Source organism: Bos javanicus, chromosome 15 (assembly GCF_032452875.1).
Source record: "Bos javanicus breed banteng chromosome 15, ARS-OSU_banteng_1.0, whole genome shotgun sequence".
NCBI lineage: Eukaryota > Metazoa > Chordata > Mammalia > Artiodactyla > Bovidae > Bos > Bos javanicus.
The window spans coordinates 39,302,383-39,590,740 of NC_083882.1; the positions used below are offsets into that span (position 1 = coordinate 39,302,383).

Consider the following 288,358-nt stretch of genomic DNA (forward strand, 5'->3'; position numbering starts at 1 on the left):
GTGTGAATTATGCTAAGCAGAGCACCTGACTGGCACACACAAGAGTTTGAAGGACTTTTTCTAAAATTTTTAATTAAAAAAAATTGAGGTATAATTTATATTATTTTCAGGTGTATAACAATAATTCAGCATTTATGACTTTTTATTTTCCTATTGTTAGGCTTATTTGTACGGAGCATAGGGTGAGCCAAATGTATGTATAGTATACATATACATGTGTGTGTGCTCAGTCACTCAGTTGTGTCCAACTCTTTGTGACTCCATGGACTGTAGCCCACCAGGCCCCTCTGTCCATAGAATTTTCCAGGCAAGAATACTGGAGTGGGTTGCCATTTCCTTCTCCAGGGTATCTTCCCCACCCAAGGATCCAACTCGTGTCTCCTGCATTGCAGGCAAATTCTTTAACCTGCTGCGCCACCTGGGAAGGTAGGATAGTATGAAAATAATGTCTAAAGGGAGATTGGCAGAAATACTACAGTAGAATATCAGGGTCTCTCTTTAGGAAATAAAAAGTGAAAACTGTTCAGTCATGTCTGACTCTTTGTGACCCCATGAACTGTAAGCCTGTCGGGCTCCTCTGTCCATGAAATTCTCCAGGTAAGAATACTGGAGTGGGCAGCCGTTTTGTTCTTCAGGGTATCTTCCTGACCCAGGGATCAGACCCAAAGATCTAATGCAGGTCTCCTGCATTGCAGGCAGATTGATTATCATCTGAGCCACCAAAGAAGCCCCTCTTCAGGCAATGATAGCTTTTATTTTGATACAGGGATGACAGATCTCACGAACCTTAACTTGGACTTAGAATTTCTTCTCTTGATTTTGTCTTTCAAAAGAAAGCCATAGTAATACATAAAGGTCAATGGGGTGTTTGTTGTTGTTATGTTGCCTGAGGGTTTTCTTGAAGTTTCTCCATGAGATATTCCCGTATTACAAAACTATCAGATTTTCTTTCTTAGAAATCTTTGAAGATTTCTACATTAGCAGAATGTGGCAATGATAATTTGGTGTACTATGACAATAACCTGTTTCCCTGGTGGCTCAGATGGTAAAGAATCTGCCTGCAATGCAGGAGACCAGGGTTCCATCCCTGGGTTGGGAAGATCCCTTGGAGTAGGGAATGGCTACCCACTCCAGTTTTCTTTCCTGGAGAATTCCATGGACAGAGGAGCCTGGAGGGCTATACAGTTCATGGGGTCCAAAGAGTGGGACACGACTGGGAGCCTAAGACAACTATGACAATAACCTGTTTCCCTTAGGTCTCTCATATGTAGGTGGCCGGAGATGTGGACAAGGATGTGCACTATCCTCTACTGTACAGGTCAACTGCTCATCTCCATGAACACTCGTTTGAAAAAACATTTTTGTTATCACATGTAGGAGTCACGGAGTTTTCTCTTCCCAACTAAACAGTGATTAACAGGTTTTCAACAAAGTTCTTTCCGCAAAATCTGTTTTCATAGCAAATTACTCAAACCCGGTCCTCTCCCTCTTCGCTTCCTCTGGGGAACGAATGCTCCTCCCACTCTTCTCAGAACTGGGGAACTCTTACCCATCCTTCAAGATTCCGCTCAAATGTCATTCCCTGGTGGAGATTTCCTCAACATGGCAGGCCAAGTCGGTTCCTTCCTCTCACAGCTTATAACTTGGCCTTTACCACAGTTTAACAGGATTATCTGTTTCAGGGTGGGTCTCGCTCCCAGGGCGTGAGCTTTGAGATCGGAGACCTTTCATTTTTTCCATTTGTGTAGTCCAGCATGTGACAGACAGTAAAGATGAGTGACAGAAACCCTATGACTGGCAACCTTCTGCCGCAAGGAGCAATATCCCATCCACGTTGCTATCGATGTTCCACAGAGGCCCAGCTGCACAAGTTCCAACTGGTACACGGATTCCCGCTTACCCAGTGTTTAAAAACAAACAGCTGCGGACGGTAGGAAATAGAGAATGGCTCTGACGAAAACCCCTTTTCCTGAACTCAGACCGGTTAATAACCGCCAGCTGAGCCGGCAAAGGCGTTCGGAGTTCACCCCGTTGAGGAAAACGCTTTCCTTGAGTAAACTCAGAGTCCTTAGGTATTTCTCCAACTCTGGGATGTCCGCTTTTTTCTAACGGTAACAAGAAATCAAGGGAAAATGTGGTATTAAAAGATTTGGAGGTGACAGCTCGCAGCCACTCAGGCTCGAGGATCGCAGTAGATTCTGAGCTGACGTCTGTGGACACAAGCGCTTCCCATTTTGTTGCACCAGCCCCCAGGCTGAGCGCCCACCCACCCCAGGCTGCCACTCCCTCAACCGCGGGCACCCTCTGCGCCCCGCCCAACTACTGGGCGGTGAGGCTCCATTCTCGCGACGACTCAGCTAATCTCGCCTATTCGATCTGAGGGATCTCGCGAGAAGCAGCCTGGAGCCGGCCTGTAACCTGCTGGGGCGGCTTTAGTAGCCGCAGCCGCTCGAGCGGCCGCAGCCACAGACACCTCTCTGGAGGGATCTGGTTGGGGAGGAAGCGGAGGTGTCGCTGGCCCTGGCCTGTGCCTGGACACTCAAAGGGGACTACAGGTTCGAGGGTGACTGGACTCAGTTGGGGAACTCAGTAGGGGCGGCGCCGGAGCCTGGGCTTGGTGGGGGCGAAGGAGGAAGGGGGCGGAGGACGAATCTGGGCTTGAGAGCTCAACTGCTGTGGCGGTGGTCTGGGCGTCCCACATCCTGCTGGGGGACCGTGGGTGGGGTTCTGGGCTCCGGCCGCTGGCTCCCAGTTCGGAGAGGCAGCGAAGGGACTTGGGTTTCAGGGGTGCTGTTTTTGGGTTGGAAGTTCTGAGGCCTTTCCCCAGAGATGAAGGCGATACCCTCAACCCTCTTTCCCAGGGCAGGGGAACCCTGTGCCCCGCCCCTTTTCTGTCATTCTGGGTTAACGCCGCGACATCCTGAGGAGGGCGCATCACAATAGGGGCTAAGTTGGCCCCAGTCTCGCTTTGGGTCAAGAGGAATGAGACCCCAATAAGGTATTGCGTGGTTTTATGCTGTAACGATATGACGTGCGGTAAAGCTTTGTTTTCCCAAAATTCTCACAGAAAAGCTGCTTATTTTTTTCTTCTTCAGATACAAGTCCTTTATCCTCTTGAATGGTGTGCAGGAAGGTAGACATCACGTAGTAACTTGTTAGTGTGGGGACAGTGTGACCATCATTGGGCCGCACAGATTTCCTGCTAATTTTTCTCGTTAGTACTTTGTGCCCGTGATGAGAAGTCACTAGTCCAGACATGCTAGAACATCAGTCTCTTGTCACATTATGCATTTAACATATACAGTTTATTTAAACTTTTTTTTTACTCTTTAAGAATCTTCATGCTTTTTATTTAAATTAATATCAGAGAAAACTAACAGTATATTGATTTTCTTTGTACAACTGGTATCCCCACCCCCCTTACACAAATTTGATCAAGACTTTTTAGAGAGGGGGTTATAGATAAATTTTGAATGAAGTAGATGTAGAAATTAGAATAAGAGATGTAATAAGGAGTGCAACTGTAAGGGCCAAAAAAGTTTCTATACTGGAAAACCCATCTAGGACTGAAGCCCAGGCTTTGAAAGTGAGGACTATAGTCATTAGAATACGAAGCAGAAAGCCGTAGAAATAACTCGGGAGAGGATTTGATGGTGGATAAAGACTATTAAAAAGTGTGTGAGGAGAATTGTTTTTGAAGATGTATATGTGTTTTCATAAATTTCTCTGACATTTCTCAGAGTTTATGGGCTAACTGCTATTGTTATACATAAAGAGAAAGTGGGAAGGGAGGTTCTGAAGCTTGGAGTGTGACAAGGAACTGGAGTAACATAGGTTCAATTAGGAAAGCTTTCAGTTTTTTTTGAATTTTTTGGAATGTTTTTGAATTTTTACCTTTTTTTTTTTTCTCCTAGAAAATGTTTTTGAATTTTTACCTTTTTTTTTTTTCTCCTAGAAAAACTTTCAGGTGGGCTTTTTACATTCTGTATGTTACCATTCCACCAGTCTGAATTTTTTTCTTCCTCAACCTTTCTTCTAAGTCTTGTAAAAAGTTATTTTATTATTAACTATGAAGTTGCAAACCAATATGTCCTGCTTTGTGGCTTTATACATTAGATGACTTGTTGAAGTGATCTGGAAAATATGCACCTTTCAGCAAACTTACATGCTTCAGATACTAGAAAATAAAAATGAGTGAAATACACTAGAGAGTTTATGCCTCATGTAAAGAGGAATATCCAGTTCTCAGGTTCACTTGATTAGTGCAGTAATTTGGCCCCAGTCTTCAACCTTCTCAAGAGAACACAGGAAATCTAGACTTTTGCTTGCCATTCTCCTGACTTTTAAAAATATTGACAACTACTTGAAACAGTTAAAAATAACTTCATGTGGCTCAACCAAACCAAACCTGTCAGTTATTGTATCCTCCTCTGTAGGTTTGGAGCTCTAAGTAAAAATTAATAATTGTACAACTAAAAAAGATTTTAAAGCAAGTATGCCAATTAGTTTGCAGCTTCAAAACTAGGAGTACTTGGGAAAATACCAGTTCTAACTGAAAGCAGTTAAGTTTAATAGCCTTTAAATGTGGTTGGGCAAATTGAACTGATGCTTAGTAATATTTTAAATAATTTAAATTTTTAAATATTTAAAAAGATATTTCCTTGTATGGAAATAAGACAAGGTAAAAACTCTCCCTATATATGGTTTAATAACTCAGAGTTCTGAGCAAAGCTGATTTGTAGGTTTCTTGAATTGATACATTGAGAAGCTTTTTATTGTACTTGTGATTAATACATAAAATCTAGGAGACCCTCTACTCATCTGTAGTTTTGAATGTTTATTGTTTCTACCATCACTTGTTGTCTTCCCAGTCACTGACTTTTATTGGAAGCAATATTGATTCCTGGAGGATGGGGTAGGGAGAAGGGGCATTAAGATGTGAAGAAATGGGAAGAGAAGAGTGTGAGGTGAAGCAGGCACTCACGTGCTTTTCTTTTACACTGTCCATTACAGGATTGATTTAACTAGTTTTCTTGTCAGAAGAATAGGTACTTTGATTAAACACGTGGTGCCTTGTATGTAGTAGAGCTTAATGATATTTGTGGAATTGAACCCTGTGGATTAAACCACATTTACCCACTAGAGGGAAATACTTTAATCACATAATCTGATTCATACTTAGTTGGACTGTGGGGAATGGGAGTTTAGAGGTCAGTTCTAAGAAAGAAGTGAGCCTTAGAAATATAGAGGACAAGGTGAAGGTCTTCCGAGGGAGTAAGGTTGAGAAAGGCTAGGTGAGGGAAAGAGTTTTTAAAAGGAAGATGAAATGGTTAAGTACTACTTTATCTTCTGTGCAGCTTTACAAAGAGCTCTGCCTTTTACAAGACAGAGTTATTTATCATAACTTATGCAAAGACTGCATAGAATATTGGTTTTCAATCAGGTCTACTTTGGGAATTGGCAGACTTAGTTTTCTTTCTTTAGCCCAGTCTTTTTAGGTCAAGTTAGTCTAATACCTCTTCACCCAATCCCTGCCTCTCTCTGGTGTGGGAAGTGAAACAGGAGAAGATGGTATGTTTTCTATGAGGTCTTCCTCTTTGAGAGTTTAAAAAACATCCTGAAGAACCTGTTACGTATTTTTGGAGATTATGTTTGTTGAAGGAGGAACCATCATTTTCCTCTCCCCGTGTATCTACATGACTTGTAAAGTAAGGAAGTTCTCTCTTGGAAGTATTTTTCTCCTGTCTTTCAATTCCTTGAGTGAGATGCCTTCCCAAGGGAAGATTAGATGAGGCCTGTGAAGCAACTGAATATGCTTTTGCTCAGTGCCTTCTGGTTCTATTTTTAGAGCCTTCAATTCTTAGGACATAACATTCTCTACTCCTCTGTATGGTAGATGCATCTGAGCAGGCTGGACCCTATGAGGGAGAAGGAAACAAAACATCTACAGTTCTAAGTTTAATTTACAATGAAGTAATAGGACGCTGTTTTAGCCACTCATTTCAGCTGTATTTTTATCTTTGACTCTCTTTTTTGTTTGTTTTTTGTTGGTTATGAACCTACAATAAGGGAGAAAGATGCTCATTAATGGAGGAAGAACTACTTTGAAATGTTTTCTCCTCTTGGATAGAATGTTTATTAGGGCTTAAGCTAATGTTGTGTTTCCCTACTATGGCTTGCTCTTGTTTACTTTGTCATAAACTGAGTCTTGGCTTGTTAAGGAAGCAGAAATCTAGAGCTCAGCTATGGAAGGTAAGCAATCAGAATTCAAAGAGATGCTCTTTGGGAGAGAATTAAGAAGTTAGTAAATGTTCCATGTAGAAATAATAGAAACTTGACATTAAAGGGGAAAGATTTTATGTGGAATATGTGACCTTATGTCACAGATTTTTGAAGATTTGTAAAATGCTAAAAGTATGCCAATAAAAGAAAGCATCTTTATTTATCCTAATAGTTTAATTATATATTTCTGTTTAAAAAATGTAAGATATCTGATTACATGGTACTTGTTTTTATTTTTTTGTAGTTGAAATGAATGACCTATTAGTACTTTTGGTCATGAACTGAAATTAACATTTTTGATACTTGGTTGAGGGTGATAGTCTGTCATAGTGAAATCACTAACTGAAATACTTGATTAGAAACTATTAATAACACTTTTCTAAGCTCATTTAACATTGTAATCATACTTTTCTACTTGGAATACCTTATTTGGGATCATTTAGATCTGTGTTTAAAGCTAACTGTTAGGTCTATGACATAAAAGTTACTTAATTACTCTGAGACTTTGTTGGCTCACATGAAAAATGGAGGTTGAACATAATTGTCAGGAGTTTAATAATGAAATAAATTATGTAAAAGTGCTGTGTAAATAGTAAAGGGAATATAACTTGTTAACACTTTATACTGTGTTTATGCTCAGAAAATAACATACCTTCTGGTAATCTTAAGACATCAGGGAAATTTACGTTTACATCTAGCTGTCTCATTTGTAGGGATAATATGGCAGTTCTGTTTTTAATTTTTTGAGAAGCTTCTATACTGTTGTCCATAGTGGTTGCACCAGTTTACATTCCTACCAACAATGTAACTTTACTGAGATTATTTGTTTAGTGGGTTTTAGTAGTGTGTTTAGGATTTTCTGTACTTAGTATCATATCTGTAAACTGGGACAGTTTTACTTCTTCCTTTCTAATTTGGATTTCTTTTATTTCTTTTTTTTTGTCTGGTTACTAGGGCTAGGACTGCCCAACACTATGTTGAATAAAAGTGCAAGAGTGGGCATCCTTGTCTTATTTCTGATTTTAGAGGAAATGCTTTCAGATTTTCACTGTTGAGTATGGTGTTGGTTGTGGTTTTGTAATATGTGGCCTTATTTATTCTTCAGCTTGCCAATGTGGTATATCACTTTGATTTGCAGATTCTGAAAAATCCTTGCATACCTGGGATAAATCCCTCTTGATAACAGTGTGTGATCCTTTTTATGTATTGTTGAATTTGGTTTGCTCATGTTTTGTTGAAGATTTTGAATCTGTGTTCATCAGTGATATTGGCCTGTAATTTTCTCTTTTTGTGGTATCTGTCTGGTTTTGGTATCAAGGTAATGGCAGGCCTTGTAGAATGAGTTGAGGCATTCCTGTCTCTTCAATATTTTGTAGTAGTTTAAGAAGGATGAGTGTTAGCTCTTCTTTAAATGTTTTGAAGAATCTATCTGTAAATTCTGTAAAGTCTAAAATCTACCTGTAAAATCTGGTCCTGGACTTTAGTTTGTTGGGAATTTTTTTTTAATTGATTCAATTTTATTATTGGTAATTGGTCTACTCAGATTTTTTTACTTCTTCCTGATTCAGTTTTTGAAGATTGCATGTTTCTAGGAATTTATCCATTTCTTCTAGGTTGTCCATTTTATTGGAATATATTTGTTCTTAGTAATAGGATCCTTTGTGTTTCTATGGTGTCGTTTCTATTTTATTTCCTTTCATTTCTGATTTTATTTATTTGGGCTCTCATTTTTTCTTGATGAGTCTGATTAAAGGTTTATTAATTTTGTTTATCTTTTCAAAGAATTACTAATTTTATTGGTCTTTATTATTTTTTTAAGTCTTTTTCATTTACTTCTGCTCTAATCTTTATTATTTCTTTCCTTCTACTAATTTTGGGTTTGTTTTTTCTTTTTCTAGTTCCTTTCAGTACAAGGTTAGGTTGTTTTAGATTTTCCTTGTTTCCTGAGGTAGGCCTGTATCACTGTAAACTTCCCTCATAGGGAGAGAACTGCTTTTGATGTGCCCCATTAGATTTGGATTGTTGTATTTCCATTTTCATTTGTTTTCAGGTATTTTTTTATTTCATCTCTGATTTCTCCAATAAACCATTGGTTGTTTAGTAGCATTTTTTTAATCCTTCACATTTTTGTCTTTTATAGCTTTTTTCCTTGTAGTTCATTTCTAGTCTCATGCTATTTTCAGAAAAGATATATATATATACTTTTACTAAGAAAAGATACTTGTAATTTCAGTATTCTTAAATTTATTGAGAATTGTTCTGTGGCTGAAGGGCTTCACTGGTAGCTCAGACGGCAAAGCGTCTGCCTGCAATGCAGGAGACCTGGGTTCAGTCCCTGGGTTGGGAAGATCCCCTGGAGAAGGAAATGGCAACCCACTCCAGTATTCTTGCCTGGAGAATTCCATGGACAGAGGAGCCTGGTAGGCTACAGTCCATGGGATTGCAAAGAGTCGGACATGACTGAGTCACTTCACTTCACTTCACTTCACTTCAATTCACTTCACTTCTGTGGCTGAACTTTTGATCTACTGATTTGCACTGAAAAGGATGTGTATATTCTGCTGGTTTTGGGTGAAGTGTTCTGTATATATCTATTAAATCATCTGCTCTAATGTATTATATAAGGCCAGTGTTTCGTTATTGATTTTCCATCTGGATGATCTGTCCATTGACATAAGTTGGGTTTTAAAGTTTGCTGCGGTTACTGTATTACTATCAGTTTCTCCCTTTATGATTGTTAATATGTCTTATATATTTAGGTGCTCCTACGTTGAATGCATGTATATTTATAATTGTTTATATCTTCTTATTGGATTGATTCCTTTATCATTATGTAATGGCCTTCTTTTGTCACAGTCTTTGTTCTAAAGTCTGTTTTGTCTGATATAAGTATTGGTATACCAGCTTTCTTTTCATTTCCACTTACATGGAATACCTTTGCCTACCCCCTCATTTCATTTTGTGTATATCTTTAAATCTGAAGTGACTTTCTTATGTGAGCTTATAAAGTGAAAGTGTTAGTCTCTCAGTTGTGTCTGAATCTTTGCGACCCCATGGACTGTAGCCTGCCAGGCTCCTCCATCCATGGGGATTCTCCAGGTAAGAGTACTGGAATGGGTTGCTATTTCCTTCTTCATGGGATCTTTCTGATTCAGGGATCTAAGCCAGGTCTCCCGCATTGCAGGCAGACTCTTTACAGTCTGAGCCACCAGAAAAGAGCATAGGAGCATATATATGGGTCTTTTTTTTTTTTTTAATCTATTCAGCCACTCTCTTTTCATTGGAGCATTTAGTCCATTTACATTAATTATTGATAGGTTTATACTTTGCCATTTAAATTATTTGCTGATTGCTTTTGTAGTTATTTGTAGTTCTTTTGTTATCTTCCCTTGTGATATGATGACTGTCTTTAGTGTTATACTTGAATTTCTTTTTCTTTTTTTGTGTATGTATCTATTACAGAGTTTTGATTTGTGGTTATGATGAGGTTAATAAATATATGTATACACACATATATGGTTGTTTTAAATTGATAGATCTCTTAATTTTGAACAAATTCTAACCACTCTACATTTTTATCCATACATATTTATTATTTTTGACATCATATTTAAAATCTCTTTGTATTTATTGTGGCCACGCATTATTTTATTGCCTTTGTCTTTAGCCTTCCTGCTACTTTATAATGGTTGCTGCTGCTAAGTCACTTCAGTTGTGTCTGACTCTGTGCGACCCCAGAGACGGCAGCCTACCAGGCTCCTCTGTCCCTGGGATTCTCCAGGCAGGAACACCGGAGTGGGTTGCCATTTCCTTCTCCAGTGCATGAAAGTGAAAAGTGAAAGTGAAGTCACTCAGTCATGTCTGACTCTTAGTGACTCCATGGACTGCAGCCTACCAGGCTCCTCCGTCCATGGGATTTTCCAGGCAAGAGTACTGGAGTGGGTTATAATGGTTGATCTATTACCTTTACTGTATGTTTACCTTTACAGTTGTTTTTTTCTTTCATAATTTTCATATTTCTAGCAGTGGACCTTTCTTTTCTACTTACAGAAGTTCTTTCAACATTCTTGTAAAGCTGATTTAGTGAGTGATGCTGACCTCTTTTAGGTTTTGCTGAAAGTCTGTTTCCCCTTCAAATCTGAACAATAACCTTGTTGGGTAGAGTATTCTTGGTTGTAGGTTTTTTTCTTTCTTCACTTTGAATATGTCATGCCACTCCCCTCTGGTCTGCAGCTTCTTCAGAAAAGTCAGCTGATGGTCTTTCGGGAGTTCCTTGTGTGTGACTAGTTAGCTTTTCTTTCACTGCTTTTAAGATTCTCTTATCTTTAACTTTTGCCATTTTAATTATAATTTGTTTTGGTGTGATTAAAAAAAAAAAAAAGACCCATATATATGCTCCTGTGCTCTTCCTGGTGGTTCAGACCATAAAAACTCTGCCTGCAATGTGGGAGACCTGCGTTTGATCTTTGGGTTAGGAAGATCCCATGGAGAAGGAAATGGCAACCCACTCCAGTGTTCTTACCTGGAGTGGACGTTCCATGCTTCCTGAACCTGAATGTTTTTTCTTTTCCTGAGTTAGGGAAGTTTTCAGCTATGATGTCTTCAAGTAAGTTCTCTGCCCGCTTTCTCACTCTGTCTTCTCCTTCTGGGACCCCTATAATGTTAGTATGCTTGATGTTGTCCCAGAGGTTTCTTAAACTATATCCTCATTTGAAAATTTTCCATTCTTTTTTCTGTTCAGCTCAGGTGATTTACAGTACTCTGTCTTCCAGATTGCTGATTGGTTTCACTGTATTTTTTATTTCACTTATTCCATATCCTTTGTTGTTCTTTGTATTTCTAGCTGTTAAACTTCTCACCGTGTTTATTCATTCTTCTGAGTTTGTTGAGTATCTTTATGATCACTACCTCGAACTTTTTTTGCAGGTAGATTACGTTTCTTCATTTAGTTATTTTTCTCAGATTATGTCTCATTCATTCATTTGGAATACGGTCCTCTATCTCCTTATTTGGCCAAATCTTTGTATTTCTTTCAATATCTTAGGTGGGTTATTTATGTTTCCTTATCTTGAAGTGGCCTCATGTAGGAGATGTCCTTTGGGGTCCAGCAGCACACTCCACTCTGGTTACCAGAGCTGTGTGCTCTAAAGGTGCCTTTTATGTGAGTTGTGTGAACCGTTATATTGTTCTGGGGCTGAGTACTGTGAGTGTGCTCCTAGGCAGTACTGTCCTCTGTCCAGTTAGCTGTGCCTTATGTGGTGACTGCAAGCTTCCTGGAGGGCAGAATAGGCTTCTTGTATGGCTCTTTGCAGGGCCTAGTGGGCACAGGGCTGCTGCTGGCTCATTGGAGGGTTGTATTGGGTCCCTGGCACTAATAGACTAGAGGGAACATTCCAGAATGGAGATTGCCCATACTAGCATTAGCATGGTAGGACAAGCTCCCCCAAATGGCTGTTGCCATCATTTTCTCCTCCAAGGAGTGTCCCATTTGCCTCCTGTCTCTCTGGGAGGCTCACTAAGATCAGCAAATGGGTCTTGTCCAAGTTCCTTTCACACTGTTGCCTCTGCTTGGGACTTGGAGCATGTTGAGATTTTGTGTGCTCCCTTGAAGAGCAGAATCTCAGTTTCCTAACGCCCCCTCCCCGCCTCTCAGGCTCCCAAACATAAGCTTTCCTGTTTTCAAAGCTAGACATTCTGGGGACTTGTTTCCTGGTGCACGACCCCATGGACTGGGAAGCCTGATGTGGGGCTTGAACCCTTTTCCTTGGGGATGACCAGTTGTGATATTTTTCCTATTTGTGGGTTGCTAAGCAAGTGATGAGGGTCCTGACAATACAGTGTTTCCACCCTTCCTACCTTTCTCATGTGGTTCCTTTATGTCTTTAGCTGAGGAAAATCTTTTCTGCAGCAAGTTTCCTGCAGCAATCTAATCTTCAAGTTGTTCCTTTAGATAGTTCTCTGTAAATAGTAGTTTTGATGTGTCTGTGGATGGAGATGAGTTCAAGGTCTTCTTACTCCATCATCTTGGCCATCTCCTCTATTTTCTGTAATGTGAATGCCAGATGGAAGAGTAGAGAAAAGGGTAAAGAGAATATACTATAGAGAAAAATGGCATGACATTTTAAAAATCATCTCTGTTGACTACATTAAAAGTAAATTTTAAAGCTCAGATACCTAAGGAAGTATTTCAGGTGCATAACTGATCATATTATTCAGGAACCCATTCTGGTACTTACTGGTCATTGCTTATTATTCTAGCATAGATGGTAGTTACAGCCACATTAGTTTAGTTCAGTTGCTCATTCGTGTCCAACTGTTTGTGACCCCATGGACTGCAGCACGCCAGGCTTCCCTGTCCATCACCAACTCCTGGAGCTTATTCAAACTCATGTCCATTGAGTCGGTGATGCCATCCAACCATCTCATCCTCTGTCTTCCCCTTCTCCTCCTGCCTTCAGTCTTTCCCAGCATCAGTCTTCCAGTGAGTCAGTTCTTTGCACCAGGTGGCCAAAGTATTGGAGTTTCAGCTTCAGCATCAGTCCTTCCAATGAATATTCAGGACTGATTTCCTTTAGGATTGACTGGTTGGATCTCCTTGCAGTCCAAGGGACTCTCAAGAGTCTTCTCCAACACCACAGTTCAAAAGCATCAATTCTTTGGTTCTTAGCTCAGCCACATATTGCTATTCAAATTTAAATGAATTAAAATGAAAATTAAAAGTTAATTTCATTGGTTGTACATTTCAAGTGTTTTATAGCCACATGTGGCTAGTGGCTACTTTTTGGACAGTGCAGACAGAACATTTTCATTATCACACAAAGTTCTGTTGGGCAACACTGCAGTCGAGAGCTTGAATCATGCTTAAGGCCTTTTCTGTCTTGTTCAATTGAGGGCAGTTAAATAAGCAAACATCTGAAAGGAATGGAAGGTAATGGGATAATGAATGGGTCAAAATGCAACAGCATAGTAAAAGTTATATGAAAAATATCATGTAACTTATTTTTAAAACTTCTCAGAGGGGAAAAAGAAGACCTTGTTTAAAAGTTTGACTTTGTTTAAAGGATCATGGAGGAAAAAATAGAACATTGCTGGAGTCTGCCTTTGTTTAAAGGGTTCTTAAGGAGTTGAATATAATCTCTCTTGATTTAGGCACTTCATCAGCTTATTGGAGATTTGCCTATATTAAATTTTATGTCAAGGGGATTTGCTTCAACTGAGATGTTTCTGGTTTTGAAGGCAATGCTATTTAGTCATAGAAGAAAAGGAAAAATAGGGACATACACATAGAAAATAAAACATTGATACTTTTTTTAGAAAATTTAAAAAAATCATATATGCCTTTCAGTGAGTTTTAAGAATTTAGCACTGTAAACAGCATCTAGTTCATTATAATGTTAATAAGAGAAAGATTTTTCAACCATTGATTGAGCTGTTAAAGATGGGATAATAAATGGTTCTTGAAGTGTTAATGTCTTAAACAAGAAATTAGCAAAATTTCAATAGAAATTCTATAAAAGTGATAAAATCAATTAACTCAGAGATTTTAATCTGCAGGTCCCCTCTGGAAGTTCAAGGAGTGAATATGAGCTGACTTTGGAAGTCTTACATTTTGGTGGATTTGATAAAGAAGTCTTTCAAATAGACAAAGTACCCTACTTTTAATGGAAAATTCATGCAATTTTATTAAATCTGTTTGTTAGGGTATCCCTAGCGGTTAGCAAATGCCAGGAAAGATACTGAGTACTCAATGAATAGATTTTGAATGAAAACATAAGCCAATTGAATTTGATGTCCTGAAACTATTTACATAAAATTTAGTCAGATATAATCTAGTGTAAAAGTACCCAAATAAAATTCTCAGTTTTATTTACTTGCTTTATTTTAATTGTATCAAATTAAAAAAGAATGCAAGTCTTGACAATTGAAAGTGCTTCTGTAAGATTTAGACAGGCAGCTTTGAGGAATCATTTGGGGAATATTAGGGGTCATTTAATAATATCTTTAAAAATGTTTACAGGAATGTTTGTTATGTTCTGTCCTCTAACACCACTTTCTTAGTGTATAGTTCCTAAAAGTGAGTATTGGCATCAGGTAGTTTTTGCTCATTTGAGGGTAAAATTGGCAAGAGTGGTGGGTATGATTTGCATGATTGGTGGGTATGATTGTACAATACAATTCTTTTCAAAGATAAGCAACTAAGTTAAACTAAGTTAAAGTGAAAGTCACTCAGTCATGTCTGACTCTTTGCGACCCCATGGAATTCCATACAGTCCATGGAATTCTCCAGGCCAGAATACTGGAGTGGGTAGCCTTCCCCTTCTCCAGGGGATCTTCCCAACCCAGGGATTGAACCCAGGTCTCCCGCATTGCAGGCGGATTCTTTACCAGCTGAGCCACAAGGGAAGCCCAAGAATAAGTAAGTAAGTGTTAGTCACTCAGTTGTGCCCAACTCTTTGTGACCCAATGGACTGCAGCCCACCAGGCTCCTCCGTCCTCAGTCCATGAGATTTTCCAGGCAAGGATACTAGAGTGGGTTGTCATTTCCTTCTCCAGAGCCCAAGAATATTGTAGCCTATTCCTTCCCCAGCAGATCTTCCCGACCCAGGAATCAGACCGGGGTCTCCTGCATTGCAGGCGGATTATTTACCAACTGAGCTCTCAGGGAAGCCCAAACTAAGTTAAAGACTCCTGTAAATCTTCATAGTAGTGGATTGTGTTAAATGAAAAGCCCTTTAGTTTCCTTTTATCTCAATTTTATTCATTAAAATATTTTGTAAAAGCTTACATACAACATGTACTAAGCTGTGGGAACACAAATATGAGTCATACTTTGTTCTTGCCTTCAAGGAGTCTTACAGTTTAAGGGAAGACGTGGCAGAAATATATTCTACCAATGCATAATGATGGGGTTTAGAACATACTACCCCAAAGTATGGAACCTTTATATGTGGAATATTTTAAGCAGAAGGAATTAGAACAGCATATGCTGGAGGAGCTTTCCGACCTGCCTCTAAAGCAGGTTATAAAGTCCTTATGAGAAGTTTCTTGCCTATGCCCAGAGGAAAGGAGCATCTTTAGCTCCAAAGGTGAAGGAACATAGAAATCTGAACAGCAGCTAATACTAGTAAGTTCACTGTACTCAGCTCATCCTCTTTGTCCTGTTGTATCTTTCCACGATTTTCTGCTTTTCATTAAACTTGACATGAGAACACTCAGGTTTAATTGTTTCTCCAGGTGTTCATTTCCTTATGAAGGCTTCAGTGTCAAGTATTGGGTTGGCCAAAAAGTTTGTTTGGGTTTTTTGTAAGATCGTACAGAAAAAAAACAGATGAACCTTCTGGCCAACCCAGTAAAACTTATATTAAATAAATTTGTATGCTTTTCTCTTGTTAATTTGTCTTGTTACAGGGCTCCCAGAAAACTTAGGAAGGGTAGGGGAAAAAGATTTTTCCTCCCCTGCAATATGTATCAACCATTTTTAAGCAGTCAGAAACAAAAACAGAATTATAAGGAAACAGTAAAATTAAACAAGAAAATTTCTGTAACAAAGCCATCTCCAAATACTTAATCCCCCCTTCCCCAGTTTTGAAAACAATGTGTGGTATTGTCAAATAGTGTTAAGAAGTACAATGAAAAGCAAAGTGTTAGTTGCTCAGTCGTGTCTGACTCTTTGTGACCCCATGAAGCGTAGCCTGTCAGGCCCCTCTGTCCATGGAATTCTCCAGGAATACTGGAATGGGTAGCCATTTCCTTTTCCAGGGAACATCCCGACCCAGGGATTAAACCTGGGTCTCCTGCATTGCAGACAGATCTCTACCATGCGAGTCACTAAGTCTCACTTCTCCTTTCCTCAGAGGCAACTGATCATAAGTTTTATGTGATACTGCTAGACATTTAAAAAATATAAAAACATGAGTGAGTGTTTGTATACATATTTTAAGGCTGTATTGGAGTACACACTATGTAGCTGTACCATGCTTTTTGTTTATTTTTAAAAGGACTTTTTTAAAGATTTATTTTATTTATGACTACGTTGGGTATTCATTGTTGCACGTGGGCTTTCTCTAGTTGTGCTGCATGGACTTCTTATTCCAGTGGTTTCTCTTGTTGCAGAACATGGGCTCTAGGACACTTGAGCTCAGTAATTATGGCTCATGGACTCTATAGAGTACAGGCTCAGTAGTCGTGGTGCACTGGCTTAGTTGTCCCGTGGCATGTGGAATCTTCCTGGACCATGGGGTCCACGGATTGAACCCATGTCCTTTATAACTGCAGATGGATTCTTTACCACTGAGCCACCAGGGAAGCACTGTTCTGTGCCTTTTAGTATACCATTATATCTTGGAGTATTTTTCTTATCAGTACCTATCTCATTTTTACTGGCTTCATGATATTGTGCAGATTTTTAACTAGTTCATTTCTGATGGACATTTAAATCAATTCTAGGTTTTTGTTATGATAAATAATGCTGTGAAGTCAAGGAGATAAAAAAATGTGTTTTGTGTTAGTATAGTGATATTATAGTTCAGTCAGTTCAGTTGCTCAGTTGTGTCCAACTCTTTGTGACCCCATGGACTGCAGCACGCCAGGCCTCCCTGTCCATCACCCACTCCTGGAGCTTGCTCAAACTCATGTCCATCACGTTGGTGATGCCATCCAACCATCTCATCCTCTGTTGTCACCTTCTCCTCCTGCCTTCAATCAGTCCCAGCATCATGGTCTTTTCCAGTGAGTCAGTTCTTTGCGTCAGGTAGCCAGAGTATTGGAGCTTCAGCTTCAGCATTAGTCCTTCCAATGAATATTCAGGACTGAAAAGTATTATAGTTAGCACTATACTAACACACGTACAGACAAAGCACATACATTTCTTTTATCTCCTTGACCTCACAGCACTATTTGTCACAGCCAAAAGTGGTAGGTATGTATAATTAGAGGGCTTCCCAGGTGGCTCAGTGGTAAAGAATCTGCTTGCCAATGCAGGAGGCTCCAGAGACATGGGTTCAATCCCTGGGTTTGGAACATCCCTTGGCATGGGCATTGGCAAGCCACTCCAGTATTCTTGCCTGGAAAATTCCCTGGAGGTCACGAAGAGTTGGACACAACTTTGCACACACACATGTGTAATTAGAACAAGGGCTGAGCACACTTTTAGTGTTATATTAAGGTAGAATGTGTTGGACAATATGGTGACAGACCCTAAGGTAGTTCCATGAGCCCTGTCTCCTGGTGTTTGTGCCTTTGTATAATCCCCTTCCCTAAAGAGAGAGCAGAATAGATGGGGAAACAGTGGAAACAGTGTCAGACTTTATTTTGGGGGGCTCCAAAATCACTGCAGATGGTGATTGCAGCCATGAAATTAAAAGATGCTTACTCCTTGGAAGGAAAGTTATGACCAACCTAGACAACATATTAAAAACCAGAGACATTACTTTGCCAACAAAGGTCCGTCTAGTCAAGGCTATGGTTTTTCCAGTGGTCATGTATGGATGTGAGAGTTGGACTGTGAAGAAAGCTGAGCGCCGAAGAATTGATGAATTTGAACTGTGCTGTTGGAGAAGACTCTTGAGAGTCCCTTGGACTGCAAGGAGACCCAACCAGTCCATTCATTCTAAAGGAGATCAGTCCTGGGTGTTCTCTGGAAGGAATGATGCTAAAGCTGAAACTCCAGTACTTTGGCCACCTCATGCGAAGAGTTTGACTCATTGGAAAAGACTCTGATGCTGGGAGGGATTGGGGGCAGGAGGAGAAGGGGATGACAGAGGATGAGATGGCTGGATGGCATCACTGACTCAATGGACGTGAGTTTGGGTGAACTCTGGGAGTTGGTCATAGACAGGAAGGCCTGGTGTGCTGCGGCTCATGGGGTCGCAGAGAGTCATACATGACTGACTGGCTGAACTGAACTGAACTGAACCAAAAGAATATGCTAAAGGTAATCTAATCACTGACTCAATGGACATGAGTTTGAGTAAGCTCTGGGAGTTGGTGATGGACAGGGAAACCTGGTGTGCTGCAGTCCCTGGGTTGGCAAAGAGTTGGACGTGACTGAGAGACTGAACTGAATGTAAAGTTACTTCCCTAATTGTTATATAAGACTCCATTTTACTAGCAGACTTCCTATCTCTGCATCACTGGCTTTGAATCTTCATGCCATAAGGAAATCAATTTGTTACAATCTCAGTAACCTTGGAAGTGGATCATTCCCCCGTTGAACCTCCTAATGAAAATTTAGTTATAGTTGACACCTTGGGTTGTAGCCTTGTAGGAGACCCCGCTAAACTATACTGGATTCCTAATCCACAGAAGCTAAGATGGTGTTGTAAGCCACTGGATTTATGATAATTTGTTATGTAGCAAGGAGGCTGTTACATCTCATTGAGAGAAAAAATTAAAAAAATTTAAGCTTCTTGGATACAGCAAGAATATTCTGATTAAAAATAACTGAAGGAGTTTTCACAGAGGTTAGAAACTAGGGTAATTGGTCTATTCTTCCAGAGATTGCAATGTGCTTTTTTAAGCTAAGAGTGAAATATTTGTTTTACATCATAGTTACTATAGGAACAATGTAAGGTTTTGATTTAGCTCCTAAACTGTTACCAACTATGATATCATATTCCTCTTTTTATTCCAACCATCTAGCACATTACAGATGCTCAATAAATGCTTAGCAGCTGTCTGGGAATTCTCGTTTCCAGTGATCTCAAAAGGCAAATAGAAAGTCATGAATGAACTAATGAAATATTATGCAAAATTTGTAATAGGTAGTCTACAAGAGAAATTCAGCAAGGTACCCAGGACTGTGTTACTATATAAGGTGTCCTGTCTCATTTATTCTTTATAATAATTTGATTGGCAGTTACGTTAGTAATAGATAAAATGATGGTAATGAGAATTGTATTTTCATCATTTCACATTTAAAGAAGTTGAGGTCTTAGAGGTTAAGAAGCTGGTACCAAGTCATATAACTTAGTTTTATCTGATTCTAAAACCTTTTCTGTAAGTCATTTATTATTGTGGCAGAAGTAGAAAAATTCTCACCAGTGTTTATGATCGAAAATTTGTATGTGTCTTCCATGGCAGTGGGAGGATGGTAAGAGAGGCAGTATGATGTGGGGGTTTTGATCAGAAAGCAGCTTAATTATGTCATGCTAATATATTTGATACTTGCATTAGTTAAACATCTCTCCTGCTGTTTTTTTCTTTTTAAATTTACATACAATAAAATTCTGGTGTGCAGTTCTTAGGAGTTTTGACAAAGGCATACAATTGTGTAACTGCCACCACCACAATTCAGATACAGAATAGTTCTATCACCCCCAGAATTACTTTGTGCTATCCCTGTGTAGTTCCCTCAACTCTAACCTCGGGCTGTTTTATCTGTAATCCCTACAGTTTTGTCTTTCTGTGTTATATAAATGAAATCATATGGTATAGAAGCTGTAAGTCTTGCTTTTTTCACTTACCGTAGTGCTTTTGAGATTCCATTTTGTTGAGTATCTTAGTAGAGACTCCAGTTACTTCTGTGCTATATCATTAGATGCTGTCTCATCTGTGTTTGCAGAGCTGTTTTTATTTAATCTTTCTATTCTGTGGGTGGAGTGACTTCTGATGCTCTGTTTTCAGGTTACCTGAATTTTTTGTAGTTCCATCTGCTGTTGTGTCCATCTATTAGATTTTTTCATTTTAGTTCTTTTCAGCTAGAGCTGAATTTTTTTTTTCTTTTTTGTTTTCACTTCTCTATTAAGCTTACCTTTCTGCCACTCAAGGCCATTTTCTTATTCTGTACTTTGAATATACTTTCCTTAAATTGTTTAAATTTATTTATAATATATGCTTTGAAAACTCTTTATTTGCTAAGTCCTACATCTAGACCTGATCTTGGAGAGGCAGCAGTGAGCAGTGGCATGAAGTAAGATCTTAATTTCCTGGCCAGAAATTGAACCTGGGTAGCCTGGATAAAAACCAGGAGTCCTAGCCACCACACCCGCAAGGGCTAGAGGCTAGAAACTATTTTTCCCTGGCTCTTGCTCCCAGTGAAAAATACATTTCTCACAGAGGCCAAAACCATAATTGCAGGTACAAAGTTTATTATTAGAAACACAGCATAACAACAAATGGCAGAGCACACAGAAACTGTTAAGATAGAAACAAGGCAGAGAGACACATCCGGAAAGAAAAAGTGTGCACGGCTTTCCTAATGAGTGCAGTACAGAGGAGGTTACATCATTTATATAGGGCAATTCTTCTGGGTCTTTGCCTTTGGCCAATTATCTGGTTTCTTTTTTCACACCTGCCTTTGCCCTAGGACCCTCCCCAATGCGCGCGTGCAACTTTTTTCCAAATGAATTTTAGCCCAAAGGCCTATGGGACAGTCTTAGCATCACATATTATGGATTTTATGGGGTGGTGCCCCCTCCCCGCTTTTTGACCCCCAAGGAGCCTTTCTGCATGTGCAGTGTCTCCCTTACCCAAGAGTGTTCCAGAAGTATATGGCATTTTGATCCTTTACTCAAACAAGGTTTAGGCCCTCTGTATTCCTGCCATGATTGTTATCTTGCGTCATCCACAGGAGACAAAGCCTGGCTATTTACCCTGTTTCTGTTGTTGCTTTCATTTCAGAGGGCAAACAGGAGGCTGATTATAAATGCCTAACTTGGAGCCCACCTGTCTCCTGTCTCAGAAAATGTAAACAGGAGGCTAGTTGTATGTGTCCAGCCTGAAGCCCTTCTTTCTCTTGCCCTTAGAAATGTAAACAAGAGGTCAGTTGTAAATGCCTACTCTGGGGCCCAACTATCTCCTGCCTCAGACACACTTGGAGTCAGTTTCTATTGACTGCCTTTTTACTGTCTTGTTTCTTTGAATCTCATAATTTTGGGTTGAAATTTTTGGTGTTTTGTGAAAATTGTTGGGTTTTTTGGTTCTAGCGGACCATTAACTTGCCTGGACTCAATCTGCAAACTTAGTTTCCTACGCAGTGTGAAAGGGAAAGTGTTAGTGGCTCAGTCGTGTCCTGACTGTTTGTGACCCCATGGACTGTAGCCCACCAGGCTCCTCTGTCCATTGGATTCTCCAGGCAAGAATACTGGAGTGTGGGTTTCCATTTCCTTCTCCAGGGGATCTTCCTAACCCAGGGACTGAACCCATGTCTCCTGCACTGCAGGCAGACTCTTTACGGATGAACCGTTGGGGAAGCTTACATTGTGTGAGGCAGCTGATACCTGTGCTCAGTTCTTTTCTTTCAACTACTTGTTTTTTCAGTTTGGTCTCCTGGGGAGTAGGGTAAGGTAGGGTTCTTTGTACCTGTGTAATTTGGTGGTCAGCCAAAAATTTGGGCAGAGTTTATAGTCAAATTTTGGAGCTCACCTGCCCTGTGGTTCCCTACTTCTGGGGATTTCCTCCTAATACCTATTTTGTCTGCCAGTAGTAATCTCTGTCCTCTGACACCTCCAAGCCAGTAAGGGCTTCAGCTTTCCTGCTGCTTGGGCTGTGTATGGTTGGGGAATGCATTTGGTTAAAAAGCATCAAACTTATATAGATCTTAAGCCATGCAGCTTTCAATTCTTCTATGGTCTACCGTAGAGACTACCTGGGGTCTCCTCCCCACCCTCCCATTCATGTGTAATTTAACTGAGCAGAGTTTATGCTCAGATTTTTATGCTCTTGTGGTTCTTCCATTCCTGGTAAGTCTACCTTAAATTTCTAGCTGCACTTCGAGCCCTGAACTATTTTGTCTACCACTTTGAGCTTTGTGACTGCCTTCACCTTATTGGAGAAGGCGATGGCACCCCACTCCAGTACTCTTGCCTGGAAAATCCCATGGACAGAGGAGCCTGGTAGGCTGCAGTCCATGGGGTCACGAAGAGTTGGACACGACTGAGCGACTTCCCTTTCCCTTTCACCTTATCTGTTGGCAAATAGGAAGGGCCCTCAATAGAAAAACTAAAAGTTGATCTCATGATTCTGTTCCCTTCTAGTTGGAGTTTTTCATGAGTAAACTCTTCTTTTTCTACTGTGTATTTTGGGACACTTTCCAAAAGATGCTTTAAAACAATGAAAATTTTATCCAGGTTTAAATAATTATTTGCAGGAGACTTACATGATCATTTCTCTCAGCTGTGTTTGCAGGAAGTTCCTTTTCATCCCTCTGTTTCCTTTTCTTTTAAAAGTTTTTCCACCTGTTCTTTTTCTTTCACAGTTACATCTATATTATGTATTTTGTGCCTTTAAGATGGTACAGTCTCTCTTTTATGCCTATAAGAGGGAATCTCATCAAATGATCCCTCAAGTTTCTGGCCCTTCCGAAATTGTTCCTACTTCTAGACCCCTCTGAATATGTCAGTGTTTAGGTGTTTGCTCTTTCAGTCTGCCAATCTCAAATGACTCATTTGCCCTGTGGGGTATCACTCCTTTTGATCTTTTCCACCATAGGAAAGGTTACCTTAGGACATTTTACTAGCTCAGGTGCCTTCTTGACTGCCTTTTGGTCAGTCTTTCCCACTATACCTCTGGATATTTGGCTTTCTGTGCAGCTGAAGACAGTCCTTGGTAACTGCCCCTGGTATCACGGTGTGATTTGTTCTCTTCACTGGTTTCTTTCTCTATAAGGTCTTCCTCTCCAATAAACACCTCACTTGAATTACTTTGTTTGCAAAATTTGAGAGATAAAAACAATTTCACTTAACAGAAAAGCTCTTGTGTAGTGCCCTATTTAGAGTGAGATCTCAGTAGTTTGGGAAAAGCCACAAGATGGCTGCCGTTAAAAAGCTACATCTGTTAGCAATAAGGAGCAAATATATGAACTTCTGTGTACTTCGCTTATTATGTTGGAAAGAACATGGGCTTTCAGTTAGGCTGGGATTCACATCTTAGCCCTAACGTTTCCTCACCTATGAAACAGGGTAGTAATATTGGGTTGTTTTGAGCTTTAAATAGGAGAAAGTATATAAACTTCCTAGCACATTGATAATAGTAAGGACAGAATAAATTGTATCCATATACTATCATGATTTTTTTTTTAAAAACTCTTCTCTGGGTCATTGCCATCAAGTAATGCCTGGAAGTGGTGTCCAGGGAGTACTTATGATACTGTAGTTGTAAAGATTCTGGTTCCCTCCACAACCTTTTTTTTTAAAGATAGTAATATCCAAGAGGAGAAGCAGTTGAATCACTTTTTTCCACAATTGACTTTTGGCAGTGTCCTGAATGCATGTCTTCACCAATAGGCCCAGTTGATCCATCCTCTGTACAGTTTATTTCTAGATTATTTAGAGTTTACATTATTTCTGTCATACCTAAAAATAGTAACGAATTGTTACATTTTGTCTATTTGTTTTGTCTATTTGTTTCCAATAACCTAGTAATTATTTTTTGATGATTACAAGATCCCAACAAGATCTTTATTTTGCCTAATATGAAGTAGACATTGGGGATGCAAATGTCAGATTTTAAAGAACTTTTTATGGTAAAGAATTTAGATCAGGAAATAAAGAGCCATTTAAAGTTTTTAGAAAGATAGTTGTGATTACAGCAGAGCAAATGTGGAATTGAATGAGATAAAGAAGTCAACTAAGAGGTTTATTGATAGATGTTAAAGATTTAAATGAAGGCAACAGCCTTATGATTCATAAGAGAAAGAAGGAGTCAAAAGAAGAATTTAAAGTTAGATTTGATGGTAGGAAAGGAGAGGTCAAGGATGACTTCCGGATTTTTGATTCAGTATATGTTGTGTGTAAAACATGGTGTTTTCAAGGGTTTGATTCTTATTTCTTTGTCTGCTGTCTTCCTGGACCTAGCAGATGAAGATGGAATCCCAAAGAACATCCAAGATTTAATGAGGTTGAAGAATTGGGGTGATGGCACAAGACTACTCAGGTAGGAGAGATACAGGAGTAAGTGGTATAGAGCTGTTAGTGGAGTATTTTTTTCCCATACTACAGTGAACTTTTTGAGCACAAGAACAACGTCCAAAGGACTTCCCTGGTGGTCCAGTGGTTGGGAGTGTTCCTGCCAATGCAGGGACCTTGGGTTCAGTCCCTGGTCTGGGAAGATCCCATATGTGGCGAAGCAGATGGGCCTGTGCACCACAACTACTGAGCCAAAAGTAAATAAAATTTAAAAAAGAAAACAACAACAACAATATCCAACTTGCTTTAGCATCTGTAAATTTCTTAGCATATTAGGTGTTCAGTAAGTGCATGAATGAATAAATGAAATAAGATAAATATAACTTCACTGAGTATGGCACAGAGATTGGTTAAAATATAAAAGATTAGCATTTGAAAATATTAATATGTCATTTGCTTTTTTATCTATTTCTAGTTAAATCTGTAGTATTTAAAAATATGCTAACATGTGTAGGCAAACACAGGTATATTTTTTTCCATCTTCATTTATATGTTTGTACCCTTACTATTGGGAATGAGAAGTGGGGGTGAAATCCTTCACATGCTAATACTCAAGTTTTATTAACAAATGAAATGTAAATATGATTTCTCAATTGACTTTTTCAGTAGTCTTCATCTGAACATTCTTTACTTTCTTGTGGCTGGCTGCAATATACATGTTGTTAATTTCAGTAGGCTTGATTAGGAATACATACTGATATTTTCTTGCTACTAGATACGTGCTACCCACTATAAAATAGTGGAAAATATGAGTCAAAATTTACCTTATTCATTCCTTGGGGTTGTATTTTTTAATCAGTGTCTCCCATGGCTTCAGTTCAGTCGCTCAGTCGTGTCCTCCTCTTTGTGACCCCATGATTCGCAGCACACCAGGCCTCCTTGTCCATCACCAACTCCCGGAGTTCACTCAGACTCACGTCCATCGAGTCGGTGATGCCATCCAGCCATCTCATCCTCTGTCGTCCCCTTCTCCTCCTGCCCCCAATCCCTCCCAGCATCAGGGTCTTTTCCAATGAGTCAACTCTTCACATGAGGTGACCAAAGTACTGGAGTTTCAGCTTCAGCATCATTCCTTCCAAAGAAATCCCAGGGCTGATCTCCTTCAGAATGGACTGGTTGGATCTCCTTGCAGTCCAAGGGACTCTCAAGAGTCTTCTCCAACACCACAGTTCAAAAGCATCAATTCTTTGGCACTCAGCCTTCTTTACAGTCCAACTCTCACATCCATACATGACCACAGGAAAAACCATAGCCTCGACTAGCCGCTTAGGATTATTCTTTTTGTTTGTTTGTTTGCTCTGCCATGTGGGATGTAGGATCTTAGTTTTCCCCTGCACTGGGAGCATGGAGTCTTAACCACTGGCCCCCCAGAGACATCCAGGCTTATTATTACTTTACTCAGTGGCCATCTGTGGGTTTCCAGAAGGGTGTGTCTTAGATAGTTAAGGGTTAGAAGCTAATGTGCCCCTTGAAGGAAATGCTAATAGCTGAGATAGCTTCCGGGAAAACCTATCCATCCAGTAAGGAGAAAAAACTCTAAATCTCATTCTACAGATCGTGCTAAGCCTCTACATCTTTCTTTCCCCCCTTTATCAGTTTTCCCTACTATTCTTTTCTACCTTTTGGGTCTCTTTTGATCTGTGGCCATTGTTTCCTATCTGAATTTCTCTTTTATCTGATTTGTTCTTTTTTACATTTCTCTTTTGCTTCATCTTTTCAGTACAGATACCTAACTGTAATACCAAATTGAAGTTTAAAAAAGTTTATTTAATGAATACATTTTAATTTTTTTGATTAAAAAATCAAATGAGTCTTTTTTGTTTTCATAACAATTTTGTGGTTTTTATATTCATATAATATATGACTGATTTTTAATCATTCAGCAATCTTTCAGGAAACATTTTCTTTTCCAGAAGTATTAAGCAAATTGTGTGTCATTTGCTGAGGAATTTGAATTAGCTGTTGTATAATTTTCTTCCTTCCCCCTTTACTATTTTTATTTCACTGTTTGAGCTTTTTATTTACATATTTATTATATTAATATGTTCATGTATTATTAGGTTTTTTCAATTGTTTTAGAAAGAAAGTACTAGGTAACTATGCAGAAGAAAATTAAAACATAGCAAAATAGTTAATTTAGCTCTGAGATAGACTTTTCATTTTCATGCTTTGGAGAAGGAAATGGCAACCCACTCCAGTGTTCTCGCCTGGAGAATCCCAGGGACGGGGGAGCCTGGTGGGCTGCCGTCTCTGGGGTCACACAGAGTCGGACACAACTGAAGTGACGCAGCAGCAGCAGCAGCAGCAGCAGCGATAGACTTAACACTTTTCATGAGTTTATCTTTGGCATTTTTGGTGAAATTGTACTGGAATAACCTATACAATTCAGTGAGGTACGGTATTTCCCCAATTCTGGATTCCCTTTGCCTTTGTTTGATGGAGAATGTGGGCATCCATCCCACTACCTCTCATCCCTTTGTCTTTTATGGATAACTCCCTCCTCACTTCCTCTGTCAAATCCAACTTAGAAAAGTATATACAAAGCATACAGGAATGGGTGTCTGGAAACCTGGATTCTAATCCAGTTTATATGACTTTTTTTCAAATTATTTAACCTTATTTGTTTTTTCTTTTGGTATTTGTGCAGTCTTTGAGTCAAATCTGACCTACTATTTTTAAACAAAATACTCCAGTCTGAGCGTTTTTCCATCTTTCAGTATCCAGACTTTATTCTGTATAGTTATACATTCTCATTGTTCTTTAGAATCTTGCCGTTTACCAGCATTGTGACCTTTGGCAAAGTTACTAAACTCTTTTCTCTTCTGTTTTGGGGAGTATAATGCCACCTTTGTAAGTTGATTGTGAAGATTAAATTGGATAGTGAATATACTTAGTTCAGGTATTTTGTAAAGCTATTGTTAAATGAGTTTTCTTATAATTTCAGATGACTGTAGTAGCACTAACAGTCATAAGCCTTACATATGAAAAGGCATAAAATACATGAATCATTGATAAAATGTTTTTTGATAATTGCACTGTAAGGAAACATTAGGATGTTTACATACTTTTAGTTTTGAACAAATATTAAATTTTTATTCATGGTCTTTAACTTGGTTTAAGAAATAACAACATTGTCAGCTTACTAGGTGTTTTGTTAAGCACCGTAAACTTTAAGTAATTAAGAAGTGTATTCCAAATGAAATTTTGTCTAAAAGAATCATTCTTTTGTGGAACTGTTTTTGTCTTTTTGGTTCTATATTAATGTTTGGAAACATGAGGCATAAGGTACTAAAATTGCAGTTAAGTATATTTGCTAAATACAAATGGCATATTGTTAAAATGTTGTACAGGAATAACACATTTAATCAGATAATCAAATGAAAAGTACCTAAAGAGATGTAAGGTTTATTTGAATCTGATTTGTGACATTTTGTGTGTCTGATGTTTAATAATCCTGTTAATCACTTAAAAAAATCACAATAATATCAGAAAATATATGCAATTCTGTGACTATTGATTCTGCATGGAATAGATTTAAAGGCCAACACTACTCTCTTATGTAGGTTGTGGGTCTACATGTGTGCTTTCAGAGCAGTAGTGTGAGGAAGCTTGCAGTGGGATGGCAGGACGGCCTCATCCCTATGACAGTAACTCCAGTGATCCAGAGAACTGGGATCGGAAATTGCATAGTAGACCTCGTAAACTTTATAAACATTCAAGGTAGGTAGAAAATATGTATTTCACATATCAGAACTCTGCTAAAATTGATTTTTATGAAGAACCAAGCTGTGTTTGGTTGTGGCAAAGCCTGTCAGAGGATGGGGACCAATTTACAAAACACTATGAATATTTGCATTTCTCTTTAAATAGCTTTTAGGGAAACATCTTCCTTTTAATTTTCTTATTTGTGTTTATTTAATTCTCATTTGTATTTTTATGAATTTTTGTTTCTGTTTCTAAATAATGTTAAAATATCCTTAGTTGACCCCATGAATCAATGCTATAGTTAATTTAATTGGGAACTCTGGCAAGACAGATTAATTCTTTGTATTTAAAACTCTCTAATAGGAATTTATTTTATGCTCTAAGTATATTGTATATGATAATTTATGGGCTTTTGTCAGTCTTTGCCTCTGTACATATTTAACTGTGTGTGTTTGGGTTATCATCCTGATCCTAGTGGTAAAATCAGTCTATCTGCTGCAACTCACCTGGTTCAATTAAAGTTTGATGCATTAAGTGAAACTCAGTTCAAAAGTTTCAGCCCTTTTATATATTATTTTTAAAGCTTTCTTTTTGTGCTGTGTGACTTAATGAGAAACAGTTCATTTAGAACACTTTATGGTCTGATATTTTAAGGTGTTAATGGATCATAAACCTCACATAATGCAGGTATGTAAACATTGTTTTCATAGAGAGTTGTGCTTTATGAATATTTACTTGAGGGATATTATTGAGCATTTAACTTACTTGAATGTAAAATTCTCCTGATTAGGGTAACTAATACCACCTTTCTTAAAGAATAAAACATGCAGTGATATTGAAATCCTTTTTGTAATTTTAAAGAAATGATTCAGCTACTTTTAAACCATATACATGGCTAGAAAATATGAGTGATGAGTACTATTCAAGTCTCCTGACAAGATGTATTTTTTATTGTGGGCTTTTAATGTCGTGAGGTCTAAAATGAAGATGTTGAAGATGTTTAGTTGATTTTAATTATAAAGTTCACACCAATGGTGTGAGTGTTTTTTGGTTTGTTTTTTTTGTGTGTGTGTCCTTCAGTTGGTGCTCTAGTTTTCTTTCTGCAGCCTGTTTACATGGATATTTATTTTGTCTTTGAGGTAAAGAGATACTTGTTTTATCTCATTAAATGTGGGGCTGTATTTATAGCTGATATATTATATACAGTTTTTCAGGTGATTTTCAACTTATCCTTGCTAGTTCTTAATATTTTTCTGATGTACAAGACTGTATTGTATATTAAGTGGTGACAAGGTAAAAATAAGCTATTGTTAGCTTTATAAAAAACAAATGTGAAAACAGTGGGAAAGATTTATTAAAAACAGTAGTTTTAAAATTACTGTTATTTAACTTCAGTAACAGATATAGCTCTTCCTGATTTCTATAACATCAGTACCTTTCTAGTGCTCTTAAATATGATTGCAATAATATTGGTTGCTTACGTGAATACAAATTTATTGATTTTTTTTTTAATGGAAAGATGAGGAAATCCTTGATCTTATTTTAACTTCATTCATGGAAAATCTGCCCATGGGAAAACAGTTTACTTTTTGGGAGTTTTTGTTCCTATGTACTTATAAACATATAACTTAGGATGCTTTAAAAAATAATTCAGTTTGACTTTTTTAAAGTGGTAGTTTTTAAAAATTAATTGTAAATTCATTAAGCAGTATTAAAAACTAATAGTACAAGTATTGTTGAGAACCTGTGCTCAGTTCTGGAAAGATTCAGCAGTTTATCACAGTACCATCATGGAAGACTTTAATATCCAGTTATGGAACAATTAGAGGACAAGAGGGCAATAAATTGTGGTAATAAGTTGTAGTAAAATAAGAGTTCAGAGAAGAAATCAGTACCAACCTGAGCAGGTAAAAATGAGACTTGAACTAATCCTTGGATAGTTGGATACATAGAGGGCATTCCTGCCAAGGACCTTCTGGAAATTACCTTGACTAAATCTGAAGGTTGAACTCTATGAATAGTATTATTGTCTCCAATTAACAGATAGAAAAAATGAGGTTAACAAACTTGTCTAAGACTACCCAACTTGTAGATTACAAAGCTGGAATTTATGAACAAGCTGCTTATTCTTTTTATTTTTAAAAATTTTCAGTAACTTATTTTGGTGCATTTAAAATACATATAAGAGAAAACAGTTATAATGAACCCCTATGTACTCATTCCCCAGCTTCAAGTTATCATTTCATGGCTAATTTTGTTTCATCTGTCCTACATATTTTTGCATCCTTTTTTTTTTTAATCTTGTGTATTTTATTTAGGGATATTTGAGTAAAAGCCAGAGTAAACACTGGCTTAAGTTAGGGTGTTATTTTTTTTGTACACAAAAGTCCACAGGGAGGCATCACCTGATGTAGACTTAGTGACCTAGTATCCTTAAGGATATTAAGGTCAAAGATCTTTGATTTTTCTCTTGTTGTTTCCTCATGATCACAAAATGGCTTACTATACAGTTCCAGCCATCATGTCCAGCCTCCAGACAAGGAGGAATGGAGACAGGGATAATGGGAAAGAGGTTTCATTTATATCAGGAAATTAAATTTCTCAAAAATTTCTAGCAGGCATCTGCTTATAAATTATTGGCTAGAACTATGTCATATGGTCATCTCTAGATCATGGAGACTGAGAAATATAAGTGCTCACATTGCCACCTCAAACAGAATTGGGGATTCAAATCTACAAAAACTAAATGGCTCAGTGTGTTAGGGCTGCTGTAACAGAATACCATAAACTGGGTGACTATATTATAAACAGCAGAAATTTGTTTCACATAGTTCTGGAAGCTAGGACGTCCAAAATCAAAATGCTGGCACATTTGGTGTCTGGTAAGGGCTTGCCTGCTGCTTCAGACAGACTTTTTTTTTTCCCCTGTGTTCTCACATGGTGTAGAAGGAACTAGGGATCTTTCTGGGATCTCTTTTGTAAAGGTATTAGTCCCATTCATGAGTGCTCTTCCCTCATGAGCTAATTACCTCACCTACAAATATCGTATCAGTATGTGAATTTTGGAACTAAAAACACTTAGACTTTAACAATAAAGAAATAAGCATATTTATTGATTCAGTTTTTGCAGTTTTTCTAAAAAGTTATCTTTTCACATATTGGAATAGCCTGCTTTCTGAAATCCTTTTCCTTTGATTTTTTTTTTTTTCCTCTTCTTTTCCTAACTGGCAAGGATAAAAATACATTTCTTGAATTATAGAAGTAGCAATAGTAATTACTATATTCATATGCTTATGTTGGAGGTTTGAGGGTTTGGTGAATATCGAATTATGATTTCTCTTTTACCTAATACAATTAATAATACCTAATAATACTCCTGTACTTTGGCCACCTCATACAAAGAGTTGACTCATTGGAAAAGACTCTTATGCTGGGAGAGATTGGGGGCAGGAGGAGAAGGGGACGACAGAGGATGAGATGGCTGGATGGCATCACTGACTCGATGGACGTGAGTCTGAGTGAACTCCAGGAGTTGGTGATGGACAGGGAGGCCTGGTGTGCTGCGATTCATGGGGTCGCAAAGAGTCGGACACGACTGAGCGACTGAACTAACTAACTAAATAATACTTTTCTTTTGTGAAGTTTCTTTGAATGTAGATTTCATAGGTATAACACTGATATAAAAGACAAGACAGGGAAGCTGATCTGGACATGGATGAAATTCAGGGTCCCTATGATTCCTCTGCAGGTGCATACAAATAAATTAGTTGAAAAATTACTCAACTTTTCTTTCTGACTAGTAGTTGTATAGTTATTACTTATATTGAGGAGTTTGGTAGCTTGCTGAGAAGTTAAAGATTATTTCAGTTGAAGTTTATTTGGCCTGAATTGTGACACCTTTCTTTAAATTATAAATTAGAAGAGTTTTTGCTATTTAAAAAGGAAAAAGAAAGAGCACCTTTTCTATATAACTAATGTTAAAATGCCCTAGAGTGACAACATGCTAAAAGCTCTTGCATATTTGAATTGGGTCGAATACAGCTATTTAAAACTCAGATCTGCAGTCTGCTCAGGTTACTAAAGATAAATGCATCATACATTCAATATCATACTTTGCCGCAAGGGTTCATTCCCACATAGAAGTACGCATGCTCCTTTCTTCTGCATGAAGACTGAGCTTTCCAGTTTCCTTTTTAAGTTGCTCTTTAGTCCTAGCAGCAGTTTAGAAATGGAAAAGTTGGGTTGCTTTAAAGAGTAGTTCTTTTAGTGAGTCCTTTAAGTACAGATAATATTTTCTCTCTGGTTTCAAAGAGAAGCTTTATTGCCCAGAAAAGGTACACAATAAAATATTGAAAGGAAAAAAGAAAGTTAGCTGCATCCTAGTTTTTTAAAACCTGGCAAGCTGGCAGAGCTAGAATTAGCTTTACAGATGGTATTTGGCAACATATCTACATATCACTAACCCTCATCTCCTGAGTTTTCTTCATCCTGTCTATCAATTACAATATCCAATCACTGCACAGAGATGGAGAAATGGGATGATCACAGCTCACACGATGCTGTTTGGTTAGAAACGTCAGTGCTGCACAACCCACGGCTGAGTCAGTGTCTGTGAGAAAATGAACTGAATTAATACAAAGCGGGGGTTGTATCTCTGAATATTTAAGGCCAAAATAACTGCAATAGCATTATTACACAGTAGAGGGAGGAAAGCTAAAGGAAGTCTGTAGATAGGTGAGGTAGGGGACTGGGAAATTTTTTCATTGTTCAGAGGAATTCTGAAGATGATGGAAATATCAGATGTGCTAAAGTTTCCTAGTAATGCCCAAGGATGCTGACCTGGCTTTCAGTGCTGCATTGTTTGAAAAAGCAGAGTCCCTTTATACTCTGATTTCAAAATTTTTTTCTTGTTTTTGTGTGTCTGCCTTGGCATATACTAAAGTAAGGTGTGTATTCATTTATTACATGATAATATGCTGGGTTATAATTCTATAGACTTATAAATATGAGAGAGGTGGAGAGAGATATGTTTGGCTTTTGTTTCATTATGATCATTTATGTTTTTGAATGTTAAAGATCATATGTCTTGATTGTCAGTTTAATGGCACGTTATTTAAAATAGTGTGTGTTTTTATTATTTTCATGGATTTGAGGCTTTGTTTCCTATTTCATTTAAAGTCTTAGTAGAATCATCATTTAACTTGAGAATGCATTATGTTTGATCTTGTTTCTTATGAATGTCATACAAAATTTTATTTAAGGAAAAGCTAATTTTAAAATAATATTTTTTATATATTTGAAAATGAAATTCAAGATAAATGAAATAATTGAAATAATTTCCTAAAGAAGAAGATGAATGTAGTTTTACTTTTGGGTGAATTAAGGATTAGTTGATCCATTTTATATATATTTTACAGAACTGAATGTATTTGAATGATAAAGTTTTAACTGGTGAAGATGACTTTTTTCTCTAGTCTTTTAGAACACGGACTCTGAGTAGATGATCTAGATACTGCCATTGAAAGAGTAAATCAGATAAGTTTTCAGAATAATGCAATTTGATTTTCAATGAGAAAAACATTCCTAAATAAAGACAGTTATTCTTCCTATAAGATTTTAAGTCTTTACAGGTGACATTGCTTACTTTATTAGGAAATTTTGGCACAATTTAAAATAATTTGATTAATGGTATTTTTCCTTTTGTCTTCATTATCCCTATCCTACTGAGTCTTCATTTTGTAGGGATTTGGGGGGATATACAACATTTTAAAATTATTTTAAATGTTATTAAGTAGTTTGTAACATTCTTTTACTTGAAATGTGAGGACCTTCTTGTGACTTTCCCCATTTAATTTCTAAAAGTGTGAACGATTGTTACAACTTGTTTGTTTAGTTAGACTAACTGGAGGTACCTTGTTTCGGCCTTTTTTTTTTTTTCCTCTCTGGTTTGGTGTCCAGAAATGTTTTTCTAAGCTTGCTTAAGTATAAAGTTATAAAGGCAGAAGTCTCATGTTAGAGTTTTTTGTCATACACTTTATAGAATATTTTTTTCTCTAGTTTGGCTGATTTTTAAAAAGATAATGCCTGTGTTATTATAAGAGTAATACATATTTATTACATAAATTTGATAGATAAAGAAAAGCACATAGAATAAAATACAAATGTTATCAAAAGAAAAACTTTAAATATTTTTGTATATAACCTTTTTTTCCTGTGTATATATAAAAATGTAAATTCACATGTATACACTTAAAAATGATTTAGGGATATTACTACATGTACTGTTATATAACCCCTCTCCCCTTTTTTTTTTTTAATGAAAAGCAAACTTAATCAGAACATTCCCTGTGTCACGGGGTAGTCTTCTATAGCATAATTCTTAAGAATTACATAGTGTTTTCTGTATACATGTTTTGTAATTTATTGAATTTGAGTTTTTCTGGTTCTTGATAAAAGATCAGTTTGATTTCACAGCGTAAATTTCTCTAAAAAAGAAGAATATCTTAAGGAGTTCAGTAAAAATACAATTTTGATACTTTTCAGAAGGAAAAAGATCCTTAATGTGATTATACAATGAATTCTTTAAAGATATGCACATTTTTTAAAACAGAGCAAATAAGATTGCCATAATAAAGTATAGAAAATATTTTTTAAACATCAAGGAAACGAGAGCTCAGATGAGCTGAGACTTTTTAAAAATTCTATGGCCAGCCAAAAGAGTTTCTTATGTTACACTTGCAAAAGGTTATCAATGAAAGTGTAATAATAGTGAATGGGAATGAGACAAGAAAAAAAAATCCATCAACTCTTATTTAGGAGCTTCTTTGGCAGAAAGGAAGAGCAAACTACCACCATCATCAATAATAATAGCAAAGACATTTCTAGTAAAGAATGAAACCACCATTAATATAGAGATAGGTAATGCATCTGGTTCAATGAATTGTCTTTTGGAACATCTTATAGTTAAAAAAGAACCTGACTGTAAAATCTTAAAATTATTGATATTATTTGTAGTCTTTAAAGAGTTTCAGGAGAATACAAGAAGTACTAAAAGATGGGAGATCCTAGGCCTGATTTTGAAAAAGATAGTAGATTTTAGAGTAAAAAACAGAAGATAGTTTATGACTAACTTGAAGGAAAGAACAGGTTAAAAATTATCCAGAATGGGTTTGCTAAAAATAGATTGTCAAAACAACTTTAATTTTTCTCTGATGCAGTTGGTAGTTTAGTAGCAAAATGTATTTGTACTTCAACTTCATTATAACTTAGTTTTTGGTGAAGTCTTTATATATATATATCTCCCCTTGGGTGAAGAAAAATGAGTTAACCATTAGTGGATTGTGTTAATCAACACAGTTTTCATTTTGAAGGTCAATGTTCAGAGGTTATTGATCTTAGAAGGTGGCTGTGTTCATTGGTTTGTCTTATTGCTTATGGAGAAGGAAAATTCTTAAATTTATAGGTAACAGTGAAGAAAGCATAGTAAATAAAAAGCTAATGATCCAAAGTGATTTCCAAATCTGATTTGTTGAACTAAATTAAAATGAACTTTTGAAGAATCTAAGTAAGAACTGAAAAGCAAATATATATTGTTAGCAGGACTTTATAGCATCACATTTGGAAAAGACTTGAGGGGTAGTTGTTGGCAATAAACTTGATATAAAACAAAAGTACAGTATGGCTGCCATCATCCCATCTTTTCCCCTACCACCACCCCCTTAGAAACCATCGTAATGAATGGGAAAGAAGGTTAGAGCCACTTCATTACACCAAAGTATTGTCTTTAGTTCTGTGTAAATTCAGAAGGAAGGATGTGAGTAAATTGGATGCCTTATCAGCTTAGGAAACTGAAAATTCAGAGGTCTTGGGGGCAACTGTGATAGATATTAAGGAATCTCACAATAAGAGTTGTGTCTTCAATATGTGAAGTTGTCTTCAAATATGTGAAGAACTGTCATTTGGAAAAGAAACTATACTCACGTTTGAGTCAGACTTGGTTAAGGTTAAAAGCATGAACCCTAAAGTTGTGCTTCTTAGGTCACATCTCAGACCTGCCACTTGCTTAGCTACATGACTTTAGGTAAGTTATTTAGCCTCTAAACCGTCATTTTCTCAACTGTGAAAAGAGGATGGTTTTGTGGATTAAATGAAAATATGTGTAAAGTGCTCACTGTTGTGCCTGACATATTCTAAATGCTCAAATGTTAGCATTGTTGTTGTTATTTGGTCCTAGAATATAGAATAAAGACAATGGTTCTCAACCAGAGGGTTAATGGTTTGCCCTTCATTGAGCATTTGGTTTTAGTCTTTAATTTTATCAATCTAATTGCAGTGTAGTTCAGATTTTAAATTTTAATTCTTTTAATACTTAAAATTTTAGTATGAAGCATAGGAGGAGGGAATTTAATGGAACAAGTTAGTTTGTGTTTTCAAAAGGCCATTTGGGGGACTTCCCTGGTGATCCAGTGGTTAAGACTCCATGCTTCTAGTGCAGGGGGTGCGAGTTTGATCCCTGGTCAAGGAACTAAGATCTCACATGCTGTACAGCCCCCATCCCCCCAAAAAAAGGCCATTTGAAAATGAGTGAGTGTGGGATTGCTTTGATTTCTCTCTAGAATCTTGGTTTGTGAAAGTAAGCTTTGTTAAAATATTCATGGTCATATGATAAATATTTCTAAAACTAAGTATTGTATTTGTACTTCATATATTTTTTCTATTGGTTTTACTTTTTAGTAGAAAAAGATGCTCCCAAGGTCTTAAAAAAGGAACTCTTCCCCTCCTCTTTTCTGCAACTGAAAGACATGCAGGATCTTAGTTCCACAATCAGAGATCTGACCTGTGTCCCCTTTTATTTGCCATGAAGTGATGGGACCAGATGCTATGATGTTAGTATTTTGAATGTTGAGTTTCAAGCCAGCTTTTCACTCTCCTCTTTTACCCTCATCAAGAGGCTCTTTAGTTCCTCTTCATTTTCAGTCATTAGAGTGGTATCATCTGCGTATCTGAGGTTGTTGATATTTCTCCCTGCAGTCTTGACTCCAGCTTGTGGTTCATCTAGCCCGGCATTTCAAATGATGTACTCTGCATAGAAGTTAAATAAATTGGGTGACAATACACAGCCTTGTTGTACTCCTTTCCCAATTTTGAACCAGTTCAGTTCCATATCCAGTTTTAACTGTTGCTTCTTGACTTGCATACAGGCTTCTCAGGAGATGGGTAAGGTGGTCTGGTATTCCCATCTCTTGAAGAATTTTCCAGTTTGTTGTGATCCACAACAGTCAAAGGCTTTAGCATAGTCAATAAAGCAGACTTTTTTTTTTCTGGAATTCCCTTGCTTTCTCTACAGTCTAACGAATGTTGGTAATTTGATCTCTGGTACCTGTGCATTTTCTGAATTCAGCTTGTACATCTAGAAGTTCTTGGTTAACATACTACTGAAGCCTGCCTTGAAGGATTTTGAGCATATCCTTACTTGCATGTGAAATGAGCACAGTTGTATAATAGTTTGAACATTTTTGGGCATAACCCTTCTTTGGGATTGGAATGAAAACTGACCATTTCCATTTCTGTGGCCACTGCTGAGTTTTCCAAATTTGCTGGCATATTGAATGCAGCACTTTAACAGCATCATCTTTTAGGATTTTAAATAGCTTAGTTGGAATTCCATCACCTCAACTAGCTTTGACTTCACACTCCAGGATGTCTGGCTCTAGGTGAGTGACCACACCATCATGGTTGTGTGGGTCATTAAGACCTTTTTTTGTACAGTTCTTCTGTGTATTCTTGCCATCTCTTCTTTATCTCTTCTGCTTGGTCCTTGCTGTTTCTGTCCTTTACCGTGCCCATTCTTGCATGAAATGTCCCCTTGATATCTCCAGTTTTCTTGAAGAGATCTCTAGTCTTTTCCTTTCTATTGTTTTCTTCTGTTTCTTTGCATTGTTCATTTAAGAAGGCCTTCTTATCTCTCCTTGCTATTCTCTAGAATTCTGCATTCAGTTGAGTATATCTTTTCCTTTCTCCTTTACGTTTTGCTTCTCTTCTTTTCTCATCTATTTGTAAAGGCGCCTCAAACAACCACTTTGCCTTGTTGCATTTCTTTATCTTTGGGATGGTTTTGGTCACTGCCTCCTGTACAATATTGGGAACCTCCTTCCATAGTTTTTCAGGCACTCTGTCTACCAGATCTAATCCCTTGAATCTATTGTTTCTTCACCTCCACTGTATAATCATAGGGATTTGATTTAGGTCATACCTCAATAGCCTAGTGGTTTTTGCTACTTTTTCCAATTTAAGCCTGAATTTTTCAAAAAGGAGCTCATGATCTGAACCAGTCAGCTCCAGGTCTTGTTTTTGTTGACTGTATTGGGCTTCTCCATCTTCAGCTGCAAAGAATATAATCAATCTGATTTCAGTATTGATCATCTGGTGATGTCTATGTGTAGAGTCATCTCTTGTGTTGTTGGAAAAGAATGTTTGCTATGACCAGCATGTTCTCTTGACAAAACTCTTGTTAGCCTTTGCCCTACTTCATTTTTACTCCAAGGCCAGACTTTCACCAGCAGACATATCCACAGCTGAGTGTTGTTTCCACTTTGGCCCAGCCTCTTCAATCTTTCTGGAGCTGTTAGTAATTGCCCTCTGCTCTTCCCCAGTAGCATATTGGATACCTTCCAACCTGGGGGATTCATCTTCTGGTGTCATGTCTTTTGCTTTTTCATACTGTTCATGGGGTTCTCACAGCAAGAATACTGAAGTGGTTTGCCATTCCCTCCTCCAGTGGACCGTATTTTGTCAGAACCCTTCAGTATGACCTGTCCCTCTTGGGTGGCCCTGCATGGCATGGCTTATAGCTTCATAGAGTTATGCAAGCCTGTTTGCGTGACAAGTCTGTGATCATGATCTGTGTGTGATCTGTGATCATAGTGATTATCAATTTTTCAGAAATATTTTATAATTTTCTATGGTAGGGCTTGAGAATACAAAGTATATAATGGTTTTTAATTCCCCAATTTTTATCTCTAACCTGGACTTTTCCCTGTACTTTAGACTTGTGTATCTAACTCCATATTTGGATGTATTAGACATCCACTTGGATGTCTAATAAACATTTCAGTGTTAATGTGTGTAAAAAGCATTTATACTTTTCACACCTAATCCTCCCACTGTTATTCTAATGTGGGAGAATGATAACTCAAAATCTGAAATGTTTCAGTTTTTCAGGCCAAAATCAGAGTTATCCTTGATTCCTCTGTCTCACCTCTTACTTTTAATCTATCAAATTCCAAAGTCTTGTTCTTTAGAATACATAGTCTAGTCCAGTGTTTGCCATGTACACTGCTCAGCCCTGGTCCAAGTCACTTTGGCTGTCGCCTAGATTGTTTGTGGTAGCCTCCAGAATGGCCACTGACCCTACTGTTACCTTCTTTCTTTCACTGTCTGCTTCATCTAACAAAAGTTAGATCATGTAATTCAAATATTATTGGTACCTATTTCACTCAGATCAAAAACAAAAAAGCTTTGAACATTCTTTGAAGGTCTTTCATAATCTGGTCCTAGTCTTATCTCTGAGCTCATCTTTTAACACTGTCCTTCTTGCTATCTGTGCTCCAACTGTCCTAGCCTTCTTGAATGCCTTTAAAAAGCCAAGGAGTGCTTTTGGCACAGGATCTTTTTCATCTACCCTTCCCTCAGTCTCATAGTTTTATGTTTTACTTCATCTTTGCTCAGACATCTTCTCCTCTGAGAGTCCTGCTTTGGCCACTGTGTGAACTAGAACCTCTCACCTGAAAATGACGACTCTGTCCTGTTAACTCTGCTTTATTTTTCCTCATAGCATTTACCAGCATATGATATTTAATATATTTATTATATATGCTCTGTGTTTTTGTACACTTAAATGTTTAAATTTTAAGGGCAGAGACTTTGATTTATATCCACCATGGCTAGAATAATAAGTAGCATATAACAGATTTTCAGTGAATATTTGGTAGAATGACTGCATGATAAAACTTAAAAGCATTGCTAGAGGAGAGAGTAAGAATAATTTTAGTTATTATGGGGTATAATTATTGTATGTTGCAAGTACCTAATGCTTTATTGATGAATTAAAACCATGATTATTTTTTAGAAGTAAAAAAATTAGCAATATAACAATTAGATAACTTCTTTTCAGAGACTCATCATTTTGGAGAGGTTCTTTCCTAGCAACATCTTCCTTTATTAAAAAAAGTTCAAAATCTGAGAAACCTCTGTCAAAAGAAACCTTTATTTTAAAGTCAAAAGAAACCTCTGTCACTGTCTGCATGAAAATAATTTTTGTCAGTTAGGAAAGCTGACAGTCACCTTGATAGTAAAGTGTTAAATGTTTGACCAGTGAGAGTTCCTTTTCCAGTGACAGTGCTTTAAAAAAAATCAGTTAATACATTCTGGACAGAGGGATCTATAGAATCTAGAAAAAGCTGGGGGGTGGGGGAAATGAGTATCTGGAACTTTTCAAGCTATAAAATTGGCTTGAAATATCAATAAATATCTTTTCATACGGAAAAAAAAGGAGTTCCTTTTCTGTCAGAATTCTTAGGATCTAGGTCTTCATTTCACTTCAAAGAAAACATACTCTTAGAGTGGTCATACAACAGTATATAAGGCTCCCTTGCTATTGCTGCTGCTTCTGTCTCACTAGAGTTGCTGACGTGTCTGACAGTGAGATTTTAAGAAGAGAAAGACTAGTATTAAAACTATTCTTGAGCTGTATTTCTTGTCTTTTGGCGGCAGGGGAGGAGGGGAGAATCTGGGACTTAAGTATGGTTTAAAATATTTATGGACAGTATGCATCAAACAACATGCTAACAGATGGCCTTTTAGAGCATAACGCCTTCTTCAGTTGAGAACTGCCTTTTCAGTGATTAGTTTTTGTTTCTTGGGAAACTGACCATAAATTAAGAAGAACAAAAAGCTTATAGAAAAGGCAAACGGAAAAAGGGAAAAGAAGGGAGAGAAATTTGCATTAAACTTGTTGAAAATAGGTTTAAAAGTTTAATTGCATTTCTTATGTCATCACAGTTGCTGACACTTAATGTGAGGATCAGCAAAGAGTTTTCTGCAAAAGGCTGGATAGTGAATGTTTTTGGCCATGTAGGCTACAGAGACTGTCAAAATCACTCAGTTTTGCCATTATGGAATGAGAGCAGCCATAAGCAATATGTAAATTAATGCACATGGTTGTGTTCTAATAAAACTTTATTTATAAAATGAGATAATGGGTTGAATTTGGCTTTGCAAACTCTTCACCTAACATTAAAAATGCTTGTAAAAATCATATGCAAATTGATTGCTTAAAATGTATTAATATAAGATCATTTAAATGGTTTAGTTAATAAATCTAAAACATAATATAGAACATAGTAATAGAAACACCTTTTTTTCCCTCAAAATAATATTGCTTCTTTAATATGGACAAACTAATTAAAAAATGGATGGGAACATCTAATATGAAATTTACAAAGATGCTTATCTTGTTTTTAAGAAAAATGGTGCATTTTTAAAAGATGTTTAAAACATCTCATAAACTGTAAAGCTTTGTATCTGTATCTCTACAGACACAAATACATACACATGGAAGTATTTGACAAGGAAAAAACAGTTGACATGGGAAATGCTTAGATGTTATATATCCTGAAATTTCAGCTAAATTCAGCAAACATTAATAAGATGCACCAGGATATGGTGTTGCTGGAAGTATTTAAAGATAATTCCAGTGATATCATGTAAGGTTGTATATCCCATGTGTGTACTACATAAGGGGTTCATACATAAGTGAGTACCATTCACTTTGTAGATATTTTAGTTTTGTGTATTTGTTGCAATAATTTTCTAGCAGCAGTGCTGATAATATTTATTTTTGGAAATTTTTCATGTATTATTTCTTTGATAACCCCCCTCTTTTGTCTGTTCTGTGTGGAACGTATATTATTTGAATATTGAGTGCCTTCCTCTATTCTCATCCTTTCACTTTCATTTTTTATTTCTTTTATTACCAGTTTTTTCTTTCGGCCTTCTTCTAACTTTCAAAAATAGCTAAGAACTCTTTTTTATTCTCTTAATTAAATAATTCCTGTCCTTGTTTTATGGATACATTTGTTAATAGCACTGAGTTTATTGATTATAGGTTTTTTTCTGTCTCTACATTGTGTTTTGCCTTTTTGTTTATGTTTATTAAACTTACTGTGAAAAATTTTTATTTTATAAGAAGTTAAAAAAATTGTACTGTGAGTTCCTGGGTACTCTTCATCCAGCTTCCCTCTATGATAACGTCTCACTTAAGTGTATCAAACTAGGAAAATGACATTGATACAATTCTGTAATTGACTACAGACATCGGTTTTTATATGTACTCTTTTTCTGGTATATATTCTGTGTGATGTTTTTATCACATACAGATTTGTGTAACTACCACCACAATCAGGATGCAGAACTTTTGTATCACCATGAAGAAACTTTCATGCTGCCCCTTTAGAGTCTTACCCTTTCCCCATCCCTAACTTCTGGCAACCTCTGATTTGTTTTCCATCACTGTAATTTTGCTATTTTGAGAATAATATGTAAATGAAATCAGATAGTATGTAAACTCTGGGGTTTGGGTTTTTTCATTCAGCGTAATGCCTTTGAGATATGTACCACTTTGTTGAACGTGTCAGAGTTCTTTTTTTTTTTTTTAATTTTTGAGTAGTATTCCATTGTATGTATGTGCCACACATTATCCATTCTGAGAGTGGCCTGGGTTTTGTTATAAACTTTGCAATATTGTTGTATTTAAAAATTTCTCTCTATATATTACTTTAGTTTTATTACCTCCAACCCCTGTAGGAATCCACCATTTCACTGTACAAAATGATAGAGACCCTAAAATTTCTCTTTGTTAGGAACCTGCCTATCATTGGAGTTTTATATATAGAGAGAATTTTTTAACAAATTAGGTGGCAAAGTCACATGTGGAAATTCATATGAAATTAATATTCCAGAGTTTGATATAAATAGATACTTGCTTCCGAGGGTGACTATTTTAGTAAGATTTAAAAACTTTGGAGAGACTTACTGCCTATTGATTTTGATGTTAAGTGAAGGTTGGTATAAGATGAAGTCAGAAGCTCATAAAGTTGTAAATTTTAAAAATGAAACTTTTTTTTTGCAAAAAAATATTAGGGTTTGTATTTAAGATGGGTTTGTTTACATATCTAGAGGTGCTGGAATCATTCTTTTTTTAAAAAATTTTATTTATTCTTATGGACGCACTGGGTCTTCGTTGCTGCACGTAGGCCATCTCTAGTTGTGATGAGGGGTTAGTGTCTAGTTGTGCATGGTCTTCTCATTGCCGTCACTCATTGTGGAGCATGGGCTCTCGGCTGGAAGCATTATTTCTTAGTTAATAAAAATTGTGATCTTAGAGGATTCATGGTTAAGGATTCTTATTTGAGTTCTGTATTAACATTATTGGATAATAAATTTGATCTGTGAGATTTTCAAGTGGTGATCAGTTGGAGATGGTAGTTGTTTTTTAGTCTGATGGTAGAAAAACTTCTGGTTTCATGAGAACATGAACCATTTTAAGAGGGGGATGCAAGAATCTATGTAGTTTAGTGAAAGATAATTTATAATTTAATAGGAGAAGAAAAGCATGACTTTTTTTTACTTGTGTGTAATTGAAATGATTAAGTAGCAGTTTCCTGGAAGAGTAGTCTTAATTGGGCTGTGTTTGGACAAGAGGCCAGTTTTGGTGTATAGTTTGGTAAGTTTTGATGTATGTATGCACTTATGAAACCTCATCACAATCAGGGTAGTGAACAAATCATTCACATGCAAATTTCCTTGTAAGCTTTTTTTTCCTCCTTCTTCTTCGAACTCCCACACTCCATGCCTGGACAAACCACCAATCTGTTTTCTGACACAAGACATTAGTTTGTATTGCCTAGAATTTGATACAAATGTATCATATTTGGGGAAGGAATGGTATTTCTCTTCTTTCACTGGGCTTAATAATTTTGTACTTGATCCATGTTATAACTTGCATCAGTAGTTCATACTTATTGTTGTTAAGTAGTATTCCATTGTATGGTATACCACAAATTGTTTATCCAGTCACCTGTTCATAAACATGTAGGTCATTTTAGGTTTTGCTTTTTTAAATGATATTGTTTTTAAAATTTAGATTTCTGATTGTTGTTGCTAGTATATAGGAATATTGTTTACTTTTGAATATTGATCTTCTGTGACCATAGTAAACTCACTCTTTAGTTCTAGTAACTTTTTTGTACTAGAGTCTATAAAAGATGATTATCTTCTCTGTAGATTAGGACAGTTTTGCTTCTTTTTATAATCTGGACGCCTTCTATATCTTTTTCTTGCCATATTGCTCTGGCTAGACTCTTGAGTAGGCGGGTGAAGAGAAATGGTACAAGTGGACATCCTGGTCTTGTTCCTGGTCTTAGGTGGAGAGCATTTGGTCTTTGACCACTAAGTATAATGCTGGTTGTAGGTTTTCCATGAATATCTTTTATCCAGCTGATGAAATTCCATTGTATTCCTATTTTATTGAGGGTTTTTGTTGTTGTTTGTTTGTTTTTTAAAACAGGTTTTAAATTTTATTTTATTTTTAAACTTTACAATATTGTATTAGTTTTGCCAAATATCGAAATGAATCCGCCACAGGTATACCCGCGTTCCCCATCCTGAACCCTCCTCCCTCCCCTACCCTCCCTCTGGGTCGTCCCAGTGCACCAGCCCCAAGCATCCAGTACCGTGCATCGAACCTGGACTGGCGACTCATTTCATACATGATATTATACATGTTTCAATGCTATTCTCCCAAATCTCCCCACCCTCTCCCTCTCCCACAGAGTCCATAAGACTGATCTATACATCGGTGTCTCTTTTGCAGTCTCGTACACAGGGTTATTGTTACCATCTTTCTAAATTCCATATATATGCATTAGTATACTGTATTCGTGTTTTTCTTTCTGGCTTACTTCACTCTGTATAATAGGTTCCAGTTTCATCCATCTCATTAGAACTGATTCAAATGTATTCTTTTTAATGGCTGAGTAATACTCCATTGTGTATATGTACCACAGCTTTCTTATCCATTCATCTGCTGATGGGCATCTAGGTTGCTTCCATGTCCTGGCTATTATAAACACTGCTGCGATGAACATTGGGGTACACGTGTCTCTTTCCCTTCTGGTTTCCTCAGTGTGTATGCCCAGCAGTGGGATTGCTGGATCATGAGGCAGTTCTATTTCCAGTTTTTTAAGGAATCTCCACACTGTTCTCCATAGTGGCTGTACTAGTTTGCATTCCCACCGTTTGTTTTTTTAAATCAGGAATGGATTTTGGATTTTGTTAAATGTATTTTCTTTGCATATTGAGATACAAGTTTTTCATTAATGTGTTAATATGGTGAATTATATTGATTGATGTTTGAATATTTAACCAATCTTGCATTTTTGATACAAAAATCTATAGATCATGATGTATTGACAGTTTTGTATATTGTATTCAAATTACTAAAATTTTGTTGAACATATTTGAATCTATGTTCTGAAGGTTGTAGGTTTGTAGTTTTATCTTACAGATATTATCTGTAATATCTTTCTCTGGTTTTGGTATCTGGGTAATGCTGGCCTCATAAAATGAGTTAAGAAATACTATCTTTTCTTTAGTTTCTAGGGGATTTTGTGTAAGATTGCTATTATTTCTATCTTAAATGCTTGGTAGAATTATCAATGAAGCCATTTCAGCCTGGAGTTTTCTTAGAAGGAAAGTTCTTAACTACAAATTCAAATTCTCTAATAGACATTGAATTGTTCATTCCATCTGTTTCTTCTGGAGTGCAACCCTATGAACTGTAGCCCACCAGCTTCTCTGTCCATGGAATTCTCCAGGCAAGAATACTGGAGTAGGTAGCCATTCCCTACTCCAGGGAATCTTCCTGCCTCAGGGATCGAACCCAGGTTTCCTGTATTGCAGACAGATTCTTTACCCTCTGAGCCACCAAGGAAGCCCAGTTTGGCTAGATATTTTATCAATTTTATCGACCTTTTCAAAGAACTAGCCTTTGTTTTCATTGATTTTTTTTCCCAATTCTTTTTCTATTATTTTGATTTCCACTCTGTTCTTTAATAATTTTTTCTACTTTCTTTAGGTTTATTTTGTTCTTTGTGTAGTTTCTTTTTTAAAAAAACTATTTATTCAGCTGCCTTGGGTCTGGGTCTTAGCTATGGCTTGTCTAGCTGCAGCTTGTAGGCTCGGTAGTTGCAGCAGGTTGCCTTTCTAATTGTGGCTCGAGGGCCTAGTTGCTCCGCAGCATGTGGGATCTTAGTTCCCTGACCAGGGATCAAACCTGTGTCCCCTGCACTGCAAGGTGAATTCTCAACCAGTGGACCACCAGGGAAATCCCTGTCTAGTTCCTTAAGGTAGAAACTGAGGTAATTTTTCTTAGACCTTTCTTCTTTTCTATTATAGGCATTTAAAGATATAATTTGCTTTCTAACTACTGCTATAATATCATGCCATTCCACAAATTTTGATTCACTGGGCTTTTTCCCTTCAAAATTTTCTCTTTTCCTTTCTGATTTCTTTTTTGCTCCATGGGTTGTTTATAAAGATGTTATATAATTGCCAATATTTGGGAATTTTCCAGGTATCTTTCTGTTACTAAATTTTAATTCACTTGTAATCAGAGAACACATTTTGTATGAATTTTTTTGAAATATATTAAGACTTGTTTTATTGCCCAGAATATGTTCTGTCTTGATAAATGTTCTATGTGCATATCAAAAGAATGAATTTTCTGCTCTTGTTGGATGAAATGTTCAATAAATGTCAGTTAGGTTAAGCCAGTTGATAGTGGTGTTCAAATCTTACTCCTCTTTACTGATTTTCTGTCTGCTTTTTCTATTAAATATTCTAAGAGGGATGTTGAAATCCATGACAATAATTGTGGAGTTCTCCTTGTAATTTTAGTCCTTTTTTGCTTCATGTGTTTCGAAGCTCTGTTACAAGGCAGAAGAACTTTGGGGATTGTTAAGTGCTCTTAGGGGCTTCCCTGGTGGCTCAGCTGGTAAGGAATCTGCCTGCAGTGCAGGAGACCCCAGTGAATTTACCCCTTTATTCTTATAAACTGCCTTGGTAATATTCTTTGTATTGAGGTCTACTTGGTTTGATATTAATATACCACTCTTGTTTTCTTTTAACTAGTGTTAGCATAATTTGTCTTTCCTTATCCTTTTATATCGAACCTCTTTGTACCTTTATATTTAAAGTGTGCTTCTTGTAGATGGGGCATACTGTTTGTTGGGTCTGGTTTTTATATCCAGTGTGATAATCTCTACCTTTTATGGCTTAGACCGTTTAATGTGATTATAGATGTGGTTAAGGTTAAGTCTGTCATCTTGCTGTTTATTTTCTGTTTGTCCCATTTGTTCCTGTTTCCCTATCCTCCCCTCACCTTTTGCCGTCTTTTGGATTGTGTCTTTTTTTATGATTTCATTTTATCTCCTTTATTGGCTTATTGACTATAATTCTTTGTTTCTGTACTTCAGTGGTTGCTTTAAAGCTTTTAATATGCATCTTTAGTTTATCACTATTTACCTTCATTATATTAAATAAATCTCGTGTCATATGAGAGCCTTATAATATTGTACTTCTGTTTCTCTTCTCCCAAACTTTGTGCTATTTCCAGTATTCTTAATTCCTTTGTGTATGCTCAGATGGTAAAGAATCTGCTAGCAATCCCTGGGTTGGGAAGATCCCCTGGAGGTTCAATCCCTGGGTTGGGAAGATCCCCTGGAGGAGGGCACAGCAACCCACTCCAGTATTCTTGCCTGGAGAATCCCATGAGCAGAGAAGCCTGTCCGTCCATTGGCTGCCGTCCATGGGGTTGCAAAGAGTTGGACATGATGGAACGATTAACACTTCCATATTTTCACCTGGTGTTATTTTTTTCTTTAAATTTGTTCTTTAAATTTTCTTAAAGTGCAGATTTGTTCATGATTAATTCATTCATCTTTTTCTGCGTGTTTGTCTAAAAATGCATTTCCCTTTTATTTTTGAGAGATATTTTTACAGGATATAACAATCTTAGGTTGCCAGCAGTTATCATTTTGGGTTTTATTTTTTATTAAAATGTGTTTGGGATTTGTTGTACATGTTGCATCTGTGGGTTTGTGGTTTTAATTACATTCAAGACATTTCTTCAAATGTTTTTCTTTTCCTCACCTTTCTTCCTTTATGGACTCCATTTATACCTATATTAGGGCTCTTAAAGTTGACCCATAGCTCACTTATGCTTAATTTATCCTTCTATAATGAATAGTGTATTCATTTGGGTATTTCCTACTGCAGTCTTCAAATTCATGAATCTTCTGTAATGTATAATCTTCCATTAATTCCAGATGAATGTATTTTTCATCTCAGATAACATTTTTGTCTCTAGAAGTCTGATTTGTATCTTTTTAATATTCTATATTTCTACATAACTTTTTGAAGGAATATGGTTATAATGACTCTTAATGTTTTTGTTTCTAATTTTAAGATGTGTATCTAATTTTAAAGTTTTCTTATTTTAAGATATTTGGGGTTGGTTTTAGTTGAGGTTTTTTTCCTGCCTTTTTGCTTGCCTGGTAATTTTTAACCGTATATTGTGAATTTACCTTGTTTGGCTGATGTATATTTTTATACTCGTATAAATTTTCCTGAGCTTTGTTTTAGGATTTAGTTTACTTACTTGGAAACGATTTGATTCTTTTACATCTTGCTATTAGCATTCGTTGGATGTGACTAGGACAGTACTCAGTTTAGGTTTAATTATTTCCCACTTCATAGCCAAGACCCTTTAGATTCCCCCTCTAGTGCCCTTTTATGAGGTTCTTCAGCCTCACTGTGGGGAGAGAGAGACAGGCCCTTTTCCTGGCTCTACACGAGTCCTGGGCAGTGTTTTCTCTAGCTCTCTGAGTCAGTTGTTTCTCCAGCTTCATTAATGAGGTTTCCTCATGTGTTTGTTGATTGGCGCTAGACTGCAGATTGCTGAGGTTTTCTCTGTGCTGCTCTTCCCTCTCTGGTATACTCTTTCCTTAGGACTCTGCCACCTATTGTCCCCAACCTCTCAGCTCCTCATCCTTAACTCAGAGTCCATCAGCTTCTGCCTGGGTTTTGCCTCTCTGGGTTTTACTCGAGAACTCTTCTCAAGGTAGTCATTTGGGGCAGTGGTTGGCCTTTGTTGTTGTTGTTGTTCAGTCGCTAAGTCGTGTCCGACTCTTTGCCACCCGATAGACTGTAGCCCTCCAGACGCCTCTGTCCGTGGGATTTCCCGGGCTAGAATACTGGAGTGAGTTGCCATTTCCTTCTCCAGTGGACCTTCCCAACCCAGGGATTGAACCCATGTCTTCTGCATTGGCAGGCAGATTCTTTACCACTGAGCCACCAAAGAAGCCCATGGTTAGCCTTATCTGATTTGTTTTTTCATCTTCCAGGGATTACTCTCTTTTCCAAATGTCCTGTGTCTTGTCATTGTTTCATATATTTTGCTTTTGGGTAGTTTCAGACAGGAAGGTAAATTTAGTCCTTGTTTCTCTGTCTTGGCTAGAAGCAGGTGTTGGGGCTGATACACTTTTCATCTCCTTTCCTGTTCTCAATTCATGTGTCCCAAACTCTTAGATGCAACATGAAACAGAGTTATCCTCTATGAACTTGCTTGTCCTCATTTTCATTTGCACTTGTTAATTATGTTTGCCCTTAGAGTGCTTTCCTGATCTAAAATTATTTAATTAAATAGAGTAGGACATAATTAGTCTTCCATGACATCTGATTTTGAAGGTCTCATTCAGAGTGCATTCCATTTGAGAATGAAAAAAAAGAACAGGGATATATTATGACACCTTTTGCATTTGTTTAATGTCTAAACAGTTTAGAAATGAAGCCAGTATTTAAGCAAAATACTTAGTGGTATTTAATCTTTCAGCTATAAAGATGTCTAGTTGAAATCCTTTTTCAGTAAATCAGTTGGTTCGGCCCTTACTGAACATTTATCCTTCATTTGCCTTAGTTGTAATTGTGCTTGTATCTTATCTGTTATCAATTAGATTCATATTTAGAAAATGTGTTTATTAGTACATTTAAAACTTAGCTAGAATAATTTGAGGGTTTTTTCCAGTATAAATGCTTATTCTATTATTGTGGATTCCTTTCTTTTTCCTACTTTAGGAGATGAGTCAGAAATTCCATTGTTCCTATTGTAAGGTTTTTAGCTTAAAAGTATGATCTTTTGATTTGTTCTATTTAAAGAAAAAAATTATGTTCCAATGATGTGATCCTACTCTGATCTTTTTCACTGGAAGGAAGGTGGGAATAGAGGGTTGTTTTGTTCTTTTTTTCTTTCTGTAGATTTATGAGAGACAGATGACTGATAAAAACTGGTCAGTTGCCTTTATTTCCTTAGAAGTCACTCTTAGGGTAGATACAGAGTCAGCCTTATTTATTGTCTTTTTAGTCTGTTATAGTGAGATGATATGGAGAAGGCAATGGCACCCCACTCCAGTACTCTTGCCTGGAAAATCCCATGGATGGAGGAGCCTGGTGGGCTGTAGTCCATGGGGTCGCAAAGAGTCGGACATGACTGAGCAACTTCACTTTCACTTTTCACTTTCATGCATTGGAGAAGGAAATGGCAACCCACTCCAGTGTTCTTGCCTGCAGAATCCCAGGGACGGGGGAGCCTGGTGGGCTGCCGTCTATGGGGTCGCACAGAGTCGGACACGACTGAAGTGACTTAGCAGCAGTGAGATGATAACGATCTTCATAATGAAAGAAACCACTAAAATAACGGTGTTACAGCTAATAAATCAGAGGAGATGATCCCTGAGCATTGTTGGATTTAAAACTGACTCATCAAGATTAAATTTTTAAATAATGTGGTTTTGGTGAAGGACAATAGGGTAACATCATGGAAGAGGCTACTGGAATAAATTGGAAGGATTAGCTTACAGTGTTACGAGCATATCTACTAAAATTCCATGCGACTCTGAGCAAAATCTTGTAATTTTGAACTTTAATGTCATCACCTGTTAAAACTAAATAAAGTAACATTTAGTGGGTGATTCTGTTGTACCAGGCACATTATTGGTCAGTTTATTGATTATTCTTCATTTAATCCTCATATTAAATTTAGAAAGTCAATAGAATCTGCAGTTTACAGATGAGGAAACTAAGGTTCCAAAATGTTAAGTTAGCATTCAACATGTTGAGCAATTAAGTATTAAAAGACAATTTGATTTTAAGTCTTTATGACTCTGAAGCCATGAAGTTCCTTTGATTCCTATCTTTTTCCTGTTTCTGAAAAGCACTTTAATATTTTTAAATGATGAACTATGTTGTTTGCTAATAAGATGGTAAATTTTCACCTGCCTTAGGTTAGGCTCTTTCATTTTTGTTCCTATCAGTTTTCTTACTTGCAGTGTACTTGATTATTAAAATCTTAGCTATTTGTTTGTGCCAGGTTCACCAGCGATTTACAGTAACATCTTCTTCTTGTGAGATCTTAGAGCATTTATTATCTGTCATTCATTTATTAATTTTATTTGAGATACATTTAATTATTTCATATTTTAAATTTGGGATAACATTTGAATTGTTTACATTGTTTAACTGGAATAATTCATGTATAACTGCTGCACTTAAATCATAAGCATTCTAAGGAAGCTGCTTCCATCCTGGCATGTAGTAGCATTGTGTACATAGTACGTATAACTTAATAAATAATTGTGTGAATGAATGCTGTCAACTAGAATATCTTAATCATCCTCAGTTATTCACTTCCCATGGGCAAATTTGTTCTATGTAAGATGTTTAAATGTCTTTAAATAAAGTGTAAAGTCAGTGCTATTAGCTTTTTTGAAAAATGCTTTTCAAAATTTTTCAAGAGAGTTCAATCAAAATGAATTGATTGGAGTTAGCATGTATTCTTTTTTTTTTTTTTTTTTAATTACTTTTGGACAATGTTTCATGGCATGTAGAATCTTAGTCCCATGCCCCATGCATTGGACTTGGGGGGAGTCTTAACCACTGGACTACCAGGGAAGTCCCTAGCATGTATTCTTATTCTATTTGGCAGCAAGACCAATTACTTTGTCCCATACCTCAGTGTTTAAGAGTTCCAGAAGCTAAAAAAAAAAAAAAAAAAAAAAAAAGAGTTCCAGAAGCTGATGCTCACCCTTTCCTTTTCCCTTAAAATCAGAAAAACCAGGAGAACACTTGAGTTATATTTAAGAGATTTGGATGGTCTCTACTGCTAGTACTACTACTGCTACCTCTTCTACTATGCTGCTAACTCAACAGTCAGTTAACCTTTCTGGGCTTTTTTCTCATCCTTAAAAAAACTGAATTGGAGTATGTGATCTTTAAAGACATAGTGTTCCAGAATTTATAAAACCTGAAAGTTTAAAATAAATTAGGTTTCAGAATTGTTAAGTATAATAGCATTTGACTGTTGCACTTCAGAATATTAGTAGTTTTGTATTAATTGGGAGTTTTTTTAGAAAGCGTTTGCAATTTCATGTTCTACTTTTATGGTTAATTTTCTTTTCTAATTTATCAGCACTCCCTCACGTGTTGCTAAAGGAGCTGTCGACCACACCAAAATGAGTCTACATGGTGCTAGTGGGGGACATGAGAGATCAAGAGATAGACGAAGGTCAAGTGACAGATCACGAGACTCATCCCATGAAAGAACAGAATCACAGCTCACTCCTTGTATTAGAAATGTTACTTCTCCAACACGGCAGCACCATATTGGTATGTAAAATCAACTAAACTTCCCAACAGGTTTCAAAAGCATGCATCTACCTTTTTTCTCTTTTTTTTAATTTGGCTATGCTGCACAACTTGTGGGATCTTAGTTTCCTGACCGTGGATCAAACCTGGGCCCTGGCACTGAAAGCGCTGAGACCTAACCACTGGACTGCCAGGAAATTCCCAGAGCATTTACCTTTTTAAAGTAGTAATAACAGTGAATTATGCCTAATACTTTACAGTAAAATTAACATCTTACTTCTTTTCAGTTGCTTCTGTTTTAACTTAGCTTGATTCTTACTGTTAAAAAAAAAACTTATTAAATGAAACTTTAAAGTGAATTTTTTTTCAGAGTTTGGGACAGTCTTAGAAATAATTTGAACAGCCTTTACAGCTGTAATATGTAGATTTAAATTTTTTTCAAGTAATTTTTATCTTGTGAGATATATAGCAGTGGTTTATTTAAAATAATCTGTAGTAAATTATTGATAAGAATCCTTGTTAATCATACTAAAAAAGGAGGTGAAAGAGTAACCATCATGGAATTATTTACCTTGATTTTTGACAATATTTTAAATTTAATTAAAAAACAGAGAAGGAAAAGGAGGGTGGAAGTAGGTTTTTTTTCCCCCTTGACAGCTCAGATCTTTATTCCTTCCTACTCTTTACTATAAATGAATGCTATTCCTCCAGGTAAATACATTGTGTGGCTATAAAGCACCACTCTCAAGTAGATGTACATAAACAATGTGAGCTTGCTGATTTTTATTTTTCCCTCAGAAGTGGCAAATTAAATATTTTGACTTACTATTTGAGGCAGTTTCTGATTACCTCATATAAATAAAAATCATGTATATTAAGTCTTATTATGTGGAGAGGTTGTCAGTATCTAAGTAGGTCTTTAAAATCAGAATAATACTAATAAGCTAAAAACCAACAAAAGTATAAATAAGAGCTGACAGTTTATTATATGCAAATTTTAGTATCTGGGAAGAGAACAGGAAATATAATAAGTTATTTTATTGCTTTAGCAAATTTTACTTTTAGGGAGCTACCAACGTTGTAGAAATAGGCACTACAAGGGAGGTGTGGGGTACCTCTGGAGATGCAGCAAGCCTAATTATATAACCAGTGAAGCTGCACAGAGTGTTCTGAGTAGCCTGAGTCATGAAGGAATTTGGCAAAAGCTGATGAAACTGATGAGATGGAGGTACATTTTTAGGTCACCTTTAAAGTTTAGTAATCTAATCTCTAAAGGAAACATCGCAAAATCTTAGTTTTAATTTCTCTTTTGTAAACTGTTGGAACAGCTGAAGAAAATTTTCTGAATTTTAACAGTGTTTCTTTATATTAAAATTGTAGATAATAATAATATGATCCTATAAAATTTTTAGCAGTGCTTTTTTCAAAAATGAGAGTGAGAAGAAAGCAGTATATCATCAGCTATTAAACTAATTTGGTAAAACATTAAAAGTCATTTGAAAACATAAATACTTCTTAGTGTCTGTGGTAAAAATATTTTCTTCCTTTGGTACCTTCCTTTTGTGAGATACATTGCTGGTTTGGGGGTTTCCTTATTAATGTAGTTAAGAGTCCAAAGTTTGTACTTTGTGTTTTCAGAATAGTATTAATACTTTCAGTATTTAGGACAGTTAAAATTGTTATTAATCTTTTACTGACTTTTCAATGCTTGCTTATTTGACTTAGAATATTGTACTCCTTTTGTTTCTGTATATTTTTAAGTAGAGCAGTAATATAATTCAGTTTAATTTTAATCTTAGTCTGGGTCAACATTGGTTAGGTAAACATCTTTTTTAAAAAGTCTACAAAATTAATTGTTTTAGAAAACAATGTAATGTTTTAGGTTTTATTTCTAGAAAATAAATGAACGATGTTTTGTGAAAATGTTATTTGAAATAAAAAAAGCAGAATTGCTATGATATAAAACTACTTTTCTAAATCACTATTTTCAAAAGATATGTATCTCTTGTATTTTTTAAAAGAAAATTTGCATAAATTTGTTTAACCTCTTTATTTCAGAACGTGAAAAAGATCACAGTTCCTCTCGTCCAAGCAGTCCTCGTCCCCAGAAAGCGTCTCCAGATGGATCCAGTAGCAGTGCTGGGAACAGCAGCAGAAACAGTAGTCAATCAAGTTCAGATAGTAGCTGTAAGACGTCTGGGGAAATGGTATTTGTGTATGAAAATGCAAAAGAAGGAGCTCGGAATGTAAGAACATCAGAACGAGTGACACTTATAGTGGATAACACTAGATTTGTTGTAGACCCATCCATTTTTACTGCACAGCCAAATACAATGTTGGGCAGGTTTGTATTATTGTGATTCTTTGTATTATTAATAATAAGCACTTTTCCATCGCCTTTTTTTTTTAATTTAAAGTTTTATAGTAATTCTCTAGTGGAATACAGTATTGCTGTTGAGCTATGAAATTTAAATAACTTGTTTAAATTAATCCAGCTGAAATTGTAGAGCCAGATCTTGAGCTTGATTTGATTTTGAATAATGTTTGCTGTACCTAGAAATAGCAAATGCAGTATTTAAATGAAGACAGGATACTTAAAGATCTGAAAACATAGATTGTATTTGACAAGATGAATTTAACAGTGATAATGTTTCCTTCACTTGCGGCTTCCAAATTAAATCTTCAGATACAGCAGGTATCAGCATTTGGTTAGCTGGAAAGTCAGCATGAGTTATCAATTTGATGTATTTACTTTAAAGAAATAATGTTAACAATTAGTCAGTAGAATGAAGGAGAAATAATTGTCTCTTAATCTGTACTGGTCTGGAGTAATAAATTAGTATAAAATTTGTAGTTAAGGAACCACATTCTAGAATTGGTAGAGACAATATGGGCTGCAGTTATGGGAACTTCAGTATAGAATTGATTTTTCAAAGTGTTCAAAAGTAGGATCAAACACCTATTAATTATAAAATTAGTGCCTTTTTTCTATTCATTCTAATATAAAATGAAGGAAACACATAAATGAAATGGAAGTTTGCATGAGGTTAAAAAGGAAAACTTGAATTTTTTGCTTGGTTGCATATGAGTAACTGTTCGGGGTACCTGTGTATGTGTGTGTGTATGATTTGTAAGTGTCTCAGAATCCAGAACAAAATGCCAGCATGTAACACTGTTTACATTTTGGGTAGACAAATATTTCCTTTTAACATTAGCTCTAGACTTTACATCTGTAAGGAAAATGTACTCTATAGGCATTATTAGAAGCATAGGAAGGACTCTTTTTTAAAAATCAAAGCATGTTTATTTATTTCTAAGACATTACAACAAACTAAAACTTGAAGGAAAGATCGTTCATGGGAGATTTTTAGGAGGATAACTCAACACTGATCATATTTTATATTTTTACCTAAACTTAAACAGTTGAAAGGCAGAAGTAGGTATTTGAAATTTTTCAACTGATAGGCTACATTTTCTTTTAAAAATAAATCCAGAAGATTTTTTTGTGTTTGTGATCCATATTGATCTGAAAAGTAACTTTCCTTTTTTGTAAAAAGTTCAAGTATTTGAGAAAATTGCATGACATTTGATTCCTGAAAGACTCACTTCTTTTTTTCCAAATCAGTGAAGGCTTCTTTTCATGTCAGTTGACGAAAGCATGTTTTTGGGGATGAAAATTAATATTCATGGGAACTGTAAAAAGCAGTTGGCATTCTTTTGGAAACTTTGAAATAAGAAAGCTTTGTTCTTTATAGGTTCTGTGTTACAAGAAAAGAGGGAACTATTTAAATTGGGAAATTGTTGAATAGGCAACTTAGTTCAGCTATATTGACTTTAGGAATGATGTTGTCATTGAATTTAGAGGTTCAGATTCTTTTAATCACACTTTAAATATTTGCTTGGAAGTTAGGCATTCAACTTTTTGTTTTGAAGGACATATTTAGCAGATTGCCTCTTTTCTAAATATTTACTGTTAAAGGGCCAACAACATGACTTGAAAAAATAGAAATTCATCTGCATCTTCTTTTTGTAAAAATTAATATTATGAGCTTGTTACTTATTTAGAATTTTCATTCTTTTCTTCATTCCTCTCTACCCCAGTATTTGATTGCTTATTTTTCAGTTCTAGGATGCCAGTGTAAAAGTTTTGTGCAGGATTTGTTACGTTTATAGTTTTGTGAAAAGTAAAACAACCTAATCTGCCTATACTTATTTTACTTTTTTCTAGTTTAGATTACCATACATGCTACTTAATAGACTAACTTTGCATTGAAGATAGCAGTTTCCCCTTCCTCCCTCTCTCCCTCTTCTCTCTCTTTCATTTTTGTCTTTCTCTGGACAAAACTAGTGTAAGAATCTCTCCTAGATTGATTTGTTTGTTTTTTTTTTTCCACCCCTGAAGAAAAGGGACTGGAAAGTTTTTTTAGCTTTTGAATCTTATTAATTGATTTTATTTTCTTATGGGGAATCTTTACTACTGTCTCCTCCCACAAAAAAATTTTTTTATAATCCTTCATTTATCACATTTGCCAGAATAAATGTCTGATAAATATTCGTGGGCTAATTTAATGCTAAAATTATAATTTCTTTTTACTTTTGTACATGAAAACATGGATAGCCTATTGATTTATTTCTCAATTACTTGCTACCATAGGATGTTTGGATCTGGCAGAGAACATAACTTTACACGTCCTAATGAGAAGGGAGAGTATGAGGTGGCAGAAGGAATTGGCTCTACAGTATTTCGAGCAATTCTGGTAAGTGCTGTTGCTTGTGTGTATTGATTGAGTCAGTTGACCCTTTCTCAGTAGGTACGTGGACTGAAAGCAGAATTGCATTTGGATATCGCTATGGAAGTATCCAGTGTATTTTTTAATATCGTTTAATTCATTTTCTTTTGGCATGTAAATATAGCATGATAAAAATAAAGGAATTTTATAACCTTTGCAAAAATAAGATAGGGGATAATTCATCTCTTAGGTCTGCATAGGCAGCTCTTTCAAGGGTTTAGTGGTAACATTTCTATAGTCAGACTACTCCACTTTCCCTAATTCTATTAAGTACAAGAAGTTGATAATTTTTTGCTGTCATAGTAAATGTGGCTACTGGAATTCTAATATTTTGTTGCATATAACTAGTGGTGGACACTTAGGAACATTTGAAAGTCATCTCTAAAATGTATTTCCTATCATTTTTGTATTAAAACTTAATTTTTTTTAACCTTTTGAGAAATATTTGAATTAGCACTACAGTCACTACTTGTAATTTTAATCAGTGATAAAAGTTTGATTTATAGCATGACAGTTTATTCCACAGTTTGAAAATATGGTTTCCTTAAATAGTTTTGTGGGAAGAGGAGAGGGAGGATCCTGAGGTACAAGACAGGAAAAGTAGTTGATCGTGATCAGTACTAACAAGTACTTGGAAAAGTACCAGAAGATGTCTTGCTTGATTCATGTAGCAACTTCAGAAATGGTGTTAACTGTGGCTCTGAACATCAAGAAGGTTGAGGCAGATCTTAATTTTTGGGGAAGTGCTTTTTCAGTTGCCCATACTTTCATTTGTCCCCTAATGGTATTGACCAGTTAACTCCACAACTCAGCTATGAAGTAACTTATCTATAGCTCTGGGCCAGCCCCTAACAGCGTTTCAAGTAGATTTTGGAAATAATAGCTATTATTATTTCTACTTATGTGGGAAACACCAAAGAAAAGTATTTGGAAGAAGAATAATTGTGTGTTCTGTTTCCATATATTTGAATACTTAGAAATGATTTTGAAGTTCTTTACTAAAAACCTTAAGTTTTACTCAATTCTCTAGGTAATATTTAAGGTAATGTAAAGTACATCATTTAACTTCCTTAAAATTTCTTTAAGAAATATATGGTAGGTATGTAGACAAATAACTTGTAAGGGGGGAATACATGTGAATTAGCATGGTACAGTAGAGAGAAGAGATGCATAAATAATGAGGCGACATGGGTTCTAACTTTATCTCTCTTGTTAAATAATTTCATAACTGGATGAGTCAGGAAATCCATTTGGACATAAATTTTTCCTGTCAGTAAAGTGAAAAAGTGGTTAGGTAAACTGAGGTCCTACCTAACTTTAAAATTCCACAATTCCGAAATCTCAAGAGTATCACAATTTTAAAAAATTGTATCAGCCCAATCTTAAAAATACATTTTGTCTACCTTGTGCATTCATTTATGCATTCTTTATTTTTTTTTAGGATTATTATAAAACAGGAATAATCCGTTGTCCTGATGGCATATCTATTCCTGAATTGAGAGAAGCTTGTGACTATCTTTGTATCTCTTTCGAATATAGTACTATTAAATGTCGAGATCTCAGTAAGTACGATGTTTTATATGTGAGTGGTTTGTAGAGTTAACAATGTATTGGAATGAAATACCTGAAATAGTGCTATTTACCTAGACTTCAAGTATTTGTTTAATTGAATTCTAAAACACAAATACTGTGAAGATTATTTATGAAAGTCCACAGAGATCATTGTTTGGTGCAATTTTCCAAAACTTTCTTTCAACTTAATTTTTTTGTTTGTAGAGTCTCCCATATTTATGCTTCTATTTGTTCTTCCTCTGTCATTTTTTGCCAGTATGTATCTCTCAGCTTGGTAGCCCTGACTTTGTCCAAGTATGGTATTTGGCTTCACTCCTCAGGTCACATCAACCAAGAATTTATCATTTCTTTTTGTATTTGCCATGTAATATAACATCCTAAGCAACTATGGAAGATATAAATCATTCTCAAAAAGAGTGTTTGTCATTAAAGATCTTAGACTGAATACCAAATACCAGCCCTCATTTATACAAAGAATTAAATGGCTTTATTCAGGAACTTCAAATATAGTCTCAGAGCAAGTCTAGAACTTCGGAAATCCTAACTCTTTGATTGATATTTTCCTGTCATGCTACCCCCATGCCCATCCCCTTTACTGTTATATTATGCCTAAGAAAAGAGGTGATTATACACAGAAAATTCAAAATGTATATGAAAATTATCAAATGTTGACTTGGTTATTAAGTGGTTGGAAAAGCCCAGAAGAAGGAGATGTCATTGTGGGCTAGTAGGATTAGAGAAGAGTTCGAGGAGACAGGTTGTAAAGGGTGAACAGGAATGATTTAGCAAGAGTAGAGTAGGAAGGTTAGGGGATTACAGACATGAGTGGTATACTTTGGAAATAACCTATATAAGAGACTATATTGGGACCAGAAGGAGATGAGAATAAATATGGGGGCCAGATTGTGAAGGTCTTAAAATTAATATTCTTACATTTATGCTGTATAATGTGGGAAGCCATTGTAAAACTTTGCTACCTGTGGTTATAGATATATGTTAGTCCCAAGTATATGGTTATGTTAACTTCATTACCTAAATGTAACACTAGCTTAGCAAAGTGGGGCCATACTTTCTGAAACATTGGTGTGTGAGAAATTGGGAATGGGAAACTTGTAGGGCATCTATTACATATTTAAATATAGCTATCCTTCATGCTTAATTATGGTCTAACTTCTTGGAAATGAGTGGTCCTTATTAGGTCTGTCAAGTACCAGTTTTTTTTGTCTTTATTTGTTTGGCCAAATATTCTTTTAAAGTCTCCCTAAAAATATCAGTAGGTGAGACAAAGAAGATTAGGTGGTCCACCTCTGAGTCCATTTCTATATAAATGATATTTAAAAGTTTAAAACCAAATAGTTGGAGAGCTGAAGCATACAGCTGTAAAGTTGAATAAATTTGCTGTCTTTTCACATCTTAAAAAATGTTTTTTGTTGAAATCACGAGCATTATTCTAACTTATAAATTCTTGATTTCATAAAACCTTCTGTAAAGGTTTTGTGTTTTTAATTCATGGAAATATTTTAATTTAATTGCATATGACTAAATGTTGAATTTTGGTGACTGTCAGATTAAAAAGACACTGCTGCTGCTACTGCTGCTAAGGCGCTTCAGTCGTGTCCGACTCTGTGCGACCCCAGAGACGGCAGCCCACCAGGCTCCCCTGTCCCTGGGATTCTCCAGGCAAGAACACTGGAGTGGGTTGCCATTTCCTTCTCCAGTGCATGAAAGTGAAAAGTGAAAGCGAAGTCGCTCAGTCTTATCCGACTCGTAGCGACCCCGCGGACTGCAGCCTACCAGGCTCCTCCGTCCATGGGATTTTCCAGGCAAGAGTACACTAGAATTCCTTAAAGATAAATGGATTTTAGTTCTGTAATCCTTTGAACATTGTTTACCTTGTCATCACAATTAAATATCATTTATTTGTTACAAAATTAGCAATTCTCATAGACTTTATTAAAAGAAAACTATATAGCATCTGAAGAGATAGAAATGGTCTTGTAAAATATGAAAGTGTACTGTAGGTGTAGACTTGAGTCCAAAAATGATTTTTATCCTGCAAATATGTGCTTTTACTGAATATTGTAATGGTACTTTACACTAAAATGTCTGTTTATCTCTTAAAATTATAAAAGTACTCAGTGTATTGAATATATTGAATACACCATCCTGGATTTCTTAGGCAAGTTACTTAAAACCTTATTTCTTAGTTGCCTTTTCTTTAAAATGGGAGACTAATATTACTTACCTCACAGGGTTGTTGTGAAGATTAAATGGATAGTGCTTGACACATAAGAGCTTTCCAGGTGGTTCAGTGGTAAAAAAAAAATTTGCCTGCCATTGCAGGAGAAGGAGGAGATGCGGATTTAATCCCTGGGTCAGGAAGATCTCCTGGAGGAGGAAATGGCAACCTACTCTAGTACTCTTGCCTGGTAAATCCTAGGGACAGAGGAGCCTGGTGGGCTACAGTCCATGGGATTGCAGAGTTGGACATGACTTAGCGACTAAGTGTGCATTCATGCTTGACCCATAATGTTAAATAAGTGTTTGCTTTAAAAAAAAAAAAAAGCAAAATTAGGGGATAAGGTAAAGTAAAATAAAAATAATAAAGGATCATGTTATACATTCTGTTTATATTTCCACATGAAAATATATTGTGAATAACTATATTAGAAGATATCCTTTAGTAACAACTTGTTCAATGGTTTACATAGTTATTGCTCATTTTCTACATTTTTATTGAATGCTCATTTTATACCAAATACTAGGTATGTAAAAGGCAACAACAAAAGACAAGATCCCTTCTCTTGTGATGCTTGCAATGTAGTGGAAAAAGCAGATGAGTAAATTATATTGTGTTAGAGGAAGAATGGGGTACTAGATGAGCATGTATGAGCTGTATCTAACTTAGGTGTTGGGGCTTGAGGAAGCTTTCTGGAGGAGAGGGAAGAGGAAGTGTGTTTCAGGCAGAAGGAATGCTATGTTTTGGAGAAGGCAATGGCACCCCACTCCAGTACTCTTGCCAGGATAATCCCATGGACAGAGGAGCCTGGTGGGCTGCAGTCCATGGGGTCGCTAAGAGTCAGACACGACTGAGCGACTTCTCTTTGACTTTTCACTTTCATGGCATTGGAGAAGGAAATGGCAACCCACTCCAGTGTTCTTGCCTGGAGAATCCCAGGGACGGGGAGCCTGGTGGGCTGCCGTCTATGGGGTCGCACAGAGTCGGACATGACTGAAGTGACTTAGCAGCAGCAGCAGGCTTTAATTTCTTCATTGTCCTCATTATCTTCCCAGGCAAGCACTGTAATCCAGAAGAGGTTTTGAGAACCAGGGATAAACTCAGGAATGAAGGCCTGGGGCTAAGAGAAATGAAAATACAATGTCCCAGGTGAAACTGGTATTTGTTCAGTCTCTAAGTTGTGTCCTACTCTTTGTGACCCCGTGGACTGCAACATGCCAGGCTTCCCTGTCCTCCGCTATCTGCTGGATTTTGCTCAAATTCTTAGCTATTTCGTTGATGATGCCATCCAACTATCTCATTCTCTCTCACCCCCTTTTCCTACTGCCCTCAGTCCTTCTTAGCCTCAGGGAATTTTCTAATGAGTTGTCTAATCACATCAGGTGGCCAAAGTATTGGAGCTTCAGCATAAGTCCTTCCAGTGAATATTCAGGGTTGATTTCCTTTAGGATTGACTAGTTTGATCTCCTTGCTGTCCAAGGGACTCTCAAGAGTCTTCTCCAGCACCACAATTCCAAAGCATGGATTCTTGGTGCTTAGCCTTCTTTATGATCAATTGTCACATCCAAACACAGCTACTGGAAAACCTTAGCTTTGACTAATCGGACATTTGTTGGCACGATGATGTCTCTGCTTTTTAATACACTGTCTAGGTTTGTAATAGCTTTCCTTCCAAGGAGCAAGCATCTTTTAATTTCATGGCTGCAGTCACCATCCACAGTGATTTTTGGTCCCCAAGAACACCTGTCACTGTTTCTACTTTTTCCCCACCTATTTGCCATAAAGTGATGGGACTGGATGCCATGATCTTAGCTTTTTGAAAGTAGTGTGGAAAATGAAATTTAAAGTTTGCAAAAGGATAAGTTCAGAAGGCCTAGGAAGAAAGGCACCACCCTCATGGGAGACAGTGGGATTACAAATGAAGATCAAAAACTGAAGTTACATTTAATTTAGTTTAAGAAAGGATATTAAGAGGCGGAGACTACTTTTGGAGTCACAGAAATAGAGACACTGAAACAACAGACACTTGTATGTTTTCTCTTTGTCTTTCTCTGTCTTGCCCTTTTTTTCAGTTTATAGCATTAAATCAGTTGAATTTGAGGCTGGGGACTGTACCTTTTCACTCCGTGTCTAGTGTCAGGCACCTAGTGAGGACTCAATAAACATTTGTTGAATGAATAAACTCTTTTATAGCCTCATACATTTATAAGACACTTTTCCACTTATTGTCTTCTCTAGTATCATTAGTCTTTCCCTCTTTATAGAGTAATCCTCAGGCTTAAACATACTCCAATCTAACCTGTGTCTGTTGTAGGCATTCAAAAATACATCATTTGCAAATTTTTGAGCTTTTCAGTGATTGTTTGAAGTTATTTTTTTGTAAGAATTAGCAGAACTTTATTAGCCTTTGCCCTGCTTCATTTTGCTGTCAAAGGCCAAACTTGCCTGTTACTCCAGATATGTCTTGACTTCCTACTTTTGCATTCCAGTCCTCTAAGATGAAAAGGACATCTTGTTTTGGTGTTAGTTCTAGAAGGTCTTCATAGAACTGTTCAACTTCAGCTTCTTTGGCATTAGTGGCTGGGGCATAGACTTGGATTACTGTGATATTGAATGGTTTGCCTTGGAAACGAACTGAGATCATTCTGTTATTTTTGAGACTGCACCCAAGTGCTGCATTTCATATTCTTTTGTACTGTATCTTGCTCTTTGGAAGAAAAACCATGACAAACCTAGATACCATATTAAAAAGCAGAGACATTACTTTGCCAACAAAGGTCCATATAGTCAAAGCTATGGTTTTTCCAGTAGTCACGTACAGATGTGAGAGCTGGGCCGTAAAGAAGGCTGAGTGCTGAAAAATGTTGCTTTTGAACTGTGTTGTTGGAGAAGACTCTTGAGAGTCCCTGGAGCTGCAAGGAGATCAATCAGTCCTAAAGGAAATCAACCGTGAATATTCATTGGAAGGATTGATGCTGAAGCTGAAGTTCCAATACTTTGCCCACCTGATGGGAAGAACCAACTCATTGGAAAATACACTAATGCTGGGGAAGATTGAGGGTAGGGAGAGTAGGGGGCAACAGAGGATGAGATGGTTGGATGGCATCACCGGCTCAGTAGACATGAATTTGAGCAAGCTCAGGGAGATGGTGAAGGACAGGGAGGCCTGGTGTGCTGCAGTCCATGGGGTTGCAAAGAGTCAGACGCTACTGAGTGACTGAACAATGATAACAAGAATTAATACATTTATTATACTGCCTCCTATTCCAACTACTGTGTCTTTCCATTTATTCAGTTTTCTTTTGTGTCTTCTGCAATGGTCTAAGTTTATTCTTTGATAATTTGTATTTTTGTTACTGTTGTGTGTAGAATATGTTCAGATTTTCTAACAGCTAGCAAAAATAAAATTACTGAATTTTCTATATTTGTGTTTAGCTACCTAACTGAGAAGGAAATGGCAACCCATTCCAGTACTCTTGCCTGGAAAATTCCATGGACTGAGGAGCCTGGTAGGCTACAGTCCATGGGGTTGCAAAAAGTCAGCCATGACTGAGTGACTTCACTTTCACTTTCACCTAACTGAACTCTGCTTATTTCTAGTAGTTTTTCAGTTGTTTCTTACATATTCTTGGTAGATAATTGACCCTTTTGTAAGTAAAACTTTTTATATCTTTTTGTCTTGCTGAATTGACTATAACAATGTTAAATTTAGTGGTAAATCTCGAATCTATCTTTAAAGGCATTTCCTTTAGGTTTCACTGTTTTGTTTTGTTTTTTTCCTTGACTCTTTTTTCAATACTCTGGCTCTTTGACATCCTTCTTTAGATCTTCTGCTAATTTTTTTTCTCACCTGCCTTCTGATCATTTATACCTTGAATGTGTTCCTTGCCAACAGTTTTGTCTTCAGCTACCTTCGCTCTTACAGAATCTATACACTTAATCTAAGTAATGCCATTCATCACTGGGACTTCAAATATTACCTATACACCATAGGTTTCCAGCTCTTTATCTCTAATTCCTATTACCAGTTTTATGTTTCTAGTGTACTGTTTAACTTGTATAACTTTTTTCCCTTCTTAATCAGGCTTTCAATGAGTTCCATGCATATAGGACATATAGTGATGAACAAGAAAGACTTTGTCCCTGTATTTATGGAGTTTACAGTCTAGTGGGGAAGACAGGCATTCAAGAAGTAATGAAAAGCTGTGAAAATAGAGTGAAGAAATGAGATACTATGACAGAATTACCACAGAATACTATACTAAAGGGGCTATGGAAGATCATTATCTGAATCAGTGACATTAAAGCTGAGACCTAAGGGAATGGAAAAGAGAGTGAGAAAGTCTCCAGGCAGCAGAAATGGTATTTGCAGAGGCTTTCAGGTTTGAAGGAATATGACATGCTTAAGGTCCTGGAAGAAGGGAAGTATGGCTATATTGGAAGAGATAGTGTTTGAGTGACGAGACATAAGGCCAGAGGATAGGGAGAAAACAAAACTGGTTAAGTGTTTATTAACTGTTCATTCTGTACCAAGTCCTGTGCTAAGTTTGGGGGATGCAGCAGGAACAAACCAGGCAAAACTTCCTGTTCTAATGGAACTTTCACTCTTTCGGGGGACACAGACAACAGACGAGGTAAGCAAGTAACATGAACAAATAACATATGATATGTTAGATAGTGGTATGTGCTGAGGAGGGACAAGAAAGGTAAAGGGATAAAGAGTAGTTTGAGAGGCCTTCAATGCAGAGGAGAACTGAAGTAAATTTCAAGCAGAGGTTAACAATGAGAGCAAGTGTTGAAGCATTAGTCTGATAAGTTCGAGAGCAGCAAAGAGGAATTGGAGTAGAGTGTGTGAGGGTGTCAGTAGTGGGAAATGAGGTGGTGTAGGGCCTTTATCTTCTGACTTTACTAAGTGAAATAGGAAGCCATCAGAGGGCTTTAACAGAGAAGTGATATGATCTGTAAGGATGCCATGTTTTACCATTTCATGGGCACACTGTTCACACAGGATTCACTTTAGAGTCATGCAGTGGTGTAATCCTGATCTGATGTGTATTTTAAAAGAATCACTCTTGGCTGTTGGGTTGGAGATGGACTGCAGGGGGAACTAAGGTAGATACAAAGAGGTAATTAGGAAACTTATCATAATTTAGGTAAGAGATGATGGTGGCTTAAATTAAGGTGGAAATAATGTGAAATGATCAAATTCTGAATATATTGGATGTTGTTGGATTTACTTGTTGTAAGGATTTGTAAGGATTTACTTGTTGATTTGAATATGAGGCTGAAAAGAGAGAATAGTACTTAAACTATCTAGAAGTGTGGAGTTAACCATTGATTGAAATGGGGGAAGACTTCATGGGGGGCAAATACTTGTCCAAAGCTTGGCTTTGGACATAAGTTTGAAATACCTGTTAGACATTCAAGTGGAAATGCGAAGCAGGACATTGGGTATACATGTCTAAAGAGAGAAATATGGACTAGATAGTTATATGTGGGAGTCATCAGAATGTAAAGTATTTTTCTTTAAATACTATCGATAGTATTTAAAGAAAAACCTCTTTTTAAAGTACTGTAGACACTGATCTATAACCTCCTTTTTCACATAACAGGCTTAAGGACCAGGTTGAGGATTTGGGACTTTTATTTTGAGATAGCACAAGCCATGAAAGGTTTAAACTAGAGATATCTGTTTGTATTTTTTGGGCTACTGTGGAGAAAATGAAGGCAAAAGCAGCTGGTGAGTTTTACAATGGGACAACTGTAAGGCTGGGTTCAGTGAGGATTGTCAAACAGAGTATCTACACGTGACCTCTTCATGAGGGTTGGGCTTCCTCATGCCTGGAGACTGAATCAGAGAGGAAGCATCTGAAGAGCAAGCATTCCCAAGACCAAGGCAGAACCACAAGTCATGTACCCATCACCTCTGCTGTGCTCCCCTGGTTACAAGCAAGTCAGTATAACCAGCTTAAATTGAAGGGGAGAGGAATTGGGCTTCTCCTACTGGGAGGAAATATCAAACTCCCATTGTAGAAAAGTATATGGTGTGAGAAACTTTTTAGCTATCTTTGGAAAATGGCATCTTTCAGAGAAAGAAATAGCACAGTTCAAGATGTATTTAAGAGGTGGACTTAATAGGGCTTGAGGAATGGTTAAGAGATGAAAGAGGAATCAAATATTCATTTATTTTACAAATATTTAAGAGACTGTCATATGACTAATACTCTTCTGAGATGGTTCTGAGAACTTGAGTGCATGGTGATGCCATTTACTCATTTGAAAAACTGCAGAGAGAGAGACTGAAATGATTAAGTTCAATTGGAATATATTGAGTTTGAGATGCCTGTGAAAGGGCATCCTAGTGGAGATTTCAGGAGGCAGTTGAATATGATGCATCTGGAATATAGCGGGCAGAATTAGTAGAATAAATTTGAGAATTGTAAGCTTAAGGTGAGAGAAAATAAGGAACTTAGAACTTCCCTGAAAAATATCAATACGTAATGGCCAGCTGAATATTTAGGAAATATTTAACCTAAATATTTAGAAAATATTTAGATAATTTCCTAAAGGAAATCAGTCCTGATTATTCATTGGAAGGACTGATGCTGAAGCTCCAATACTTTGGCCACCTGATGCGAAGAACTGACTTACTGGAAAAGACCCTGATGCTGGGAAGGATCAAAGGCAAGAGGTGAAGGGGATGACAGAGGAGGAGATGGTTGGATGGCATCACCGACTTGATGGACATGGGTTTGAGCAAGGTCTGGGAGTTGGTGATGGACAGGGAAGCCTGGTGTGCTGCAGTCCATGGGGTCACAAAGAATTGGACAAGACTGAGCAACTGAACTGAATGGCCAGCTAGAGGAGAAAAAATTGAAAAAGGTGACCGAAGAACAGCAGCCAGAAAGGAGAAAGAAAACCAGGGATAATGATACCAAATCTTAGTGATGAGAGTGTTTATTAGAGAAATGCAAATCAAACTATAATGACTTCACACTGGTCAGAATGGCCATCTTTAAAGTCTATAAATAATAAATGCTGGAGAGGCTATAGAGAAAAGGGGACCGACCCTCTTAACACTGTTGGTGGGAATGTAAATTGGTGTAAGTTAGTACGGAGAGCAGTATGGAGGTTCCTCAAAAAACTGAAAGTAGAGTTGCCATATGATCCAGCAATCCCACTCCAGGGCATATATCCAGACAGAACTGTAATTTGAAAAGATCCAGGTACCCCATGTTCATAGCAGCACTGTTTATGATAGCCAAGACATGGAAACAACCTAAATGTCTATCAATAGACACACAACGGATAAAGAAGATATGGTTTGTGTGTTCTTGTGTGTATGTAAACACATAATGGAATATTAGCCATAAAAAGAATGAAATAATGCCATTTACAGCAACAAGGATGAACCTACAGATTATCATACTAAGTGAAGTAAGTAAGATAAAGACAAATACCATATGATATCACTTATTTGTAGAATCTGAAATAGGACACAAACATACCTATGAAACAGAAGCAGACTCAAGACGTAGAGAACAGACTTGTGGTTGTCACAGGGGAAGGGATTGGGAATTTGGGATTAGCAGATACAAACTAATCTAAAATAGGGAAGGAAGGATTGGGAATTTGATATTAGCAGTACAAACTAATACACACACACACACACACACACACACACATATACATACAGGATAGATAAATAAAAAAGAACTATTGTATAGCACGGGCTTTCCTGGTGGCTCAGAGGTTTAAGCGTCTGCCTCCAATGCGGGACACCCGGATTCGATCCCTGGGTCGGGAAGATCCCCTGGAGAAGGAAATGGTAACCCACTCCAGTCTTGCCTGGAGAATCCCATGGACGGAGAAGCCTGGTAGGCTACAGTCCACGGGGTTGCAAAGAGTCGGACACGACTGAGCGACTTCACTCACTCACTGTATAGCACAGGCAACTATATTCAATATTCTGTGACATAATGGAAAAGAATATGAAAAACATTGTATGCATAACTGAATCATTTTGCTGTACAGCAGAAATTAGCATTGTAAGTCAGTAAAATTTTTTTTAAAAGATGTTCATTTTCTTTAACAATCCAGAGGTCATTTGGAGACTATATAAGATAATGTATTTTTATGTATAAGAATTTACCTATAAAAGGAATTAAAAAAAATCATAATGGAAATATGCAGCCTAGAGAGAGACATGGATAAATAATAGTAACATAGTTGATTATTTAATTATTATATTAACAGTTACTAAGTAACATGTTGTAGAGAGGAAAAAAGCTCTGATTTGGGAAACTATAGATTTGAGTTTTAGTGTCTTCTCTCACTCTCCTGGTAGTTCCTGAGGTAATAGATCCTTAGATAAGAAATTGGACGTTGCCAATGAAATAGGAATAAAATAAAAATGATTAGATTGGTGCAGGTGAGTTTGTGACTGTGTATTTGGGAAGTTAAAGTTGTTTGTTATGTCAGAAGAAGGGTCAGGTGAAATGTATCTTTCATTCCTCTCAGTTCTAGGGTCACATAAGCTATGTGATTCCTGTGTGCTCAGTCAGTCGTGTCTGACTCTTTGCGACCCCATGAACTGTAGCCCGCCAGACTCCTCTGTCCATGGGATTTTCCAGGCAAGAATACTGTAGTGGGTTGCCATTTCCTTCTCCAGTGGTAATTCCTGTACCGTGCTGTATTTTGCTTGATCTTTTGCCATCCTTATTCCCAAGTCAAGTGACCCTTTTCATCTCACTCTGCTTCCTACACAGTAATATCAATGTTGTTTGTAAATAATTTTCTGAGAAAGAAAATGTGGGAAGTAGACTATGGGGACTATTTTATTTCATATGGATAATCTGCAAAAATACCCTTAGAATATACTTTAAAATATAACCGCATACATTGATTGAAGACAAATGATGTAGTGAAAAATAACCTGGACTGCGAATAGAGTCACAGAGGGTGGATTTAATTCTGATTTTGAAAATTAGTTTTGTAACCTTAGGCAGATTGCTTCATGATGTGTAAAGTGAAGAGGCTTTCGTTGGATGACTTTAATTGGCCCTTCTTGCTATAACATTCTGCATTTCCATAAGAACTCTTTCTGAGAAAAGTTTTAGTGACTAAAGAATAACCCTTGTATTATCTACAGGGTCCCGAAGTAGATGCTGAACTAATGTGGTGTTTTGTTTATGTGTTTGTTATTTCTGCTCTTCTTTTACTTATCAGTCACCCCTAAAGCGAAGTTACTTCTGTGGGTTTTATTTCAGGTGCCCTAATGCATGAGTTGTCAAATGATGGTGCCCGCAGACAGTTCGAGTTTTACTTGGAAGAAATGATCCTGCCTCTCATGGTAGCCAGTGCCCAGAGTGGGGAGCGCGAGTGCCACATAGTGGTGCTTACGGACGACGACGTTGTTGATTGGGATGAAGAGTACCCACCACAGATGGGAGAAGAGTATTCACAAAGTATGTGCTGTGGCATATTTTCTCTCTCTTAAATCACCACAGATTTCCTCTTTATTGTTTATAATATTGATTAAAGGACAATTTTTATAAAGAAAGTTTTCTGAACTCTTTCTTATACCAGGAGTGGACAAACTACAGCCTGTGGGCCAAATCCAGCCTTTTGCCTGTTTTTATAAATTAAGTTTCATGTATTGTCTATGGCTGCTTTCGCGCTACAATAGCTGAGATGAGTAGTTGGAATGAAGACCGCATGGCTAGCAAAGCCCAAAGTATTTACTATATGGCCCTTTACAGAAAAAATGTATTCACCCATATCATGCATAGAAATGGTTTGCTCTTTGTTGCGTATCCAGACCTTAGTTGTTTTTTTTTTTTTTTTTTGGCATTTAGAAGCATCCAAGAGAAATAGATCCTGGAATAGTAGATAATGAAAAATAAAACTGTTTCTTATAGAGATGAATTTTTATTTGTATATAAAATGAGAAGCTTCAACTCACTGATTACAAAGATGACTAAGTTCTAAGACATTCCTTTTTTAATGTCACATGCTTTCTTGGAGAATACATGACCCTTCTGAAAGCTTTGTGGAACTTTAGGTATTTTTGGTCAAAACAGCACATCTTGAGCAGCAGTGACTTTTTTCTTACTGTACTTCTAAACTTCTAATTAGAACATTTGATTTTTTTTTTTTCCTGTTACAAAGTGTATCTCATATTGATTTTGTTTGTTTGAATGTTTGTTTTTTCGGTGAGCCCAATATAGTATTTTTGAACAGTTCCATAGATTGAGAAAAAATTACAGGTAAAAGAATGATTCGAGAACAGGATTTATATGGAGTATTAGAACCCTTTAAGCTCTGGTTTTTCCATTTTATTTACCCTTTTCTAAAAATAAAGCAGACTTCCAAGTGGTATGCTTTTTTAATTTTAATTCTAAAGATTTTCAGATGATTATTTCAACACAGAGTATGGTAGTAGCTTTCAGAATTTACATTTGAGACATTTCCTTTGCATGATAACACTTGAATGATTCTTTTGTGGACAGTTGCAGTAATAAAATGTTGCTGTTTCCTCATTCCTAGGCTTTTTGCTGACCATGGTTTTCTATAATATGTGGAATAAAAAGTTGAGCTTTAGTTTTCAGAAAGTTTGACTTCAAGAGAAGAGGGCCAACCATAGAGCACAGAAATGACACTATAGTGATAGAGGAATAATATTAGACCTGGCTTTTCCTTTTTAGTTATTGAGCTTTTCATTTCAGTGTTTTTTGGTTTGTTTTTTTGTTTGTTTCTTTTTTTGAACTTTGAAGTTTAAAAGGACTGGAAACATTTTTATTTAATTTGTCTAAATATGTTTCATTTTATGCCAACATGTTCCAACCTAAAGAAGATAACATTTGAGGAGATAAGAGATAGCCTGTCTCTTCAGGCTGATTTTCCTAAGAGTGACATACACCACCCATTCTGAAATGTCAAAAAATCTTTATTTTAAAATATCAGTAATCTTAAGGATGTAGTAATAATCACAACTTTTACCCCATGAATAGCTTCTGTATACTTTTTTTCCTTTTATTGGCTCTTAAACCAGCATGTTTGGTTTGTGAGTGTGTTTTTCTTTTTTTGAAAAAACCTTTGCAGTTCACCTTTTAAGGGAGATAACTCCACCTGAAAGAGAGAAGGCGAGGAAGGTCCATCAGTCTAACTCCCTGAAGTGCCCAGCACATTTGGAAGACTCAACATGTTGTCAGTGGAGTGTCTGTCCTTTGCAAAACCAGTTTGCTCTAAACAGACTAACCTAGGCAGAACATGCTCGAATCTGCCATTTTTAACATCAGTATTAAATGGGGCTGTTCGCCTGAATGGAAAACAATTTGTGGGGAGGGTCTTTGCCTTTTGGGGGTATTATTAATAGTTGCTCAATCCATGAAATGTAAGATGTATCCATTTTGTACTTTCTGACAAGGCAGTTTTTTCCCCTCCAGATGAGGCCTTGTAGGTATCCTAGCAAAGTCTTTTACTTTGCCTGCTTGATAATGATGTGATACTGATACCTTTTTTTGATTCTCTTTATATGAAGAAATTGGGGCAGACCCCATCTTAGTAAGTCTGTGTATGATATATCTTTCAGAAGGAGAGTCTTCCTATGGATTGGGTTACCTGATTGGTTATTAAAGCTTTTCTTGTTTCATCTTATGTAGACATTTGCTTCTATATTAACTGTACTGAATTGTCCTGTCATGTTGGCTAGTCATCCTTTGGCATCACTGCATCCATTATTTGGGCTTTTAGGGTTGTCAGGCCCCTATGATGGTCAAGATAAATAACCTTGAGTCATCTCTAAGTACTTTCATTTTAATAAAATATTTTTGTCTCTTTGTTTCCAGTTATTTATAGCACAAAATTATATAGATTTTTCAAGTACATTGAAAACAGAGATGTGGCCAAATCAGTTTTGAAGGAGAGGGGTCTTAAGAAGATTAGACTGGGAATAGAAGGTAAGACATTTTCACTTTTTTTTTTTTTATTATCTTTTGGAACCAGCAAGGTTTAAAAGCTGGATCCCATTGAGATTATATTTTGAATATTTTGAGAAAATTTCAGACAAATGATTACAGAATGCTCATGCAGTAAACACATAAATAACAAAAGTCAGCTTTTTTTATCTGAGAAGAGAAATAGAAGGCCCTTAAAAATTAGTATTTATTCTATAAGATTCTCTAGCAATATAGAGATATGAATTTGTCTTTTCTGCCATCACTCTACTTAATGCATTTTTACTAAGCCCATGTAGTGTGTTTGGCACACGTATGTGTACTCCTGTAAGAGACGACAGGATTCTTTGCCTAATGGTAATTTTGATCATAGCCCAACAGAACTAAAATCTAGTACTTTTTTGAAAATTCATGTAAAAACTGGTGGTGGTGGTTTAGCCACTAATTTTCCAAGATTTTATCTGGAAAATCCTATGGTCAGAGGAGCCCGGTGGGCTACAGTCCATGGGTTGCAAGAGTTGGACATGACTTAGCAACTAAACCACCAGCACCACTCTTACATGAATTTTCAAAAAGTATTAGATTTTAGTTCTGTTGGGCTGTGATCACTATTACTATATGTCTTAAGGTGTCTTCAGGTATGATAATAGCTTATTTTCAAATTGAATTGAATGTCCATGTACTTCATCTTACTTAAATGCAAACTTTTTAGACTGCTTTTTACCTTGTGATTTAAATGAACTTTTACAGATGCTACCCTCAGATCCTTCTTTTATTTTAAAGTGTCCTTACTAAAAACAAAATATCTTCCTTGGCCTAGAGTAATGAGTAAATGTTCTGGAGCCAGAATGCTTGAGTTCAAAGCCTATGATTTAATAGCTGTATGACCTTGGACAAGGCACTTTACTTCTTTCTGTCTTTGTTTTCTCATCTAAAATGAGAGTATTAATACATACTTTATAGGGTCACTGTGAGTGTAGAATGAGTTAATCCATGAAGAACACTTTAAATAGGGCCTAGCACATAGTACTTTCTGTGTCTGTGATGGTGACACCAAAGATTACGGTATTCAGATCAGTGATCAGATGAGCTGTTGGAGATGAAGATGAGGGACTCCTGAGACATACAGGGAAGAATTACCAGAAATGAGGTCTTTGCAGGAAGGGGAGGGGAGGAAATTTGGGGTTTAAAAAGAGGGCATATTAGCTTCACCAGTATATGTCCTCTTCTGTCATTTTGCAAACAGTGAATTTTAGCTGCTTGGTTTCAAAGTTGGAGAGACTGTAACTGGAGGGGGAATTACTTTAGCAGGCCCCTAGCAGGTATTTGAACTGATAACAAGTGGGCTGGAACTGTGTTTAAAAAAGCCTGATACACTGTGCTAAGGAGTATGGACCTTCCCCATTAAGCATGAGGAAACCATTGGTAGTTCTAAAGCAAAGATGTAATATTATTATTATACTTGTGTTAAGAAAAAAAAAAAGTGGTGATTCAGTGTGGAGAAGAGATTGGAATACAATGAGATGGGAATTTAAGGACGTTCTAATAGTCCTGGAGCAATCAGGGACAAGGGAATAGAGAAAGGGAAACCTTTCTGACCTCTAGAGCTGCCCTTCAGATGGTAATTGGAAATATGAAACAAAGAAGACATTCTATAGGTCTTTAGAAGATGTTTAGTCCTGCTTGCCCCTGTGCCTCCCTCACCTCAACCACACACCCACACCCACACCCACACCCCCCCCCACACCCCCCCACACACACACACACTCCACACATGGCTAAATATACTAGCTGCCAGTGATGCCTGCATAACAAACTCCTATGCAGGAATCCTTAATTGAACCCTGACTGTGTGAGGCCTATGTGGATTTTTTTTCTGATTTTAACAGTGGCCCATAGGCCAAATCCAACCCACTACCTATTTTTTATAAATCAAGTTTTCTTGTAACATAGACATACTTATTAATTTATGCATTGTCTGTGGCTGATTTCATTTTATTATGGCATAGTTGAATAGGTGTGATAAAGACCATATGGCCCACACACCTGTCTGGCCCTTTACAGAACGTGTTTGCCAGTACTTGGTCTAAACTAGCAATTCATGCTAGTAGGAAGGAGAAGGAACTTGTGATAGCATCTAAGGAAAGTATATCTTTAGACAAACTGCCGTACTGGTAAATGACTGAAATGTTCCCAAGACTGGGATGGTTGTTACCAGTTGTTACTCTTCACTGACTATGATCTAAGAGAAGGAAGATGTATAATTACTGGGGAAAGCTGTGTCTACTGAAAAAAAAGTGTTGCACAACTTGGAAGTTCAGAATTATGTTTTATTTAGTGGCCTTACTGTCAATTGTAGCCTTGGATATAGCCTCTCAGATAGCCCTGAGAAACTTCCAAGGAGGTAAGGGAGGAGCTGGGATATGTAGGAGTTTTTACTGGGAGAAGAGAAAAAAATGATCAAAAGATTACTGCTAATCACAAAAAGCAGACACCTCAAGTATTGGATTTAGTGCCTCTCTACCTTTGGGGCAATGCAGGAGTCTGGGCTTGTTGAAATTATTCCTTTGATACACATCTTAACTATCTATGGCTATTTTTCCACCTGAATTCCCCTCAGGGGCACCCTTGGGTCGGGGGTGGGCTGCAGGGGCAGATGACTTGATGGCCACAACATTTCTATTTACTGAAATGGTAGGCAACTTTTTTTTTGGTCCATGCTACTTTGGAATTGCCAGTCTGAATGAACTTGATTGTTCAGAGTAGTAACATTTAAATGATATAGAGGTTAAAATATTGGCTTTGTTAACCTAGACACAGAAATACCTGGAATCAGTGAAGCTGGAGATCGCTACAGCTCCTTTCCACTTGAACAGTAAAAAGGAAAGAAAAAACCCAAAATGATGTAAAGATGAGATTTAGGTTTAAAGAAAATAGAAGGCCTATATGGCAGTAAATTGCAGGCCCTGAGGCCAAATAATTGTGTGGGGAAGGGATCAGGGATATCAAGGGTGCACAACCAGAGCCCATGATACACTGGATTACTTCCCATTGTATTAGGGACCCAGCCCCACCATGCTCTCTGAAAGTTTTTCTGGTGGTTAGTGGGAGGTTTTGTGAATTATATTAGTAGGATTTCAATTTCTTGCTGTTGAACTAATGACCAAAGAGAATATTGGTTTCCTTCTTTATTTTAATCTATGTTTTGTTCAAGAACTATAGTAACCCTCTTTAGGTTAAATAGAATGAGGAATGTGGGGACCTGTGTGTGTGTGTGTGTGTGTGTGTGTGCGCGCGTGCGTGCACACGTGCACATAGGTGTGTGTATGCACATCCTGTTTTTAAAAACTTCTCTCCTTCAGGTTATCCTACCTACAAAGAAAAAGTAAAGAAAAGGCCTGGGGGCCGCCCCGAAGTGATTTACAACTATGTCCAAAGACCCTTTATTCGAATGTCTTGGGAGAAGGAAGAAGGAAAGAGCCGGCATGTAGACTTTCAGTGTGTGAAGAGTAAATCTATCACCAACCTTGCCGCCGCTGCCGCAGACATTCCCCAGGACCAGCTGGTAGTCATGCATCCGACTCCGCAAGTGGATGAGCTGGATATTCTACCCATCCATCCCCCTTCTGGCAACAATGACCTCGATCCTGACGCACAGAATCCGATGCTGTGACGGTGATGTTTCTTGAAACCATAGCATGCTACTCTTCACAGTGACGCTGTACTCTCCTCATCCTGCACTGCAAGGCCACTCTCTTCATTGTGAGATGCACAGAACGATGTTTAGGATATTGCAGTGTAGGCTTTTTTTAAAGACCAAAGGTAGCTGAATGGTTTTTTAAATGAGTACAACTCTAGCATCTTGAGGTTCCAGTTATATAAATGTATTTGTTTACCAGTAGGTTTGTGAAATTGGTTCTTTGTATGGGGGACAGTCCTTTTTCACACATCTAGATCTTCCCAGAAGTGGTGGAAATTGGCAGCTGGGGTACTTTGTCTAGATTGATATTCATCACACCCCAGATAAAATGTAGAACATTATATATAGTTGCACTTTATAAATGGTGGTTAAGTGGAACTGTTCAAGCCATTTTTATAGTTGTGATGCACAATATAAATAAGTGCTTCTATCAAAGTATTCCTTCAGTAAAATGTATATAGTTTGCTGCCCATGATGAGCAAAAATGAGTATCACTGGGCTTATTTGAATGATGAGGATGAGATTCAACCATATCTTATCAGTTATCTCAGTGCCGTTTTCATCCTTTTCAAGTGTCACATGCAGGGAGTGTGAACATCAGAGGTGGGTTATTATCCGGTCTGCCTTACCCTTAATCTGTTCACAGATATTTATTTACTAATGATTTTTTTGAAAGTTATGGGATAGGAAAATGAAGTGTTTGCTCTTCATTTACTAAATGATTGTAAACTCGTTTTTCATCAAAATAAAATTCCATTGTTTTAATGTTTCTGATCTTTATAACCATCTTGACCAGATTTTCAGTCTTGTATTTTGCAGATTTCCTGTTTTATTGGTGTCAGTATAATTAGAAACCAGGAAGTAGCTCAAGGAACTCCCGTTTGATATATGTGTGATGAGGCACTTATATTCTCCACTATAAAATACACTATAAATCCAAATCATTAGAGCTGAAAAGGGAATATTTTGTAGTACAACCTGATACGAAGATAAAATACTTTTACTAGGTTCTATAGTAACCTTAAGTTTCAGAGCCAAATTCTGATACTAGTTCAGTGCTTTCTTCACTATAGTATGCTGTTCTGCCAAGCAAATTGTTCATGCATATGTTTTTGTTTTGTTTAATATTTTGTGACTCAGTTCAAGAAGAAATCAGAAGTATTTAGATGCTTTCAGTCTGGGGTCACTTAATGTCTGAAGCCATACAACTGGTAGTAGAGAGGAGTTGTATTAGAGAAGCCAGTTTGTTCTGTCTAATCTTGAGTTTGTAATTTCAGAGGACTTGAAGTTTGTGTTTAAGCAGTAATATCTTTGTTCTCACAGAAACTAAAATTACAGTACAGCTAAACAAGTGACACAGGAAAATTATGTATGTCCTAGAATTTTTATAAAGACTAGAAAGGCACTGTAAATGTTTTTGGTGTGGATCATCCATAAACACCCACCATGGAAAATCAATGATCTAGCCCTATAGCATTTTTTCCTTAATTATTTGAAATTTGAACAATATTTATAGAACAAGGGAAACATTTATTAAAAATATTTAACTAATACATTATACTTTAACCCATATTTATAGTAAAGGATTCTTACAAGGAAGAATAAACGGTTTTATGATACAATTAGTATAAGAAATATCCACATGGGGAACTTCTTTGTAGTGTAAAAACACCATACATCTGAAATGACCATTTGCATATAAAAGCTACCAATGATGCTTCTGTGCACAATGATTAAAAAATTCAACACAAACAGAATCCAAAATATACAATTAATGCAAGCTATCCACAGCTAGCCCAATAATCAATGATGAGGAAACACTGGAGCAGGCTTTAGTTCCACTTTTTCTGAAGTTACACATTGTTAAGATTGACTTGTATCAATGGCTCTGAGATGGCTTTTATGAAGACAGTACATAAAAGCTGTTCTCTCCTTATCCAGTAAGCTTCACAGACTGTATAACTCCATCAGTAATGCACTTTGATACTGTAGCTGTCGCCAAAGCAACATATAGTGTTTACAGCGGCCATGGCAAGTCGCTAAAGTCAACAGGGCCACCAAGCCCAGCATCTGCTTCCAAGAGGCTCATTATGACAGCCATTGCTGCTTCATCATTACTGGGACTACTTGAGCCTTGATCGTTGTCTATCATGTCTATGCCTATGTGAGGGTTTTCACCTGTGGGAGGAGATAAAGACTGGTGAGTGATTCTTTTAGTAAGTGGTTAACTTTAGTAAGCAGTTCCTAAGTACACTTTTAATAAGAAAGTTAAACTTAACAGTAGGGCAAGAAGGCTGCTTTGCCTTTTTTTTTTTTTTTTTAAATATTTGTGTTTTTCAGCTGGAAGACCCAACTTTTTAAGAAGGAACTACTTAAATTCAATAAAGATTAAAAGTATGAGTTGACCTCATTTTACTATTCTGATATAACCAGTTATAAGGAGGGAATTATAGAAGGAAACCATGCAGGAGACCCCAGTTCGATTCCTGGGTCAGGAAGATCCACTGCAGAAGGGATAGGCTGCCCACTCCAGTATTCCTGGGCTTCCCTTGTGACTGTGCAGGTAAAGAATCCACCTGCAATGCAGGAGACCTGAGTTCGATCCCTGGGTTGGGAAGATCCCCTGGAGAAGGGAAAGGCTACCCACTCCAGTATTCTGGCCTAGAGAATTCCATGGACTGTATAGTCCATGGGGCAGCAAAGAGTTGGACACAACTGAGCAACTTTCACTTTCAGAGATTAGAGGAAAAAGATCTAGAAAGAGAAGTAGAGAAAAAGATGGGTAGTGTGGGAGAAGCAAACTCTTCATTGCTTAGTGACTTTCAATACCCTCTGAAATGCTTTTTGATCACCCTTTTAAGTTCTGTCTGAACCTCCATGAGCTCTCCCTCTGAAGAGATTATGTTCCACACATTGGGAGAAAGCCTGTGTCCAGGCTGCCAGAAACCCCTCTTGAATTCCAGACATCCCCACCAGCACCCAACCATTAAACTTAACTTTGAAGTAAAGACTTAAATAAATTTTAAACCTTTACTTTGTTCTTAACAAGTTTACCTAGAACTGATTTGTACATTCAGTTGTTAAAACTGACATCATGCCAGATGTTTTTTGCAAGCTCACTGCAATAGAAATAATAATGCTACTTACCAAGAATAGAAGAGCTATCAGAATATGGATAACCTGGGTTCTCCTGAGCCTGCCCTGGTAGTAGGCCACTGGAAGGAATGTCTGGAGTCCCTCCATTTAAAATCTACAAACAAAAGTGAAGTTTTCATGTCATCAACAGTTTCAATCGGTATTTTATGCAGTGTCACCAAGAAAAATGAATTGGGTTGAAAAGAGGAAGGTGAGGAGAAAAAGTTTCAGGTGGCTTCGGTTTCTTATTGGATGATTTCATACCAGACACTGTTAGGAATGGTCACAGTAAGGAGAAAACCTCTCCCCCAAACTAGTATTCTCTTTACTCGAGTCAGCCCACACAAGCAATTTAAAGGCTGAATAAAATCCCTAGAGCACTCATTACCTTGGATCATGCTGTTGACATGTTTCTCTAAGGCCAAGGACTAAATCTCAATGAACTCAGGTGGGCAGGGCCCCTCCCCTGTTAGGGAGTAAGATTCCTTACAGCAATAGATGCTGCTGAAGAATCAGTAAGAAAGGGTTGTTATACTGGGAAGAGACACAGCTTGAGGAGTCACAAATGAACACCACCACACTAGAAGTAGATCATCATTAGTTGCCCCACAGGGGCCAACGTTAGTAACCAGTGGTTTAAGCTCTGAGAGAGGCTACTGAGAAATACTGAATACTATTACCACTCCTCAGTAGAAGAACTGTCTTCCCTCAGCTGTCTACCCTCTTCACCCTCCCATGACCGAATCTCACAGAAAAGCACCTCAGAGGTATCTGGATGTGGGTGAGGAAACTGGTAGCAGCTAGATTTCAGGAGAAGCAGTGATTTCAAGCCTTGCCAGTAGATGGCATTACAACTTTATCTCCACAGTTCAACTTTCTGAAAAAGTGCTGAAGAACTTTACACTCTAAAAATGATTAAGGACTCCAAAGAACTTTTGTTTATATAGGCTATATTTATCAGTATTACTATATCTGAAGTTAAAACCACTAAAAGTATAATAAACTTATTACACATGAACATGAATAGCATTTTAATGAAAAAACAATTTTCCAAAATAAAAGTTGCAAGTATCATTTCATATATATATATATATATATATATATATATATACACACATATTTTGCAAGTTGAATGTCTAGCTTAACAGAATTTAATTGGATTCTCACTTGCTTCTCCATTCAGTCTGTTTAGATATGCTGTCTGAAGTACATATCTGAAGAAAATCTGACCTCTCATAAACAGGCAGTTGGAAAAGGGAGGTACTTTAATGGCCTTTTCAAATAACCATGGTATTCTTTGATATTACATCAGAACTCAGCAGGTGGAGGTTTCTTAAAAGATAAGGCACAATGTGGAATCTGAAACCATATCAATGAAATTTTGGTACTCTGTAAAAATCCATTGGTGTATATTGGTATTTAGGATGGATCTTTTTTACCTTCACATGATTCTGAAATATCTTATATTGGTCATTTGGAAAATACTGGTTTACTGAGTTATGCAGATCTTCCAAATGTTGACACACCTCATTGTATAAGGTTAAAACATCACCACAGTTAATATTACCTGTGATCAGAAATATCTTAAGTTTTGGCAAGCAGTCAAGCTCAATGCAGTAGATACAAGTTTTCCCCCAAATTCTAACTTTTGCTTGAAAGCTAAAATGTTATCACTTGTCAGTTGTTTTTCCTTGAAGTTGCAGGTTCACTCATTTTCAAGAAAATGTATGCTAAATACCCAAGTCTGAAAAACCATAGTTTGCAATAGTAAAAATGGTGTCCTATGAAAAAAGTGATTGGTTCAGTTTAAAACTTAAACCGTCGCACAAGTGCTTTTTCTTGAGACAACCATCATACTTAGTGTGCAGCGTAAGTGCTTTAAGCACGTCTCATTCTGTAACTATTAAAAACATTTACTCAAGGATTTTATAAAATTATTTTACTGCTTTATTAAGGACATTCTTAAATGAAACTGGCTTTTAAATTTATTGGTTTTTTATTGCGGGTATATGGTGGTGAAATACAGTGACTGTCTGTACAGTTTGGTGCCACAGGCCTGATTTTTTGCAAAAGCACCAGCAGTTTTATCCAACATTGCTTTTGTACTGTCAGTTCACATAACAGCACAATCAGAAAAACTTTTAGCATTGTTATGAAAATACTTTTGACCACACAGACCCCTGAAAAGATTCCCCCCTCCCTTAACCCCCACCAGAAGACCACAGATGATGTTTAGGGAACTTTGGCCTTATCTGACCCTGCCTTGGTGCCTCTAGATGTCCAGAATCTCCTGGAATCTGAGGCTTGCTAACCTTACCCCTTTTAACTTGACCCTAATTAAGCCAACTGGCAGGCCAAATGTCTCATTTTTGGACCTGCCCAGTTTGAAAGTGACTGGGAAATGTTGGAAGCCCGGGGCCACCTTTAGTCTCGTGGCTTTGGTACATAGTTAACGCTGTCTTTTTAAACTCTGTCTTGTTTAGATGCCCTTCGCTGCTGCTGACTCAGAATACATTCAGAATTTCTTCTCAGATCCATTTTTATAAGTCCAAAGACAAAGAAACATTTTCCGTAAATGCCTCAAAAATACTTGCGCTCTGGGTTGTACAGTATACTTTCAGATCTCTGGCAGTTGTTGGTATGAAAAGAATCAGAAGTCAAGAGACCTGAATTTAGTTTGGGGCCATACTTACTAAATTCTGGGCTAGTCATATACCATTTGGTAGCCTGGATTTTTCCACCTATGAGGTTGTGAGGATAAAATAAGATATTGTATATGAAAGTTCTCTGAGTAATATTTAAGCACTGAAGTGATGACCTTCCAAAATAGAATAGTGGGATTCTTGGTAATACCAGAAAGTCAAGTGCCTAAAAGTTGAGTTGAGACCCAGAGAAAAGGATACTTCACTAAGATGGTAGATCCAGTATGAAAGAAGGACCTAGCAGTGTAACAAAACATGGCTAAGAGCTCACCTGTGAGCAGTGGCGGGGGCTGTGCCCAGGCCAGACTTCATCTGTGGATGCAATACTCAAGTCATTACCAACCAGGCACTTCCACGTATATTCTCTCATAACAGGACATCATGTGCAAAGATGCTGGCTGCCCTAGCCTATTATTAGCCTCATTATAGAGAAATCAGGGGCTTAAAAAATTATACAAGGGCACACACCAGTGCATGGCAAAGGTAGGCTTCAAACCCAGGTCTCTCTTCCAAATGTGCTCTTCCCCATTAATGGCTTTCAAATCTTCTTCCAAATAAAAATTTTTATGGAAGACTCACACATCATAAAACAGAAATAAAGCTACCCTGGTAGAAGCAGGAGTCCTGACCTTATCTTTCTCATCAGCTGGCCCCCTTACAAGCCCCACCCTACCTGGCCGCACCACAGCTCCTGGTAACCTGAGCCTCTGAGAAGCCAAGTTTTGAAAACCCATGCCCTGCTTTTGATAAAATTTGTGCCTTAGGAGTCCAATCTGGGTAAATTCTTTCTCTGTGTCTATGTTTTGGGAGATAGGGGAAGGAAGACTTTATGTCTCAAGATGCTGGCCTCTGGGTTATCCTAACCTATGTTAACATCAGACACTATAAATAGATTTATGATTTACAAGTAACATTGGCCTAGGCTCACAAACTCTCAGCTCCAAAAATGAAAACAGATTGTTGGTTTCTGAGACTATTTATAATGTAGTCTTCTGGTCAGTTCTTCCTTAGGGCTGGCAACAGATGAACTACTTGTACTTAACGCTGTCCCATCAGATAAAACCAGGCAGATCCCTAAGTATCCTGCAGCTGCACAGGCATGACTTGCCCTCCAAAGCACCACTGGCAGCACTGCTTCCAGGGCCTGCACTAGACACTTTCTCCCTTGAAGACTCCTGGCAGAGAACTAGGCAGGTTTACATACCCGAGAATCCTTCCTTCATGGGAGCTCTTGAATTCCTCCTTCCATGCAATGGACTAGCAGCTCTCCAATCCTTACAACGATCTCTTTCTGCTTGCCTCTGCTCACATGGGATAAACCCTCTAAGGATGTCAGCAAGCCTCCCTGATCTACTGGTGGGTTTTGTGCCTCACCTAATAGATGCATTTACTTCAAGGAGGAAAAAAGGGTCCTACTTGTTTCAGCAACCACAATTACGTACTCCCACTTCCAGTATTTCACAGCTTGGGCAAGAGCTGTCTACATGAAGAAGGGCCTTAGTCTAAGAGTCGTCAGCCCTACCTTCTTGCCTCCTGGAGAAGAGGCATCAGGGGGAGGTGTACTTGTGATGTTCAATGGGCTGGAGCCACAGCTGGAAGGCGATGACCCTCTTATCCTGTCAGAGAAAAGAGGAGTTAGTTACATTGCCTTTCCTTTTTTTTTTCAGTGCAGTGTGTGTGTGTTGATGAGGGATGGAGGTGAGAAGATCTAGAATAGGGATTGGCAAGCCTTCAGTAAAGGATAGGAGAGTAATTATTTTAGGCTCTGTAGGCTATATGGCCTCTGTCACAACTACTGAACTCTGCCACTATAGCTGGAAAAAAAAAAAAAGCCAAGACCATATGCAAATGAATGGGTGTAGCCATGTTCCAATAAAACTTTATTTACAAGTGATAAGCTGGATTTATCCCATCAGCACCTGATCTAGAAAATCCTGGAGGCAAGCTTCTCACTGACAAAGCCCTTGGATTAAGGTCTGGATTTCAGGTTTGTGGATTTCAAGTAGGTGGCCAATTTCCTCACAGCCAGATCTCAGAGTGGATTGGCAGAACTTTAGAAGTCCAACCTCTATCTCTGATAGATGAACTAGACTCCACAGCAAATGATTTATCCTCTAACCCACAAACACTGCTTAGCTAGTGAATACTCAGGAGATGGAGGGTGCTGGGGCAGCTCAGCCAGGCCTAGAAACTAGTCTTACAGTCCCAGTCATCATCGTCTAAGGAAACAGGTGATGAAAAACGGGTTCAAGCCCTTCTCAGCTAGCTTATTTCTCAGCATAGTAGGTTTACAGAGGGAAAGCCTTAGAACTATAAATCCACATAAACTCTTGTCAAGCTGAAGAACCTCAGGAAGGGAGAGCAGGACCTGGCACCACAGCTAGAGTCTAAGGGAGACCTGAATGGCAGCTGTGTGACCACCAGGCTCTTGGCACCTGCATGGATGGATGAATGCAGCTGCTGGTGACCCTGGGACCCCTCCACTGCCCAGGAGACTTTTGGCTCTTGGTTGTACTGCCTAGTTCTGTAATTTCTGAGTAAACAAGATCTCTCCCCCCGCTCCCCCCCCCGACCATAAGCTCCTCAAAGGCAGGATACAACTACATACCAGGTATTCTTCACTCACACAGATGACTACTAATTGCGTATTGAAAAAATTATTGAATGTCTCCTACTTTTCCCTACCTACATCTGTGGAACCACTATTGCCCCAGTTTCCCTATCTTGGAATTGCCTTTTCATCATTACTTATTTCATCTTCAATATCTAGTCCTTAAATTACTGACTTCTCTTTTGGACACAATTATCACTCTAGAGTGGGCCTCATTTTGAGTCATTAAGCATGCTCACCTTCATCTCTTCCTATTCCAATCCAACTTTGAGGCTTATTTACACACATTGCTCATCACTCTACAATGCTCAGGGTCTTCACATTTTCTTCCAGTTTCAACTTCTCAGCATCATTTCTTAGAATTCTTAGCAATCTCCCATCACAACTCTGTGGTTCTTTCCTACAAAGAAGCTGCCCAGGCATGTGGCCTGCCTTTTTTTTTTTCATCCTGAATATGCCACTCACATGCCCACTCGAGTGCATGGCTGTCTTTTCTAGAAGGAACGCACACCTTCATCACAAAACTCAGCTAAAGCCAAGTTCAAACCCTTCCTCGTTTGCTTCTGCCCAAGGAATCTTCGTTTTTGCTTTTATCATGAAGAAAATAGGCTTCGCAAAGATTCAATAGTTTTATACTATTCTTGGATGGTTTCAAGCAAAGCACTGGGTGTGCACACAGTGGCTGATCAGCACCACATTATCACTGCACCCCACCCCACCCACCTCTCCTTCCTGAAACAGACTGAAGCAGCCACATCCGTCCTTCCTGAAGGGCTGGAACAGAACTGTGCTACCCACTGGGATAAGAGCCCCTCTGTGGCCAATTAGGAAACAAGGCCAGCTTCCAGTTCTCCTCAGAGAATCAATCCAGTGGCAGCAGGGATCCTCTGATTATGTCCCATTAAGTTTGCATTCCCAAGGACCTGGTTTCCACCCTCTCCATTCTCTAAATTCAAATGGACTTATAATTACTGCTTCCCACTCAATGACTGCTCTTAAAGACTTAGATTTAATTAACAATTTTTGAGCACTCACCACATGTCAGTTTCTGTCGCTACATGACACCACATGTCAGTTCTAGGAACTTTCCTGAGTTCTCTCACAGTCCTAGAGCAATCTGGGGGAGACAGATAATTGCCTTCCTTTTATGGTTTAAGTCAACAGAGTCCAAGAATTTGAGTGACTCTTCTAAACAGAGGCCCAGGACTCAAACTCACGTAAACTACTTGAGGTTCTCCTCTTTCATATGGAAAAGAAGGCCCACCCACACAAGTTTCTATTACCAGCTGATTAGCTTGGCCTCTACTACTAATCCTAGGCAGCTTTTTGACTGGAAGTGTCAGGCCCAGATCACGGCAGTTCACGGCTCTGCTTCTGCAGCTCTGTGATGTTAGTGCTCATCTATCTGCTGGGAAGCTCCCTGGGTCGTACACAAAGTAATAAAGTTGAGCCTCCCAGAGTTCCCTTTAGCTCTGACCTGTTTGGGTTTAGCTTCTTTATTTAAAGGCACTACATCTTAATCCTGACACTACTGACATTTTGGACTGAAAAATTCTCTCTCAGGGGTCAGGGGTTGGGAGGGCTGTCCTGCGTCCTGTAGAATGTTTAGCAAGCAGCCTCCCTGTCCTCTCTCCCCTGGATGTTTAGCAGCAACCTCCCACTCAAGTGTGACAACCAAAAACTGTCTCCGGACATCAACAAATCATCCCGGGGGGGGGGGGGGGCAAAATCGCTGCAGCATGGAGGACACTGGTTTAAGGGAACAGCTAGGTGTTACTTGCCTGTGGATTTCCATGATTTCCTCAGCAATCATTCGACCTATTTTTCCTGCCCCAGCCCTGGTTCCCCCTGGAATCCCTGGAACAGTGGGGTGGGTCCTCTTCGGGCCACCTACAACAGAGGAATCTGAGAGTGGGAAAGGGGAAAACCGAGGGAGAAGACCCTATTACGTGTTGAATTAAAACCAGTTCTTCCCATGATCCACTTGAAGTTCCACCTTAGGGCTGTGCCCGAAGGACATTAGAGCCATGGCTTTTCAGGAAAGGGCATTCCAGCAGGAAAAAGCTCATGTTTCCTTCCAGGATCAGACATGTTGATATATAGCCTCTACTTACTCATGCACGCCACATACATTTACTGAACACCACTGTGCTGCAGGCCAGGGGCACAGAGATTAAGTCGGCATCCCTGCCCTCAAGGAGCTCACAGTCTAAGGGGGAGACACATAAGACAGACAAGGGCTGGAGCACACCATGATACGTTTGACAGGGCGGCACCAGGCATTCAGGGGGGCCAGGTGCAATTTCCTGGAAGAGATTAACTGAGCTGAGTCTTGTGAGAGGAGCACGAATCAGGGTGGCAGAGAGGAAAGGAAGGGAAAGCATTCCAGGTACAGCCACCAGTGTACACAAGAGCCCTGAAGAGGGCACAGCTTGGGAGACGACGCCAAGAAACTCAGTGGGATGATGATGGAGTGAGCAAGTGATGAAACGGAGAAGCAGGTACCAGTCAGACCAGGAACGGTCCTGGACGCCACCCTAACAGATCTGAGCCGTACCCACGGGGGATAACCAAAGGACTGACTCAGATGGGGGTTACTGAAAAGTCAACTGCTGCACAGGAGCGAACTGTAGTGGAGGACGGGGGTGCAGAGTGGAGAGCGTGAGACTAGGGCTGGGAAATTACCTGCAATAATCCAGGCAACAGATGGGGAAGGCGGTGATGGGGAGGTTTAAAGATAGAAGGGGCAGGATTTCATGTTTCCATATAATGGGAGAGAGGCAGGAGTCATGGCTTCTGGCTTAACCAACCAGGTTGGGGGTAGGGGGCTGCCGTTGTGCCGAAAACCAACGTGGACATGCTGAGTTATAGGTGCCTCCTGTGGGAGTCCAGGAGGCAGCTGGAGGAACAGACCTGGAGGGACCGGATGTAGGATTCATCGATGAAGAGAAGGGGACTGAAGCCATGCAAGCAGGCCCAGGAAGGAGTCAGGTGCATGGGCAGCGGCCAAGGCCGGGCTGGGGGAGGGGGCCTGGCACGGCTCACACTGCGGTGCTGGCAGACACCCTCCTCCCACCTCAGGAGCCAGTGGCCATGACCGAAGAGCCCTTCACATCACAGCTGCTGGGCAACACAGTGGAGGAAAGCACACGCAGCAAGGAGCTGGCCGTTTCATGGGCTTCCAGCGTCCAGGCAGCCTCAGGAAAGGCAAAACCAAGTTCCCAGCATTTCAAGCTCAACAGAGAAAGAGATGACAGCGTCCTTAGTGATCACTCCCGCGAGGCCCCCCCCTTGTTCCACAGAACATGGTGGCCGGGGACCCCAAACACTGGGGGCAGTGGGGGGTGGCCACAAGCAGCTCCTCCAGGCAAGCCCAGCGCCCCAGTGGCACATAGTTACCTTCTCCAGAGGGCAGCATGCTGTCCATGCTGTGGGGGGACGCTGTGAGCTGCGGGAAGCTGGGGTCCCCGCCTTCCAGGACGTTGGCTCTGTGAACATCCCAGCAACAAGGAAACGTGAGTCAGGCCCGCCCAGAACTGTGCACCTTTCACCTTGGCCAAGGTGTCCGGTGTCCACTCTGGACCTGGACAGGCCAGAAAACGAAGTGTCTGAGTGGCTCAGTGGGTCTCCTCGCTGTCAGAGGACACGGCAGACAGCGTCCGGGGCTCTGGCCTTCCTAGCGCATGCGGGGTGCGGTCCAGCGGGGGTGGTGATGCAGCAGCCACCGCCGCTGCCACGAGGCTCCTCTCCAGGCGGCCGGCAGGACACCGACCCCAGCCCCTCAGTCAGCTCTACCTACAGGTGGGGGTTGCACATCACCAGGAAGGAGATGTGGGGAGCAGGCGGCAGAGGGGGGCCTTCCCTTCCCTGCTCGCCCAGCAGGTGGCAGCCTTTGAGGCGGCATTCCGCAGTGCTGAGTGCTCAGGCCACCAGCCTGGGGGCACAGATCCCCATCCCTCCTCCGCCAAGGCCCGTATGGGCTGGTGAGCCTTTGAACTCAAAGGCTGGCTGCTTTGTCGGGAAGGAAAGGCTGCTGTCTCCGAGAGCCTTTCCAGCAGCCGGGGGCCTGAGAGTTCTGAGTACTGAAGCGTGTCCTTTGTTAGCCACCTTCTGGCTTCTGCCAGTCCTGAGGCTTCACAGGATATTAGCAGGATGACAGTAAAGGATGGGATACTGGCTGTTGCCTGTACCCCCTTTCCCAGGTAAGGGCCCCAAGGCATTCCTCCTTGAAGCAAGGGAGCTTCTGAAATAGGAAAGACACTTACAAAACAACGGTGTTCGTGGAGACAATGTATTCCACTTCCTTGGTCCAAGGGTTCATGAAACTGAACCACCGACTCCGTAGTGTGATGAAAGAACCATCTTTGATTTTAAACTTGTAGCAATTAGTGGTAATCTTTTCTCTTGACTGTAAAACTGAAAATATAAAGAAACCATGAACATTATTGTTTCCTCAGAACAATGTATTAAACCAAATCCTAAATGCGCTCAGGCTTCAAGGCCATCCCCTCTTTAATAAGCCATGGGAGGTGGCACCTCAGAGAAGAGAGTGTTTCTGAGGACCTGATTTCTGAGCCTTCCAATCTGGTTGTGAACCTGTCACCATTCTTCAGAGTGTATGAAATGAAGGGAATAACAGTGCATTCTAGACATCTAAGTGGATTCATCTATGAAGTGAATGCCACACAAGAAGGCTCAGTCCACAGGGACCACGTAATCTCCCCATGACAAAGCCTGAGGACATCCAGATTCAGGCAGCATCTCACCCATGGAAACCTCATTCTTTCATGTAACAAACATGTAGCAAGTATGCTTCACGTGTCAAGTACTGGAGATAAAAGAGACAGGATATGACTTGCACCCTCAGGAGAGGAATGAGGGACAGCTACGCAGAGGCGATCAGAGCCTTCAGAAGTGAACACAAGTTTGCCAAAAGGGAGGAGGGAAGAACCCAGTGCTTACCCGAGGAGTGGCAGGGCCTGGGGTTGGGGTGGGAACAGTGAGATGTCAGTGTGTTTGGAGGACAAGGCCTCTGCAGACAGGGATCGGGTGGGGAGGTGAAGCTGGGGAGGTGGCTCAGGGCCGGGACATGGAGGGTCTTGAGCATCTGTCAAAGGTGACTGGGCAGGGGGTTTTGAGCACAGATGTGATTGGCAGGCTCAGTCTGTCAGAGCATAAGCAGGACAGCAATGGAAGGTGGATTGGCGGGTCAGAGGCAAGTCCATCACAATTATCAGGTGGGTACGAGGGCTGCATCAGGGGCTTGGCAGAAAGGGGCCTCTTTGGAGATGCAAGGCTGAGATGAATGAACAGTTCTGATGGAGGAAAGAGTAAAGAAGGGAGTCAATGTTGGCTACTGTCTCAGGAAGCTATGTATGTGGCTGCGCCATTAACCAAGAGGAAAATGCAGGAGGCAGTGCAGGGATTTGTAGAAAATTAGATCCGCTTGGGCCACACTACATCTTTACATAGTCCAGGGAAACCCTCTGAACCAGAGATGCCTTCCAGAAATTTCCCTGGCCAGTGTAAAGATCTGCTAGGCAGTCGGGGTGGGGGGTTATCTGGAAGGGGGTAGATGGGGCTGGGGGAAGGAGCAGCGTCCCCTCCTCCCAGACATTCTGGCCTGTAGGTCCCTGGGGTGGCTGACTCCCACCTCACGGGGGCAGATTTCTCTGCAAGGGTCCATGGACATGTCTAGAAGGAGAGGGACACTTGAAACTTCAGACCTGGTGTACAGCCCAGCAGCTTACCTTGCCTATGACATTCTGCGAGATGTCCTATGTCGTCTTGGTGGAAATACTCATAACACGACGTGCCTAGAAGTTCTTGTGGTAAATATGCCAAAATAGCTGTTGCCCTAAAAGGGAAAAAAAAAAATTTTTTTTTTTTTTAAAGAAAATAACATTCAGATAATTAACAGATCTCTGCAGTGGATGACTCCCACTACAGCCAATGAAAACAAGGTCAAAGCTGGGTGGGTTCAGAGGGCTTATTACATGGGTTTTGTTCTTTCTCGTGAAGCTGACTTTAATCGGGGTTATAAAAACAGAGAGATAAAAAGACTTTCAAAGGGGCTGTTAGCTCAAGACATCAAATTTTAGGTTTAAAAGTAGTAACTGTTTTAGATTAAAAAAAAAAAGTGGTAGGACTCTAAACTCCAGGTCAAAGCTTCTCCAGTTTATTGCCTGCTCTTTATCAGGGTGACCAGAAGCCCATCATGGGGCCCACAGGGACCTTGAGAAGTGACTGCTTCCTTTTCTAGTATTTAGTGGCTGGCTATTTCCAGTACCCAGAAAAATTGCTAGCCTGTGGATACTTTTAAGGAAGCAGCAGAGAGAAGTGGAAATCTGGGTTCTTAGCCCAGGTCTACTGCCAACGAGTTACGAATCTGGGAGGGGGCTGGTCTTCAGGCTGAGCCTCGGTTCATCAACCATAAAGCACGAGAACCATAAAGCACGAGACTGGACTAGATCAGTGTTGTCCAGCAGAACTTCTGTGGAGACAGAAATGTTCCATTCAGGTACCATTCGCCACTGTTGCTGCTGTTTAATCGCTAAGTTGTATCCAATCCTTTGTGACCCCACGGCCTGCAGCCTACCAGGCTCCTCTGTCCATGGGATTCCTCAGGCAAGAATACTGGGTGGGTCGCTATTTCCCTCTCCAGGGGATTTTCCTGACCCACGGAGTGAACCTGCATCTCCTGCACTGGCAGGCAGATTCTTTATAGCTGAGCCACCAGGAAAGCCACATGTGACTACTGATACTTGAAATGTGGTTGGTGAGCTGGGGGAATTTAATTTCACATTTTATTTAACTTTAATTGATTAAATTAAATTGCCATATGGGATTACTATAGCCAATGACTACTGTATTGATAGCTCAAGACTAGATAATCTTTTCAAAGTCCCACATCCCAGAATTCACATTACAGTAATTAATGGAACACTCCATAGATTCAGAGAGCATGCTATGCCTATTATTTCTCTTTTAGCCACGGACATCAAGCCACCCCACTTCACTGTCTCTACCTGCCAAAGAATGACATGGAGAAAATTTCTGTATTTATGATGATAACCCACTGCTACTGCTAAGTCGCTTCAGTCGTGTCCAACTCTGTGCAACCCCATAGATGGCAGCCCACCAGTCTCCCCTGTCCCTGGGATTCTCCAGGCAAGAACACTGGAGTGGGTTGCCATGTCCTTCTCCAATGCATGAAAGTGAAAAGTGAAAGTGAAGTCGCTCAGTTGTGTCCGACCCTCAGCAACTCCATGGACTGCAGCCTTCTGGGCTCCTCCGTCCATGGGATTTTCCAGGCAAGAGTACTGGAGTGGGGTGCCATTGCCTTCTCCGGATAACCCACTAGGTCTCATTTTTCAGCAGATCCACCCATCACTTCCTCCTCTCTATCCTTAAGAAAGGCAGCCAACGGCCCAGTCTGCTCTGCTTTACTCAAGGTTGAAACTCTGCTGCCAAGACTGTCCAAGGGTAACGTCCAGACTCTTACCTCTGGTCTACAAAAACAAACTTCCCATCTATCGCGTGCCGGGAGACATATTCCATTGACTTCACCCTGATTTCCCCGTTTGCCGGTTGTGGAACCATGTGAGAGTGCAGCCGTCCAATGGCGACAAGGCAGCTAAGATTACACCCCTCGTTGTCTGGTTCGTTGTCTTCATCCAGCCCCATCTTTGTGGGCGGCCAGCTTTTCAAATAGCCTGTGCTGTGGATTGTGCAGAAGCTTTTTCGATCTGCTGGAAAGCAAAGTGCGATGTCAGTGGGGCTTTGGGACCTGGAAGCACAGGCAGCCTATCATGCGCTGGGATGTAGGAAAGGACTGAAAACATAAAAATCAAAGCCTACTGTCCAGAAGTTGGCATCAAATGAAAGAGAAAGACAGAAAGATCAGGCATGATCCAGCGTCATGTGTGTTTCGTAGCAATGATGATACCAAATGGGCATCACGTACACCAAGGAAGGAGCAGCACGATCTCCCTGGCAAGGAAGGCTGCCCAGAAGAACTGTGTAGGAGGAGGGCTGGGAGGGATGAGCACTGGCTGAAGGACCAGAATGTATAAAGGCTGAGAAGGTACAAAGACCCAGAGGGGCATCCTGTACAGCAAACAGCAGAGTGCTCCATGCAGGTGAAGTGAAAAGGGAGGTGCTGGGCTAAGTGCTGGGAAGGCATGTTGGCAGCACACTGTCTCGGCCTTGGATCATTTGCTCAGAAAGGTGTTAACCTTTCCCAGATTGGAAATGGAGAGTTTCCAAGGGCACTTATGGTGGGGAAGCAGCAAAATCACATCGAGATTTGGATGCTTTAGTGACGCGGGTCACTGGAAGACAGTAAAAGCCAGGAGGAGGATAATAATACAGCAAGAAATGCCGGGGACTCACGATGGCAGTGTTGTAGAGATGAGGAGGCAGAAAGGACGCGGGGGAATTTCTGAGCTGAACTTTTGGGATCTGGTCTGAGTATCAAATATTTGGTATGAAAAAAGAAAACACAGATGAGTCCAACTTTTTCGGATTGAGTGGTTACAGGTACCATTTGTTGACTCAGGGGAGAGAATACAGAGTGTGTTTTAGAGGAGAGGGAGAAAAGATTTCAGTGTGAGACACGTTAAGTGTGAAGCATCCATGAATTTCAACAGTACACATTTTGTGTGTGTGTAGGGGTGCCTCGTGTTGCAGCACGTGGGATCTTAGTTCCCCAACCAGGGCTCAAACCTGTGCCCCCACTGCCGTGGAGGACCGCCAGCAAAGTCCCAGTAGACACATTCTTATGGAATGTTTACCGAGCATCGGGTCTGTGCTAGTTACTGGGAAAGAGTGGAAAACAAGTCAGGCATGCCTCTGTGGAATTTACAGCCTAACGGGGGAGAGGTACTTTAAACAAATAATCACACAAATGACTACGTAACTGCAATGGGAAGCAAGTGTTACAAAGAAAACCTGCAGGGTGTGACATGCAGACAGAAGGCAGTCTGAGGGACTGAGTGACAGACATCGAGGGCCACTCTGAAGGAGGGTCTGCAGAGAGCCAGGGAGGGGAGCCGGTGGCGAGGGAGGCACTTCCTTCAGAGGTGACACCATGTGTGCAGATACTGAGTGAAAAGGGGTTGGAGGCATCAAACGGAGGTCTGCACAGCTCAAACCTATGGAGGAGTGTCAGGGGAGGGCGCTGCAGGATCACATTAAAGATTTTAAACTCTTCTTCAAGAGCAGTGGGAACCAATGAAGGGTTTGAAACAGGGGACTGATACAAAGATTTGCTTTTAGAAAGGTCACTCTGGCCATGTGAAGGGCTGGAGAGCGTGAGGAAGGTACTTCAACAGACTTATGAGACCCAGGGCAGCCTCGATCGAGTGACAGCAGTAACACACACACTTCTGCAGGGGTGATTCATAGCGGCAAGAACCCTAGGTCGGGGGGAGGGCAACGGGGGGAAGGTGTCTCCCAGGCTCTTAGCACACACAGCTAGATGCAAGGGGCTGCCATTAACATTTCAGAGGAAGCCTGGGTGGTTACTTCTATGCCTATCACCTATGAGATGCCCTTGAGATGTCCCAGCAGGTAGATTAAATAAGCAGTTAATTTACAAATCTGGAGTTCAAAAGAGCAGTGTGGGCTAGAAATATGAACCTGGAAATTACTGGCATATAAATGTCATTGACAGCTACGTGGGTGGGTGACACTACCTATGGACTGTGTTTGTATCTACTCCTCCTAAGAGAAGAGGGCTGGAAAGGAACCAACAGAAAGAACTCAGAGGAGAGTTCAGAGTGGAGGGGGCAGGAAGGCGAGAAGAAACACTTCACCGTGGAAGAGAAATGGCATGTCCGCTGCTCCTAGCCACCTGTAGGCACTGGTGAACCTAGGGTAAGTCTGGCGGGCGCTGGGGACGCAGGGAACTGTGACTGAGAATACTCTTTCCCAACCACACAAAAACAAACAGAATTGAAACAGAGGAGGCCTCTCCACGAATCTGTCAGGGCTTCCTACCTCCCTGCTGCTCCCCAAATGCCCTCACAGAAGCAGGGCCACAGAGGTCCTGGCTGCAAACCTGCAATCCGCCTGCTCTGAGCACACACCCTACTGAGCGCCCCTCTGTGGAAAAGCCAGCCTCACCTGTGAAAGGATTTAATGAACTCTTAAGTGGTTACCTTTTTTCTTGGAGCAGGTAGAGGGGAAATCCTTGTCTTCCACTTTTACTGAAGGCCTGTTACACTTCATCCTACAGAAGAAAGAACGCCGTGCTCCAGAACATAATCGAGATGGCCCAGGGGTTATATCTGTTTTAACTGGAAGTCCAGCTGCAAATCAATACACAAAACGTGATAAACTGAGGGTCGTGTCGTCTGTCAGGCAGGGGAGCATGCCCTTGAAGAAAGCCTTTTCCTTCCTGCCTCTCTGTTCTGTAACAGGGGCCTCCTCACAGGCCTGCATTCTACGCTGTGAGCCTGCAGTGCTTCTAGACCATGCAGAATGCAGCTACTGACGAACGGACTAGGCGCTCCAGGGAACAAAGAAATATACACGGGACCCTCTTCTCAGCGGGAGCTGAGAGGCGGAAATGGAAGTTCACCGGAAGGACTGTGCTCATGCCACACATGGTGTATGACTGCAAAGTGCCAAATAAAGGGCAGAAACAGCCGGTGTTTCCCAGAGGGGGCAGAAAGTGGGCTGGGACCTGGAGAGTGGGCAGGATCTGGACACTGGGATGGAACGGAGGCAGCAGGGTTGGCTCGTGTTCTCAAGCCTGGCTGGACACCAGAACCCCCAGACTCTGTATCGACCTGAAGATGCTTGAGCCCAATTCTAGATGTGTGCTGCCCAGTGCGGGAGCCACTAGCTATATGCAGCCGCTGGGATCTTCAAATTGGAGGTGTGCAGTACATGTGAACATACCCAAGATTTCAAAGACTTAGTGGAAAAAAAAAAAATCGGAAAGACTTCCTTTTGGATTTAGTGTTAAATAAAAGATAGTATAGTTTTGCATTTATTTTTACTTTTTAAAATGTAGCTATCAGGAAATTTAAAATTATTTATGTGGTTCATATTTGTGGTTTGAATTCTAGTTTTGGACCAACTGAATTACAATCTCTGGAGAAAAGCCTGACTGTTATCCTGATAGAAACATGGGCTACTTGTCAGCACAGAAGCCGGGGATCTGAGCCTACCCCCCACCTCTCCACCCCGAAGTCCTGCACTGCATCCTCACGGGGATCTGAGCCTGCCCCCCGCCCCTCCACCCCGAAGTCCTGCACTGCATCCTCACGGGGATCTGAGCCTGCCCCCCCACCTCTCCGCCCCGCAGTCCTGCACTGCATCCTCACGGATGAGAAGGTCTGTACCGTCCAGCCCTCCCCGTCCCCTGAATGTTTTTCTCCAGCAGCACCAGCAAACCCCAGCACCACCCTTCTGCCCCCATCCACCAATCATTTCTTCTGCTACTTTCCTCCCTTCATCACCTGCAAATATTAATTCATCTTTTCAAACCCACCTGGAGCTGTCACCTACTCCATGATGCGTGTGCCCACACCCACATGAGGATGAATCATCGCTCTCTGTGGCTGGTACTATGTCTATGGCTGCACTTATTATACACGGTGCTGTCTCCTCGTCACCCTGACTACATGGGTAACAGCCTTAGAGGCAAGGACCAAACAGCATTCACCTCTTCCTCCTGAGGTCACTAAGACAACTGCAGGACCAGACTATAAAGGGCAACGGGTGGCACTGTACTTATAGGAAGATGAGGGGTGCCTTGGTGAAAGGATGGCTTAAAGGAGATTCCACTGGCGGTTATTTCCTTCCAGAGACTATAATGGAGAGCCTGGGAGCAGGAAGCTAGTTAGGCTATGACGGCACTGGGCCAAGGTAAATACGTTGTGCTTACTATGTGCTGGAAACAACGTGCTGTATGTTTTTAGATTAAATCCTCACAGCAACCTGATGAAGTCGGTGATACCGTGCAGGTAAGGAAGCTGAGGCACAGACAGGTTAAGTAACTTGCTCAGGGTCACGCAGCTAGTAAATGGTGGAGACACGATTCGAGCCCTGCCTCTGACTGTGGAGTCCACGCTCTTAACTGCTGGAGTGCAGAGCTCCCCGTGGGACTGAAGGGGGAGAGAGCTCCTGGCAGGCAGGGGGGCAGGTGCAGGAGCAGGAAGCCGGGGAAGACGTGAGTGGTGCTCCACTGCTGCCACAAGGAAGCAGGGAGGCAGGTGGGGGGAGGGACCTCAAAAGAAACCACTCTGGTCAGAGAGATGTCATATTTATACTTTTTCATCTTACGAGGCTGCATGAGTACAACTCAGACACACAGAAGTGATTTTTTCGGGGGAACAAATCAAACTGATGTGAACCCTTTTAACTCAGGAACATACAACTGGGGATTCTAGATCCTGAAAAAAAAAATTGACTAAAAATCAGAAAGAATCAAATTAAAATGGTTGTTTTTCCCCTCACGAATTTGGACATTGAAGTTTTTTCTTCTTTATGTAAACCAGAAGAGAAACAAACATGAAGTAATATAATAATTCCATTTAGCCAAAGAGCACTTGTGACCCAGATAAAGGGCAGAGAGGTAGGAACCCAGCCGCTGAGGCCGGCAGAGCACACACCATGCAGCCCAGCGCTCGGTAGCTCCCGAACTCACTTTTTGCATCTATGAGCCGCTCCCGGGGTGCCGTGTCGGAGGAGGAGAGCTGCTCCTTGACTTTGGCGATATCTTTAGGATGCAGGTAGTCAAATAAACTCTGACCAATCAGGTCATTCTGTGGGAATGCATCACCAAGAAGGACAAGTCAACGGCATGCGGAATATAAATTAACCAACAAGGGCTTTGCCTTTACTCTGCACGTTTAAGCGTGAGAATCTCAAGTATTTCACATGTTAACATGGACACACGTCCAGGCACTTGGCCTAGATAAGGACACCATGAATGAGGCACTGAGAAGGCAAGAAGGGACAAGGGCTCAACCACATAAACAGCTCCCGCTCCTCTAAGGCCAAAGTCTTTCAAGGCATGTATCCCTTTATCATTTACTTCCCATGCCCACAGATTCCCTTCTAAGACCTCAGCACGAGGAATCAGGGTGTGGGCTCTGACTCTAGCTCCATTAGACCTCTGTTCTTAAACAAGTTGTGTCATACTACATGCCTCACTAGCCTAATTGTTAGCAGAGTTATAAATAACTTCCTCCACAGCTTTGCTCTAAGACTGAAAAGAGCAAAACACTTTGGAAACATGAAATTTACATTAACTTATATAAATGTTATTTTGATACTGCAATCCTTCTGCTTTACCAAATTTCCATGCAAATACCAGTATAAGCGTGAGTGAATGAATGAAAAAAATGAGTAAAAACTCTAGGGACAAAACAGGTGATAAGCTCTTTTCTAGAAGCTTTTATATAAATAGTTATATGATTCTACAAACAGTCATAGAATGTGTGGATTGTTACAATCATTTTACAGAGGATGCTGAGGTTCAATAGAGCTAATAAGTGATACATCACTGTAGATACAGTATGGGTGGATTCCCATTTTTCTTATTCCCTGGCATTGTACTGTCTGCCTGTCTTCCCTGTCAAATAGCCCCTTGCCCCCCTACCCCTACACTTGCGGAAGTGAGAAAGTTACAAGGCTGATAAGGTCAAACTTCCCAATGGAAGCATATTAAAGGAAGTTTTCTAAGTTTATATTCATTTCTGTGTTAAGAATTTTCTGGAAGAAGGATGGTGTTGGGGAACAATAGAAGCATTTCACATATCACTTGTCAATTAATTATTCTGAGAAGTGGGGTAACCTTTTTGGCCGCTGTAAGGCTGCCCACCACCAGTGGGAACAGGGGCAATACCTGGCTGTAGTTGAGGATCTTGAAGACAGACTCTGACACAAAGAGGATCTTCCCTCGGTCACATCCTACGACAAACAAAAATCCATCTGCTGCCTAATCAGGAGAAATGGATAATCAATTTATCACACTTCAGGAAACATGATTTATAATCACTCTGATAGCAAATAAGGATTTATTTTCTAAGCGTCCAAAGCACGGGACTGCAGTCACTGACAATTTCGCAGGTGTCCTGAGAACAGGATGCTTAGAACAAATACCTTCTGAGAATGATAAGATTCTCTTCAAGGCAGACATATACACATGTATCACTAGTGATTACCGGGGAAAGTCCAATTACAGAGAGTTTTGTTTCGAAGGAGAACTCAGTTTAAGATTTTTCCTTTGACTGCATGAAGGTCCAGAGAAATCCATTTCATTGCTCTAAGTATAACAACACTATAATATCATAGAATCTGAGACTGGAAGGAAACTTTAGGGTCAAAATTCCCTCTCAAATATTGAAGCCAGCATCTGTCCAAGACTTGAACACCTCCATTTCCAGGAAGCTCTCTGGAACAGTGGGTGCAGCATCTGAAGTGTGGTCTGCTTTTGTTTTTTTATGCTGATGGTACGAAGTGGGGCTGGATCACTGGTATGATTTTTACCCCCTCCCCAAAGCGATTCTAATGTTCACAGGTTAAGAACAACTATTCTCAAGTTTTATTCCCTGATGCAGAGATGAGCTGTTTGTATCCTAAATGAGACAAGAAAAGCCAAGCAAAAATTTCTCCTGACATTCTTTCACCTCTTCTTCACTTTAAATACAGGCAAAAATCCAAAGTGTCGACAAAGATAGGTGTGGAGACAGGACAGTATTTGTTGGACAGACTAAGGCAGATATATACTGAAGCTATGGAACATGAGAGCTTAGGATGTTTTGTGCAAATGTGACTGAATCCCACCCAGGACTCTCCAGATGAGCAACCCCTAAGAACCCCTGCTGGGGCCTTTCAGGCACCGGAGGGTGCTCCCTGCTCGCCCATGCACTTGCTCCATACTCAGGTTGCTGTTGTTCAGTCGCTCAGTCATGTCCGACTCTTTGCGACCCCCACGAACAGCAGCATGCCAGGCTTCCCTGTCCTTCACTATCTCCCGGAGTTTGCGCAAACTCATGTTACACATTGAGTATACTCAGCTACCACAGACTAAATCACATGCATCATTATCTTTGTTATTCGCTGGTCCTTGGTCTGTTCTTTGGAATAGACTACTAAAGAACCTAGGGCTTTCCCAATGGCTCAGATCTGCCTGCTCATGCAGGAGATCCCTGGGTTGGGAAGATCCCCTGGAGAAGGAAATGACAACCCACTCCAGTATTCATGCCTGGGAAATCCCATGGACAGAGGAGCCTGGCGGGCTACAGTCCATGGGGTTGCAAAAGTCGGATGCGACTGAGCACACATACACACGCTAATAAAGAACCTACTCCCTTTTCCACAGAAGGGCCTTTGGGATGCAGTTAAACTCAAAGAACTAAGGAAATGAATTCATGCGCCAGAAGGTAACAGAATGGTATGTGCGCTTGTGCTGGGATAAAAGACATGAGTGAGAGGGGAACAGACTCACTACTGCTGTGAGAGGGCCTGGCAGGCCACCTGCCAGAAGGAAGCTGGGGCTGATCCCTTCCTAAGTTAGGCCTCTGTGCTGGCCTGGGGGCAAAGGATGACAGTGAGGGGGAAGCCACTTCCCAAGCACCATCTGCTAGAAGCCTCATTCTGTCAAGAAAAAGAGGGTATTAATAACTTCCTCATTTGCCTTGCAGACAACCTTATATCTCAACTAGAGAAGAGAGTATTTTGAGGCTTTTCATTAATGAAGTGATGTGGCTCAAAAGGTTCTTGGGAAGAAGGTGCCTGGGACATTCTGGAAGAGATGCTGAGCAGACTCAGGCCCAAGCTGATGGCAAGCGGAGTGGATTTCAACACATTCAGGGGAGGGAGAGAAGGTTCCAGAGGCCGGTGAATATGGTCAATGTAGGGGAGGCACAAAACATTCCGACTCTGCTTCGCTCGGGAAGATGAGCACCAGCAGGTGAAGGAGCCAGGCTGAGGGCCAGCCAGAGAGCAGAGGAATGAGAACACGAGCCCCACGGGGCCGGGAAAACGAAGGCAGGCTCGGCCTCAGGGAAAACGGCGTTGAGTTAACAAGTGACACGGCGCCCGACAGGCGGCCTCACTTTCAAAGCTCGGCAGGGACAGGTTCTAGACGCTATAAACCGGTCAGGCTCACTGCTCCTTGACATTCCAGTCATTAAAGGTATTTTTGAAAGCACTTGGTAAGGAAAGCAATTAGTCAGATTTGCACTGGTAAGGAAGACTGAAAGTCCAGTTCCTGCTGCCAAACTGTTCAGACATCATCTGAGTGGACCCTGCTGTCTGCGGAAGCAAATTCCCAGGGACTCAGCATCCAGAAGTGGCGAGGAATTAGACAGTGCTTCCCAGCCACTGAGATGGGGCAGAGAAATGAGAAAAGTTCCATGAGAGAAGACAGATCACCACTGACGTTGTGTGAGAGAGAGAAGCAGAAAAGGCAGGCCCAAGATGAAGTCCTTCACTTGAACAGCATTAAAACTCTTATCCCAGACCCTGATAAGTATGAGCATCTAACAGAGAATCATTCAGAAAAGCAGCAACAATTACTAAACACTTGTTGTTGTAAAAGGAACTTGTTTTATATGCGTACATACATACATGTATTTCTTTAAAAAACACCAAATTACCAGTATGGTGATCAGGACCAGTTACATAATTAGTAGGGTCCAGGACAGAACGAAAATGCAGGAACCCTTGTTTTCAAAATACAGTCTTCAGGGTGGTGACAGCAGAGCATTAAACCAAGTACCGGGTCCTATGTAGCTGCAAGGGTTGCATGCCTGTGAAGCCAGCCCTGATGGTTTCTCTGGAGATGCTGCAGATACAGTTCATATCTTAATCCTAGTATGTTCTCCCTGAGAACAAGGACATTTTTATGAAAAGGATGGAAAGGTGAGGGCAGCACTGAGTCCTCCGAGTCTGCCTTGACAGGTAACCAAATGACCATCACTGACTTGCTGAGAAGACTCGCCCCCACCCTTAGGTGTTAATCAGTGATTGGATGTTTGTAGGACAGTGCTATGCAAAACCCATTAAGTACTAAAACGTCTGTTGAATTAGTGAACAAATGAAAATGGAAGACAGAGGCTATGCCTATCCAGTCTACAAGTCACACAAAGCTTTGAAGGATCGCTAGTGATAAGCTGGAATGTGGGACTATCCAATAAACAGATTGACAGAGAAGTTCAAAAAGACCAACTGTACCTACACAAGATGTAAAAACCCTTGCCTAACAATAATTCATGTACAAGAGAGCCAGGGAGGGTGCTGTGACAGCTGTCCCAGATGTGGCACTAATGAGATGGCTTCTCCTGCAAGGAGGCACCAGCCCCACTCGACCCCAGGCCAACCAGACCACAGCTGCAGTCCCACACCAGGTCATGACTTTCAATCAGCCACCACTGGAAGGAAATCCAGCAGACGGATGTGGCTCTGGAAAGAACGTGTGCCATCTGCTGTTCCCCACCCTTCTTGTGCCTGCTTCTCCTCTGGAGGCTGGAAGATCTAGATACCTGTGCTGCAACCTGCTTTGCACCTCTAGGGGACCAGGTGACATTTTCAAGATAAGCTGAAGTCTACTCCTGTGCTTCCAGGAAGGCATGCCTTTTCCTGATACAAAGGACAGCTGGCCTGGAGTCTCCCCTGCCTTCTTTCTGGCTGGTGAGCTACTGAAACCTGGCATAGCCAACCCCCTCCAAGGTGAAAATCTGGCTCAGCAGGGTGGTACAAGAAGACAGAGAGGGCCTGGATCCTGCTGACCTCCCTGAACCTCCACAGCAGCCCCTCACTGCCTAATCAGGACTGGCTATGCTTGAGAAACAAAGCCCTGTTGACTCATAACGTCTTGTTCCTTGCATTTAATAGAGCATATCACAAGGGGGTGGGCAGACACTACTGCAATGAGCAGGCAGGCCAGGCTAACAGGGGGCTTGAAGCCAGGATGAGCTGAAAATGGGTAGTGAAGATGGAGAAAACCAGAGGGACCACCCTCTATGCTGGGGCCTTGCAAACTTTTTGCTCAGAGACGCGAGGGCAGCCCTGGCTGGGGGGAGATGGGGCAGGTATTCCTCCCTTAAGTTAGGTTTCTCTGGTTTTCTACTATTTGCAAGAGGACATGTCTCTGAATTTAGTGTCTCTCTCTTCAGTTTCCAAGCGAAATCTTGCTCGGCCCAGAGCAGACCTGATTCTGCATAGAAGCTAGGTTCCTGCGGTGCCAGCCCAGCGGCCTTCCTGCAGAGATCAGCCGGAGAAGCGAGTGCTACGGTCAGGCAGGCGGAAGCACCTGCCTCCTCCACTCATCTTCCTACCCAGGGCTGAGACGTCTTCGGAAGCTTTGTTGTTTTGATGGAATTTTAGTAGAAAGGTGTAGGTGGCTGTTTCTGTGTTAGTGGTCAAATGAGGATGAGAGAAATTCTCAATGGTTATTAGTTTCAGTCCCTTTCTAAAACCTTCACATGCAGGAAGGGGATTCTTGATTACCTCCTATTTTTAATAAAATCCTGCTCTTCTGATTTAAAGTCCCTAGACCTTCCATTTTTCTTTGAGTGAGGGTAGAAGAGGAGGGTCCCAGGGAAGAGACGTGAGGCCTCTTCAAACAGTAAGAACAAGGTGGAGACCCTGACAGAGGAAGTGAGCCTAAACAAGTTCAGTGTTGAGACATCAAATTCCCACACACTGGCACTTAACTCTGAGATCTGTGAAAATAAATGTTGTGTAAAAACAATCCCGTAATTGCAACATACCCTGAGAATAAGGTGTTTCAATTCATCATCTGACAGAAAAGTCGGCTTGTAGTTTGCCTCTGTATATGGATTGGTGGCACCTTCCGGGGGAGAAAAAGAGAAAGAGTTGAACACTTTATTTTAGTCAGATAATGTCTTGTTCCACTCGACTGCCTCAAACCTTCCAGATGCAGCCTCGTCCCTACCCACCGGGAGCTACATTTTATCTTCTCTCTCCTTGGCGGAGATAAGGTGAGCTCTGGCTTTGGACAGAAGCCAAAGAGAATGTCATCGAAAAGTGAACACTGTTGACCACAGGAGACTTAGCAAGCTTGTTTTTGTCACCACAGGGAAAATTCAGGAGCTAACAGAAGTTTAGAAACTGCTTCTAATAGAGAGGAAGCTCTAGAAGCAAACTGGTCGAGACTCCTGGGATGCTCTCTCCCCGCAACATCTATATTAAATGGGTTGTCTAGCGGGTGCTCAAATCACCACTCTAAATGTTCTTGGGAAGTCATCCAGCCTGCCAGGCCCTGAGTAAATACGCTGTGAAAGGCATTTGCTGTGAGTTCCTCTTCATCAGGGTTGAGTTAAATGAGCTTGGCAACCCAGAGAAATGCATTACTTCAGTAAATGTAACTCGAGCTCTCAGGACTGAAAGGGCATAAGACATGTTTAAAAGTCAATCTGGCATCTTTCGGGAGAATAACTTAGAGAAGAATGCCAGCAGTAAACGACTTGGAATCTGCAAAATGGTTAGTAGCACAGTGAAGAAATAAACTAAAACAGCTTATGACAATTCCAAAGACCACCAGGAAGGAGGGAAACAGAACCTGTTTGTGACTTTCAAATCAACTAACAAGGTGCATATCACTGATCCACACCCCTGCTTTTTAGGATCATTTGAGTTGTGCCACTCTTTTCTTTCCAATGTAACAGAAATTAGTTGTAATGATTTAATCTCTATCTTCGCTAACATGAATTTTAAAATGCCATTCTCCAAGCCCAGGATACAACATTTATATTTTTGAATCAAGGTCAAAAGACAAAACCAGCTACTTATTTCTGGTGGCTTTGTAGAAATATAAAAGACGTAATTCTTTTTACCACGCAGGTCAGAGATCTGAGTGAGCGCCTACTTTCCGATTTCCTCAAATAGTCCAAGTCTAGCTGTGGAAAATTCCAGGGACGGCCTTCCCTAAAATGCCTGCCACAGTTCAGATTTCTCCTGTGGTTTGGATAAGTCACTTCCACGTTTCTGCCTCTGTTTTCTCACCCTCCCCACACTCGGAAAAGAAGGAAAACACTGCCTCCCTTATAAAGAGTTGATCTGGTTTGGGAAAATTCCAGGAAGATGAAAATATCATCAGTGTTCACTCAACAATAAAATGTAGCAAGTGCCGTCAACCAGTGACTCACTCTTCAAAAGAAACCAGGATGAATTTTTCCTCTTAAAAACTGGAACAGAGTTTCCTGTGTCATAAAGGGCAGCTACATTTCTGATGTTTATCATTGTATGGGCAAGGTCCAGGCACCACATATATGCAAGATGGGATGTGTGCCTCTCATATGTATGTAGCCTGGGTTCATACACACACACGTGCATGGCACACAGCCTCTACCCTCTGGGGATGCAGGACAGCAAAACTGCATCTTGATACCCACAGAAGCTTGCTAATGCCGATTTCATTTGGCATAATGTCTGCTGCTGAAAATGACTGGTATACTCCTCAAGGCTACACATTTGCAAGTAATAAACATTGGCCTTAGGGAGTCAGGAATACTCTAAGGGTGGTAACATTTGTGAGCAAGGGCAAAATAGACAATAAAGCCGGGATCTCACCTCGTAACGTTTTCATGTGCTGAACAGCCATCCTCAGCACAGTAAGTTTATCTAATTTCCTAGACATCGCGTTGCACGTTGGTACCAAAGAAGCCAGTTCATCAATAAAACTGTTCATTTTATCCCGACGCCTCTTTTCAATCTGACTGTGAGCTTCCCTGAACAACAATATGAAAAATGATTTCTGTAAAATGTAACAGAGCATCAAAGAAACAATGATGAAAATAACTGTTTTCAATATTTATCTGACAAGGCAAATTTAGAATCTGAAGAATGTTTCAAACTGGGCTTTTCTACTAAAGTCACCCAAAAAAGTGGGGCTCACTGCCAAGTCGGTATTAGTATTTTTTTTTAATGCTTACCTTATCCTTAGAGTTGAGAAATGTTACAAAAATTGTCTTTTCACAGTCAACTGTGCTTTTAATTTCTCCTCATTTCTATTCTTCTCAGCCCCAATAAAGTTGGATTTTAAGATGGGGGAGAAAGAAAGAAGGGAGGTGGAGGACTTGAAGGGCAAAGTACCCAGGAACAGACATCAGTGAGGGCCCCAGGCTGAGCTGTCTCTGAGGTCTGAGGGCAGTCTGCCATGTGGTCTGTGGGAGACAGACTGACTGAGACACCAGGTAACTAATGCTGCTGTCCTTGGATCAGCCGTGACCCCACCCAGATGCAGCAGATGCTACATCTGTCCCTAAGAGTTGCTGCCCGCCGAGGAGCATGACACGTCCCACGACACACTCTTTTCCTGACTGGTGTGCACCTGCTGTTTGTGACTGTCCCCCAAAGAGGCGTGTCAACAGTGCCACTGCCATAGCAACAGAACCGTGTGATCTCTCGCCAAAGCTGGTCCATCAGGGAAAAGCCAGCAGTTTCAGGTCCTTTGAATTCTACAGCCCTAGTTCTGTGGCAGGACACAGCGTCAGATGGCCCTGGGGTTAATGGCAGGAGAGTGGAGGACCCCCATGGAGGGGAGTCAGCAAGTGTGGCTGGAGGCAGGAAGGAGGGAGTCAGAGAATCTACTTGAGGGAGCAGGGCCTCCCCAGGCCTGGCCTTCAGCCACACCTTGCAGAGCAATAAGGGCCCTTTCTGAGGCCAGGCAAAGCCGGGGAACTGACTCCCTGAGCCAGGTCTCCCCAGAGGGCCCTGAGGCAGGAAGGAGGAACCTGCTGAAGACAGGGAAAACCTTTAGCCTTGATTTATCTTTGGCTCTCTCCAGAGTTCCCTTCAGATTAAACATGCTTAGACAGCAAAGAGTGAAGGCAGCTCAGCCTGGAGGCAGTGAGGGACAGAGGCCACATCAAGCCAGGGCTCCCCTCCCTCTCACTCCCTAAGGACACGACAGTATCAAAGACTGTTCGACAGACCGGGAACAGATATTCAGAGCCTCCTTGACTGCACACTAAGCAACCAAACCAGGATGGCTTATATACAGAGAGAAGGTCCAAGCTCACCTTGCATTTTTTATTCTTCCTTGGTGCTCTGTGTATTCTAACCTGGAAAACAAATAAAAAGAAACATAATCCCCTGGAGATTAACAGTAGAGTTACACATCCATTTTCTTCCCTGCCTGATCCCGTCCTCTCTACGTGACACACGAGGGCTCTGCTTGTTAGCTACACAGGGTGGGGTGTGTTGTGTGTGAGCTGCTCAGTTGTGTCTGACTTTTGCGACCCCATGAACTGGAGCCCACCATGTTTCTCTGTCCACGAAATTCTCCAGGCAAGAATACTGGAGTGGATTGCCATTCCCTTCTCCAGAGGATCTTTCTGACCCAGGGATCAAACCCTGGTCTCCTGCATCACAGGCAGATTCTCTACGGTTTGGGTTACAGGGTGGGGCATAGAGGGGAGACAGTTCTGAGCCCACAAGCTCACAGCCTCCTTGCTTATCCCTAGTCAAGGAGATAGATGGAACCTGCACGTTTAATTATGCAAGGAAAATGGCTCTAAGGATGCTGAAGTTCAAATGACTAATTCACGGTACCTTCCGTGAGGGTCATCTTTGTCTGTGTCCATGCTTTCTCTGAGAAAACAAAAGAGAATATAACTGTTAAGACATACAAAATCGCTTCTCACCACAATACAGAAGGCCATTATTTATCCAGAAACCAAGCAATTAGAAAGCTCAAAGAGCCACAGCATTGACTCCTGATGTATAAAAGTAAAACCAACTTGAACCTAATATAAAACCAGACTCACTTTCCAGTTTATCAAATGTTATATATACCACTTCAATAAAGTTTGTGTGTTCATGCATTTTACTATATTGATTGCTTGAGAAAATTGGGAATACACAGCATTCATGGAAACTCTGAGTTAACCAGAGTATCCAAGTAACCATAATATCTCATTCCCCCAAGCCCCCCAACCCCCATCACTCTGGATAAATGGAGTTTATTCATTTGTAAAATGTATCAAGCATCAAACATATGTGGGCATATATACTGAATATCTGTCTGGTGGTGGGTAAAGTGGGGAGGGAGCATCAAAGTGCGCACGAAGGAGCACTGAGCAGAACCCAAGCCAGCTCCCACCACTGCTGCCAGCGCTCTACTTCTCAGCTTGGGGGAAACCCTGAGCCCCGGGGAGCTGGGACAGATGGAGGCATGGGTTGGAGACCACAGAGTCCTGGGGTCACAGAAGGATCTGCCTTCCCTTCATGGACTCTGGAATCCAGTTTTCACAGCACATTATGGGTTCAGTAGAAAACAGACTGAAATCCTCTGAGGAAGGAGTTCTAAATCCTCCAGGTGAGCTCATACCTTCCTCCAATCCCTAAATCACTCAGGAGGACAGACTACCCTCTGAGCCTCTCTCCCTTCTCCAATCATGGCCCTACAAACATCATCACCATTAAGAGAAAAAGCAACTTTCTCAGGAGCACTGAGGTATGCTGCAGGCACTCAGAACAGTGGTTCCCAACCAGGAGCCCGCCATCTCCTCATAGGCGGAGACTTTCTCTACCTGATCTGAAGTTCAGAAGAAATTCTACAGGCCACAGGGGAAAATGAAAAGTCCTTCTCCCCCTCTGTCTAGACTCATGTCTGCTCACTGAGGCAGGTGATCATCGCAGGTGAAAAGAAGCTCTGCCCTAAGGTAGGAGTTTGGTATATTAAGCTGTTAAGGGATGACAGGTGCTTAATTCATAGGGTGTCCATGAATCACAGAAGACTTGCAGACTGGGGTCCATGTGGGAAACCTGGAAGTCCAGAGTGGTGACAAGGGTGGAAACCACAGATCTAGACAGCGGAGGTCTCAGAACATGTCAAGGGCTCCATCAGACAAAAGCTCCACAGAAAACGTCTGGTTTCCTTGTTGTGGAGTTAGTGCCATGGAAAAACACCCTCTTGGTCCTCACATCCATTCTCCGTCCCCTGGGTGGCCACTCTCTTAATCATCTGGGATCACTTACATATTATTCATAGCATCTCCTAGTGGGCATCTGACCTCCAGCCACTATGTTCCCCAAATCTGACCCGTGAACTTCAGCAGAAAGGACTTCTGCTGTAAGGGGGCACACCTCTCCTTGGAGATTTTCTCTCATTAAGCAGAAGAAAACTCTTCAATGGACATTTGGGCAAGATTCCATGCAGTTGCCTCTACAAAACAAAATGTGCCTTTTGAATGTTCTATGCTGACATATTCCCGAGATGTCTGTATAGATACAAAAGAGTTGACTGTAAGTGTGAAAATGTACTTACTCCAAAGAAAAGCCAACAAGTCTTTAAAAAAAAAAAGGTGCTATTTAATGTAAGAGGAACACTAATTCAAATAATGTGTTAAGGACAATGTCACTGCTCCTATACCATTTCCAGAGATGACCTCTACTTTCTCATTCTACAAACATTAAGTAAGCCATTGATGTCTTCCTCTAGACAGGTCCTTAGGCAAAGCTCTCTTTGGAACCACTGAGGTTATATCCATGGACTTAGCCATGTTGCTCAAAGGAGCAAAGGAAAATGAAGAAAGTGGTAAGAGGTGGAACTTGGCTTTAAGGCTGTTCTTTTTCCCTCGAAAATCTGGGAACCTGAGCGGGGTGCACAAAAGGAGAGTAAATGGCTCAGCTGCACTGGAGGCTCCCTCCTGCTTGCAATCCAAGGGAAGATAAAGGGAAAAGTCAAGTCAGATCTTTCATCCCCATCCCTTTTCATAGACAAGATCCCTTCTTCCAGAAGGAACAGTAGGGCCCCTGGACGTTCATGCCCGTAAGCTGACACCAAGTTTAGCCAGAGGAAGACAAGCCCAAAGGCCTTACTGGTAGTCTGTGGAGCTGCCCTTGCGTTTCCGGTTGCAATCCACGCCACCGGTGCCCAGAGGGCTGGAGAGGAGGTCGGTGGCACCTGGGGACATGAAGTCACTGATTGTTGAAGAAATGTCCATTCTCTGGTCGGCCATTGGAGGTCTGAAATAGGTACAAGGGGACAGAGGTGCAATTATTTCCACAAGCTTTTCTAAGGTGGTGGAGGACTAGGGTGGCACTGTGGGAGGACAGGGACTTCATGACAGTGCCGACATCTCCCCCAGCCAGCTGGGACGAGGACAGGCACTGCCAGAAGGAGCATCATATTCACTCTAGGAGTTATTATAGGTAATTTAGGCTCATCTGCTTGTTTTTTCTGACAAAGATACAAAGCTCAGAGAAACTAGGTGGCTTCTCTTAGGTCCCTGCGCCAGGGCATGAAGAACTAAACCAGAACCCAAGGCTCTAGTAGGTACAGCCCCATGTTCCAGCCATGGAGGTAACCTAGTGTCCCAGATGTTCTCACAATCCTAACTTAATTTTCTTTCAATCAAATCTAATCGATGAAATAAATATGATCTGCTTGTTATCTCTGTATTTTTATTATAGCTTTTATCAAAGTTGTAGGAAAGCATAAAATATCCTTTCTCAGCCTGTAAGTCCCACTTGGGAGTCAAAACAGCAGTCCCTCCCCGTCACTGGCCCAGGCAAAGTCTGTCTAGTCTTCTCTGCCTGTCCTTCTGCACTTGTGATTCCATTGCAAGGAAAACCTTGCACAATGAAGTGAAAGCACTGCAAACCTTTGCAAAGTATTTTGAGAATTCATATCTTAAAAGTGCAAAGCAAGTCAGCTCAAAAGAGAGACTGGCAAGTACCTTGCAAAAGACTCCAACTCCAAACCCAGGTGAAGGGGGCTGTGCACTGCCAACTGTTGGGGTCTGAGCTCCAGGCAACGTGACAGGGGCTGTCACTCCCTCTCTCTGGGCCTGAGTTTCCTCATCTGCAAAGTGAAAGGTGAGGGTGAGCTTTTGTTTCCACTGTATCCACAGATTAGTCACCGGAGCCCTCCTGGTCACTCTCACTGTCGTTGCTAGAGTGAACACTGTGCACACAGCTCTGTGCATTTGAGCTATTATCTCTTAGTATAAACTTCTAGGAGGACTGACAGGTCTAAAGGGGACACACATTGTATGTTTTGCTAAATACAGAAACACTGTGCTCCAGAAGAGCACAGTAACTTTCATCCCCAACGAAAGCTCTTGTCAATCTGAAGGAAAATATAAAACCTCACTATTTTTACTTGTATCTTAAAATGATTATGAATGGTGTTTCTGTTTATAGGCATGTCTTTCTTTCTTTGACGTGGACCATTTATTTTTTTTAAGTCTTTGTTGAATTTGTTACAATACTGCTTCTGCTGTTTATGTTCTGGTATTTTGGCCATGAGGCATGTATGATCTTAGCCCCCCAGCCAGGGATTGAACCTGCATCGGAAAGCAATGACTTAACCACTGGACCACCAGGGAAGTCCCTATAGGTATTTCTTGATTACTCCTGGTGCCCACTTGTGTCCTGTTTTCTTACCATACTACCTTTAGCATTGATGGGCCTCCTAACTCATGCTCACCTGGGCACCTGAGCCTGGGGAGAAAAGCACATAGCAATCCCTGACTCCCCTGCTCTGAGACCACATTTGCGCTTTCCTCCTCCAACCTCCAACACCTTGATTTTCACCCTTAGCCGATAAGTCAGCTTTCTACGCCACTGAGAAAAGCAGCCAGTGACCACTTCTACCAGCAACCTAGACACTACTGGCTAGGACCCCACACCAAAGCATGATGCACCCTCCTCTCTCATGAGTGTGGACCATCCACCCCAACCCTGCATCATCCACATTCCGCATTATCTTGCATCGCTTCTACAAGGACAAGAACACATTGCAACAACACTCATCTTGCGGGGGCTGGGCAGGGAATAAACTCTTTTGAACTCTATTTCCTTCCAGTTACTGCCCCATTTCTTTGTTTTCAATTGCTTTTCTCTTCCTCAAGACAAATCAACTCAAATCAGGCTTTTGTCCCCATCATTCCAATATATCAGCCCCTGCTGGGTTCATTAATGACCTCCTCATTGCTAAATCCAACGGCCAGTTCTCCATCCCCTCCCTGCTTGGCATCAACACATCTGATAGAGCTGATCTCTCCCTCCCGGCTCTCAGCTTCATGGTTCTCCTACTTCAGTGGTCACTCCTCTTTTGTCTCTACAGCTGTTTCCTCTCATCTCCCTCACCTCTAGGTGACCGATCCATGGATGTTCCTAGCTTCCCTCTCTGCCTACACTCCCTCCCTGGGAGATCTGCCTAGTTTCACTGTTTTAAATAACTACCTATACTATGACAACTCTCATATTTACATCTCCAGCCCAGACCCCTTCCTGAGTTCCAAAGCATCACCTTGACATCTCCCCTTGAACATACAATAGAAACATGAAACATCCATAACCAATCCCTGGTTGCCCACAAGTCCAGCCTCTTGGTCTTGCCCAGGTCAGTAAGTGGTACTTCAATCCTGCTTGCTGCTTAGGCCCCAAACCTAGAAGTCTCCCCTGACTCCTTTTCTTCCATGGCCTGTATCTAATCCATCAACAAATCCTATTAGCTAAACAGTCAAAAAAAATCCAAAATTCAACCACTTCTCCCCTTTTTCCTTCATATTTCTGTTCAAATGTCCCTTTATCAGTGAAGTTTGCCAGGATAACCATATAATACACACCCCCACAACTCTTTCTAACCACCTCTGCTGCTGCTGCTGCTAAGTCGCTTCAGTTGTGTCCGACTCTGTGCGACCCCATAGACGGCAGCCCAGCAGGCTCCGCCGTCCCTGGGATTCTCCAGGCAAGAACACTGGAGTGGGTTGCCATTTCCATCAGTCCTGCTTAATTTTTTTTCCACTGCCCTTATCCACATCTGGCCAGCAATAACCTACTTAATTTACCGGCTGTCCTCTCCATTAGATCATAAGCATCAGAAGAGTACAGACTTTGGTTTACTGTCTGTACCCTTAGTGCCCAGATCACATTTCAGCACATAGTAAGCACTCAATAAATACATATTGAAAAATAAATAAACTTGTATGTTAGGAATATTAATCTTTGCTGATCATAGATGCTGTAAATAATTTTCTCCCCTTTTTGTCTTTTATCTTTGCTTATGGTGTTTGCACATGATACTAAAAGTGGCAGGTTTTAAAAACTCTTTTCTCATCCCCAAAATAATTTTATAAAAAAATAAAAATTAAAATATCCTCTTCTTTGCTAACAATTTTGTAACTTTAAAAATTCAGTTTTAATCCACTTGGAAATTATTTTTGGTGCAGTACTTAAGGTTGAGAATTTTTAATTTCCCTCCAAAAAATACAGTTATTCCAACACTTACTAGGTCTACATATCCTGTTACCAGTCACTAGAAATGCCACTTTTCTTGACTCATTTTTCAGTCTGAACTTTCTATTCTGTTCCCTTGACTGGTTTTTTTCCAGTCTGGCACCACACTGTTGATGACTATGGCTGTAAAATACATTTTAATATCTGATAGAACAATTCCCTTCCCTCTTTGTACTTTCTGTTTTCAGAAATTTCCGGGCTAGTCTGATGTATTCTTCAAAGCGTACTTTATAATCATTTAATCACACTAAAGGCCCTGCTGTGGCTGCCGCTGCTGTTATTATTACCAGTACTACTGACATTAAGAGAAGCAGGTCAGCTGTGAGCAGAGCCCTACACTTAGGGTCCCGGTGACCATCTGGGCCACATGTCAGACCTGGGATGCTACCTCTGCCCCCACTGCTCTTTCTGAACAGCCAGACATTTGCATGAGGTGGAGTGTTCCAGGTTTCAGGGATTTTGGGAGAAACCACACCTCCTAAACGAAGAACGACCGTCGGGGCTGCAATGATAGTGTATCTAGGTGGGGGTGGGTAGGACAGGATTGTTACCTGAAGTTACGGTTCTTAAACCTCAGATCCACCTTGGGAGAAGCAAGGGGCCGCTGGACTTGTTGGTCACCTCAAAGCGATTTTCATGTTTTGTCGCTTCCTTTCAAGCAGTCAAGTTCTTCCAGAAACCTGCAGTGGGGCCCACAGGAAAAAAAAACCCAGACAGGTCACTTTGAAGTAGATACAGTTGAAAGTCTCACAGCGGCTGAAGGAGATGAGGAGCTCAATCATGACTCCCAATTACAGGGAGCAATGCTGAGCTCACCATCCCATCCTTCAGCTGCCTGTTCAACTCAACTGCAAACACATGAGGAAATATGCCGGGAGATATTTTCTGTGAAAAACAATGCCTTTAAAATTATTAAACGTAGATTCTTGGACACGGCCTTAAGAGGAAGAAGATAATTATATTTTTCATTTCTCCCACTGGGTCAAGCAGTAACAACAGTGAACGCTGACTGAGCGTGTACTTGGCATCGGGCGCTGTTCTTACTGCACCATGTAGATTAACTCACTTAGACCCGACGATAACTCTGAGGTAAGTATTAATACTACTGTTTCCACATTTGACCAAGGAGAAGACTGAAGCAGAGAGAGGTGAAGAAACCAGCCAAGGTCACTCAGCGGGGGAGAGCAGTGGGGCTCCGGGAGCTACACCTGCCCCTGAGGACACCACTTAACTTGCTCCAGCCAAGTGAGTTATCTAAACGCACACAACGTGGAACAATAGAAAGCAAGTCTTCAGGAAACATTAAGCCAAGACGAAATGCCAGCAGGGCCAATGCCTGAAATGGCTGGTAATGAGCTAAGATGTTTAAAGAAAATGTCCCTGAATTTAAGTACGTCTGGTAGAGAAATCAGTTCTGAAAAGCTGCTGACGTCAAAGGGGGGCGGGTGGTGCTGCCCTGCCCACCTCCTGCTGGCAGGATACAGGGTCTCCTCCCTGTCCCTGTGAACCCTGAAAGGGGAACAGGCTCTTAAGAAGCCCCCTTACTTCTTCCCTGCTCCGTCTTGAGATGAAAAGACAGGGGCTTTAAATGGGGTTTTCCTGACCTTTCTGAAGCACAAATTTTGGCGCTTCATATTCCGCGGGCTAATTCTGGCCTCTGCGATAACCTAACTTGCCTAGATCATTACAAAGGTCTTCAAATGAGTATCCAGGGAATAGAAAAGACCGTGTCCTTCCCATTTACTCTTCTTTGCAGTCTGGTTCAGAACCCCTTCCTGTCTGATGCTGGTAACCCCGTCCCAGCCCCTACAAAGATGTGTCCAGGAATTCCGGGCTTCAGTCTCTAAGCCTTATGGATACAGTAGCGGCACAAGGATGCAAAGTCCCCAGGGTAAGGCTGCTGGGGGCGGGGGGTGCTTACCACACAGAACCCCACCTAAATCAGACCAGCATCCAGGTCCCATACTGTCCTCCCAACCCCAAACGGGCAACTCAGGATCCACCCTGGGCATAAGCCCCTCTTCTTCCAGCACCCCAGAGCCGCTGCCTGGCCCTTGGATAGGAGGGTCCAGCCACTTCCCTGCTGGCCTTGCCCTCTCCTCACTGTGCTCAGAGGCAGGACGCCCCCTTGCTTAAAACATTTCAACGGCTTCGCTGCTCGCCTAGGCCCTCCAAAAATACCCCAAACACCTAGCGGGAAACACCAGGCCTCCACAGTGGGCTTGCTCATTCCCCAGCCCAGGAGTGCGCATCCGCTGCCTGAGGCGCCAGGCCACTGAAGTACTTCAGTTCCCAAGAGCACGAGGCCTCAGCTGCATCCACTTCGTTTTGCAGGGAGTAGGCGTGGCTCCTTTGCCCACTCGGTCACCTGGTGAACTCCTGCGTGCCTTTCAACTGCCCTCACGTGTCTCCTCAGGGAAGCCTTTGGCTCTCCCCAGCTGCCGACCCTTCCCCTTAGCCGCTGCGGCCCCGCCCGCGCCGTCCCGCCAGCCCCGCCCCTCCCCGCCCCGCCCCCGCCGTCCGCCCCGCCCCCTGCACCTGAATCTCAGGGTTCCTCATCTCCCAATACCATGCCTCTCGTTTTCTCTTTTCCCCACATCCCTGAAATTTAGATAGAGGTCCTCAGGACCAAACGCCCCACGAATTCTCATTTTGATCATTTTTTCCCAATGCTCAGATTTCCTTTATAGAAATCATAAATGCTAACAAACATTTTAGCACTCTATTTTGCAAAATCTAAACTGTATTTCTTGTATGCTTGGACAAGAAAGCTGAATCAGTTGTGACAAATATTTTTTGGAAAACTGTTTTCTCTCCAGGAAGGTGTTCTTAGATACAAGACAATAAATGAAACAACAAAAGAGACAAAAACCTTTTCTGTGCTGCTGCTGCTGCTGCTGCTAAGTCACTTCAGTCGTGTCTGACTCTGTGCGACCCCATAGACGGCAGCCCACCAGGCTCCCCCGTCCCTGGGATTCTCCAGGCAAGAACACTGGAGTGGGTTGCCATTTCCTTCTCCAATGCAGGAAAGTGCTAATTACCTCTTAATAGAGTTTGAGCCAAGGAAGGAAGGGGGCCCCAAGAGACCAAAGGTACCTGGGAGGGGGGACCCCAGCTGAGCGGGGGTTGGGCCAGCCCTGGTGCTGCCATCCAAGTGACACATAGTGAGGATGCTCTGGGGACAGCCCAGCCCTGGTCCTAGAGTGGGTGTCACATGTGAGCCCACTTCTGAGCTGGAGATTTCTGAGGGTGGGAGGGAGGCTCTCTGGGTGGCCAGAGAAAGTAAGGCATGAAGGGGCCTGGGAATTATGCCTTGGAAGAGCTTGGGGGCCCCCCGTCCCACCCAGTCCCTCCTCAGAGCCCAGGAAGAAGATTCTCTGTGGCTCCACACAAAGGAACAAGGGGGCTGGAAGAGGTGGGCATTTCAGCCACTGTTAGACACCCAAAGGAGACCACTGCTCCTTCAAGCACAGCAGGGCGAGGCTAACTGCCCCTTAAGAAGCCCACACACACACCGTCCACAGGAAGATGGCCACAGGGAGCCCTCCAATCACAGACCAGGCATCTCTCAGCTTTCCCTCTCCTTGCCCCAGCACCCTAGAATGACAAGAAGAGAAAGCGAAGTGTGCGGATTATACTAAAGTTCAAACCTATAGATGCCCCTCTGTGTGGGGAGTCGGCAGGCTGCCCCATGTCAGGCCCAGCCAAGTGACTCTCCCAGACAGATGAACATGAGTGGAGGGGACAGCAGCAGCCTTTGAACTGGCCCTGACCAACTACCCCCTTACCAAGAGACCAGCGACTGCCAGACAGAGACTCCCCCTTTAGCCAAGGTCTCGGATGGATGGTAGTACCAGCAAGAAGCAAACCTAGGCCACTGTAAGCTCCTGAGATGCTGAGGTTTCTACTAGGGTGACCAGCTCTTCTCTTTGCCTCCGACCTTCCTGTTTGAGCACTGGAAATCCTGCATGCCAGGAAACCCCTTTGTCCCAGACAAACCAGGAGGGCAGGTCCCCTGCTTTTCTCTGCTGTATCACTCATCCTAAGCCGACTGACAGAGGCAGAAAGAAGGAAAAACCAACTCCGATCCTGGAGCCACAGGCCAAGCCTGACCTGGGAGGAGGGAGAGGGAACAGTGCAGGTCACACTGGCAGAGTCTAATCTTCACAGTAACCTATCTGTTCCTCGTGGTCATTACCCCAGTTTTCCAGGTAAGGAACTCAGCATTGAAGAAGTAAAGACATCTTGCTTAAGATGACACGGTTAACAGGTGGGGACTGAAACCCATGTGTGTCTGGCTCACTGGTGGTTCTTCTTTCTTCTGCCACATCACTGCCCATCCAGCCCCCAAAGCCATCCCCACAGTGGAAAAGACAAACAGCCCAAAACAAGCACTCCTGGAGAAGGAATCAGGGAAGCGATAAGAAGCAATCCTGGTTCAGGAAAGCTACAGAAACTGTCTCTGGGCTTCCTGGCAGCCAGGGCAGAGAGGGAAAGGATCAGCCCTCTTCCTTCATTAAGGTTACCAAAGAGGGGTACCTGTTTGGGAGACTGTGGGACATGAACAACGCTATGCCAGATGGTTCTGGGAAAATAAGGACCCTAGTAAAAGCATGTCCCCCTTCCTGCCCCCACCTGCAAGTGTAACAGCTAGATGGAGCTCTATTGAGATCACTTTATGAAGTCCCAGATGTCACTGGGGTACTGGTTTTTGGTGATGTGGCTTAATAAAAGGGCATGGCTTAGGAAAATATGGATGATAGTGAATCAACATCCTTGCTTACCCTGTCTAGTCAGCTGCGTGCTCACTGATGGACTTCCCACAAAACCCCCAGCTCCCTGCAAGGACCCCTGTGTGGCCACCTCTGCCTCCCCACAACATACAAGGAGCTGGCCCTGGACACAGCACCTGCTCCAATTCTCCATCATATTCTCAACTTGAGGTTTACTATGGGGAGGAATGTGGAGTTGCTCTGGTCTGTTCCTATGGTGGTGGCCTTTGAGCAGAGATAACAGACTGAAGGGTCACTGGCCCCACTGCAAATCCCCCTGAGACCCTCTGGTTATTCTGACAGCTTGTGGGGAGTTTGGTTGCCTTCCTTTAAAACAGATGGATTTAGCGATCATTCACCCACAAAACCAGGTGCCTCAAGTCTAAGGTAACAAGGGCTTGCCCCAGTATCATTAAGCAAGCATTTCTTCAGCCCAAGTGGAAGCCAGGGCACCCGGGACACAGAGGGGAATGTTTAAATCCCCTCAATCGTGATCACTGCAAAAGGCAGCGCCCTGCCTGCAGTCATGCGAGCAGCACCCTACCCGATGCCAGTATGCACCTTCACTTCTGTAAGTGGCAGAGATTTGTAGAGCATTTACCCTAAATTTCCAGCAGGTGGTGGTCAAGTGTCTTGAGGAAGGAGTGCCTTTTTTTCTAGCTGTGGGCCGCAACGTAGCTGAAGTATAGGAGCAGAACAGAGGAGAAAATGATTAGCTTATTTGATGGTGTGTGCAGGGAAATGGAAGGAGGAGGGACCAGGGAAGAGGTGAGTCTTGAACCAGGTGTTGTAGATGCTTGCCTGGCAGGTTGGATAGTTGGAATGATGTTCTACGCAGAGGACAGTGTACGTGCAGCGGCTGTCAGGGGCCTGCGGAGAATCCCGCTTGTGGCGCTTGTGTACCCAGTCCTGCTGGAAGCTTTAGATGCTTGGGAATCCTGAAATCAAACAAAAATCAAGGAGCTTGCACTTGGAACTACAGGACTTGAAGGGCCTGTTGAGAGGGTCGCACAAGGGGCAGGGACTGTGAATTCTGGATTAGATTGTGAACAAGGCTGGTCGATGCAGAAAAGATCCCCAACACCATGGACAGAGGAGAGTCTACAGCATTCCAGTCTTGGAGGCCTACTGAGGACTGTGAGATTCTGCGATCTAATTAAGAGGCACAATACAGGGCATACTCCTAGCCTAGCAATGGTGCTAAGTACATGTTTGCTGAATGAGTGAGAAAGGGATGCCTTCTTAGACCTTTGCCAAGTCTATCACTGAAGTATAGGAAGGAGAAAAGCCAGAGGAACAAGCTACAGATCCACAGTGCTTTCTGGAAGGACCCTTGGTCCTGGATGGGGATGCACAGACCACCAGCGGGACCAGTTTGGAGACTGGCCCAATACGGGTAGACAGTCGAGCCGCTGACCAAACTGAGGTGGGTCAGCATATGAAGGCCGCTGACCAAACTGAGGTGGGTCAGCATATGAAGCAAAGCAGAGAGGTCGTAAGAGAAGAGTCATAACGTTTTTGGAAACTGGTTGAAGGAGAATTTTTATGTGCAGAAAACAATGAATAGACAGGCAGATCCAGATTACTCCTTTAACAGGTTTAATAAGAAAGACTGCAGAGTGACTTGGAGTCCAGGAATGACCAATCTCCCAGTAAATACCCATGAATCTCCTGAAAAGGGAACGGATATTCCTTAGTGCCTTCAGTGCACCAGGCCCTTTATGACATGGTGGTTTGGAGCATGCTCTCTGCTGGGGGTGACGGTGAGGCTCCAAAGCCTGACCCTACCAGGCATTAGTGCCTGGGGTGCAAATCTCAGTTCCAACATACGCACAACCCTTAACTTGGTGTGTCATGGCCTCCTGACCTGGGAGATAGGGATGACAATATATCCTGCCTCAGAGCTGTGGCGAAGATGAAAAGAGAGGCAAAACATGCTTAGTCAGATGTGCGGACCCAGAGCAAGCCTTGCCTCCCCAGACATCGAGCATCTCCCCCAGGCCCTACCCTGGGCACCTGGGTGCAGAGGAGAACGAGGCCTGGATCTTTCTGGGGGAGGCAGCACATGTGAGTCCCCCGGTGGCTTTAGATTCCATTGTATCTGACACATGATGAGCCCTCCACGTGGAAAACTATCATTATTTTCTCATTTAACCATCACAGCAGCCCTGTTAGGTGGCTAATGTTCTCCTATTTTAAAAATGAGGAAGCTAAGTTTCAGAGAGGTGGTTAGGTAACCTGAGCAAAGTCAAGAGATTTCACAGGAAGGTAGATGTAAACCCAGGTCAGTCCTATCTAAAGCCCATAGTCTTTCCTCTATGTAGCATGGCCTCCATGCAAAATAAGAAGTGGGCACATTCCAGAGTATGCAGAGATTGAAAAATTCTCCACAGCAGCACTTCCCAAAGAGCTGTCACAGAACACCGACTCTATGAGACTTAAATGCAAAGACACGGGAGGGGGGAACCCATGGTCAAAGAAGTGTGGGGAATTCTGGTTAAAGGCTGTGTTTCTCCTCTGCAGGGCTTCTAGGAACCTTAAACAGGGCCCTGCAGAGGGCGACGGTCGGGGAGCAGCAGGGTCTCCATCTGCTCACAGGGACTGGTCCCCACGCTTTCCTGCACCCAACATCTAGTGGACAAAACTTGGGTGGGGCACGCTAAAGGGACGCTTGCTCTGCAGGATCACTCAGGATGCAGCAATCCTGCTTTACCCTCCTTCCCTGCCCACTTCCATGCCAGAAGGTGCTTGGCATGGCTTTGTCAGCTTCTCGGATCCTCTGAGAAAAGCCCGATGTCTGAGGTCTCTGTCCCACCTGTCCCTGGCTGCCTCCTCCACCCAGGGCACACCCTCTGCTCCGTTGCACCTCTGCCTCTTGCATTCACGTGCATTCAGCCCACCCGCCGGCTGAGACCCAGGATTTCTCCGCACTCCCTGGAGGATGACAATGGAATCTGAAGTTGCTGGGGGCAGGGGAAGGGGGGCTGCCTGCCTCAGAAAGATCCAGGCCTCGTTCTCCTCTGCACCCAGGTGCCCAGTGTAGGGCCTGGGGGAGATGCTCGATGTCTGGGGAGGCAGGGCATGCTCTGGGTCTGTACATCCTGGCTGCTCTGTCCTGTCAGCTCTGGGAGGCAGCCTCCTGAGGGCAAAGCTCTCCTCCTGACCTTTAACCCCGACACACCCCTGCATTTAATGATGACACAGGGATGACCCCTCCTGCCCCGCACCAAGAAGGATGATTAACCAAAGACACATCAGCGTGGCTTCATGTTGTTGCTGTTTCTTTTCTTTCTATTCTCCCCCACCTTTTTTAAAAAACATGCTACAGACTAAGAGAATAGAGCTTGGCCCTAAAGACTCAGGGAATGAACCCTCTTTCCACCAAAGAGCCTGCTACCTGATGTTGAAAAAAAAATTGTGGAAAACATCTGCCTCTTGTTCTAAAGGAAACAAAAGGATGTACTGCTGTTATTTGGTGATAACGAGGAGGGGTTTCTCAGGGGGCGCTAGTGGTAAAGAACTCTCCCCTCCCAATGCAGGAGGTGGGGGTTTGATCCCTGGGTTGGGAAGATCTCCTGGAGGAGGTCATGGCAACCCACTCCAGTATTCTTGCTGGAGAATCCCATGGACAGAGGAGCCTGGTGGGCTACAGTCCGTGGGGTCACAAAGAGTCGGACACGACTGAAGTGACTTAGCACACACACAAAGAGAAGGATGCTGGTGTTGAGGGGAAGCAGAAGCAAAGATGGGGCACTGAGCAATATTATATGGAACAGCCTTCACCTTTGTGCCTTGGCAGAGAGCAAGGCCAACTGCAAAGTGGGGAAGGACCTGAGGAGCCGCAGAGCTCCCTGGTGGGCAAGGCCATGCGGTGCGCGTTTATCCAGAGATGGTCAACCAGGCCTGTGACCTACCCCGACTCCCCAAGCTGGAACCAAGGAAGAGCGAGGGTTCCCCTCCTGCCGAGCGTCAGGCAGGGGGGTGGACAAACAGGGGAGGGCATGATGGGGACAGGAAGAGAGGACGGGGCAGTGGTCAGTCCTCTGAAGCCAGACAGCCTGGGTTCAAATCCCAGTCCTGCTGGTGACTAGCTGTGTCCTGGGCCAGTTCCATGACCTCTGGGAGCTGCGGTCTCGCCTGTAAGAGGAGGATTTCTCTTCCCAGATTGAATGAGGCCAATGCACACAAAGCACTTAGGATGCCTCTTGGGTTAACCGTGGTTACCAAAGTGCTGAGCTGCGAGGTGAGACCAGGAGCAGAAGGCCGGGGGCTGGGCATAAGTATGGAGGTCACAGAAAGCAAGCTTGGGCTACAAATCTGGGGTGAAGGGGCGCAGAAACAGTGGGAGGAGAAGCCGCTGGGGGAGAGGGGAGGGCCTGGCCAGTGGATAAGCTCTGGGAGTAGGAGGGAGAGGATGAGGGTGATGGGGAAAGGCCTGAAGAGGGACCTGGGAGTGGGGCTGGAGAACACTCCGGAGGCCCGTGTGCTACAGTGGGCAGCGTGGAGAGTGCCTCTAAATCTGAAACCGAGGATGCTGCTTTGAGAGTCCGCCCCTTTTGTCCTACCGCCAGTTAAACTAAAATCAGAGAAATAACTGCCATGGGAAGCTGGGAAGACAATAACGAGAAAGCCAGATCAACAGGTAATAATAACAAAACTGTAGAGTTACCAGAGAAGGCAACGGCAACCCACTCCAGTACTCTTGCCTGGAAAATCCCATGGACAGAGGAGCCTGGTGCGCTGCAGTCAATGGGGTCGCTAAGAGTCGGACACGACTGAGCGACTTCACTTTCACTTTTCACTTTCACGCACTGGAGAAGGAAATGGCAACCCACTCCAGTGTTCTTGCCCGCAGAATCCCAGGGACGGGGGAGCCTGGTGGGCTGCCGTCTATGGGGTCGCACAGAGTCGGACACGACTGAAGCGACTTAGCAGCAGCAGCAGCAGCAGCAGAGTTCCTAGGAAGACGAGACGGTGAAAGCAAAGGACGATGACCTCCCTGCAGAGATGGAGATACAGGGGAAGGGGGGCCAGCAGCTGACAGTGCTGCCAGAACCAGGATGCACGGTGGGGAAGCGGGGGGACACCTGGCTCAGAGGGGTCCGAGGACACCGTCCCACCCACTGCAGGGTTGGGCTGATGGGGAAGGAGGCCTCAAATGGCTACCACGGCCCCAAAGCCCCAAAGTAATGCATCCAACAGAACTTACTAGGCACCCCTGTAGGCCAGGTAACTTCTACAGTGAAAGAACTGGTAATCGGAGTAAATTTCCACCACAGATTGCCCGTGGCAGTCAAATTTCAATTCGGGACAGTTTTGTAATGATGAAGACACTATGCGTGTGCGGTCCCACAATCCTCCGTGAATCTTTCAACAGATATTCACTGAAAGCATCCAGGTGCCAGGCACTGCTCTCCACGGCAGGGCTGGGGCAGGGGACACAGACCCTTGTCCTCCTCTCATATACATTCTGGTGACCGAGGCCAGCAGAGGGATAAAGAAGTAAACAATGCTGGGAGGTGGGAAGTGCTGGGGAGGAAAGTCAGCCACGGGGCAGGAGGAGCACTGGGGAGGAAGGAGGAGATGTGGGGAGCTGGAGGAGAAGCGAGGAGTGTTCCAGGCGAGAGAGGAACCGGTGCAGAGGGCTGTGGTGGAGGCCACAGGGTGCTGGGCAGACCCCTGTAAGGACCTTGGCTTTGACTCTGAGTGAAATGGGATGGCATGACCCACTTGGGATTTAAGTCTGGCTGCGGTGCTGAGAAGCGAGGTGGGGATGGGGGACCCTGTGGGGGAGGTGCTGTGCATAAAGCCATGCACAGTGATGGAGGAGCTGTGTGTGTGTGTGTGTCTGTGAGTGTATATGGCAGGTGGTGTGTGTGTGATAAAGGTAGCAGCATCACCAGTGAAGGCCAGTGAGGAAACATCTAGACCAGTGAACAGTCAGGAAAAGATGACACAACTCAGGCCCAGTCTGAGGAGTGACTGAAAGAACTCGAGGTATATTTTCAGGCAGGCTGTGCAGATGAATGGGATGTGAGGTCTAAGAGGAGCTGGGGCTGGGTGGCCATGGTGGGGTGGTGAGAAGCTGCTGAGTGTTGAATATACTGTGAGGGAACAGCCGGTGGGATTCTACATGTTTTCTGGCGTGAGGGCTGTAGCTCTTTCCATGAACAGAACAAAGGCCCCCAGCCCAGGGGGCCAGTGGGAGAGAAGATCCCCCCTGAACTTCCCCTGCTGGGCAGCATGCCCCGTGTGACGGCTGGAGGAAGAGCAGCCTTCCTGTGGTCCACCTAGCAGGGCAGAGCAGACAGTCGGGGACATGTTGAGTGAGAGGTCCGCATCACAGACTCCACTGTGATCCATGTACCTGCCGCCTGCCTTCCTGGAGCAGCTGCCGCCTGCCTTCCTGGAGCAGCTGCCGCCTGCCTTCCTGGAGCAGCTGCCGCCTGCCTTCCTGGAGCAGCGCCCACCTCCTATTGACTGAGCATCACACATGCTGAGGATGGTGCTAGCCCTTACCCAGCTCATTTGGTCCTCACCACGACGTTTTAGGGAAGGTATTATGATCACCATCATGTAAAAAGATGGCACTGAGGCTCAGAGAGGTGTAGCAACTTGTCCAAAATCACACAGCCAGAATGGGGGATCAAAGACAGAACCCCGATGTGCCCAACTCCCAGAGCTGGAACTCTGCATACGCTTGGTTGCTGCAGAGACTCAGCAAAGAAAAGCTAAAGCGATGTCCCACGTAGGAGGAAGAGGGCAGGGCTGGCTCTCACCCACCTGCCTCCCGCCTCCGGTTCAAGGATGCCCAAACGGGTCACAAGGCTGTCAATCGACCACAGTGCTGGAGGCGCATGGCTCATGCGTTTAACTGGTTAAACAGTAAATCAGATGGTCCTCCCTGTTCCAGTTTGGAATGCCTGGGAACCTTTCTGAAATGTACTTGTCCACTTGCCTGCCCTGGCAAACACGGTTTGAGGGTGACGATTTAATTGTATGATGAGTGCCAAGGCCTCCTGCCAGTGCCCCAGATCTCAGATGTTCATCTGAGTGTTTCCTGACCCCAGGAATAACCCTGCAAGTTCCTCCTTTAACTAAAATGGAATCTGCTTGTTTTCTTTCATTGGTCTCTTTCCTACTCAAGGAATAAACAAAATTTCAGTGATTTCAGTTTCATTTTTCTGAGCCTTAGTAACAGCAAGTGAGAGTTACATGTCTAAGAATCTCAAACAACGTGAGTTGTAGAGCTCAAGATACTTTTTCTGAGAAAAATATTCAGTGCAAGAATCACAACAAAAATGACACAAAAACTAGCAGCAGAAACCACGCACTGGGCTTTTATTCTGTACCATGCAGTGTTTTTTCATCTAGTTCTCAATTAGAAGTAACGAATTCTCAAAGAGGTCAAGTAAACTGCCTGTCAATGCTTAGCACACGAGCGGGAAAGCCGGGATTCAAACTCAGGGTCATCTGACTCCAGAGCTCTGTGGCAGGTAAAGAAATATTACCCTTTCTGAATTAAGTGAAACAAAACAAAAATAAAACCTGCTGTAAATCCATGAAAAGGCAATCACCTCAGTGGAAAAATAAAGCACGGGAATAGGTAATTTGCAAAATTTGTACAGTCCATTTGTTCAGGCAGAGGTCACAAAAACAAACTTAGTAAAAAGCAAGGAGGCCTGCCTGGTTTTCCTTTCTGAAAAATCTACACATAGATGGTAATACACACACACACACACACACACACACACACAGATGGGAGGGATGAAAAAAACAGAGATGGCCAAGTTGAAAAAAGATGATGATAAAAACTGTGTTTTAGACTCTTAAGATTATATATTTTCTAAAAGGGCCAGGGGAGACATCAAAACACTTTATTTCTCTGACAAGGGATGCAGTTAAATTCTGACTTCTATTACATATCCTCACGTAAAAGGACATTTCTAAGTGAAACCATTTCTTTTTATTTCAAGTCTATCCTAAGGTTTCTCCAGCTGGTTTATAAGCTAACACACACAAACTCTCCCTCCCCCTCTCTCTCATACTTTCAAAGACTCAATACAGATATTTTTAATATTCTTTTCATTCACTTGAAATAAAATTTGTAAATCATATAACCTGCCAACACTTACAATTTCAAGACAATCAACATGGCTGTAATAGAAAGAAGAAAGAAAATAAAGTTAGTTAAAATAAAATAATACATCCATCAATATGCAGAGGTTGGGCACAGCTACTCTGCAGACATAGTGAAAGATTTAATGAGATGCCTGTAGCTATTTGTAACAAATAGGTAAACCTCATATACTTCAGTGCTTGTGTTTCTGGAAAATTCAGTATATATTAAAAACATGCAAAATTTATTTTTGTTTATATGTAAAATGAAGTCAGATTCCAGGCCCAGGTCATTACATACACAGTTTCACCTATACGAGTTCCCTCTGAACTTTAGGAAACTGGGTAGGATGCTGGACAGTTCTTTGTTCTCCATGTATTAATCCAGAATCTCTGCTGCCCTGCCCCACCGGGAAAAAGCCCTGACCCCCACAGTGACAGCCCAACCACCCCACACATTCCCAAGATGTCCTATAGGGGGCACTACGCACCCATTCAGAACCAGTATGTTTCAACTCTTCTGCAAAGAGAAGGGTCAAAGACGGGGGGTAAGATAGTTACTCAAAGCCATATAAGAAATCAACAGCAGAGTAGATGGTGGAGAAGAAAGGGGATTGTTATAATGTTACGCCATCGAGGATCTCATCTGATCCTCCTCCCACCCTGTGGGGTCAGTTCTATTATTGCCCCCAGTTTTCTGACAGAGACACTAGGTTTCAGGGAGGCTAGACCACTGGTCAGGGCCCCGTTTTTGGTAATTACAGAACCATATTTTATCGAGTCCTATTTATATTGCTCCAAGCTGCTCTCCTTCCAGATTTCTGGGTCCAGACCTCAGAAATCAGGTCCCTCACTTGGCTGCTTACCTCTAAAACATAGTAACCAGGATGCATGCCATCTAAAAAAACAACTGATGAAGAGAAAGATGGTTCAAACCCCGTTTCCCAGCACTTCTGGCTCAGCCCGTGTGTGACCACCGCCTGGAGCAGGAAAGCCCAGGGACGCGTGAGCACAGGAAGCAGACTCTTAATGAATCACCTTTTCCTGGACTCTTGGGGCAACCTGGCCTGAGCGTTGGGGTCAGGGCAGGGTGACTGATGTGGCTGCAAGCTGGGTCTTGGGGATGGCTACTGCCCCAGAAGACCCCACACCCCCACAATCCCACTCCATGCCTCAAGGCAGTAGGCAGCTGAAGGGCTGGGCCCATGCTACCCAAGTAGGAAGGGCACACAGTGAACGAGAGCTTGGTCACCAAACCTTGAGCTATCAGGTGTGGGAAACGGTCTGAAACAACCACTGCAGCTTCATGCACATCTGCCTTTGCTCATTTAACCCTAAAAGAAGCATCCTTAGGAAAAGACACTGTTACTTCTGTCTTACAGAAGAGGAAACAGAGACCACAAGTGACCTGTACCTAGTCGCACAGCTCGGGGACACAGCACCCAAGTCCAGTTCGGACTGGCCTTGACACGCCCTTTCTCATCTCCCTCACCTGTGCTTCCAAAACCCTTCATTTCAGGAAAATGTATATTTGGCACCTGCCATCCCAGCTTTGGAGGGTAGGCGGTATTGCATCTCTCCCTTCCACAACCGCTGGGGCTGTTCTGGGAGACTGAATACTGAATTAGGAACTTGAAGCTATGGTCCAGTCTTAGAAGTCTTAGGCACTTTTCCCTCTCTGCTTTATGGCCACCAAAATCATGATGAAGCATTCTGAACACGAAACCTATTGCACTGGACTTCATGTGCAGGAAAAGAAAATACTAAGAGCCCACGTTTGTCACCCTGATCAAAATCCACCGCACAATGAACCCTGCAGGGCCTGGCAAAGTTTGGATGAACCCATTTGTTGGTGACAAGGCAAAGGCCTCTGGACTGCAGTTGTTCTGTCAAAACAAATTCTGAGGATGTTTCATAGGAAATGGTTCAACTCAGGCTCCCTCCAAATGATTCCTTGCAAAATCAGTCAAAGTAGGGGCCAGTCCCAATCTAATGCACCATGGGCTTACTTCCAGTGCTATGGCTATAAGACAGTACAGCCCTATGGCTGTAAGATAGTATGGCCCACAGCTAAGGGCATGGGCACGAGAGCCAGACCACCCAGCTCCAGTCTTCACCCCACCACTTCCTTGTGTGATTCTGGACAACATTTGACCTCTGCTCCTCAGGTCCTCACTGGCAAAATGCAGCTATTGACAGTACCCACCTCACAGCTGATTGTGAACGGTAAGAAAATTCACGTAAGGAGCTTAGGACAGCCCCTGGCCTGTGAAAAGCACTCAATGAATGTTGCCAATTGTTAATATTAATATGGACTGCCATGTTGCACAAGGGCAGCGGAAGGCGCTGGAGAACACAGACACTGGGGAGGGAGATGGGAGGCTGGGAGGAGAAAGGAAGGGGGCCTGTGAGCACGAATTCCAAACTCTACCAAGGCCCGCCTATGGACCTTTGTTCTGTGTTGGTACAAAGGGCAGAACTAGGTCAACGAGGAAAACAGTGCCAAGAGGCAGATCTGGATTAGAATAAAGAAGGATTTCCTAACAGAGGAATATGCCCATAACGGGGGGAGCAGGAGGCTGGGCGTGTGCGCCCCCGAGGGGACCAGGGCCTGACTGTCCTGATCAGCACAGATGGGGTCTTCCTACACAGGAGGGTGGCCACAGGAAGTGACCCCTGGACGCCCTTCCTCTGGGCCATTCTGTCACTCTGATAAGGAGCAAGTATGTGCTGATAGCCAGGGTGTGGCTGATCCAGCCTGAAGGATGGAGGCTGGACTTTGGACAGGTCTGAACATTCACAACCCTCAGGACTTTCACTTGAAGCTCTCAGTACTCCAGGTGGTGGTGGCCGAGGCCGCAGGGGCTCTGACCAGCAGTGGCTCAATGAACCAAAAGTGTTTCTTGAATGCCAGCTGGGTGGCTGGCACAGTGATTCAGAGAAAGTGAAATGACAGAGCTGTGGCCATGAACCATGAACACTGCCTTACTTTGGAGAATTTAAAGCTGGCATCAACTATGAATGCCATTGCTACATAGGGACACATAATATGAAGCAACCAGGCCTGCTAATAACTCCATGGGCTGGGACTGGGACAGGAAGGCCACAGGCAACTTCCCAACCTCTTCTCAGGCGAAGGTTTCAGGGTTCTTTATCCCGGAACCTTTTACTGACACAGCCCTTGACCCGGGTTTCCTTGGTCTCCTGGGGTGAGCTGCACACAGAGAAAGATGCTGGGACACAGTTAAATGCCAGGAGCAGGACGCAAGACAGAAAGAGGAGAATTTGCTCCTTGAAGATTGGTTCAGAGGTGGGACACACAGGAGGAATCTACCACATTGAAATCGTGTTACCTTTATAAACTATAAAAATGAAAATTTTTATTTTATCAACCAAAATATTGCTAGGTTGCATTAAAACTACAACACGCATTTGAGAAAAAGTATGAACTTCTCAAACTAAAATGCTTGCCCCTTGGAAGAAAAACCTAGACAGCATATTAAAAAGCAGAGACATCACTTTGCCGACAAAGGTCCATACAATCAAAACTATGGTTTTTCCAGTAGTCAGTCATGTACTGATGTGAGAGTTGGACCATAAAGAAGGCTAAGTTTTGAAGAATTGATGCTTTCGAACAGTGGTGCTGGAGAAGACTCTTGAGAATTCCTTGGACAGCAAGGAGATCAAAACAGTCAATCCTAAAGGAAATCAATCCCGAATGTCCATTGGAAGGACTAACGCTGAAGCTGAAGCTCCAATACTTTGGCCACCTGATGCAAAGAACCGACTCATTGGAAAAGACTCTGATACTGGGAAAGATTGAGGGCTGGAGGAGAACGGGGTGACAGAGGATGAGACAGTTGGATGGCATCATCGACAATGGATATGAGTTTCGGCAACCTCAGGGAGGTAGTGAAGGACAGGGGAGAGTGGCGTGCTGCAGTCCATGGGGTCACAAAGAGTCGGACATGACTTAGCAACTAAACAACAACAACAAAAGCTTCTCAGCTATGTTCCAGGTAGTAGAAACTGCTAATTTATACATTCTTAACTCAAAAGCAGGTGAGTGGCTGTAGGCATCAAAAGAGTAACAAAAAAACCCAACAAATTATGGAGGTGACACCGAGGATATTCCATGTACTGACTTTATTCTTTGCCACATGGAAACACCTGGCAACATGTTTGAGAACCACTGTCCAGAGTGGCAAGGCACTCACTGGGCAGGAAGACAGACTCTCTGCTTAGAGAAGAGTGTGCTCAGTAACCCGAAGGCCCAGCCTGAGTAACTCGGGGCCTGGCCTGCAGTGGCCCCAACTCCTCCCTTCCCACCATGGACTCCTCAGTCCCAGCACGTCACTGTCCTTCCCTCTCCATTTGGCTTTTTGTCTGTCTGTAAGTAACTCCCACTGCTTCTTCTGGCCTGTGATCTCTTCCCTCCCACTCACTCCTCTCTGCCCGCTACAACCTCAACTGAAAATCACTGCCCTCCAGCGCTGCAAGAGGAGTCTACCCCAGAAGCTTCCACAGCCCCTCCTTCCTCAGAAAGCCTTCCTCTTTCCCCTCCCAGCCTCAGAAAGAACTAACACCCAGAGCCCACTCAGCCCAGGCATGCCCCGGGCATCGGTCCAGGGCAAGAAAGAGACACATGTTCCAGCTCCCATGCCAGCCCTCGTCCATAGATACTGGCCGCCCAGAGGGCTACACAAAGAAGGATCCTGAGGGTCAGAGAAAAAGACCACCATGATCTGCTATCACCCTTCAACCTAGAGGTTGGAGGGCTGAGAACAGCAACACTCACGCCCCTTCCCTCCACTGTCCCAGGATAGGGCAGAGCATCCCACAAAACTCAGACCATTCCCTTTGGAGTTCCCTTGAAGTCTCCCCAGTGATCCACTCCCAGGCACTCCAAAACTGCAATATTTATATCCCCTCACTAGCACCCACGGATGCACCAAACTTCCCCTCCTGCAACACACAGCAAGTGTGCTGCACCTTTTTGCATCAGAAACATCATAGCATCTATAAAGCTCTGCCCAAGTAGGTCAGAGAGCAACTGATTTTACCTTCGCCTTGGTATCCAAACACACAGATTCCAAAACTACCCCATTCTTAACCATCATCTCCTCCACTCACTAGCTGGTTTATTGTACATATAACTTGGTTCACTCACGCATATGATGATTATTCGACCAAACTGTCTGTCTGTCTGAGACTGTGAACCCTGAAGGGCAGAAATCAGATCTGTTTAACTCATTAGCTTCAAGCTCAGTAGAGCAGAGACCGTCAGAGAAAAGGGTAGAGACTGTGGCCTCAGGGCAGTTCTGCTGCGACTCGCCATGGGGCCCAAGTCACTGCTGTCTGAGCCTCAGCTTCCCCAACTACAATAAGATGTACTTGAACTAGAGGGTCTCTGAAGTCTCATCCAGTTCTGATGCTCCAGGAGGCCAAAAAGCACTGGAGTCACATCGTTTCATGACATACATGGGTAATAATTACTCAGGGTCGGCCTCAGCGAGATACCACGATATAGCTCCTCTGAGCATGGATCCACCATCACAATGAGTGAACAGCCCTACCGTGGATATTTAGTGTGGTGGAGTACAGGCTTGGATGGCTAAGTATGATGGACAATGAAGACTGATTTTTATTTCCCTTTGAGAACATAAGTACACTATCCTATATTTATATCCTCCATCTCCTAATTTAGACAGCGTAGAACTTCTGATCAGCACTCACTTGCCAATAACTTCCCTCTACATCTAAATGAAGAATAGGAGTCATATAAGTTCACAGATTGAATGGATGGTTGATTTACAAAGCCCTTAAAACGTGGCTGCAGGCCGATGCTGGCAACCCCATAATTAGATATGGCATACTCTGCGATGATGTATTTTTTTACTGTTTTTTAATAACTCAGTTCTCCTTCTGGGATGAGGGGAAAAATGGAATTTGTTAAAAATAAATTGAGATTTAGTGGCTTTTGAGCCGTCTGCTGCTTGTTGCTCACAATACTCTATAAATAAACGAAGCCCTGCCCTATAGTGCACTGTAAACACCCACAGACACGCGGAGCCAAATTCTTCCAATTATGACCCTGTGCCAGTTGCCAGGCTACTGCAAGGACCCACTTGAAAGGCGGCCATCTAGGCCATTTCCTGATTAAGCTGCCCAGGAGCAAGGCATCAAGGCCTGCTGCCTTGGCATCATATCTGGTCGCAAAAAATTGCTCAGTGTTCTTGAAATTAAACCTTTTCCTTGTGATCGAATTACCATTCAGAGGTAAGGGAAAAACTAACTACCCATCCGTCCATCCATCTGCCTGGGTCCTGCATGTGGTTAAGATCCTGGGCTATCACATGTTAGACTTAAATCATCAGCAGAAGTGTGTTTACAACGGTGTCTTTAATTGTACTGAGCAAATCAAGGTCAAACAAAAGTAGGTTAGCAATGAATGTGACAGGTGAGTCAGAGGCAGCCTGCCCTTCTGCTCAACAGCTTCCCTCGACAGTCAGTTTGGGTCACTGTTGCCCAAGATAGAGGCTGAACAGTCATTTAAAAATGCACACTACAGCACTTCCCTGGTGCTCCAGAGGCTGGGACTCTGTGCTTCCACCACAGGGGGAGTGGGTTCAGCCTCTGGTCAGGGAACTAAGATTCCACATACTATGCAGTGAACCCAAAAAGTAAATTAAATATATTTTTAAAAATCAGTAATGTTTTTTAAAAAGGCATACTACACGCGAGAGGGGCGATGCGGTGGGCATAGGAGGTTGGGCTGATGGCCCTGTGGTCCAACATACAAGTTGGGGTGGCCCAGCTTTCACATGGCCTCCACAAGCCATTTAAAAACTGCATGCAGAGAATCGGGAGACTGCAGCATGAGAGCCTCCCAGAGACAGAATCTGCAACCAGCAGCACTGGAACTAAGTGGGCTCTGGCTAGAAACAGATCACCCTCCCTCCCGACACAGCAGAGGCTCTTCATTCGGTGTCAGCTCCGCTGGGTGAGTGGAGAGCAGCACTTCTCAAGCTCGCCAGAAGGCCTTCTAAAGGCCCTGCAACAGAGCCCCAAGCTCAGGAATGGGGAGCCAGGTAAAGGAGAACCTGCATGTGATCACTGGTCAGATCTTCCAAACTTAAAATCGGGACCTACCCGTAGAGGGCAGAACTGTTCACACCAGGTGTCCTGGAAAACTTGGGGCCCGTGGGTCAAAGCACTGAGCCTCTCCTCCAGAGATGGCCCCAGGCATCCTTCCTAGGGCTCGCAAACCACCCGGGGTGGGGGGTTCTAGCTTCTTAATTTCTGAAATGGCCTTGAGTCTTTGTGTCGCCTCTGATTAGAATGTGTGCTTCACTGGAGCTGAGGCCCCCTCTGTCTCGTTATTGAGTGTTTCCAGAGCAACTAGAATGCTGACTGGTTTGGAGCGGGTGCTGAATAAAACAGTCACTGAGTCAAAGAATCCACGCCAAACCTCTGCAAAGCATCCTATGGACCGATCTCCCTGAATTCTTGCTGCAGTGTTAGGAGGTGGAACTCTTCTTTCTCCGGCACCAGGAGAAAACCAAGGCTGCAGAGAGCGTGTGCATTTTCCCAGGCCTGCGCATCTAATGAGCTGATGGAGCTGGAATTCCAAGCCAGGCGTGAAGAGTTCTAATCCTGGCTTTGAAGTGAGCATCTGTTGCTTTTATAATTTAAAAGAAGCAAAGAAGAAATACTTTAAAGAAAAAAACTACGCATCAGAAAAAGCTTTCTGGCAAATGATCTAATATATGATGAATTCAGTTCCTGCGCCCGAAATCCAAGTCCCACTTCTAACTGCAGAGGGCACTGGCGTTGTGGCCTGAGCAGGAGGAAAGATTCTGGGGCTTCCATTAAGGAAGGTTTGTTCCTGTTTTTCCGGAGGACCCGAAGAATGATCAGGGAGGGGAGCAGCCACCAGGAGCCACACCTACAGTCTCCGCTACTGCTAGAAATGGCAGGCCTGTTCCACGCTTCTCTGGAAAGGCTCCAAGGACAGGCCGACAAGCAAGTCAAAAGACTGAAGATTTAAGGTGCTTGGTAAGGTAAATCAGACCCCCACCTTGAAAACTGGAATGAAGAAAGGGGAAGAAGCATACTTTTTAAGACTGAAATTTTAAAAATGAAGTTTAAAAGTAGAGATTTACATTTACCTGAATCTAGACCACTAAACCCTACTGAAGCTAGGCTTATGCACCATTATCATCTATATATCATGATAAATGGAGAAGGAAACAGCAACCCGCTTCAGTATTCTTGCCTGGGAAATCCCATGGACAGAGGAGCCTGGTGGGCTACAGACCACGGGGTCGCAAAAGAGTTGGACATGACTTAGCAACTAAACAACAACAAAATTACCATTAAATTCCTATTAGTCTGATGTGTGCATGTGCTAAGTCCCTTCAGTTGTGTCCGACTCTGCGACCCCACAGATTGTAGCTCACAGGCTCCTCTGTCCATGGAATTCTTCAGGCAAGAATACTGGAGTGGGTTGCCATTCTCTTCTCCAGGTAATCTTGCCAACCCAGGGATTGAACCCACGTCTCCTGCGTTGGCAAGCAGGTTCTTTACCACTAGCACCACCTGGGAAGCCCATTAGTCTGATTTTGGGGGCCAAAAACAACCTCTCCAGTTGGTCTGCTAGGTGCAGGTTATGGCTTGAATTTATGCGCAAACCAGCAGGTCAGTCTCACCAAAATGACTAGGTCAGTTCTAAGGCGTGGATACATTTCTCAAATATGGGAAAGAAGTGAAAATGGCAAACCATATCAGTAAAACAGGTATTTCCAAGTGCTACCAGGATGGCCCAACAGCCTTTGAGTACAAATAGCCTAGAGACACAGAACAGCCTACGAGTATGTGCATTAACCTTCTGAGTCTGAATTTCTCAGCCAGGATCCCTGGGTGGGCTGTGGGGAAAATGTTGGCCTTATTATGGCATTTTTTCTGGAGAGAGGCTTCATAAATGTCACCAGATTCACAAAGTAATCAGTGACCCCAAAAGATAAGGACACCCACCAGCCTTTTCTGCTGCCACACCTGTTTTCTCTGGATAGTCCTACTGATATAAACAACCACACAAGAAACCCCCTCAACTTCCCAGCTTTCACAGCAGACAACACAACACTGACGGTCAAGGAAAACCATCTAAGCTCTTTGCTGAACAGTACAGCCACTGGGGATGCCCAGTCAATGACTGAAAAGAGGTCACTGGCTGGAAGAGACTGAGGGTCTGCTGAGCCCTGGCTTGAGCCTACTGTCCTGCTGCTGCTGCTGCTAAGTCGCTTCAGTCATGTCCGACTCTTTGCAACCCCAAGGACTGCAGCCTACCAGGCTCCTCCGTCCATGGGATTTTCCAGGCAAGAGTACTGGAGTGGGTTGCCATTGCCTTGTCCAGAGCCTACTGTCCAGATGGGAACAAATGGGACAATCAAGAAGACCAAGAGAGCAAACTTACAGACCAGAGAGTCTCAGGCAAAATGAACTTGAGAGTGTGTGACATGGGGAAGAACGTGGGCTCTAGAGCCAGGCAGGGTTAGGTTCAAATCCTGGCCCCATCTACATACTAGTCCTGTAGCCTTGGGATGGGGATGAAGGCAACGATGGTACTGATGCTGAAAGCAGTATCTACAATGAGCTGTTATTTACTGACAGCACAAAGTCCAGCATTTAGTAAGCAAGTACTTATATCTTCTGAAATAATATATGTAATCTTAGCAACACTGTGAACAATTTCCATATTACCTTCACTTCACAGGGACAGCAAACAGGATTAGGAACTTTCGACCAAGGCTTAAGAGCCTGGAATGATTTACTCCCCCTTAAGGGACAGAGTAGGGACACCTCAGCAAGATGGCTAAGAATGTGTTTCTAGATTTGTGAAAAAGAAGGTTAAAAAGATTAAGTAGCATTCCGAAGGTCCACAGCTAAGTGGGATTCAAACCTGGGTCTATTTGACTCTCAGCCCAGACTCTTAACAACTAAACTTCACTGCACAGCCAAGCCTCAGCTTCCACATCTGTGAAAAGGACAATGATACTCACCCCTGCAAGGTAAGAATCTGCTGCAATGCAGGAGACCCAGGTTTGATCCCTGGGTTGGGAAGATCCCTTGGAGAAGGGAATGGCTACCCACTCCAGTATTCTTGTCTAGAGAATTCCATGGACAGAGGAGCCTGGCGGGCTACAGTCCGTGGGGTCACAAAGAGTTGGACACGATTGAGCAACTAACACTTCACTGCAGGATAAAGATTAGACAGAATGCACGTGAAAGGCTTAACACAGTACCTGGCATGCAGGAAGCTCTATAGTGCAGCTATTAAAGTCATTCCCGGACCTTTGGAAGAGAGGAGAAGACGTGGGAGGTGGCATCTGGCCACACAGATGGGACAGCATTTCACTTCACAGGATTAGGAACTCTGGACCAAAGCTTAAGAGCCTGGGATGACCTAGTCCCCCTTAGGGACAGAGAGGGGACACCTCAGCAAGATGGGTAAGGATCTGTGCACTCAGAGATGAAAGGCTTTGCATTGAAACTTGCGGTGGACTGGGGATTTGGGGAGAAAGAAATAATTCAAGCTTAAGAAGACAGTCTCAACAGATAGTGCCAGAGAGGACGGCTCTGCCTGGTCTAGGAATGTGGGTCCACTGTTTATCTGACTCCCTGATACCCTGGACACCCAAGAGAGGACAAGAGTTCCTGGGCGTGTTTGTCATAAGGGAGATGCTGAGCCCCTAAGTTATCAGTAACCCCCACCTGGAACTTGAGCAGAGCCTAGGCATTCTTAATGAAAAAGAGAATTTGTTAGCGTGAGCCTCCTTTGGAGTTAAATATAAAGAAATGTACCCATTGCAAGAAAGAATCAACCACTTATTGTGGCTCGTAATGTGTAACATCAACCCATCAGCAGAAAGAAGTATTAGACTTACTGACACCGTCACTGACTTACTGACAACTTTCTTAGTGAAAGACTCAACAGGGAGTTTGGAGCAGCAGAGTCTCTCCTCCGAGAGATAACTGCACGGCAGGGGACATGCACCCGGGGGCTGACATCTACCTAGGGAGGAAAACTTTATGGAGTGTCACCAGCCTCCCGCCCAGGCCAGCTCGTGCCCTCCCATTTGTCTTTTAAAAGGATCGCTATACCAAGTTATTCTGGTAAGAACCAAAGATACTCAAAGGTCTTCACCACCTGTCATCGGTCCCCTCTTTCCCTCTCCAGAGCGCTCCGTAGGCCTCAGCATCAATTTCCTGGACCATTTTAACTGCCTCTCACTAGTTCAGCTGCCTCCTCCTCCAGTCCAGCCTCCACACTGCCACCAGCTGGCTTTCTAAATAAAAGCGCTGACCACGTCACTCACCTCCTGAAAGACGTCTACTAGATTCACACTGCCCACGGAATAAACGCCAAAGTCTTAACTTGCATTTGTTCATTCATTCATTTTTTTGGATTACCGACCTAATGTGTGATGATCACCTACTGTGTGCCAGGCTCTGTTTGAGAGCCTGGAGATAGGGTGGTGAATGAGAGAAATAAGACAAGGGCTCATCCTCATGGATGTACATTTCTGTGTGTGTGTGTGTGTGTGTGTGTGTGTGTGTGTGTGTGTGTGCGCGCGCATGCTCAGTCAGGTTCGACTCTTTGCGACCCCATGGACTGTAACCTGTCAGGCTCCTCTGTCCATGGAATTCTCCAGGCAAGAATACTGGAGTGGGTTGCCATTTCCTACTCCAAGGGATCTTCCCAACCTAGGGATCGAAACTGCATCTCCTACATTGGCAGGTGGATTTTTTTTTTTTTTTAACCACTGTGCCACCTGGGAAGCCCAAAGGTATAAGACAAATGATAAAGAAGACAGAAAAATATATAATGTAAAGCCAGTGCTACTGAAGAAAAAGAAAGCAGAGTAAGAGGAAAAAAATGATGGTGTAAAGGGTAGGACAGGACAGGGCCTTTTAAACAGAGGAAAGACCATGCAACGCTGGGGGTAATCCAGGCAGAGAAGAGCTGTGCAAGGGCCTTGAGGCAAGAAAGGATGACAGAAAGGAGATAGGGGCTGGAATGGAGTGAGCAAGGCTGAGAGTGCTAAGAGATGAAACCAGGGAAGTAGGAGGGGCAGGGACAGGGCAGGGAGTTCAGATTCTATTTCAAGATGCTAAGAAGCCACAGAGTGTTTTGAGCAAGGAAGTGATACAATATTATTTACTTTTTAAAAGGTCATTCTGCCTGATTGTGTGGAAGGCTGGTGGCAGTAGGGACAGAGTAGAAGCTGGGAGACCAGCTGGGAGACCAGCTGGGAGATGGGAGCCCTCTGGACTTGGGTAGGGAGGTGTGGTGGTTTTCAAGATATACTGTGATGGAACAGCTGGCAATTCTGCAGACAAAGTGAGGGGTGAGGGAAGGAGCAGAGTCAAAGATGACACCCACGTGTGGGGCCCAAGTAACCAGGTAAATGGTGGGGCCACATAACATGGGGAAGACTGGGGAGGAGCTGGGTTAGGTTTCTGCATAAGACTTCTGTTTAGTTCTATTGCTTCTGGGGTGCCCATCACACGTCAAAGGGTGGATGCTGCGTGGGCAGTGAGTGTGTGGGTTTTGGGCTTGGGGGAAAGGTCCCGAAAGGTTGTCAGCGTGCAGATGACTCGCAGGACGTGGCCACTCAGGTACTGCACCCCTTGGCCCTGGCTCCAGACAGACACCCAGTGTCACCTCCCCCAGGGCTCTGTCTGGACTTGTGCAGCGTGGACTCCTCCTCACTTCTAAAGATCTGCTCTTGTCTGCTGGGTGCCCAGGAGAGGCCACTGGGTCCTCTTCTCCCACAGCACCCTAGGACATGCCTAGGTGACAGCACAGCTCGTGTGTCATACTCTCTGCACCTTTCCCCTGGGAGCTCAAGGGCAGCATCTGTGAGTCGGTCCCTCTCCATGTCCCACCCCTCACCTGAAGCCTGGGCACAGCGAACACTGGCTAAATGAATGGCATCCTCCTCTCTGCAGAGAGATGCAAAAGAAATGATAATACATACAGGCAACTGACTCACGCTGCAGCTGCTGTCTGCAGGGCAGACGGGCAAGAAAGGAAGGCGCCGCCACGGAAACAGCAGCAGAGCTCAATGGGCTGTTCCCTTCCTTTGAGGAGTTTCTCAGCCACACAAATGAGCTTCAAGAAATCCGGGAGGTGAGAGTCTCAGGGTGCTGGAGGTGTGATAAGCACTGCACCTAGGGAAGGTGTTTTGGGTTTCCGCTACAGAAACACTGCCAAGTCCCCAAAGCACTTGGGAGGTGGAGCCAGAGGGAAGGAAACTGCCCCCTTTCCCATGGACTCCCATCATCCAGACAGTGAGCCTGGAAGTGGGTTCTACTTGCATTCCTTTACAGATGCAGACAACTGAGAGTCAGAGGGGTTAGTGGGTGGGCCTAAGGTCACACAGCTGGGCAGATTCACACTCCCTTCCTGAAACTGAGACCTGGGTCCCTTCTGGCATATTACACAGGCCCACTGCATCACAGGAGCTCCTATGGCAGTGGGCAGGATAGCTGGGGAGCACCTGAGCCCTGGATCACGCTGGGGAAATACAGCTGTAGAGAGAGGATGAGGGGTACCCATGGTTACCAGGGAGTCCCCAGCAGGATGAAGCTGGAGCCTCATCCTCAGACATGCAGGCCGGGCCCTGGGAGCACTGTGCATGCACCCTGTTATCATTCCTTAAGCGGAAGAGACAGAGCAAGAAAGAAAGTTTAAGCCAAACCTAGCTTCTTATAAGCAGCTCAGAAATAAAAGCGAGAGAAGTGGGAAATTGTGGTTTTCATCAATTACTGCTGTTGCATGATTCTGAGAGTCCGGTAGTAGGTAGGAAGCTGTGTGAGGAGACTTGGCACCACACCAAGTGGGTTACAAAACCAGCAGCACAAAATCAGGGCAAGACCCTGGGCCAGGCAGCAGAGAATGATGGGAAAGACTCCAGAGCAGAAATATGGCTTCATACTTGCGAGATGTCAGTATATTAACCTCTCTAAGCCTCGGCTTCCTCATCTACGAAAAAGATCCAACAGTCCTTGTTCCACTACGTCGTTCTGGCTACTAGATGGGATGGCACAAGCCCCTGTGTACAGGTGTGATGCAGAACATATCGAATAACTGGTAGTTTGTTCACTGCTGAGAAAGCAAAAGAATCTGCTTATAGTATAGAAAAAATGGAAAAAAAACTATACCAAAGCTCTTATAAAAACTTAACAGGGAAAAAAAACTTAGCAGAGTGAAATGGCATCTACTAAATGGCATCTCTGAGGATCTACTAAAGCATACAAAAACTTGTTAAGAAATTGTTAGCAGCTGAGGGCCTTAATTGTCCGGAGCTGTGGTGTTGGAGAAGACTCTTGAGAGTCCCTTGGACTGCAAGGAGATCCAACTAATCCATCCTAAAGGAGATCAGTCCTGGGTGTTCTTTGGAAGGAATGATGCTAAAGCTGAAACTCCAGTACTTTGGCCACCTCATGAGAAGAGTTGACTCATTGGAAAAGACTCTGATGCTGGGAGGGATTGGGGGCTGGAGGAGAAGGGGACGACAGAGGATGAGATGGCTGGATGGCATCACCGACTCTATGGACATGAGTTTGAGTGAACTCTGGGAGTTGGTGATGGACATGGAGGCCTGGCGTGCTGCGATTCATGGGGTCACAAAGAGCCGGACACGACCGAGGGACTGAACTGAACTGAGGACCTTAACATATGGTAGGAAGAAGAGGCCGAATGGGAGGAGAAAGGAAAGAAATGGAAAAGAGAGTGGATGAATTTGAATATTTCAGTGTATTAGTAAGAGTCAAAAGAAGTTAACATATATACATTTAAAAATGCAACTTTATTACTAATGAATAAAACTGCCTATTAATTTTGTATGTTCTTTCAAACTCCTATAAAACCTTCAGTACCCCAGTTGCTTGATGACTTCTTTGACCCCCTTCTACCCACTTCCACCTGGAGTTTAATTACTCTTTCCTCTGTTAATTGATTCTTATCACTGCACAAATTACACCATCTCTGCTCACTGGGCTCCCCTACCAAATAGTGAGCTTCTGAGGGTATACACTCTTCATGATTCATCTTGGGGCTCATGTGGTGGCCTTGTCCTGGCCCCAGGATCCCCAGCTAGCAGCTACCAGTACGGAGCATCTCCTGAGAAGAACCTTCTTTCTATAGCAGGAAAATTTGATAGAGGACTCACATTTATAAAGTGTTGAACATCTTAGAGGTACATTTCAAATCTTAATTCATGTATTTCTCAAAATGTCCTTATGAGAATCATTTTCCGTATCTTGTAGAAGAGGATACTGAGGCTCAGAGAGGTAAGATCAGCAGTCAAAGGTTCTCACTGCTAGTAATAAACGTAATGGGGCCAGGATTTGAACCCAACTCCAGATCCCTGTTTCCACTAGACCAGATGACCTGGCATGGATTTCATGCAGCTGACAGCATCCTGGAAGGATATGCAGGGTGGGGGCTTCCCTGGTGGTTCAGATGGTAAAGAATCTGGAGGGTTTGATCCCTAGGTTAGGAAGATACCCTGTAGGAGGAAATGGCAACCCACACCAGTATTCTTGCCTGGAGAATTCCATGGACAGATAAGCCTGGCATGCTACAGTCCACAGGGTCACTACAGTTCATGGGGTCACAAAGGGTTGGACATGACTGAGCAACTTTCATCAAATACTTTTCATCAAATACTTTCATCAAATTTACCTTCAGGTTCACAACTGAGGTTAGGGCTAAAGAACTTTGGCCAATACAGGGTAACCTGTTAGCAAGAGCCAGACAACAGGTCAGACAGGCAGAGAGGAGGCCTCTGGAGAAGATGGAATTTAAAATTTCACATGCCCAAAAGTGACCACAGGAAGTTGGGGAATGTCACTTCCCTTTCTTGTCTCCACCCCCAGCTCAGTAAAGGAAACTTCCATGGTGTCCTACAGGCAAAAAGCTGCCTATCAGCCTCACAGGCTCCAACCATAGTTGGAGTCAGAAGACCTGGTCCAAGGTATTGACCCTCAGTGGCTGTGTGACACTCACTAAGTCAAACCTCTGAGGCTAAGTGTCTCCAGATGTAAATGAGGGGTGAGGGGAGTGTCTGCTTCACAGGGAGGTCATGTGGACACCATGAGAAAATACAGGCGGGAAGGACCTATCCATGTGAAATGGCGCTATATTTCAGGAGAGGGTGGCTGGAACACCTTGGATACCTCAAGACACCACCTGCCATCTCACCATGCCAAGGCCTGGCACTCCTGTTTAAATGCTGACATGACCTTTGCCCTGAGGGCTCAGACCCTAATAGAAAAGACAAGGCAGGCCTAGTGGAGCAGCAGAAAAGGAAGCCGCGACTTTTCTCCCAAAGGCTCCCTGGGACAACTAAAATCCTCATGCAAGTATTTAATAATTAAACTGATAACAACAGTTGGGGGACATTTTTGTCATCGTGTAGGATGATAACTGTGACCAAAATCAAAGTATGTAAATCATTTAATTAAATCTATAGATGTATATTTTGAATGCTTTTCTAAGACAAATGTGTAATTTTGATGGCATATTTGTGAGTTTTTAAAGTTTACTTTGCTCAGGCATGGTGAAGCAAAAACTGGATTACTGGAGCCATAATTGGATACTCTTGAAAGGACTGTGACTTAGTACAGCTTTTTTGGAGGGCAATTAGACACTACTGATTCAGTTTGTAAATGGCAAACTACTTAAGCCAAATGTCCTACTTTCAGGTGTCTATGTGCAGGAGAATCTCACGCAGAAGTTCACAGGTGGGCGTAACAATTTCCACATCAGCAGTGATTGTAATGGTAAAAAATCAGCAGCAAACTGAGTCTCTACCCATACAAGGGTGATTGAAAAAGTTTCAAAGGTACCCATATCATGGATTACAACTATTATACACAGTAAGGTACATTTATCTGTACATGTCAACTTGAAAAGAAAACCATAATAACTGACAGTTGGCTAAAAAAAAAAAAAAAAGGAAAACTGTAGGCATAGACAGAGTCCATTTCTATGAAAGTAAAAACATGTATACTGGGCATGAGGGCAAAGGGAATACAAGGGGATACAAAGGGGTTAAGGGGATATAAAAGGGTTAAGGGGATACAAGCAAATGAAGAAGTCCAGGACTATATCCAACAAAGCCTCAAGAGTGCCAATCCTGAGGGAAGGTGGGGAGGGCAGGTGTCGCGGAAGACTTATGTCCTGTATGTTAGACACTTCAGGGTTGTCCAAATTTCTTATAAATGTATGCTTTCTCATGATAACAAAAACCAAAAAATGTTGATGCTCATAGAATAATAATAACTTTAAAATTGCTTGCAAGGACTCCCATTAAGTAAACACTCTGGGGTCCAGCACCCCGCTCCTGCATGTGGCCCCCAGATCTGTGCGCACTCACTAGCTGGAAGAGGGTGAGGGCCTGCCTGAGAAAAACTGATGGATAAGGATGATCTCCACAACTAAGAATCTCCAGCTTCTCACATCTTTCAATAAGGATTCTGCTAAATTACAACTATTTCAATGAGATGAACTTAACATTCAAAAAACAAAGACCATGGCATCTGGTCCCATCACTTCATCGCAAATAGATGAGGAAGCGATGGAAACAGTGACAGACTTTATTTTCTTGGGCTCCAAAATCACTGCAGACATTGACTGCAGCCATGAAATTAAAAAATGCTTGCTCCTTGGAAGAAAAGTTATGATAAACCTAGGCCACATATTAAAAAGCAGAGACATCACTTTGCCAACAAAGGTCCATATAATCAAAGCTATGGTTTTTCCAGTAGTTGTGTACAAATGTGAGAATTGGACCATAAAGAAGGCTGAGTGATGAAGAATTGATGCCTTCAAACTGTGGTGTTGGAGAAGACTCTTGAGAGTCCCTTGAAGTGCAAGGAGATCAAATCAGTCCATCCTAAGAGAAATCAACCCTGAATATTCATTGGAAAGGCTGAAGCTGAAGATCCAATACTTTGGCCACTTGAGGCAAAGAGCTGACTCATTGGAAAAGACCCTGATGCTGGGAAAGACTGAAGGCAGGAGAAGGGGATGACAGAGGATGAGATTTGGATGGCATCACCAACTCAATGGACATGAGTTTGAGAAAACTCCAGGAAATGGTGAAGGACAGAGAAACCTGGCATGCTGCCGTCCGTGGGATTGCAAAGAGTTGGATATGACTGAGCAAATGAACAACAACAATGAGATGACCAATAAAAAGGACTAAGTATCTTTAATTGTTCAAATTTGCAACATCATAAGTTACTGAATTAAAGCAGGTAACTTGTGTTCAACCTCCCTTATATAGAAGCAATCAAAATTTATATCCGGCCTTAGCCAACATTTTACATGGACTTATAAGTCTTGCTAAAGACTTCTTAAAAATTATTAAGGACGGAAATCCACAGGAGGAGAGAGGTGACTGTACTAAACCCAAAAGAGTCTAAATAAAACACTGAAGCTACTTGGCTTATCACAAAAATGACAGCTTAGCAAGTGAAACAATCTTCCTCTCTATGGTCAAAGTTGCTGGTAAAAATAATTCTCAGTTGATGCACCATGTCTAAGAGGTGTTGGTTACATTTAGCGCAGACTACAGATTCAGTTACCTACAGGCCATGTATAGGAGCGGGGGCTGGGCGGGGCTGGGCAGCTGGAGAAACAGGTCCTTGTAAGAGGGACGGCCTTCTTCATCAATGCCATGAGGGTAGATGGACCCAGTGCTGCTAGATCTTCGGATTTTCACAAAGATCTAGAAATCCAGATTTCTAGATAACACCTCTCAATTTTTAAATGTTACTCACTAATATAAAGGTTTTAAAACATTGTGAGCACTTAACAAAATACATCTGCAGGCCAAAAGCAGCCAGTGAGTAGAAAATTTTCAACCTCTGTCTACATGTTTAATTTTTGATCAATTTTATTTTTGGAAGGATGAGTGGAGGCAGTGAAATGGTATGGGATGGAGATAAACACCAGAGAGGCAAACCTGTTAAGAAAATATTCCTAACACACTTGAGAAAACAATGGTAGCTTTCTACACCTAATGCTGAATAAATTGCTTCCATTTCTTCAGCTATATTAGGTACAAAGCTCAATGAGTGCGTATTTCTCAAGCAACTTCTCAGGAATTTGTCCTAAGCAAATGCCCACAATTTACTGTCAATGAATTTTACAAAAACTTAACTGTACCACTACATATTAAATGCTTACCATAAAGATTTAAAATCAGATGAGCAACCACAGAATCGCTCCTCTGTGCCAGGTGCTATTCAGACATTTGGCACCTGGCATCACCAATGTAGGTCACACAGCCTCTGGGCAAGATTCCAGTGAAAGCCTGTCTGACAAATCTCCCTCCAAAACAAAACAAAAAAAAACAAAAACAACAAAGAACTTAGAGTCAACATCATAAAACTGTGCTCAGCCATTTTTTTCCAAAGTCAAAACGATAAAAGAGATATTTGTGTTAATAATAACATCCAGTAATAATAATAACATGCTAATAATAATATCTGCACACAGTTTGCAATTCACAAAGTGCTTTTCCTACACTACCACTTCATTTACTCCTCACAACCTTTAATGGTGCATTTTAGACTCCGTATGTTGTCCAAAGTTACTTTTTTAAAACAACAGTAAAATGATAACAGATACTCAGCATTTTCTACATACCGTGTACCGTGCTAAGCATGTTTTCATCTCACCCTCACAAGAACCTCACAGAGGTGATTAGTATGGTCATTGTCCCATTTTACAGGTGAGAAAACTGAGGTTTAAAGAGCACGGGTCCCCACCACTAACAGGCACAGAGTCAACACTGTGAGGCACGTCTGCCTCACACCAGCATGCTGAGTGCCCCAGAGGCCATTTCCCTGTGAGCTGACTTCTGTTTGTTGCCAGTACATCTGGAAGCCGCAGCCAAGTCCTCCTGTTCCCCATCCCCACCCTACCCATGCCCACTTTCCCAACTTGGTCAGAAGCCATTTTTAATTTTTATGTCTCCCACTCAAAACCAGCATGAGACACAAGGAGCTCAGCCAGCCTGCTCCTGGAGAGCCCTGGAGGCCTGGTGAGGTGCCCTGGGAGACCAGCCTTCCCTGCTGCCAGCCAATGCCTGGTGCCTTGCTAGCCTGCTGGGGTCTAGGTGGGGCTTTCACATCCCTGTCGCCTGAGTGGGGTCTGGGAAGGGGGTCCTGATAGTCATAACAACCCCATGAGGGAAAGGGGAGGTGACTTTGGCTAGAGGGAGGAGAAAATCTATTTAGCCAACAGCTCTGTTGTATCTGTTATTCAGAGCCCCACATCAGACCCCTGAGACAGTGAGGCATGGTCTCTAATGTGCACAAAGATAAATTATACAAGCAAAAGCATCAAGCAAGAAACACACACACACACACATAGTCACCAGCATAGGCACCCACACACACTTGGAATCACGGAGCAGCTGCTTGTAGGGCAGTAACTCTTGTCCTCTTATCCCCTCTGTGGCCCCCTCCGTCCTGACTGTACAAGATGCTACCTGCCACAGAGGCCACACCAGGGATGGTCCCAAGTGGCTGCAGAAGGGCGAGGAGGCAGGCGCACAGGTCAGGATGGCCCATGGCGGTCAGCGCCATCCCAAGTGTGTGCAGGTAGGTCCAGAGGAGCAAAGGAAGGGCGAGGGTTCTGTCCTAGGGGTAGAAGAGGGTCCACTTTCTTATACAAGGATGAAGGTGGGTTCACAAGGTGGAAGAAAGATGAAGGGACAGACCCTGCCAGGAACAGATGCCTCCTTAGCACCACTGACTAGGACATGGAAACAGGAGGGACAGTGTGGGCTAAACTGTAGGACCCCAGGGAGTTCACGCTCACAGCCCAGACTCCTGGGATGCAAGGGGCAAGGAGATCCAGCAGGTGAGTGGCTACCTGGGCAGGCAGGCTGTTGGTCAACTCTGTGCTGAGCTCCTGCCTGGAAGTCGGGGCTTAACAGGCTGCCCAGTGAGTGAACACAACTTTTATTCATCTATAACCAAACACATACATGTGAAATGGTCTCTGGGATGAGAGCTGAGAATGAGTAGGAGGATGGGCTGCCGAACACTTGGAGAAGAACGGGCGGGAGCGAAGACCCAGTCAGGCTCCTGGGTGCAAACCCTGCTCTCATGCCTCCAACTGATCTGGACCTCTGGTCCTCTGAAAGGTATCTGCAATAATAATGCTAACCCTGACCTCAGCACACACTACTGAGGCTCTAATATTAAGTGGTTACCCTCTTGGCACTTTGATAGTACCTGCCCTGTGGTGAGCAATCAACGAGCAGCATAAAGGGATCACAGTAATGGTGATGATAAGACCCAGGTTCCTTATCGAGGATGACAGGGAAGGTTTCCTAAGAAGAAATGAATCAGCTGATATAAGACGGGTAAATGGGCATGAACCAGGCAGGGCAGAAGGAAAATGCATTCCATGCTGAGGGAACAGCTTCTGGGAAGTCCCTGAAAGGGAAAGCAGCAGCAGCATCAGCGTTTCCAGGAGAGGAAAGCAGCCCAAGCGCCTGCTGGAGCACTCTGGTCAGCAGGACACCTCTGGGTGGAGGAAGACTGCTTCTTCAAGGAAGCCTTCCCAGATTACTTTATGTTCCCAAAGAGAAACTGCATTCTCAGCATAATTTCCTGGTTCTGTGGCAGAACTAGAAGTGAAGGAGAGGCAAGAGCATGAAGTTGAAAGCCCCAAAGGAGAACATGAGAAGGTAGCAGCTAGCACTGAGGTGTACTGCAGGAGCTCCCAGGGTGGGGGGACACAGACGTGGACCTGGCATCCCTGGGCTCATAGCTGTTTCCTTTGCTACTCCTCAGTATTCACTGGGAAAGGTCCCTGGTGGCTCAGTGGTAAAGAATTCACCTGCAATGCAGGAGATGCAGCAGGAGCCGCGAGTTCAATCCCCGGGTTGGCAAGATCCCCTGGAAAAGGAAATGGCAACCCCCTCCAGTGTTCTTGCCTGGGAAATCCAATGGACAGAGGAGCCTGGTAGGCTACAGTCCATGGGGTTGCAAAGAGCTGGACACGGCTAAGTGACTGGGTGTGCACGTGCACACACATAGTATTCACTGAGGACTTTACAAGGTTCCAAATGAAGATAAAGATGCCATTGGGCCCCTCTAGAAAGGACCACTAGCTTTCCTCATCCCCCAGCCAGAAAAGCACTCTCCGCTGGACTGCACAAAGGAAAAGCTGTCAGTGGTTAGCAAGAGTCGTTACTTTGGCTAATTTAGGAAATTTGGGATCTGTCCAGAAAGCTGGGTGGACCTCATTCTTCAGCATTCCGTGATGGACTATTTTTCATTTTGAATTGCTTTCCTAGCCCATCAACAACAGGAGTTAAAAATACAAAAGTCAGGGGCAAAAAATATAGAGAAGTTATGTTCCCAAAGCCTCCACAGGTGGGGAGATGCAATAGGCAACCACAAACCCCAGCCCACACCAACCTATCCTGCCATCAAAACTGAGAAGCAGGGGGGCCCACCCAACTCAATAACCAATGGAACTCCAATTTCAAATACATTTGATCATGTTATAAATGTGCTGTTTGGCTGCACGAACAGACTCTGCTATCCTCACTCTTTCAACAAAGACTTCCTGAGCCAGGTGTTCTGTGCTGGCACCAAGAACCCAGAGATTTTGTGGGTGTGTGCGTGTGTGTGTGCGTGTGTGTGTGTGTGTGTGTGTGGTCTCCACCCTTAAGGAGCTCAGTTTTCTGAGCTTAACAGATAGTAAATCAACAGTTACATCAATAAGTGCTTTGGGAGAGAGAGCAATGCAGGGTGTTCTGGGAGCCAGGACGAAGGTCATGTCCAGGGCATAGAGAAGTGCAGGGTGGGGAGAAGGTGTCCAGAAGAGCAGAAACCTGAGCTGAGTTACTGAAATGGGGAGCAGGGGAAGGGTCATTCCAGGGAAAGAGCCCAGCTCTGGCCAAGGCACCAAGGGGTGACGGCCGTTGAGAAGCTAGGCTGAGGTTAGAAATATGGGCTATGGAAAGAGTGAAATGAGGAAGGTGGCTGAAGGCCAGTTAGGAAAAGACTGCAGACCTGCAGAGGGGGCTGTGGTTCTATTCTACAAGCAATGAGGAGCCCCTGGAGAGTTTGGGGGTTTTTTGGCCATGCGGTGAGGAATGTGGGATCTTAGTTCCCTAATCAGGGGTTTGAACCCTTTGCACTGGAAGCCTGGAGCCTTAACCACCGGAGCACCAGGGAGGTCTTGCCCCTAAAGAGAGCTTTCAGCAGAAGAAAGCCTCGATAGAAGTGTGAGTTAGAAACTTCATGCTGCGAGGAGATGGGGGTGCAATTAGGAAGACAAAAGTGGCCCCAGGAAGGCCAATGAAGAGGCTATTAAAACAACCCAAAGGAAGAGTCCTAAGTGAAGAGGTGGGGAGGGAGAAGGAAGGACGGAGGGATGAAGGAGCAGATGGGCTTTTCCAGATGAGGTAACGGGTGGACGATGACAGTGGAGGGAAAGGACAAAGCCAAGGATGACTCCTGCAGCTGACACGCCTGAGGGGGTTTAAGTTCCACCCAAGGCAGGCACCACAGGAAGACAGACGCACTGGGTACCAGGAGAGGGCTGACCGGAAGTCCCCGCGGGACGATAGCTCGGAGGGTGGTTGGGAGAGGCTCTGGGCCTTTTCTGGCAACTTCAGGATACAGGTGAGCAGTGATGAGCTCAGCGGGGAGGAATACTGGGGCTGACCCGAACGGGATCAAGCAAAACCTTATTAAGCTAAAGACTGAAAAAAAGAGAACCGGCACAGCAGGCTGCGGAGGCCAAGTCTACAGAACTGCAGAGAACCGGGGGGCGGGGCGGTGGCAGGGCAGACAGTAAGCAGAGGAGGGGCGCGAGAGGGGCGCGCTCAGCCCCGCCAGAGGCAGGAGGCCCCTCTGACACCCAGGGGGCGCTCTCGCGGCGGGGAGCAGGTAGCTGGTATCAGCAACCGCACCAAGCCTAGCAGAGAACAGTGTGGAGGTATTCGCAGCCGTCCCAAAGAGCATTATTACGGCTTTCTTCAGAGCCTTATCCTGCCTGTCTGACCCTAGATCTCACCCCCTCTACTCTGTCTGTCCTGCTCATGCATCTGCCTCATGAGGACAGAACTTGTCTGGTGTCTCCTCTATGACCACAGTGCCGAGCCCAGTGCCTGACACATGGAGGTTACGCACCTTGTCCCAGGCTGCCTGGTTCACTAAAAACAACAAAATCCAGTGGGCATATGCCACACACCCGATACCAGGCTGGATGCTGGTGGGGAGCAAGACAAAACAGGACCCTGCCCTTGGAACCTTAAGTTGGAGGTGAGCAGAGAGAAACTCAAGTATTTCAACAAAAAGCAGATTATCACTGCCGCAGAGCTAGCACTGGAATCTGTCACGCCTTCTAGTGAGATTTCCTTTCCAAGCCCAAGGGTGCTGCCTTCTCCAACTAAAGGGACATTTCAGCTGGAGAAACAGTCAAGTAAGTGTTTGAAGTTTGGCCTTAGTCTCTTCCAGGGGTCCCACACAGGAACACCCGTTGTAGGCTCTAAGTATTTAACCTTAAGAGCTCATGCTGGCTCCAATCCTTCTACATAAGACAGAGGAGCAATTCCGGATTTAGGTGGAAATTAGGTGGGAAACATTCAGAAAGCAGTGCAAACCAGGGGTCAGATACTCTGGGTTCAAATCCCTTCTAACCTCGGGCAGGTTACTCACTCTCTTGTGATTTGATTTCCTATTGCTGAAGTGGAAACACTAATGCCTCTGTCGTAGGTTGTTGCAAAGATGAAATTAAAATGATACCTACAGAGCACTCAGCATTGTGCCTGGAACTCAGTGAGATTTCACGAAACGGAGGCTGCAAACCTGTTCCACCTGTTGCTTTAATGACTCCATCTCTAACTGATATATTTGTGAAAAGTGAGCCAAAAACTACTCAGAATTCAAACCCAAGGCCATACACTGAAAGTGTTTGAAACATAAATTGCTATCTAGTTGAGTGACTTGAGGAATTGTCTCAAATTCCCATACTTGGGCAGACTCTGCAGTAAGGAGTTTCATTTCCATTTCTTGCTCTATCCTATTTTCTCCTCCAATTCAGGCAAATGCAACTATTTCCCCAACAGATCACATCTTGTCTCATGGCAGGGGTCCAGACACGGACTGGATTCCACTGGTGCAAGTTGTAGCAGAGCTCGGAACACCACACCTCAAACAAAGCGTAAGAACACAATCGTAAGCCCAAGGTACACACAAACTCCCAAACACACTTGGCTCCAGAGAAGGACAGGAGACCGGTCACAGCATGCTTTGCTTGCCTCAAAGCTAAAAAGCTTATTTTGGCATTCAGATGCTGAAATCTTTGTATCTCCTTTCTTTTACCACTCAAACTCTCCATAACTGGTCTCTTTTTACTAATGTCTCTGATTTTTAATCCCTCGTTTATGATGGACCCTGTGCAACCTCGCTGCCTTCCCCCTTCTGCCTCCCCGCAGCATGTTCTCAAGGCCAGCTGTAACCACCTTATCGCTAATATAGCAGCCTTCCCTCAGGTCCCTTTCTCCCTGGTCTCTGCTGCCCCATCCTCTCTGCTTCCTAAGACCCTCTCCCCTTTGGCTTCTGGTTCTCTTCCAGCTTCTGTTTTTCCCATCCCAGAGTTATGCACACTCACTAAGGCTCAGCCCTCAGCACATCATGGAGAGAACTTATTAATCCTATGCTTCTGTTCTACATCTCCAGGCCTACCCTTCCCAGCCCAGGTGCTGGCCATGCATTTCCAATCATCTATTAGACATGTCCTGTGGATGAACCACTGCCACCTTGAATTCAGTATATCTAAAACTGGATGCACCAACTATCCTTCTCCACCCCGAACTGCCACATTTTGGTCAATGGTTATGAACTATCAAGTTTAAAGATTCATCTTCTTTGGCTCCTGTCTTTAAAGTCTAAGAATACCACAAACCCTACGTTTCTCCCTTTGCACTATCTCTTCTTTTGGTCCTTTGCTCCATCTTAACCGCCGCTAGCCATGCGACTTCATGCCTGGACTGCTGCTGCTGCCTTGGAACAGAGTCTACGCTTCTTGTCCTGAATGCCCCTAACATGTTACTTCAGCCATTTTACTTCTTTGCTCCAAATACCTTCACTGGCTTCTTGCTGTCTCCAAGTGCCTCAGCCTAGCATTCAGGGTCTAAAAAGGGGTGGGCAGACTATAGCCCACAGGCCAAATTCGGTCCACTATCTGTTTCTGTAAATAAAGTATAATTGGAACACAGCCACACCATTACATATTATCTATGGCTGCTTTCCCGCTACAATGGCAGAGTTGAGGAGCCATGATAGAGACCATATGGCCTAGGAAGCCGAAAATATTTACCATCTGATCCTTTACAGAAAAAGTTTGCTGACCCTGGTTTAGAATAATCAGCCACCAGCAGATCCTGCCAAACTTCTTACTCACCACTCCTTTGGATGAAATTTTTGTTCTCATGGGTCTTTTGCTGAGTCCACTTTCTTTCCATCTTATACCCACCTTCTCAAGCCAGAAAAGCATATTTCATCCCCCAACTGGACTTGTCGATCCTTCAGAACACAGTCAAGCTCTGCCTCTCTGTGAGGCCAGCTTTATCCATCCCCTGCCCCTGGGGTACTTCCCTTCTGGCCTCTCTCTCTGAATCTACCACAGAAACATAAATTGAGATCCCCTTCTCCTGCAGATCTTTTCCACCTACGCTGTGGGCTTCTCCAGAGTACAGGTGCAGTACCCTTCACAGAGCAGTACCAGTGATAACAACCTTGCCCTTCATTCCAAATACCAATCCTTGATAGCATAATTCAGTAAGAAGGCATCAAACAAACTTACCAATGAAGGCCTAGCATTCCACATTTGAAAAGTTAAGCTTGGGTCCAAAAACATGCACGTTAGACAGCACCACCTAAAAGCCAATGAAATAAGAGTTTAGCTTTAAAAGAGAACATTTCTACATTTTCTTTAAATTTACAACTCCCAGTGAGTTTTGATTCACTGTCCTCCCAGGCTGGCCTTCTCTGCCTAGAAAATACTGCTTATCCTTCAAATCCACTGGACAATCTCTCCCTGGAAGCCACCCCAGTGTCCCAGACAGGCCAAGCACCCCTCCTGTCAGCTCCCGTGGAACTCTGGTGAGACATTTATGGTAACACAGGGTACAATGTAGCATAACTTCTTATTTGGGAATAGGGTTCTCCTTAGACTGTACACTTGTCAAGAGGAGAGATCTGATAAATTCACCCCATCCCTTATCCCCACTGCGTAGAATACTATGGGCATTTAGATAGTTCTCAATAAATATTTGTAAAATGGGTGGAAAAGTTAACCCACTCAATTCATAAAGACATGCCCAGGTATCTAAAATTCTGCTGGGCCACAGTTGTCATCCTAGAAATGCATGCTTCAATCCCACTGCTTTTAATAGGCAATGGTTTAACAGGCAGGATTAATGAGATTAATCTTCTAAATGCACACCTTTGGAATGCCATTTCCCTGAGCAGAAACCTTCAGAGGTTCCCAGAACCTAAGAAGGCAAGCCGGACTCCACAGGCAGGCTGCCAGGCCTACAACAACTGGCCCAGCCTGAGTCTGCAGCCTCAGCTCGTGTGGTCTCCCCCAGTGGACCCCTCACTCCAGACAGGAAGGACTGGTGGCCAGTCCCTTCTCTGAGCATTCTTCCTCCCCTTCTTGCCACATTATCTCCTTCTATACTACAGTGACCTCCATTTCAACATCTTGTTCCAGACCAAGGTCATGGTGGGGCCCAAGAAGGCGTTTTTTTTTTTTTCCTTTAGAATTGTGTGTGTGTGTGTGTGTGTGTGTGTGTGGTGGTGGTGGTGGTAAAAAACACATAACAAAATTTACAAGCTTAACCATTAATAAGTGTGCAGCTTGGTGGCATTACATACATTCACACTGTTATGCAAACACTACCATCCAGCTCCAGACTCTTTTTTATTGTCCACAAAACTGCAATAACAGCTCTATTTTCTCCTTTCCTCCCTGTCCATGGCACCCAAAATGTTTCTGTGGAATGAATGAATGAAGACTTGAATAAATCTGACCTCAATCCTCCCTACAAAAGCCAGAAGTACTGTCTCTTTCTGCTGGACTCCCATGGTACTATCTTCACATCTTTCTCAGACCTATTTCCCCCAATCTTAAATGACCCTTTTTGCACACTTGTATTCTCCTTCAAGGCGGGAACTACTACTTATTGGCAAGGCTGCACTTGGGTCCAGAAGCATGCATTTAGCTTGTCCTCCATGTTATTAGATCTGACGGGCAAGTCTGTGTCTTCCCCATATAGCTCCTGCAGTCAGTGAATCACTCCCTCTTGTTGACATCTCTCTTCACTTGGCTTCCAGGCTAGCGTTCTAGGCTTTCCACCCACCTCACTCGCTGGCTGCTCGTTCCCTTTGCTGATTCTTCCTCATCTCCCCACGTCTTAATGTCAGAAAGCCCCAGGGCTCGAATCATAGTTCTCCTTTCTGTATTCCTTCAATCGCCCCCTGGGTGATCTCACCTAGTCTCCTACCACCTATACATCAAGGATGCCCAGGTTTCTCTCCAAGCGCAGGTCTCTCGTTTGGACTCCTGGCTAGTGTATTCTACTGCCTGCTTTAGGGAAGATGTCAAGTGGAGAGGAGGTCTCTGTGAGATGTTTGATGTATCAAACTTGACACGCCTCACATAGACCCCTGACCTTCCCCCAGACCTGCTCTTCCCAGAATCTTACCAATCTCAGTGTAAGGGCATGGTCTCCTGATCTTCTAGTTGCCAGGGTCAGAGGTTTGGAGTCATTCTCATCTCTCTCTCTCTCTCCAATCCTCACCAAAACTGGTTTTTACCTTCAAAATAATGGGTTGGTCAAAAACTTCGCTCGGGTTTTTCCATAACATCTTAGTTAAAACCCAAATGAACTTTTTTGCCAACTCAATATATTCAGAATGTGGCCATTCCTCACTTCCTCCACCATCACCACCCTAGGTTATTGCCAGAGCCTCTAACTGGTACTCCTGCTCTCTGCTTCTGCGTTTGGTGTCACTGCCACCTCCACCCATAGCCTAGTCTCAATACAGGAGAGAGTCTGTTATGATGTAAGACAGATTATGTCACTTCTTTGGTTAAAAGTCTTATAAGCTTTCCCAGCAAGGACAATGCCCAAGGGACAAGTGTTTCCAAAGTAGACTGGCAGGCCCCGGGGTAGGCTGATGGGCAAGGGGGGGGTCTTCCAGCCAGTGTCCCCTCCCGACCATCTATTTCATGACTGGCAGTCCTGATATATCTCCTATTATCTGAGTCCTTAAAGAAAAGATACTTCTTAAAAGGAGAAAAATATAATTAATCAACTTACTTTCCCAGTTAGGATACCACAAGAAGCCATTAACATTCACATTTCTTAAGAATTCATAAGAAAGACATGTTGAGTCTGTCACCAATTCATAACTCGTTTCCAAAGAGAAAGTTAGCCTTCTGGAGAACAGCTGTTACCCGCTCGGTGCTGGTGGTGAGTCCTCCTGAAGCCCCCTTCACTCACCATGCCCTGTCTGCCTGATTGTCTCCTCCAGACTCTCTCTCTCTCCTTGGCGTACCTGATGCTGTGGCTGGAGGTGAAGTCCAAATGAAATAAGAATTGAAGGACTGGAAGTAGCTCAGGTCCTATCTGTTCTCCTCAGAACAACAGCAGCAGCCTCTCAACCAGTCTCCCCAGATCTACCCATTGATGGTTTAGCCGCAAGTCGGGTCCAGCTCTTTGGGGACCCCACTGGCTGATTTTCAACCACAACCTCATATAGTGATAATTTTAAGAAAACCTAAATTTGATCAAGTCCCCTGCTTTATAACTTTCCAAAGAGCTCCTGGGCTTCCCAGGTAACACTAGTGGTAAAGAATTCACTTGCCAATGCAGGAGACATAGGAGCCACGGGTTCAATCCCTGGGTTGGAAAGAACCCCTGGAGGAGGAAATGGCAACCCACTCCAGTATTCTTGCTAGAAGAATCCCATGGACAGAGGAGTTACAGTCCACGGGGTCACCAAGAGTAGGACATGACTGAACGTCTAAGCACACACACAGAGTTCCTACATTGCCATGTGATAAATTCTTCAAAATATATTACAACAAACCATAGTAAATACTCTTTTTTTTATCTTCCCTAGATACTTTTATTCTGCTTTCTTCTTAAAAAGGTCTTGCTTGACCCAGTGGGGGCGGGGGGCGGGCAGGGTGATCTATCCAGCTCAGATTAGAGCAGTCTTCGCCCCCCAACAGCCAGTTGTGCTGTAGCGCTCCCAAAGGCCAAGCACATCACCCAAGCTGGGCCATCCAGAGCCGTTCTCTAGAACTGATATATGAACGCAGAGAAAGGAGTTCTCCCTTCACTGGAATTGCTATACTGAGGCTATCAGCAGCGGTGCCTCCCCAGGGAGGGAGGCCTGTCTGCAGTAGGAAAGGCTGATGCTAACGCACAATGAACCGGAGGCGCCAGATGGATCACCAGCAGTGTCAGCTCCTATTCCAGAACCTCCTGCTTTTGTGAACTCCTACAGCATCCAGCATCCTTCCCAGTTATGGAACCAGTAACTACCCACTCATGCCTCTACGAGCTGGAGTCCCAACAGGCCCCCTAGGATGTTTCCTCTATCTGTGCCTTTCTCCACATTGGTTCCTCTGCCCAGAACGTGAGCTCCCTGGGTTTTTACACAGCAGCCAGGCTTCCTCTGTGAAGTCAGCCCTGAAGGCAAGCACAGCAAGTCCAGTCTTACTGACATGCTCTAAAAGGCCTAGCATATACCCACTGGGTTACACTCACACCCCTCCCCTGCCTTCCCAATCTCCTAGCTAGTTGCCCAAGCTAGAAATCTCAGACTCACCTGGTCTTCTCAGACTTCCTCAAGGCCCACGTGGACTCCCCCTTCTTCTTTCTGCCCCATGTCTGCTGTCACAGTCCAGAACCTCATCCTCTCCTCCCTGAGCTCAGGTACCAGCCTCCTGGTCTCTCTGCCCCTCCCCTTCCCTATCCCTCCACACTGTGGCAGAGATGAACTTCCAAGAGCCCTTCTACCACCTACAGAGTCAAAACCCTGATGTAAAGGCCCTTCACGTACTGGCTTCCACCCAATCCTCTAGTTTCTCCAACCACTTCCACTTCAGGAGGATGAAGAAGACACACTTTCCCCATCCTTCTGTGTACAACGAAAACTCCTGCACGGGACACACAAAGCGAATGCGAGAAGACTCTGAAGGCAGAGTGAAGAAGGCAGTCCAGCGAGGGGCCTCAGGCCTGGAGGAAGGACACTGTGGCAGTGGCAGTTGGAATGGAAGAGCCTGGAGATGCCAACAAGCACAGACCAAAAAGGATCCAACGAAAGCTTGCTGCCTGCAGCAAGACAGACAACTTTTAGATAATAACTGCGCTATATCAGCCAACACCACAGAATAGCCCATGGTCCCACCCATGCCCATACAACGAAGGGCAAATGACATCTGAAAAAAACATTTACAGCTAACCACGCGCTTACTGGTGAAAAGACTGAATGCTGCCCCCAAGATCAGGAACAGACGATGCTGCCCACTCTTAGCACTCTCACTCAACCAACTGCTCCAAGTCCCAGCCAGCACCAGAGGCCACAAAAGCAAATAAAACAGACCGGAAAGGAAGAAATAAAACCGTCATCTCTATTTGAAGATGATATGACTGTCCAGATAGAAAATCCTGAGGAATATAACCAAAAAAGAAAAAAAAAAAAATGCCTACGACCAATGAGTGAGTTTAGCAACGATGAAGGATACAAAATAAAAACAAAAATTCAACTGTTTTCCTGTATACTAGCAATGAACATGTGCACACTGAAATTAAAAATATAGTATCATTTACAATCACTAAAAAAAAAAAGAAAGGAATACTTGGGTGTAAATATAATTTCTTGCAGCAAATCATTCTAGTCTACTCTGCCGGGAGGGCAGGAACAGTATATATTTGTTTCCCTCTCCAATGAAACCAAAATACTGAGCCAGTGCCCAGCACCTAGAAGACAGGCAATATTTGTTGCCACAGCTCATACTCTGCTCTGTTTAAGATAGACTTTCTTTCCCTTTATGCTCCTAGTGGGAGCATCGTCCACTAAAAAATTCCCTCTCTCATTTCTGCCTTGGCAGGTCATGATTGCCAAGAACCAGGGAAGCTGTTTCTGCTCCCACTCCAAAACAGTTATATTCTTACATTACACAGCATGGATTGGAAATGGCTTCTGCAGGCTCCTCTCTATCACGCAGAGGGAAATTGGGCGCCTTCCACATCAGCCTGAGGGAGGGGCCCTGAGGCTCAGCCCGAAGACCCCCGGTAATGACATGAGACCCCTGACAGTGCTGTCCCCTCCGGACTCTGTGCTGAGAGGAACCACAGATGTTCCCCCAGTCGCGCTGTCTAAAAGCTCATTGTGAAAAAGAACTGCCTATCTGTGCTGAAGGAAGTACTGTGGAGAAGAAGAGGCTATGAGAGATAGGTCAGGCCCAGAGGGTGTCTGGATACCTTTTTCCAAAAACTCTTCCCCTCTTTTTACTTCTAAGGGTTGAAAGTTGAGTCTAATAGTCATTAAGCAAAAGCCACAATCTCAGAACCATCCTGAGTCCTCTCTTTCGGTCCCACCCCACCACCCATTCTACAGCAAAACCTGTTCTACCTTCAGAACAGAGCTCAAATCCAACCACTTCCCAGCATCTCCACCACCACCTCCTCCACTCGGGACCTAGCTGCTCTCATCACTCACTGGATAATGCCAACAGACTCAACTTCTCTCCCTGAGTCCTCCTTCAACACAGCACAGTGAGCCTTTCAAGATATGACTCAGATCATGCCATTCCTCTTTCAAAACGCTGAAGTCCCTGTCACTCACAAAGCAACCAGGTCCTGACAATGACCTTGGTGGCCGGGCCCCCTTACTTCTCTGCCCTCACTTTCCACCACGTCTTCACCTTCTCCTCACTCCACCCCAGCCACTCTGTCCACCTTTACCCGCTGTTCCCAAGCCTGACTGTCTTCCCCAGTTAAACCCATGACCAACTTCTTCACCTCATTCACTCTACACTATACTAGGAGCTTATCCATCTTTGCGAGCCTGTCAGACTCCTCTGTTCACAAGATTTTTCAGCCCTCTAGGCTTCTCTGTTCATGGGATTTTTCAGGAAAGAATATTGGAGTGGGTTGCCATTTTCCTCCTCCGGGGATCTTCCCAAGCCAGGGATCAAACCCACATCTTCTGTGTCTCCTGCATTACAGGTGGATTCTTTACCTGCTGAGCCATCAGGGAAGCCCACATTCTATGAGTTCACCAAAATCCATTTCCTTTTACTTGTAAGCACATGGCTGGACTACATTTCCCAGCTTCCCTTGCAGTCAGGAGTACACATGTGACTGAGTTCTGAGTATGAGGGATGCAAGGCGTCTTCCACACTGGCCTGTAAAAACGTCCCCAAAGTCCTCTCTCTTTTTCAGCTGAATGGAAAGGAATCTGAGGGCCTTGACAGAGACACAAGATAGAAGGAGTATGGGTCCCTCAACACCCATCAGGAAGGATGCCTGCTAACCAGGAGCAGCCCCACTGGAACTTTTCTCTATGAGAAATAAAAGTTTTCTTGAGTTGACACACTGAGATTCGGGATGTCTGTTTGCTATCTGAACTAACTGTCTCCTTCTCAATGAGGCCTTCGATTACTCTATTTAAAATCCTCCCAACGCTTCTTAGCTGACCACCTTACTTTGTTTTTCCCCAGAGTCCTTATTACCATACAACATACTGTATATTTTGGTTTTTGTTCCCCTATCTCTCCAAATACGAATGTAAGCTAAAGGCAGGAATTTTTGCTTTTCTTTTCCCCTTGTTGTATCCCCTGGGTCTAGAATAGTGCTTGGCAAGTTGTAACAACAATCCTGTGTGGTTGAATGAATGAATAAATGAATGAATGGGACTACATGGGCTCCAAGGTCAGAAAGACCTGGGTGGAGGCCTGCTCTGCCATTTACTGTGTGACCTGGGGCAAGTTACTCTCCCTCTGCAAGACTCATTTTCTTCATCTGTAAAATGGGAGGAAGTAACAGTACTTTCTTTATAGAGACTGGAAATAATTAAGATCATGAATATAAATCTTTTAGTGCAGTGCCTAGAAATAGCTCAGGCTCCATAAATGCTAATTACCAACATTGTCAACTCAAGGCCAGAGGACAAGACTGGGTGTCAGGCCCTGAGAGGAAGGAACTGAACAGATATTTACATGCACAAAGTCTTCTAGAAGAAATTGTGGCAAACACCTAGGTAGTGAGATTCAAGAGCTGCCTGAAAGTTCTCAGTAAACTGCAAACGATCAGAAAAACATGACAACTGGTGTCAGGGGTGATGAAAAATGTGTGTCGAGTCTGCAGAAAAGCATTGCTCTGGAGAGAGCACTACCCCAGTGATGAGAGATCACTCTGTGCCTTTTAAGAAACAATTTTCACAGCAAAGCTTGAGAAGAGAGAGGCCTCTTGCATCATGAGGACAAGGTAATAAGGCTATAAAAATGGAACTCAAATAAACCACACACAGAGCCCACATGGGCCCAATTTTCCAGGAAAAACAGCGATTGCTGCAGCATTCAGATGAGGCAGTCACACTTATGCGTGAGCATAGCAAATAGCTTTCAGAAATCATTAGGCTGCAGAAAAGCCACTGGGTTTGCCAAATTAGCCGTGCCAGCTCTCACCTGCCCTCTCTGTCACGACTGCCTCTCTCTACCAATAAGAAGATACAGGCAATGATACCCAGTGCCTGCACTTGCTTCGCCATCTTCAGAATACAGAGCCTCCTTGGAGCGAACAGCACTGTGTCAGGAGAGCCCGGGCTGACACTCCTGTGTCTGCAGCCTGGCCGACCCCTCCACACAGGCCCTCTAGGCTTTCTGGTTGGCTCAGACATGCCCTCAGATCTCACCTCCTGGAACTCTCTGCCTTGTTGACAAACCCCTCCTTGAAGCTCCTTCTTCCTGAGGCTCCGTCCACAGCTCTCACCAAACTCCCCCGAACCCACCACCATGATCCCTTTCATGTCCATCTCTGGCCCCTCTCCCACGTCTGCATCTCTAAACATTGGTACCCCAAGCCTCTAAAATATGGTGTCTACCCACCTGTCTAATTCATGTATGTTCTTCCTCTATATGGGAGGCAGGACAGCCTTCTGGTTAGAAGCAGATATTCTGGAGCCAGACCAACTGGGTCTGGTCTCAGTTGTATAACACTATGGTCTTAGGAAGTTAATAAACTGTTTTATGTCTATCCATTCATCTGTAAAATGGAGATGATTATAAAAGACCTCATTTGGGTCACTGCAGGGATTAAATGAGCTAATAGAGAGAGAAAGTTCTTAGAACCATGCCTCACACCTGATACACTCCATAATGTGCTGGCAATGACTGCTATTACACGAGCCACTGTTTAAGCCAAACCCCAAACATATACCCTGTCCTTCTGCCTCAGTTTCCTCTACTCAGGCCTTTTATCTTCGCTGGATATGTCCAGGCACTATTTCAGCCAGTCCTTAGGGTGCTGGCAGGAGTAACCACTCTTAAACACCTTTCTGTAACCCCCCACCCCAGCTTTCCAATGAGATGGAATACCTCCTTTCTCTAACAGGGTCGGGCTGACTTCTCCCAGAGCCCTCTTCTTAATCTCTCTTGAGTAATCATTAATTTTATTTTAGTTTTTTAAAATTTTTATTTATTTCTGGCTGAGATGGGTCTCTTGCTGGCACGTGGGTTTTCTCTAGTTGTGGCAACCAGGGGCTACTACTCTCCAGTTGCGGTGAGCAGGCTTCTCATTGCAGTGGCTTTTCCTGTTGCAAAGCATGGGCCCTAGAGCACAGGGTGGGTAGTTGTGGCACACGGCTTAGTTGCCCTGAGGCATGTGGAATCTTCCCCAGCCAGGGATCGAACCTGTGTCTCCTGCATCAGCAGGTGGATTCTTAACACCTGAACCACCAGGGAAGTCTGAGCAGTCATTAATTTTAGACTTGTCTTACCATCCCACTCCCAGTTCATAAGCTCCTCAGAAACAGGGGTGCATTGGGTTTTTTTCTTCCCAAGTTTTTATCCCCTGTAACTTTATTCACTGTAAAGACTCAGTCAACATTTGCTGGATTATGTTGAAATGCAAAGTCTGGAGCCTGGGTCTATATAACAATCAACAGAGACCAAATCAACAACAGATCAGCAGGACGGAGGAAGCCTTCCCCATCACCCCAATACAGATGTCAAGTTACAAAGAATACGAGGGACCAAGTGAGTGACATCTGTTTCTCTGTTTCATTCTAGCCATTTACTGCTGCTGCTGCTAAGTCGCTTGAGTCGTGTCCGACTCTGTGCGACCCCACAGAGGGAAGCCCACCAGGCTCCACCATCCCTGGGATTCTCCAGGCAGGAACACTGGAGTGGGTTGCCATTTCCTTCTCCAATGCATGAAAGTGAAAAGTGAAAGTGAAGTCGCTCAGCTGTGTCCAACTCTTAGCGACTCCATGGACTACAGCCTACCAGGCTCCTCCATCCATGGGATTTTCCAGGCAAGAGTGGCCAACAAAAAGCCAAAACCTTTTCAGGAAGTTGGCAATCTGCTTCCACTGCGAAGAAGACAGGCTCACTCTGTCTTAGGCAGACATGGTTTCTGCCTCAAAAATCCTATTCACTTTTTCTTGTTTTAGGCTATTTCTCTAAAACATCCTCAAGAAGAGATCATTGTTTATTTTGTTATTGTTTTAAACAAAATGCCAAAGATACACGGACACATAATTCCTCAATTTTCTACAGGCAGATTACTCCTTAAGAGGATGTATGGGGCTCACCTCCATAAGAACAAACAAGCCATGTATTACTTGTAAATACACAGCCTTTTCCTTACGTCCAATCTCACATTACCGTTACCCTGCTTCTTCAATCATGGAAAACACGACAAAGACCTTTCTAGCATTTAAAGTAAAATTTGAATATATTCTCAGGATATTCTTCTTGGAAAAAAAAAAATCTGATTCTTTATCTAATCTTGGGCCATCGCCATTAGCTAGATAAATGCCAACCTAATGAAACGATTCTGTAATATACAAAGATGGCTTAATGCAGCATTAGCGGAAAGAGCAAAAATTAGAAGTAATCAAAATGCCCCATAACAAACTCATGGCTTAATGAAGGCATTCCCTTAATAGAATATTACACAGCCATCTTAAAGAAGCATGTTGGAATGAGGGAGCCATGTGGAAAAAGGCTGAAAGTATTGTCTTAAGAGGAAATGGGATGCTAAGTGTAGGATGTGTGTTCTTGCCACTAAGGTTGCCCCAGCTGGGCAGACAAGGCCCAGAGTTTGAAGTCAGAAGCAAGGAAAGTTAAGGGAAGGCTAAGAGAAAATCTCAGTTAACAGGGCCAGTGGGGCTGGTGGTAAGATGAGAAGCTTGTGCATGGGGCAGGATCCCTGCTAAGGAGTAGAGAACAGACGAGGGGAAAGGTGCCCCAAAGCCAAAGTTATTTCAGGATTCCATCCCAAAGCACACGAGGGGAATGGGAACGGGAACCCTTCCATTGCAGAATGAATCAATCCCTGGGTGAGAGAACAAGTTTCAAAGCCCTAAGATGCTTAAAGTCAAGCCTTGGCCTTTCCACGGGGCTCCCACCAGAAGGCTCAGCCCTTTCCAATCCTCTGAGGCTAATCCTGCCCCAAGGCAGGAGGGATTTAAGGGGCTCTAGCCTAGAACCCAGGGATTTAGCTTGTTTGCTGATAGCCTGGCAGATAAAGAAATTGAGCCCCCTGAGAACAAGTATCTTAGCCAAGGCCACACAGAGAGTTAGGGGCTGAGCTGACACTTGAATCTAAGCCTGCCTGTCTCTGGGTTTATAGCTCTTCCGCAGAGCAACTTGGTGCCAGACAACTGACAAGTCAGACCAACTGGCCCTGCACGATGACAAAGAAGCAATGGACTATGACCAGGTGAGCCAACCAGATCAGGGCAGGAAGGCCCCAGGACACCAACAACAGCCCCCAAAGAGGGATATGAAGAGGCCCTCAGGGGCCACACTGTGGAAAGGCCAAGGCTTCAGGGGTTTCAAAGTTGTTCTCTCAGGCAGGGATTGATTCATTCTGCAATGGAAGGGTTCGATTCCCCTTGCCCGCTTTGGGATGGAATTCCTGAAGTGACACCTTGGCTTTGGGGTGCCTTTCCCATCTTCCATTCTCTACTCCTCAGCAGGCCCCTGCCCCGTGCCCAGGCTTCTCCTCTTCCTACCACCAGCCCCTCTGGCCCTGTTAATTGAGATTTTCTTACTTTGCCCCCTCCTGTACCCCAGCCCATGCCAAACCCCTGCCTCTAACCCCTCAGCCTCCTGCACTTTGTTGGTTCAGCTGAAGCTCACTGCCCTGTGGGTATCACTGCTGGTCCCTGAAGCCATGACCTCCAGCACTGCTGTGCCACCTTGTGGGTCCCACAGGACCATCTCTGGACACGAGAAAGACTCCAGAGCTCCCCTCCACAGCTCCCATCCCCCTTGACTCCTACCCCTACCTCCACTAGAATCCCCAATCTGAACATCTCCTGCCAATACAAGAGACCAAACTCCCTGCCTAGCATGTAAGGTCTCCCTCGTGGAGCCCAAACCACCTACCTGACCAGGGCTCCTAAGGCACCCACTCCCTTCCCCAGGTTAAGCAGGGGCTCGTTCCTTACGCCACCTTCAGAAGGCATGCTCCCCTTGCCACCCAAATGCCCCTAAGCACCAGCTGAAGCTTTCTCTCATTTTTTTCTTCCAAATACACTGATCTTCACGGAAAGAACCCAACCCTTTGGGGTCTAAGTAGCCAAAGAGCCAGGATCTCAAATATGGAACAAGCAGCTCATCCTGACACTGTTATCCAAAGGGCTATGCACAGGAGGGCCTTCTCTCCCCAGATCTACTTGCAACACACCATCAGAGAGTCCGTCATTTAAGCAATTGTCAAATTCTCCCTTGACCTCTCTCCTTGGGAACAGATCGTTAGGCAGTGATGCTGGAGCCAGGACAGCTGGTAAGGATCTTGGCATATTCAAGAGCATCCCACTTGCAGTAAGCACTTCCTGAGCTCCTATTCTGTGCCAAATGGCAGGCAAAGGGCACAAAGACACAAATTCAGACACACTAGCGTTGCAGGAATTCAAAGTCAAACAAGGAAAGGAGTGAGATAAGCCCCACTAATGCAGCATGACAAATGCCACCCAGAGAGAGAAGGCACAGAGGGAAGAAAAGCAAGGAAGAGAGGCAGCAAGATTCAGTTCAGCCGAGAAAGGGGTGGGGAAGGGCTCACAGAGAGCCGAACGTGAGCTGGTCCCTGAGGGGTAATCAACAAGAAACACAACAGCCGTCCCCACGTACTGGGTGCTGACTGTAAGCTGAGCGCTGCGCCAGACACTTCACTTGCTCTGTCGCAAACTCACTCGTTCATTTAGGACCAGACTACCTGTCAGGCTCTAATTTAGGCACTCCAGATAAATACAAAATAAACACAATTTGCGGCCCTCAGAACCTAGATCCTGTTGAAAAAAGACAGACAATAAACCAGATAAGTAAAATGTGTTATATGTTAGATGGTGATAAGAGCTAAGAGGAAAAAGAAAGCAAAAAAGGGAAAAGGGAAACATGGGGGTGGGGCAGTATGCTGGGTGGTACAACTTTACACAGGGTGTCATTAGAGAAAAGACCTGGAGAAGCTGAATGAACAGCCAAAGGGGTATCTAGGGAAGAGCATTTGGGTCACAGGGGTGCTCACTGGCAAGAGCTTGGACAGGAAGCATGTTTGGTGTGTCTGAAGAACAGCAAGGGCTCCAGAATGGCTGGAGAGAAGCGAGAGAGGGGCAGGCAGGATCGAGGTGGACAGCTACACATGTTGTGCACTGCACGACTCAAGAAGGCGCAACTCACACGCACCACAGTGCGTCATGCAGAACCCAGTCTGCTCAAATCCTCACCAGGCCCTGGGGTGGGAGATGAGGTGAGAGAAGTACTAGGAAGCCCTGTGGGCCAGGAGAAGGCTTTTCCTCTGAGTGAGATAGGAAGCCGCTGTCAAGAGGGCTCTGAGCCTGAGGCATGACCTGAGCTGATCTCCTCTTCTTGGGATCATGGGCCAAGAGTACAGTCAGGAGGCAGGCTGGAAGCAGGAGACTGCTTGGGAGGCTACTTGTAATAAACACACTCAACTATGTATCTCACATCCTCACAATCCCGTGAGGCCGGTGCAATGCTCACTCTTTCACAGATGAAGAGATTAGGCTCCAGAGAGATCTGGTCACTAGCCCAAGGTTCTGGCCTAGGCAGTGGCAGACTGGCCAGGAGTGGGAAGTAGGGGATGAGAACATTCCAGGGGGAGTGAATAGCATCAGCCATGGAACAGGAGACTGGCAGGGCTGGCATACTTGGGGAAGGACAGGCTCATGGTCTGGGGAAGGTTGAGGCAGGGCTGGCACATTGGGGCAAATAGCCAGGGCAGCTAGTGAGGCCTGTCTGTGCCCTGGCCACTCCCACACGGCTGCCTACCAGCAGTGTCCAAGCCAGCACCGTTGCCCAAACCAGAACCACCACCGCCCAACCCATCTCCCTCTCCACGCCTGTCATCCCTACCTCAGTCTACAGACAATCAGAAGAGTCCTTGAACAACAGAGATTAGATACTAGTTTCTTGCTCTCAGCACTCCAGCGGCTTCCCATTGTGCCAGGCGACCAGTAGACCCTCAGTTGATGTCGAATGAAGGGATGACTCCCTCATCCCTGCAGCCTCATCCAGGCCTGGCCCTGGAAGATGGAGGACCCCTTCCTCCTCCCTCTTCAGCAGGTGTGGCCAGTGAGACCCTATTAATCCATCAAAATGCAAGAGGAGATGGCAGCCATTCGGACCACCTGGGGGCAGCTTTGAGATTCAACTTTTTAAAATAATATTGCTTACTTCAGAGCAAACTGGAGGCACTTTACCACACTGTGGCCAAGGAGAAAGAGGTCTGCAGATATGCCCGGGCTGGAAAGACTATAAGAGGTGCCTTGTCCCTGAGTCCCCAGCGCTCTGGACAACATTCTCCGTGTGGATGATGTCTAAGAGCTGTGTGAGCAGGACAGAATCGCAGGCACTAGGCAGGTAGTGAAAGGCTTTCCTCCCCAAGACTGTGAACTCAAGGGGTGGAGCCAATGACTGTATTCTTTCCTGGAGGCCTAATACAGTGGATCCAGCGCTATCTCAGAAACTAGGGAAAATTATGAAGCTAAGGCTTAAACAAAACTTTACAAAATGTGAGCCAGCCAGGCCTCCTGAGGCTCAACTCACTGCAAAGCCCTTTGTGATGAGTAGAAGGAGATACATAAACATACACACATGCATGTATGTGGGTCTATTTTTAAAGGAATGGTAACAACACCAAAAGAATGAGAATAGTAACAAGCTCTCCCCCACCCACCCACCCACCCAGGAAAACTGAATTTAGCAACAAAGAGCCTCCCAAGGAGGCCCTGGTAGGAGTGTTAGCTAAGCACTGCATGAATGACTTGTTTCTCTGGTTAAACGGCACCACTGTGGGTGGGAGAGGGTGGGGGGTGCACTGGAAGCCAAGTGAGTCCCCAGACCCCTTCAGAAGGCAGATAACCTCCTGGTTTTCTGTACTGCATCAAACAGGCATGAGAAAAGCTTCAAAGGCTTTGTTCTTTGTGCAGGAAGATGGGAGAAGTAGGGTCAGAAAAGCAGTCCTAACGTCTGTGGAGGAACGAGGCTGAGTCTCCACGGGGGTGAGGGACCTGTGTGTCCCGGTTTTCAAAAGGAGGGGACACAAAGAGCAGGACGAATGGCTGAGTCCTACCCTGACAGAGAAATCAAATACAAAAGACGACTCAACAAGGATGTTCAGGAAAACTGTTTTCACTTGCCCACCTCCAAGCATTTCTGGGCAGCCTAAGACCAAGTGTGTAGTGAGGCGGAAAGGTCCTGCGAGAGTTGGTCATCAAGAGTTTCAGAAAGGGTAACAACGGCTCAGTGAATTCTTCCAAATGCATGCAAAGGTCAGACTCAGCTGTTAGCAAAAGGACTGGGGGTGGCTGGATGATGGGGAAACCCAGTGAAGTTAATTGAAACCAGTTTCCTGAAGGTAATAGCCCAATGTCCCACTGAAGGGACAACGAGAAGCTGGTCCTCATTCCAAGTTGAGAATTATGGAGAAAATGTAAGCCTGTCTTTAGACAAAAGTTCGGGCATGCATAAATCTAGACTCCTGTGTGCAAACTGGCTCATCACTGTTCAGAAAGGATGGACATGCACTTGGGTAATCCAGACAATGGAAAGGGGAGGGGCAAAAGAGCCAGCCCCTAGTTCATGCCTTCAACTTTTGCTTCCTCCACCTGTGGACGCTGGCTGGCCCAGGCTGACAGAATGGGAGAAGCAGCTCAGAGGTCTCTGTCATCTCCTCCTTCTGCACCAGTAAGAACTGAGGATGCAGAAAGAGGCTGGCCTTGGAAGCATCCCAACACCAGACCTTCCTGCTCTACTACAAATGGGGGCACCTCCGGGGCTGTACTTACAATCTGTAATTATCTTTATCACTTATTTCTCTGTGAACTGTTTCTCCCACCCGAATGAAAGCTTCAGGGACAGAGGCCAGGTATGCCTTGCTCATCACTGTGCCCCCAGCCAGCATCTACAGCAGTGGCTACCACACTGCAGGACCGTAGCTGAATACACGGCTTGGGGACTGCCTGGCTTCAAACACCAAGCACTCATCTCGAAGAGCTGAGGCTGAACCTGTCCTGCCAGGAGTGAGCTAAGTGCTGGATGGACCACTTAGTGCCTCCCCCAAAGCTCTCAGCTAGCTCAGGGCCCCTACTCCGCCCTGGCCGTCCTGACTCATCCTCCCCACTGCACTCCAGGAGCACGGCTCAGACCATGCACCTGAGCCACGAGGAGAAAGAGGAAGCTGCTACAGGGAAAAGAATAACAATCACTCTTTAAAAACGGTGGTGGAAAGAAGCCACAACCAAATCTACAAAGTCACGAGCAGATGGAGGGGACGCTAGAAACGGAAGGGTCCTGAGAGAACACAGGACAGGGCTGCTCAATCCCAGAGTAATAGCCTCAGAGGTACCTGAGGCACACAGGAGTATAGGACAGGAAAAAAAAACAAAACACACAGCGAGTGGGAAACCTGCAAAATTCATCTCCTTTGATGACCATAATAAAGGCCAGCTAATTCAAGGCACATCATGAAAAATGCCGGGCTAGATGAGTTACAAGCTGGAATCATGACCACTTTACTCAGGACATCTTGCCTAACACATTATAAACACTTAGCTTTGTATGTTAATTTCCAGAAGGAAAACATCCTCTTTATAACAAGTTCCTAAATGCCTCAGTCAGAAAATAAGCTGGATAGGTCTGCATTAATTTGATTTGGCTGGAGAGTATTAATTTGTGGGACTAATTTTTAACTGGCCCTTTATGACTATAAAAGTAATGCATGCTCATTGTTGAAAAATAGGAAACTGCAGAGAAGATGATGAGAATAAAAATTACCTATAATTCCACAAGATGAGAGCCACTGTTAACACTCTGGTGTATTTCCCTCCTTCTATGAATGAAATTTTAACACAGTTGAGGGCATACTGTGAATACAATTTCAATTCCTGACTTTTGCCAGTAAAGTTCATTAAAAATACTTCATTGGGTTCCAAGAAAGAAGTCCACCCTTAGTGAATATACAAATTAAATAACACAATGAATAAAAGTTATTCATTTGTGAAGTTAAAAAAAAAAAGCAAAACTGATTATTTCATTGAGTCCCCATTTCCTTACTAGCAAAGGAAAAAAAAAAATCATGATTGTTAAGATCGTGATTTTAACAATGGCCCATAAGACAGAAACATTAAATTCATCTTTATATCCTCTTACCTATACCATATTTTCAAGAAATGTTTTTTTAAAGCCACACATTTTTTCAAATCAACAGAAGAATTTTATAACTGGATCTTATTATTATGAAGCAAAAAATCAAGTTTTAGTGGTGTTGGTAAAGTTTTATCTTCCAATCTGCAGGTGAACTAAACCATTTAAAAATGATCAGTTCACATTCATGGACCGTGACATCAAATGAAAGTCTTATCTCCAGTTTTGCCATATTCTGTGACCTAAACTGTGGAGTAAACAAATCACCCTGCAAAGGACATATTATGTGTCATACGCTTCCCGGTTGGGAGCTGTCCTACTGTCTGCCTGCATCCTGGTGAGGAACCTGGTTTTACATGTAGGTCCAAGGTCTTGGCCAGTGGAGAGTAGAAGAACTGTTCCACCTAGCAGAGAAGACCGTCCAAGCTCAGGAGCTCTGTAGCACAATGCATTTTTTCCACCTCTCATACTAGTTCACACCTCATTGAACAAATGTGTCCATGCCAGGCACTGGGCTGGATGCTAGGGACACAAAGGTGAATAACACAGATGCTGTGCCCACTGCCATGGAGCTGCAGTTCGCAGAGCACTTCCGCGTCCATCATCCTCACCCTAAGCCTGGGAGATAGAAAGGTCACCACTACTGTTCCCATATTCTAGACGGATAAACTGAACATTCACTGGATTATTTTATCCCAGGTTATGACACGGAAGAGCTATACTCAAATCCAGGGTTTCTGACTCCTCATCCAGGGCTCTTTCTGCTGGTGAATTTCTTTACTGTCAACTGAAGTCTTCTAAATTACTCATACTCCCTGCAGCACCTGGGTTCTACCTGGCTGCCCAGTTTCTGAGCAATGCGTTCCCCTGATCACTAAATGGCTGTGTGTATCCTGGTTTCTGGGAGTCTTCTTAGATTCTGACTCTGGACTCGGGTACCTTCCCAGCTTTCCTGGTACGAGCTGCAGACCCCATTCGCTCCTTCCCACCCTGTAGCACACTGCTAGCCTCCTCCATTGTTCAGTCTCCTTTCTACCCGAAAAGTAGATTTTGCTGTACTCCTGAGAGCTCCCTCAGCTTCCTTTGCAGGTAAATGTAGCCATATGACTAAGTTCTGGCCACTGGGATAAAAGAACGAGCGACTTCCAGGTCTTGCCCTTAAGATGACTGCATGTATGACTCCTTGATCCTCTTCCCCTGGGAGATGGTACAAAGCAAGGCTTCCACCGTCAGCGACCAAGTGGAAGGCACGCACTGAAGGCAGTGGGACTGGATCACTATCTACTCTAAACTGGCGTATGTGAAAGAAGCCAGCTTCCACCCAAATTCAGCCAACGTGCCTGTGGATCTCCCTAAGACAGGAATGTGCTCTGTGTCCCAATCGATACAAAAAGCTTAAGTGAAATCAGTTCTACATTCTCTTGGCAAAGCCCTTTGTCTCTGATGAAATACCTTAAAGGGGATGTTCAAAACTGTGTGGTAAGTATTGCATTCAGGTTTATTTCATGGAAAACCTTTCAAAAAGGAAATTACTTCAAATGAAATTATCTCAAAGATGACTTATGTTCAGGTCACAGGAAAATCGAGAGGGCCCAGAAAAACAAACCTGCCTCCTGTAGTAACAGGAGGGGAGAGATCTCTAAGTGATAACACAACCAGTCCTCTCTCCTAAAGCAGTTCACTCCATTCCTAGAAAAGGCACAGAGAGCTGAAATCACGTGAATCAAGACTCATTTCTCCATGGAAACAATGTGATAATGAGAGCGTGTGTTCCCAACCAAGAACTCACTGGTCAACTTTGTAAAGAAATTATGTAAACTCCACGTTTTATCATCTCTTAAAGCCTTGGGACTTCTAAAGCTAGAAGAGCTGATGGTCCAATAATACACCACAGAAGATCTATGTGTGTTCCGTACCACTGAAAGTAGGTGCAAATCAATTAAACCAAACACAACAACCAATCACATGACTATCTACTTATTTGGATTCAGTAACAGCATAGTGTGCAACACAACATGCTATGCTATGCTAAGTTGCTTCAGTCGTGTCTGACTCTGTGTGACCCCATAGACGGCAGCCCATCAGGCTCCCCCATCCCTGGGATTCTCCAGGCCAGAACACTGGAGTGGGTTGCCATTTCCTTCTCCAATGTATGAAAGTGAAAAGTGAAAGTCAAGTCGCTCAGTCGTGTCCGACCCTCAGCAACCCCATGGACTGCAGCCTTCCAGGCTCCTCCATCCATGGGATTTTCCAGGCAAGAGTACTGGAGTGGGGTGCCATTGCCTTCTCCGCAACACAACATACTTCACCCTAATAATTCCTGCTGGCCTCTGAATATAGTAAATCAGAACATTTAAGAATGTCTCCAACAGAGTAAGTGAAGAGGAACTTGGGAAGAGAGTAGAAGTTGTCAGAAAAGTGGTGTTTAAGCCTGACTCTGCCATTGACTAACTTCGGGACCCTGGACAGTAGTTTAAGTTCTTTATATATTTCCAGTATGCAAAACGAGACTTTGTAACACCTCTCCTTGTAAGGTTGTGGTTAAGACTAGACAAGACAACAGAGGTAAAAACTGCTTTGTAAATCACACATGAGAGGTGCATGGCATTGTTATCAGGACCATGACTTCAAGACAGGCTTTCGTAAGGAGATCTTGATGGGCATCAACATGAAAATGCAGCAGGCTACCAACCACCCTGTCACTTTCTGAGAAACTGACCCAGAGCAATTGTTTCATCATTCTTCTCTTCCCCCAAACCCCCCACCCCCACCACCACCACTTGCACTAGCCAGCAATAGTTAGTCAATCCGGCGCATTCATCTTTGGCATCCTTTGCTCACGAACCACAGGGCAGTCGGCAAGAGCTGCCAGATGCCAGCCATGGGCTGTGAAGGAGGGAGAGCCGTGGTGAGCCAGAGTCACTATCAACCAAAAATGCCTTCCAAAGACCCACTGTGCTGTCAGAAATCTCAAAACCAGATTTAGGAAGCATTTTAGGGTCCCAGGAAAAGAGAGGAAGAAGATTGCAGCAGGTAAGAGGGAGATTGTTCTGAGTTTGAATCTTGGCTTTTCCACTCACTGGACCATCAGAGGCACTGGATCTTAGTCTTCCTAACTAGAAAGCGGGAATCCACCTGACAGGGCTATTGTGAGTATTAAATGAGAAAAGTCATGTGAGCCCTTAGCGTAGTTCTCGGCAGAGGGTAAATACTCAGAGGTTAAGTATGCTATCACTATTATTATGAATAATAAATACATCATGCAATACTAACAAAAATTAAGATTCGGCAAATCTCCAATCCTTCATGTCAAGACTGCCACAAGCTTTGTAACCAAGTATCATCAGGGCAGCATGCTGGCTCACTCATTAAGTTTCCAAAGTAATCAAGGTTCTTCTGGATTTCTGCCTATTGACCCAGGACAGGTGAAATATCTAAGAATGCCCAACTGGCCAGCTGGCTGGATCCTGACACTGGTTTTTCCAGTTCACAGCAGCCCATCACTAACCTGAGTGGTGTGCACAGAGGAGTACAGATTAACTAGCATGTCTGGCCTAACTTTTCTATCCACGCCCAGGCTAGTTCCCCTGTTTCTAAGGGTGAAATATACCATTATCTTTGAAATATGGCCCTACCCAGCAAAGTGAGGCTAGTCAGCACCCATCTGGTGGACAGCGCCGCATCCCTAAACACACCCTGGAGGCAGGAGAACTTCTGTGCCCTCCAGGCTCTGCCTGAAAGGCTGGTACACCTTCACTGTTAAAACCACAACTTCTGCCCCCTACAACCAGGGAGCAAGTTTACAGCTCTTATCTTACTCCAGCATTAGAACCACACTGTAAGGGGCTGGATATGAATTTATACCTGTTCCACAGATAAGGAATTAGTCACAGCTAGAGACATTAAGTTTCTGGCTTAGGCTATCCAGTGCTTCCCTGGTGGCTCAGGGGTAAAGAACCCGCCTGCCAATGCAGGAGATGCAGGTTTGATACCTGAGTCAGAAAGATCCCCTGGAGAAGGAAATGACAACTCTCTGCAGTATTCTTGCCTGGGAAATCCCATAGAGGAGCCTGGAGAGATATAGTCCATGGGGTTGCAAAAGAGTCGGACACGACTTAGTGACTAAATAACAACAATCTGATGCTTAGGTGTTGGAAGCAGCCTAGAATGCAGGTTATCCCATTTCTAATCAGGGAACCTTCCTGGCAAATGTGGGTATTTGTTTTTAAACATCTGACTTCCATAATGGTGCTTTGCTTCTCGAGAAGTCATTAACCAAGGTGTCACGGTCACAATACACTGCAGATTCACATACTTGAAAGCCACTCACACAGGCAGATGTTCCCCACACTCTAAATTCTAAAGGGCGGCTGAAAACAGCCATGCCGATTAACATAATTGACAATTAATTCCCAGTTCTGGCTCCACTCAGCTGAATCTCTGTCTGGATTCAGCTAGTAGCCTCCCATCCCGTCTCTGCTGCAGTCAGTCCCTCTGCTCCAATCCAACTGGAACACTCACACTGGATTCATGTTTATGCGTACGTTGCTTCAGTCGTGTCCGATGCTTTGTGACCCTATGGACTGTAGCCCACCAGGTGTTTCTGTCCGTGGTATCCTCCAGGCAAGAATACTGGAGTGGGTTGCCATCTCCTCCTCCAGGGGATCTTCCCGACCCAGGGATCGAACCCACATCTCTTACATCTCCTGCATTGGCAGGCGGGCTTTTTACCATAGCGCCACCTGAGAAGAATAATTTCACATCACTAAAAACCCTAATCATAATGAAACCACCTCACTGGTTCTCTACCAGTCTCTACCTCACTAGGTAAACGGTGACTTGCCATTTAAGGTTGCTGAGTTTCTTCTACAAAATGAAGGAGTAGACTACAGTCTTGTCCACTTACAGCTCGTGACTCTAAAACTCCCAACCAAACCCAAATCCTGCATCTGGAGGACGGTGGGAGACAGAGGCTTCCACTGGTCACACGTCTCTATGGCCTAGTTTTTAATCCTGGATCTGCTGCTTCTTAGCTATGTGACCTTAGGACGGTTACTAGATCACTCTGTGCCTCACTTTCCTCATCTCTGAAATGATGCTAATAATAGTATCTCCTTCATGGGCTCTTGTAGGCATTAGATCAGATAATATATATGAAGTATGAAGGACATCATAAGAACTCTCGATGTGTTAGTAATTATTGTCGTCTGAAATGAAAAACCCTCCATTCCACGCAAGTCTGTGTCCGTGAATACAAACTGGTCATCCCTACCTCGGTGCTTTTGATATGCTATGTTCCCACCTACCTAGTCCCTGGAAACACCTGTGCTACGCTTTTCTGTGAATCTCAATTCTACACATCCTTAAAAGTCTGGATTTGATCACTTCCACAAAGCTTCCTCCCTACCACAGCAATTCAAAAAGAGCTTTCTAGTCTCTGAAATCCTGTAGCAATTACAGATCATCTATATTGGCATTGTATGTGGCCTTGGATTATCCTCTATATGCAGATAAAACTGCAGGCTCCTTGGCCATAACTATTTCTGTTCTTCCTCTGGGTCTAGCATTGTGCCTGGTATATGGCCCTTCAGATACCTCTCAATTGAATAAAGAAATGTATAGTACTACACCCAAAGAAATACACAGGAAGTTTTCTTTAGTTGATGTGGCTCAGCTATTGATTTTCTGTACTTTGGAGCCAATTAAAGATAACGTAAAGATGAACATCAGCAGGGCAGGGACAACCACGGCCAGGTAAGTCCTGATCATCAATAAAAGATACTGATATCTGGCCACCCTGAAGAATAAGAAAAATACAGATGGCAAAAGGAAAGGGAAATCTAAAATCCAAAGTACCTGGCAAGACCAAGCACATAAGCCTATACTATCAGACAAGGTGGGAAAGTTGAGGTTTTCCCAAGCTGAACTCACTCAATCAGCAGCTATTTATCGAGTGGTTACTCTATGCAGACACTTTCTTAGAGGCTTGGGGATACAGCAGAGAACAAAACAGACAAAATTCCTGCCAGTATTCCAGGATTCAAGGAGGAAGGCTGGGTATAACACTACCCTCTAGCTCCTAAGTGAAATCCACACAGAGCAATAACTTCTTGCACCAACTCCTCTTGCTATGCCTTCAAGCAAGGGAAAAAGAAAAAAATGGAACATACCATTCACAAGTAACCAAGCAGACGCAGTGCTCAAAGTGCACTGTCACTGCCAATGAGGCTCCCCTCGTTCCAGAATCTACTGGGGAAGCTCATCATATAGCCCTCTGCACCCTAAGATAGCTGAACTCTAAGCCTCTTATACCCTAGGTCCCAGATGAGCCCTCACACTAGCATTTGCTTAAATATCAAACCTCTCAAATAGCAAATACCGCTCTTGAGGCCAAAAACAAGACTTAGAGGTGGGAGAGGAGGAAGGGAGGGGTGGCAGGTAAAGAACTGGGTAGTTTTCACCATGGTAAAACCTGAGGCTCTTCTCCTTCAGAGCAGAAACCTCTTCTATCATCTGAAGCCTTGAAAAAATTTTTTTTTCTTCCAGCAAGATACTGAAAATAGCTTTGCATTTAACATTTAAAATTGTTTTTGATCCCACACTCCTTCAGCTCTGCTCTCTCCTGCAAACTCGTTCCATTCCCTAAGGGCACTTGTAAGTCTATTTCAAAAGCAACAAACCAGAGTCACCATTTTTATCCCTAAGAGTTAAAAAGAAAAAACGATTTACATAATTATAGGGAAGATAAGTCGACCAGGAACACAGGAATCTTATCTGGACTGAAAGTTCTAGGACAGAATTTCTTTCAACTGGTCAGGAGAGAGAGCAGATCAAAGTCAAGGTTCATACTGAAGGCATTAACTGTTGAGCACTACGCATGGGAACTTATTGAGTTCCTCATTATTTTGTATTCCACTTGATTCTTCAATAAGAAACTGGAGGTCGCTATTCGAGGGCAGGTGTGAACAATGCAGTGTATGTATGTTTTCCTGTTACATTGAGAAAACAGGATTTTATAGCCAAGACCTGAGAAATCAAAGTTCACTGAGGGCAACTTCACTCAGGAAGCCAGTTGTTGGGCCGAGACTGGAGCCCAGGTCTCTCCCAACTTCCAGCCCACAGTTTCCCATTTCTCACACCACTGTCTCATTTATAACACAAGAAATGAAATCCTAAAGGCACAAAAGTAAAAAAACAAACAAACAAAACACAAAAAAAGCCCTTTTATAAAGCTTTTCAGACTAGAAAAATTGTAGGAGAAGTGACTGAGTTCAATGAGTCGCATGAATGCTAAGAGTAAATGACCTTTAATGCTATATAAATGGGGGTCTGGCTTTGGAAGGCTTAATTAATGCTGATAATGCTTTAGCACTAAATAGTATGGTTTCAGTTATTATAGAATCAGCATTAAAAGGCTTTTATGGGCTTGCTTGGGAACTAAACCACCATTTAGTTCACTTTTTTCCACAGAAAAATTTATCCCAAGTTTCCATCAACTGCCTTATAAATGAACTTTTGGAATAAAACCTGTTTTTAAGATGGCTATGCATGTAAAACAGAGTTCTGAAGTCTGAAGCTCTGCACTAGATGTAATTAAAACAGTTAACAGTGATAAATGCTAAGAGTATATTTATGAGAAAATTCATCAAACCCTTAATTTGTTTACATGCATGCAATATAATGTTTTATTAAAAGCCTCTGAACAGAATACGGTCAACTGCTATTTATACAATGTATAACCAAGGGCAAATGCTCCCATTGTGAATGCAAGTATTTACAGGGCCTTTTAGCACTGGGCTAAGGACTGCTGTGGTTGTTGTTTAGTTAATAAGTCGTGTCCAGCTCTTTGCTACCCCATGGGTTGCAGCCCACCAGGCTCTTCTGTCTATGGAATTCTCCAGGCAAAAATACTGGAGCGGGCTGCCATTTTCTTCTCCAGGGGATCTTTCCAACCCAGGGATCGAACCTGCACCTCCTGCATTGGCAGATGGATTCTTTACCACTGAACCACCAGGGAAGCCTGGGCTGAGGATTAGAGGGAGGACAAAACATCTATCCTCAAGGAATTCATCATCCAGTTTCACTGGCCTGTACTTTCCTCAAAAACAATCAAGCTGCTTCTAATCTCAGGGCCTTGGTACTGGTTGTTCCCTCTTCTTGAGATACTTTACCCATATCTTCCTTCAGCTGAGCTCTAACGTCACCTCTTCACCCAAGGACCCAGCTACAGCAAGCTTCTTCATCATCACTGCTGTTTTACCCTCTGTGGTTGCTTACCCAGCATCTATCACTACAAGGAGGTAACATGCTTAGGTATTTTCGATCTGTCTCCTCCCCCTAGGATTCTGTTTTGTTCACTGCTTTATCTTCTATGCCTGAAACATTGCTATGCACATGGTAGGCATCCAAGAAACTTCACTGCATGAGTGAGTATAGGTGCAGGGTGGGAAAGTAAGGACAAGATGATTATTCATGAAACAACTAAAAAGTGAGAGCACTGGCCATTCTGATTGAAAGTGATATGATCAATATGCTAATTATGTAGTACTAATGCTTCTGAATGAATGGCTGGCAATCAAAAGTAAAAAAGAAAGAAAGAGCAAATGCGACAAATATCATCAGAGGAGGCTTCACAAAGAAGAGAGAATCAAGGCAAGCTGGGGTAGAGAAGAGAGGCCTCTCTAGTCAAGGGAGAATCCAAGAGAAGACAGACAGCAGGAGAGAGTAGGGCACAGGGTGGCCTGGGCAGGGACAAGCAGAACTGAATTGGCAACCTGCTCGGGCGGGAGTGGAGGTGGAGGATGAGGGGCGGGGCTGGTGAGGGGGAGCGGGCAGACTCTGCAGAGCCTGGAGAACCGGACACAGGGGTGTCGACCACAGGCCACTGGCAGCAGGGCTGCTCTTGGGAGGCAAAGTTGGATACATCATGTGGGAGGAACTGAAGGAAGCAGAGAGTAGAGAAAAAAATTGGTTAGAGGATGACCTTGATGGTCTGAACAGGAGGGGGACAAAAAGAACCCCTCCCCTCTGCTTAGACATCAGAGAGATGCAAGTGAGCAAGGAGCACTCCCCCAGTTTAAAAAAAAAAAAAAAAACAGACAACTTCCAGAGTATTTCCCAGTAGCATTCCATGGCAGATTTGGGTCAAGTTCCCAAACGTCCTGTCTATACTTGGAGCATTCAAGAAGGGGAAGAGAGGTTCAAAATGATAACTCTGAGGGCAGGGCATGTCTTTCCACGCCTTTCACATCTGAGATTAATTACCTTCAGTAAGCCTGTGTTTACTGTCTTTTTATTCTTTGGGGAAAAAAGTAGTATATAACTTCACTGTGCAGTATATATTTGAACATTATATAACACATTTTTATGTAACAGGTTCTTGACATAAAACAACATTTTCCTTACTATCTAAATGTATTCGGGGAACAACTGGCATTAAAGAAATCTATCTATATATACGTACACATTAAGGCTGTGGACATCTGTCTTTGGGGTAAGGCGCTGGGAAGAGGAGGGGAAGGTGAGAGACTTTACAAAAGTTCTCCTCCCAGTGATGGCCACGTCAGGGGGCAGTGGGTAATGAGTTCTGTTCATCTCTCACAAGCTGCCTGAGGAGGGGCTGACTGAACCACGTAAGGCCCATGTCAGGGCAATGCCACAGAGAGGCAGGGGGGAAGCAGGAGACACAGAAATGCACAACAGAACGTAAGGAGCATGCCCACAAGCCCCTGTAAGTGCCCCTCGGGTAATATCCAAATGTGCACCCCTTGTGCCCTACCTCAGAGGACTCCAGTCCTGTTTAAGAGGAGGCACGTGCCACGTTTGTCAACAAGAAGTGAAAGTGAAAAGTGAAAGTGTTAGTTGCTCTGTCATGTTTGACTCTTTACAGTCCCACAGACTGTAGCCTGCTGGGCTCTTCTGTCCATGGGATTTCCCAGGCAAGAATACTGGAGTGGGTTGCCATACTCTCCTCTAGGGGATCTTCCCGACCCAGGGATCAAACCCAGGTCTCCTCCCTTGCCAGCAGATTCTTTACCATGTGAGCCACCAAGAAAGCCCATCAACAATAAGACCGGTTACCAATTATCGAGGGCCTGCTTGGCTTGACACTGATCAAATCCTAAGGTTCGTCCCAGAAGGCATCCACCACCGCGTTTAGAGAGCAGACTGTCCCTCCCCCTCCCCCTGCCACAAATCCAGCCCGGGCCCCATCCCAGCTGGGCAGTGCACAAAACCACCTCACTTGTAAAATAAGGATAATCGCTCTACCTACCTCATGGGGTTATTACGAGGATTGAACAAGTTAATAAACATAAGGTGACTAACATATCTGCTGGCACTCAGAGAATGTTCAATAAACATTAGCTGCTGTTATCATCCTTATTATTATTTCTATTTTGCAAATGAGGTAAATCAGACTCAAAGAAGCTAACTAATTTGCCCAGGTCACACATTTCAAACAGCAGTTGAACACATAAACACTTGTAAATGTTTTACTTAGCATATGTACAAAATCTAATGGGTAGAGTATTAACCAGAATATTAAATTAGACAGACCATCCATCCCCTTCTTTAACCAGGCTGGCTAAACATGAGTTTATCCTATTTAAAAGGACAGCATGTACTAATGTAAAAATCATTTCCCATCATATGCCAGCACTCCACGTTCTCCTGAAGCAAAGATGACTAAAGCTTATTCAATTTCACCTCCACAACTGTAGGTCCCCAACTCAATCCTTCCTTCCACTTGGACTTAGTTACTCATGGCCACGTCCACTAGTGCCCGTTTCACTCCCTCATCTCACAGCCCACCTCTCCACAGGTGGACCTCCTTCCCTCCTGTGCGTAGTCCCGGAGTGCCTACCCCACCCCATCTCCTCCTCCTCCTCAAGATCATTCACTGGGATTGGACAAATATGTCCTGAAGCTCCCTGTGCCTCTAATTTGGGGAAACCAAGATTAGTGCCCCAAAAGTGATTGGCCTGGAACCTGCAGGTAAGATATTCCCAGAGGCAGCCCAACACGATATGGGATGCAGCAGTACCTAAAATAATTAGTGCTAGCTAGGTCAAGGGCTGGGGAGACACTGCTGCCCAGCAAGAGAGGAGGAAAAACAAAATGAAGCATAGCTCCAGGAGGACTAAGCATCTGAGCTGGAGCTTAAAAAGGAGGAGGATTTGGATGAGGGAAGGTTGAGGCACAGAACAGGCCGAAGGCTGGTCCAGGGAGCTGACAGTCCCGTGCTCACGGCCAGGCGGGCTGGGTATGGAAAGGGAAGAAGGAGCAGCAAAACTGATAGCTAATATCCATGAATGCTCACTATGATTCAGGAAGCGCTTTATGTATTTTTCATTCTTTAACTCATTGAATCCATACTGCACTCTGAGGTAAGGACTAGAAAGTGAAAGTGAAGTCTCAGTAGTGTCCGACTCTTTGCGACCCCATGGACTGCCAGGCTCCTCTGTCCATGGGATTTTCCAGGCAGGAATACTGGAATGGGTGACCATTTCCTTCTCCAGGGGATCTTCCTGACGCAGGGATTGGACCTGGGTCTCCAGCACTGCAGGCAGACTCTCTACCAGCTGAGCCACCAGGGAAGCCCAAGGACTACAGTAATTCCCATCTTACTGATGAGGACACCAAAACAGAGAGCAAAGCAACTTGACCACAAGTCATATAACCAGAAAGGATACAAAATCTGGCTCCAAAGTCTGCACTTTTAGCCACCCAACCAAAGTCCCTTTCAGGACAGCCTGATGGTGAAGGAGTACAGCTATCCTGAGGATGAATGAGACCATGTTTGCAAGTTGTTTGCAACCTGTTATGCCAAGGCCACCAATGCTGGCAACAGGCTGCAATTAATATCCATGATGGACCTGCTAGCAGCTAAAGCAGGAGAGACACATCAGGACAAGAAACGGGACCCAAGCCAACAAAGACAGTGTGAAGAGCAGAGACCTGGACAGACACCTACCTTTAGGGTGTGTAAGAAGAAAACCCAGAGGCTGAGAAGGGGATTTCAGGAAGGAAGAAAAGACATGTGGGTAAAAGCTGCAAAAGGGCCAAGATCAACAACTGAGGACTAAGAATGGGCACCTGGATTCCAGACTTAGAAGTTTTTGGAGATATTTGAGAATAAATAAGAAGGATAGTAGAGAAAGAAGCCAGAGGGCAGGAGCTGAGGATGGAGCAGATGAGAAAGTTGAGGGGGTCAATGTTCACAGCCCTGGGAGCAGCTGCTGGGCAGGGAGGGGAGAGAGAGACAGAGGGACCCAGGAGCACAAATGCACACCTGTGAAAGCTGCCTGCTGCACAGCAGCCCACAGTAGGCCTGTTTCTTCCTTTTCCATCCTTCCCTCATCAGTCAAGACAAGGGCTTTTCTGGGGTTGGTGAGGAGGCTGAGAGAAAGAAGCACGAAGGAAATTCTAGTGACAGCACCCTGGCAGTGCTGGGAAGGGAGTGCAGCAGACACTGAGGGAGGGCTTCCTGCGTCCCTGGCATCTTACACGTTATCATCTCCCCTGATCTAGGGACTCCAAGGGGCAGGCACCTTCACTACACTACCGAGGCGGAGCCTGCGGTCAGAGGAATCCAGCACTTGTCCAAGGAAACACCACCCAACCCAAGTCCTAGGTCCTGCCACCAGAGACCAGGCTCCTGCCAGAGGCTCCAAGAGGGAACAGGAAAGAAATTCACTTGCTTTTTCCAAACTAAGAGGTGAGGAGGAAAGATGAGGGAAAGAGACAAGACATTTTGAGCAGAAAGGAAGAGAAGCTGAGGGAGCTTAAGTCAGAGCAGGTCTTGTTTAGAGAGAGGAGGAGGAAAGCCAGGGTGGATGTTAGGAGTAAATCTGAGTGTTATGATGAAGCGGTAATGAGGAGAGAAAAGACTGGAGAAGAGTGACATGCCTGCATTTCCAGGCTTTCGATTAAACCTCAAGGTTTAAAAAGGAAGTAAACAATTACTTCCCTTCATTTGCTACCATGATGTTAATTCAAATCACTGCCTGTGATTGTAATATCATTTGGGACAGAAAATGTTCCCTTAATATTTGACTTTCTCCAACCACCATGAGAGTCGACGATAGAATCACAAATAGAAGAAAGCCCACAAAAGGAAGGCAGCCCTTATACCAAAGAGAGATACTGAATATTTAGCTTTTACATATTCATGTGCATTTTGTTAACGAGTCTTTCTACAGTGCCTGTCCCTTGTTTAGTATATATAAATGGCATATAGATCATTGGTATGAAGTGATAAATCTGAAAGTAGGGCCACTTCCTTTTCCTCTCTTTGGTAGGCAAACCTCTTCTGCAAATAGCTGACAAACTCCTGAATAGTCATCATTTTATAAATCATTTGAAATGGATTCTTTAAAACACCATCTGTTGATCTGTTTAAGTTTCCTATGAAAATAGGATGTCAGCTCAGATATTCTGGAGGTTCCAGCAGGTAAACACCAACCTGAAATTCAGCCATATTAAATATTTAGAGAAGCACAGAACTTTAGAGCAGAAGGAACTGTTGAAATCACCTCGTTCTCCTGCCTTACTTTCCATCTGAGGCAAGTAGAACCCAGAAGGGTTCTGTGACTTGCCCCAAGTGGCACAGCCATGAAAACCCAAGTCTGGGCTGGAACCAGGCGATTCTAACTCTCAGGCTAGCACACTTCCACCACCCCTGTTCTTTTCTCTCTCCCTCTTTCTAAACCTTAGGGGTTGGAATAAGGTATACATTTAACTATAGTTTTAACCTATTTATATTATTCACCAGCTACATCTACAATCAAAACAAAAAATACGTCTACAGATTCAGCTTTAGATATACAGGCAATTTCAAATCCTGCCCGGGAAATTTTAAAGCCTTCCAGGTATGTTCAACAAAGTGTTTTAAAGACTTAGCAATAAAGTGAACTCAGTAATAGATCATGGAGTGAAAGACTGAACTTTGCATTAAGAAAACATTTTGGAGTTTCATTGATATGGAAATCGAAATTAACAGCAGTGATTTTTTTTTCTTTTTTTAAGTCTTGCAAGCACGGAGAGCATGAGATTATTCAAAACTGCTCTGGAGCAGCAAAGATTATTTTAAGCTCATGATTCAACCAGCACATTAATTAAAAACTCTACCAACCCAAATCGACAGATCCTGATATCAATGGGACAAGAAGAATTAAAATAATAGTTGTCACATAAAAATAGATTAAAAGAGGGAACAGCGGCGAATGTCACAAGGACAAATGACAAGCAAGCGTTGTGGGAAACTAGATGCAGCTAATGGGCAGCTTTTATGGATTTTTTTTTTTTTAATAAAACGAAGATCCTGGAAATACACGTACAGTCAAGAAATGCTTCTTTGAATCTTGTTTCTGGAAGCTAAGTGATAAAACTTGGCTAATAATTCCTTGCCGAGGAGTAGCTATGCAAGCAGGGAGAGGAGACCACAACCGCGAAAAGAGGCAAAACAGAGCTAGGTGATCGGAATGGGCCAAAGCAGGGGAGGGAACAGGGGATTGAGAAACGTGAGGTGAGGGGCACAGCCTGGTACTCCACCGGCCAGCATCAACTTAACAACAGACGCCTATGGCCAGTAGAGCCTTCCCTTTCCCCGCGTCTGCCCTCGGCTCTGCAGCCGGGTCCCACGACCCCTCAGGGTGACTCACTCGAGCCCCACAAGATCGGCATTAATTTCTATTCTTCCACTTATTCCTCCGAGCAAACGAGAGCTCTCTAGGCTTTCAACGCCCGACAATCTCGAGCGGGAAGCTTTTTCTTTGACATCTGTCAAATCCGGTGCTAAAGCCAGCCTCGCTGCGCCCTCCGCGGGTCTCCAGGACTCCAGGGCGGCCGGCGGGCCCACACCTGGGCGCCGGGTGACATTCCCCCTGTCGTGGAGCACCTGCTCGCAGACCCACGGGGATCCTCCCCGGGCTGCCCAGGACCCAGACGGCGCAGGCCGGACCGAAGTTCGCATGCTGGGGTCGGCCGCATCCCCGGGCCGGGAATACCCAGGTGCAGCCCCAGCACCCGCGAAAGGGCCAAAGGGGTAGGGGGTGGCTCGGACTCCCCAAGCCCGGCGGAGACGCCCTCCCCGCCCCTATCCAGCCCTGCAGGCTCCCGAAAGGAAAGTAGAGGGGAGAGGGAGGAAGGGCAGAAGCCGCATCTCTAACCCAACGCCCTTGGAGTGCAGCCGTCAAGGATGGTCCCCTCGGGGGTCCCTGAACCTTCCGGGGATACATCCTAGGACTAGCCCTTAGTCGGGTCACTGATCCCAAAGGGTGGAGCTGTCCCTTTAAGAGGCAGCTGGCTGCTCCTGCCATCACCACCACCACCGCCCCCCCACCCCGACTTCAGGTAGCTATGCCCGCGGAGGGGAGATGGGTATTTCCGCGGACTCTTTCCCGGTCCCTTTAAGGGTGCCTGCGGCACCTCTGTCCGTTCTAGTCCTCAGCGCCAGCCCCCGCGAGGGAGGATGGGGGCGGACGAGTGCGGCGCCTTTAAGGGGCGCAGCCTCCCCGCGGCCCGGGTGGGGGCAGGGAGCGGGCACGGGCCCTTTAAGGCCGGCAGCGGGCACGTCGGGCAGGGCTCCCCGGCGGCCGGGCTGCGCCCCGGGCGGCGGCGGGGGCTTTGAGCCTGCCAGGGTGCTAACGGCCCCGACGGGGTGCCCGCGGCCGCACCGCTGGCTGCGGCCAGCCCGACACTCACCGTGGCTCGCCGGGAGCGCCCGCGCCCGCGCCCCCACTCGGATCCCGCGGCGGCGGCGGCGGTGAGTCCGGCGCGGGTAAACAGGCACCTCCGTCCCTGACCTACTTTCTGCCTTCCCTAAATGTCGCACCACTAACCTACTTTCCGACCAATCCGCTCCCCGCCGGCCCAGGCCCGGCCCCCCGCCCACCAATCGCTGTGCCCAACCCCCCTTCCCCGCCCACCAATGGAGGAGTCGCGGAGCCCGGATACCTGCCTCTTCCCTCCAGCCAATCCTAGAGCCTGAAGAGAGCCGGTCTCGGCGACCGCCCCCGGCCAATCCGCGCGCGGCTTGGCGGCCTGATAGCCAGTTGTGTGGCAGCAAGAGAGGCCGCTGACCAATGGCGAGGCGGCGAGGGCCGGTTTACCTGCTACTTTCCCGCCACCAATCGCTTGGCGCACAGAAGCACACGCCCCAAGGAGAGGACCAATCGACGCGTTTTCCCTGGATTTCCTCGCCCCTGTCCTCTCTCTTTCCCCTGGTCTCCTGTTAGCCTTGGCCACTGCGGGTCCAGACGCCGCACTCTTTGCAGTCGCTTGAGATGTCCTTCTCTAGGTTCCTGACTTGCTTCTGGGTCACGGCTCTCACTCCTCCTCCTTGCCCTTTTTTCACTCGGGGTATCCTGACTAAAGAAACATTTCCTCGTTCCCCTACCTCCAACTCCATCTAGGAAACCAATTTTAGGAACACAGAGTGCCAGATCCTTCCCAAAACATCCTGGTTTGCCAAAGTCCAAACGAGAGAAGAAATACTTGGTATTTCTAGAAGGTTTTTCAATTCAAGTGTTCTTACGTTCTTTTCGTTCGTCCTGACCTCCAAGCATCCGATTGGAGCTGTCTTTCCTGTTCAAAAGAGAAAACTCTAGCCTGGAGCGATTCCAGTGCTTTTCCTTTCAGTGGCCGCACTACTGTGTAGCATACAACTTCCCAGTGGCTCTGTTTCTACCGTAGAAAAGCTGTCCAAGGAGTGAGACGGAAGGAAACAAATAGTTGCAGAAAATAAACATTTCATAACAAGATACAACTTGAGTACTGAGAGGAGGGAGAATCTTATTTTTGCATCTCAAGCACTTAACAGAGGGCCTTTAACACAAAGAGCTCCCTACCCTTTAGATATTAAACTCCCTAAATGAAAGGACCTCGTCTTTTTTGTTGTTATACTCACCCCCTCACCTTTAGCACCTAGCTGGGAGTGAGATGGAGGGATAGGGGCAGTGCCTGATTCCTAGCATGTTTGTTGACTGGATATGGGAACAAATTGATCTAATCACTTAGCTCAATCTTGTGACCCAGACTACTCTCCAAGACACTAGATTTCTAGCCTTGTTCATTGAACACAGAAATTGCATTTTAAATATTGTAAAACGGTAGCCTGTCCTCAGTTCACTACCAGGTACATAGTGGTTGTCCAGTATATGCTTGTGGCCTGAATGGTGACCATTTGCAAGGTTAACCAACTTCATCACTAGCTTACTACTTTTCTGAAGTTTACCTGCACGTGGAATTTGATTGCTGTTTACTTTGTCTCTGCCCTGATTTCATGAGGTGACCACACTGTGTAAGTGGGATTTTAGCAACGTATTTAACAAGATATTGTGGACAAGATGAGGAACTATAAATCTAGATTCTAATGTAATTAGTTGGATAAGAAACTTGTTAAGTAACCATTACCTAAAGATGCTGATTAATGAACCCCTGTCTGCCTGAAGGAAGAGTGGAGGTATAGACATTTGTGCAGCATCTACTGTATGCTAAGCACTTTCCCTGTATCCTCCCTCTTAATCCGGACAATCCCACTTTACTAATGAGGAAACTGAAACTCAGAGTTTAACCAGCTGACCCAAGGTCATACAGTAGGTGGATCCATAGAAGCCTGACATTTAAAGCAAGATGGGGTTACAGTGCTGCCCAGGGGTGGTCATTATACATGTAGAGTATCATCTCCAACGAAGGCCTGGCAAATAAAAACCCTCTACATGCCCAGGAGAGGGACCAGGATGTAACAAGGCTGGGAACTCTGTCATAGGAGGAAGGATTAAAGGAAGCAGAAGGTTTTGCCCCAGGGGTACAAGATAACTGTCTTCACACATTTGAAGAGCTGTCAAATGGAAGAGAAATTGGACTTAATTTTAAGGACCCCACAAGGTCAAAGGGGGACCTATGGGTGGAAATTCTAGAATGACTCAATTTTCTAACAACTAGAGCCTCTTCTGCCCCAATAAGTTGAGTTTCTTGTCACAGAAAGTGTCCAAGTAAGAACTGGATCCACACATTATTTAATATAATCTTCATATCACATTGGCCCCAGCGATTAATATGCTAGCTCTCCACACTTGCTAGGTAGACAACTTCTATCCAGTAACTTAAACCTCTTTTGTATCCCATATAGGAATAGTAGAAATATTAGTCACTCAATTGTGTCCAACTCTTTGTGACCCCATGGACTATAGCCCACCAGGCTCCTCTGTCCATGGAATTTTCCAGGCAAGAATACTGGAGTGGGTAGCCATTCTCTTCTCCAGCGGATCTTCCCAACCCAGGGATTAAACCCAGGTCTCCCACATATCTCTCCCTTTATCATCTAAACCAGCAGAGAAGCCCCATATCTACTTCACAAGATCATTGTGAGAGATAAGTGAGATAATGGACAGAAAGCCCCTGGCTCAATGCCTGGAACGCAGTAAAGAGTCAATGTGTATTAAATTAAAATTCTATGAAATAGATATTTACTGCATCCATTTTATAGATGGTGAAAACAAAGTAGCACAATCCAAAATAATCCCCCAAACTCTGATTCAATGATCAGATCCACTAGAATTAACTGAAGTTGTTTTTTTTTTTTTAATACAAAATCTCAAGCCCCAATCTAGAAGATTCTGTTAAATATCTTTGGGATTGGAGATGTAGTCAAATTTGGGAATGACTGATTTAATGGAATAAGCATAGGCTCTGAAGTCAAACAGACCTGAGGTCAAATTCCAGTACTGTTGGATTGAATGGAGAAGCTAATGACAGGACCAGGAAGTTATGCAGTCTGCTGTCTTTGGAAAGAAGTTGAGAAATCCTGAGATGGACATGTTAAAATTCTTGTGGAAAGCCCAGCAGAAATGTGTTGCTATAAATGGTAGCATGACAACAATATTTACTGCAGGTTTGCAGTGAGTCCAGTACTCTTCTAAGAGCCTTATTGCATTACCTCAATTTTCACGAATTCCTATAAGGCACTTACTTCTATTATTCCCATTTTACAGATGGGGAAACTGAAGATATCAGGCTATTTAGACAGTCTGACTCCAGAGCTCACACTCTTAAGTACTTCAGTAAATTACCTCTTCCTTTTGATGATTCCTTTGGAAAACAAAGAAACTTCATACTTTAGAGACATAAGTTCAAGAGTCACCAATTCAAAGGCGGTGAGCATTTTTTTTTTTAATTTCCAAATGATTAGGGTTTCATGTAAAAGAAAGGAGAATGCACAGGAGTATGCCTTAGAGATGGGGATGTCATCTCAGACTTAGGGAATGCAAGAAACAGAAGCCTCTCAATTAACTTAGTCCAAAGAGGGAGATTTCTCTGGAGGAGAAAATGGTAGCTCATAAAATCCTAGAGTAAGAAGCACAGCATATCCTTATAGAGGATTAGAACTAGGATGTAGCAGTTAGGCGTGAAGCAGTTCCCCTTTTCTCCTCTGGGGTCATGTGGCCCCTGGACTGGTCTTTTGCTCTATCTGCCTGATGATTCTCTTTTTCTGTAGCTCTTTACTCCACCCCATTTGTACATGGTCCTTCATGGATGCTCTCAACCCCTGAGAGAGAGAGAGAAAGAAATAGGAGAGATTGTCAAAGTGGGGCATGGGCTGAGCAACAGTCCCCAAAGATGCCTACTGAAGTGAGAGAAGAATCAGAACAGGAGAAAATACAGAGTAATAACAGAAAAAGAAGGAGAAGCAAGAAAGTGAAAAGCTGGATTTGAAAAACTGGAAGAAAATCTCAACAGGTGTAGAAACAAGATAAGGGGAATTTATACTTGAGCAAAAGGTTTTGTTACAACAACAAAGAAATTTGACTGTAAAAAAAGCTGTTTTCCTGAAACTGCTTCTAGAGCCAGATCAATGTAGGATATTGGGAAAATCGAGCATAGAAAAAATCAGTGAAGACAACATGTCACCAGTGAGTACAGATCACTTTTTGAAGACATTTGTCATTTAAGGGGAAATTAGGAAAAGAATCATCTATCACAGCAGCTGATCCAGTTGAGAGTGGTTTATGATGATACGTGTAGGTGCACTTTGATTTTTTTAAACCAAGGTGGACATATCTGGGTGTACAAAAATGGGAACTTGAAACGATCAGGCATTGATGAGTTAACCAGTGTTTATAATAATTTCAGCTAATTTTCTTTAATGACCTTCCTTGACTCTTTTTTGAATAAGATAGCCCTAGCAGCTCAGAATGGGAAAGCAGTAATACCTTATTTGGAATGTGTCCTAGACTGTGTAATTAGGCTTTAGATTAGATCTTGTTTGCAGACATGGCCAAGATTTCAGAGATGTTGGTGATCAGATGTCAAGGGGCTTTTCCATTTGGCTGAGGGGTGTTTGCTAGAGGGAGCTAAAGCACCAGTAACCACATTGCTTCTCCAACAGAAGCCCTGAAGAACAAATAGACACTGTCTTTATAAAACTGGCATAGGTTTTGCCCTGCTTTGCTAAAGTGAGCATCACTAAAATTAATGCTCCAAATTAAAAAAAAAGAAAAAGTTTCTAGTTAGTAAAGCAACGTGAAGTGTTAAGTCAAGCCTTTTAAGTAGTACATTAACTTAAACGAGATTACAATATGCTTTTGAGAAAGAAAAGAGGGGATAGATTGGGACACATTATCAAAGCACACTGCAAAGTGTGCCGATTAGAGTAACCTGGAATTGGTTTAGAAACAAACCAAGAAGTGAAGGAAAAGGCATCCAGAAGTAGACCCAATGGACGTGAAAACTGAGTATAATTTAAAGGTGACTTTTAAATTATCAGGAAAAAAAGATGGATTTTTCAATAAATGCTATTAAAACAACTAGCTAGCCATGTTGAAACACATAAAGCTTGTTCTCTACCCTAATCTTTACAACAAAATATAACCAACCATTATTTAGGATTTGAATGTAAGAAGTGCAATCTATTAAAAAACATTAGAAGAAAATGTGAGTAAAATTTTTAAACTTGAAAGGCCTTTCTAAGCTTTACACAAAATTCAGAGACCATAAAAATAAAGGCTGATTATATAAACGTATGTGCACACCTGTAGACCCCCATACACACCCACACACATCATGGGCAAAAGAAATGGGACAACCAGCAAACAAGCCAAGAACACACTATTAAGAATACATCAGGATTTCCCTGGTGGCATGGTGGATAAGAATCTGTCTGCCAATGCAGGCGACATGGGTTTGATCCCTGGCCTGGGAAGCTTCCACATGCTGAGGAGCAACTAAGCCCATGCACCACAACTACTGAGCCTACATTTTAGAGCCCACAGGTTACATCTACTGAGTCTGTGTGCCGAAATCACTGAAGCCCAAGTGCCTAGAGCCTGTGTTCCACAGCAAGAGCAGCCACAGCGATGAGAAGCCCATGCACCACAACTAGAAAGCAGCCCCTGATTGCTGGGGACTACAGAGAGCCCGCACAAAGCAACAAGACTCAGCGCGCCCAACAGCAAATAAATAAATAATGCACCGTACATATTCCAGTTAAAAGGTCAGAAGTTAGGACAGTGAGTCGTAAGTGATACTTCTGGGGGTATTATTTAAACCTGTCATTTGTAATAGAAAAAACACTCTTTTTAAAGCATTATTGCTTATAAAGCTGTCATTTTTTTTGGCTCGCCCTCTCTTTTTGTTTCTTTAAAAGTCAGTAATCTCCTTAGAATGTGTGTATGTGTATAACTGAATCACTTTGCTATACAGTGGAGATTGGCTCAACGTTGTAAATCAACTATACTTCAATGAAAAAAATGTGGGAAAAAAAATAATCACCAAGCACTATCCCAGGCAACAAAGCCTATTTGGATTCTCTGCAGTAACTCTGGGTCCTTTACTCCATTCATAGGAAAGCTACTGATTCTAAACCTGCCTAAGGAAAAGTTTCATTTTGCACACAGATGTGTGTGCATTAAATGAATGATTGCCACTCAAATCTTTCCTTTCTCTTTACAATTAAAAAACAAAGAAAGAAACAAGAACAAAGAAAAAGAATATCCATTGCTTTTCTCCCCCTGATTATAAAACTAATACGTTTTTGTGACAAAAAAATTAATAAACATTAAGAAGAAAAAAATGTATAATCTCACTAAGCATATATAACCCCCATTAAAATATTGATGTATTGTCCTTGTTGAGTTTTCTTTATAACTATGTTATATTATAATCTAACTTTTATCACATTGAAATTTTGTTTGGTATCCTTCTTTTTAAAATTAACCTGTTGTGGGACTTCCCTGGCAGTCCAGTGGTTAAGACTCGCACTTCCAATGTAGGGGGCGCTGGTTCCATCCCTGGTCAGGGAACTAAGATCCCACAAGCCTCATGATGCGGCCAAAAACATTAAAAAATAAAAGGAACCTATTGTGAACATTCAGCCATGTCATTAAGCCTTATTCTACAACATGACACCTAATGGCTACGGGCTATTTCATGGTATGGAGTCACCATACACCAACAGGCAAAACCGTCACATTGTCCCCAATTTCTTCTATTATTAATAGTTTTTGTAGAGTATAGGTTTATGGAATGGGCCCACAGCTTCCCTACCCTACATCATTACCCCACGGGGTTCAAAGAATCAGTTGGTATAGACAATGAGCACCACATATATTTTCTTGTCAGGTTTTGGGTTTTTTTTTTTTCCCCTCCTGTGACTATTTCTCTCTCTGTCATAAGTCTTATGTTAAAGATACAAGAAAATTTATATACAGTCCAATTAAAACAAAACAGGAAATGATGATAGCTTGATAAGAAGTCTTTGGAAAATTTATTACCCCAATCCTATGTTTCAAAGGGCACTCCAGCTATCAAAAGGATTGATTGACAATAAAACATACTGTAAATAAAGATATTCAAATCTTGAATATCAATAGAGTCATTTAGTTTCAGTTGTATTATTATTTTTGCCCCCATGCTGAGTCTTTTTCTTTATCTCCTGCCAAATCGTTTCTTTGTGCATTTGTACATCTGCCAGAGGGAGGCAAGGAAATATGGTCAAATGATGTTATTTCTTAGACTTTGAGAGATTGGATAGGAGACAAAAGTTGAAAGTTATCAGCAAAACAAGGTTGTACACTGACTTCTCTGCTTGTAAATTTCCCTCACTCTCAGTGCCTCTGTTCATGCTAAGCTGGCTCATGCCTGCTGCTCCAGTTTGAAGGTCACTTCCTCGGGAAAGCCTTCTCTGACCTCCAAGGAATAAAAAGCACCCCCTGTGCTTCCTCTCTCAAAACATTAGTGCACTTGTGATGTCTTGTCTTCCCATAAACTCTGTGAGGCAGATACCACACCTCTGTGGTTCTCTCCTATCTCCCACAGTTATCAAAATAGTACCTTCACAAAATCAAATATTGTTTGGATGAGTAAATAAAAAACAATGAAGAGACGTGAAAGAGTACTGCTCTTCCTCCACGGGTATACAACACCTCCTGCCACAGAAAAACGTGGGATTCAATTGTTCCCTTCAATTCCTCCCTCATCCAAAAACTCCCCAGACCACCCTCCTCATTTCTCCCAATCTCATCACTTTCCAGGCCTCTTCCCTTCTTGGCTTTTCTTCAAATACTTTTTACTATCTGACGTTTTGTTATGTATTCATTTATATATTGCATGCTACCTCAATGATATGTGAGAGAAGGGGTATTTTTACTGCTGTGGCTCCCACACTTAAAAGAAACTCTAGCATATAGTAGGTGTATAAATATCAGTTGAATGAGTGAATGAATGAATGAGATTCCAGAGAGCAGAGTAATCGGGCCGTTTTGCTTTTAGCGTGGTTATATCAGACTTCAGCAAAACCCACTGCATTATAAACAAATAAATTATCTTTAATTTTCCCTTTTATCATTTGTGTTGTTCCTATTATTTGTCATTTTCAGATGTGCCACTATCAAATTTTTATGGTTTATTACCTAAGAGTGAGTTGACAATATGTTCTCATAAAGTATTTCATTGGATATAAATAGAAACAAACAACAAGCTTTTCCAAAAGCTATAGTAGAAACAGGTTTTTTTGGGGGAGGGGTTTGCTTTGGAGTTTTATGGTCAGAGAGTCTGACAATAAGGAGTAAGAAGTTTGATTCACCTTTGAGAAAAATAATTTGTTTTATCAACTGGTTATGATATTATGTCATCCTTTAATATGTTAAATAAAATATTAGAGCAGAACTATACAGAAAAAGTCAAAAGAAAAATATAAAATAATGCCACATCCAAAATAAAACCCCATCATATAGAGTGAATAAAAGTTAGTAAAGTTATGTATACATATGGACAAAGTTGTAAATATTCATAGAGATAAATCTAATTTTATTGCAGAGGCTATGGGTAAATTTTCTGCAAAGTTGTTTATAATAATCAAAATAATTTTAATATGAAACTAGGAGAGCCAAGTGCCCCAGAACACTTTATGTGTTCTCTGGCACCACTTCATGTTATTCTGGTTTTGTCTCCTTAGTTAAAGTCACCAGTTATCCACCTTCAAATTGGACAGCCTTTGAGATAACTTGCCGTACTGGGCTGGGATCCCTGGAAAATTCCAAGGTGCTCTGCTCCTTGGCCTTGAAACCCCTTTTTGTCTCAACATAAATTAGCTGAGAAATACCAAGAGCCGCGTTGTGAATTTCTAGTTCCAAGATGAATTCAAAACAACTTAAACAGTGTACTAGTAGTGCTTAGTGCTGTTTTTATTTTCAAATATTCTCCAACTTAAAGCCCTGCTTCTGGGGAAGACACTTTGCTGCCCAAGAACATTCGGAGCTAAGGAACCACCACAGTGTAATAACAGAACCCTGTATCCCACACCATGTCACTGCCTTAACTGGGGGTTCCAGTATGGACCCAGATGAGGGAAGTATATTTTTTTCTCACTGACTTCCTGCTTCTTGGGAACAGCAGGTTTGAGAAAATGAAGGTGATTAGGTGACTAGATTGCTAGGTGTTCTCATATGATCCCTGCCTCTTTTACTCCTCTATCCTCTTCTCCCGTCACAGAATGCCATATTGGCACCTTGGATGGTTGGCCTCAAATCCTGGTTCATTACAGTGTTTATGAGTTAACCTTTCCAAGTAGGTGAGGCTTAAATAGTTGGCAACCTCCCCCTTTTTTTTCTTTCCACCTACCAAATGGAAATTCAGTGTTAAAATAAAAACTTCAAAGTCTTCCTCCCAATAAAGCTTTAATGTAAGAAAAACTAGACTTTCATTTTATTGTAGACAGGAAAGTAGTATTTATTGGTGGATGGGAGTAAGCAGGGGATGGCATCAAGGCTTTTATGAATGCAGGGCACAACTGGGGATGTATTTGACCCTACAGCTCTCCATCTGGCATAAGCTACTTTTCTGCCCCCAAGTTTTCAAATTCATCCACGTTAAACTTAGTAAAACCACACTTCTTGGAAATGTGGATTTCTGGCAGCCAGGGAACTTGAACTTGGCCTGCACAGGGCCTCAGTCACCTGCTCCTTGTTCTGCAACTTGGTGCCAATGGACATTATGACTCTGCCAATGTGGACCCTGGCCACTGTGCCCTGGGGCTTTCCAAATGTACTGCGCATATCTGTCTGGAGCCTAGACTAGGGACAGCATGCCAGACATGAATATCCACTGGAAAGGGCTGTCTCCAAGGTTCCTTAGGGCAACTCATACAAGCAATAGGCTGCTTGCATTACACTATTGCATACACACTACATACTGTCTGCAGCCATTGCATACCAGGCCCCCATGGGGTAAAGAGGCAACCTACCTTTTAAAATCACATTCCCACCAGCATCCCTGCCTAGTCCTAGGAACTAAGGATATATCTAATAAACAACAATTTTGCTATACTAGAAAAAAAGAATATGTTAAGACTTTCAGTCTACTTAATACTTCAGACCAGGTTTTGGGCATCCAGCTGTCTTCATTTGCAAGGCATGACATATTTTCATATTCCACAAATGGGGCTATTGAACAATGATGAATGAATGAAATACAATGCAACTATTTTTAGTATAATAATTGTAATTAAAAGGCAGTGGAATGATAATCTTGCCCAAGCATGTCTGAGATCTCCTTTCCATTTTCTCAAAACAATACTTTCCAGGTCTGACTGCAGAGACTTGTTGCTTGTTTCCCTTCTGGTGAAGAATAGGTAACACGACATTCTTTCTAAACCAAGCGAAATTGTGGTTTTTGGCTAGACACAATCCTCTTTTCTCCGTTTCTCCATTTGCACATTCTGGGGGATTAAATTTTCTTTCCATACATAGTGATAAATTACCATAAGCCAAATTAGTTTCTTAGGAAAGTAACCCTATTATCTACCTATAGCTTTTTTTCCTTAGCTTGAGATGATTTGTTTTGATTATTTAAGAAGCAGAAAGCACACATAATAATAATAACACTTCCATAGTGGGTATCATATGCCAAGTGTTATTCTAAACACTTTCTGTATAGTGACTCAACCCAACACATTCCACAAAACAACTCTAGAGGTGACATTTTAAAAAATTTTATTTATTTGGCTGTGTCAGATCTTCACTGCATCATGCAGGATTTTTCCTTGTGGGCAGGGATTCTCTATTTGCTGCACATGGGCTCTCTAGTTGTGGCACCCGGGCTCAGCATGTAGGCATGTGGAATTTTACTTCCCAACCAGGGATAGGAACCCACATCCCTTGCATTGCAAATTCCTCACCACTGGGCCACCAGGGAAGTCCCTTTTTCTCATTTTATAAAATCAGGAAATTGATGCATGGAGAGTTAAGTCCTAGGTTTCTAGCAGGTCAATGGTGGAGCCAGAACACAAAACTAGTATTTGGCTTGAGAATCTCTGCTCCCAATCCATGTGCTGTCCTCACAGCAGCAACCCAGGAATCTGAGCATTATCCTCATTTTATGGGTGAGGCCACTGAGGCCAGGAAAGGTGAAGTTACTTGCCCAACATTGCAAAACTGGTAAGCAGCTGACCTAGGATTCAACCTGGGTTCAAGCCTCTTTGGTTCCAATGTCTGTGTTCTTTCCATCCCTTGAATTGCACTACCTAGGCTGCAGTCCATGGGGTCATGAAGAGTCAGACACAACTGAGCAACTTCATTTTCACTTTTCACTTTCATGCATTGGAGAAGGAACTGGCAACCCACTCCAGTGTTCTTGCCTGGGGAATCCCAGGGACGGGGGAGCCTGGTGGGCTGCTGTCTATGGGGTCACAGAGTTGGACACGACTGAAGCAGCTTAGCAGCAGCAGTACCTTTTGGGCTTTCCTGCTGGCTCAGACACTAAAGAATCTGCCTACAATATAGGAGACCTGGGTTTGATCCCTGGGTCAGGGAAGATCTCCTGGAGAAGGGCACAGCAGCCCACTCCAGTATTCTTGCCTGGAGAATTCTGTGGACAGAGGAGGCTGGTGGGCTATAGTCCATAGGGTCACAAAGAATTGGACACAACTGAGTGAATAACACTTCACTTTCACAGTGCTTTTTATTCCTACTGTCCTTTTAAGTATATCTGGCTCAACTAGATTTGTGTGGACTAGGGTGAAAATCTAGCCATTGTAAAGAACTTTTTCCCTATTAGAAAGTAATTTCAGACTTCCAAAAGCTCACCTTATAATTGACTACCTGCAATTCATTACATCTGAAAATTATGGATTGAGATTAGGAAATAAAATTCTAAAACATTAGGTGCCACACGCAGTCTTTTGAAAAGTTAGACAAACATTCCATTTTGTTTCTTAATCTACAAAGGGTCTATCAAGTTGGTTGCACGAGAAAAATACATTTTCTCTAAAACAAAACAATGAATAGAAAAACAAAAAATATATAAGTAGTACTTTTTTTTCTTGATTAGTTACTATTATGCTTCTAGATTGCTTATTCTCTGCAAAGCAAACAATAAGAGGCCATTAACGGCAAAGCAAAAAGTTCTCTCTTTTTAAGCTTCCCTCTCCAAGTTCCTATTTGCAAAAAAGTCCTTGGTGCACATTCAAACACACTGAGGGGAGTACAGTAGATGAGCTTGCCTGAATCTTAAGATAAAAGCTCCCTGGAAAAAAGGAGTCAAAACTGACTGTCATAGAACCCCCATCATTTATATTTTCTTGTAAATATGAAGACCCAAAGGGCCTAATGTATGTTTTTATTTCTATTTCAGCAAATTTTAAGCTGAAGTGTGACTTCCATGTTCAGCATTTATTAGGCTTTTGCTGTGCTTTGAAATTTGCTGTCATCTGTTTCCTGTGTATTATTGTTTTTGAGACCGGCTCAGCCAATCAGAGTCCTGCTGCTTGCTCTCTCCTGCCTTGGTATGCAGAACCTGATTTATTGAACAGTATTCTTCTTCTCACAAGGTGCAGCCCATTTTTAAATATTTATCCTTTAAAGCAGCAACAACTTGTTTGAAAGAATAGGCTTGGGAATCCATTGGTAAAGGAAATGTCCTTGGAAGGAAATACTAAAATGCGTTATGTGTATATTTGAACATTTGCTTCACAGAACGTAGAGGAAAAAATTGTAGGACTTTAGATTTAAGAATTCCTGGTACTTTGTGTTAAAATCATTTTGAATCTGGTAGATATATCATGTGTGCATGCTTAGCCATGTCCGACTCTTTGTCGACCCTATGCACACTATAGCCTGCCAGGCTCCTCTGTCCATGGAATTTTCCAGGCAAGAATACTGGAGTGGGTAGCCATTTTCTTCTCTAGGGGATTTTCCCAACCCAGGGATCGACGCTGCGTCTCCTAACTGGACTTGTCAAATGGTTTTTCCTTAGTCTTCAGTCTCCTGGACTTGAGAGTAACACAAATGGACAGAGTTTAATGTTAGAAAAATAATTATCACAGTTAATTTGACATATATTAAGTGATAAGTAAAACAGTATTTTGCTGCTTAGTAATTGGAAATAAATAGAGATTTTAAGCAAATATTGTAAATGACTTTAATTGACAGTGGTAGTTTTACCCAGATCAATCAAGTTTGATTTTTCAATTGTTCTTTTTGCTTTATTTTATCAAATACTGAATTTTATTTTATTTAATATTTTCTATGTGCAAACACCATGCTAAACATTTTATGCATATTATTTCACTTAATCCTCACATGCTAACATTATTGCCTTTATTTTACCAGTGTTAAAACAGAGACTCGGAATGATTGATTTATCCCAGATGATGTGGCTAATGATGGAGCAAAGATCTGAGCCCATCTTTGTGAGACATGAGAGTACCTGCTCCCAGTTCTCAGTATCTACACACAATATTAATTGTGATAGTTTTTTTCCTGGCACCACATTCATTTTAATAACTCTTTTAAACACATCCATTTATCCAGTTGGTCTGGCAGACAATAAATATTTAAGTGTTAAGTGAGATACCAAAACAAGACACAGTCCCACCTATCTAGGAATTTATGGTCTTGTAGGGAATATGGGTCAATAAAAAATTCATAGTCCTATAAGACAGTTATCATAATAGAGAGATGGATTAAGTGCTATGAGAGTGAGGAATGGCCAAAATCTGCCTGGGGAAATGAGAAAGCTGTCAGAAAACAGCCTTGATTTGAAGATCGATTTGAAGGACACGGAGAGGTTTGTGGGCAGAGAAGAGGTGGACTGGGGTCCAAGGCAGCTTGGCTCCAAAAGCTGGGAGCTGTGTTTTCCATGCTTTCAGATTCTTCTGGAATGTGTGCACTTACCTGGAATACTAGCCAGCTTGTTCATCAAGGAGAACAACATATCTTAGGGATAAGAGGTATCCAGTTCTTCTGGCTTAATGCTCTGTTAATCCTGTTTTCCTTCCTCTCTAATATCTTATTCCAGTGGTTCTCAAAGAGGCTTGTTATGCCACCAGCAGCAGCAGCATCACCTGGGAACTTGATTGAAATGTAAATTCCTAGACTCCACTCCAGGTTTATGGAATCAGAACCTCTGCAAGTGGAGCCCAACAGGGCTTTTCTTTTTTTAACTTTTTATTTTATATTGGAGTATAGCCGATTAATAATGTTTATAGTGATATAGTGAAGTTGCTCAGTCGTGTCCGACTCTTTGCGACCCCATGGACTGTAGCCTACCAGGCTCCTCTGTCTATGGGATTTTCCAGGCAGTAGTCCTGGAGTGGATTGCCATTTCCTTCTCCAGGGGATCTTCCCAACCCAGGGATCGAACCCAGGTCTCCCGCATTGTAGACAGACGCTTTACCATCTGAGCCACCAGGGAAGTCTTAACAATGTTTAGATTGTTTCAGATGCACAGCAGCGACTCAGCCATCCATCCCCTTATATCCATTCTCCCCCAGGCTCTCCTGCCATCAGTGGTTTAATGAGCCCTCCAGGTGATTCTCATAGGTGCTGCAGTTTTATATGTCTTCTCCTCTGTGTGTACTTTAGCACAGTAAAGCTGATTTCCCTAACAAACTCTGAAGTGTGGTGCCTCTGTTTTGTTCACCCCTGTACATCCATCACCCAGGCCAGCGCTGGAACCATAGTAGATATTCAATAAATGTTTGTGGAAAAAATGGATGAATAATTTAAAAATGAATCCCACAACTCCCAATGTCCTTAGAAGAGCTAACTTAATTGTACCACAATCTCAACGTCTGGTGAGAATGAGCAAGGGCAGAAAGTGAGAGGCCTTGGGAAGGAAAGAGAATTCACATCTGCCCAGGGAGGGACTTTTTCAGCTGCTCTCTAATATCCTCACAACAACCCTGGGAGGCAGGTGTCGTCCTCACCCAAAAGATGAGAAAGCTGTGGCTCAGAGAGGAACTGTTCCCAGAGTCACAGATGCTGGTGGTGACACAAACCCAGGGTCCTCTTGTTCCAGAGACCTTACCCTTGTGTTCTCTCTGTGGCACCTCTAACGACCACTAGCAACCTGTGAGGGGACAAATGGAAACAGAAAGCCCCGAAGGGAAAGACAAACTTCATTAACCACAATATTGCTGGTCATCATCACTGTCACCTCCACATTGTTCAAGCCACAGAGCTAAGCAGAGTCTTTCCCTATCAGCAGTGTGTTCTTAGACACGTTATACTGTAGTTGGTCTCTTCTTCAGAAGCCTCCTTCTCACCCTTGGCCCTGATGTCACACCCTGGAGACATCAATTTGCTGATCTGTCCACATCTGGGCTGGCTGAGATTTCCCAGGCTGGGTCAAATTAGGCTTCTGGCGCCACTCCTGATGCTGCTTTTCATGAATTCCTTTACATTTCGGTTTTGCAATCACATTACCCCTGGAACCTAAAGATTTGGGTTCCCAGAAGTGGTGTCTCTTGTTTTCTTCCTTCTCTACCCTTCAAAGGTTTCTTCCATTCTGTGAGATTTGCTGATATTTTCATGACTCTCCAACTGGCAACTCCAGCCAGGGCCCCGAGTCTCACTATAACATCCATCTACCTGCTGGATGTTTCACTTAGGTATCCTGCCTTCAGTTTAAATGCACCATATTTGACCCTAACCCTGAACTTGTCAATTTATCCTCCAACTTTAATCTCTCTCCCGAATTATTACTGTTTTTGCCATAGGCACCACCTTCTCCCAGTCATCAGGCTTTTAAAACCTACCCATTTGAGTTCTTAGCCTTTCCCTTCCATTATGGTTTCTTCTCCATCTCTCTTCCTTCCTTCTTCTCCCTTTCTTCCCTCCTCCCCTTTCTCTCCTATACCTCTTTCCACAAATATCTATCAAGTACTTACAATGTGCTAACCCAAGCGTTGTCTTTGCCTTTCTGAAGCCTACATTCCAGAAAAGAGAAAAAACCAACAAGCAAGAAAATAAACACTGTAGTTTGTGATATGTACAATGAAATAAATACACAGGAGGCTAGGTAGAGAATAGGGGGAAGGGTGTCCAGGAAGAGTCTCTTTCGTTTAAGCTGAGACCTTGAGGAACAGTGAACAGGGAGGCTGGGTAAGGCCACTGCTGATGCAAGGCCCTGTTGGGAGCCAGAGCTTAATGAACTGGCGGGAGAGTGGAGGAGCCAGGACAGTGGGTGGGAGCAGGTCATGGGGGAGCAAGAGAATAAGAAGGAGTATGACTTCATTCAAAGGGAGCCTTCAGAGAGATTCACAAGCCAAGTGGCCTAATCTAACTTACACTTAGAGGAAGTGTGGAATGGGTTGCAGTCTTTTGAGCTGCTCTCTGGAGGAAAGAGTTGGAGAAATACAGAAACCTGGGAACTGACTTTTATCTTTCAGTGTCTTCCGAATAGAATGCCATTCTAATTAGGACTGATACTCTCCCTTCCATCAAAAGGATGAGAGTTACATTCTGCACCACTCAATAGTTATGTTTCAGAGAGAGAGGTTCTTGGGCATTGATAATAGGCCACATCAGCAACAATAATAGAAAAGCTTACTGAATGTTACCATGTGCCTGTGATATGAATATTTACACACGTTTTAATGTTTAATGCTATAAGGAGTATATGATTATCTTCCTTTCACAGATAAGGACAGAGAGGTTAATTAATTTTCCCAAAGTCACACAGCTGCCAAGGCAAAAAAGAATAAAGAGACCATTTCCAAATAAACATGGTCAGTCTTTGTTTGTGTCTTGCTGTTTTCCACACTCACTGTAGAAAATTCAAATTGTACAAAACTATGCAAAATACAAAGTTGCTGCTGCTGCTAAGTCGCTTCAGTCGTGTCCGACTCTGTGTGACCCCATGGATGGCAGCCCACCAGGCTCCCCCGTCCCTGGGATTCTCCAGGCAAGAACACTGGAGTGGGTTGCCAGTTCCTCCTCCAATGCATGAAAGTGAAAAGTGAAAGTGAAGTCGCTCAGACATGTCTGATTCTTCGAGACCCCATGGACTGCAGCCTTCCAGGCTCCTCTGTCCATGGGATTTTCCAAGCAAGAGTACTGGAGTGGGGTGCCATTGCCTTCTCCGAATACAAAGTTAGGGTTCCCTATAATCCAGCCTCTAAGGTATGAGGTGGGTCTATCACCAAGGTTTTGCCCCAGCAGTGCTAATCCTTTATGTTGGCAATGCTGAGAAGCTCTCCAATATAAACCCCAGGTCTTCGGAAGTGGCTCTTTCTCTCTCAAGCTGGTTTAGAAACCAAGGGACATAGATCCACTTTCTTACCATCTCTGCTGCAGGAAGTGGACGCCAAACTGTTCTGGTTCCAGAAGGAACCACACCCATTTGGGGTGAAAGAACTTCAGCGAGTTTACATCACTGCTTAGAAGGACAGGCCAAAAACAGCAGAGGAGGACAATGAGAGATTCCCTACACCAAAACCCAACAAGAAGAATTCAGAGGTGAAATCGAGTTGTTTACTTCTCCACATTTTCACGTCTCATTAAGAGAGATCATTTAGGTTTCCTTTGTAACAACAACTATAACTTCAGCAGGAAAATTAATCACAACAAAATGATATTCTGGTGTCATTTATAATTCCAGTAAAAGCCTGGAGGTGTTCACATTTCTAAACCCTACGGAATAAAAGGCGGTTTTCCAAGCAGGGGTAGGCCACACTAATTGTTGAAGAGGAAAAGTAATTAGCATCCTATGTGAATTATCTTGTCTTTTTTTAGGACCGGAAATCAAATGGGAAGGGTTCCCTCCTGTTCCAAGTGAGTTCCAGAAGAATTACTCATGCTCCTTAACCTATGAGTCACACAGGAGTCTAGGAGAGCGTTTCCAAAACAGGCCGACAATAAGATAAACAGAGCAATTGATATGTGACAGTCTGGAGGGGCAGGACTGCAACTGACCAAAGCAAGTGAGAGTCCAGAGCAAGAGGACAGTCAGCCTAGGATGCCTGAGCTTCCCTGGAGAATCTGTGGACAACCAGACCTCGGCGAACCAACTCAGAGCATTTCCTGAAAATGAACATCCACCCAGAGGTTTGCTTTTGGATCCTTTTTTCAATTTCATTGACTCAGTATCATGGAATTATAGCATCTTTCCCCCTACATGACTCCAGGGGCTGACTGCCACCGCGCTGCACTGCTGGCTCTCCAAAGGCTTTGGCTATCAGTGCGTTTTGACATCTCACAGCACAAGATATTAATCATTTTGGGACTCTGGGCCTGTTCCCAGTGTCCGTATTTGCCATTGTTGATCTGCAGCCAGAAAAATAACTCCTAAATGACAAAGGCTTTCCCAAATTGAAATATAGAGTCATCGCGAAAGCTCCGCTTAGGAAATAACCAGCATCATGCTGGACTGTCTCTTGGGCACATAAAGGATGAGCTTCCTCTCCGCTCCCTCTAGGAAGCAGTCCGAAGCCAGGCCTCAGCTCTGTCTGAGCCTGTCAAGGGCCTACAGGCCTCTCCTCTGCAGGGGTAGAGCGGTGTGCTCTGAGCCTCCCGAGCCTCCCGAGGATGCTGCCCCACCTGCTTGTTTCCTGCCATCCCCAGGGAAAATGGCTGGGTGGGGCTACACGGTCCACCCGACCAGGGAGGAAGACCTAGGACTGGCCGATGCTTTTCTCCATCCCCTGTTAAAACCATGGGTGTACAGAGGTCAGGCTGGGGTGAGGGTGGGTTGTCTGTCCTCCACACAGTCAGAGTGATATCTAAACACTGCTCTGATCATTTCTCTCCTCCTCAAAATCGTTGAGGTCTTCCACCCTGTCCCTCCACCACAGGAGAAATTCTAAAGCTCTTCGTAGGCCATTCAAGGCCCTTCATTCCTTGATTCTCTGCCTAACTTTCAGCTTCATCACCAGCCACTCCCTGACTTTCTCACCACAACTGCCTGCTAGTTATTTCCTGAAGATACTGTGTACTCTCAGCTCTGCTTTCTTTATTCACGCTGCTCCTTCTATGTGGAATGAGATTCCCCTACTTCTGCCCAGCCCCCAACATCACCTCTTATTGCTGGAGGCTCCTAGTCCTACCCTTCACTGAGTGCTTTGCCCCCTGATGTGTGTTTCCATTGCACCACAGGCAGGCTCTCTTCTAACAGTTACTATCTGCATGAGATTGTCCTGTGGGTCAGTCTTTCCCACTTGTCTGTGAGCTCCCTGAGGACAGGCACTGTGTTTGCTCTGAGACTCTTAAAAATCAACAATGTTTAATTGAATGAAAGAGAGTTTTGCATATCAATTATTGTACTCTTTGCTATTCAGATAATAGCCAGAAGTTTAAAAATGCTATACCCCAGCTCCATGCTCTCCTTCCTTGAAGCTTTTTGCAATTTCAATCTGACTTTCAGTAACAATTGGCTTGCATAATGAAACTTATAGTAATCAGTTTCAAAGAGTAATGGTTTCAGAGAGCACTGATTTCTGTGTTTAATTGTTTAAAATAGAGACAGATAGCATACTTATATTCCAAACTTCTCACTCTCTCTCTCTCCGTCTGTCTTTGTCTCACACACATACCACAAATATAGAAATTCCTATTGATATGTGAATAAAGGTTACAGGGACTTCCTGGTGGTCCAGTGGTTAAGAATCTGCCTGCCAATGCAGGGGACATGGTGTCAATTCCTGGTCTGGGAAGATCCCACATGTCACGGGGTAACTAAGCCTGTGTGCCACAACTACTGTGCCTGAATGCCTAGAACCCGTACTCTGCAACAAGAGAAGCCATTCCAATGAGAAGCCCGAGCACCACAAGGAGCAGAAGCCCTTGCTCACCACAACTCAAGAAAGCCTGAGTGCAGCAATGGAGACCCAGTGCAGCCAAAAATAAATTAATTAATTTAATTAAATGGGGGGGAAGCTTATAGTACAAAACTCAGCATTAATAAGAATTTTAAGTGCCACTTAATACGAAAAGCTAATAAGTTCACAGATATTTCCAGGTGTTCAGTGAGCTCAGTTCACAGTGTTATTTTGAAAAAATAGTCACACTGACTTATCTTCCATTTTCAAATAAGCCTTTTCTCTGCTTAGTGTTGTACATGCTGTTCTTGCCTAAAAGGCCTCGGCCCCTCCCCTCGTAGCCCCTTTATTAAGTGAGTGCTCTCCTCCTTCAGGATTCAGATTAAACGCACCTGCCTCCGAAGGGTCTTCCTAGACCCAGCCTCCTCATGGTCACCATTTTAGTACTGTTGACATTTTCTTCAAAGCCCTTGCAAACTATTTTTATTTTATTATTTTACTTAAATGTGTTTGATGTCTTCTCCCATTAGACTGAGAGCAGCTTGAAAGAGAGGGTTCATATGGGTTTTATTTATTATTGTATCCAGAACATTTGGTAGGCGCTCAATAAATACTTTTGGGTGAATGAAGGTACAGTCAACCCTCAGCATCTGTGGGGAATACCACTCTGGATACCCAAAGCCACGGATGCTCAAGTCCTATAGTCGCCTTGTTCATCCCTGGTTCTGCATCTGAGATTCAACCAAACAAGGAAAATAAACACAGCACACAATCCGTGGTCGGCTGAATCCGAGGATGCGGAACTCTCAGATACGAAGGGCCAACTGTAGTCTTTTAAGTCAACATTCCACTTGTAATTTAGGGTAGTTGCTTTAATCAATCCAGTGCCTTTTCTTGCCTGGCCAGCTCCCTGGCCCACTCCCCCTAGTCTCCCAGGGGTTCACTTCCTCATCCTGGGAGTGTCTTTCTTCACCTTCTCCTTTTAACACGGTCCTGTTCACCTCACAGCACCTTGTCAGCCACCATTTCCGTTGTGACACTTTCCCCAAGCTGTTAGTCACTCCTGGGTCTGGGCTCCTAAAATACTTTGATTTCTTCCACATTTTCCCATATTTGTTTCTTTCACTGCAAAATTAGAAAATGCTCCTAGAAAACTCAAGCAAGCGTTCCAGAGGTGTATGAAGTCCAAAGCAAAATCCTCCCTTCCCATTCCCAGACTGCCATTGGTACCACTGAGTTCTTTTCTCTTCATTTACAACAATACATCAACATCTTTTCATTTAAATAAAGAAAGGAAAGTAAAAAATGGATCATACAATAATGCTAGGGAGTGACACTTTTCAATTACGTTCATTTTTCTTTTCATGTTGGAAGAGAACAACCTTGATCTTTCTATGGCTGGTTATTGGTCCATTATATGCTTGTACCATCATTTAAAACATCAGTTTCTTGATGGCTCTTTAGGAAGCTCCTGCTGCTGCTGCTGCTGCTAAGTTGCTTCAGTCGTGTCCGACTCTGTGCGACCCCATAAAAGGCAGCCCATCAGGCTCCACCATCCCTGGGATTCTCCAGGCAAGAACACTGGAGTGGGTTGCCATTTCCTTCTCCAGTGCATGAAACTGAAAAGTGAAAGTGAAGTCACTCAGTCTTGTCCGACTCTTAGCAACCCCATGGATTGCAGCCCACCAGGCTCCTCTGTCCATGGGACTTTCCAGGCAAGAGTACTAGAGTGGGGTGCCCTTGCCTTCTCCTTAGGAAGCTCCTAGTTTTTCTAAATTACAAGCAATACTGAGATAAATCCCTTTATACATTTGAGTGGCTCTTTCTCTGTTATTGTACCAAATGGCATCCCAGTTTGTACTTTGATAGACTGTCTGATTGTCTTCTTAAAAAGCAATGCCCAGTTACCCTCCCACCATGGCTGGTAAGAATGTCTGAATCTTCACAGCCATGACTGGTTGTTATCAGTGTTTCATCTTTGTTATCTAATTGGTCAGAACTTTCCTGCCTTTGATTGTTGTTGAAATTGAATAGGTTTTCATACTTAATGACCATTCATGTCCTTTGTCTGTAAGTGATTATTTACATCCATTATTCATTTTCCCATTAAAGTGTTCAATTTCACTTTTTACTCATTTGTAATGGCTTTTTAAAAAACTGTGGTAAAAAACACATAACATAAAATTTGCCATCTTAACCATTTTCAACATAATTTATGTCTTTCTTTTTAAATTTTATTTATTTTTAATTGGAGAATAATGGATTTACAATATTGTGTTGGTTTCTGCCATACATCAACATGAATCAGCAACAGGTATACATATGTCCCCTCCTTCTTGAACCTCCCTCTCACCTCTAACCCTATCCTACTCCTCTAGGTTGTCACAGAGCACTGGGTTTGAGTTCCCTGTGTCATATAGAAAATTCCCACTAGCTATCTATCTTACATATGGTAATGTATATTTCAATGCTACTCTCTCAATTTGTCCCAACCTCTCCATCCCCCACTGTGTCCACAAGTCTGTTTTCTCTGTCTGCATCTTTATTGCTGCTGCTGCTGCTGCTGCTAAGTTGTGTCAGTTGTGTCCAACTCTGTGCGACCCCATAGACGGCAGCCCACCAGGCTCCACCGTCCCTGGGAATCTCCAGGCAAGAACACTGGAGTGGGTTGCCATTTCCTTCTCCAATGCATGAAAGTGAAAAGTGAAAGTAAAGCTGCTCAGTCGTGCCCGACTCTTCACGACTTCATTGCCTTCTCCGTGCCAACTTCTAGGCCTGGACAAACACTTCCCATTTCGTCTACTTCTCCTCGTTGCTGAGAAAGTTCAGGAAAGTAGGCTGTTTGGATCCACTCCAAATTCCTTTGGTGCAACTTCAGAAGGACCCTCTCTGCTGCTTGGCCAGCCTCTCATCACCTGCAACTTGCTTCCTCCTTCCCTTGCTAGCAAATCTTCTAAACCTTTCCAACTCCTAGAGCTGAGCTCCACTTTCCAAATTTGCCTGTGTCTCCTTCTTGACTGTGGAGGACAGGCCATCTTGCTGGAGCTCTGTCCACTCCCCTCTCCTCCTCCATGTTCCCTTCTTCATCTTAGAGGGGAAAATCTTTCTCTTCCCCTTCACCCTTTGGGGTGCTTATGAAGAAAAATGGGAAAATATGGGCATTGAAAACTGACCACCTTGGACTTGAATTCTAGCTCAGGTATCAAGTAGTTTTGTGTCCTGGAATAGTCTATTTAATGAATTCTTTCTTTCCTCACCCCAGGTGAGCCTGATAGTATCTGCTTCAAAGGGACTTACAGAAAGCCCTGAATGGATGGGGGCACGTGCAGCGTGTGACACCTGCCTAGATTTTCTGAGTCTTCTCCCCCAACTCCCACCTTCAGCTTTTCCACCTGAGTCCCCAGTCCTGTTCCTTTTCTCTCTGGGTGCTTTGTCCCTTCAGTTATCTCCTACTTGTTTTCTGATATTTTATCTTTCCCTTTGACTATTTTCTACTGAGACAAAAACATGAAGTTGCTTTACCCCCAGATTCCTTCTTATGACTCTGCTAAGAATTCCAGCCTCCATTGTCTCCCCGGAGAGTAGTCTACACTAGCTGATTCTGTTTCTCTCCTCCCCATGCGCTCCCTCACCCCTTGCTGTCAGGCCTCACCACCTTGTCTCTCTCCCTCATCACTGTACTTAAATTGGGTTCCTAAAGCCATGACAATCTAGGCCCTTGGATTCTTGGTTTTCCTTTATCTTCAGTCTGCCATGCTCAGCTGCAGCACTGGACAGTGCCAGCACCCTGTTCTGCTGGAGAGATCTGCCCTGACTGCACTGTACAATTTTGATTCTCCTCCTATCTCTCTTGCTCCTCTTTCAGTTCATTCATTCAGCGTGTTTCAATTGAGGATTTATTATGAACCACAACTGTGCTAGGTGATGGGGACACGGTGGTGACAGGCATCATCACTAGCCCACTGGCCCCTGAAAATGTATGGTCTAAGAGCACAGACATCAGACAATCATCTATTTTCTTTGTATCAGTTACCTGTTGTGTCTCTCTCTGTGTGTGTAAGACTACTTGCCAGAGTCTTACAAAAGAATAACAGGGAGGAAGACAGAGAAGGGAAGCCAAGGAAGGACAGTTTGAGGAAGTGATATTTAAGCTGAGATCTGCAGGATGAATAAGTGTTAGCTGGGTGAGGAGTGGAGAACTTGGAGGGGTAGCTTCCAGGAAAAAGACGGAAAGCTGTGAAGGTTTGGTGAGAAGGGGCTTGGCAAATTCAAGAAACTGAAAGCAGGTCAGTGTGGCTGAAGGTGGTGGGGAGATGAGGTAGGAGCTGTAAAGAGAGGGACATATTGAGCAAGGTCTTGCAGGACATGAAGAGGGTTTGGGATTTACTCCCAAGAACAAGGGACAGCTAATGAAAACCTCTCTTCCTCTGCCTGTTTCCTCATTTTGGGTGTGCCTCACAGATGTGTCTTTGGTGCTCTGCTCTTGGCACATTCAGACTCATAGCTGAGTAATGACTTCTCTGTGGTTAATTCCTGAATCCTAATATCCTCCTGAATCCCAGTCCTTTTCCCACATAATCTTAGATTATATACTGGGGTCTCTTTCTGATACTGCAGGTTAAATGTTGGAAACTGAATTCATTTTTCTTTTCAGACTCCTTCCTTCTCCTGTATTTCCTATCTTGGTCAGTGGTGCTCCTACTATTAACCCAGACTGGAAATACTGGTGTCTCCTTGACTTCCCCCTTTATTTACTTGTACGCTGATGCTGAGGATATAGCAGGGACTCAAACTGAAGGAACTAGCATCCTAGTGGGATGCCCAATGGTAAACACATCAACATGTGTTATAATGTCAGTTAGTAAATGATAAGTGCTATCAATAAACATAAAGCAGATAAGTGAGGGGTGGAGATGCTGCTTGTTTTCATTATAGAAGGAGTCTTTGAGGAAGTAGCTTTGAGCAAAGGCCAGAATGGGGTGAAGGACCGAACCATGTGGGTATTGGGGAAAGAATGTATCGGGCAGAGGGAACAGCCCTTGAAATGGTCCAGAGAGGGAGCATATTCCAGCATATGCCTCTGAGCATATTCCAGCTCAGAGGCTGGAAAGCATCAAGTGACAGGCTGAAAGTAGAGAGACGAGGTCAGAGAAGCGGTACCTACAGACTGTGCTGGAACGGGGGCTGGGTTTAGTTCTAAGCGTGATGAGAGCCTTTAGAAGGTTTTGATCAGGAAAGTGATGTGTTCTGGTATACAAACACCATAGGGTCCCTCTGGCTGTCGTGAGAAGAATCAATTACAGGGGGTAAAGTGAAGACCACAGAGGAATCCATGTCCTTGCCACATCACAGGGTCTTGCCCACATCTATCCCTCTCTCCCATCTTCATAGCCACTGACCTAACTTAACCCCCTCCATCTCAATGTGAATTGCTGTTGTGGTCTCATAAATGATCTTCCCATCCTCCCAGAGCATGCCTTTCCCTGGTTTTCAGGCCTTCAGTGTTCCCCGCCCCACATATATGAAGTACAACTTCTTTAATCTCATATTCAAGACCCCTCTTGTCTCCCAAACTTATCACCCACTGCTGCCTTTCACAGATTCCATGCTAAAGTCACATAGAACTACTCAGCTTCCCATGTAAGCTTCTTGCCTTTCCACCTCCAAGTTTTTGCCGAACCCATCCCATCTTCCCATGAAGTATTCTTTCACCATCCTCTGTCTCTGTAAGTTCCAGATTTCCTGATCCTGATTCCAGATTCTCTCCCAATCCTCCCAGGCAACAGGATTCTTCCTGCCTTTGGACTCTTACATCTTTCCAATGACCCTAGTCATTCTCTACGTTGTTATGACTCTTTATTGTATACATCTTATCTTCCTAAATCGTAAATTTCTAAAGGTCAGGGTCCAAACTTGATATATCTGTGCACATACCATCTACAAGGCCTTGCCCAGGGCTCATAGTGAGTACACTACAGATATTTGTCCAGTGAATGAGTTCCTGGCACCAGGGTGTTTAAACAGTCTATTTGGAGAGACACAACCAAGCCTTAAATCCATACAAGTGAATAATAAAAGACAGTATATAAAGGAGGGATAAAACAACAGACTGGTTCCAAATTGGGAAAGGCTATATATTGTCACCTTGCTTATTTAACTTATATGCAGAGTACATTATGTGAAATGCCAGGCTGGATGAAGCACAAGCTGGAATCAAGATTGCCAGGTGAAATACCAATAACCTCAGATATGCAGGTGACACCACCCTTATGGTAGAAAGCAAAGAGGAACTAAAGAGACTCTTGATGAAGGTGAAAGAGGAGAGTGAAAATGCTGGCCTGAAACTTAGCATTCAGAAAACTAAGATGGCATCCAGTCCCATTGCTTCATGTTGTATAGATGGGGAAACGATGGAAACAGTGACAGACTTTATTTTCTTGGGCTCCAAAATCACTGCAGATGGTGACTACAGCTACGAAATTAAAAGACATTTGCTCTTTGGAAGAAAAGCTTTGGCAAACCTAGAGAGCATATTAAAAAGCAGAGATATCAGTTTGCTGACAAAGGTCCATATAGTAAAAGCTATGATTTTTCCAGTAGTTAGGTATGGATGTGAGAGTTGGACCATAAAGAAGGCTGAACACCAAATAATTGATGCTTTTGAATTGTGGTGCTAGAGAAGGCTCTTGAGAGTTCCTTGGACCGCAAGGAGATCAAACCAGTCCATCCTAAAGGAAATCAAGCCCGAATATTCATTGGAAGGACTGATGCTGAAGCTGAAATTCTAATACTTTTGCCACCTGATGCGAAGAGTTGATGCGTTGGAAAAGACCCTGATGCTGGGAAAGATTGAAGGCAGGAGAAGGGGACGACAGGATGAGATGATTGGATGGCCTTACCAACTCAGTGGACATGAGTTTGAGCAAGCTCCAGGAGACAGTGAAGGATAGGGAAGCCTGGTGTGCTGCAGTCCATGGGGTCGCAAAGAGTCACACACGACTGAGGAACTGAACAACAACAATATCAGGTGGCATATAGTCTATGGCCCATAGGAATTCAGAAGGAAGATGAGTAAGAAGTGGACTGCTCAGGGAAGACCTGATACCAGCTGATGGTTCTGGAGCACTTATTCTATGCTGGGCTCCGGGTTGAATTCTTTACATGCATTACGTTACTGTTCTTATCTACCCTGTCCTATAGGCACCAACATATAAGTAAATGCCTCATCTACAAATAAGGAAACTGAGGTAGGGAGGTGAAGTAATTTCCTTGCAGTCACAGTGTTATAAAATCTACAGACTTGTAATTTGAACCCATGCCTCTCTGATTGGCCAGCCTACAGCAATCACCCCACCATCCCGCCTTAGAGAACAAAGGAGAGACTTAGCTGTGAAAATAGGGTTTGCATTTTATTTCCTGTCTCATTCCAAAATGAATCTATAGCTGCTAAATATGAGCTAAGCTATGCCTGAGAAGATGACTAGGATTTAAGGATGAGGTAGGTGTTTCAGGTTAGGAAAGCAGCTATTTGTGGACTGTAAGGCAGACTTGTTCCTGGGCAGAAGCAGTGAGCTGACTAAATTGGTGGATGGATCTGGAGATGGGTTAGATGGGTAAGTGGATACAATGTGTGGAGGGCGTTCAGTGCCAGGGAGAATTGTTGAGTGTCGATGTGCTAGAACACAAGGAGAGGTTGAAGGGTTTATGAACTGGTCAGGACATAACTTGATTAAAAGAACATTCATAGGGACAGATTTAGCACTAAGCAGATGAATGGAACTGTAGGATTTCTCCCTGCCTGCCCTGGTACCTCTCAAACAGCTGACAATCCTCTGGGACAAACAGTCCATCGGATGCAAACAAAACACAATGGAGACCAAGTTGGAAAAGAAGAGTTTACTGTTGTTGTTTTTCATGTTTATTTATTTATTTGGCTGCATCAGGTCTCAGTTGCAGCATGCAGGATCTTTTGTTGTGATGCATGGACTCTAACTGTGGTACATGGGCTCAGTAGTTCGGGCTCACAGGCCCAGGGGTTGAGGCACGTGGGCTGTCTAGTTGTAGCACATGGATTCCAGAATGGGTGTACTGAGTAATTGAGGTGCACAGGCTTAATTGCTCTATGACACGTGGGATCTTAATTCCCCAACCAGGGATTGAACCAGCGTCTCCTGCATTGAAAGGCAGATTCTTAATCACTGGACCATGAGGGAAGTCTCTCAGAAGAGTTTTCATGAAAGATCCAAGGTAATTTCTAAGGCCACGGTGTTTGGAACAAGGCTTACAGACTACTGGGGATAGATGAAGAGAAGAGTGTGGCCACTCCCAGGACCGGGGGAAGGTGGTTTTGAAAGAGCATTACATACAGGCTGGACCATTAAGCAGTCCCTAACACATTTCAGAGGAAGAGAAGCACCGTAGGTCAAAAATCCATCTGCACAGGGAGCAGCACCGTGAAAAAGACTTGGGGGTCTTAGCTGTCATCAAGTTCAATGACAGAACAGAGCTGCTTCACAGTCTAAGAAGCTAAGGTAAGTGCCTTAAAAGGTGCAGTAACTTAGAAGTGTTGCAGATCCAGCTCCAGACTCTAGCCTGAGAATTTGTCTATTTGGAGGCCAAGCTCTACACCTAGCACTTCACAACTGGGGGTGATTTTGACCTGCATTTGGTCAAAAGGGGACATTTGGCAAAGTCTGGGGAGATTTTTGGTTGTCACACAGGGAGGAAATGCTACTGACATCTAGTGGGTAGAATCCAGGGTTGTTAAACATCCTACACAGCACAGGACTGCTCCTGCCTCTGCCCCTGCCTCTCACAACAAATTCCAGATTATCAACAAAGTATCAATACTGTCAAGCCTGAGAAACCCTGCTCTAGAGGGTGAGGCGACCAGGGCATGGTTAGTGGTGGTGACAGTCTTTACAGCAGTGTCATTAGGAGCAGTTGAAGAAAGTAGGAATGTTTATCCTGGAGACGATTTAGAGACCTGGGAAATAACTTAGAGAAGTGGGAAGCGCTGAACTGTCCAGACCAACTGTCTGAATTTCCACCATCACTGACCCTAACTATTGTAATGAGAGTCCAACCAGACCCAATGCTGGAAAATTAGGAAAATCAGAAAAAATATTGTAATCACAAACACTTACATACTGTTTACTGTATCTCAGGCACTCTTCTAAGAGTTGTACATATACCAACACATTTATTTGTTATAACAAACCCATTGTGCCTATTTTATAAATGGAGAGACTGAGGCACAGAGAAAAGGGTAAGTGACTTGCTTAAGATCACCAAGCTTAGCGAGCAGCAGGTGTTAAACACTGTATACTATTGCTATGCTGCATTGGAAAGAGACAGATCTGGGCTCAATCCCAACTTTACCGGAAATGGCACCCCACTCCAGTACTCTAGCCTGGAAAATCCCACGGGCAGAGGAGCCTGGTGGGCTGCAGTCCATGGGGTCACTAAGAGTCAGACATGACTGAGCGACTTCACTTTCACTTTTCACTTTCATGCATTGGAGAAGGAAATGGCAACCCACTCCAGTGTTGTTGCCTGGAGAATCCCAGGGACGGGGGAGCCTGGTGGGCTGCCGTCTATGGGGTCGCACAGAGTCGGACACGACTGAAGCAACTTAGCAGCAGTAGCTGTGTAACAGTTGGCCTGCTACTTCACCTCTCTGAGCCAGTTTCTTCATCCTGCAGAACAGGGATAGTAAGATGACAAATACTTACTGGTTCTTTCAAAGAGTGATGAATGTAGTTCTAACTGCAACTCAAGGACAGATATAGTTATTGCTCTTATTTTATACACACGAGGATTTTGTGGCTTAGAGAGCTTGAGTGACATGCCCAGGGCCACACAGCCAGGAAGTGGTGTCAGGATTTAAATCGACATTTGTCTGACTTCAGAACCTGTTTTTAACCACAAAGCCATTACATTTGCAAGCTTGTTGTGAAGGGAGCATGGCGAAACATACAAAATTTCCTGGAACATATTAAGCAATCAACGATAGCTATTTATGATTATATTAGAAATCATAGTTATTATCCTTGTGACCTGCTCAACCAGGTGTGCAGAAGGCAGCACAGTATTCTAGACAAAAGAACGAGATCAGCAGAAAATGAATGATGTAGTGGCTTGTGTGCGGATCACAAACCCTCCGCCAGCTATTCCATAATCCTGAGCTTCAGCCTCCGCGGTAAAGCGGTGTCACGATTGATTCATTTGTCCTGCTCTCAGCACAGCCTACTATTCATAGCACAGGAGTGGGAGGAGTGGGGACAGTGTAAGGCTAATTTAATGTCAAGGTTTCATAGCCCATACATTTCACAGTCATAAAAAAAAAAAAAACAGGAATGCAGCGCCTTATGCAAAATGGGAAAAGTCACCACATACTCACATACAGCACTGTGAATAAAACTACAGCTCACCTGATGGTTAATTCCACCGGGAAAGGATTTTGTTTTAAAACAATTGCCTGATTTCATTGTAGGGAATGCTGTGTGAGTGTTTCCCACAGAGCGAGGGTGGCATCTGCCTAGCTGGAGGGCTGGCAGCACACTGAATCTGCCTGCAGTGGATTCTGAAACATAGAATTGTGGCTAGTGGGATGTCAAACAGGATGAGACTGAGAGCTGCTTGCCGTGATGGAGGTAGGTACCAAGGGCAATGGGAACCCTGGGCAGGAGACCATCAACTGCCTAGGTAGGGGAGAATGATCAGAGTGATCCTTCACAGGGAGGGGCTATTTGAGTTGGGTCTTGAGGGATAAATAGGAGTTTGTCAGGTGGAGAAGGGGGGAAGGTAAACAGAGCAGAGAATGACAGCACTGCCAAAGGTCTGTGACCTGGGAACTCATGGCCATTCCTAATATATTCCATGGCTGGTTGTGGCAGGAGCTCAGGGAGAGAAGGCTGTGGAGTGAGGCCGATGAGGTTGGAAATGTGGGCTGAAAGCACCTCACAAAGGGCCGCAGTAGGCTTCTGGGCAGCGTGGCACAGTGGAAAGGATTTCTGGCAGTGTGAGTAGAAACGTCCTGGGGTTTGGCGTGAACTGACTCTGAGCTCCATTACTTGTTGTCTCTATGACTAAGGACAAGTTAGTCTACCTCCCTGAGTATCAGCATCCATGTTTATAAGATGAGAAAATAATACCCACCTCAGAGGGCTGTTGATAGGATGAAACAAGATGAAGTATAAATTCCTGGCAGACTCACAGCATATTGTAGGCTCTCATCAATATTAACCCCCCTTTTTTGGATAGGTGGCAGGGGGTAGTTGTTTCCCACCACAGAGATTTCATCTGATTTCTCTCTTAGAACAGTAATTCCAATAGATGTTGTAGAGATAGACTAGAGGCAGAAAGAAGACTCCACTCAGGAGGTTGCTTTGCTGGTCTTGAGCTATTCATGTTGGATTTTAATAGCTTCAGTTTCAGGGCTTTACATTCTCACTACCAGGAACCAGATCCTGGGCTATCGCCTGTGGTTCCACCATTTGGACCCCTCTGAGAAGACTGGATAATGAACTGTCTGAGCCTCTTTAGTTTTTCTAAGGTTGAAGGTATACAGTTTAAACAAGTTCAGATTTATTTGGTCACGTGCAAATTGTCTCACTCCTGCTCTCCATTTGATTCATTCAATTCACTTGTTCATTCACCAATTTATTTGTTTGCTCATTCATTCATCAGGCAAGCATTTATTGCATGTCAGCCAATACCTGGGTTGTGAGGGTTTGGAGACACAATTGCCCACTCTCCGATCTGGTTTCTTAGATCAGAATTTGAAGAAACAGTAATGGCATCCCCTCCCAGGGCCCACACATCACTGAGGCTACCCTTGGGTCAGGTGGGCCTTTTTGGAAGATAATTAGCTGGACAGAGAACATGGCCCAGTGAAAACAGCCCTAGCTGGAAAATTACTGCTCTGTGCCACACTCTTTCAAACTCCCAGTTTTCTAAAATCTCAGCAAGAAATTGTAAATCTGAGATGAGATATCCTGAACTCTTTCTGAGAAAGAGGTCAGAAAAAGATAGATGAAAACAAATAGCTGGTGGGCAGTGCAGGCTTCTTACTCCTAACTAGACTTGAGTGAATATACCCAGAGAATAAAGTGGATTTCTCAGTTTGATAAATCAGGGAATCTTATCTCAAGTCATGAAAATTTAGAGAATTACCCAAGAAAAACTATATGGATGTAGTTAAACAATCATGCTATCACCAAATTTAAAGAGTGAAATCTACAATATTAAAGCTTCCACATCTCATTAAGAACTCCTCAAACACTTCCGTTTCCTCCCAGATCCAGACCATCGTCTCCTCCTCTTGCGGGCCATTCCACAAGCCTCCTCACAGGTCTGTAGCTTTGGTGCAGACACCTTGCCGTCCCTTCTCCATGGTGTCCTCAGAGTGCTCTCTGAAGACAGAGAGAACCCCGGCCCCTCTCTGTTCAGGTGCCTCTCTGACTCCCAGTCTCCCTTCTGGGGTTCAGGCTGCTCCAAGCTGGCCTCCCGTGAACTCCTCCTCTGACTGCTCTGCTTCCTCCTTCCCATCTTTATTACACAGCGGGATGAAACTGGGACACAGTGCTGGGACTCTCTAGCTGAGAGTTATTTTCTTTTCCATCCCCATTTCCTTAAAGTCCAGCCCAGTTACCAGTTCTTCCTAGCACCTTTCTCTGCCTCTCCCGCCAGACGGAGTGCCCTCACCTGCAGGGTCACCTCTGTACTCTAACGCCTCTCATGTGGCATTTTTAATGTTGTGTTCTACTTTACTGGATACTGTGTCTTTCTTACCTGCAGCGACCTTCACACATAAGGACGCGGACTCTGCCTTCTAGTTCCTTGTTTCTCCACTGCCAGGCACAGTGCCCAGCACATGATAGACAACTCCATATGTGACGTGTTTTTTTTTTTTTTTTGAGTTGAATTAAATGATGAAACGGAAGGGAGGGGAACAGGTATTCTAAAATAGAAGACAGGAAATAAGACCGACCAAATCTGACTCCTCAGCAAACAGTCAATACCCCTCTATTATGGGGGCTTCTCTGTACAAGGGGGTAGGAACTGGGCCCTGATAACCACCCAGTCTTTGCCCTTGTCGCCTATTGCTTTAGACTGTGGGCTTTGGAGCCAAACAGGCTGTAATGCCAGGCCTGAGACTTTCTGCGTGATTGGAGGCAAGCGACTTAACTTTCCATACCTTGGGGTTTTATCTGTAAAACTAGGGCAGCGATGATCCCTAAATATAAAGGTTTGTCATGAGAATGAATGAAAAAGTCCTTGTGGAGCACTTGGCCTAGTGGCTGGCATGATGAGCATGGGACAAAGTTCAGCTATTATTACAGAGCTCACTATCAAGCAAACTTGGTCACAGGACAATCAAGAGCATAATTATTGAAATAATACTATGGTCTTGGTGGAATGTGCACAGACATCCACAGGAAGACTTTAGATTTGTTGGGTAAAGTTTTTGATGAGATGCTCAAGGATGTGGCTTTGATACCAGAGGCATGATTGGGCAATAGGTGTGGTGGTGGAAATGTTCTAGGATTAGCTAGCTCTCAAGTCTTTGTAGGATATTCAAGGTTATGGCTAGATCCGCATTACTGGAAACACAAAAAGGGATGGGTCTGTGGGAAAGAGAGGAGGTCAGCCTATCAGTATCCGGGTGGAGGGCTTTGGCAAGGAAAGTGAGTTTTCAAAGCTGAACTTCTGATCTACTTTTCTGTATAGTGTGTGATACAGCACTCTCTTTGACCTTCCTAAGAGGTCCTCAGTGGAGTTCCCTTCACTCTCATTGCTGTTGGAACTTATGTGCAGAGTCCATCATGTGAAATGCCAGGCTGGATGAAGCACAAGCTGGAATCAAGATTTCCCTGAGTAATATCAATAACCTCAGATATGCAGAAGATATCACCCTAATGGCAGAAAGCAAAGAGGAACCAAAGAGCCTCTTGATGAAGATGAAAGGGGAGAGTGGAAAAGTTGCCTTAAAACTCAACATTCAAAAAATGAAGATCATGGCACCTGGTCCCATCACTGCATGACAAATAGATGGGGAAACAATGGAAACAGTGATAAATTTTATTTTCTTGGGTTCCAAAATCACTGTGGATGGTGACAACAACGATGAAATTAAAAGATGCTTACTCTTTGGAAGAAAAGCTATGACAAACCTAGATAGGTATTAAAAAGCAGAGATATTACTTTGCTGACAACGGTCCATGTAGCCAAAGCTATGATTTTTCCAGTCATGTATGGACATGAGAGCTGGCGAATAAAAAAATTGAGCACTGAAGAATTGATGCCTTCAAACTGTGGTGCTGGAGAAGACTCTTGAGAGTCCCTAGGACTGCAAGGAGATCAAACCAGTCAATCCTCAAGGAAATTAACCCTGGATATTCATTAGAAGGACTGATGCTAAAGCTAAAGCTCCAATACTTTGGCCACCAGATGTGAAGAGCTGACTCATTTGAACAGACCCTGATGCTGAGAAAGATTGAGGGCAAGAAAAGAATGGGATGACAGAGAACGAGATGGTTGGATGGCATCACCAACTCAATGGACGTGAGTTTGCGTAAACTCAGGGAAATAGGGAAGGACAGGTAAGCCTGGTGTGCTGTAGTTCATGGGGTCACAAAGAGTCAGACATGACTGAACAACAAGGGGGAGGAATGTGAAGTCTGGGCTCCAGGTGGTTGGTGAGAGTAGTGATGTCCCCAGGAGGCTAGCCACATCTGGGCTACAGATAGTGTCAACCCCAATGAGAGGTTCAATGAGAAAGGCACATTGGGTTCACAGAGGCCAGAGAGGCAAAGGCAGCCTTGGTTGCAGCTGCAGAGGATGAAGATCTTGCCATTGCTAAATGTAGAGTGAAACAGTACAATAGGGTCAAGTTCGAGTATCTTGTGAATGCCCTTCAGGAGTGCTGGCAGTAGAGAAACTAACATGAATCACTGGGCATCTCTGGGAACATCCCTCACGTTGTATCTGATCAGGCGGTTTCCAGCTGGGGCAGGTAAGGAACATGGCACCCGCCCAAAGACTTGATGTGATGGCTCTGTGTGCCTGAAACGCCAGATGGGACCACAAGACACAGCACTGGAAAACCTCCAGAAGCCTCCGTGATAGTGTAGACTAGTTAATGGGTCAAGCACTTGGATGCCCTAACTCAAATTTAAGTTCAGACCCAAATATTCCTAGACATGGTTTAGTTTTTTCACTTCCAGATATCTAACTTTAGGTACTTACTACCTGCCAGATGCTGTGCTAAGTGCTTTACTTGAATCCTTTCTTTTCATCCTCCCTGAAACTTAAGTTTGGTAAAATTATTAGCTCTCTGCAACAGATTAGAGCTTCCCTGATGGCTCAGCAGTAAAGAATCTGCCTGCAATGCAGGAGATGTGGGTTTGATCCCTGGGTCAGGAAGACCCTGTGGAGGAGGAAATGGCAACCCACTCCAGTATTCTTGCCTGGAAAATTCCATGGACAGAAGAGCTTGGAGGGCTACAGTCCATAGCATCATAAAGAGTTGGACGTGACTGAGCATGCATGCATGCACTACTACTCAGAAAACTGAGGTTGAGAAAGCCTAATTGACCCGTACAGGGTCACACAGCTTGAAAGTAGTACAGCTAAAGTCTGTACTCTACCAGGTCTCTTGGAATCCAGAGCCAGAAAACTTAATAACTATGATAACTGGTTTGGGAGGGATCAGAGATTATCCAGTTCAATTGACTGTAAATCTAGAGGGAGAAACTCATAGTTGGAAAGTACATGGGACCAGGAGATCATTTTTGTTCTGTTGAAGGCACTTCTGTGTGACACTGGGCAAGTCACAGAACATTCCTCAGCTCCAGTTTTCTTTTCCAAAAGTAGGGAAGAGAAGAGTTCACGTTCTGTTTACCTCGTAGGCTTAAGGCCTTGCCTGGAAAAATCCCATGGATGGAGGAGCCTGGTCGGCTACAGTCCATGGGGTCGCTAAGAGTTGGATACGACTGAGCGACTTCACTTTCACTTTTCACTTTCACGCATTGGAGAAGGAAATGGCAACCCACTCCAGTGTTCTTGCCTGGAGAATCCCAGGGACGGGGGAGCCTGGTGGGCTGCTGTCTATGGGGTCACACAGAGTCAGAGACGACTGAAGCGACTTAACAGCAGCAGCAGCATACGGAGTGGAACAGGATGAAAGTTACCACTTTGTCTTAAACAGACAGCAAGCATATTCTAGTCATCTTTGGTGGAGTAGCTACTTTCTGGTACATCTAGCCAAATGTGATTAACAAGGAAAAATTTAATATAGAACCACTCCCTTTTCTGACTCACTAAGAAAATGAGATAATCTTGAATATTGCATTAAAATAAATAATTTAAAAGTTGGGTTTAATTTTTGGCTGTTATACGCTAAGTCTTTTCATATGCATTTAATCTCCAGTAAAACAAAATGAGGCTCCCAGATGGTGAAGTGATTGTCTTCAACCACAAAGCTAATAAGTAGTGAGGATTTGAACCCAGGACTACCTGGTTTTACCTCTAGGAGCTTTTGCATTCAGCAAGGACTTAGACCAGATTCATTCAATTTGCTTATAGAAGTGAACAAGTCTGTCTTCATAGAGCCCCACTGTTTCAAATGAAGTCACTGTAACATGCCTGTGAAGGCACCTAATTTCTCCAGGCGCCCAAATGGAAGAGTTTCTGTTTTATCCTCTGCATGTCAAGGTCTAAATGTTTAGCAAAATCCAGCCTCTGCTAAATAAACTAACCAGCTCTAAATCATAGAGGATCCAACAGAAACAGAAGACATAGGTATCATTTGCTGAGGGATAACTTTCATCCAAGAGATGGAGAGAGACAGGGAGGCTTGGCCAGCTGCAGTCCATGGGATCATAGAGTCAGACATGACTTGGCAACTGAACAACAAAAACAGCTTTCATAGCTTTGAGGTCAAGGAAGAATTACATTTTAAAAGATGATAAACTATATTGAGTGTGAAGCATTCAAAACAAAACAATGACATGAAATGAGCATGTAAACAACAAACTGAGAAAATAATTCAACCAAAAATGGCTGAACCTTCAACTACATGATGCATGCATGTTGTTGTTGCTGCTTGGTCCTTAAGTCATGTCTGACTCATTTGTGATCCTGGGGACTATAGCCCACCAGGCTCCTCTGTCCATGGGGTTTTCCAGGCAAGAATAGTTGAGTAGGTTGCCATTTTCTTCTCCAGGGGATCTTCCCAATCCAGGGATTGAACCCATGTCTCCTGCACTGGGGAGTCTCACTGAGCCACCAGGAAAGCCCCATACATGCATATGAAGGAGCAATTCAAATTTGAAAAGAAAAATAAAACCCAGCAGCAGCAGCAGCAATAGGTCAGTGACCTAAAGACATGATGAAAAAGTTTACAGAGAACAGAATACAAATGTTAAACACTTATCCTGAGAAACAATTTTTCCTGAATAATAATCAAAGAATTACAGATTAAATAATTTTGATCATCATAATAACATATTTTATAGTTCTTAACATTTACTAAGTGCTTGATATATATAAATTTTCTTAATCTCAAAAACTTCTTAGGAGATAGTGCTATTTCCATTTCATAGATGCAGAAACTGAGGCCAAGTGATGTTCAGTTACTTGCTCCAATCAGATAACTAGTTAGGGTATAACTGAGGTTTAAACCCAGACACTTTGGTTCTTACATCCAGGTTACACTTAGCAAATTAACAAAAATAAAAATACTTAAAAGTACTTTTACTTTTTAAAATATTCGGTGCCAGTAAAGTTCTTGAGAGAATCAGGGCTGGTTTCTTTATAAACTGGTACAACTCTTTTGAAAAGCAACATAGCAATAGGTAGCAGTAGCCATAAAAACACATGTTTCATCATGGAAACAACCTAAATGTCCATCAACAGTTGAATGGATAAGGAAGATGTGGTACATCTATACAATGGAATACTCCTCAGCCATGAAAAAGAATGGAATACTGTCATTGGCCACATCATGGACACAACCAGATTATCATACTAAGTGAAGTCAGAAAGAAAGACACGTATTATATGATATCACGTACATATAGAATTAAAATATGGCACAAATAAATCTACCTACAAAACAGAAACAGTCTTACAGACATAGAGAACAGATTTGTGGTTGCCAAGGTTTGGGGGAGGGAGAAGGATGTACTGGGAATTTGGGGTTGGCAGGTGTAAGCTGATCAGATGTAAATGGACCATGATACCAAATAGTGAGGAGAATGGTTTAGAAAATTAATGCATATTAGCCTCTGGAGTTATATAAAGTCATTACCAATAGTAATAACTAAAATCCATAAAAATATATTACATGTTTATTCTTTCTTAAATAAAAAATTTAATAATATTAACTATTAGTTTAGTAGATATTTAAAATGTGTCTATTGCAAACCATGGACGAACAAGAATGTGCAAATATTCAAATAGTTGCATTAGCAAACTGGGATTTAAAATTGATTTCTTTGTCAAAAAAAGTTTTTTCATTTAGACATTCAACATTTATTTCTATTAAGAGAATTTTCTAAAAATAAAAAGGACAAAGAAGGAATATTTCATATAATACACAAGTATTTGGAGATTCCATTTTCCATGTTTTAAAAGCTTTATACCCTAATAAATTTCCCATACTACTTATCATATGGGTTTACCCACACTTTGGTATTCTCCTGATAGAGAATTTGGAATTTTAGATAACTGATCTTTTTTGTTTGCTTTTGTTAATGTTGTTAAAGAGTTGACTTACTTAAAAAATCATTCATTCATATATTGAATAATAATATGTATTTTGGACAATGTGATGTTAGGACCATGGCTCATATGTTGTAATATATTTAATATATATTTTATAAAATGTATTTCTTTTCTTTGGCCTATGAGCTATACTGAAAGCTGACCCAAAGATGCCTGTGGATTTCTAGAATCAGAAACTAATGAATAAAATTCTATTTCAGAAAAAAATGTAGAAAATTTGCTTTCAGTTTTCATTAATATATCTAGTTCAGAAATAAAAAGATAAATGGATGAGTCTGAAAAAGAAGAATGGCTGAAATCATAAAAGTGATTCTAGAATGGAAACCATATTCCATCCATAATTCAAATTGATTCTAGAAATGGATGGATTAGGTAAAATTAATGACTGGATCCTGAACTTGGAGAAGCAGCCGGTTCAGAGGAAAGGTCATGAGTGTGGGGTCAGAGAAAACAGTTCTTTACCTTCTACTACTTTGGGGAATTGCATCTCTGCATCCATGTCTGTAGAACTGAAAGGCATAATCTCAAACTCATAGGTAAAGAGGATTAAGTAAGAGCACCTGCTTCATCATTCATTGCACCCTCTTATTTTACAGTTGAGGAATGTAAGTCCAGCATGGTGAAAATGGACATGGACCCACATGTCTTGCTTGAGTCAGTATTCTTCAAGCACAAAAGCTGGGAACTGGGGTTCTGGAGTCGGAGGGCTGTTACAGTTTTGGTTCTGCCAGCCTCTGACACCATGACCTTGAGCAAATTGCATACATTCTCTGTCTCAGTTTCCATACCTGTAGAGTGGGGATGGTAACTGTCTAATTCAAGATCAGGTATGGTAATTAAAAAGTCAAACTAAGGGTAGTGTCTGGCACATTGCAAGCTCTCAGTAATTGTTCCCTATTATAAGCAGTGGTCCCCAAACCAATTCTTATGATTGTCTTTATTTGACACTCAGTAAATTTTTACACTTGGACCATCACTAGAGGGAGGATTGGAAAATTATATCTCAGACATTTTGGAGCAGGGAATTTCTGCAGTGGGGGAGGGCTTAAAAGGAAGAGAAAGAGGAGATGGGGGTTCAGGAAAAAGCTGGGCATGGAGGTGTGGTTCTGACGGAGGAGACTGGCAAAAAGTGAGCATGAAGGCAGTGCAACACCCTGGTAACAGCATCATTTGTTGAGTACTTCTTGTATGCTAGGCTCTGTGCCTCATCATTATTATATTCTGCCTCTGAAAAATGGGAGTAATAATTATACTTCTTTTATAAGAGTTGTGAGTACTTTGTGTGATGCTATGTGTCAAAGTACTGCCAGTTCTAGAATGGGAGACAAGGGCCTAAAGAACTATGGATGGAGGTTTGTAACAGTGTACAGGAGGCAGTGACCAAAACCATCCCAAAGAAAAAGAAATGCACGAAGGCAAAGTGGTTGTCTGAGATGGCTTTGCAAATAGCTGAGGAAAGAAGGGAAGCAAAAGCAAGGGAGAAAGGGAAAGATATACCCAACTGAATGCAGAGTTCCAGAGAACAGCAAGGAGAGATAAGAAGGCCTTCTTAAATGAACAGTGCAAAGAAACATAGGAAAATAATAGAATGGAAAAAACAAGAGATCTCTTCAAGAAAATTAGAGATATCAAGGAAACATTTCATGCAAGGATAGGCATGATAAAGGAAAGAAATGGTAAGGACCTAACAGAAGCAGAAGAGATTAAAAAGAGGTGGCAAGAATGCACAGAAGAACTATACAAGAAAACTCTCAACTACACAGATACTAAGCTATTTAAAATCCTAAAAGATGATGCTGTTAAAGTGCTGCATGCAACATGTCAGCAAATTTGGAAAACTCAGCAGTGGCCACAGGACTGGAAAAGGTTAGTTTTCATTCCAATCCTAAAGAAGGGCAATGCCAAAGAATGTTCAAACTACTGCACAATTGCACTCATTTCACATGCTAGCAAGGTTATGCTCTTTCAAGCTTTAGCAGTACATGAACCAAGAACTTCCAGATGTACAAGGTAGGTTTCAAAAAGGCAGAGGAACTAGAGATCAAATTGCCAACCTCCATTGGATCATAGAAAAAACAAGGGAGTTCCAGAGAAATATCTACTTCTGCTTCACTTTCTCCGCTAAAGCCTTTGATTGTGTGGATCACAACAAACTGGACAATTCTTAAAGAGCTAGGAGTACCAGAACACCTTAGCTGTCTCCCGAGAAACTTGTAAGCAGGTCAAGAAGCAACAGTTAGAATCTTACATAGAACAACAAACTGGTTCAAAATTGGGAAAATAGTACAACAAGGCTATATATTGTCACCCTACTTATTTAACGTCTGGAGAAGGAAATGGCAACCCACTCCAGTATTCCTGCTTGGAGTATCCCATAGACAGAGGAGTCTGGCAGGCTACAATCCATGGGGTTGCATAGAGTCGGACACAACTGAGCGACTAATACACACACACTTATTTAACTACTATGCAGAGTACATCATGCAAAATACTGGGCTGGATGAATCACAAGCTGAAATCAAGATTGCTAGGAAAAATATCAGCAACCTCAGACAAGCAGATGATACCACTCTAATGGCAGAAAGTGAAGAAGAACTAAAAAGCCTCTTGATGAGGGTGAAAAAGGACAGTGAAAAAGCTGGCTTAAAACTGAACATTCAAAAAACTAAGATCATGGCATTTGGTCCCATCACTTCATGGCAAATAGAAGGGAAAAAGTGGAAACAGTGGCAGATTTTATTTTCTTGGGCTCCAAAATCACTGTGGACGGTGACTGCAACCATGCAACTAAAAGAGGCTCGCTCCTTGGAAGAAAAGATACAACAAACCTGTCTAGCAGAGACATCAGTTTGCCAACAAAGGTCTGTATAGTCAAAGAATGCTTTCTCCAGAAGTCATGTACGGACGTGAGGTCCAACTGAGGCTGAGCACCAAAGAACCGATGCTTTTGGTGCTAGAGAAGACTATTGAGAGCCCCTTGGACTGTGAGGAGATCAAACTGGTCAACCCTAAAGGAAATCAACCCGGAATATTCATTGGAAGGACTGTTGATGAAACTGAAGCTCCAATACTTTGGCCACCTGATGTGAAGAGCCGACTCATTGGAAAAGAATCTGATGTTGGAAAAGATTGAAAGCAAAAGGAGAAAGAGGTGGTAGAGGATAAGATGGTTAGATAACATCACTGACACAATGGACATGAGTCTGAGCAAACTCTGGGAGACACTGGAGGACAGAGGAGCCTAGTGTGCTACAGTCCATGAGGTTGCGAAGAGTCAGACTTGTCTTAGTAACTGAACAACAACAGCAACAGCCTGTGTCAAATATTTGAACAGTGAGTGCCTGACATACAATATAAAGTCAGTTGTTACTATTATTATTAAATCCTTCATGTTTCAGATGAGGAATGCTTAGTAACACAAAGCATGGAGCTACTAGGTGGCAGAAACCACTTGTTTTCTGACTGTGAGGCTCTAAACTATATAGAGTGCCCAAGGCAAGTAGAGTCTTCCATCCTCCTCCTTGCACTCAGCCCTGCCTCTCTACCTTCCAATGATGCCAAGATGGGCTCTGCCATCACTTGGACCTGGAAAGGAGTCTTAGCTGTGTAATCTGGGCAATTCACTTCCCCCACAACTCCTTTTGCTCATCTTTGAAGTGGAGAATGGTATATTTCATAGGAATTTCATGGGAATTCAATAAAATGTTCTGAGTACAGTTGTTTAGCCCAATTGGCAGATGAAAAGTACTCAGTGGGTATTACATTGTTATTATAAAGTGGGCTCTTGGGTTCTTCTCGGCTAAAGTTCCCAGCTGCTGACATTTCCATACTTAACCTTTATACTGGAACAGTCTGTGACAAAAGGAAACTCTCAGAAACCTAGGCTTTGACAGCTCTCTCGCTGTCTTTGTAATATGCCATTTTTTACTTCAACACCGTGTGAAGCAATGTGGCTATCTCTTCCAGCTTCTAAATTCATTGATGGTATCAGTCGGTGATGAAATGTCAGAGCGCTTGGATCCAACTGTCCCACTGCTGGTCTCCTGGCTTTCCCTGGGTGAATGGTAACATTTTCAAATGGATAAAAATCTCCAGGCAACGTCGCTCTCCTCCTCCAGAGCAGATTTATTACGGAGTGGTTGGCATTTCCACATGCTCTGCATTTGTCAGTGTCAGATTCGTATGCGTTCTTAGGTCTCTATACATATACAGGCATAATTTAAATGGCAGGCGAACAAAGGCTATTTTTCTAGCTTGGAGATATTCCAAAAGATCTTTGCATTTCATCTATTTTTAAATGTTTGTGCAATTTAAAAGTATGGTAATATCAAATGGTACAGGGGAGGACTGAATATTCAGCTTCCAGCAACTGATCACATGCCACGTGCCAGGCACTTTTTATGCAATATTGTATTTAACTGTGGGATGCATATGCATTATTTTTGGTCTATATAAGGGGAAACTGAGGCTCAATGAGATGAGCTACTTGTTAAAAGTCACACATACACACACATGAAAATCATACTAGTTGAGGGTGATGAGTGTGGGACAAACCACTTTGATTTTATATTTTCTCTTTCTACCATTTTATCATAGCTTCTTCAGCAGAGTAAACTATTTACAGAGCACCTTACCAGATGCCAAGCACCCTGCAAGTATCTGGTGACACAGCAGTGGAAAAAAACAAGCAGCAATTCCTGCCTTCAAGGAACTTACACTCTAGTGGACAAACAATACATTCTGGGACGTGATGAAAAGTTCACCTTCTCTGGATAGGATGAGATGGAAGAACAGGCAGCATACAAGGATGGCTGAGAGCGTGGTTTCTGTTCATTTCCAGATCGCACCAGAATGAGACATGTTCAGGGTAGGCCTTTGACAAAAGTTTGAAAAGAGTGATGTTGCATTGAGCTGTGACAGTTCCAACCAACTCTCTGTTCTCTCCCCTGCCACATTTAGATTGCTCAGGGTTCAGATGGTAAAGAATCTGCCTGCAATGCAGGAGACCTGGGTTCGATTCCTGGGTTGGGAAGATCTGGAGAAGGGTGGCAACCCACTCCAGTATTCTTGCCTGGGAAATCCCAAGGACAGAGGAGAGTGGTGGGCTACTGTCCATGGGGTCACAAAGAGTCAGACACTACTGAGCGACTAACACACACTATTGTTCCTCTAGGGCAAGTAGAGATAAAGTGGGCTATTGGCATCCCTGGTGGCTCAGACAATAAAGAATCTGCCTACAATGCAGGAGACCTGGGTTCCATCCCTGGGTCAGGAAGATCCCCTGGAGAAGGGAATGGCTACCCACTCCAGTATTCTTGCCTGGAGAATCCCATGAACAGAGGAGCCTGGCGGGCAACAGTCCATGGAGTTGCAAAAAGTCAGACATGACTAAGTGACTAAGCATGCGCATACACACACACACACACACACACTGAGCAGCAAGCCATGGGGCGAGGCATTGTCAGGGCAGTGAGGTTGGAGGAGTGGGAGTTTCAGGATGCATCGAGGAGGTGCTCAGTAAACACTAGCGGCACACTGTGGCCACAAGCGCTCCTTTCCTCAAAATTCTGCAGTGGAGTAAATGGGAAAAGAACAACTTATCTTCCTGTTATTTTCAAAAGTAGGACTGCTAACTATCGTTGATGCAGCCATGTCTCTGTGTCAGGCAGTGTGCTACATACTCTGTGTGCACTGTCTCATTTAACTCCAAAAGAAAAAAATGAAATCAAGACTCAGAGAAGCTAGTGAATGGAGAAACTGAGATTCAACCCTGAATCTCTGCCACCTTACACTGAGCTGCCTTAGTTCCCCAGAAAGCTTTAAGGAGAATTAGAATTAATTTGTGATTTGCTCTGTGTCTTCTTATTCCTGCATCTCAAAGTGTGGTCTGTGGACCAGCAGCATTGAGATCTTGTCAGAAATGCAGGGTCTCAGGCCCCAGCCCAGACCTATGAATTAGAATTTGCTTTCTGCTGAGACTCCTGGGCAGACTGCAGTTTCAGACGCGCTGCTCTGTATCTCTGCCCAAAGATATGACATAAAGACTCCAGAAGATGGTGGGCACATATTTCTCTCTGCCTCCAAAAATGATCATTTCTAGAATTGAACTGATGGCTATTGTTAAATTTAATCAAGAAGTGGACCTTTTAAAAACTTATCTGGGCATCTGTTAAATAAAATGGAAATGGAGGAACACTGAGTGATCTAAGAAGTTACCTGAAATATAGAGGGAAATTTTCTGTTTAAAGGATGTTTTTCTAGGCTTTCTAGGAAAGGGGTGCTCATCGTTAATGACTTATCTTTACGAGAATTAAGATCATATAGTGGGAATTTCAGATCATACGACAGCAGTTTGGAGAATGAATAGGGTGTGGGGTGCAGCTCATTAACCTGGATATAGGATAAAATGTGGTAGGTTTGAGCTTTTATCCCAAATTTGTCCACAAATTCACTTTATAGTCTTAGGCAAGTCATCAAAACCTCTCTACCTGGTGGTCTTGGCCTGGGAACTTCAGCACAACGTGGGAGTGTTTTTATGCTATTATAAGGATAAAAAGGGAAACCAGTTTTAAAGGCAGGAACATTAAGTAGGTTAGTATTCTGGAACCTCAAAAATTCATACGAGCAGTCTAAATTGTTAGTCCCTTTCATCAAGCAATAACCCAATCAATCAAGCCATTAAAAAGAATTTATTGGAAAGTTGCCGTGTGCGTGGAGTACAAAAGGAGGAATACTCCTGGGGGCAGACAGCAGTAATTATGAATCACTTTCAGTCTGCTCACTGCTCCAAAAACACTAAGCAGAGCGATGAGCGTAAAGATGCTGTGACGACAGGACCTGGGCACAGGGGATTAGGTGGGTGGCTGGGAGAGGACTGCGTTTCTTTTCCTGTTGGCTCCCGGCCTCACCCTTCTTGCCTAACATCCAGAGCAGAGTATTCCAAGGCCTGTTGAGCATCCACCCTGGAACTCAGATGGAGGTCAGGCGCCACACTATGAAGGCAGAGAGAGTAAGGGCTTGGAGTCCCTTAGCCCTTCTCTCCCTTCTCCACTCAGTCCCACTGGTCCTAACCAATGACCTGAGTGATTTCTTATTTCCCTGCCCTCCACATTACATTCATTAGCTTGAGCCCTCTGTCTTTAGACCTTCCTGATCCAGGACAGATCAGGTCCCTTGCGTCCTCAGCAACATTTAATGACTCCTCATCAGCTTTGCAAGTCCCACTGCCTTAGCCTGGCATTCGGGGTTCTCTGTGACTTGGCCTCACAGTCTTTCTAGTTTTACTCTGTCTGTCTCTTCCCAAGCTCCAGCCATGTAGGTATGATCATCATGTCCATATATACCATGTGTATATCCACCTCCACACCTTTGTACTAACTGTTTCATTCTCCTTAGACTGCACCTTCAGATCCACTCCTCAACTCTCAGAATCTTCCTTCCACCTTGCGTAGGTTTACACTTGAAGTCATGGAGACTTGGTCTCCATGAAGACCTAGGAACACTTTCCTTATTTTCAGCTTATAACATTTCTGAGTCTGTCCCACATTATGATTGATCAAAATCTTTTTTTCCTTTGTCAGGCTGTGGGATCCCAGAGCATAGTAGCCTTAACTTTGTGTCCTTGGAGGCTAACCCAGTCCATGCCTTTAATTGAAGAACACTCCTGAGCAAGGGCCACTGCTCTTGGCAGGCTATAAGAATCTACACACTTAGTATAAAGAAGTACTGGAGGGTCTCTTCATACCAAGACAGACACCAGTTGTGTGATAAAGGAAAGATGAATTAACCTCTCTGAGCCTGTATTATCCGTGGTAAAATGGAGGTAGTGATGACGTCTGCTTTACAGGGTTATTGCAAGGATGACATAAGTGCAGGAACAGGCAGTTCTTGCTGTCTGAACGTTTACAGTTCGATGACCTTTACACTTTCTCCTCCCCAGGCCCCGTCCCTCCCACCAGACTTCTCCTACACACTCTTCAGGTCCCAACTCTGAGGTCACCTTTTCACCAAGTGCTCCCACCCTCCCCACATCTGTGGGAAGTGCCCCTGGTGTGTCTTCTCAACAAGACCCTGGCTTTCCCCCGTCACTCTCTCATCTCACTGTGAGGTCATTCCTTATAGATACACCGATAACTAGGGCAAGAACAATAATTTTTATTGAACTCTTACTGTGTGCCAGGGTCCATACTGGGTGTTTTTCATGGTATCTTATTCAGTCTCTATTATGACCCTATGAAGTAAGGTTTTCCATTTTACAGGGGAAGAAACAGGATAGACTAGATTCAATAAATTGTTCAAGATCACCCAGTTAGTGTCAGGACTGGGATTCAAATCCACCTTGGACTAACTGGGGGCCCACGTTCTCAATGCCAAGCTCAACGCTCCCTGAACCAAGTTCCTGAATATGCTAAAGCAAACAAATCCCGAAAAGCAAAACCACAAAACAAAGCAATGTTTAAAATCAGTGCTTAGTAAATGGATAGGCACTGTAAGAATCTCCACCTTTCCTCCTGTTTTTTGCCCTGGGGAAGAGCCTCCTTCTCCGGTTTGCAGCATGGTTGGGACTGAGCTCATTAGAAACCCACGGAAGTGAATTAAAGAAACATGGCTTGTGCCAGCCTACCTAGCCACATTTTAGGTTCCTGGGGCATATGGGCACCAGCTCATTTAAAAAGCATTTTTAACAAAAGCACACAACAGAAATGTTCAACATATGTTAGAGTAGGTAGGGATTCATGGAATCCTAAATCAGCTCGCTTTTTATAGCCCTCTGGAAAGGGGCAAATGAGTGCAAGCCCTTTTCTCCTTCAGGGTACGGAAGGAGAGGCCAGGCTGAGGAGCTGGGCTGGAGCGGCCAGTATCAGTGCTGTGGGTTGGAGGGTCCCAAGCCCCCAGCCCCTACCCTCTGACAGGTTCCCAGCCCCCATGTCTCTCCCACCCACCTGCCACATCGTTTGAAATATGCCCTTGCATGCTCATTCTCTCCAAGACACTGCCAACTCTAAGCAACCATTCCCAGAAAAGGTTTTTAAAAGGATGACATAAGTAATACATGCTAATTAGAAAATAGGTTTAAAGGGGAAAAATCATCCTTATTCTCACTTTTTAAAAGAAAACATTTTGATGTCTATCCTTCTAGTTATTTTTGTTATTAATTAGATGTATACTGATATAATATGTATACAATGTTACATATGTGATACAATATACATACACATAGATATACGTGTGTGTATATATATATATATTTGTATTTATTTCCTTTACCAATTGTGATTATATTAAATGTTTTATAATTTGCCCCCCCACTTAATACTACCATTTCAAGTCAATAGTATACATTTACATCATCATTTTTAATAGCTCCGTGGTCTTCAGATGAATGGCTTATCACAATTTATTTAACAATCCAGTGTGGTTGGACATTTAGGTTGTCTAACCAGCTGCTGTTGTCATTAACACCTCCAGGAACATCCTCATTTACTCCACTCTGAGCACCTGTCTTATTACTTCTTAAATTCCCCAGGCACCCTATCTTAAAAACGAATGACAAATTACCACTGGGTGTTGTAATCACTATTTAATAGATTGCTGTGAACTTGTTCAGAGGCTCCTTTTTTTTTTTTTAATAACAGTTATGAGCTCTGATCAAAAAAAAAAGGAGGCTTGTTGGGGTGAGGGTGGTTGGGTGTTTGGGAGAAGAGGGGACAGAAGGAAGAATATCTTAGGGGTGTAAAAACATCACTAGAGAAAGGTGGGACTTGGTGTCATTCCACTAACTCACAGTTGTAGGATCAGACTAAGGATATTGGATCAAATAAAAGAAAAACAACACCACCTCTTCCTACACACACACACACACACACACACACACACACACACACAAAACAGACAGCAGAGATGCAAAGCCTTCACCCTTTTCCTCCCTGAATTGCAGTTTTGCCAATTTTGGACCTTTGGCCTGAAATCGTAGCGTGACCATCATTGTTGACCTTTTGGAAAATATCTTAGCAGTTAAAGAGCCACAAAAATATTTCCACTATTTGATTCAGTAATAGTGCTTCTGGAAATACATCCTAACTTCAAGGAACGATAAAGCTATGTGCATAAAGATGTTCCTTACAGGGACTTCCCTGGTGGTCCAGTGGCTAAGACTCCATGCTCGCAACGCAGGGAGCCTGGGTTCAATCCCTGGTTGGGGAACCAGAAACCACATGCTGCAACTAACACGCAGTGCAGTCGAATAAATAAAAAAATATTTTGGAAAGATAAAAAAGACATTCTTTACAGACTTACTAAAAGTAAAAAACTTTTACTCAATGAAAATAGTCACAGTTAAGTAGATTATGATACAGCTACCTGCCAGAGTAGCAGATAGCCATCTGATACTCACTAGCTATGTAACCTTGGGCAAATTATTTAACCTTTCTTATCTGTTAAATGGAAAAGACCCTGATGCTGGGAAAGATTGAGGGCAGGAGGAGAAGGGGGCAACAGAGGATGAGATGGTTGGATAGCATCACTGATTCTAATGAACTTGAGTTTGAACTAACTCTGGGAGATAATGAAGGTCAGGGAAGTTTTGTGTACTGCAGTCCATGGGGTTGCAAAGAGTTGGACACGACTTGGTGACTGAACAACAACAGCAATCTATTAAATGGGGGTAATAATATTTGTTATTGTAGGCTTGTCGTCAGGATTGAGATAATATTTGAAGAGTACCCAGCATGATGTCTGATACATTATAAGATATGAATAAATAGCAGGTGTGTATACAAAGTATATGGTGCATTTATGGAAATTAGTGTGAGCTAATAGAAAGTTTCCTCCAAAAGCATATAACTACCTGTCAGTCTTGGAGAATTCCTGCATCTGGAACTGAATATCTTTTTTGTCTCAGGATAGACTTTGTGGCTTTCCAGTTTCAAGACCACGAGACTCAGTTATGTCAGTGCCCAGAGGTGTCAAAACTTAGATTCTATCTTTACTTTAAATGAAATTAATGAAAACCTGGGGTAGATACTAAGGTGACAGTTACTGAGAGAAATAGAAATATTTGTAGAACAGAGACATCTGTCCCAGACTATGATGCTTTCTCTGCCCAGAGGCAAGGAGCAGAGGAAGTCAAAGCAGAAGGCGAAGCTGCAATGTGGGATGAAATTACAGGGAGCAACAAACCCTAATGAGAGAAGTAACCCAAATGTCCATCGATGGAAAAATAGCTCGACAAAATGTGGTGTATACATGAGATAGACTACTACCCAGTGCTCAAAAGGAATAGAATTCTGATGACTGCCCCAACACGGATGAACCTTTTATGCAAAGTGAAGCAAAACAGACCAAAGCACAAATACTGTAGGATTCCAATTATATGAGGCATCTGGAAGAGGCAAATTCTTAGAGACAGAAAGTAGACTGGAAGTTACCAGGGGCTGGGTGGGGGAGGGGATGGGAAAGGACTTGCTGTTTTACAGATATGGACTTTCTGTCTGGGATGCTGGTAAACTTCTGGAAACAGACGGTAGAGATGGTGGCACAACACTGTGAATGTACTTAATGCCACTGAATCGTACACTTACGAGGGGTTAAAACTTAAAGTTCTATACTATGTATATTTTATCATGAAAAAAATCCCCCGGATTTAATGGGAGATCATGTAGCATGGTGTTTAATAGCATGGGTTCTGATGCCAGGCTGTCCGGATTCATGGTCTGGTTCTACCTTTTTACTAGCTATGTGTCATTGGACAAATTACTTACATTTTTCATTATTCATTTGCCAAATGGGGACCATAATAATATCCACCTCCCAGAGTTGTCATGAGGATTAAAGTGAGTAGGTCTATATAAAGTGTGTGCATGCTTAGTTGCTCAGTCACGTCTGACTCTTTGCAACCCCACGGACTGTAGCGAGCCACTCTCCTCTGTCCATGGGATTCCCCAGGCAAGAATACTGGGAGTGGGTTGCCATTTCCTCCTCCAGGGGATCTTCCCAACCCAGGGATTGAACTTGAGTCTGCTGCATCTCCTGCATTGCAGGTGGATTCTTTACCACTGAACCATCAGGGACGGAGAAGGCAATGGCACCCCACTCCAGTACTCTTGCCTGGAAAATCCCATGGACGGAGGAGCCTGGGAGGCTGCAGACCATGGGGTCGCTAAGAGTCAGAAACGACTGAATGACTTCACTTTCACTTTCCACTTTCATGCATTGGAGAAGGAAATGGCAACCCACTTCAGTGTTCTTGCCTGGAGAATCCCAGGGATGGGGCAGCCTGGTGGGCGGCCGTCTATGGGGTCGCACAGAGTCGGACACGACTGAAGTGACTTAGCAGCAGCAGCAGCAGCAGAACCATCAGGGAAGCTCTCTACATAAACACTTAGTGCTGAAACAATCCTGGGCACACAGTGTCCTATATAATTGCTAGCCAAAAAAAGTAACTTTCTTAGTTTTTCGTGTGAGATCAATACAATGAGGATCAGAAATACAAAGTCAGTGGGACTGGAGTACTATCTTTGTGCAGCAGATCTACAGGGAGTCATAAGGTTACTTGATAAACAAGGAACCAGAAGAAAGGAGATAGAGAAATTGTGTATCTAATAGTTCCCGGCTAAGACAGTCTGATTTTATCATAGGGATTGATCTGCCAGCAACATTGAAAACACTCAAAACCCATTGACTAAAGCTCTGTATTTCCCAAGAGGGTGTGGGGCAGAGTGTCTGGGGCTTGCTTTGGTCACTGTCCTTTGTCAGCACTTCCAAGATTGACTGGCTCCTTTCCAAGCACGTGAACATGACAACTCCTTGGGGTGACCTGCCTCTTTCTGCTCCATTCTAACATGCATTGTCTCTACAGTTTAGTTCCTTGAGAGACTTGCATTTCTCTGGAAGGATACGTAAGAAAAGAGAAAAAACAGCAGACTGATCTATTGGTAGTTACAAAACTGTGAGTGAAATATTTGGAGTTCTGTTGCGGGGGCTATGTGAAAGTGAAAGTCGCTCAGTCGTGTCTGACTCTCTGCGACCCCATGGACTGTACAGTCCATGGAATTCTCCAGGCCAGAATACTAGAGTGGGTAGCTGTTCCCTTCTCCAGGGGATCTTCCCAGCCCAGGGATTGAACCCAGGTCTCCAGCATTTCAGGCAGATTCTTTACTAACTGAGCTATGAAGGAAGCCCATGCTATAGTGGCTATAAAATTTTAAAAACAGATTTAAAACAAATCATTGTTGCCTGGTATTTTCCTATTTGTAAGCGATTTTCAGCTGGATGCGTCTGACTGTTCAGAGCATGGCATGCAGCATGAATAATGAGATGTAAAGAGGAGGCTGGAGCAGGCCACTGGGTCCCATGTTCATTCCAGCCTGTAACCCATCTCTGAGCTGTAACGAGGGACTTGCAGTGTCCGAATGTGTGATGAGCCCCATTCATTTGCTCTTACACTCTGGTACACAGCTGATGAACTGCTCCCTCTGAGTGGTTCATCCTTAGGCTTATATGGATTGAAATATCTTCAAAACCAGCAATGCTGCGTATGCGTGTGTCTGCATGGCCACACCCCTCAGATTAAGAGCTGCTGCCGATGCTTTTAGGCTGTGATTCCCGGGTGTGGCTCCACCTGGATGAGTGGGGAGCCTTAAACCTTACTTTGTCCTGCACAGGGGCTGGATTTCCTAGGCTGGTGTTGGAGTCTGAGGTGGTCTGTACTTCTTGTGCGTGGCTGGTGAGGAGAGGAAGGCAGCAGCGGAGCTCAGGCTTCCTTGAAGCCAGACTGTCAGTATAGTCTTTACATCCCTTGAATCTGACTGGGCTGGGGTGCATGGGTCAACCTTGTTTCTATCTGTGTCTCCATGCCCAAGGACGTTTTCCCCCAGAACTTCAGCAGGCTGGAAGTGCTGGGGAATTAACACTCTTAGGAGAAGCCCTCAAGCAAGGATTCTTGGTAACTGGGGAATAAATATCCCAGCTTCTTCATCCCTGGGTGTGACCATTACGAGGCATGTGTTTTATATTTTCCGTGTGGGATTCAACCCCAATGGCTGACTGTGGTAACTGGCTCAATATGCACTTTCAACTTTCCCACTCCCCACTAGAGGCCCCAGAACCTCCCCAATACACCTGAGTTCCTGTCTCTAGTTCTGCTTCTGGGAGAACCCACAGTAAGATACATGACCTTCAGAAAAAAAGAGCACATGACTTAGAGTAGAAGACCTGGGCTTAGTCCTGACTCAGTCACATGACTGTAGGTAACTGACTTCAGCCTCTCTGAGGTACAATTCCCATATTTACAAAAACCGGAGCTTAATATATTGGGTCGTTTGTAAAACCCGAGTGAGAATACGTAAGAGAAGGAGCTGAAGAAGACAAAGGTCTTTAGAGATGTCCATCATATTGTTCTATGTGGCTCTGCCCCTTCCCCTATTGTCTGCAGGAAGCCCCCCTAAGTATCCTCTACACTCTTCTCATCCTTATTCACATGAATATCCCATGTATAACTCAGGTGAATCAGGATGATCATGAAAAACTTCAGCTTTTTGGTATTTTTGTGTCTAATTCTTACTTTATAATTCTCTCCATCCCTATTTTTATTATGAGAAACTTCAAACATAAATAAAAGTTGAAAGAGGACTTCCCTGGTGGTGCAGTGGATAAGAATCTGCCTGCCAATGCAGGGGACATGAGTTTGATCCCTGGTCCAGGAATATTCTACTTGCTGCAGAGCAACTAAGCCCGTGCTCTACAACCACTAAGTCTGTGCCCTGCAACTCCTGAGGCCTGAGTGCCTAGAGCCCATGCTCTGCAACAAGAAATGCCACCGCAGTGAGAAGCCAGCAACGAAGAGTAGCCCCGCTCACCGCAACTAGAGAAAACCCGCACAAAAGCAATGAAGACCCAGTATAGCCATAAATCAGATCAGATCAGATCAGTCGCTCAGTCGTGTCTGACTCTTTGCGACTCCATGAATCGCAGCACGCCAGGCCTCCCTGTCCATCACCAACTCCCGGAGTTCACTGAGACTCATGTCCAAATAATAAATAAATATTTTTTTTTAAAGTTGAAATAATAACCCAATAAGCCCTTGACTTGAATTCAACAACTGTAAACATTTTGCCATACTTGTATTATCTCTTGGCCTATTTATATCTCTATTTTGCCCATGGACAGAGGAGCCTGGTAGGCTACAGTCCATGGGGTCACAAAGAGTTGGACATGACTGAGCGACTTCACTTTCCCTTTCTTTCTTCCTTTGCTATACTATTTGAAATTATTTTCTAGACACCATGACACTTTGCCCCTAAGAGTTAAGCATGCGAACTCTTAATTGTGGCATGTGAGATCTATTTCCCTGACCAGGAATTGAAACCAGGCCCCCTGCATTGGGAGCATGGAGTCTTAGCCACTGAACCACCAGGGAAGTCCCTGCCCCTAAGTCCTTCAATACACATTTCCCAAGCAGGCCAATCTCCCCCATGCACAACACCCTTCTCACACTTAAGTAAACTGGCCTTAATTTATAACATCATTTCTAACATTCTACCTAGACTCAAATTTCCAATAATGCCTGGAATGTCTTTTATAGCTTATTTATTTTTTAGCCAGGATCCACTGTAAGTTCATTACAGAATGACTTGGCTTAGAAACACCATCCTGGCTCTGATTCTGTGTGTCTATGTGTGTGTGCAAGTGTGTGCAAACCTGCAGAATATCCTACGTTGCCCTGAACATTCTTTCTCACTGGAGTCAGGCTCTCTGGGCTTTGGATGACGATGGGACAAACCTGAGACTTGTCTGGATGTGTGCTCTTATCTGGCCACCTCTGTCAGCGCAGCAGAGCTTTCCAAGCAGGTGGTGCCTGCCAGACCTGCCTGGCCATTCACAGGGCCGCAGTAACCACCCCTGTGGCCGCTGTCAGTGGTCACCTGCCAGACGTTCACACAGAAGTGCTGCCAGCAACATCAGCTGCCGCTTGAGGAAGAAGGCATTCTGCCCACTGATTTAATGAGAGAGATTTTATCCTTTGGGTTGAGGCGGGGGGTGGGAATCCAAACTATTTGGCAGGTAAAATGCCTATTTAGACAAGTCAGTAAAAGCTCTTATTCTACATTGGCTGAAGTTCCTCTGTCTCTTCCTGTCTTCAGAGATGTTGAAATAATGGAAACAAAAGGTGATGGAGCTCAGAGGGCAGCATGTGGGCCAGAATAATAGCAGTAAGTATTTATTAAATGAAAAATCAAAGCACGCATTTGCAGGAGGGCTCCTGTGTTGCCTCAGCAACATTTTGAGATCAGTAATAATATTTCCATTTTATAAATTAGAAACTGGGTCTTGCTAATTGGTTCAAAATGACATAGCCAGTAAGTGGCAGAGCTGTGATTTGAACTCTTACTTGTCAGACTGCAACACCCATGCTCTTGAAGCAGAGCAGGAAGCCCAGTGCTCAGCCAGTATTTAGTCATCTCTAGCCACGGATGCGGCTGCTGCCTCTTGTTAACACCTGGCACAGTGCATAGCACAATGTAGGTTCACTGTGTTCATTACCATATTTGTTGAATCAATGTCTCACCCAAGATAGCCATACAAAAGGTGAACAGCAGCTAGAGTCTGAGTTCAGTTCAGTTCAGTCGCTCAGTCGTGTCCAACTCTTTGCAACCCCATGGACTGCAGCAAGCCAGGCTTCCCTGTCCATCACCAGCTCCTGGAGCTTACTCAAACTCATGTCCATTGAGTCAGTGATGCCATCCAACCATCTCATCCTCTGTCGTCTCCTTCTCCTCCTGCCTTCAATCTTTCTCAGCATCAGGGTCTTTTCCAGTTAGTCAATTCTTCTCATCAGGTGGCCAAAGCATTGGAGTTTCAGCTTCAGCATCAGTCCTTCCAATGAATATTCAGGACTGATTTCCTTTAGGATTGACTGGTTGGCTCTCCTTGTAGTCCAAGGGACTCTCAAGAGTCTGAAGACCCCCTTTAATTACAGTGACTCCTAAGCTCCCAGCCAGTTCCTTTTTGTTTTCTGTGTCATCGTCCCTATGTACCCTTCTACTCTCCCCAAATAGTCTCCCCAGCCCAAAACAGCATCCTCTTCTGTGGCTATTTTCTACAAAAATGAGTGCCCGAGGCACAGGGTGCTGGTGTCCCTAGGTCCCCTAAGGTCTTCCCTGCCCCCCCCAACAAGCCTTTCTTAGAGAAAGGCCTCCTACAGGAATCAGAGAAGAATGTTCTTTGTAGATTCTAGAAACTGTGTTCTTAGTCGTCTATCCTCTCAATAGGCACCCTTAGGCATACACTTGGGAAGAATACAATGGAAGATGCTATCAACTCAGGTCTGGAAAGGCCAATTTAGGAAATACACGTCACCCAAGGAACCAACTGGAATCCAAACTCTGCTTCATACTTTAGACTCCCTGAATTCTGCTCAGCCGAAGAATGAAGGATCAATCCAGTTTATGGAATTAATATCTGAGAGACCTAACAGCTTCCAATAAGCTCTCATTCCCCTTGGGATGTCAGAGGCAGCTGTGAGTGTCAGCTCCCTCAAGTCTGGAGACTCAGAAGCTGTTTGAGACCCTCCCCAAATACCCACTCTCCATCTTCATTCTACCTCAATTCATGCTGGGACAGGAGGGACCCCGGGGTGCCTCGTGGGGAGACAGGCTGTTGGGAACACACCTACAGTTGTGTGGTGAGAGGTTCAAGGCTTCAATTTTGGTCTTAGAACTCATCTAGGAATGTGGAGGAGGCAACCGGTAGTATGGAGACTACTGGTCTATAACCAGAAACATGAGACACATGGCTCCTGCATTCACAGGGCTTACAGGCTATGGGGCTATTGAAAGCTATTATTACTCACCTCACTGCACTTGCTGTTATGTGCAGTTTGTTCATTCATTCACTCAGCAAATGTTTAATGAGAAGATCTATAAACCAGGCATTGTTCTAGGGACTGGAAATAGAGTGCTGAAACTAACAGCTGAAGTCCCTGCTTTTAAGGAATTTACATTCTTGTGTGTGTGGTGTACAATATGCAAATCAACAAATACATCATTTAATGTTATATGAAAGTGAAAACAAAGGTTGAGAGAAAGTGGGGTGCTGCTCTAGCTAGGTTGGTCATAATAGACATTTTTGGTCAAGTGATCTTTGAGCAGGGATTTTGAATCACGTAGAGGAGGAAGCCAAGCTGATGCCTGGGTGCCTGGGGGAGGAGAGGTGCGGGAGAGGAAAGGGCATGCAAACGCCCTGCTGCCTTTACCAGGGATGTACGAGATCCACCTGGGAGTGAATGGGGCTGGAGAGGAGTGAGTGAGAGAGCACACGCTAGAGTCAAGGTCAGAGAAGCAACAGAGGTGAGGGCATGTCGGCCCTTCCAGAACAGAAGAAGGACTTGGAAGTTATTCTGTAGGAACGGGGAAGCGTCTGATGCATTTTAAGCAGAGGAATGATATAATCTGCTTTGTTCTTTAAAAGCGTTAGCCTGGCTTCTGTGGTAAAAATACACTGTAGGGACGAAGGTGGAAGCAGTTCTCCAGGCAGGACTGAGGGCTGGACCTGGGCGGTGGTGGTGGCAGGGATGCGGAGAGGAGGGATTTGTGCTGTATTTTCAGGGAGGAGCCAGGAGGGCTTCCTGACAGATTGAGCACAGCAGAGAGAGGAGTAGTCCTTCAAAGCTGACTGCAAGACACTGCATCTTTGCCGTTTGTTTGCATGTCAGTCTCTCCTTCTAGATCAGGGGCTCTAGACCACCCCTCCCCAACCCCACTTTTCTTAAGTTCTGGATGCCTTTGAGAATCTGATTAAGAGTAACAGATTTTTTTCCCTGAAAAATTCACCGGGTGCATATACATAAGCTATGCCTATCATTTCAGAGGGTGATGGGCCCTCTGAATCATACCCATGAAGCCTGAGGTCAGTCCCTGCCCAAACCTCTGAGCTCCTTAGAGCAGCCTGGCTGTGTTATTCCCTTCATTTCCTGAGCAAAGTAACCTGAAGACAGGCACTGCCCAGGAAACATGCCGGAATGAGGGAGTGACAAACAGCTGCTTCTTTAACTCTTTAGGTTAAGGAAGCATGCCCCATTTACACTTTTACTGATAACTAGGGGTATTATTCCAACACATGTGTGTGTGTGTGTGTGTGTGTGTGTGCACTCAGTCCTGTCCGACTCTTTGCAATCCCCTAGACTATAGCCCACAAGGCTCCTCTGTCCATGGGATTTTCCAGGCAAGGATACTGGAATGGATTGTCATTCCCTTCTCCAGATTATTCCAATATGTGAATAACCAAACTCAAACAACAAAGCTGGGGAGAGGCGAGAAGTTACACAGAAGCAAGGGAATTACAGCAGAGGAGCATTTTCAAAAAATGTTCCTTTCAAAAAAGCGTTGGTGGAGATACCCAAGGGAGGAAGCCGTGTGAGTAAAAATGTAATCATCCTACTGGTAACATTGGGACGTTTTCCACCTGAGCTGCAGGCAGACGGAGAGGATTGCTTCAGGATTTCTGCACAAGAGGGAGATTCTGGGATCCTGGCTGCAGCCAAGCCTCAGGCCAGGCACTAGGAGGGAGGGAGGGAAAATGCACTTGTTCTGAGCATCACTGGAAGCCCAGAGGCCACCTGGAGTGGGGGTAGTGCTGATGGAGAAAGCCCTGATGGGGTCAGGGGCCTAAGCACCAAGATGTCACGTAAATGCAGAATTTGGGCGATCGGAAATGATCACCCAGGCTCTCAGGAGCCTGAAGATGAGTTGCGAGGACAGACTGATCACACAGAACCGGTGGCCTTCTCGGGGGTGCCAAGAGGATATTGCTTAGACAATGGCCTTTCTCCTTGTGAGTTTAACAGCAGCCTTATTTAGAAGGTGAAGAAATCTAGGAGGAAGTTTCCATCTCCTTCTAACAAAGGAGTTAGAAACCATAAAAATAAATAAGAGCAGCTCTGAATTGTGCAGATTAGGCTTGTTGTTTCAGAATCTGCCTGTCGAACATACTGATGGTTCCAATTTAGTAGCCATTTATGAAGACCGGCCCTGTTCTGTAGCATATTCCCTTTAATCCTGACAATGCCCTGTTAAAGTGGTATTCTTCCTTTGCCCTTTCACAGGTGAAGGATTATGGATGGGAGGCTTAGAGATGTATGCACAGGCTAGAAAGTTGTAGAACAAAAACTTGGACCCAGACATGGCTGACTCCAAGTTCAAGGTCTCCCATTCACAAGGCAGCATTTTTTTTTTCCCCTCAAAGTAAGGCAGCGTTTTTTAATGCCTACGTGCTCATTCAAGAGAAAAACAATTAGCCCTCTTTGTCCTGTGAGTCAGAGGGAGGTTGGAAAGGGCTGTGCTCTCAACCTTCCTCCCTGCTTACGCATCTCTCAGGAGAAGGCCACAGGAGCCGGAGCCCTGGTGCACAGCCAGGCCTGGCAGGCGGCTGCTAGGGAGCTGGGTTCCAGATGCCTGAGTCCTGGTGGTGGGAACTCTTTGGACCTTGTTTGATAGCTCCTGCTGGAGAAGCCAGCCTGGAACACAGCTCCTCTTTAGAGAGAAAGAATGTTCTCGGCTTGCCCTTTCCGGGATGAGGCGGCTGGCCCGGTGGAGACATAGCAATCACAACAGATTAAATTCAGCTCTTGTTCATTTTACTACCTGTGCCCAGGGGCCCGAGGATTGGTTACAATTTTGGTTTTCATTTTCTAGGCATTTTTTGTTTTGCCTCAGAATTTAAAAAGGCAACACGGACTTTAAAAACGACATACAGCAAAGAGCAAGAGGAGGAGGTGGGGGCACCTTGGGAGAGAAAACTACCCGAGTCTCTAATATGTGTCTCCTGAGCTTCTCATGGTAAAGAGAACACAACTCCCAGACAGGGAAAAGCACCTTAAGAGGCTCTTGTTAGGAAATACTTAGAACTTTGTCATCTACCCAATGGCTCCTAATCCTCTTTCATGAGCTGAAATCCCCTTGAATTGGATTATAAAATTCCTCTTGGTAGAGGGACTTCATTGAAAATGCAAAGCCCTTGATTTGTGAAAGAAAATAAACTCTGATTTGGAATGTTTTGCTTTAGGAAAGAAATGAAAAGTAGATGCCTTGAGCCCTGCTCCTGACTTTTGACCCCTGAGTTCTGGGATGTGTGATGAGATCTGAGGTCTCAAGACAGAGGGCATTCCCCCCACGGATACACACAACCCCTCACCGCCTCCCCGCCCACTCTCTTCAAGTCAACCAGTGTCTTCCACCAAACTACTACTTTGATTTGTTTAAAAAATTTATTTTCAGCATTTAGCAGTGGGAAAAAGAAAGCTCTGTTTAGAAGCTGAAGAGTCCTTTTAAATAACCTGTTAATTGGATCAAAGCTTCCCTCCACACAGGGGTAACTGCTTGTAACTGGCTGAATTCTGTGGCCTGGAGTTGGATTGACAAACGTCAGTTGGCAACTCAGGGAGAAGATTGGAGATAAACTGGCAAAGGCAAAGGACTGGGGGGAAGTGGGGAGGGCGGTTGCAAGAACATTCTTCCGCTGACTGCAGCTCAGAGAGCTCACTTGTGGATTTTATGATCTTTTCCTAGACTGGCATTCCACCTCTGACCTGTTTCTGTCGTCTCCAATTACTGGATGCAGTGCCCTCCTTTGCCTCTTGGCTGTGGTTTGGCAGGAGTGTACCTGGGCTCTGCTGTGGCTGGAGGTGGGAAAGTGGGGCCTAGAAGAGCTGGACCTCAGCTTGCAGCAGCAAGGGGTCCCTTATCACCACGCCAGCAGCAGGGCAATGCCTGTGGGAAGCCACTGACCATTTCAGCACTCGGCAGTGCTAACCCAGAGGCACTGCTGCCTACTCAGTCTGTGCTACTACTGTGCAGGTTTTCTAAAAGTCTGGCAGTTATGCTTTTTCTTTATCAGCTATGTTAAGATCGGTGAAATCTGTGGCTGCCTCCTTACTCTTAGGGGCCTTTGGATCATAAAGAAACAGAAACTGTGAACATTAAGGAGCACATAGTTAAAGGGTCTCACTCTCAAGATCAATACCAACTACTGCCCAGCCTTCTCTCCACTGCTTCCTGCTCCTGACTTGGACCCCAGCCTGACCCCAGTCTCCTTTAATAGAGAGTTGATAGGGACCAGTTTATAGAGACACCAGCTCTAGGGACACAACTTTCTCTTGCCTTATCTGATTAGAGATAAACAAATTTCTTTCAGTTTCTCAAAAATTTGATAGTTCAGCAAATAAAATGTCTAAACAAAACTGGACTTCAAACAGAGTATTTGCTGTCATTGCTGGTTCTCTTCTCTCAAAGCACATCTGAAGCCCTTCTCTGGGGAGAGGGCTAGACCCGCTCACAATGGTGAAGAAGCCATCCTGTCTGTGTCCCGTGAGAAGGAAAATGTGATGTGGCAGAGTCAGGAGGCTCTGCATCCTCTGCTGGGGAGATTCCTGAGAGGCGCCAACTCAGATGGGACAAAATGGATAAGGCATATAGGTTGTGTTTCAATTTATTCATTTGTTTCCAACTTTCTTTCATTTTTTATGAGCACACACTTTTGCCTAGAAAATCTCATGGACGGAGGAGCCTGGTAGGCTATAGTCCATGGGGTCACGAAGAGTCGGACACAGCTGAGCGACTTCACTTTCACGCATTGGAGAAGGAAATGGCAACCCACTCCAGTGTTCTTGCCTGGAGAGTCCCATGGACGGGGAAGCCTGATGGGCTGCCGTCTATGGGGTTGCACAGAGTTGGACATGACTGAAGCGACTTAGCAGCAGCAGCATTTCCATGCACATGATGCAAAACTGGAAAGATTCCCAAGAGCAGACAATGAAAAGTCTTTTTTTTTAACCTTTTCTTGCCCCAACTAATCTCTGTGGAGACAACAGTATGTGGGAGGGATTGGGAATAGGAGACAGGATGCAGATGCTCAGCTCAAAGGCCAGTGTTAAGAGCCTGGGAGGCTGTGAGGAGTGGGAAGCTGAGGGAGCTACTGTGACCATAACTATGGAGGAGGTTGATTGGAAATGAGGAGCGGGGATGGGGGAGGAGAGCCTGTAAAATGTCAGAAATGGGGGCCAGGTGAATAGAGAATCAGTTACGGAAGGCAAATAAGGAGCCGGGTTGAAAAGGACAAGTCCCAGTGGACCACGGGACAGCATCAATTGCAGGGTCCTGAAAAAACGCAAAGTAGACAGAAGAGGGCACAGCCACGTGGAATTTGGTTTGCAAAGAGCAGGTGAAGCTTTGCTGGGCTTTGAAGACCACGTAGTACACAGGTGGCCATGACAGGGAGGGCATCCTAGCACATGGGACCTGCAGGGCCAACGGTCAGAAGGCGAGGCTGAGGGATGATGATGGAGAAGTTTAGCTGCAAGGCAGGCTGACGTACGTGAGTGTGCTTGAAAATCGAGTTGGGCCAGATTACAGACAACTTAGAGAACTGGCCAGAAGTATTTGGACTTGAGACTCAAGAATAGATTTGGAAAGATGAAGAAAATAAAATGTTTCCCAATGAGGTTTTGGTGGTGGTGGTTTAGTCACTAAGTCATATCTGACTCTTGTGACCCCAAGGACTGTAGCCTGCCAGGCTCCTCTGTCCACAGGATTTCCCAGGCAAGAATGATGGAGTAGGTTGCCATTTCCTTCTCCAGGAGAGCTTCCCAGCCCAGGAATCAAACCTGCAACTCCTGCTTGGCAGGCAGATTCTTTACCAACTGCCACCAGGGAAGCCCTAATGATGTTTTACATATATCCTATTAACGTCTTGTTTGGACACCTCTTTGCTGACGCTTCTTTGTCCTTCTTTCCAAAAGCTAAGACTTCCTCCTGTGCTTTGTATCTACTTCTGCTTTTCTACTTACTCACATGTCATTATTCACGTACACGCCTGGCTTCCCTACTAGAGTGTCTTTCTTATTTCCCATTTTCATAATTCTGGAGCCACCAATAATAATCAGTTCAGTTCAGTTCAGTCGCTCAGTCGTGTCCGACTCTTTGCAATTATAATATCTTGATTTATTGAGAGCTTACCATGTGCCAGGCACTGCTTTATGTGCCTTACAAATACTTAATTATATATTAATAAATCCTTTCAACAAATACCTGTTGTTGAAATCCTTTCAGCAAAATCCTATAAAACAAATACCTGTTATTAACCCCATTTTACAGATGAAGAGACTGAGGCACAGAGAATTTACTTGCCCAGGGTCACATTGCTGGTAAGGAGAAGTCAGGATTTGAATCTGAACTGTTTAGATGGTGACTGCAGCCATGAAATTAAAAGACGCTTACTTCTTGGGAGAAAAGTTATGACCAACCTAGACAGCATATTGAAAAGCAGAGACATTACTTTGCCAACAAAGGTCTGTCTAGTCAAGGCTATGGTTTTTCCAGTGGTCATGTATGAATGTGAGAGTTGGACTGTGAAGAAAGCTGAACACCAAAGAATTGATGCTTTTGAACTGTGGTGTTGGAGAAGACTCTTGAGAGTCCCTTGGACTGCAAGGAGATCCAATCAGTCCATTCTGAAGGAGATCAGCCCTGGGATTTCTTTGGAAGGAATGATGCTAAAGCTGAAACTCCAGTACTTTGGTCACCCCATGTGAAGAGTTGACTCATTGGAAAAGACTCTGATGCTGGGAGGGATTGGGGGCAGGAGGAGAAGGGGACGACAGAGGATGAGATGGCTGGATGGCATCACTGACTCGATGGACGTGTGTCTGAGTGAACTCCGGGAGTTGGTGATGGACAGGGAGGCCTGGCGTGCTGCGATTCATGGGGTCGCAAAGAGTCGGACACGACTGAGTGACTGAACTGAAATGAACTGAACTGAACTGTTTAGCTACAGAGCCTACATCCTGCATTATTTTAATAACAGTGATAACATTTGGGGGAACATTTGGGAAGGGCCAGGGGCAGAGCAAAATATTTTATGTGTAATAGGTGATACAATCCCTCAACAATCCTAGGAGGGAGGTCTGTTATTGTTCTCTTCTGGCTGATAAGAAAACTGAATCTTAAGCCATGTCTGAGTCATTGAGGATGAAAGCAAAGGGCTTGGCTCCATGGCCCCAGACTCTTAGATGTTGGTCTACACTTCCTTCCAGCATAGTATGTGCTCAGTAGATATTTAAGGGACAAATAAATGAATAAAATGGAGGAGGGAAAGAGTGAAGGGAGGGAAGGATAGAGGGAGGAAAAAGGAAAAAAAGAAGGAAATAGAGGAAAAGACATCCAACAGGCTATAGTGATTGGCTACCTCTCAAACTTAATCAATGTTTGTAATGTAATAAACATTCCATCATGTAAATATTGTGAAAGAGGACTCTGGAAGTAAAACCTTTAAATCAAAGAAAATTCCAGGACATCACAAACTGGTAGGGAAATTCTTGGGAGTAGTAAGAGCTTCTTAGAGCCCAGGTATATAAGCCAGCAATGGATTTAACTCACCAGTCTTGACACACTTCCTTGGAATAGCAAATTATAATGAGTACTTATTACTTAAAAGTCACCCATACTCAAGAGGTACCTTTTCTGAAATGCTTCTCAGGGTTTGGTTGTTCTTAAGAGATACCATTAATCTCTATTATTCTGTGACCTAATTCGACCGTCAAGATGAATGAAGACTGAAATGATTTCCTTTTCTTCAGGAGGATGTTTTCTGGTTTTATAGATACCATGTGAGTACATGTGTTCTGTATTTCTCTCTTGCTGTCCGCCTCAGGAAGGGATGCAATTTCTGCAGGCTAGGCAGGAGGTAATTTTCTTAGGTTATCCAGGCAAAGCCTGGTGGATTTTTCTACCACAGACAGGAAGGCCTCAGTTTAGCACATTAACAGTAACCGTATTTTCCAAACCCCAAAGAGGGGCACAGCATCTGGTGGAGCACTGAATTCTGCTTTATGAGTGTGGTCATGTGACCTTCCCACCAAGGTATAAAAATGACATCATCCACCACTCGCCACGTAATGAATTGCCTTTATAGAAGGTAAAACGGCAGGATGCCGGGGACAGCAGGGATGCAGGGACAAGGGGTCCTTGCACATCCAGAGCCAGGGGTCTTTAAGGAGATCTGGGATGGGGTCTCTCTGCGCCCCAGATGGAGAGGGCCTTGATGACATGGCATTGCTCACCGTCCCTGTGGTTAATGAGCTCACCCTCGGGCCGCCGGCTGGTCTGCCGCTAGCTAGCTGCCAGCCTCTCCTCTTGGGCTGTGAGTCAGCCGTGGGCTGTCACTCGATCCAGCTGGGCCATGGAGCCTCCTGAGGCTCCCCAAGCCCAGCACGGCCGCCTGCAGCTGGAGTCCGGGGAAGCCTGCCCTGCCAGGTTGCCGCCAGCTTCCCTTCCCTGGTGCCTGGTGGGGAAGCAGCTTGTCTTGCTTAGAATTCAGGGCATTGTTAAGAGGCCCCCTGTCACACCCACAGACATCCCAGCCCGGCCAGAGGAAGCAGGCCAGCCCTGGAAGGGGACTCCTGCACACACACAGGGCTCTTTGAAGCACTCCAGAGATTTCACTCAGTTAATCTCCTTTGTCCTGCACATAATTCCAGTGGAATTAGTCAGCTTTAATGGGTAGCATCTCACCCTACTTCCCTTTCTGCCTGGAAGTACACCCACTAGCCTCTCCCTCCAAACCCTTTGTTTTTCAGCTCCTGGTTGGTAGTCATTCAGCCTATTAACCCTTGCACAGTGCACTGGATGAGGACGGGGGAGGGAAGGAATCTGCATTGAAGTTATAGGCCAGGAGCCCTTTATATAATTATCCTGTTGAATCTTCACCATGGTCCTTCAAGGTAGGGATTTTTGTCCATCTAGATGAAGAAATTGAGCAAATTACATGTCATTTGCTCAAGGTCACAAAGCTGGTGAGGGGCAGAGCAGGGATTCAAATTGGAGTCCATCTGATTCCTTGACACTTGTTAATTCTATTAACCAGCACAGCAGGAGTGTTATCTGGGGGAACTGCTATTCCTTACAGTGTTTTTGTTTATTTTTTGGCAACAGAAAAGATTTCCTCCCACAGATCTTTACTGTGGGAAACCTTGTTGACTGAATGACCATGTCCTCAGTCACGGCATGATTTTTGACAATGTGATGATGCAGTGTTGCAAGCTACAGACATGGTGTCAGTCATCCACTTGACCAGACTACACACCAGCTGGATAACACAGAGCTCAGACAATTGCCTGTTGTTCAATTCTTTGAGCTCAGAGGATCATCACTTGCCAAATCTGTCCGTCCACCTGCTCCCTGACATTCCACTGTCCCACCTCACTCTCCAGCTCTGGCTCCCAGATAACATTGGTTCTCTGCTTTTTTCCTACTTTCCTTTCCCCTGTACTTTTCTAAACCAGGTGCATTCACACAATATCATCTTCTGTTTAAAAACTATCAGCAATCTCATGCTGGGTAGATATCCAAAGAAAATGAAACCAGGATCTTGAAAAGATATCTGCTCTCCCATATTTATTACAACATTATTCACAATAGCTGAGACATGGAAAAACCTCGGCGTCCACTGATGGATGAATGGATGAAGAAATGGGATGTATATTTATATGTGCTCATGTGCTCAGTCACTAAGTCATTTCTGACTCTTTGTGACCCCCATGGCCGGTAGGTAGCTCACCAGGCTCCTCTGTCCGTGGGATTTTCCAGGCAAGAATACTGGAGTGGGTCACCATTCCCTTCTCCAGTATATTTATATAAAGAAATATTATTCAGTCTTAAGAAAGAAGGAAATCCTGCCATTTGCAACAACATGGATGAACCTGGAGGATGGTAGGCAAAGTGAAATAAACCAGACACAGAAAGACAAAAAATGAATGATCTCACTTACATGTGGGATGTGAACTAGTTGAACTCTCAGGGTAGAATGGGGTTGCCAGTGGTTTGATGGGAGTGGAGGGGTGGAGGTGGGAAAAGTGGGAAAACATTGGCTAAAGGGTATAAAACTTAGCTCAATAGGATGAATAAGTTCTTGGGATCTAATGCACAGTATGGCGACTATGGTTAACCTATTGATTGTACTTGACATTCGCTAAGAGGTAGATGTTAATTGTTAAAAAGGTAACTCTATGTGGTGACAGCTATGTTATCTAACTCGACTGTGGTGATCATTTCACAAGGGACATGATATCAAAACGCTGTACTGTATGCCTTAAGTATACACAATTTTTATTTGTGAATTATACCTCAATATTAAAAAGCAGGGACATAATTTTGCTGACAAAGGTCCATGTAGTCAAAGTTTGGATGTGGCAGTTGAACCATAAAGAAGGCTGAGTTCTGAAGAACTGATGCTTTCAAGTTGTGGTGCTGGAGAAGACTCTTGAGAGTCCCTTGGACTGCAAGGAGATCCAACCAGTCAGTCCTAAAGGAAATCAGCTCTGAATACTCACTGGAAGGACTGATGCTGAAGCTGAAGCTCCAATACTTTGGCCCCCTGATGTGAAAAGCCGACTCAGTGGAAAAGATCTTGATGCTGGGGAAGATTGAGGGCAGGAGGAGAAGGAGGTGACACAGGATGAGATGGTTGGATGGCATCACTGATTCAATGGACATGAGTTTGAGCAAACTCTGGGAGTTGGTGAAGGACAGCGAAGCCTGGTGTGCTGCAGTCCGTGGGGTCACAAAGAGTCGGACACGACTGAGTGACTGAACAAAAACAATACCTCAACAGAGCTGAAACAAACAAAAAAACTTCCAGGGCCTGAAAACCTATGGGAAAAGGCTAAAATCCCTCAGTGAACCATGCATGTCCTTCTCATCTCAATGGTCCCTCGGTTCAACAGGTTAAAGCCACTGCAGAGTGTGCACCAGTCTTCACTGGGCAGCACGTACTTGGGGCTCTAAGACTTTATATTTCTACCTGAAACAGCCCTCCCTCCTGTTCTAACTGGCAACTTCTTTCAAGAGGCAATTCAAATACCCCTTGCTCCGAGAAGACGGCACTCTCCTGACCCGCTGTGGGGTGCCAACCTTGCTCCTGTCTCCCTGAGTTAGTGTCTGCCTTCCCCAGTAGGCCAGCAGCGCTCAGCAACAGCGGCAGGATTCACTCGCATGTTACACTTGGGTCTGAACTGGGTAGTAAGCGATTTGCACTGCTGATAGTAAAAACACCCAAGTTTTCGAATGAGCTGCTTTTGTTATAAATTGGAGTGGATTCAAGGTTATTCTTATAATAATGTCATTTTCACTCACTTGCATGTTTTTCTGAGTAGGTGAGAAAGGGGTGGGGCCGCAGCTAGCTTGCTGATCATTGTTCCGAGTATTAAAGAAAAAAGATTAAGAAGGGATCAACAGATCTTGAGATGCATAAGTGGGCCGTGGATAATCCACAACGAAGGCAGGGATGCGTGTCTGCATGGAGAATTTATCAGTAGTGTGTGTTGGGAGGGAGGGAGTTGGTTTATATATTCATGATCAACAAAATGCTCCTGGATCAGAACAATTATCTTTTACCATATTGAAGGTTAACTGTGATAAAGATGGAAGAGTGTGGAAAATACTTGATGCTATGTTGAGAGGGAAAAAAGGCAACACTTGAAACTACATAAAGAGTCAATGCAAATCTGGGAGGAAGACAAGCTGAGAAACAAAAAAGCTCTGATTTGAGACCTGGTGAGGTTTTAGGGTGTTTTCTCTCTAATGCACCAAGCAGTATGTTATCTTATAGACCATTTTCCTGGGTCTTCCATCCCAAGCTGGACAGTGCATGGTCACCAATCCTGTAGCTGTTACCAGCCCATCTGTTTTAGAGCTTCAGGGAATAACAGCCCATCCCATCTGCAGCTCAGTGACCTGATGCACCCCACCAAAGGGAGAGCTGATACAAAATCCTCCCTATTGGCCATCCCTGTTTGAATCAGTCATCAACATCAGAATAAGTTATTTAGCCATCACTTTGCTAATGTTCATTCTGTCCTTTCCAGAATGCCCCCGACCTCCTTGCCTTTGACTGAGCCCCTGACCTCCCAAACTCCAGTGACTGAGCCCTCAGGAATTGCCTGTTCCACAACCACCAAACCACCGGAGCTCTTCAACTTCTCCCCTATGTGTTCCTTCCCACTCCTTCTGAGTAATGAAGGCCAGCCCACCCCAAGGACACCACACACCCCATGCCCCTCTCCAGTCTGCACCAGTTTTAGGTTGGAAGGTTTGCTGCTGTCTTTGTTCCCAAACACTGCTTCCATAGTATTATTTTTCTACCCTTGAGATCCACGCTGTTCATGCCCATAGCTCTCACCCTTTCCTGTTGCATTCACCATCCAGCCCACCATCACAAGTTTTCATCCACTGAAGACTGAGTCCCTGGTTTATCATCTTCCTTTACATTCCCATTGCTGATTTCTACCTGACTGACCTCAAATCTGCATGGGTTAGCTCGTCCAACTCCAAGGCCCCATTCATTTCATCCTTTTCCTTCCCAGTTAAACTCCTCCAAAGAATTCTCTCTACTTACTGTCTCCATTGTCCTTACTCCGCTATTCCTCCTTCAGCCACTCCAAGCAAGATGCTGGTACTGCATATACTACCACAGCAGCTCCCATTTAGGTCACCGATGACCTCCTTGTCATCAAGTCCAAGCGTTGTTTGCTCACCCCGTCCTGCCTGCCCTCTCAGCAGCAGCTGGCACTGCAGACCATTTCTTCCTTCTGGACGCTCTCCCCTTGGCTTTAAAAGACAAAATATTCTCCTAGTTTCTTCCCTAGTTGCCCTGTGTATGTTGCAGGTCTGTGCTTCTCATTCTCACCATCAAATACTCATGTTCCTCTTTCTAGGTGAGCACATCCTCACCCACAGCTTCAGTTTTCCGTAGAGAACACGGAAGTATGTATCTTCAGACTTCACCTCTTCTTCTAGACTTCACCTCTTGTTCTGAGTTCCAGGCCCGTAGCCTCAACTTTGACTTGGTATTTCCAAGTGGAAGTCTCAAAGGCAAATCAACAGGCCCCAAACCCTGATCACCCTCCTCCCCACCCAATGCCACACGTGGTCCTCTTTCAGTGTTTTCTATCTTTGCGGATAGCACCACTCTTCATCTCGTCACACAAGCCAGAAACCTCAGAGGTATTTTTGGTAGCTCTTCATCTTACACATCTTATCTCCAATTCATTGCCAAGGAGTATTTCTTTTCCCTCCTAAAAGTTTCTCAAATCCATCTACTGCTCTTGATCTCCAGCTTACTGCCCTAGTCCAAGTCAACATTATTGATTGCAAGGAGAGTTGCTATGGTTTAGGCTCTGCCACATATAATCTGAGTCCTTCCAGTCTAGGCCCTACAAGAACATCTGTAGGCGTCTGTTTGAAGTAGTCAACTAATGCTGCCCTATGCTTATAACACAGATGAATTTTCATCTTTTTAGAACAATTACAAAACCCTTATCATGGCCTACAGGCTTTTTATCTATCCCTTCATCCTATTCTCCCCTCTCCAGTTTTCTTTCCCTTCCCCATTCCCTCTTGCCCCAGGGATTTTGAATGGTTATTTCCTCTGCCTGGAGCAGTCTCCGTACCCCTGGCTTAGTTAACTTCTACTTATGCTTCACATCGAACAGTGTAAGCATTTTCTACAGTGTGAGCCTTACTTTCTCAGAGAGATCTGTCCTGACCTCCCCAAAGAGGTCAACTTTCCCTTTAACGAGGTTTCATAACACCATGCATGTACTTCTTCACGGCACTAATAGCAATAGACAATCATGTGCGTCATTATTTGAGTAACGGCTTTCTCTCCCCTTACATTAGAGTTCCATGTGGGGTAGGAATCATATTCGATTTTGATCAACATTGAATCTCCAGCGCAAAATACAGAACTTGAACACCCAAGTTAAAATAACAGCTTCCATCACTCTTATTTTGGGTAGCTTTATCCTTTTTCATCATAGTTATAATCACTTGCCATATATGTACTTGTTTATTTGATTATCTCCTTCGCTAGATTGAAACTTCCACAAGGACAGAGAATTTGTTTACCACAATGCATTTTATTCCTAGCACCTAAAATAATGCCTAGCTGTGGCAGTCACTCCATAAGTAGTTTTTGCATAAATAGTAAGTGTTTAATAAATATTTATTGAAATAATAAATGTATTTTTCACAAAACATAAACAACAACCCTCCCCAGCAACAGTGTGGTATTTAATTAGCCCATCTAGCTATTATGTACTTGCATGCCTGCATTTGCCATAAATAAATCCATTACATACAGTTATAACAATAAGTACAAAATTTACTAAAATATCTACCTTACCCTAATTAATACATAAAATTGAACATTAATTACAGTCAGCAGAAACTTGTTTGCTTATCTTCCATTTAAATAATTGACTAATCTGCTGCTGCTGCTGTTGCTAAGTCACTTCAGTCCTGTCTGACTCTGTGCGACCCAAGAGACGGCAGCCCACCAGGCTCCCCAGTCCCTGGGATTCTCCAGGCAAGAACACTGGAGTGGGTTGCCATTTCCTTCTCCAATGGGTGAAAGTGAAAAGTGAAAGTGAAGTCGCTCAGTTGTGTCCGACTTTCCAGACCCCATGGACTGCAGCCTACCAGGCTCCTCTGTCCATGGGATTTTCCAGGCAAGAGTACTGGAGTGGGGTGCCATTGCCTTCTCCGAATTGACTAATCAATTGCTCCCAGAAGAAGAAATTCAAAGTGACAAATATCCCATCCATAAAGGCAGTGCAATATTTAAGTAAACCTTGAGTCCTTGTTTGTCCCCTGTTAAGCTAAATGTTCGGAGAAGGCAATGGCACCCCACTCCAGTACTCTTGCCTGGAAAATCCCATGGACAGAGGAGCCTGGTAGGCTGCAGTCCATGGGGTCTGGAAAGTCGGACAAGACTGAGCGACTTCACTTTCACTTTTCACTTTCATGCATTGGAGAAGGAAATGGCAACCCACTCCAGTGTTCTTGCCAGGAGACTCCCAGGGACGGGGAAGCCTGGTGGGCTGCCGTCTATGGGGTCGCACAGAGTCAGACATGACTGAAGCGACTTAGCAGCAGTAGCAGCAGCAAGCTAAATATTCTCCTTTTCATAGGCATCGTTGAAATGCCCTTCAAATGGGTTTTGCTATTACAGCCGCTGGTGAACATGGAAATGCTCATTTCCCCAACAGAGTCTATGCATTTTCAAAGAACAAAACTGAGTGAAGGTGGATTGAAGACGGTGGAGAACAGAGGTGGGAAAGCCGGATGTCTAGGAGCTGAAATCCTAGGGGAGAACACTGAATTTGCTTCGTGTCTTGTGCCACAATAGGGCAAGGAAGAGGGGCTCATGATCTTGCTCCCATGGTCCCAATTTTTCCAAAACCTTGCTTTATGGCTTCCTTTGGTGTTGGTCAGAGAAATCTAGACCACTTACGCCACCTGCTGTTCATATTGGGGAATGGCTTGCGAACGCCAGTGCCTCGGGATTTTTATTTCAAGCAATTTGTACCTAGCTCACTCCCTATTCACAACTTTCTTCTCCTTTTCTGCTACAGCACACCTCCTGAACTATAAATGGACACAAAGGCATGGCTTGGGAGGGCGCGTTTGGGAAAACTACGGCTCAAAGCCTCCACCTGCCATTCTTACTTCTGTTAATGTTTTAGCTACTTGTTTCAATTCAATGAGCTCTCCTGAGTAGGCCCTGGAGTAACCAAGACAATGAGATGTGATTCTTCTCCCCAAGGATCTCACAGTGCAGGAGATTAGCAATCAGACGTGCAAGCAGATAGTTACAATGCCAGTGTCATGATATAAGCAATAGAGACCTGGAGGGACATATGAAGTCTACCAGCGTGATCCAGAGGGCTTCAGAGAGGAGGTGATATTTCCCTACACTCTGGGGACCAGCAGGAGCTCACAGGAAGAAAGGAGGATTATCATTTTAGGCAGACAGAATGGCATATGCCAAAGTAGCCCAAACATTCATAGCCTACTCTGGGAACGGCAAGAAGTCGGTAACTTCTGTTAACAGTTTACTACAGGGTCTTTCAGGTTTTCAAGCTGTGTGTTCATGAGTATATGTGTGGATGGATGTGCATCTGTGACTTAGATTCACTTTGCTAAACGTTACATTTTAGAAATCTCTCTGTGTTGATGAATTAAGACCTGCCCTGTTCTTTTTAGTTACGCACAACATTCCATCGTGTTGATCTCTCACAGTCCGTCTTTAGTGCACAATTTAGGTGGTATCCGGTTTTTCGCCTTGTATGTGTGTCTTTGTGAACATGTGCAGGGATTTCCTAGAAGGGAAGTTGCTGAATCAAAGGGTACCCATATTTAAATTTGACTGATAGATCTTAAAGACCTTCTAGAAAGTTTCTATCAATTTACATTCCTTATGACAGAGCAGCTAAAATAAGTCAAATGAGCTAGCGATGAGACCTTCGAATTGTTCCCTTTATGATTTAATCCATGTGCATAGTGTTTTTCTCCCTAAAATAATGATCCTGACGGTAATGCTACATGCATGGAATGAAATTGCTTCATATGTAGTCATGGCAACACACTCTAAGGGTGTTGGTATATCCACATTTTACAGATGACAAGACACTGGAGCTCAAAGCAGCTGTGTTTATCCACAGTGCTCCAGGTAGTCAGAACCAGAACTGGAACTCAGCATCCAGAATCCTATAGCTCTTTCTACTACTCTGTTGCTAGGCAACACTTCTCCCTTTTGATTCCTGTGCCAGTGCTACTTGTTGCCATGGTAGTGCTGGAACAAGGAGCAGTAAGTTGTAATTAAGCAGTGAGCTAGAATCTTTGCTCCTCGCAGAAAAGGGTCTTTATGCCCTTATATGCGATTGGACAGGGACAGCTGGGTGGAATGGCTGGGTATCATGTGGGTTTCATGTGGGACAGATGTCTGTCTTCACCTCTGTCTACTTAAAATCATTGCCCAGGAATGCCTTACCTTCACGCTGTCTTGTCAAAACCCAGAATCCATCTTTGGTGCATGCCTTCTTTACTTGGTCTGGAAGAAACAGGGTATCATTGTAAATGACACCACTCCAGAATCAGATAGACCTGAGTTCAAATCCTATGCCTGCCACTTTCCTGCAAGTCACCTACATTTTCTGATTCTCAGTTTTCTTCATCCGAATGGAGACAAACATGCTCACCTCTTAAGGTTCTGTCTGTGAACCGAGTGAGATAAGGGATGCAAATCACTTAGCGAGATGCCCAAAACTCACTGCCATCTACTAGGCACTCAGTACGTGAGGCCAATATTTGCACAGTCACTGTCATTATTCACCCTCCCGTTCGTCTTTGGATGTTTTGCAGTAATCAAAAGGGTTCCAAGACCTCTCTAGTATTCCATCACTCAACACTGAGTTGAGGGATTAAGAAAGCTAGTCATGTTTTTGTCTTTAGACAAGAATACTTAGATTTTCAAAAGATTGGCTGTAGTGAAATTCTGAACCTCAGAAATGCATTATCTGCCCCAGCAATGAGTCATCTGTAGTAGGAGGAAAAGTGAAAAACTGTTTTTCAAAGACGACAATAGAAATTGCACAATTCAAATGACTGCAATTGCCTTCTCAGCTGAATCCAAGAAAATTAAAAAAAAACTCATTCACTTGAGTTTTCCAACGCCTATGGTATGTTAGGCCCCATCCAAGGGGTGAACAGATGAATAGAAGGTGGCCCTTGCCCCAGGGAGCTCACAGATTAGCAGGGGAGAGAGGCATTTATAATAATTACAGCAATGTGATAGCCGCAATAATGAAGTCGGTGGATGGTACTGGTGGGGACACAGGGCAGGAAGCGCTTAACTGGGCTGGAGCCGTGGGAGAGGAGGGTCAGCAAGCACTTCACAGCGCTGGGACCAGCTGAGCAGACAGACAGGGGCCAAGGCACTGAGGTAGAGAGGAGGACGGGAGAAAGCCCGGTGTGCACAGGCTGGGTGCAGGCAGGGGTGGGGAATGGGGCAAGGAGGCGGGTGTCCACCCCGGATGCCTCTCCAGCAGCCTGGCCCCACACCGTGGAGCTCACACCATCCACTCCCCTTCTCACAGTGCTCACAGCTTCAGACCCGCGACTCCTGTCGACCCTGTCTCTGCTCCCCACCCGGCCCCTAATTCCCTGTCTCCTTTACCTCATGATTTACCTTCCTCTGCCACACCCGACACACCCTCATCTTTTGCTTTTCTTGCAGAGATGTTCTACTGCCTCTAGATAAATAACTCCGCTTGGTCTGGTCTTTGGTGCAACCCTTAGTAGGCTCAGAATCCAGAATATGAATCTCACCTCAGGGCAGCCAGATGCAGTTGTTGCCATCGTGAACAGCCCTGATTACCTTTCCAGGCTGTGTCCTGGGGGCACGGCTCAGCTCCTAGACCTGATACATGAACTGCCTCGCGGTCTCAAGTGAGGCAGAGCAAACGCTGATGTGTCATTGACCTTGGAGGAAAAGATGCAAGCCGACCTACACATGTGGCCTCCATGGGGTCCCAGCTGTGCCTGACGGTGAGGACATGAATTTTTTGTTCTTCCCCTTCCATTACTGGGAGAATAGCAAGTTGCCTTTGAGCATTTCTCCTGGGACATGAATCAGCCAGCGATTCCTCCAGAGTGCTCCTTGCTAACCCAGGGCTCTTTCTTGGAATGGCATTGCCTGCTCTGTGGGTGCAATTCCAAGAAGGATTATTGCAGACAGTGAACTGTCTCAGACAGCTGAGAGGCATAGGTCAGTGTGTGTGGCTGCCGGTCTGGCTGGCCAGCTGGGTGCCTGCCTGAACCAATCCATCCCAGCAGCTGTGGACTGCACGCCTTGTGGGGCTGCCACCTCCTGGAGTTGCATAGTGCAAGGCTCTCCACTACAAGCTCTGGGGCTGCCCCCTTCAAGGCTGGGCGCTACAAGTGTGTGTGTATCTGGGTGGAATGAGGTAGGAGGATGGGAACACAGCAGCACCACACACACCCTCCTGATGGTGCCAAATGGGCAATGGAGGGCTTTGGGGACATAAGGACTGTGCTGATCAGACTCCAAGATCCAACACCTCCATTTCTAGCTCACTGGGGATCCCTCTCAAATTATGTTGAGATGAGATGGACCCAAGGGCATGAAGTTTAACACAGTCATTCTTGAACTTAACTTTGGCCGAATGGAGGCTAGGTTCTTGTCTACTTTCCAGAGCTCCTAGTCTAGAATAAGACATAGTGAACTTAGGGATCACCCTTCCCTCACAATGGGCTTCCCTGGTGGCTCAGATGGTAAAGAATCTGCCTGCAATGCAGGAGACTTGGGTTCGATCCCTGGGTTTGGAAGATTCCCCGGGGAAGTATTCTTGCCTGGAGAATTCCATGGACAGAGGAGCCTGGCAGTCTACAGTCTAGGGGGTCACAAAGAGTGAAACATAGCTGAGTAACTAATATTCCCTCACAACACACAGAAATGCATTTCACCGCTGCTAACCTATTATTAACTTTGTCCTGAGTATATCACTAGAAACGCTTAGCTCCTATTGTATCATGCTTTGAAATGCACCCCTGTCTGGCAAATGTGTGTGGGGAAGTGAAAAGAGGAGGGCCAGAAGTCCTATTGCACAAATAGAAGAAGATCAATGAAATTTCAAACTGGTTCTTCCACTACCTGCTGCAGAATCTTGGGCAAATTACTAAAATCTCCATTTTCTCAAATAGGTCAGTAGTATTTATCTTGAGATTGTTTCCAAAATTAACGTGATGCACATATATAAAATTCTTAGCACTGCCTCTGATACAGGTAAGTGCTCAGGAATATGAGCTATGATGGTATTGTTCTATTTTTTTTTATTGATAAATCATCTGAGTGCTTCTAAGACAGGATCAAAGTTAAGCTGACAATTTAGGGCAGTGACTTTCATCACTGAGCACAGCCTGGCCTGTACTAACCTGACATGTTCTCAGCCTCATCACTGATATAAAAAGTACAGGTTCCAAGGAACAGCCGATTGCTCTAATTAAGCCAGAAGTGGGGGCACTGTGGTTGGCACTTTCCACCTGCCCGAGAGATAATGGTTCCGATGGAACCCTGCTTTTCTATTCAAGTCCTGAGTCACTTACGTAAGTGACCCCACTGTGACTAGTCAGCCAGGACAGATCCAGAGAAGAATATCAGCCTTCACATCCTCTCTTTTCTGCATGAGAAAACCTCACAGTCTCAGGATCCTAATCATGTTTGCCCTTGCACAACCAGGAGGGGAAGAGAACGGGAAGAGAAGAGAACGGGAAGGTATGCTGCATCTCTTGCCCTTGAGCTGGATCTAAGGAAAGGGCTTTTGTTTTAAGGTCTTGCGTGCCAAGCAAGCTTTCTTTGAACTACTCTTGGACTGGACAAAGTGGAGCTGAGTTCTCCCTACTGTCAGGGTAGTAATGCTGTATTGCGTATTGGCAGCTCAGCACTACTCCCCGTCTTATCTACTCTGCCCTGTACTGTGGTGAATGGAAGCCTGAGTACTAGGGTATTCCCAGTTCCTTGCCATGGTTCTGGGCTAGATTGTTCTACTCTAGGTGCCTGCATAGGATTTGGGATGTGAAAAATTGGTGCAGACATTGTATTGCTCCTCGGGCAGCGATGAATAGACATGTGGCTTTAGCAGATGTGAGGTGCTTCAGAGGCACTCCTCTGCAAGTCGCCAGTGCTGGGGCTGCAGCCAGCAGTGATCACTTCTAGTTTCCTCTGGCTGCTGCGACTTCCTGCTTCTGAGTCCTGGAAGTGACTCTCAGAGCCAGACGTGACTTCCCCTCACTTCCATTCCTCAGCCCCTTCCAACTGTTCAGCAAGCATTGAATTCCCTGGTCTAAATCCTCTTCTGCTGAAAATACCTAGAATGGTTACTTCTGTTTTCCTGACCCATAGAAAGTGCCTGGCTTGAAACATCTTATTGGCTGCATTTTTGGCTAGTTTTCTTCCTGCATTATTGAATCTTTACTGAAGTAGTCCAGGCAAATTAATAATTTTCATGTCTTATCTCTGCCCCAATGACCCAAAACTCTTCTTTTTTTTTTTTTTCCGGGGAAATAAAGACAGAAAAGAAAGGTTTCCCTGCACAAAGATAAGCCACGTTCTCTATCCATTTGAAACATCTTTTAAAAACACAAATACCTACTGGGAGCTGAATGCCCCATAAATTACTTTGATTTGATAATCACATCATCTAACTCATAACTAATACCATTTCAGAAAAAAAGCTTAATTTAATTTTATGCATGAAGAGTATTATAAATGCATTACCAGTCATCAGAGTAAAAGAAAAAAAAACCCCGTATTTTAAGCATCTTGACGAGTCAACTTGTTTTGATTCTTTCAATGCCTGCTTCTCTTACCTACATGCATATGTAATTTTACATTATGTAAAGATACATAATTTTTACATAAAATTTACATAAATACATAATTTTACATTATGTAAAATTTCATAATGCTAACCATTGTGAAAACACAATTCTATGATTTGCTTTTTTGTATTTAATAGTACTTTAATAAAAGTTCCATCTTATCATGTAGATGTCCTAATTGTCATGTTCAGTTACTTCATAATATTTAGTTGAGTGAATTGACCGTTATTTACTAACATTTCCCCCATGTTTGAATATTTAGGCAGATTCAAATTATTTTGTCAGTATGCTTAATGCTCCAGTGCACATCTTTTTCTTCTGCTGATTAACCTCCTTGGGATAAATTCCCACGAGTGGATTTTCTAGGGCAGGAAGTCTAGCTGGCACCTCTGGAATGATTTCCACTCTTGTCTCACCTAGCCCCCATGGTTTCATGCCTGATTAGTTACTTGGAGGGGCTTTCTAGGTGGCTCAGCTGTAAAGAATCTGCCTGCCAAACAGGAAATATAGGAGACGAGGGTTCAATTCCTGGGAAGATCCCCTGGAGGAGGAAATGGCAACCTACTTCAGTATTCTTGCCTGGAGAATTCCATTGACGGAAGAGCCGAACGGGTTACAGTCCAGAGGGGTCGCAAAGTGTCAGACACAATTGAGTGATTGAGTGTGCGCGCACACTCACACACACACACACGCACATCATTTCACAGAGCCAGTCTGTGAATCCCATTTTTCCAGTTTCCTGGTCTCAGTCTTCGTTCCCTGTTTGCTGGTGCTTATTGATAATGCTAGTCATTGTGTTAAGAATTTTATGTATGTAATGGAAAGAAAGAATTGTTGCAGTTTGAATTTAGAAAGGTGGCAGAAATCTATTAAGGGGTTAAAAAAAAATCCTGTGTTTTTGTTAGGGATACATCTCAATAGACTTGTTGGCTATAAAAGTAGGAACATCTCTGAACAGAATCAAACAGGAATAAGTTAAGCAAAAAAACAAACAAACAAAATCAGTGAGGGGCAGGGGAAAGGGGTATTGCTCTCTATGACAGAGTGAAAAGAAAAGTCTTGGATAATTCTAGAGCTGTCTTCTGCTGGGTCCTTAAGAAGGTACTGGTGACTTGGAAAAAGAGATATAGTCTAACTCTGTGCATTACAATTACATGGGGGACTGTGACTTTAATGAATTTTTTAAAAATTGGAAAAAAAAGAAATTCTAGCTTGCTTACAGAAAATTACACACATCATATGTGTACAGCCTGGTGGGTTTTCACAAGTAAGCACACTTGTGCAGTCATCACTCACATGAAGGAAATAGTACCAGCATCTAGAGGTCCTCTTCCTGCCCTTCCCCTGCTCCACCTAGGTAGCAGCCTAGGTAGAAGCAGCCTGACTTCTTATGCCATGGATTAGTTTTGCCTGTGCCTGAATTTTATAAAAATGAAGTAATAATGTATACTTTTTTGTTGAGCTTCTCTTTTAAACATTATTTTGTGAGATTCAGCTTTGTTGATACAAGTAGCAGGAATTTGGTCCTTTTCATTCATGCATAGCATAACTATAGCAAAAATGTATAAGGATATATCTCTGTATTTTTGTCCACCACTAATGTATATTAGTCTTGCTTCTAGTGTTTTACTTATTTTTATTATTGGTATTTGGTATTATTTGTATTCTTTTAAAACGTTTAAAATTATGGTAAAATATCTTTAACAAAATTTTAACCATTTTTAAGTGTATAATTTGGCTGCATTAATTCACTATCTGCTATCTACTTGCAAGACTTTTTTAAAAATAACAACTTTATTGAGATTTGATTCACCTACCATACAATTCATCTATTTAAAGTATAAAAGTCAATGGTTTTTAGGATACTCACAGAATTATGCAACCATTGTTACAACCAGTTTTAGAATTTTTATCACCCCAATCAGAAATGCCATACCCATTAACAGTCACCCTACTCCCACCAGCCAGCCCTAGGCAACCACTAATCAACTTTCTTTATCTGCGGGTATATAAATGTCCCCATTCTGGACATTTCATGTAGATAGAATCAGAAAAGGTCTATGTGACAGACTCTTTCACTTGGCATAACATTTTTAAACATGTTATATAGCCTGCACCAGTATTTCATTCCTCTTTATCACTGAATCACATTCCATTGTGTGAGTATAAACATTTTATTTCTCCCATTCATCAGCTGATGGACATTTGAATTGTTTCCAGTTTTTGGCTGATGAATAGTGTTGCTATAAACATTTGTGTACAACTGTTTCTCTGAACTTATGTTTTCATTTCTCTTGGGTATACATACCAAGGAGTGGAATTTCTGGGTCATATGGTAACTCTACATTTAACATTTTCAGAAACTTCCTGACTGTTTTCCAAAGTGGGCTCAAATCGGTCATGGTACTACCAGTAATGTGAAGGTCCTAATTGCTTTACATCCTCACTAATGCTTGTAATTGTCATCTTTTGATGATAGCCATTATAGTAAGTATGAAATGGTATCTCATCCTGTTTTTATTTGCATTTTCCTGATGTCAATAATACTGAGCATTTTTCCGTGTGATTATTGGCCATTTGTATATCTTCTTTGGAGAGATGTCTATTCAGATACTTTGTCTTATTTGTTTTTATTATTGAGTTGCAAGAGTTCTTTCTACATTCTAGATAGGAATTCCTTATCAGATATATGATTCACAAATAGTTTCTCCCATCTTGTTGACTGTCTTCACTTTCTTGAGGTAATCGTTTGAAGTACTAAAGTTTTAAATGTTGACAAAGTACAATTTATCTTTTTTTATCTTTTGTTTTTGTGCTTTAGGTGTCATATCTAAAAATCTGTCCAACCCCAAAAATCTATTATTTACAAAGATTATGCTTTAGTTTTCTTCTGAAAGTTTATCATTTTAGTTCTTGTATTTTGAAATTTGATCCATTTTTTCCCCTGAATATTCTTGTTTGTGACTTTTAGTGAATATATGTACACATTTCTTTGGGTGTATACATAGAATGGAATCACTGGGACACAGTGGGGTTGTATGCTCAGCTACAATCTTGTAAAACAGTTTTTCAAAGTGGTTGCACCAATTTATCATCTGATTCACAGCGTATGAGAGCTTTGTTGCTATATACTTGCCAACACTTGTGTCTTTTTCATTTTAACTTTTCTAGTAATGTTTACTAGTATTGTGCTGTGGTTTTCATTAGTCCTTTGAGGACTAATGAAATTCAAAACATATTCATGTTTCACATGTTTTTGCCTTCGGGACACTTCTTTTGTGAAATGCCTTTTCAAGTATTTTGCCTAATTTTTTCTCATTGTAGAAGTTCTGTTTTAGTTCTCTAATGCCAGGTAACAGAACACCTCCAAATCTTTGGTATTAATAGCAATGATTTATCATTGATTTCTGATAGTGACAAAATTGGATAAAACAATAATTTATCACTTTTTTGTGTGTGGTTTATGAACCGACTGGTACTTCCTCTGCTAGTTTCACCTGAGCTTACTCATGTTACTATATTCAGGTTGAAGGCTGGCTGATTGGAATAGAGGGAATTTGTGACCATTCAACAATTTACCACAGCTTTTTTTCTTTTTTTTTTTTTTTTACAGATTCTAGACAGGAAGCCTTTTCTGATATACATACACCTGAAATACATATATATGTATGTATATTTTTTCCCCTCCAACTCTGCTTTGCCTTTTCTCTCACCTAATAGGGTTTTTAAAAAAAATTTTTTTTTTGGTTAATTGTACTTCACAGAATGCTACTGCCTTCTTTTTTAAAATTTTAAATATGGTTACTTTACAATGTTGTGCTTCTGCTGTGCAGCAAAGTGAATCAGTCACATGTATAAATATACCCCCTCTTCCTGGGATCTCCTTCCCTGTAAGGTCGCCACAGAGCACAGACTGGAGCGCGCGCTGTACCCCAGGTTCTCACTGGTTACCTGTTTCATGCACATTAGGGTGTGCACGTCAACCCCCGTCTCCCAGTCCATCCCATTCCCCCTTACCCACTTGGTACCTATGTGCTTGTTGTCTACATCTGTGTCTATTTCTGGTTTGCAAACAATTCATCTATTCCATTTTTCTCTATGCCATGTATATATGTTGATATACAATACTTGTTTTTCTGTGTCTGACTTACTTCATTCTGTATGAACAGTCTCTCTCTCGGTTCATCCACATCTCTGGAATGGCATAATTTTGTTCTTTTTATGGCTGAGTGATATTCCATTGTAAACGTGTACCACATCTTCTTTATCCATCCACCTGTTGATGGACATTTAGGCTACACCCACGGCCTGACCATTATAAATAGTGCTGCAGTGAACATTGTGGTGCACATATCTTTTTGAATTAAGGCTTTTTCTGGGTATATGCCCAGTAGTGGGATTGCTGGGTCATATGGTCATCTAATAGGGTCTTTTAATAAACAAAAGTTCTTAATTTTAAGCTAGTCTAATTTGTCAGTCTCTTTCTTTATGATTACTGCTTTCTGTGTTCCGTTTAAGAACACAAAATAATTACTAAAATATATTTGTCTACTTCAAGGTCACAAAGATATTCTCCTATGTCATTGTCTTAAAACTGTATTGCTTACATTAATTTCATTTAGATTTAAAACCTACCTTGTTTTGATTTTTTGTATATGGCATATGGTAGGGATCAATTTATCTGCTTTTCCATATTAAGATTCAAATAATAACACAATTCATCTTTTCTCCACTATGCACTGTTGTAATTCAACTGTCCACTTATGTGTGGTTTGTCTTAATTCTGCTCCACGGATCTATTTGCATATACTTGCCCCGAGTCTTGCACCAATTCTACATGAAATGCTGCAGTTGTATAAAAAAAAAAGTATTGTAATTGGAGAGTGCAAGTCATCATATGTTGTTTCTCTTACGGTATACTGATTCATCTTGGTCTTTGGCATTTCTAGATAAATTTTAGACTCTTGAATTAGAGAGAAGGACAGGTCATGCACAACCCAGCGAGTTTCCATACCTCCCTCCCCTTTCCTTTTGGAATATGGCTTACTAAAACAACAGCCACAACAACAAACACTCATTCTACTTGCCTCTCTGTGTCCTGGTTTCACAGGACTCCCCCACCGCCCTCTGCAAAGGAGGCCTATGGGTTTCAGCACGGTCTGGGTGGATAAGTCCATTTCACAGATGAAATGTTAGGAGGCCCTTTTAGCTGATATAACAAAGGTTTGCCCACCTACCTTTATTAATAAAACAAAACAAAGCAAAAAGCCAACCAAACAAAAGGATATGGCCTGGTTTCCTTCAGTCTGACTACTGAATCTAATTCTCAACTGGTTTTGAACTTAGACCAGGAGAAGAAGTGCTATTTGGGCATTCCCCAAATCTGTGAGGAATTGTGAGGGATAATGACTCTTGACATTCCATTTTCTGCCTGGGCTGCAGTTAGTTACTCTTTGCTATTTCCCCTTCTTTAGTAAAAGACACTCATATACACATAAGCCTTCAGTTGGTGGTTGTCTGGGGAAGAAGGAATAAAAGTGGCTGGCTCAGGGTTCCAGCCTCAAAGTGAGGAGGCTGAGCTGGGGAGCAGCATTAAGGGGCCCTGGAAGTGTCAGGGGAGGACTGTGGCCTCCTGTATGTTAGACACACAGTTCATTCCTCTGCTTGTTAATGAAAAGCTATTCCCAGAAGGGTGCTAATTGCTAAGTTGCTCTGATTCTTTGTGACCCCATGGACTGTAGCCTACCAGGCTCCTCTGTTCATGGGATTTCCCAGGCAAGAATACTGGAGTGGATTGTCATTTCCTCCAGGGGATCTTCCCGGCCCTGGGATCGAAACTGTGTCTCCTGCATCTCCTGCACTGGCAGGCAGTTTCTTTACCACTGAGCACCAGGGAAGCCCAGAAGGGTGCTAGTGATCTATGTATATCAACAGGGAAACACTGCGTAACAACTTAGATCATACCTCACAACAACCACCTGTCCCTACTTACAGATGTAGATGAGAAGACCTCGCAAGTCCATTTGTTCCGAAACAATAATTTGGAAAAATAACAGGGGAGAGAAAAACTACCCCTCCCTGAACACGTTCACACCTGTGGCCAGGGACCAGCAGACAGAGTGTCCTTGGAAAAGATGGGCTAGGGGAACTTCCAGGATTAGACTTAGGAAACTTAGGATTAGACACAGGAAGCTGTGGCTTCTTCAGTGAAAAATGGTCAAGCTTGGATCTCCCATAAGAATGCTGGGTAGAAGCCAAGCCAATGCCTCCGGAGATCCCCCTGTCTCTCATCATTGACATAACCTTATACCATCAACTGTGCAATGAAGCCATGGTAGAGGCCCTCCGTGCAGCCAAGCAAGGACCTTCTTGAATGTCACATTTAGAATGACCAAGAGAAGCTGCAACCTTGCTGACCTGCATCTGAAGGGTCCCATGTGGACACTCCCAGGACACTGGCAGGCCCTTTTAAAACAGGATGTGCTTCTTAACAGGCTGAAGGGTGCTTGTGGCTTAAAAAAAGAAAAACCCTACACAAATACTTGGGGGACAGGGGTTTGGACAGTAGGGAGTCATATTCCCATTATATAGATGAGGAAACTAAGGCTTAGAGGGGGTTAAGTGATTTGTTCAAAACCATAAATGTAAATGGCTATGGAGCCAGTAATTGGACTGGTCATTTTAAGAATAAACCCTTTGTCTTTAGCCACTACCATTCCACCTCCCAAGTTAATGCTACAGGTGGAGAATGGCCCCATACTTTAACTTTTTTATGCGCCCAAGTGCAGACCTACTTTAAATCCATTTCCACTCTGCTTTGTGCTCTTCATTGTTGTTGTTGCCCTGGGTCTTTGTTGTGGTGTGTGGGCTTCTCTTGTTGTGGAGCACTGGCAGGCTCTAGAGTGCGCCAGCTTAGTTGCTCCGTGGCATGTGGGATCTTAGTCCAACCAGGGATCGAACCCACATCCCCTGCATTGGAAGGTGAACCCTTAACCACTGGACCACGAGGGGAGCCCCTGCTCTTTGAGGCTGACCTTTGTGGACTCCATCCAGAGGTTCTTTTGCCTTCTGAGTTGCAGCTAGATTTGGCCAATGGGAAGCATACGCAGAAAGCCGGAGAGCAGGAAAAGAGAAGGTGTGCTATTCATTTTCGCCACTCACGGACTGGCTGTGTCCCTTGGCTGACAGCACAGTCTGCTCCAATGTCCCTTTCCTGCAGCTTTTCCTTCTGGGTTCCCTCTCCCCTCCCCGTCCCTTCAGCTTTCTCTTCTTACCCCAGGGTGCTTCACCATGCTTGTAGTTTCCCTTAGCCCTTTGATATAATACCTTCCTTAAATTCTCTTTACTTACCTGTTTGGTGGAGGGTAGCGTTAGCTCTCTGCTGGGATGCTGAACCATCCAACTCACAGCCTCCTTGCTCGTTAGATTTGGCTGGACTCTGGAATTGGACTAGATTGAGAACTGGAGGAAGAAAAGAAAGGGAGGGTCAGATACCAGCTCAGGACACAGAATTTGCCCTCCTGGGGACAACATTGCTGAAAGCGCTGGCCCACAGCAGCTCAGTGGGTGTCCAGCCCCCATTCCCAGCAGGTCCCCTTCCTCCCTTCCTGCTCCTTCGGCAGCCCCCGCCGACACTGAGCAGCAGCTTGGAGCTGGGAGAGACTCTGGTGTCCCTGCCGGGCAGACATGGGAGACAGACAACACAAGATCCCCTGGTTCCACCACATTAAAGACTGTGGATGGGAGCCCTAAAGTCGGGGTTGGAATCCTGAGCGGGTTTTCTTCAGAAACTTTTTGCATATCACACTGTCACACAGTGTGATATTTTCAGTTCAGTTCAGTCGCTCAGTCGTGTCCAACTCTTTGCGACCCCATGAATCGCAGCACACCAGGCCTCCCTGTCCCTCACCAACTCCCAGAGTTCACTCAGACTCACGTCCATCGAGTCAGTGATGCCATCCAGCCATCTCATCCTCTGTCGTCCCCTTCTCCTCCTGCCCCCAATCCCTCCCAGCATCAGAGTCTTTTCCGATGAGTCAACTCTTCACATGGGGTGACCAAAGTATTGGAGTTTCAGCTTTAGCATCATTTCTTCCAAAGAAATCCCAGGGCTGATCTCCTTCAGAATGGACTGGTTGGGTCTCCTTGCAGTCCAAGGGACTCTCAAGAGTCTTCTCCAACACCACAGTTCAAAAGCATCAATTCTTCAGCACTCAGCTTTCTTCACAGTCCAACTCTCACATCCATACATGACCACTGGAAAAACCATAGCCTTGACTAGACGGACCTTTGTTGGCAAAGTAATGTCTCTGCTTTTCAATATGCTATCTAGGTTGGTCATAACTTTCCTTCCAGGGAGTAAGCGTCTTTTAATTTCATGGCTGCAGTCACTGTCTGCGGTGATTTTGGAGCCCCAAAAAATAAAGTCTGACACTGTTTCCACTGTTTCCCCATCGATTTCCCATGAAGTGATGGGACCAGATGCCATGATCTTCGTTTTCTGATACATTAAATGAACAATAACATTCAATGACAAATGAATTGTGTGGTTGACTAGGCTGTGAGGTTTCTCTGGTGACATGCTTCAAATATTTGCAAATCAAGTACCCAAGACAATAAAATGACCTCATTTACTAGGTGAAGACAAAACACACTCCTGTCATTTACACCAAAGCAGAGCAGGATCCTCGAAATTCCTAAATCAAACAAAAGCTGGCCTTACCCTTCTCCCTCTCACTCCCTTCCCAGGAGACCTCTCACCTGCCCTGTTTGGCACCCCAGTGGGTGGAAGTGAAGTGTTTGGGGAACCACTGGGCTCCCGGCGGCATCAGTCAAATGATCAGCTCTCTGTGTAGACTGGCACCCTGGAAGTTATTCTGTCAGCCTCCTTGGTTCTCCTCTGATGATCTAGCAGGGGGACTTGGAAACACATTGCCTGCAGGTGAGATTGCCTGGTTTCAGCCTTCTGTGGCTCTTCAAAATTCCTCCAGAAATGCCTGCCCCCAGTAAGGTGGCCCTCTACATCTGCAAGTTCCACATCTACAGATTCAACCAAATCTGAACTGAAAATATTTAGAAAAAATTCCTGAAATTTCCAAAAAGCAAAACCTGAGTTTGCCACATACTAGCCACTATTTACATAACATTTACATTGTACTAGGTATTATAAATAAGTAATCCAGGGATGATCTATAGCATACAGAGGATATGCAAGGTTACATGCAAATACTGTGCCATTTAAGGGACTTGAGCACTGACATATTTAGGTATCCATAGGGGTCCTGGAACCAGCTCCTTAAGGGTATTGGGGGACAACTGTAATTAAACTTTCATGCCCTGTGGAACCAGGTCATCTTCAGAAATGGCATTAGCTCTAGGATACATCTCATTGGGAGCCCTCAGATTCTGTAGCCCGATTGCCCACTTGACAGGGTGAATTATGCATGACTAGAAAGCATGATTAAAGTCTAAATGCTTCCTTTGAAAGGTTGTCTTTAGAATATGTGGTGATCAATTTTGTGTTTAAACGTGCATTTGAAATGTTATTGTTCAGTCACTACGTTGTATCCTATCTTTTGTGACCCCATGGACTGTAGCCCGCCAGGCTCCTCTGTCCATGTGACTCTCCAGATAAGAATACTGGAGTGGGGTGCCATTCCCTACTCCAGGGGATCTTCCGGACCTGGGGATCGAACCCATGTCTCTTGTGTCTCCTGCTTTGGCAGGTAGATTCTTTACTACTGGCGCCACCTGGGAAGTCCTCTGAAATGATAGTGAATATAAAAAAATACAAAGATGTATTTGTGTAATAAATTGTCATATTATATGCAAGTTAGAGGTAATGTGACATACAAGAAAAACTGTGAGCTTTAGCATTAGACAGGCAGGGGTTACAATATAGGAACTTTGACTTATTGGCCTGGTGTCCTTAGCAAGGTTACTTACCTTCTCCAATGTGAAGTAGGAATAATAGCCATGGGGCTATAGAATTAAATGGGCCAAACGTATAAAGCATCTATTCATTGCCTGGCACATTTGAAATTGTTCTTAAACAGTAGATTAAATATTCAGGATCTCATTTCAATCATAAAATAAATTTGCGGATACAGGCTACATTTCCTACAAATAACAGTAGAGGGCAGACTTCACAAAATTATTTATGAAATACAGTCTTTCAAGTCATCATCTAAGATGAAAGCCAGAATTCCAGAAATGACTTTCTTAAATACTTTGGCTGAAAGATGCTTCTATCGCTACCTTTAATTTCATCACAGAAACTGGGGCTTTCCTGTTTTGCAAGAATTCCAAAGGAGGATGTTGGGCAATATTTAACCCACAACGTTCATCACCATGATGTGTATGGCTGGTCCCCAGATTATGGTTGAGGGTTTCTGACAGATTTCTCTGGCCATATTTATGCCTGTCATAGATTTAATGATACATAGAGGAAATAAAAGGTGCCAAGCTTTCTTGACATCATTTCAAATTGCATCATGTCATAATGGCACAAAGTTTGTGACTAGAAGCATTATAGAATACGAAGTCAGCCTACAGCTGACTGGAGATCAGATTACACTTAGGTAATGATCGGGATTGGGGTGTGAATTCCATTCCATAGTGAAAGAACAAATGGGCATTTAATAAATATTTATGAAAATCTGACGAGGTTCTGAAGGGTAAACGTTTGTTCCAGTTTTCACTGCCACCCTCAGTCTCTGGGGGAGCCAGCTTCATCCAGTCTCCATAACATTAAGTGATACTACCGCTTGGCATCCTCAATAATTTAGAGAGGAAAAAATGGTGCCTCAAATTGCTTCAAACTCTTATTGCTTTTGTTACCGACAATGAACATCTTTCCCCTTGTGGATCTGAACATTTTTGTTTCATCTTTTATGAATGGTCTGATCATATCTTTGGCCATTCTTCTGTTTGAGTTCTGATCATTTTTTTTCTTCTGCAAAGAATTCATTGTAAATCATTGATATCCTTGGAAAATATGAGTGACCCAGTTCTATCAGTCTGTAATTTTCCTAGCATATAACATAGCACACAATTGGCACTCAGAAATGTTTACTAAATTGTGCTCTTCTATTATATATATATATATATATATATATATATATATATATGTTTTAAAAACTATGTTTATTTGGCTGCTTTGGGTCTTGGTTGTGGCACTTGAGATCTTCAATCTGACACGGCGTGCAGGACCTTCAGTTGTGGCGTGTGGGGTCTAGTTCCCTGACCAAGGACCCAACCTGCGCCCCCTGCATTAGGAGTGTGGAATCTTAGCCACTGGACTACCAGGGAAGTCCCAAAATTATTTTATATTTTAAAATATATTTTTTAAATATAAAGAATATATATACTCATTATTTTTAAAAGTATTGAACAGGTAAGCAAAGTAGAAAGATCACTCCCAAAGGCAAAGATTGTAGTTTTGCTAGGCACTTTTTCATGGTTAAAGCCACCTAGGCTTCCCTGGTGGCTCAGGTGGTAAAGAATCCACCTGTGATGTGGGAGCCCTGGGCTCAATTCTTGGGCTAGGAAGATTCCCCTGGAGAAGGGAATGGCAACCCACCCCAGTATTCTTGCCTGGGAAATCCCATGGATGGAGGAGCCTGATGGGCTACAGTCCATGGGATCCCAAAGAGTCAGACATGACTGAGTGACTAACACCCTTTTCATGGTTAAATACTGTTTGATCAAGTTATATTCTCATTTACCTATGTTTTAACCATCAGTTTGTTTTCATTTTTGTTCTATGATAAATAATGCTGTTAAAGGGACTGAAATGCCAGATTGTAAGTACTCATATTTACAGTTCTATTCCCCTCAGGCCAAGTAACCCATCCCCTCCATATACACATACACTGACTCTCTCCTCGTCTACCCAACCAGAGCAGCAAGTTTAGAGGAAGGCATTTTTACTTTGCTGAGCTGGGGGAAAGTAGAAGACAGGCATGGCTGCAGGCAGGAGGAGTAGTTTACTAAGAAGGTAGCTGGAGTTACTCAGAGAGAAAAAGTATCAGTGAGGTAGGTTGTGAAATAAAGAAGATGAGGGAGCTGAGCCTTGGAAAGATCAACAGAAATGATTAAAGAGGATTTTAAGAAAGTTTTGATGTCTAAACCAGCACTACCCATGCTGGGCTATGAACTGTTTATCTGCCTGTGATAATCTAATTGCAAAAATCGAGAGCAAGCATTTACAGAAATCTGATGTGGCTGCAATATTCAAGCAAACTTGTCTTGTTGAACAGAGTGTGGGTAAGCTGCACAGGAACCTTGTGAGAAAGGACCACGTCATAGCCTGCGGTGTTTTAAGTTATTTCATCAACTGTAACTCAAAAGCTTATAAACAGTTGAGACAATGTAAGATTATAAAGGTGATGTCTTGATGTTTCTGTAAGATTAGAAGCCATTTTGATCAACTTTTAGAAGATATGAATTGGATAACCAGACTTGCTTATTCATTTGGTATTTTGATAATTTAAATCATCATACTATTCCATGCAAGGAGGTAGCACAGTATGTTGTTTTCAATGGCAAAGAAGATCTAAAGGCAAAAAAAAAAAAAAAAATAGAAGCTTGGAAGAACTGAGTTTCTACAGATTGTTAGGCATGCCCCATAGTAAGGCAACGATTATCAATGAAGTACCTCGGTGGCTTTCTCTGCTTTTCTCCCATTTCTTACTCCTCATCTTTTCCTCCCCTTTATTCTCTGCATCTTTTCTCTCTTCTCACTGAGAAGATATTTCTCATCCTCTTCTTTTCTATCTCCTGGGGGAATCTCATTAAATTCACAGGTCTCAATGCTCATTTCTCACATCTAAGTTGCATAGCTGCAGATACGAGTTTTCCAAAATTCTAATTTTAATTTGATGGCTCACATTTTGATAATGATTTTTAAAAAGTCCATTGTTTTCCTTAAAGTGACAGGCATACCTCATTCATCCTGAAGAAAATACCTGCCAAATACTCAACTCTGAATGTTCAGAGTTTATCAATACTGCAAATAAAAGTGGTTCTCCATGAAACTTGTCACTGCTTTAGCTCCTATGTGAGGCCACTGTACATGTGGTTTTCCTTGGCATAAAGCATTCTATGTGTCTTTTTGGTAGTGTCATGGCTAAGAAATAATTTGCTTTCTCTCTACATTTAGCTTCAACTATTTGAGCTTCCAGTAGTGGCTCAGACAGTAAAGAATCAGCCAGCAACGTGGGAGACCTGGGTTCGATCCCTGTGTTGGGAAGATCCCCTGGAGAAGGGCATGGCAACCTGTTTCAGTATTCTTGCCTGGAGAATCCCCATGGACAAAGGAGCCTGGAAGGCTGCAATCCATGGGGTCACAAAGGGTCGGACATGACTGAGCAACTAAACACACACACACATTCCTTCAAAACACACGGTTTGCAAAAGGACTTTTATGCCAGTTTGAGGTATAAGAGGCAGGCTGAAAAGCAGATGTTTCAATGGCTTTGATATTTTGTAAGACTGACCATGAGAATGCTTGAAATTGGAACCATCTTAAAAATCTCTAACATAAGCCACTAATGAAACTAAGCTATTTGGTGAGTGCCAAGTGCCTCCAGAAAGGTAATGGGGAGAAATGGAAGCATGTCTATGTCCCACTTGGAGATGTTTAGGCAAATCATTGAATGTCAGGCTTGGCATGATCTAATTTAAATAGACATTCCATTACAGGGCTGCTTAGACCTGCCTCATCAACTCTGTCAACAGATACCAGACACTGAAGTACCAAGTCAAAGCGCATCTGGTAAAGACCACACCTGTCCTATCTCCTTGCACACCCAGGTGATGGACATTTATTGTAGAAACGCTGGATAGACTGTTTATCTGTCTGTTTTTGGAGGTAGATCTGATATGGTCAAGTGATCACAGGTACCACCTGTTGGGGAGACAAGACTCATAATTAATCCATGATTACTGGAGAAGTGAAAAAATGGAGCCATTGTCAAGAGAGGGAACTGATGACCGTCTTGATGCCACACCCATCTGGCTGCATTAAAACACATGCACACTTTGACATATGGTCACTAGTTGGAAAGAAGGGAGAGGATTACAAGATACAAATGATAAACAGATACCACAGCTTCCTTCTGTGGCCAATACAAGATGGACACTTGGGAGATTTGTGGAAGAAAGGTCATATATTTGTATGAACAATAATTACTGTATTATTGTAATTTCTATCACATATAAGGGCAGAATCTAATGTCAACTGACATGTAGCGGGATATTACTATGTGTTAGGCATTGTGGGTGCACTGCATGTGTTAACTAATCGAAATCTTACAAAATCCTACAAGATAGGAACTACCATCCCTATTTTACAGAGGAAGAAACTGAGTGGGATTGAAGGTCTCATCAAGGTCACAGCTGAAAAATGGTGGCACTGAGCCTGTGGGACTCATTCTAGAGCCTTTGCTTTCACCATTTTCTTTGCTCTAGGTAAAATGGAAAGACCGTAAAACCAGAAGACTCCATGTCCACTGCCAGCCCCATGGTGACTGACTGTATGACTTTGGGTTAGACACACAACCCTTCATTGGCCCTCTTTTACAAAAAAATTGAAGTATGGTTGTTTAATTATCAACTATTGTTAATACTCTGTTAGTTTCAGGCACACAGCAAGGTGATTCAGCTATACTGTGGTGGCTCAGGCAATAAAGAATCTGCCTGCAATGGGAGACCAGGGTTCAATCCCTGGGTTGGGAAGATCCCCTGGAAGATAGCACAGCAACCCACTCCAGTATTATTCTTGCCTGGAGAATCCCATGGACAGAAGAGCCTGTTAGGCTATAGTCCATGGAGTTGCAAAGAGTCAGACACATTACATGTATATATATAAAACTGAATCATTTTGCTGTATGCCTGAAGTGAAGTGAAAGGGTTAGCTGCTCAGTTGTGTCTGACTCTGTGACCCCAGGCTCTTCTGTCTGTGGGATTCTTCAGGCAAGAATACTGGAGTGGGAAGCAATTCCCTTCTCTAGGGGATCTTCCCAATCCAGGGATCAAACCCAAGTTGAGATAGGAATAGGGAAAGCTAGAGATAGGGAAAGCTTCTGACATAGACACCAGAAGGGGACAGAAAGAGTGCCCCCTTGCTAGTTTTTAGCAAGGTTTTTAATGTTTGTTAGAAAGCTGTTAATCAGATAAGAGAGACACCGCAAGGCTGTGGGAGTTTCACCAGGCCCCTCTCCCACAATATGCACTTTTGAGATAGGATGGCATGAGGTGTATCATCCCCCAGCCATAAAACAATTGACAGGAATACTGGTTTGTTGAGCCATTATCAACCCAAGGTTTGAGAAAAGAAAAAAGTTAGTTTTAGGTGGAACCATTTTGAAGAAAGGCAAATTCCAAAGCAAATACATTGTGTTATTAACATAGCTTAAGAAAAACATTTCCATAAGAAAACACATCGGTTACCTCAAGGCATTAAAAGAAGCCTCTTAATTTTGTGTAGAGAAGGAAAAATATGTCTGCCACTTGGGGACCAATGGCCTTTCCTGCCTGTTACCCTCTCAATCTCCTTGTAGTCCAAGGGACTCTCAAAAATCTTCTCTAGCACCACAGTCGAGAGCAACAATTCTTCAGCGCTCAGCCTCTTTATGGTTCAACTCTCACATCCATACATCATTACTGGAAAAACCACAGCTTTGACTATATAGACCTTTGTTGACAAAGTGATCTCTCTGCTTTTTAATACGCTGTCTAGGTTTGTCATAGCTTTCCTTCCAAGGAGCAAGTGTCTTTTAATTTCATGGCTTCAGGCACCATCCACAGTGATTTTGGAGCCCAAGAATTAGGGCCTTTAGGGAGGTAATTAAGTTTAAATGAGGACATAGGAATGGGGCCATAATCATACAGGACTGAGGTCCTTGTAAAGAGATGAAGAGCCACCAGAGAGCTCATTCTCTGAGGAATGAGCACAGAGATGAGGTCATGTGAGGGCACAGCAAGAAGGCAGGGGTCCGCGAGCTGGGAAGAGAAGTCTCACCAGAAACCAACCGTGACAGCACCTTGATCCTGAACTTGCAGCCTCCAGAACTGTTAGAAGATAAATTTCTATTGTCTAAGTCACCAAGTCTGTGGTATTTGGTTACATCAGCCCTAGCAGACCAATACTGTAATGATCTCTTTTGTGGCTTTCATCCGAATTTCCTAATAGCTAATGATGTTGAATATCTTTTCATGTGCTTATTTTCCATCTGTATATCCTGTTTAGTAAAATTTCTGTTCATGTCTTTCCCTCATTTTCTAAATGGATTAAAAAAAAACCAAACCTGTTGAATTTGAGAGTTCTGCATATTCTAGATACTAGCCCTCTGTCAGATATGAGGTTTGCAAATATTTTCCCTCAGTCTGTAACTTGTGTTTTCATCCTTTCATCAAATGACAATTTGTTATTTAAATGAAGTTAAATGTATTAGTTATTCCTTTTTGGATCATGCTTTTAATGTCACATATAAGAATTATTTGCTTAACCCTAAATACGTTCTCTGATGCTTTTTCTAAAAGTGTCACAGTTTTATATTTAAGACTATGATCCATTTTAAATTAATTTTTGCATAAGATTGAGACTTAAGTCAAGGTTTATTTGATTGTTGTTATTGCCCACACTGTCCCATTTCTCCAGTACCGTTTGGTGAAAAACCTCTTTCCTCCACTGAATTGCTTTTGCATCTCTGTTAAAAATCACTTGGGCATATTTGCGTGATTCTATTTCTAGATTCACTATTCTGTTCCGCTGATGTTTTTATCTATCCTGCGAGTACGCACCACACAGTCTTAATTAATGTAGCTATAAAATGTCTTCAAATTGAGTAGACTGATTCCTCTCACATTATTCTTTATCAAAATTGTTTCAGCTATTTGAGTTCATTTACCTTTCCACATACATTTTAAATTAATCTTGTCTACAAAACATCTTACTGAGATTTTTGACAGGAATTACATTAAACCTGTATATCAGTTTGGGGAGAATTGAAATCTTTACTATGTTGAGTTTTCTAGCTATGAACAGAGTATGTCTCTCTAATTCGATTTTAAACATTTCTTTCATCAGTGTTGTTTAGTTTGCAGCACACAATTCTGTACATATTTTCTTAGATTTACACCTAGGCCTTTTTTGGAGTGACTGAAAATTATATAGTTGATTCATGATCTTTAATTCACCCTGAAAGGTTGTCTTTTAATTGTTGTATTTAGACTATATTTAAAGTCATTATTGATATGTTAGGGCTTACGTCTGCCTTTTTATTTTTTGTTTACTGTTTGTTCCCTCTGTTTTTCTACTTTCTCTTTTCTTGCCTTCTTGTGGGTTACTTGAACACTTCTTAGAATTCCACTTTGATTGATCTATACTGTCGTTGAGAGTACCTCTTTGATAGCTTTTAGTGGCTACTTAGGTAGTACATTATACATATATAACTTAAAACAGTCTATGTTATTATTTTACAAGTTTGAGCAAAATATAGAAAACTTGCTTCTTTTTATATGCCTTTACTGTCTCTAGTTCATAATTCCTTTAATTATTTCCTCTGATACATTCAGGACCATATCAGATGGTGCCATAATTTTGCTTCAAATCAAACATAAGTTAGAAAACCAAAGAGGTGATAGAAAGTTTATTGTATTTGCCCATATTTTGCTTCTGTATTTACCCCAGATACATAGAATTTTTTATTCTTTTGTCCTTCCTGATGTTCTAAGATTCCTTTTATTATTGTTTCCTTTCTGTTGAGGGGATTTCCTTTAGCCATTGTTTTGGGTAAATGTGAGGCAGCCAATTTGCTGATTTTCCTTAAATCTAGAATATTAACCACGTAAACAGTTCTGTCTAGATCTGATAGACAGAGTGCCTGATGAACTATGGACGGAGGTTCGTGACATTGTACAGGAGACAGGAATCAAGACCATTCCCAAGAAAAAGAAATGCAAAAAAGCAAAATGGCTGTCTGGGGAGGCCTTACAAATAGCTGTGAAAAGAAGGGAAGCAAAAAGCAAAGGAGAAAAGGAAAGATATAAGCATCTGAATGCAGAGTTCCAAAGACTAGCAAGGAGAGATAAGAAAGCCTTCCTCATCGATCAATGCAAAGAAATAGAGGGAAACAACAGAATGGGAAAGACTAGAGATCTCTTCCAGAAAATTAGAGATACCAAGGGAACATTTCATGCAAAGATGGGCTCAATAAAGGACAGAAATGGTAGGGACCTATCAGAAGCAGAAGATATTAAGAGGTGGCAAGAATACACAGAAGAACTGTACAAAAAAGATCTTCATGACCCAGATAATCACGATGATGTGATCACTTGCCTAGAGCCAGACATCTTGGAATGTGAAGTCAAGTGGGCCTTAGGAAGCATCACTACGAATAAAGCTAATGGAGGTGATGGAATTCCAGTTGAGCTATTTCAAATCCTGAAAGATGATGCTGTGAAAGTGCTGCACTCAGTATGCCAGCATATTTGGAAAACTCAGCAGTGGCCACAGGACTAGAAAAGGTCAGTTTTCATTCCAATCCTAAAGAAAGGCAATGCCAAAGAATGCTCAAACTACTGCACAATTGCACTCATCTCACACACTAGTAAAGTAATGCTCAAAATTCTCCATGCCAGGCTTCAGCAATACGTGAACTGTGAACTTCAGGATGTTCAAGCTGGTTTTAGAAAAGGCAGAGGAACCAGAGATCAAATTGCCAACATCTGCTGAATCATTGAAAAAGCAAGAAAGTTCTAGAAAAACATCTATTTCTGCTTTACTGACTATGCCAAAGCCTTTGACTGTGTGGATCACAATAAACTGTGGAAAATTCTGAAAGAGATGGGAATACCAGACCACCTGACCTGCCTCTTGAGAAACGTGTATGCAGGTCAGGAAGCAACAGTTAGAACTGGACATGGAACAACAGACTGGTTCCAAATAGGAAAAGGAGTACATCAAGGCTATATATTGTCACTCTGCTTATTTAACTTCTATGCAGAGTACATCATGAGAAATGCTGGGCTGGAAGAAGCACAAGAGGGAATCAAGATTGCTGGGAAAAATATCAATAACCTCAGATATGCAAATGACATCACCCCTATGCCAGAAAGTGAAGAAGAACTAAAGAGCCTCTTGATGAAAGTGAAAGAGGAGAGTGAAAAAGTTGGCTTAAAGCTCAACATTCAGAAAACGAAAATCATGGCATCTGGTCCCATCACTTCATGGCAAATAGATGGGGAAACAGTAGAAACAGTGGCTGACTTTATTTTTCTGGGCTCCAAAATCACTGCAGATGCTGATTGTAGTCATGAAATTAAAAAATGCTTACTCCTTGGAAGGAAAGTTATGACCAACCTACATAGCATATTCAAAAGCAGAGACATTACTTTGTCAACAAAGGTCCGTCTAGTCAAGGCTATGGTTTTTCCAGTGGTCATGTATGAATGTGAGAGTTGGACTGTGAAGAAAGCTGAGTGCCGAAGAATTGATGCTTTTGAACTGTGGTGTTGGAGAAGACTCTTGAGAGTCCCTTGGACTGCAAGGAGATCCAATCAGTCCATCCTAAAGCAGATCAGTCCTGAGTGTTCATTGGAAGGACTGATGCTGAAACTGAAACTCCAATACTTGGGCCACCTGATGTGAAGAGCTGACTCATTTGAAAAGACCCTGATGCTGGGAATGATTGAGGGCAGGAGGAGAAAGGAATGACAGCAGATAAGATGGTTGAGTGGCATCACTGACTCAATGGACATGGGTTTTGGTGGACTCCGGGAGTTGGTGATGGACAGGGAGGCCTGGCGTGCTGCGATTCATGGGGTCACAAAGAGTCAGGCATGACTGAGCGGCTGAACTGAACTGAATCAGTTCTGAATAATTTATTTATTTATTTATTTTTACCATAGACTTTATCTAGTTTTATTTCCTTATTGGAATATAACTGCATCACAGTGCTGTGTTCCTGTCTGCTTTACGACATCGTGAATCAGCCATATGTATATATCCCCTCCCTCTTGAGCCTCCCTCCCACCCTTCCCATTTCACCCGTCTAAGTCATCACATCAGAGCACTAAACTGAGCTCCTTGTGCTATACAGAAGCTGCCCATTAACTATCTATTTTATACATGGTAGAGTATAAATATGTCAATACTACTCTTTCAAGTCATCTCCTCATCTCCTTGCCCTCTGTGTCTACAAGTCCATTTTCTATGGCCAGACAGTTTATTTTAACAAACTTTTTTTTTAATTGGGCCCACTGTATGGAACCCCTCAGTGAGGTTCTGAGTTGCAAAGATTAGTAAGATGCATTCTTTGCATTACCCTCATAGGAGGATCAAACACATAAACAAAATGTCCTTATTTGGTATATGCTAAATAATGGCATCCCTCTAAACCAGGAGTCGGCAAACTTTCTAAAGGACCGGATAGTAAATATTGATATTTTAGACTTCATGGTTCAAATGGTGTTTGTTACAACTATTCAATTCTGCCATTCTAACATAAAAGGCCCCATTCTTCTGTTTCTTAGTCACTCAGTCATGTCCAACTCTTTGCGACCCCACGGACTGTAGACTGCCAGGCTTCTCTGTCCGTGGAATTGCCCAAGGAAGAATACTAGAGTAGGTTGCCATGCCCTTCTCTGGGGATCTTCCCAACCCAGGAATAGAGTCCATGTCTCCCACATTACAGGGGGATTCTTTACCATCTGAGCCACCAGGAAAGCCCAAAAGCAACCACAGACGTACATAAATGAATGGATGTGGCCTACTCCAATAAAACTTTCATTTCGGAAAAAGGCAATGAAGAGGCATGAACTACTTGGTATAAAGCAAGCTTCAAGGATATATTGTACAACATGAGGAATATAGCCAATATTTTATAATAATTATGAACGGAGTATAATCCTTAAAAATTATGAATCGGTATATTGTACACCTGTAACATATAATATTGTATAGCAACTGTACTTTAATTGAAAAAGTAAAAAAAAAAAAAAAAAACAGGCAGTGAACCAATTTAGTTCTCTGATCATAACTTGCTGACACCCTAATCTTTATTTTCTTCCTTCTCCACCTTTCTATGTAAAAGAGGGTTATTATAAGAATTAAATTAGTTAATACTTGTAAAGTTCTCAGAATAAGTCTTGGCAAATATTAAGCTTTATAGGAGGTTCATCTTTAGCTCTTGTTTCCTCTCCAGCCCTCTATGCCATTTGCACACCCGAGGGTTAGGTCTAGGTGATATGGAGTCAATGCTTTAAGATTGAAAGGGGACCTGTGATCATTTGCTCGTTACTTAGCTAGGTCACTTCAGCAACTACTGAAGCCCATGCACCTAGAACCTGTGCTCTGAAACAAGAGAAGCCTCCACAGTGAGAAGCCTGTGCGCTGCAACAAAGAGGCGACTGCTCCCCACAGCCACTGAAAGCTCGAGCAGCAATGAAGACTCAGCGTGACCAAAACTAACGAATAAATAAATTAAAAGAAAAACGGTAAACCAAGTAAAGAACTAACCAGGTTCATTTCTATCTTGAGTGTCCATGATTCTGTGAACAACCCCTGGCTTTATTCTCCCCAGAGAGAATGAGGTAGGGGATTCAATTTGTTCTGAAGTCAGATGAGTTCAGTCTAAGCCCTGCCTCTGCCCATTTGGCTTCCTCTCAATGACCTGCAGTATCCTCGTATTTAAAATGGGAATGATGCCCCACTTCACAGGATGATTGCAGAAATTATACAATAATGTGCGTGAATAGTACTTTGCAAATCATAAAGTACTTTGCAGTTGGTGGTAATTATTAACATTATTAGGCGAAGGAGTCTAACTCATCCATTTGTGTGACTCCTTTCCCAGAAAGTTTTCAACCTCCACAGTGGGAAAGGTGGCACTTACTGAGGCCATAGAGGCTTCCCAGGGGGTGTTAGTTGTAAAGAATACACTGCCAATGCAGGAGAAGCAGGTGATGCAGGTTCGATATCTGGGTTGGGAAGATCCCCTGGAAATGACATCCCATTCCAGTATTTTTGCCTGGAAAATGTCATGGGCAGAGGAGCCTGGTAGGCCACAGTCCATGCGGCCGCAAAGTGTTGGACAAGACTGAGTGACTTAGCACACACACAAGATCCAATACCCAGTTCTCCCCAAGAAGAAAGGGAGATTACTATTTAGCACTAATATGTAATTAGTTGAAAATAAGATTAATTGTGCAAGTCTTTGTTCCACTAAATGGTACCTCCGTGGCTTCCCAAACTTCAAATGCCTCAGTGCAGACAAAGGGGAAACAATTGACCTTCTTTTGTGAGGTGTGTTGTACAGTTGCCTGTTAAATGGTAGTTAGCCACTGAAAGTGGAGAAGGCAATGGCAACCCACTCCAGTACTCCTGCCTGGAAAATCCCATGGACAGAGGAACCTCGTAGGCTGTAGTCCATGGCGTCTCGAAGAGTCGGACACGACTGAGTGACTTCACTTCCACTTTTCACTTTCATGCGTTGGAGAAGGAAATGGGAACCCACTCCAGTGTTCTTGCCTGGAGAATCCTAGGGACGGGGGAGCCTGGGGGGCTGCCGTCTATGGGGTCGCACAGAGTCAGACATGACTGAAGTGACTTAGCAGCAGCCACTGAAAGAAGGCTGAGTTTGTGATGAGGTTAAGGCTGTTCCACACCGCAGTGCTGCTGATTCTAGGCTGGGACCTAAGAGAGGAATTCAGTTCAACTCAATTCAATTCAACCCAACTTGATTCAATAAACCCAACTTTGCTATTTACTGGGCACTGTGCCAGGTGCAAAGGATACAAAAAGTGAGTATAAGGGCCTCTGTCCTCCCAGAACTCATATCTCCGGGAGGGAAACAGACACAAACTCCAATTTATAGTGTGGGAGGAGTGAGGCTAGCAGGAATCCTGAAGGGGAAAAATACTAGGATTCTCTTTCCTAGAGCTCTTTCTGCTTCATGAGCAAAGGAACAGGAAAGATTTATAAAGACAATGAGAAATAGGCTGACTTTTTGCTGTTTTTCAGTCACATTCCTTGGGGAAGGTTATTACCAGCATAGACTCCAACAATAGCAGGTGTCTATAGAGAATTTTTTCTCGTATGTTGCTACCTTTTTAATGACTGTTTTTGTTGCTTCAAAACAAAACAAGGGCTTCCCTTGTGGCTCAGCTGATAAAGAATCCGCCTGCAATGTGGGAGTCCTGAGTTCGATCCCTGGGTTGGGAAGATTCCCTGGAGAAGGGAAAGGCTACCCACTCCAGTTTTCTGGCCTGGAGAATTCCATGGACTGTATAGTCCATGGGATCGCAAAGAGTCGGACACGACTGAAAGACTTTTACTTTTGTTCTTTCAAGTTGAGATGGTCCAATTTTAAAATATTTATTTTTAACATGTTCGTAAATGGGAACTTTACAAGTTTAGTTTTATTGGCAATTTCTTTGTTTGAAAAGTATAAGAAAGCAAGAAGTTCTACTTTTTTAGGATTTACTTCTGTCAAGAAAAATTGTATGTTTTGAAAAAAAAAAAAAAAGATTGCTGTGTGTCCTGCCTAGTGCATCTTTTCCTTTCATTGTATTTGAACCAATTTACAAATCTCTAAGTTGTAGAAAAACTAATGTAAATGATTCCTATCTCTAAAATGCAAAGGAGTTGTCTAGATCATTTTGGACCTCTTTGTAAATTTATTTCAGCAATATTCCTTATTGCCTATATACATGTGATTCTTTGGATTCTCCTTTGAGCCCTGGTAACATCTTATTCATTCCCTCATTAATTAATGAGTTAAATTAAACTTTTCAGTTCAGTTCAGTCGCTCAGCTGTGTCCGACTCTTTGTGACCCCATGAATTGCAGCACGCCAGGCTTCCCTGTCCATCACCAACTCCTGGAGTTTACTCAAACTCATGTCCATTGAGTTGGTGATGCCATCCAACCATCTCATCCTCTGTCGTCCCCTTCTCCTCCTGCCCTCAATCTTTCCCAGCATGAGTGTCTTTTCAAATGAGTCAGCTCTTCGCATCAGGTGGCCAAAATATTGGAGTTTCAGCTTCAACATCAGTCCTTCCAATGAGCACCCAGGACTTATCTGCTTTAGGATGGACTGGTTGGATCTCCTTGCAGTCCAAGGGACTCTCAAGAGTCTTCTCCAACACCACAGTTCAAAAGCATCA

The 288,358-nt window shown here is 43.0% G+C and overlaps 2 protein-coding genes and 1 pseudogene across 15 annotated transcripts; 1 reads left to right on the forward strand and 2 right to left on the reverse strand.

Annotated features, from left to right (window-relative positions):
- The first annotated feature begins 2,369 nt into the window (after positions 1-2,369).
- On the forward strand, positions 2,370-77,733 carry BTBD10 (BTB domain containing 10). Of its 6 annotated transcripts, none has more exons than XM_061440749.1 (9): positions 2,370-2,555; positions 27,749-27,905; positions 52,531-52,727; positions 54,765-55,050; positions 57,361-57,463; positions 58,938-59,058; positions 70,577-70,774; positions 73,157-73,267; positions 76,627-77,733. In XM_061440749.1, the coding sequence occupies exons 2-9, from the start codon at positions 27,805-27,807 to the stop codon at positions 76,935-76,937; spliced, it is 1,428 nt and encodes a 475-aa protein (XP_061296733.1). In that variant the 5' UTR covers positions 2,370-2,555; positions 27,749-27,804; the 3' UTR covers positions 76,938-77,733. The 6 variants fall into 6 exon arrangements, with proteins under 6 accessions (XP_061296733.1, XP_061296736.1, XP_061296735.1 ...); XM_061440752.1 differs by lacking the exon at positions 27,749-27,905 and adding an exon at positions 24,075-24,153 and having other exon boundaries at positions 2,371-2,555; XM_061440751.1 differs by lacking the exon at positions 27,749-27,905 and adding an exon at positions 24,078-24,153 and having other exon boundaries at positions 2,371-2,555.
- A 740-nt stretch (positions 77,734-78,473) lies between these two features.
- Positions 78,474-186,460, reverse strand: BMAL1 (basic helix-loop-helix ARNT like 1). 9 transcript variants are annotated; one of them, XM_061440742.1, is made up of 22 exons: positions 186,285-186,458; positions 155,371-155,482; positions 153,465-153,537; positions 119,025-119,361; positions 114,203-114,331; positions 111,086-111,210; positions 110,226-110,372; positions 107,955-107,993; positions 107,423-107,464; positions 105,972-106,129; positions 104,150-104,229; positions 99,277-99,369; positions 98,074-98,191; positions 95,576-95,725; positions 92,917-93,163; positions 91,163-91,269; positions 89,678-89,828; positions 88,812-88,900; positions 87,194-87,302; positions 84,324-84,417; positions 80,112-80,214; positions 78,474-79,142 (listed from the first exon to the last, which is right to left on the reverse strand). In XM_061440742.1, exons 7-22 carry the CDS (start codon positions 110,363-110,365, stop codon positions 78,982-78,984), a joined length of 1,881 nt encoding a protein of 626 aa, XP_061296726.1. In that variant the 5' UTR covers positions 110,366-110,372; positions 111,086-111,210; positions 114,203-114,331; positions 119,025-119,361; positions 153,465-153,537; positions 155,371-155,482; positions 186,285-186,458; the 3' UTR covers positions 78,474-78,981. The 9 variants fall into 9 exon arrangements, with proteins under 9 accessions (XP_061296726.1, XP_061296725.1, XP_061296724.1 ...); XM_061440741.1 differs by lacking the exon at positions 155,371-155,482; XM_061440740.1 differs by lacking the exon at positions 119,025-119,361.
- A 9,729-nt stretch (positions 186,461-196,189) lies between these two features.
- LOC133227237 (small nucleolar RNA SNORA70) lies at positions 196,190-196,335 on the reverse strand (annotated as a pseudogene).
- Between the last annotated feature and the right edge of the window lie 92,023 nt (positions 196,336-288,358).

Excerpts from the sequence above, each read along its gene's own strand:
- BTBD10 (XM_061440748.1), top strand. The coding sequence starts at position 32,712 with ATGCCCAAGGATGCTGACCTGGCTTTCAGTGCTGCATTGTTTGAAAAA. Across the intron at positions 32,837-52,530 it reads TTGGCATATACTAAAGTAAG|CACTCCCTCACGTGTTGCTA; the intron begins GTGTGTATTCAT and ends CTAATTTATCAG. Across the intron at positions 52,728-54,764 it reads AACACGGCAGCACCATATTG|AACGTGAAAAAGATCACAGT; the intron begins GTATGTAAAATC and ends TCTTTATTTCAG.
- BMAL1 (XM_061440738.1), bottom strand. The coding sequence starts at position 110,365 with ATGGCCGACCAGAGAATGGACATTTCTTCAACAATCAGTGACTTCATG. Across the intron at positions 107,994-110,225 it reads GGCAGCTCCACAGACTACCA|AGAAAGCATGGACACAGACA; the intron begins GTAAGGCCTTTG and ends TTGTTTTCTCAG. Across the intron at positions 84,418-87,193 it reads GAAATCATGGAAATCCACAG|GATAAGAGGGTCATCGCCTT; the intron begins GCAAGTAACACC and ends TTTCTCTGACAG.